The sequence below is a fragment of the Idiotropiscis lumnitzeri genome, chromosome 11 (genome assembly GCF_059441095.1).
Source record: "Idiotropiscis lumnitzeri isolate Australia: NSW breed Sydney's pygmy pipehorse chromosome 11, RoL_Ilum_1.0, whole genome shotgun sequence".
NCBI classification, from domain to species: Eukaryota; Metazoa; Chordata; class Actinopteri; order Syngnathiformes; family Syngnathidae; genus Idiotropiscis; species Idiotropiscis lumnitzeri.
Window position 1 is genome coordinate 6,793,651 of NC_142401.1, and position 222,300 is coordinate 7,015,950.

The window sequence follows — 222,300 nt, forward strand, 5'->3', positions numbered from 1 at the left end:
CTGACACGGCTGCAGACGAAGTAACGTTAGTTGAAATTGTTCCTGTCGCGCTTGTCCCGAAAAGAAATTGGACATCTGTCGTTTGGAAATGTTTTGGGTTCCATAAAGACGATGTCTGAGCAAAAGAACATGAACTACAAAGTGCGTCGTAAGCGCCTGAAACAGCGCGTCCAACATTTTCTTTTTCACCACCCACAACACAACCATGCTGTTGACTTGGAGCTTGTTCTAAAAGTTCAAAGTGAGAAACAGGGTTCGACAAGTGACAACAGCCCATAACGGAGGCGACATCATACGAGAGAACGTCTCAGAGGTGGACGCGATAGCCGAGCGCATCGTTAAAGATAGAACTCCTCTAGTTACAGTGGAGCGCACAGGATTTAAACGCCTCATGAACGTAGCCGACAAGAGGTACGAAAATATTTGTCGCAAACAGCACTTCCCGATAAGGACAACATCGGGACAGGAGCGGAGACGTCGAGCATTTTGCATCCACATCCGACTTGTGGTCGAGTCGCAACATGCATCCCTGTTTGAGCCAGAATGTGCAGTACATAGACGACAAGTGGCGACCGCGCACCAGAGTACTCGAGACGGCACATTTTCCTGATGAAGCACACGCGTTTATTTGGCATTGGCATTCCATTGACATTTTATTTAGCATTTTGTTTACAGGCGATTAGCTCCTTGTCACATGGCATTATTTATATTGTTTACAAGATACCTTCACACAAATCTAGGCCTTTGCAAATGGCATTACAGCATCTCGGCACAATATATTTGCAGAAAAAGATTTTGTGAGAGGTACCCTTTTTCTCCTGTTCTTTGTGACATTTTTCAAATCATGCAAAGCAAACTATTTTTGAATGTTTATTCAAATGATTTTTGTACTTTTATTTTTCATTGAAAGTAATGTGTGCCAGTTGGTCAATAAAAAAAAAAGCAGTTAATATGCATTTCCTGCATTTATTTTGATCCTCAGGGGGAATTAATTGCGCATTCATCGTTATCGAGGTAAAATTGCCCAATTTATCGCGATATTGATTTGAGGTCATATCGTCCAGCCCTACTGTACGCTTTTCTCCATTATTCTTGACACCCTGGTTAAGATATGGCCTTTAGCTTTTAACAAATACTTTTTTTTTTTTTTTTTTTACAACCTCACATCCAATGAAGTTGGGACATAGTGTTAAATATAAATAAGAACAGATTTGCAAATCTTTTTCTACCTATATTCAATTGAAAACATTACAAATATATTTAATGTTGAAATGGATAAACTTGATTGTTTTTAGTAAATCATTAATTTAAAATATTATAGCTGCAAGTTATCCCCAAAAACTGGGACAGGGTCATCTTTACGACAGCGTTACATCACCTTTTCTTTTAACAACATTCTATAAACATTTTGCAACTGAGGACAATAATTGTTGAAGCTTTTTAGGTGGAATTCTTTGCCATTCTTGCTTAATGTGCTACTTCAGCTGATCAACCGTCCCGCAGTCTCTTATTTTGCACTTCATAATGCGTCTCCCATTGTCAATGGAAAACAGGTCTGGACTGCAGGCAGGTCAGTCTAGTACTTGCTCTCTTTTACTGCGAAGCCAAGCTCTTATAACACCTGCAAAATTTGGTTTAGTATTGTTTGAGTTTGGACGAGCTGGCAGCATATAAAGATGTTGATAAATGGCTTTTGCTTTACCTACTCGAGTTTTAAGTTGCACTTACGGATGTGGCACCAAAACTCGATTTGCTGACATTGGTTTTTCTGAAGTGTTCCTAATCCCATGTGGTTATAATCCTTTACACATTGATGTCGGTTTGATGCAGTGCCGCCTGAGGGATCGAAGGTCAAGGGGCATTCAAAGTTGATTCTCAGCTTTGCCGCTTACGTGCGCCGATTTCCTCCAGATTCTCTGAACCTTTTGATGATATTATGGACGGTACCGGATCTTGGCACTCACCAGCTCCCAATTAGCCTGTTCACCTGTGTGCTGTTCGAACCAAGTCTTTGATGAGTCTTTATTGGCACCTGTTCCAGATTTTTTTGGAACGTGTTGCAGCCATAAAATTCAAAGTGAATGATTATTTGCATAAAACATTAACGTTGATCAGTTTGAACATTAAATATCAAATGTCTTTTTAGAGTATTAAATTAAATATAGGTTGAAAATGATTTGCAAGTCATTGTCGTATCATACATGTTTTTTTTTTGAAAAACTCTTAAGTTAGACATCCTATCCAATAATTATGGAGGGCGCTATCAATGATTTTAAAAAAAAATCAGTTTAATCTGGTGAATGTACAGTTCAGAGATTGCGTTAAAAAAATGCACAACTTTGATACAAAGCATAAAATGCATTTGCAGAGTGAGCAACCCGGAATGTTGCCTAAGTCCAGATGAACGTCAGAAAACAACGAAAGCATCAGAAGGCCAAGCTTGTCCGACATCCAGCACAAAACAGTTGAACACTTTATGCAGCGTGGACTTGAAAGCGCTGTGATTTGTATCCGAGCTGATGAGAAATGGAGAAAAAGGCGGGTTGAGCTTTTGCACTCCAACATCAAGAGTGACAACGTTTTCAAAATGACGTGTTTCAACTTACAACGCTGGCCTGATGTTCTGCTTGTTCAAACATTTCACAGATTCGCGCTTGGTCCTCTTTTTCTGCTCTTTCTCTGGTATCTGATCCCAAATCTCGGTGTTTACCCACAACGCCTCGGGTAATGCCAGGCCGGCTTGGAAGGTGGTGACCCCGCGACATAGGGGGCAGCATATGCTTTGGATCGCGTTTTCCGCGTTGGCCAGTCTCTCCAGGCAAGGAACGCAGAACGTGTGACTGCAGTGCAGCCGGCGTGGGACCCGACGGCTTCGGGAGTAGTCGTAGAAACACACCGCACACTCAAGATCTTCATTTGGAGACATGCCGACCACCCTTTGTGCATATGACAATTATGTTACACTTATTAAATGGCATCAAAAGCATGAGACTAAGCGACAAAGGTTTCAAGATTTTGCTATTTCACAGCTATTTTATGCAGAGCATCGCAATTTTCAGGGGTCTCAAATGCTCACACGTGCAACCAAAGTCAAGAATTGTCTACATATAGAAGCTTTTGCTTGCTTCATTCCAAATCCATCATAATGGTGCATAACTGCAAAATCATAGAAACTCATTGTGGAAAATATTTGCAAAATATGTATTTGAGACATACTTACTTGCAGAATGAGAGTGGTGCTGTCTTGTGGAGTTAGTGGAGGGTTGGCTGAGGTTTGCTTTGAGTGCTTCTGCTGTTTTTAAGATGGTTCTTAAAGGCACAACTGTTTGGTTATGTCACGTGACACACACACACACAAGCACTCTTCCAGGGAAATCTAGATCGTAAACAGTCTACTGAAGAATTCTATTCAAACTGCAAGGTGAGGGGAAAAAAGCTGCTCTCCGAGACTTAATACGTTATCATCACACGGCAGCCTTCGTAAGTGACTCATTAAATTACCCTTAGATTTGCAAACTTTGCCCCTTCACACAGCAGAGTCGCATGCAAGCAAATCCGACTTTTGCAGTACAGTAGCCATTTCAGCAGTTTATTTTTTAAAATGCGGACAATCCTGGAATACAACTACGTTTTTCCAGTGGTCATATAGATATGATTAGAAATTTCACCTGCATGTGTTGCACATATGTACGTCTCTGAGTATACTGGTTAATTTACGGGTGTTAGTGTTCGGTCGAATTTTTTCCTTTTTCTTTTTTTTTTTTTGGCAATAGAGAGATCTTTGTGTTCTGGGGTGGGTTTGTTTCGTGGGGGTGTTGTTGGATTTTTCTGATTTGTACGGGTAAAATTGAAAAGTGTTGCTGTACAATGGTGTGTGTGTTTGAATTTGCTTGTTAATAAAAATTGTTTACAAAAAAAATAATTTCGCATTTGTTTTGATGATGATGACGATGATGAAAAAACTTTCATTTTGAACACAACTCTGACAAAGACTCACTACAATTAACCTGAGTTTGGCTTTAAAATCACAGAAAACATTTGTAATTTGTTCACGATATTTTGCTCCTCGTCCAGCCCCGTGACGTCATATCAATTACGTCGTTTACAGAATAGTACTTTTGTTCAGACTCGTATGCCTTCAGCAGCAGTGTTATTGCAATCATCTTGATTTGGGGCTTCAGTATGTTAAAAACAAACAAGTTATCACATGTAATTTGTAGTCACTGTGATGCTATAGCAAATAAGGGAAATGTCCGTCACGTATTACCTAATCTACGATTGCGGGGATGTGTTTTACAACGGAGCCGCCACATCCAATATGGCCGACGTTCTGGCATTTCGCCCAAACGGTCTTCGTTCAAAGGGACGTTTACGTATACTGTACGTGTATCAAATGATAAATTCCATATTATAAAAACAAATTCCGCAAATGTTTACAAAAACACAATGTGGAGAAATAACTGTGATGCAGTCGCTTTTTAAGAACGTAACAGAGGCAGTCGACACTCGCCCTTTGCCTCCCTCTACTGGTAGAAATGGTTCGGTCCTGTTCCTCGCCAAGTTTGAGGACAACTATCCTGATTGTCAGATAGTGGAAGTCACGCATTGTAAGAGATAATATGAGTTGCAGTGGTGTGCAGAGTGTGTGTGTGTCTGGGGGCGGGGGCTGATGGAATGGCAACTGGGTGGTGGCCCTGGGCATCCCCCTCACTGCAAGGGGCATCTAAACACCTTTTGTCAGGCAGGGTAATACACCCAACACATGGGTATCAACCTGCAAAAAAAAAACAAGCTCCACATTGGCAAAAACATTTGAAGCGCCATCATCCAAAACCCTACCCTCTAGAATTGTTTTTCAACATACACATAACTTGTGCTTTCGTTGCTTTCCATGCCAAAGATAAGATGAGTGCAATAAAACTACAGTGAAGGTTTAACGCTAACTTAGCCAGTGGCACAGTCCGTCACAAAACAAACACACCAGACGTCTTTATCTTTCTCAAGAAACGTATCGCAATAATAGACTCACGTGAGTATTGCAATTACGCCATCTATTCATTATTCAAGCCGCTATCCTCACATCTAATGTTATTAGAATCATTTGAATTATACCACAATAAAACACGAATTCCCATTTAATGGTTTTAATGATTTTGTGGTTAGTTGATCGAAACATGATTGATTCATTTCTGATAAAATTCCTATGAACCAGCTCAAATTTGGATCTAAAAGAATAGTTCACGTTTAGTTGGAAATTTCTTATTTGTGTTCAAAATGGTAAAAGGTGCTGATATCTATCTATCGATCTATATATATATATTTTTTTATTTCTCTTTCTCTTTCTCTCTAACCCCAACCCATATATATATATATGTATATATATATATATATATATATTTATTTATATGTCATGAATAAAGTGGAGAAAGAGAATTTCACATTAATATTTTTATTTAAGTACCATGAAGAAAAGTGCAGTCCCATAAACTGGTTCAGAAATATTCACTTGCATTGCTGAGATTTTTCCTTGTGATGGACTAAAATGTAGGTAGACAAAGGCATGATGATACAATATGAAACATTTATAAATAATAATAATAAGTAAACAGCTTTACAGTTAAAAATATATATTTTTTTACAGTTATTCCATTTCTTCAAAAACTATGTACAATGTACAAGTTGTATATATATATAAAACAATAAAACTATGTTGTTGATGGACAACTGACACATCAGCAGGCCTGCAAATGTTGCTCGTGCACGGCCAGGCAGTTGAACATTTTTTGGAATGTGGTCTTGACAACAATGTGATTTGAATCCAAGCTGAGGAGGAAGAGAAGGAGACAGGTTTGTAAGTCATTTTTAAACTCCAACGTAAACCAGCACCATATAAAAAGCTGTTTGAGCGTTTATTCCACATCCTTGATGTATTCGTATGCTCAATGTCTTTCGGCGCACTAGTGGAACAAATATGCGTTACAGGGTTTCCTTCTCACTCAAAGATGAACAAAATACCGCACTCAGACTCATAGCTACAATTTGGAGTGTTTAATCAACTTAAAATGCATGTTTTGTGGAATGTGGGAGGAAACCGGAGTACCCGGAAAAAACCCACACAGCCGGAATCGAACCCCACACCTCTGCACTGTGAGGCCATCGTGCTAACCAGTCACCCACCGTGCCGCACACTTTTATGTACAATTCCTTAGAATTGAATCATTCTTTGCATTTTTGGGCATTTCATACTTAAGAATGAAATCTGTCTTATGTTTGAATGAACACTTAGGCCTACTTTGCTACTGTATTTTAGTGTTATTCCTGATGGTGGTTCTTGGAGAGCTAAGTATTTTTTTAGGTGATACTAGTGCTTCACCAGAAATACGGGACCTTAACCTAAATTCCAAGGGAGTAAATGCTGAAACAACTTTCCCAGTGACAATTGAAAACATTTTCTACTCACATTGGCCTGATGAGCCGTTTGTCCAAATCCTGCACTGAATCTTGGTTTATCCTCATCCTCTTCGTCTGCTCTTTCGCCGCTATCTGATCCCAGATCTCGGTGTTGACCCACAAGGCCCCTGGCAGGGTGAGGCTGGCCCGGGTGCAGGTGATCCAGCGGCACAGCGGGCAGCAAATAGTCCGGATCACGCCGTCCACGTTGGCCAGTTTCTCCAGGCAAGCGGCGCAGAAGGTGTGACCGCAGTGCAGTAGGCGTGGGACGCGTTGACTGCGGGAGTAGTCGTGGAAACACACCACGCACTCCAGCTCTTCATTAGGAGGCATTCTCGGGCCCCTTGGCAAACATGACAATCAGCATTTAATACGCTTAGCACTGTTAAAAAAAAACACCAACTTTGGAACTTACTTGTTGTCCATTTGAAGTTAACGCTTTGCTGGTTGAGGCGCGTTCTGACTGCTGCCGCGTAACAAAGCGACTTTTAAAGACGTGACTCCGCGTGTCACGTGACATGAACACTGAACACTCTTCCAGGGAATTCTGAGCGGGTAAACAGACCTCCGGAAGAAATCTATTCACTCAGCACAAAGGGGGAAATACCTTCCTACTTTGTCTGGTCTACAAGAATCGCTTACATGATTCGGTTTCCTTTACATAACCGGTGCCAATGAATATCCTCATTATAATTTGTGGACACATATATTTCTCACATTACCTGTCTGATTTTAATAAAAGTCTAATCAATCTTTAAGCCAATGTACGTTTTACACTACTCTCTTTTTTGGGATATTATATCTAAAGAACGTGATGTCCTATTTTAAGACAATATAACAGCCATGTGGCACTTTCTGTTGTGTTTAGCATATTCGATCATTTCTGTGATTCGAGATTCTCCAAAGACACTCAAGTGATTGAACAGGTGCATTGATCAGCAAAATTGTGGTGGAAAAGATGACAGTTATTGGGACTGTTTCGTTTCAAGCCACCGCTTAAAAAAAAACAAAAACAAAAAAAACACACCCTGAACAGTAGGTAAGGGTTAAAACATTTCGATTGGGGTTAACTTGGACTTTGTACAAAAGCTGGTTCACACTGAGGAGTCTTGTCACATGCAAAGTGCAGATCCACATCAAACGGTTCCCCGTCGTCGTAAATGCGCCCCTACGTCACGATTATTGCTCGTAATTCTGATGTCACTTTTTGTTGTGAAGTATGCCCACGTCTTCAAAACGTGTACTGTTATGACGAAGTCTCATTTGAGAAATGTTACTGATCAATTTGGATTTTTATTTGTAGTGCGCACTAAGAATAACGTTTAAAAATTATCCCCAAGAACGTGTTGAGCGAAGACCAAAGAGTCATGTTGGTCATATAAAATTTTTGCAAATTTAGGAAAAGTCTAAAATGTAAAAAAAAAAAAAAAAAAACTGCATAAAAGCAGCAAAACAAAATATTTCCTTTGTTCATTAGATATTGTGCTGCTTTGTCACCTTTATTTTGCAAGTTCCCTTTCTAGAGTCCATAAGATATAATACTTCTTTTTAAAATGACAGAATCCCTACCTAATAGAGAATTAGCCATCAGTCGCCAACAAGATTTACATGCATGTGAATATTTATTAGTGTCAAATTGGAAAAAATTAAATCAGATTTCTCATTATAGTCTATTGAATCTACAACTTGCTGAAGGGCAGAATTACACGGCCAGCTGAGACCATTTAATAGCTTTCAATTGGAAAGAAATTTTTATTGCTTGCCACAGAACAAAACAGTGATGACACACCTCGAGCTGATAAAGCACATCAGCAAGAATCAGCGCTTCTCTTCAGTGGTAAGGCAAATCTAAACAGGCGTCATTATTGGATTTAGGTGTGCCTAATAAAGTGGTTCACGTGAGCGGAAAGCGTTGACACCCCCACCCAAGCAAGCTCGTTTATTTTTAGACATTAAGTCAAGCATGACAACTGGGCCATTTTGCTGCACAATCAAACAACAGCAGATCTTTTTATGATTCGTTTATTTCGGAAGTGTTGTTGTTGAGAAAAAGAAGTCCACTAGCTTCACTAATAAACGCAATGCACGACAGTACAATGATAAGCAGTCATGTGGACACTTTGTGTCGTCCCGACTACGCACTCCAAGGCTTTGTCTATAAATTAAAACGACAAAATTGATCCGAAAGAAAATACAGAACAAAACGTTGATTCTCCTCACGGCGTCTCCTAATCGGGACACGAGTGTACAGAGCGTCGCTAGAAGTGGTCAGCTAAACCAAGCCCCGACAGCACCAGTCCCGAATTCACGACTGATTTGGGCTCATGGGTTGACTGGAGTTACAATTCTATTTGTGTGGTTGTTGTTTTGGGGCATACCTCAGCTACAAACATTTTCCTATCAAGACTTTTGCTTTTGTGCTTCAGAAAACGCAAACTTTATCCGGAGGTGTATCATGAGTCAAATTAGAAAAAGACAATTCTGCTGAAAAAACAAAACACTGAGGTAATTGAAGGTAGTCAACCGGTGGCTGATGCATCTTAGTAAGTCACGATGATCTGCCATGTTGGCGTCTGCCGTTCCCTCGCTTTCAGTGTAAACATTTTGCTGAGGAAAACAAATAAAAACCCAATTAGGGGGAAGTGTGTTTGCCAATGGAGGAGAAAAAGTTGTCAACTTGTGACCACTGCGGTGAAAACACTTTGCTTCTCCACAACCCATGAGCCACAAGTGATTCCCCCCCCCCTCCTCACAGTCCCTTCTGGGTGGGCTGCTTTCAGTCCTCCAGAGTCCGCGGTGGTCCCGCGACACAACGTCCCCCACCGTCCACCTGACGTTTGTCCAGCTCTCAATCCTGCGCTATGCTCCTCAGCACGTACTTGACCGTGTAGGCAAACGCGGCGAAGCCGACGATCACAAACAGGTTGGCAAGGGCGCCGCCTAGAAGTCCATGGTTGCGGTTGGGTTGCTGCAAGCCCTGGGCGGGGTTGGCGCCGCCGAGCGGGATGGGAACTCCGTTGAGGGCGGGGAGGCCGTAATGGGCCTGCTGGGGGTCTCTGTCGGGCACCACGTCGGGTAAGGGGAGGGGCTGAGTGCGGGCGTTCAGCTCTTCCTGCGCTTTCTGTTTTTGCTTCATCTCCTGGCGATGGAACACAAACAGCAATTTACGCCAACAAATTTTAGCGATTGGTCCCAAGCCCCGCTATTTAATAGCGTGGGTGAGCAGTACAGTAAATATCTTCTGATTGGATCAGTGATTTTTTTTTTTTTTTTTAAACTTGCTTATTGGTGATGGGCTTGAAAATTCTCAAAGTGTAAAGCCCATTATTAATTCATGATTAATTTGCCCTTATTTTAACATTAACCTACGACACCAAAACATTGATGCATAATAAATCTGATATACATTTTTATTGCAATACATATTAATTTATTGCTTGTGTTTAAAAAAAAAACGCAAAGAGGTGCTTGGAAGAAAAATAATGACCTAATAAACAGCGATTATAATATGGACGGGAAAAGCAAAGTCCAACTCGATTCATTTTCAAAATGGTCATGCCTTACTACGAAAGCAGCAGGTTTAGGTTGGTTGGCTCACCTCCACAACATCGGGGAACAATTCACAGAAGACTTTGTCCTTCAGGTTGAAGGCGAGGCTTTGGGCTGAGAGTTGTCTTTTCTGGGAGGGAAAAAAAAGCACAACATTTAAACTGCGACCTTCACTTACAAGTTTCATTCAATCTGGGAGCAAGCTCACAACTTCAGTCACCAGTACACAAAATCAATATTCCCCCTGGAAATAAACTGAAATGTCATTCATCCGTTCGAGTCCCCCAAATAAACATAATAAAAGCATTAAAGACAAAGAACGCAATCGTATAAGGTGGTAGTATGTTCCATCAAGTTGGTATGTCAGGGCTCACCGTATGGTCCGAGGTCTCGATGCTGCCTAGAGTGGGTCCTTTCTCCACCATAAAGCTGAGCAGACCCGTGAGGATGGTGGAGACGGACCACGCCGGGTTCCACGTGTCCGGGTGGAAGTCCGTGATGGACAGACACAGCCTGTGGAGCGACGGCACGGCAACACAACACCAATGTGAGCAGGTAAGTCCAGAGGGCGGGAATTAGAAAGAAAAAAAAAATCTACGGCTCCACTTACCTCGTATTACATTTAAATCTGCCGTTGGGTGTTATCATGTAGATGCTTGGTGGTTTAAAAGGGAATTCCCGAGGAAATATGAGCTTTCCGTGATAGTAACCTCCTATAGGGAACACAAGTTGGACAAATGTGATTATTAGAGTAAACATTTTGTTGTAGAATTTGCGTCAAATATGCCTTTAAAGTCTTCTTATGTTTGTTGTTTGTTTTTATCGCTCACAATATCCTTATCACGTGAGACGTCGCACGGATCAACTGTGTGCATGCGTTAAGTTTTCCTTTGAATTTTTGGAGAGATTTTACAGAGACACCGGAAGCTACGTGACACACAACTCCAACGTCAACACGGCAATAAGTGTTTGGTTGTTCTGAAGTTTCACAGGGGTTAACTTCTTTTTACACTTGTTTGACAAGTAGCATTAAAAAAATAAATAAAAATAAAAGATGTGCTATGAGTATTAGTAACTGGACTTCATATTATGCCTTTCATTTATATTCCAGTGTGTTCTTGTTTGAAGTATATTTATGATTGGAAGCTGTTGTCACGTTATGCCGCTTTAACATGAACAAACTTCGCTTAAAATTACGGTAACCCACTTGTAAATGCAATGTATTGTACTTTAAAGTTAACAAATGACCTGTGCATAAAAATGTTCCTTTTAATGTTTGGGTACTCAGATTAAATCGAGGACTCGTTTCACTTCTAAAATGGAGCGTTCCTAAAACACGCCACTAGATGAGAACAACACAAATTTGCGCAAAAAGCTTAAAAAAATTAACATGTTGGTGTGACGCCACTCAAGTAGCGCAGTTGGGGTGAAAAGGTTATGATGCACTGACGCGGCAGCGCCACTTCAACGGCTAATTATGAGGAAACCGCTTCCTGTGTCGTGAAGAATGAAGACATTGCGAAACAGCACACGGAAAGCGTCTCTGCTTGTGATTTGTGAGTATAGCATTCGCTCGTCACCACTTGACGCATATTTTTTTTTTCTGAACAAAGCACATCAACCTGTAGGTTAAGGTCGTGTGGCGCCAGGAAACCCAAAATACCAGTGCGATAGGTATGACACATGGCAACCATTTTTAGATGAATCATGAGACATGGAATCAACTTGAAAGATTCTTCAGAAGGATTTTTTTTTTTTACCTTCATAAGGAGTTTTCTCAGGACCTCTCACCACATAGTACCTGCACGAAACACGAGACAAATGTTCACGTTACCACATTCAAAGAAAGACAACGAGAAGAACATCCTGTTGTGGTTCTGACACGTGTGAGTATCTTCAACATGTGTGACCTAAGACATAATTGCCGTGTGGCGAGTCATGACATGAAGCAATTGAAGTTACTAAGCAAGTTCACCGTGACCTTTCTGCTTAAACATGACCTCAATAAAACCTTAAAAACAATCAATGCCAAAACTGGCTGGTTGTTACGCTGTCAACTCAATTTTTTTTTTTCAAACTTTCTCACCATTGCCCTAAGGTGAGCACATATAAAAAATGGAAACAGATGACTGTGACACAAAATGGACTTAAAGTCTATTCAGGGCAGCAACATGATCACGTTTTGATACTCAAAGAAATGTAAATAGAATCTGGCACACATTTGTCAAGTGCAAGAGAAGGCGTGCTTCTATCAAACATTCACATTGTATACATAAACACTGGATGAAATATTATCACTCTTCGACACAGGTGTTGGTGACTGTTAAAGAAACAGCGATCACAGAAATTACTTGAATCTGACAAAACTAAAAATAAAACGTTTACAAAAATTCAGATAAAAATAGTCTATATTTCTTCGTATAACGTATAAACTACATATAAATTAATTGTTTGAAACGATGGCCAGTAAAAAAAAAAAATATGTAAAAAGTCAGAACCTGATTCTGTAGCATTTTGATCAAAACTTTAATTGTTTGAATAAAATGTGACTGATTGGGAATGCACATGTGATCTAAGGATGGCGATTGTACCATTCTAGGATGTTGGAGGGGAGAGGCTCAGCACAGATGTAAGGCACGGGGTCATTCTTTATCCTGAGGTAATCCTGCTTAAGTCGCTGAGTGGCTGTGGTTGGAGCTCGCTTGTTCCCGTTGTTGTTCATCTGTTGAAAGAAAAGGATGTCCAAACAGAGACTGCAGTTAATATTTTAAAGTAGGATAATTGCAGTTTAATATCATTAAAGGTACCGGATGGCAAGGCAAAGAAAACAAATGTGAAAATGACTCTGGTCATGCTGTGTTTCTGAGTGGGAATTAAACTTGCTAGTCACTATTTTGAAAAACAGTCACTTGAGCAGTGGGAAGAGAAACCAAATGACTATCTTGGTTACAATGTATTTTTTTGTAAAGTAGCTCATCACCGCACAAAGGCATGTTAGTGGTGTCAGTTTTATTTTTGTGACGGGTGAGTCCAGTCCTACCTGCTGTATAAACGTAATTAAATGATGCTATAAAGAGCTAGAAGAACTATTCAAACTCAAGTTGCGTCACGCGAGGCTCGTAGCGCTGACGTCTTATGTCTTTTAAAAGTGGCTGCAAAAACTCTCCGCAAACACCCTGTCTTCTTCATGGGCTAATAAACACGGATTTAATCATGTGGACCAAACCAATATCACAACAAAGAGATTTCGACGATGCATCTCAGACCGATTGTGGTGTGTAAACACTTATTAGCCACTTAAGGCTAACATAGGCCAGTGCTATGTTGAGGTGGCTAATGCTAGCAACCGCTACATAAAAGCGCACGTCCACATGCGTGAAATCTCCTAACTTATTGTGTGTCGTATTGGACATACCTCTCCAGACACCCGGTAAAAATTGGGATTCGGGTCTGGGTAAGAATTAGGGCTGTAGTTTCAGCGGTCAGACCCCAAACCGACAGGACGAAGCCAACACCGAAGCGATAGCTTAGCAGCAGGGACAGAAAAACTCACTTCCGGATTTATTCTTCACCTTCAGTCGAAGCTTGGGTAGAAATGTTCAAGTTGCTCTTGGGCGCCACCATCTGATGTGGCGGTGTAACAGTATCTAACAATATCACATCAGCATGTCTGCCTGGGATAGAAATGTTTTTCTTTTTTAATGCTTTTAATGTCAACGTTTATCTCTTTGCATTGGCATAAAAATAAACTAATATGCACTTTTGTGAGACTCTGAAATGATTCAATCATTACATGAAACGAAACATTAATGATAGGAAGGCAGCTAGCAGGGAGCAGTGCAGATTGTATCAAATGTTGTGGGACTGTGAAACAGTGGTTACTGGTTCGAACATCTGGCCGCCAGTTTAGAACTGCTCTTGCCTTTCTGCGCGAGTTTGCATATTCCTGCATGCTCCTTAAAACCTGTTGTTTGTAGAAGTTAATTGAAGATTCTAAACTGTTGTTTAATGTCAACGTGAGTGTGACTATTTTTTTCTGCCGTTATTAGCTGGTGACCAATCCTGGGTGTACCCCGCCTCTCAAACCAATGATGAACAATGTAAAATAAAGAAATTCCATCACAATTCGGAGCCTTTGCCGTTCATAATAACTGGATATCCTTTATTAAAAAATGTACAATTTACAAAATTATACAAAACATCAGTTTATCGCCAACCAAACCCATTTGATTCAACTGGAGTTGCGCATTGATGACAAGCGTGCCTAATCCAGAGCAATGGAGCAATATAAAAAAAAATCAGTCAAGAGGTGAAAATGCTCGCTTGGCTTTCAACATTTGACAGCAACAACAAGCCAATGAGAAATAACAATGCCTCGCCAGTGCTTGTATGAATATTTGTCAACATTTTTGCTGCAGCAGTTCAAATGGGTGCGGGAGTTACGTGCCGTTTTGTGTATCAATAATGTGAGTGAAGCAATTCAGAAGGCAAACATGACCAGAAAAATAGATTAAAGTCCAAGGGTGGGGTGTTTCATTAAATGGTTATTTATTATGAAAATAAATATTTGACCTCCATGGAAGGGTTTGACCGACATTTCAATATAGACGCTGCAATGCTTCTGTCATTTCCTCAAATAAAGGCCCTTAATAATAACTTAATAGCTATGTTAAAGATGGGCTTTATTAGAGTTGAGGCCGTGAAATCTGATAGCCATACATCTGAAATTAATTATGGCGACCAATTCTATACTTATAATGTATAAAAGACAAGTTTTGGGCCACCTTCAGGTAAAATGTATTCTAAGTGTTGGCTTCAAAACTGTAAGATGATGATGAGGCGCCGAAAGGTTCCCTCAAGGTTTCTCGCAGCGGCTGAACTGCAGACTTCTCCTCCTCAGCTTCTCGGGCTGGAGAGATGCGAGGAGAGAAAACTCGCGAAAGACTTCACCACGGGAGATGTCACCTGAAAGTTAAGACGTTTTGATCATTACAGTTGAGACACGGCTGCCAGAATGGGATGAAATGATTACGATTGTTCCATGACACACCAAAAAGCCCAGCAGCATGTGATTTGTTTTGAAGAGAAACTATATGGCAGCTCTGCCACAGTCGAGTTAGTTTGGTCAGAGGAAAAGAAAATTCATAGGATGAGTGTGGGGAGCATCCTGTTCGTTGGCTATATCACGAGTGTTTCCCAACCTTTATTGAGCCAAGGCACATACGTATTGAAAAAAATAAATAAATTAAAACAATCATGGTATTCAATCAACCAAAAATGTCACATAAATATTTCCAGCATACTTAAATAACGTCTCAATTCAATAACCAATTTACTTGATGGGAAATCTGGACAACATTATTCTCGCGCATAAATGACAAAAAGCCGATAAACATTTTTATTGATCTACTGCCATCTAGTGGACGCGCATTGAATTGTTCTGCCCTGTAATTCACAGGCCTAGATAGACCAACTAATTGAAAGACCAACTAAGGGAAATCGAATTCTTTTCCTGTGGCACACCTGGTTAACAAACCAAAAAAAAAAAAAAAAAAATAAAAAAATAAATAAATAAAAAGAAAAATAATGTGCTGCAGCGCAGTGGTTGGGAATCACTTACCTACATTGCTCGGAATCAGATGCCGACTAATCCCATTGCATTATTATTTAGTATTTATATGTAGCAGTGGAGCAAATAGTTTACTTAACGCTACTGTCAGACAGTCTTGATCGTATGTGAAGGTCAAAATAAAATGAATGCCATTTCTGTAGCGGAGCCAGACATGAAATACTCACCTGCCACTTCATGAAGTACACCAGTACACTCTAATATGATCCAGTACAAGAGCTGTAACGATTTCAACCTTTTTTTTTTTTAATTTCGAAAGTACGCAGCCAGTGTTCATTTAAGAATATATGCTTGTCGTTTCTAATAAATGTTTTTTCCCATTTTATTAAATCGCGAATGCAGTTCTAAAACACGACATGCTACACTTTGGTACGTCTTTTATTCAGGGTTGTGGGAGCTTTGTCCTATTATGTGTGATCCGGGTTCAAATCCTGGTTTGGGGGGATGGCCCACCCAGGTGGGTTGGGTTACGAAGGGCACCTGGTGTAAAAAAAAGTTTCTCTATAATTGCTTGTTCGTAGAAAATGTTGGTAATACAATTTGTATTTTTTTTTAACCACAGCGATACTGATGACCTGCTAACCCATTTCTTGGTAGCTTTAAATCCTCAACATGGGTTGTTTTGATCACCACAACCCAATGTGCTTGGTATAAATAATCCAGAATGGCTCAACAGTTTAATTCACTTTTTTTTAAATTATTATTATTATCGCCCAAACTTCATCTATTTTATTTGTAGATTTGTAATGCAAAAATACCCATATCATTGTAAAATTAACACCTTCTTTTAATTGATACTTTTTTTTTTTCATGTAACTCTTGTATTGGATTTCATCAGAATGTGTACATATACTACATTGCGTCTGACTCCTGTGCATGGTTATATAAAGACACCAAATATCAATAATACGTGATGCGGCCAAGCCATTTCCACCAGACAGTCCAAAAGACCCCTCAAAAAAAAAAACACCATAATGAGAGCAAGAAAGAGCCCAAGTGTCCCGCTACACTACAGAATAAAAGCGACGGGCCAGGATGCTTCACTCACTCTATCCCGTGGTAAGGATTTAAACCTTCTGCTGCCCTTGGCAACCCCTGCGGTGAGAGAAGCAATGACATGTCAGTTAGTGTCAATCGTCCCACGCCGTCTTTCCTTGAATATGAAATGATGCTTTAAAACAGTACTGGCAAGTGAGTAAAAATTTCGTAGTTGGTGTAAAAAAAAAAAGCTTGTGAGGTCACATGAATGTTTTACAAGTAAAGACACTGAATTATTCAAGGCTCTCGGTATAGTGCTGCAGGCCGAAAACGCCTGCAAGCACTTGATTCTGAGCACTAAATGTGAATTTTAATTTTCAAACGCAGCATTTAAAAAGGCACGGCTCATTTGTATGAGCCTGTTTTAATGCTTTGAATAAGATCAGTGTTTCTAGGAAAGTTTCCCGAAAATCAGCCGTCTCCCAATGCAGAGCAATCACTGAAATAAAAAATTTAACGTGATCAATTTAGCGTGATTATAAATCTTGCTACAATGCTGAGAGAATGCAAGAGGACAACAGAAATGAAAGCAAGAACAAGCTGGGTTAGTTCATGAAGAGTTTCTTGATTTTATTCTATTCATGTTTTTTTTGTTGTTGTTTTTTTTTTACGTTGTTGGCCTCAAGTGCGCCTAAAGACATGGAATAACAGTTTTCCAAGACGTCCAACTGTTGGACTGTTGGGTGTTTTTTTTTTTTTTTTTTTTGAAAGAGAATAAAAAGACAAACATGAAACAAATCAAGAGCGTCACGATCTGCTATGGAACGCCGAGAAGCAGGCATGGACTTCAAATACACGAGTGTACTATTTACACCATCTTTTTTTTAACCACTCCTATGTCAACACACACAATGGACACGACATTGAACACTTCCTCGAGGGGCGACTGTCGCAAACCCCCCCGCCCCCCGCCTGACCCCCCCACTTTGCTAGACTTGTACTACTTGTAGTCTGTAACTATTGCCATGTGCGAATCTCAGTCCTGTTTTTGATCGTGTGAGCACACCAACAGTGTTTCTACCACTCTGTCACTTCACAAAGCATGATAAGACTAAGCGGTTAAACTGTTTCACTTTGAACAAAAAAAAAAAAAAAACAGAGATATAATACAAGGTCTGACATTATCCCTTCAAAAGTCTTTGGCAGAGGAAATTAAAAGCACAAAAAAAACTGAAATGACTGCTTGTGCAAAGGATTTTGACGGTGACATCAGAGAGGTCATGTTGGTACATGCTTATTACACAGGACTGCACTGCACAATGTGATCGAAAGCGTAGAAAAATATCAGAGCATGCTAGGAGCTGCAATCGCGTTGACTCGCCCACAAAGCATGCACGGAAAACTGTCAGCTAGGAGGCATCGGCGCCTACAAAGTGTGTAAACATGGAAGAAAAAAAAAATGTGCTCCATAATCTCACCGATACAGATATTATAACATGGACGAGTATTTACAAGTACAGTAAATGCAGGTGTGGTTATATAGCCATGAAGTCATCTTTGTTCCGGAACAGGGAGTGAGCAAAATTTCAAGGGAAGTGTAAATCCTTTCAAGGCACACCCCCAAGCGCCACATCCAACCACTACGCTCACGGATTCATCGCCTCCTCCCTGCCACTGAATGCAACAACGAATGAAACGAAACTAAATACATTTCTTTTTCCATAAACTCCGAAAATCTCTTTCAGTGCTGATTCTTGTATTCAAACGTAACGTAAGGCCGTTCCACATTCCGTGAAGAAAAGGGCTTCTACGACTGCTATTATGGAGATGCCGTCAAAACGCTTTCGTTTCCGAGCAATATTTTTAAGACTCAAAGGACAATCATTAACAGAAGAGAATAAACTGCATCAGTAAATGCATTGCACGGCTCCTCGGGGAAGACAAATAAAATAGACAGACAGGCAGAAACGGACAATAACTTCAGAAAAAAAATAAAGAATAGTAGCTGAAAACAAATGAATACATAATAAAATTATAATACTGAAGGTGGGAAAAAGTGCACAGTTTTAGCACTCAGAAAAATGAAGCAGCGACTTTTCTTGGTTACGTCAAGCGCCCCTTTGGTATTGTCTCTTCCTGGAGATCATCGCTTTTGCTATTCGGCTCATGTAATAAACAAATTACGGTTAAAGTCAGATTTTTATTTCACCGATTCACCGTTTTTGTGCGCAGGCCGAGTCGAAGAATTTTGCTCTGGCACAATCTTAGCGCAAAGGAACTAATAGAAAAAAAGTGCTTTGCTGCCACCTTGTGGAATATATAGGCAATTACTATTTATTGTCAGCCTTGTATTCCCAACTTCCTTGAATAGCGAGGGAAGACTCATTACAATCTTACAATCAGGTTCATTAGTCACTTATTTTTAGCGGTGTGTCTCCATGGCAACCATTTAAAATATTACATCAACAACAGAAAATACCTGCAGAAATTGAGCTTGACTTTTTAAATTGCGTAACGTTACGTAACCTCTGATGGACGGTGTTGCTTACGATGTGACCGGGACTCGAGTTACTGCTGCAGTCTTGCGTTTGATAAAGACCTTGTGGTGTTGTATTAATTTAATACACACAACCTAAACTAAATTAGTTTCGTAACCAATCGTGCCTCATATCAACATTTTTTTTTTAATTTTCTTTTTTATATATATTATTGTTTCTCCAATAGAAAATGTGATAGAGGTGGGATTAAGCAGTGCATTAATTCCGTCGGAAGGCCCAGGTAGCAAATGTACGGCCCGCCATTGGCAAATAAAGGAAGCGAAGAAAGCAGCAGGAAGAGACCATCCAAAAAGTTTACCCAACGGCATATTTTTTTTTGGGGGGGGGCTTAACTACCAAAATAAAATTGTAACAAACTGGTCCGTGCATCATTTTTGTGAGTGTTTTTTTTTTTCGTTTAGAGAAATGTATTATCGTATCATATAGTTCAACTCTCACGCTACAAAGCAGACGAGGCTTTCTCCTCCCCTTTCAAGCCGTGCAGTCTTTTTGTCACAGTTTTACTTTTACATCCCGCCCTGACACTGTCGTTTTGTCCTTAAATGAATGTTGTTCGCCTCATGCCACATCACATGTCATAACGCTGAAGTACTTCTAAACGAGACTATTTACACCTCAATTCTGAGGAGAGATGGTTTTGGTCCGGGTTAAAGGAGCGACAGGCCTCCCATGAGAGGTTAAACCACAGCGTGAGAGGATGTTAGCAGAACACCAACAAGCAGATGACATTTGACTTGATGTGATGTGGCTAGTGCGGAATGGTGAGTAGAATCCGAGCAGGAAATGCGAGGTGAATGGGGGGCAGTTTAGTCAGTAAGAGTTAGAAAAGGTCCATCAGGGGGTTTGCGTTGCCCATAAGCCTTGATCAAGCTGACATGAGTTTCTAGAGGCAGCTACAGGAGGACCAGAGATGCTAGAACTCCTCTATGGTGAGGCAGATGAACTCTTGGATGCACTTCCTGTACTGCTGCTCAGTGGGGCTGGTGCTGGGGTATTGACCTGGTTGTCCCAGGGGGGCTTCTGCCTCTCGCATCTCTTCATTCATCCGCGCCAAACGCAGGCTGGAAGGGAAAGGCAGGACAAAATTGACAAATGAGATGAGGAAGGGGTGTAAGCTTCATTTTCTTGTCCTAGCCATCTATTCATTTTTTTTTTTTTTTTTTGGCTTGTCCCCCATCAGTGTCGCGAGTGAGCCTATCCCAGCTGAATTTGGGCAAGAGGCGGGATACACAAACGAGCATTAAGTAATTACTTCCTTATGATTTTAAATATGTAAATATAGTAGTTTATAAAGCAGCTCTAAAAAACATCGACGATTTTGTAGTTTGAAGCGGCTAACTCTGGCTGCAATGTGTGAATAATAATACACTGAGTACTTAATATCTAATAAAACTCTTTAATAAATAAATACATTAATTAATCAATAGTAATGATTTAATTAATTTCAAACAGTTAACTTTAATCATCATAAAACATGCTCATTTTTCTTTTTTTCACTGTATTCAATTAAAAAAAACAAATAAAGGTGTAAATTATTTTATTTCCATCAGATTTAGCTGTAATTAATAGTACAATATTATGATACATTCATTTAATTAACCCATTGTTGAATAAAATCAAATGTGTTTATTTTGCTAGACTTTTAAAATTGTTCATTTTAATAATGAAATAATTCATATAAATTTATAAATGTATTGTATTTTTTTAAACGATTGTACTATAACTGAAGCAGGGGTGGCTAATTAATTAGTACTCGTTATATTGTGAATTTGATTAAGTAACCAATTACTCCATAAAATATATAAATGTTTTATTTTAATAATAAAATAATAATAGTTCATCAATTCATCTTATTTCACCTAATTACAATTATTTAACCAGTGATTCATTTTTAGAATTTTATTTACATTAGAATCAATCAACAAACAATTTAATAAACTAGACCAATAAATAAATAAATGAATAAATGAAAGTAGAACTAATCAACTTTCAACTTGAATCAAAATGAATTAATGCAACAAAAATGACTGGAATTGATCATGTAAAAAAAATAAATACGCGGTCCAGATTAACGAATGCAGAGGACCATATGTTGCCCCTGAACCATACGTTACCCACCCACGGACAAAAATGTGTGTGCTCACTCACAGGGTGACGATGTCCGCGTTGGCCGCCTGCACGGCGATGCTGAGCGGGTCGTAGCCCTGCTCGTCCACCTCCGCCTGCGACGCCCCTCTCTTCAGAAACAGACACACCTGGCTGTACAACAACACACAAATGACAGGCGGCCTTCAAGCACATCAAGTAGCAGTATTGCCCACTTCCAGGAAGGAAATGGCGCATCTTGGTCTATAAAATATCATACCCGGTGTGTCCCAGGTAGGTGGCGTGATGCAGCGGGCCTCTGCCTCTCATGTCTCTCTGGTTGACATCAGCTCCATTCTGGAGCAGGAACTCACAAGCTATCAGAGAGCCCTGATGGAGAAGAAGATTAGAAAACTGTCAATTATAATTCCATGTAGCATAGACTGCCCATGCAAAGAAAAGTTCTTCTCACTCCCATCACTGCCTGTATGAGTGGCGTTTTGCCATCCTCTTCCTCACTGGGCGCGTGAACGTCGGCGCCGTGAGCCAGCGCCTCCGCCATGAGAGGCAAGTTGTGCAGGCGGGACGAGCGGTGGAGCAGCGCGCCGGGGTGGAGCTCCCTGGGATCCTCGGGGTCCGACGGTACTTCCTGTTCAATTTCTACCTCACCACTGGAGGACTCCTCCGATTCCTCTTCTGGCGGGCAAGAGGAGCAACAGGAGATAAACGAGTGCATTGACTTTCAAAAAGCAATTCAGATGATTTTTTTCTTTCTGCTTTAAGTATCGGCGGCTGGTATCGGCAGCCTCCATTACGCTCGATACCTTAAAATAAGGTTGGTGGCGGCCCGATATTTGGAATTGGTGTTCGCCCAGCCCTATTTTTGCACAATAATGATGCGTCCTGGCGGTGAAGTTTTGCTCTAGGCGAAAATTTGACTTTCACATTGGGAGACAACCCTTTATGTGCTTCCCAAAATTCCCGAAATGAATTCAACTGGGGTGAGAATTCAAGATCATTAACTATTCTAATTCACATAAGCATTTCCTTTTTCACATCACTCTTGTTTTTATATGTGAAAAGAAGACAAATCCTCAGCATACCTTCTTCTGTGACGCTGTCCACCACAGAACCAAACACCAGGATGTCGGTGCTGCCGTCAGTGCTTCCTCCCAGGCCGCTGTCGCTGCTCAGGCCTGCGGGGCCAAACCACGCCAAGCCACGGACACGTTAATTATTACATAAGGTATCTCTGGTGCGCATGGCGCCGTTCGTCTCTTGGATTTCCCCTCCATTGCTTCTAGTCGGGAGTGGGCAAAGTTTGGCTCCGTGTGCCACATATAGCACGGCCAATTCTTTAATCCCGCCCACTGAGCATTTACATCACAGGTGTCAAATTCAAGCCTGACATTTTTTTGTAGCCTCACCAAACCAAAAGGGTGTCTTTTTTTTTTTTTGCTGATGATTTTGGCAGAAATTCTGTACCAAAATTGCATTTTTCTTCCGTTCACTTTTTTTTAGCTACTACAAGCATTTTGTCTCGCCTCTTAAAGTTAGCTGACATTCAAATGTTAACCTAAATCTCATGTCTCTCAATTTTAAATTAAATTTGTACTTAAAACAATATATAAAAACTTTTTCGCCATGTATGTATTGTTATTGGAACCCCCCGCACCCCACAAAAAAATAAATAAAATGAAAATTATATATATATATATATATATATATATATATATATATATATATATATATATATATATATATATATAATTTTTTTTATTTTTTTTTAATTTTTATTAGGGTTGTAACAAAAAACAAAATAAAAACAATTTACTTTTCGATTTTTATTTATTTTGTTATTTGAAATAATAAAACAAAAAAAATGCTTAACTTATTCATCATTAAATGTGTCTCATTAATCATTATTTAATTCATTATAAATAAAATTTAACACATTTTTGAATGACTGAAATGAACTACATATTTTACATAAACATTAAACCTCCTAACATTCAAAATGTTTTGACCTATCATCTGGCCTATCGTCCATTTTGAAAACAAAAAATGGCCCTCGAGCACCAAAGTTTGCCCACCCCTGCTTTTATTTCCATCCACAAGGTCAAGTGATGCAAAGTGGACTTACTGCGAGGACCCGATCCTGTGTCGAAGTAGGAGAAGAGGGAGTCCAGCTCATCTGGACAGAACAGGGAATCCCGGCGAAACTTTGCCGCAGCCGCTGCCAAAAATTCACAAGAATAAACGTCAGGTTGATCCTGACGCCGCTCTTCCTCCCAAAACATCGTTGCCCCACTGACCCGCTGAGAGATTCGCAGGTGACGCACTGCCAGGCTCGTAGCGATGATATTTCCTGCGGGCTTTATTTGGCGCCCGAGCTGAGCTGTTGTGTCGCTGGCACTTCTTGACGGTCCACGGTCGCGACTTCCTTTCACCTTCCACCAACGCCTCGCTCCCACTCATCTTCTTTAGGAAGCGTTTCTCCACATATTTGGACTTAATCCAAGCTTCTTTCTCCTGTCTGGAGCAACAAAGACACCACCGTGGTATATTTTTAACACTGACAGAGTAAGTGAGAGCATTGCTAGTGCAGGGATCAAACACTGACCTTGTACTGGACGGTCCGGGTTTTTTCACTCCTAGTTCCTCGCGAGCTCCCTCGTAAATTTGATTGATCACAGTGTTGCCTAATTCACACATAAGCTGAACACAAAAATGAGAGAGATGGGCGTTGGAAAAAAAAACTAAAAGTCTACTATAAGCTTCAATAGTCTAAATCCATCTCAAATTTTGTAACCTTAAGTAGTATGAAAATCACAAACACAAGCACGGGCTCACCTTGAGTAGTTCTGGCTCCCACGAGTCAAGCGTCAGCGATCGCACTTTAGAGCAATGGACGCCGAGACTCCTGAAGGAAAAAGTTTGACATTTTAATATGACATTTTTTGGTCATTTATTCGTCAAAGATGTCCAGATTGATGTATCGTTATCTCTGAACATCTAGCAAATAAGACTTTTAGGTTCATAGAGGGCAGGATTTAAAAAAACAAAACAAAAAAAAACCAGAAAAGGGACGCATCGACAGTCGCGTTCCAAGATTTCTACATATTAGGACCGAAGTGAACCTGTGTATCCCCGAGCACTCGATGCACAGCAGCACTCCGAGGTTGATGGAGGCCCAGCAGGGAGCGCTCTGGCCGCAGTCACAACACAATTCATTGCCCGGCAGGTTCTGCACCCTCTGGAGGAGTCCTTCACCCCCTCCCCGGACTCCCTTATCGGCCCTCTCCCCCTTGTCTCTGGGCTCGCTGGCTGAGTCGATGCTGCTGGTGGAGGGTGAGGCTGTGCGATCCAGACGCTATCCAGACGGGGAATACAGAAACATGCCAACAGTTCAAACGCGACATCAATTTAATGAGTGTCGCTGCTCGTTAATTAGACGACGGTGCCTCCCATTCATACCTCAATGTAGTAGTTGTCAGCGATGTCTTTATAAGCGGAGGCGATGCTCGCTTGGACCGCTTGGATCCACGCCTGCCTCAGCTTCTCGGACTCAGCCTGGAGCATGCAGCTCCTACAAGGTGATGGAAAAAAGTTTTTCGCGTACCACACCACTCAACTGAAGAGTGTAGTTGCTTTGACACACGAAGTGCAAGTCATTAGGGGAATAGCTTTGATGATTTCATAATTAGTTGAGTCACAAAGAGTCCTTACACAAGTTTGATATTTATACTTACTTGGTGGGCGAAACCACCTCGAAACAGAACCTCCTCTCGTTATCTTCACACGGTTTGACGGAACACAGCCTCAGGTCCTCCACGACCACCGTCAGCGAGTCCTGCCGTTGGAGGAGAGCAGCGTCACAATCACTATTTTAGTGACAAATTAAGACCTGAACTTGTCTTGAGTGTTCGCATCATCAGAGCGTAACTAAAGTCACATTGTTGAATGAGCTAATTAGCAAAATGTAATCGTACCTTGAGTTTCTTTTGGTAAACCAGCTGGCTGTTCTGTATGGAAAACCATCGCCTTGCAGGGAGAAGGGGGCATGAAGTTAGCACACTTTACAATTTATCGTGAGGGGAAATCACAAATGAGCCTAATAATCAGGATAAAATCTAGAGATAAAATCAAGAGGTAGAAAATGTGAAATACAAGACAAATCATTCAAACTCAAACAGCTTAAAGCTCAGGTCCTCAATCCTGTTCCTCGAGGGCCGATGTCCCGCCTGTTTTCCATCTCACCCTGCTGCAACACACCTGATTCAAACGATCAGATAATCAGCGAGGTCTGCAGAGACTGGATAACGATCTTGACTATTTGTATCAGGTTTGTTGCAGCAGGGACTTGTGGAAAACAGGCAGGACACCGGCCCTCGAGGAACAGGATTGAAGACCTCTAGTTTAAGGCATTAGGTGACTCCTTCATTATTAAAGTTAGTGTACGTCCAACATCAATATCTTTAAGTCAGAATGTGTCAGACAGAAATGTGAAATGTGTTCAGCGTCAATTTTCACAGATGAAGACATTTAGGTGAAGGTCTTCAATCCTGTTCCTCGAGGACCGGTGTCCTGCCGGTTTTTCATCGCACCCTGCTGCAACGCACCTGATTCAAATGATCAGGATCGTTATCTAGCTGAATCAGGTGTGTTGCAGGAGGGTGAGATGGAAAACAGACAGGACACTGCCCTTCGAGGAACAGGGTTGAGGACCCGAGAAAACTGTTGAGCTTTGCTGCATGTCTTTATGGGAAAGAAATTTTATGATGAAACAAATCACGGCATCTACTGTATTTAAACTAACCATGTCCATATTTCTCTAGTTCAACCCTTCAGCATTCAATTGCTTTTTCCTTTGCCGTATTAGGTTGTTCCACTTTACCTGTTCCAGGTCTTAAAAGCATTGCTGGCTCTCTTGAAGAGGTAGCCCTCCATGACCACACCGTTGGGGGCATCCACATTGAACTCCAACTTGGGGTCATCGTAGGAAAAGTCCTGTGGAGGCATGTTGCTTAAAAGATTGCTCAATTTTGGAATCAAGTTCCTGACTCATTTGGAACGAGTGGCTCGGATAATGAGGGAAGAAAACAAACAGCACAGTCCGATGATGAGTTAAGATGACGTTTGGAGTCGATGTTTAGACAATTACTGTACATCTACAAATCATATTTTGAGAGCGGATGTTGTGTCTATATTTGACAGTGTCTCCATTGTGAGAGGCGGGTGACTCAAATGAGGAGTTAACGCTCCGTCTAGGTGGAGTTTCCATTGTGCAGAAGGTGAATGCGAGGCCATCTGTTCCTCGGGTCACCTTTCCACATTGCCATACGGAGTCTGCGCCTTTCTATTTGTCAAGTCGCCCCCTCTCAGTTTCTGTCAACACAAAGCTGCAATTCCACAAAAAGGGAATTGAATCTGATAGCCACTTGCTCAACAGGGTGGACGACAAAAAGATGGAAAACGAGAACGATAAAGATAAGAGAGTTCCAAGGTTGGGTTTTCCATTTGTTGAAGGGATCTTAAGTCAGTGTTTAAGTTTATATGTTGTGATGACAGTTGAACAAGAAACAGAGCTAATAATGTGCTCGATGTCTCTTTTCTGGCTGCTTAGTACAATATAGGTATACGAAAGGAAAAAAAAACTACAAAGACTGCAGAGTTCGTTGCATTTAGTCCTAACTCATTTACTACCAGCCAAGTAAAAAAATATATATTTTTGACGTATTTAGCCGTCAATGGCAGTCAATGACTTAATGTAAGGCGACTCCCCCTCCAACGTCACACGTGACTTATAGGTTTAAGTCTTACGATGCAGTACGGTGATTAACTTATTTTTACACTTGTATGACAGCTAAGAATGTTAAAATTATTTTCACTTGATGAATTACCATTCAGAAATTAAAAACTTCATTTCATTTTTATAATACAAATATTTAATTTCAGTTCAGTTCAAGACTCTATCCCAGCTGACTTTGGATGAGAGACGGGGTGCACGGTGAACAGTTTTTTTTTTTCCGCTAAGTAAAATTAAGAAGTTATTTGATTTGTATAATACAATATGATGTGCTACATTACAGAGACAGAATAAAACAAGTCATCACAGGTGCACGAGTTGCCGATATTCACCGCAAGTGCAGGTGAAGCAAGTGTCAACCAAAAGCATTTCGCAACTCTCCCACCCCCGACTACTACAGCCACAGCTCACGGAAATAACCACTTTCCTCACCAGTGGGTAGCTCAGCCGTCCGAGAATCTTCATTTTTACAACAGTGACATCCAACAGCATGTTAAAAAGTCGTTAAATTAAAAAAAAAATAATAAAAAATGATAAAATGAATAAATAAATAATGGTTAATTATAAATATGAATGAGAAAAGATCATGTCCACAATATCCAGCATGTAATCAACTAGTGCATCCATGGAGGCGAACAGCCCACTCGTGCCGTCCATCCGCTACCACGCGCTGGTCTGCACACTGCCCCGCCGCGTGCAAGTGACACGGGTGCTCATTTCCATACAGCTGTGAGGTCCCTGTGCCCCCCCGTGACCCCACCGCGGCTGCCGGATCCGGGGGGGGGGGGGGGATCAAACATTTCATCGCTCGGCCGCCCCTCCCTTTGTCAAGCCCGCGGCTACATCCTCACTTTACCAAGGAGTCGGCTTTCCATCTGCCTGTGGATGTGACAAGTGTTCCTGCCTAATCAAGCTGACATTATGGCTCCCCCAGCACCGCCGTGGAGCCCCCGCTTCCCACCTTAAATCAACCGCGACCTGAAGAATGCAGCATACACAACGGTGTCACATCACAAGGCTGCGGTGGACGCATGTGACACATCGTGATATAAAACAATTGTTGAATAATATAAACATAGGACATTTAAAAAAAAAAAAAAAAATCAATGTTAGGTCCCCCGTTATAATAAAGATTATGATTATCAATTCACTTAAAGTGACTTAATTTGCAGCATTGAGCTGGCCAATAATAAATATAATATAATATAATATAATATAATATAATATAATATAATATAATATAATATAATATAATATAATATAATATAATATAATATAATATAATATAATATAATATAATATAATATAATATAATATAATATAATATATAATATAATATATAATATAATAATGTGAAAATATATAAATAAAAGACAAAATAATAAAAAGGCAAGACATTTATTCAATTACTCTCGATTATTTGAATCAGGTGTGTTGAGGGAAACATGCAAGAGAGTGGATATGGCCTAATGGCAAAACTGTACGTCATTTTAAAGTTATTGTCACAATAGCAAGGAATTTGATTTTTTTTTTTTGCTCTCAGGAAACGTTAAAAAACAACGTAGGCAATTCTGCCAATTTGTTGTTGCTGTTTGCAATGGCCACAAACTGCCGTGCGGTTACTTTATTCAACTACAATTTGTCCTGGATTATTAAGTGCGCCTAAAATTGTGGCCTCTGAGTGCATTTTCATCCTTACATTTGATTACTTTTTGCAATTTGAATCCAAACATTATTTTTTTTTTGCACCCTGCAAGAAAGTGATAAAATGCTGGGAAAAAAATGGAGGCAGAGCAAAGTGAGGCAACAATCCCCGGGGAGCCACAATTAAGTTGCCTCTTCACAAAAGATCCCGGTGAAAGGACAGCAGGGAGGAGTTCATAACAAATGGGAAGGACCAAACACCAATTTGGCAACGGCCAATAAGAATGGAGACTAGCATGAAGGCGACGGCATCTGCCTTCGTTTTGACAGCATTTCCTCACCTGCACCCTTGCGTTGAATTGATATTGTACCTCAGCTCACTTCTTTCACATAACACCTCATCCACGTCAACTTGAGCCTATCACACATTCGTAATCCTCTCATCTACTGCATTGATATAACGGCCCATCAAAAAATAATAGCTTGCATCTATTATTCACAAAGTCGGCTGTCTCGTGGCTTCCTGCAGTTTTAAAAAAAGAATTCTCACTTCACGGGGAGATCGTCTCAAATGGCTCCAGGCGGACATTCTCCGCTGCTTTTCTTCCATTTATTTTGCAGATGTTGCTCCCGTCTTTGTGTTTGAGGGCATCAAAGGTATTTTTGTCGCGGGCCACATTGTGGAGATGGTGTCGTTCAGAGTTCCTTCATCAGCGTGAACCAATTTGAAAGTATAAAAGCCTCATCATATGATTACACAACAAAATGGCAAGCTTTGAAGGAAAACTGTTTGTTCGGCGACTGTTCAATTAATTGGGGCTTGCTTGCGATAATACCTCGACAATATTAAAAGTGAAAGTAATTCGCCACATAAAACGACATGGTGGGCCAAATCTGGCCCCCGGGCCTTGAGTTTGACACCCGTGTGTCATATGGACACAACTACTGAAAATAATGAATGCTGAAAGTAAAATTAATTAGCAAAATTACTGAGAATAAAAAAAAATAATATCCTCATTTGAGTACTCCGATATGTAGCCCACTCAAGCGGTCGCTACGGCTTTCCTCAAATAAAAACATTGCCTGTAATTCACTCGCCCTCACACTCGTGTGTGCTAATGCCATCTGTTGCGTTTGGCGACGATGAAGAGCCTGTGGGTTAAAGCGAGACTGGTGCACAGTCACATCTCTCCAATCTCCAGTGACCTCCTGTCCTTTAGTCAGCGGCCCAGTATTGACTCGACCCAAAACTCCAGACCCACGTCAGAGAGTCAGGCCAGCCGCGTTACTACTCACAATAACAGTCCCATTCCCGTCTCGCACATAATCCCAATCTGTGAGGTTTAGCGGGATTAGGCTTTGCATTATGGTGCACTCGGACAGCTCAGGGCGACGCGGCTCTTTCAGCGGACAATCCGATTGATCAATTGCGGGGAAAAATATGAAGGAAATAAACAATCATGCATATTAATAATTAAGCTTGCGAGCCAGCACAAGCAACAATGAAGGGATTTAAACACTTTTGAATAAGCGATGAGAAATAGTGGCTGAAAAAAAGAACGGCTGCATTTTTAGAACAACAGCCTAGAACAGCTCTGTTGTATTTCCATCTGCAGCGGAGTGCAAATACTGGCGGATCCTGGTTTTCGTGCAAGTGGAAGGCTCGCTGTGGGTGTCTGCCAATTTGGTTGGCTTTGGTTTGTGCCAAGAAAGGACGTCCCGCGGCAGCAGCGGGAGTGTCCTTGGAGAAGCGCCTCGTGGAGTGACAATTTAGTGGCGGAAAGTTGATCTTATCTTACGGCTGTCTAAGTCTTGGCGCAGGTTGGACGGCTGGGGATTTTGTTGAATTCGATTGGTGGATGCTGAGCTCCACAGACATATTTTATTAACAGCTAATTCTACATTTAATTAATACTCACTTATGTTGAGTGAGCGCATTGACAATGCTCTAACTCACGCGAAGGATTGTTGCGATTACGCATCGAGAATGGTGCTACATTGCTAAATCACATCACATTAAATCACATCACCACATTTAAAAAAAAGAATCAAGAGAAGAAGCGAAGCTCTCCTTCGATTGTTGCTGAGTGAAGTCAACTATAACCACTGCCACAGTGGCGCAGCCGCCCACGGTTAGATCCGCCGGCTTGCTCTCATCTACAAAATGACCAACACCTGTCTGACCTGTCTCTGGCTCAAAGATGTGTTATCATATAATGACTTTCATTTTTATAATTATAATATAACCATTATGATTTATTAATATTGCATATATTAATATAATAATAATAATAATAATAATAATAACTCCGACAATACCATTGACGGATAAATACGTCAAAATCCATTTTTTTTTACTGGACTGGTCGTGAATGAGATAATAATAATAATAATAATAATATATTATAAATCAGTATTATAATGGATATTCTATTATCTAAGAATAAAAAAAATATTTATAAACAAGATAAATCATGGCTTTCAGATTTGAGTTCAATCAAATATTTTCAGTATTCCTACAGCTCTTTTTTGTGCTATTTTTTGCTTGATGGTACTCGACGAGATTTACATAAAATAGGTGCCGGGGCTTAATAAAACTTAACATAATATGGTCTCCATCAGTCACTTGGCTGTCATTGTTTGAGCTTTAGGAAATGCAGTGTGTCAAAAATTTTCATCACAAAGACATTATTAAGTGTGTGTGCGTGCGTGTGCGTGCCTTTAGTTGTGAATCATTGCACAACAGATTGAGTGACTGATCTATTCAGAGCAAGTTTATGGAGGGAGCCACCATGTGATGACCATAAACCGCAATCAATGGCTTTGCTGCAGATGGTGCGTTTATGTCTGTGTGTGTGTGTGTGTGACCGCTGTTGAGGGAAAAAACACACACACACACACATGCAACCACCAAAACAGGCAGACATGCCAAGCACACATGTTCAGTGAAATCATGTTGCCAAACAATAATAACCCTAAAGACCGTTTCATTGGGAAATGTTGTGACACAAAAGTACACATTCATCACGCTGACTTATATTAAATTCCTTCAGACGCTAATTAAACGGTTACACTGTCCAGACAGACCAACGCGGGACCCCCACATGGTTCAAGTCAAACGTGTTTAGTAAGTAAGGAAAATAAACTCACCTGCATCAGAGTCTGAAGAAGTTGAAATAAGAGGGAGAGAGAGAAAGACATAAATTGCATTAGATTACATTTATATAATTTAAAACACTCTGACAATTGCATTTTCAAATAGTCTGGCAGAATGTTGTGAACTCCTGCTTTCATGGCGTTGCTGTGAGCAGCGCCGTTTGGAAGCTTAAGAGGAAAGTCCGAACCAGAAATGTTCACTAAAATCTGGCAAGAAGCCCTCACTTGGCAGCTAATTCGATCAGATGGGACGGATGGGCCAAGTCAGGCAGAAAAACAGAAAAGTTGTTGGCATCAAACGGGTCCAACAGATGGATTATCTTTGTGAGGCATCGCCGAGCAAAGAATAGCTTTGGTTCGGCGGCGTGACCCGCTAAATATATCAAACTGACTCCGTGTGAGCTGTTTTTCGATTTCAAGTTGACCAATTTGTTGACAAAGAAGAAAAAAGGGGATGGAAATTCAGCCAGCAGAGAGATGTTGGGGAATCTGAGCTTCAGACGGAGATTTGTCTGACGTCATTTAGGTCGTGCAAACTTCATAATCCTAATAATACCTCAAACTTATTTAAACATTATGTGAACGACTTTATCAGAAAAATCTGCAATGGATCGGGTGATAATCAAAATAATAACACAACATTCGGCAGCTGGAAGTTAAAAATGTATGATTCACTCACTCTTTGCTGGATGAGAGCATGCTTATGCTCCAACTCCCGCTTCTCCACCGCCGAGTCGATGACCAGCTGATCCAACTGCACAAAGCAGACGCAAAGCAAATGAGAAATGGAAATCGCATTAAGGTGAAAAACTTGTAATAAGCAGCAGATGCTCTGACATCTGGAAGGAGCAGATTAAAACAAGAATCGCGGGAGGGTTGCTTAAACGAGGAGTTTGTCTTATTTGTTACGTGCGAGCTATTTTTAGTTTTCCCTCACCTGGGCAGCCAGCTTTTTCATGTAGGGGTCAATCTCATCCAGAATGTTGAAGCCTTGTTGGAAAAGTGTGTACTGGGCACGCATGAAGGACAACATCTGCACAGGTTGAGAAGAATGCAATTGTTATTACAGACACTTGTAGTTTGGTGAAGAAGTTGGAGCGGGATGTTCAGGTTCTCACCGCATCCAATATTTCAAACTTCTTTCTGGCCTGAAGCACATTAATCTGTCAAGAGAACAATAACATTTTAATTTATGCATCGGTTGATTGGCTGCAGGACACTAGCGACACTTAGTGGACACTCTTTGTATGGCAGCGCGCATGTGGCCCACCTGCAGGACATAGTCCAGGGCAAGGTGCCGGAAGGCTTTTCGGCTGAGGACGAGAGCTTGTGTGGCCTCCTCCGCTTCGTGGACTTTGTTCCGGGGGGCTTGGGCGTTCTTCACCTGAGCCAGCTCCATGTCCTCTCGTACGCGATCAAACTGCTTCTTAGTATCCTTGAACTTGCGCACGTCACTTTGGGAGAAACATGGCACACGTAAGTCGCTGGAGCGAGTAAGTCTAACTTTTCCTAAATAGACAAATCCAACGTTTAGAATACTCACTCTTTAATGAAAGCATGAAGCTGTTGCTTGATTGACCTCTGAGCCTGGTCAAACAAAATCTGTGGAATGACAAAACAGAGAAGGAAATAATTATCTACTCAAGTCAATGACATGATTCTCAAACAACAAAGTATCACCTCAGAAATACTTCTCCAAGAGCAACCATAATAACTAACATTTAAATACGGTTAAATAAATATTGGACATCAACAAAATACTTAACTAAAGGAATACATAAACTGTACTCAAATAAATTCGACTGAAATTCTTAATTCATTCACGACAAAAATAAAGTCTCTGTACTATTGACAGGCTAAACATAAAATATTCCACCACCAGATGGCAAAATGTACAATTAGCCTGTGCTATGTCTTGTTCGCCATATAAAAAAATGATTTGTGTTCAACTAAACAGGCACAAATTAACACTTAGTCCATTTGTGAGTAGCGTGAGACAAGATGATATTTATTTTTTTCATGGCTTATTACAGGTCGGTGAACACTGCAGTATTTTGTACGGCCTTTGTTTCTGCAGTACTCAACCATGTCAAGCTGTAGTTCCTCGCTTCACCACAAGGTGGCAATATAAACGTATAGCGCTTTTGGAAGAAACTGCTCGTTCATTGGGAGGAGACGTGCGGAAGATGAAGGCACATTGATACACTCACGAGACATTTCAAACGTGTGCGATGAGTGTGTATGCCAGTAGTCCAGACGAGTAACAGATGTTTTCGTCACACGAAAGTGTTTGTCGTATTTTTTTTTAAATAAATGGGTGGAAGAAAATCTTTCAGAATAAAGCAAAAAAATCATATTGTTGAAGTAATATCTCCGTGACAGTGCCAATCACACCATTATCTTTATAAAGGCTAAACTAACTGCAGTGGGAAGTGTGTCAATGGTGGGAAAACAGCATTACTGGGTAACTGCTGCAATGAGTAACCCAGTCAACAAACGAATTTTTATGTGCTGGGTGGTTCCAAGTGCCCAACAATACAACCTCTGTTTACGAAATAAAACCCAATTTTACATGTTGTCTTGGACTACTCGTGTTAACTTGAAATGTCTCTTTTCCTGTTTTTCTTACGAAGGTCAGCAAATTATTATTCTATTGTGTGGCAATATAACAAGCTAAATTCAAGTTACAGGACAATTAGTGCTGTACTGGGAATGCTTGGTACTTTCCACAGTGCTGAGGTTCCCAGCCCACTTAGAAATCTAAAGCAGCTCCATCAGGCTCGTTGAGAAGAAACACCAGTAATCCAAAGGTTCCACCCAAACCTGCTTTGGATTATGGTGTCCTGTTGGGCGTGACCCCCACATATCATCATGTCTTACTGGCGTTGCCTCGAAAACACTCGTGTCACGTTCAAAGACACACCCTGCTCGTTGCTGCGGTCGTCGGGCAGCGTTCCAAGCATACATAGAATTCATTAAGTTTTTGGGGCAATAACTACACAAGTTCAGTCGGTCCCTCAACTACGACAAAATGGGGCAAAAAGGATCAGCAACAAAGTCGGCCATCTGGATTGCACTTAGTCACTCTTCTTGCAGTCAAAATTATTAACAATTTCCAGACAGTGTAGTTAAATTCAGACAACACAGATCTTGTGTAAAATTAATCACATGTTAACACAAAATATTCAAAAGTTGTTTTCAAAGCTAGAAAAGGGTGGGGTTATTACTTCAGAGAGAAATATAACTTCAAAATGAATAGAACCTGGACAAACGGAAAAAAAAAAATCTCTAGGATGTGATTGTGAAACAATTTAAAAGTCGATAGGAAAATCATACATTGGCTGGATACTTGGATGAAACAAAGGTGTCACTGTCTCTTTTTTGAAGTTTATTATTATTTGACGTTTATTTGACTGTGTTGTGTTTGTTTCCCTCGTCAATGTCTAATTCTGGAGTCCATCCTTGTTGCTCAAAAAAAAAAAACCCATCAAAATCATCAACTGTTTCCTTAGAAAATTTACAGAACAGCCCAAGGTGATATTTAATACATTGCCATTGTTTTCTATTATTTGTGTGAGCGGGAGTCCTGTAGACGGTTCACACTTAGACGCAAGACGACGGTCAGAGTATTTATGACACCGGCAACCCCATTAAATCCAATGTTACACCAAACAGAAAGAGCGATTAAATCAAACTGAGCCGATGGATCCTCTTGTGTTTAGCACACATTGAGTTGATTTGAAAAGCTTAGACGGGTCAAACGGGATTGACCCTAAGGGAGTCAAAGTGATTGAGTCAAAGGGAAGCGAGATACAGTGGGACAATGACAGGAGGACAATTGTTTTTTTTTTATTGTTACTTCCCCTTGCTGAAGTCTGGGTGATGGTGTTTAGTTTGCGATGCCCTTCAACAGTATAATAAAAACAGAAGCTTGCAAGGACAGAACAATGTCACGATTGAAGAGGGAACGATGAACACAGCAGGTGCAGAAGTGTAATAGTACGTGAGGTGGTGGCAGAAGATAAAAAAAAAAAAAAAAAGGAAGCTTGTGATTGTAAGCAGATGTATGCAAAGCCACATAGAAGGCAATGTCATTGTTGTAAAAAACGATTATCGGCCGGGATGATTATTGGGGCATTTTGCCGATTATCGGCGTCTGCCTGTTTTTTAACTTTCAAGGCCGATAAATCAAAATCTGATTTATTTTGCCTCACTGCAGAATACCTCTCTCTCTCTCTCTTTCTGCTGTGCTGGTGGCCCTGCCTGCAGAAGCCGATTGGCCCACCCACAGCAACATCTGATTGGTTCCTTTCTAGAAATTAATATCCGGCTTCAAATATCGGTTATCGGCCCTCATGGCTACCAACTCATTCACTACCAGCCGAGTAAAAAAAAAAAAAAAAATGGATCTTTAACGTCTTTAGCTGTCACGAGTAGTAAATGAGTTAATAATCGGCATCGGGATCGGTCCTGAAAAAAAGCACAAGGGTCCATCACTAATTAGCATATCTGGTTCCTTTCCTTCTTATTAAAAGATCTCCTGCTCAATTTAGTCTCGCACGTAATCCCGTCCTGACGCCCGAGTCACATCAATAAATCCAAAATATGATTTGGTGTGTGTGTGTGTTTTAAAGCATGTGTTTGCAATATTTACATTTTAGTTATGTTACACATCGCTTAACACAAGTGTGGGCAAACTACAGCCCGGGGGCCACATGCGGCCCGTTAAATGTTTTAATCCGGCCCGCCCAACTTGAAAAAAAATTTTTTTAGTAAGGCTTTGGTTCACTTTCATTTAAAATTAAGTGTATTTTTTTTCTCCGATGAGGTGAGGTTACCAAAACACTCCACACATCTGCTCCTGGTCCGGCCCCTCTGTCAAATTTTAGAACTTATTGTGGCCCGCCAATCAAAAAGTTTGCACACCCCTGGCTTAGTATGATTGCAGTATATTGTAAATGAAATACAATTCTCACCATATGATAGTTGACGATCTCCTGGAGGCTTTCGCCACACTTTTCAAGACAATCCTGCAGACACAAACACATTTTACTGCATATGAAGCTGACGCGGGGATATGACTAAAAACATTGACGACACGCCGACACTTCAAACGTTTTCCAACAAAGGCGTCATTTTCTGATGTCTCCGCCTGCAGCCACGTAAGCACAAACATCTCCTGTCCGGATGCGGTCGCCTGTCACGTTTACGACAGCTGGACGTCTCCGAGTCTAGACTGTTTATACAGCTCCACTTATTTGATTCATGTGGGGAACTGCAGGAATGTTCCGTTCGAGTCAAAGACCCCGCGACCTCCATGTTTGTGCGGCCGACAGAAGTGGCGTGCGTGCGCTCACTCACCGATACCATCTCCTCTTTCTTGCACTGCTGGGACAGGTCTTTGATGCCGTTCACAAAGAGCTTGTTGGCGCTGACGTAGGCCCTGCCGGCCTCGATCATCCCGCTGCACAGCTTCACCAGCTGAAGGGAGCAAATACAAAAGTGGACACTTGAGGATGTGTTCTATTTTAAAAATGTTTCACGCTTTACACAATGCGACACTGGGATGATAATAATAGTCGCGGTGATTATATAAATCAAACAAGGGTCAGGTAGATTGGCAGTTACGAAGAAAACACACGCCAATGCGGACAAAGATTTGGGTGCATCCCAGATAACATATCAGTCACAACCAGGCGGGAACTTCCTATGCCCAAATTTGGTCAATTATTCGTCAATCACCACATGGGTCCGTTATTTTCCAAAAGTTATTTATTGACCAAGGTAAAGTTTAGAAAATGGCTTTCTCTCTAAGACGATAAAATCAAGAAACTGATTTTTTTTGTTTGTTTATTTTAATTCCTCTTCTTCCAATTAAATATTTACATTTCGCACAAATATATTTCGTCCACATACGTATCTATACATTCATATACAAGAGTGAAGGATGATTGTGTAAGTGTAAATAGTACATGCTCAACATCCCGAACATTCCTTTTGTCAATCTTATAAGGCACTCACTTGATGGAGAGCGTCCAGAGAAACACTCGTAAACATTTAGAAGCATACCGGGTCACTAAGATCGGTTCTTTGACAATTCATTTTTTTTCCCAAGTGTTTTTTTCCTCATTGTGGAATTAATTTCCGGCAAACTGAACGGATATTTTTAGTAACTTTATGTGGATTGTTTGTGTTAAACAAAACGGTTATTGGAATGTTGAAGCTGAACAAACAACAGTTTTAGATTTTGTTTGGACATTTTCACGGGACTCCATTTGTGGAATAAATAAAAATTGACTATGGCACACACTTTTTATTTTGATTTTATTTCTTCCTATATCTAAAGGTTTGACATGTTATCTATTAAACGTGGCAATATCACTTTTTTGGGTGGAAAGGAAAAAATAAAATAAATAAATAAAAAATAAAAAAATTGAAATAAATAAATAAATAAACAAATAAATAAATAAATAGGAAAAGACAGAACCCCCCCCAACAAAAGCTGCCGATTAGGAAATTCCAAACTGGGAATCCAGGCAGTTAAATAAGTCAGCAAAATTTTCCCATCGCTTGCTAAACTGCAAACAAGAGAGCCGTCGTCTTTGAGGGTGTAAACATGTAAATTATGGGGTGCAGACAGCTCAAGAGCGCTGTGTGAACTTTGCATTCCCACTTTTGCGGCAAATATGACGCATCAGAACGGCACAGTCTTTAGCACTTGGAAAGAGTGTTGCGGAGAACTTGAGAGCTTTAATCATCTGATTTCGTGCAAAAGCTCGTCAGCAGAATGCAACGTCAATGCACTGACGTGGAATTACGTTAGACACCATGTACATTAGAATGCCTAATTGCCTCTGCATTAGTAAAGTGGCATCAGACATAAAGCATTCATATGAAATGTACATTAGTTTTTGTTTACGTGTGAATCCACACTAGAGTGATTCCTGGCCCGCTCTTTCACAACATCGCTGTCAGTGAGGTGGCTGATGGGGGGGGGGAGCAATGTGATCTCATCGTTTGCAGCACCGAACCCCCAGGGTGTGAGCATGGCCATTACAGGCACACTATATGTGTCAGCTTGTCAACAAATGGACTGAAAGAACCACGGGGGGTCCACTGGGGAGTCCGAGTGCTACATCTGCTCAAATAAGAGCAAATAGGTTGTGTTAATTGAGCAAAATGGCAAGAATGGAAGTGAGAGCGTCCGTTTCCATTTGTAAAGCACGAGAGCGATTTCAAAAAGATGACATGGAGGACACATGAGAAAATGAAGCAATGGTGTTTTTTGCAATGAAATGTCAAAGCACGTGCAACGCAAATGGTGATCTGTCCTTCCTTTCAAAAGCGTTGACTTTGAAATATAATGGTAGCTGTCAAACTGAAAATAGAATTGAAAAAATGGCATACAATGACACCCTAAATATTTTTCTCATTTGTGGGTTACTTGGGGGGGGAAAAACTCACCTATTTGCTGATTTTGTGTTCCAGCCAATGCCCTGTCTCACACAACATTTCTTTGGCGACATCGTCTACGGTTCGGGGAATTTTCTCTGCTGCGTGCAATGTTACATTCATGAAAACTGAAAATTGTGCGAATGTGGGTGTGAAGTGTAATTCGTCTCTCTGCTCAGATTATTCTCATTTAGATTCCTGTGCTGTCAGAATAGCCCTCAGAGTGGCAGTGTGAGGTCATCCCGTCAAAGCAGTGCGAGGACCCCCTGCTGCCAGAACAAATGACCCGAATGGAAAACAACACCCCCCCCCCACCCACCCCCCGCCCTCTGGTGACTCAGGTCATCATTCAAAGTTCACTGGAGGGTCCCAAACGTGCTTGGAGCACAATTATGTGATGGCGCGGATGTGAATGTGTTGGCCACCAGCCTGCTAATTCAATTGCAGAGGCCTTTACTCGTAACAGCGCCATTCCGATGCGTAAAAATCACAAAACACAATATTTTGCGCCAAAATTCTATATTTTGACATTATTTAAATTTAAATAAATAACTAAAGTTAAGTAATACTAAAATAGCTTTTCCAAGATCCTTTGTTGACAAATTGCAGCACACACTGGCCTCATACTAAACGACCATGAGAACTAACTCATGATGTCATGCAGCTAACACATTCTGACTGAGAAAAATCGACTACGTAGTTTATCTAAAGGAAGCATTACCTCAGCTCTGAGACTCCCAAGGGGACAATTAGCCATGTACGGTACATCAACTTTACATAGAGCACTATATTATATTAATAGAGTAAGACAATAAAACACTAGGAAATGTCAAGTTTGCTTTTAACCAATCCGACAATTATTTATGACGATAGCTTAAAACTCATTCACTGCCAGTTCATGTAAAATGAAAGTACGTTTTGACGTCTATACACGTCAATGGCAGTGAATGAGTTCAGAAATATTTGACGATTTTGGCATATCATCAAATCGCTGACAGAGACGGGGAATGGCAGTTGAGCAACAACAGGCGACAGTAATGTTTCTATGCTTAACTCTGAAGCGTGCTCACTTTGGTTTTGCTACGCTCGAGCCGATTGGACATATGGTGCGCATCTGGTTTTAATCGACTGATACAATGAAAACCAATTAGAGCTCACACATCATCTAAGCACTGATGCTATTTTTTTTTTTCAGTGAAACATTATGAATCAGTCGCATAAAAACATTTGTTTTAGTAATCCTGTAAAGTGTGTGCGCGCGCGTGTGTGTGTGTTTGGGGCAACGCATACCTTGTCCAGCTTTGCCTCGATCTCCACCACGTCTGTCTCCACATCGTCGATGCCGGCCCTAAGACAAGAATAAACAAAGTGAGTGAAATAATGAGGGACTTGCACAAACACACACATGTCCTAAAAATTTATGACATGGACCAAAATATTGACGCAACATGCCTAAAGGGCAGTGAAAGTTGGAAATGTGGAATTGGACTTCTATAAATAAATAAATAAATAAATAATGTATTAACTAATTAATAAAATAATAAATAAATAAATAATGTATTTATTTTTTAAATAAATACATTTTATTTATTAAATAAATAAAGAAATATTTTATTAATTTGTTTATCAAGTAAATAAATAAATTTAATTAAATAAATAAATAAATTAATTGTATTGCAGCTTGCACTTTTCCGGGTTGACATTCTACAAGATTTTTAGTATGTCCAGTAGAACATTTGGAAGGTCAAACCTCAAAATACGTCACTCCAAAATTTGGAGTCCAAATGCATGTATGTTGCTCAATTAATTAATTAAGAGCTGTGTCTATGTATATAATTCTATAAACTGTCGTGGTAATTCCAGGGTGAGAATATCATAATTTATCATCATTTTAAGTGTTAAAAGAGTTGCAGAAAAAAAAACACAGTGAAGCGGCGCTGTTTGCTGTTTGAGCGTTGACAGTATTTCATCGCCGCTGCAACCAGACACCACACATCACGGTTGGGTTGCACAGACTTGCGCATTAATCCCAATGATTAAGATAAGTGGTCATGGCCCAGCTGTAAAATCAATGAATGACATCATGCGGAGGGACAGATCAACGTTGCAGTGTTCATAAAGTAAACATAAAGGGCAGCAAGAGCACCTTTGGCTTTCATTATGAGACAGCATCTCGTATTTCATTTATAAAAATATAAGGCATTTTGAGTTTTCATCCAGTCATGCAAAAAAAAAAATCAGAAAACAAAACATGAATAAATTAAAAAATAGCAAGATTATTCAAGCTGTGCTCCGGTTTATAAGAAATTCCACAATGACAACATCAGCTGGAGCTTATTTGGATCGGATCCAGTGAAAGTCAAGCGTCACACCCTGCATGAGCTGCTGGAACGAGCCCCCTCATAACACCAGACCCCTTCAAGGATGGTGATGATCTCACCATGAAATGGCAAAGCCAGCCTCATCTGCAACACGTTCACACCGGGCAACACCCTCATCAACGCAGAGCCGATTTGGAAAAAGAGCATGCTCCAGTTTCAAGTTGCTTTCAATGTCTCGCTCGAATTCGGAACAAATACTCCAAAAGAAGAACACTGAAAGAATTCCCTTGCGTTGCCGGACTTTTTAATGGAACACTTGGCGAAGCACGGGCACGCTCACGGACAAGACAAAGTGTTTATCCAATTCGCCAAAGAACAACACGCTCCTGACTCAGCAGGGTGGGCATGTGTGTGGTCTGCGCAGGAGGCATGTCGTGTGCGCGCAGATGTCCGTGTACGTTGTTATTCGCAATTTAACGTTAAACCAACCCTCATTTGCGGCGCCTCACCCAAGCAGTGAATCAAACACATCCGCGTGGTGTTCACTCTCGCTTGCAGCAATGTCAAACTGCTTTTCGGTGGGAGGGTCCGGGGATAAGCTTATTAAATCAAGTATCACGCACGCACCGTCAATGAGACGTGCGCTGGAGGTGGCGGCCAATATCGTCGACGATGAGGCCAACGCAGGCATCCGTCATTGCGGTTTGCGTTCCAGCGCCAATGTAACGGTTTGACACGTGCGTAGCCGCGAGCACGTGGGATTGGATGGAAGGATGCTGAGAAGGTTGTCAGGCATGCCAAGGGTAAGCACAGAAAGAGATTTCTAGATGCAAACGTGTGCCACAAATTGCTTGAGGCAATAAATGTCAGTTTGTTCTCAGTCCGGAGTTGACGGTTTATGTACTTCGAGACACATGCGACTCTCAAGGAGGATTATGAGTGATGCCAAAGCAGCCACAGTATAAGGTGCACCTATATGAAAACTATTTTCTACAAAGATAATAATGGTCAGTTGAAATTTGTTTTCAGCTGGATTTTAATATTTGTGAATGCCCCAGTTACTTCTCATTAAATGCAGTGAGGATCCTTCAAGAGCAAAAGCCTAAAAACAGTTCAGCATGGACCAAAAAAAAAGAAATTGGAAATCACGATCTGATAACTAAGGACAGAACATTTTAAAATTAAATGATTTATTATTATTATTAAATATATATTATCTTAATTGTGCACATGTATTGGAATAAATTATTTTTATTTGTAGGGAAAAATCATCCACCAATCCATCCATTTTCGACTTCACTTATTTACAACACAGACTACATCATGGACTTGAGATTGTTTGTAGTTAACTTCGCTGCTCTGTGGTGTCATAGACAGCAGCAGATGAGAAAATCATAAATTCTCTGCAAATTGTCCCATTAGAAGACCAGATGCTACAAATCACGTGATTAGCATTTAGTTGACTTCAGGCTTAAAACCGACTCAAGGGTCGTTTAGTCGACTCTTCAACTAGTCGACTAATTGCTTCCGTTACGTTCCCCTTCTTGTGTACCCAGAAAAGGTCAAATAAATAAATAAATAAATAAATAATACCCAGAAAAGGTCAAATAAAAAAAAAAATACAAAAAAAAAATAAATGGATAGATAAATAAATAAATTAATAAATAAATAATACCCAGAAAAGGTACAAAAAAAAAAAAAAATAGACGCTTCAGCAAATGAATGGCATATCACGTGTGTACCAAATGTGGCCACATTTAAACACGACTCATTCATAGCACTTAAAACTGACACCTGTAAGTAAACTGTGTGTTTGTGGACGGACTGCTTAAGGAATAAACTACAGCTTCGGATGACGATGATGCAGCCGACCAGCCCATTCAGAAGGGGGGGGATGGGCACTTGCTTGTTGCCAGTAGTAACAAACAGTATAAGGGTCTAACATCATCGGCGATGGGGGGAGGGGAGCTTCACGTGCCCTCACGCCACGTGCACACTCATCAGATCCAACAACCATTCGCAGTCTATTCTGGTCCTGCCACTCCGCGTGTGTCCTCCTCCCGCATGACGCTTGCGTGGATATCTTCCTACATCTCTTCACATCAGTGTACACACACACACACACACACACACAGCATATCTTGCAGTCTACACAGCGAGTCCGCTGTGTCTTGCAGAGTCGATGTGTCACATGACATCCCATCCACATCAGCATCAGTTCAAGGACTAGAGGGACAGGGGCAGCAGGAACAACAGGGCCTCTGATACCAGTCAAGCTTAGGCCCAGCGGCAAAAATACTCACATGCAACAGGACATCAGCCATGAAGAAGAAATGGTTTATGTCTGTTACACATTGACTGGATACATGTGACAAAATTGAAAATAAAGTGGGCCAGAAAAAAAAAAAAAGAAAGAAACGCGGCATTTTCAATACTAGTACAGTACAGGCACATATTTGTTTACTGATGCGTTGAAAATACATCGCACTGTATTTCAAACAGTTGCTTGTATAATCCCTGCATTTTTAATCTGTCAGTATTTGCGATGTGACTCAGCAGATCAAGACAGGATGGGCAATGACCTGTTTTTTTTTTTTGTTTCTTTTTACAGACATCAGGTGGATGGAGGGAAATTGTTATCCCTCCATACACACACACACAGACACACAAATGGATCAAGAGCACAATATGACAGATGAGGCCCACCCTGACCGACAATACACAATTGCATTCAGCCCAAATGAAGTTTTAGAGAAAACAATAAACTTGTTCAATCGTAACCCTGGCCTATATATGCGGAATTTGCATATTTTCTTCACGTGCCTCGGCTTCCTCCCATATTACAAAATCATCGGTAAATTGAAGATTGAATTGTCCATTGGTGTAAATTTTTTTTTTTTGTATATATATTAGGGATTGGCAACTAGCAGCAGTTGGCGATCACACTCTGAGTGGCCCCTGATTATTAAAATAAATAAATAAATAAATAAAATATTTTGCAGAAGGCAATTCTAAATATATACTTGTGGTTCAGCATTGTCAAGAAGATTTGCAATGGGTACGTGATTGTAAGAACTGAGGTGGAGATAAAAAAAAAAAAGAAGCAACTGACCCTTTTGGAATGAGAAATTCAATCAAACCAATCCCAAGCGAGTAGAGCCAAAACTGTGAGGTAGAAAAATCAACATTTCCATCAATTATAGTCCCAGTGTTGTTTGCTGAGTGACAGAACATTGACGTCTCCAATAATTTCATGTCTCAGAGGAACAATGGACAGCGAGATTTAGAACGATTACTGCCAAGCTGGTTTGATTGATAAATATATTAAAAAAAAAAAAAAAACTTTTGCAAAGGATTTGCAAGCGGTTGGTTCTGGAATTAATTATTTTATTTATTCTTATGAAGGGTAATTTTTTTAGGATTAAAATAAAAATCAAGAATCATCTGTGTTGGACCATAAACAACAACCACAAAATAAAAAAAAAACAAACACACACACACATCCTCATTTATAATTACACACTTTCATCCTCCACCCACAAGTTCAGCCGGCACACACGTCAAAATATCCCCTTCACGGAATTCCAAGTAGGGAGGCAACCATAGCAACCGTTCATTGACCCAAATCACCATGGCAACAGGCATCAGCATTACTCACGCTTTTTTTAAACTGACCAATTTCCTCTTTGTCTGACGTGATTGTACTTGAGCATCTCCCCGCCACTCACTGTTTCTTGCATTTCCACTCACGTCCAGAAACGTCTTTTAATACAGCAACAAAGTGCAAGTTAGTGTTGCAACACGTCCTTCTTTTTTGTTTTACTTTTCTAAAAATGAATCAATTGAATGCAGCAGGAGAGCCGCGTATATTTCAATGAATGCTTGAAATAAGCGTCAAATTTATCTGCAGTAATCCAAGTCTAGGCTTCCTTTAAAAATCACTCACCCGTAGAGGAATTGCTTTGTTTGCTGATATTTGGCGTGGCGTGAGCAGGTGCTTTTCAAGGCGGGGGGGGGAATGTAACAAGATCGCATCCCTCATTTCTGTTCTGCCATCATTTTGAATCTCCTTCAACACACTAACATCGTCCGTTTAAGCTGCATCTTCAATCCTGATTTTTAAAACACATGATGTGTGTATCTTCGCGTGTGTAACCGTTTTGACTGCTGACGCTGAGCGTTTTTTTGTTTTTTTTGCAAGCACACATGCGAGTCTATCAACACGAGGACAATGAAACAGAACAGGAAACTCATTTGCGCATTTAATTGGACAGTTTGTGAGTTCAGCGCACAATCACCACACCATTAAGGCACACACACACAAACGAGCTCAGTCTCCATCAAAAGAGCCTTCGATAAAGGATCCTCACATTTGAAACACACACCCGCCCTAACACACTGCCTTTTAACACTAACGGCGAGTTCGGGCAAACACTGGTATCTTATACGAGGCTTACAAAGATGCCTTCACTGCTCCCCCACCCTTTGGACGTCAACCCTTCCTCCAAACAAACAAGCATCACACTCTTTCCATGAAAACACGTACAACTGTTCCGACAACTGAGGCTGATACTTGTGGGTCATGTGATTTGGGTCATGTGATTTGAATACAAGTCATGACGAGCTAAACTGGTCAAAGTTCATGCATTTTCGATGTTGCTGTCCTAGATTGAATGAATTTATGTCTCTATATTGCAGTGCTCCTCAATAGTTTTCTGTGACGCCCCCCCCCCTAGTAAGAAGAAAACAATTCGCGCCCCCACCCCAACAACCACTCTTCGCCGCAACTATAAAAAATTGCATTTTCGTTGCAAAACAAACCTACGCCGTAGAGTTAATAATAAATAGACATTGAGAGCGCCACTGCCACCTACTGGAGTGGATGTGCAATTACACTTTATTTTAGTACAGCGGGAAAAAAGCATCGAACCCCGTAGGGAGGCCCGCCCCACTATTTGAGAAGCACTGCTATATTGTATGGAGGGAAAAAAAATGCAAATAGATCCTAAGGTCCTACTTTGGAGGTTGCTCTCAAAAAGAAGGGAATAAAAGTGGGTTTGAGTAAAAAAGCATTTTACATGCTGAACAAAAATTTTCACCGTTATTCAACATTTTTTTTAATTTTAATTTCCTTAACCATGCTTATTTTTCACACTTTCAGTCCAGTTTTCTCACGGGTGCAAACATATATCACTTTTTAGAAAAAAGCAATAAAGCGTTCTTCAATGCTTCCACTAACAAGCTTGCTATATATTATTTTTGACATACTATTTGTTCACTCAATATATGCGTTTAAAAAATGGCATTCAAATGACCTGATCTGTCAGATAAAAAACAATTTGAATCATAGTTTCACTATCGTGTATGACATTGGAAACAAAGGCACTAATGTAAATGTATAAACTGTCACTGGATAATTCATGAGCACTTTTCACAATGCGGTGACGGAACAAAGAATTACCGCAAACGCAGCGTAAGAGAGAAGATGCTTCCTCCGCTTTGTTCCCTGCTGCACTTTCGATGAACTCAATGCATGTATAAATATTTCTGGCAGAGAATATCGGGATGTGGAAACGTCATATCATTCCAAAGAACGAGCCGGCAGGAAGCGTGTTGGAAGGCCTCGGAGCGTGAAACAAGCAGAAAAAGAGCCATCTCAAAAATAATCTGATGGCATCACAAGCCCAGGTGGCATTTCCGTTTGTTGGAAAGTGCAACAATTGCTCGCTCTTTTGTGCCAAGACATGAGAACGACGATTTAAGCGGGGGGAAAATCCGATGGGACTTCCGTTATCTTGGCTGTCAACGTTAGTCAGAAAAAGACATCAGGGAGTTGTGAAATGAGACAAAAAAAATGATCTGGACAACAAAGTGCATTCATGCATGCATCCTTCACTTCCAGATGTTTCCCAAATGAGTGGTAACGGAACGATAGAGTCTGTTGATGTATGAATAACAACATTAATATCATTTTGATGGGACAGCGGGAAACTAACGTGCGTCATTGCAATGGTAAAATAAAATCCACTATTGTGAGACGTATTATTGTTGGACACTCGGATTGAGTCTAATGCAAGGGTGTGCAAACTTTTTGATTGGCGGGCCACAATGGGTTCTAAAATTTGACAGAGGGGCCGGACCAGGAGCAGAAAGATGGAGTCTTTTGGTAACCTCACTTCATCGGAGGAAAAAATGAAAATGAAGAAAAGCATTACAACAATATATATGTCTTTGAAAATCAGAATCAGAAAACCACAGTATTTAGAAAATAAAACATTAAAAAGGTATATTCAATTAATTTTTTTCAAGTTTGGTGGGCCCGGATTAAAATGTTTAATGGGCCGCATGAGCACAAGTTCATCAACGACCCTGATGACAAGTGGCGTATACAAAATGGCCGGTTGACTATAAATTCGTTGAATGTTAAATTCCCCATGGTATACCAATGACATTTTGCCAAATTCTTCCCTGCTAGTTTCAACCAGTTTTGATACCACAGCTGCGGCCCAGGCGGAGCAGAAACTTCTGACGTTGAACCCACAACGAGCTCAAGGGCTTGATCATGTTGGGTCACGCTGCACTCACACACCCAGAGGAATGCGTGCGCTACATCCTCGCTCACCGCATACTGTAAACGGAGACTGCGGCTCCGATAGACAGGGAGATCGTGAAAATGCATTTAGGAAATTTGGCGCAATTTAAAAACAACTAATACACAAAAATGGAGCAGAGTACTTGAGAAAATGCAGTGGAACGCGAGCCGAAATTCAAAGCCCCACCTCTTTAACCTTCACTGGCCCCCCTGCGGCCGCTGAGCATCAGCCCAAATGCACATTGACGCAGGCGGCATGAGAATCGAAGAGGAAGGAGAAGACCCCCTGTGGCGGATACTGTAAGCTTCCGTTCCCAGCAATAATTCACTTCTGTGCTCTTAGCATCCACATCGCCCAGAGCCAGCTGACGGCATCTTATCGCAAGAGCCGTGGGCTGCGTTTGGCTGGGATGGAACCGCACAGGAAGAGAAACAAGTCCAGACACGGAAAATAAAAAATCATATGAGTGGCTTGTAACCACTTTTTGGTAATCAATAATCACATCTTTCAACAAATGGGAATTAAAATGTAGACTGACTAAAACTTGAGCTGTACCAAATAAATAAAAAAATAAATAAAAAAATAAAAATTAAAAAATTTAAACATTAAAAAATTATCAAATTTAAAAAATAAAAACTTAAAAAATAAAAAATAAATAATGCTCAGTTGTGGTAACCAATGGTAGAGAGTTATTATTTTATTGACGTACTTTACAGTTATTTTTTTTCCCCAATGTGGAGTCCAACAGTCCGATGTATTTTTTCTATTTGATTTGTTTCCTCACGCCTCACAAAATGTTCACACTACACAGTGTTGACGCCAAATTGATGACTAAGACATCTCTATATTACACCCCCACATGCCTTCAGCAGAAAGCCAGCATGACAAAATAGAATCTCGACAGCAGCGAAGAGTTGCCGGGACATAAAAAGAAAACCAAAACGGCACGGTTGTCAGTCGAATAACGGAGCGGTGATGATCAAGTGCAGTTGTTTGGACTCAAGCCACCACTGCAAAGCATCTGTTCATACTCATATTGCTAACATACAGGAAGTACAACATTCCTATTTGACACAACTGTCTACAGGGACAAAACAAGGAGGCACCAAATCCAAAGCCCGATACTCTAGCCGCCATCATGCCAACTTATTTCTTCCCGGAGTGATGTATAAAACTGCAGGAAGATGAATTGAATCTCAGTTTCGAGTGTGTCGCACGACATGCTGAAATCTGAATGAAAATAGAAGCAGCAGCTCCAATGGGTGGTTTATTCGCGACAAAAGCGAGGTTAAAGCGCAAATGACGCACATCCTCTGACATTAAAACAGTTTATATTATGAATGAGTATGTATTTAAGGGGTCACCTGATAAATGTTTCACCGATAGTTCTATAAAACATACGCTACAATAACACAACTCCTTATCTTGTGAGTGTCGCGAGGAAGGAAATGGAATCTGCTGAAAGGCCCACACAGAACGGCTGCACACAGATCTTTGTAAAGCACACAAATCTTGTCTGACATAAACATTTACACTAAAATAGCAGTTCGCGCTGCCTCTTTGAATGGAGGATGTTCCATTTGGGTCGGCCTGATTTCCCAATTCATCCCGGGCAAAGTACCTCCCGTGACACTGGAGATAAGGTTACGAGTCGTTTAGAGGATCCATTGACAGCTCAAGACAAAAAACAGATTTTCACTACTCGTACAGAACTTCGTGTTCATTTACGGTTCAGAATTCTATCACTATTAACACAATAATGTGTCACCTGGCCCATACACAGAAAAAATTTAAATCGTCCCGAAGGTACGTATATCATTTCCCAAAGATGTTTTATGGTGATGAGCTCAGGTCTCTTAATTTCTTCCGCACCAGACCACCATTCAAACATGCGTTTTATGGATCACATGACAGAAATGGCTTTTCCTAAATTGGTCCCACAAAAATTAAAGGATGAAATTGTCTAGCTTGTTGAATTTATAAAAATATTTAAATCATATGTTGTTCAGAAATGTACTGCCTACCAAAGACGTATTTATACGTCTTTCATTCTTTTTTTTTTTTTTTTACGGGAGAGTGTACAGGACGGTCTCACGCAGATTCTGACTGGAGGATAAGGTAGTAATCACGCAGTCCATCAGTGCGAAGAGGAGCAAGCGACATGGCTCGAGGATTGCCGCTTGCCGGGCGGATCAGTATCGGTGTTCTAGAATCTAGGCTTTTTTCTTTCACGTATGAGTACAAGCAAAGGAGTAGAATATCGCATTCCTATAATAATTGACACTTTTGTCCATGTAACATCCAGAGTATGTGCACAGTCAGAAACTACGTGTGGTGCAGTGTTGCACAACGCAATTTGATGGTGAGGTCAGGAGGTTGAAAGAATGAAGCGACAGGTTTACAAGACAATTGGGGTGGTCTGAGACAGAGAGCACGCAGGACTGTGAGCCGCTGTCTGGACCATATGTAAGGAATGTATGATGTTACACTCAAGGGGCACATCCGGTACGTTCATGTTGTACAGTCCCACTTTTAACACCGTTCCTATTTTTTTATCAACGATGGAGAATCTGTATTATTGTGTTTATGGTTGAGCGGAGTTGAATCGACTGTTTTGACAATAAAATAACAACGTCAGATGTAGAGAGTTCTAAACTTCCTTTAGAAGTCAGACATCCATTGGTATGTAAGTATACATTTGTGATTTTTTTCCCATACAACAATACCGGATCATATATTTATATATTTAAAAATATGGATTAGAAAACATGGAAGCCATTCAGTTCAATCACAATAATAAAAATGTTAAAATATGATGCAGAGTTTCTTTCAACGATACACATAGAAATTGATATTTTTGACTGGCTCAATGGAGGCGTAATACATCATAATCCCTTCACGCAGAGATAAATGGTCTAGAAAAATGAATGTTCATCGAATCACATTACAAATACAGTTACTCATAATTTTTTGGACAGATTAGGAGAAATTATGCAGTTGTACTGTCTCATAGTGGGCTGTGCGGGGATACAAGCGAAGTAACCAAATGTCATCCTCACCCCCCAAAAAACAGTTTGGAGATTATTGCACATGTAACATATGAATCATCTTACATTTGGCATCCATCTCGACAACATTTTCAAATCATGTTTGCCCTCAAAGCCTTGAAAATCCTCCGTCTTGGCGCTCTCTTTGCTGTCTGTTCTTGTTTAGACAGAGAGGGATCAGCTGTTCTAACAGACGACACAATGTCACCATAAACGGACCAACAGCATTCCAACTATTTGATTTAATTGCGGCAAACGACATGTGATGGGATCTTGAAATAGCGTTGTTGATGAGAGAACATTCGCAAACCCAAAATGAACAGAGGCCTTCGTTCACATTACACAACTGAATGTGATGTGATCAAAATCTCAAATTAACTGCTAAATAAACTCAAGAGAGCTGGAGACGAGACTCGATTCTTCTTGCACAAGTTGATACAATTGCTTTCCCAGCTGTGAGATACAACGAGTGTAACTACACAACAAGCACTTTTGTTGCGCTTGCAGTTCTGGCTCTTTGGTCCAAAGTCAACTTCCAGTGGCAGTTACCATGAAATTTGTGCTTGTTTCACACAACCATGAATCTTAATCTCCTTCCTCTGCGGCCCAGAATCTCTCCGACGCAACCTGCTCGTTCATCCAGCAACATCTGGATAGTCCAACGGGAGATACACATTCGCTCGTTGGGTTTACCGCCATGACTCTGCACGCGCATTCCAGAGCAGCAGAATAATACTTCCTTCCTGCACTCGAGACAAACTGCTCCTTTCTGATCAGGGAGTGGACCTCAGCTGCTCTTATTTTTCCTACTTGGATAGGATTGGCAATCCATCCAACAAATGGAAAGAAACTCTCCCAGCCCATGTGAAAAAGTGCATGTGTGACATTGCGGGGGGGGCAGGAGGGAGGGTTATGGATCCAAGAAAGAGTGTGACCGCTGACACAGCATATGGGAATGTTTTCATTTGGTTTCAAGAAATTCCGCAGAAATCTGAGGCAAAGACACAAGCTGAAGAATGTAGCAAAAAAGGACAGTGACAAGGGAATCCGTCCGTTTCGGGGAGCAAAATCAGCGCTCGTATTGTTTAGAAAATTAGATTTTCAATCACACGTGTGGTTTCGGCGCCAGTGTTTTTGGATCGGTTCGGGTCAGGACTGGTGCGAAGCAGGATCAATGATGACACACCAAGCAGCGACCGGGAAATCAAAACCATGTGAACAACCAAGGGAGGAACATGTTCAGTGAGTATAATGTTCGTGAGTCTCCAAAAAACGCTTTGCTTTCATCACACGGCAGTCTACATCGGTGGCGGGAGAGGAACGAAATAAGAAACAAGAGCAATAAAAATAGAAAGAGATGTGAGGAAAGCCGCAGAATTCCGAACTAAACGACAGAATTCAAATGAATCCAGTGAGTGGAATTCCAAATTTGAGGAGATCCACTGGATTCCAGATGTGAGACATTTGCAGGCGAAAGTAAATCTCGCGGTCTCGACTTTACTTCTGGACACGAGCCGCACCTCACCGTCAGCACGACAGCTGCTCATCTACAACATCTGCATCCTCTTCGTGTCTCTGATGAATGTGGAACAAAAACACACTCAATATTCAACAAGTGAGGACATTTTAATGAGATCCAACACGAGAGCTGTACCCATAAATCCACCTGCAAAAGTGTCCAAAGTTGTACACCATCTCTCGCTGTAACACAAATTAACTAGGATGTGCTTCAACGCTCATCAGCTAGACAACCGGTATAAATGGATTCATTGCGAATATGAACAAAACAGCAAAACACTGACGATATTCGGTGCACAGTGCCGTGGCGAAAAATCTTCAAGTGTACAAATCGAATTATTACATCATTTATCAGGTTTAAATGTGTACTTTCAATCGATTCTTTCAAATCGCCAACGTATTTTGACCGAGTGCAGCTGCCGTACTTAGCGACCTTCTGCGCATGCGTCGCAGATCGTGTAGGAGGCGCAAATGGCACAAATAATGGATCCGTAGCGCTCATCTGAAGAGCGAGTCCGGGTTTTTAATTAACTACTCTTTTATTTAAGTTTTAATTTAATTTTAAACAGCAAAATTGCCAAAACAACAACCCGGAGCCGCCATTCTCGATGATGCGGGGGGGCGGCGGGCGTGGATGACGTCACACGCGCCGTCCCAATTCTGCATTTATGGAACTTGCGCTCTTGAACACTTCTACGACGTGTAAACTTCGATGAAAACGTTGGGTGTAGTGTGGTTATTTGGATTGGGACGAACTTTTTTTTTGGAGAATCTACATTTCCCATGGATAGATGTGCCCTCTGATTTTGAAAACGCAATGTCACTGTCAAAACACAAACCATTCCACAAAGTAATATTAAAAAAAACTAAAATCTTTCCATAACTATCCGAGTTAAAAGAGTCTTCTTCATTTTTCTTCACTCCGTCACTCGTAACTTCCGCTCGTATAAAATCTATTAAACCCTCTGAGTAACTCTGACGATGGATGATTCATGCCCTCTCTTAATTTTGCATCACAGCAAGGTGAAAGAAGGCAAGTAAAAGTCAGAAAACACAAGAGCGTCCGTGTGAGGTATGAAATAGATCACAGAAGAAAGAGAATTCAGGCGAGTTGGGCTGTCCTTTTTAAATCAAGGAGAAAGAACTAAATGACACCAGATGATTGCCACATTGAGAGCAGGCAAACATCCACTTCAATCACACTAATGGTAGAGGGAGTGAACTTTCATCATCAAACAACACGCACATTTGTTGTACACTTATTATGTGTTTGAGCCCTTGTGAAGGTTTCTTCTCCCAGAAAGTCAACTACTCACTTGAAGGGAATTTTTAAATAATTTGACCCTCAAGATGAAAAAGAACCTTCAAGTTGACCGCACAAACTAAACGTTTATGGCAACCATCAATAAGTTGACTGATTGATCTCTTTCTGGTCCAAAACTCTCAGTTTCATTTGATTTTTTTTCACATTTTGGATAAACTGTGTTCTCCCTCGTTTCTGCAGAGTGATCTTGAGGAAACTACCATAAAATACATCACACCCATATGACCTCGGTTGAGCTTTTAAAGTGTGAAAAACAAACACATGCTTCTCAGTTTTCTCAGCATTCAACATGTGTACATACGTGTAACGTCCTGAGTGCGTTTATTCATGCGAGGCCTAACGTGTGAGTCAGCGCTGAGGCCTGGCCAACAAGGGTGCATTCCACATATTGCACAGCGACTCGTGCCTGCCATTTAACGACTTCCTGGGAAGCGAGATCTCCACGGTGAATTTGGGAGTTCACAGGTCAGATGGTGCCTGCAGCTTGAGCGGGGGGAAAAGAAATTGAAAAATCAGGTCATTCATGAGTCTGATAGCCAACAAAAGATAAAACGGTCATAATAAAACCAACAGGAAAGGTTTGTAATGTGACTCTGTTGCTAAGAAACTGTTTTTTTTTTTAATTTAAAAAACATGTTCCTCACTTGAACCAGTATAAGCCAGCAACCAACAAAAGGCAATGTCGTTAATTACCTCCGCCAAGGCCAAATTGTGAAGTTCATCTACATTTTCATGAAACCTTGCAGAAAAGTGACAGAATCTGTTCAGTTTTGGTGGATAGTGAATTGAATTTAGTCGGCTGGGGCTGAGTTAGGTGGGATTAGTAAATCCATTCTATTCATTTTAATAGGGAAAAATGATCTGAGATATGAACAAGTTGAGTACAATGACTGAAACTTGGAAGTCAAGGCATCAACGTAGGTGTATATGCAAGATAAAAAATAACTAAAATCCCTTGAAAATCAACCGGCGGGTGTGAGGGCGACAGTGTGTGTTAGCGTTTGTTCATGTTGTGTGTCGACTATCCAGTTGATTTAATCAGAGAGCGTAGTTGCCGATAATCCTATTTCCCATAAGTCCCTGCATCAGCACGTGTCGTCGAGCGGCAGGAAAGCCGCTTCGCCGTGGATGCGGCGGAAGTGTCCACGTGCTGGAAAGATGTCAAGCTACTATGGATCCCACAGGCATGCAAAGAAAATGTGTTCAGCACACGCATAGCATATGGACTTATGCAATCGTGTATTCAAACAGGGTTCATTTAAACGGCACTTTTATACCATAGAATCGGCAAACGTTCACATTGAAAAAGCTCCGGTGTCGCCACAAGTCCATTAAAATATTTAAAGAGCGTAGATCTCCGCCAAGAAATGTAGACCTATAAAATTAATGAATGGTTAAAGGATTAGGAGAGGCCACGTTTTGACAAACCTTAGTATGTTCTATGAGTTCCAGTCACAACTTGTAGGAAGAGCCTCAAACATAACTACATTTACCTGGTTTGGCGTGATAGTTTCCTCCCATACCGGATCATAGTGGTCCCTCAAGCTTTTTTTTCCCGCCACGGACTGGTTCATACAAGTCCATAACTTTGCGAAATGGCAACCGGTGTTGGGTGAACGGGGGTTGCTAACGCTAACAGCTAGCTGCTAGCCAGTATTAGTCACTGACGCCGGAGTCGTGTCATACAATGACGGTTTAATTAACTTGCGGTTAGTTCTCATCCTAAATTAGCGACTGAATATGATATTTCGAGATGGTGTTGTGTTGACGTTGGTGGCAACGATATAATGTTACGTAAAACTGAAAAGCTTAAGGTCGAAAAAGGAAGTCAAGGTAGCCATTACGCAACCGCGAGAGCGAACTTCAAAGTAAAAGACTTCCAAGGCTATTGTATTATCATCAATGACTCAATGTATTATTTGCTAAGCTTTATTTTGAAGTTAGCCATTGCGCAGGCGGCGTGTTCGTTCTAGTGATGGGCATAACCGTTCTTATAACTGAATCAATAGAATCAGTTCATCAAAAAGATTTGTTCAAAAGAAACTCAACGGCAATCTTCTCAACTTTACCATTGCATCTTCTGACAAAAAAAAAATCCAACCAAACTTTGAAATGCAGTGCACATGGTACAACAAAGAGGCTAAGTAGAAATTATGTTTACATTATTTATGCATGACTGAATCAGCATCTCTCGGTCAGGCAGCAGTCAGTTGATTAAAAAAATAAATAAAATCTCCCAAATGTGTAAATCAGACACTTGTCTAACTCTGAGTGAGCATATGCTTGAGAGTCTGTCAGAACAAACGGCGCAACTCCTGCTGCCCTCCGCTGTGCCACAACATCCCCACAAGTCTTTGAACTCGCAGGAATGTTTCATGCTCCCGACATGACGGACAGTCTTCCTGCAGTCGTGAGGCGGCGTCTACCTTCACTTTTGAGCTGATGTGCTGAGAGGCGTTCTTGATATTTTACAAGCACTTATCCCACTAAAAAGGTTAAGACGGTTCTAGGGATTGATTACTAGTTCAAAAGTGACTTTCCTTGAAGCTGACGTGCTTTGTTTGTTACTAGGCACGGAAAAGCTCTTTGGAACCGAATGTTGCTTTTTTTTTTTTTAAATTGCAGATCTGAACAGATGACATGATTGCACAAGGATGAGGACTATGCGCACTACACTACGAGGCATTTACTGTGACAGAAAGTGAAAATGAAGACAATTAAGTATGCCCCCCCCCCCTCCTCACGTTCACTTTGTTGCTAAAACAGTTTCCACTCTTCTGGGAAACTGAGTTTGGACTGGGTCTGTTTTTTTTTTTTCATTCATAACAGAAGAACATTTGTGAGGTCAGAGCTTGCTGGCTCACAATTCTTGCACAGTCACAACAAAACCTTTTTCCAAACTTGCTTTTATGGCCTTTGCTTTGTGCTCGGGGGCCGCAGTTACCAGGGAAACGGAAGCAGTTGAATTCAACCCCGACTGTCATTTTGCTGATTAAGAAGCATGTCGCAAGACTTGCCAATATGCAGTGATGGCCCAAAAAATTCAACATTTCACTTATCAATAGTTGTTTTGAAATTATTTAAAATGCTGTGGAGAAACCAACCTCCATACTTGTTAATTGGCAACCAAATCAATTATAAAATTAATCAACAGCTGTTCATAATCGATTAATTAGTTAAAGTTTCAAAATTTCCGCTTTGCATTAGTAAATATTCTCAAAATTTTTGTTGTATTTCATGAAAGCAAACTGCTTATCTTTTAATCAAAATAAGACATTCGCAAACATCTGGGAAACGATGATCAACGACATTTTTCCCATTTTCTGACATGTTACAAAAAAACATTAACTGAATCATATTTAGTTTGTGTGTGAATTTTCTGCACGGACTATTTGAAATAATGTCCAGTTCTTGAATAAAGTGATGGAACTGCAAATCATTAAATTCAGCCCAAAAAAAACAAACAACAACAAAAAAAAAACGATCCATCCATCCATTATCTGGAGCCGATCCCAACTGTCTTCGGGCAGTAGGCGGGGTACACCCTGAACTAGTCGCCAGCCAATCGCATGGCCCACATAGACGAACAACCATCCGCGCTCACAATCACACCTAGAGGCAATTTAGAGTGTTCAGTCAACCTACCATGCATGTTTTTGGAATGTGGGAGCAAAACAGGGCATTCGGAGAAAACCCATGCAGGCATGGGGAGAACATGCAAACTCCACAAAGGAAGGCAAACCCTGCACCTCTGAACTGTGAGGCATACATGCTAACCAGTCTTGCACCGAGCTGCCGCGAGATTTATTAATTATTAAAATAACCATTAGTTGCCGCCGTCTACTTAACTCCGATTCCTAGAAGTGTGTCATATTGCAAGTTTATATAGCTGGCCTCAGCTTCCATTACGTCGCCTTCTTCTTCAGATCACTCGCTGAGACTAAAGCAACAGCGCCTCTGCTGGTGGAAGCCAAGTAGTGCTTTCATTTTGCAGAATTGCTTCAAGACACGATTCATCGAAATTCAATCAAGTTTAGATGTGACAAAAACAAAGCAATATCAAATCAACCCACAAATACATTGTGATCATAAAAGCGACTAAATCAAGTGGGAATAAATTGCTTGACCTTGCTAGAACTTCAAAGGAAAATCAACATGTCTGCGCTGCAAATCCGTAGAGATTATGACCAAATGCAATAGCTGTTTGCGTCATGGTATTTGCCAGATTTATGGGGCGAGCAATTTAGAGAAAATGCTGAATTCTTAAGCAGAGCTGTGCATTGTCAAATCTTTCAATCTTTAAACGTAAGCCATATATGAACAGTATAGGATGATTCTAGGTCAACAATGTTCGGGTCTTGCTGTCAGCGCTCATGTTTGTGCCACAACGCAGCCGAGCCGGCGGTTGGGAATGAGTGAATTTAATGTAAGTGGTCTGGAATCCTTCTTAATGTTTGCTGATGTCTATTTTCAGCGAGGTTCCAAGGGTCAAAGGGGGATTTAAAAGTGGTTTTCTCTCAAATATGTTCAAGCAGTGAGGACACTGTGTGAAAAGGAAACTTCTTGATGCTGTCACTTCATCATCTTACACTTTCCAGACGGCAGCACATTGTCGGGAGACGACTTTTGCCGCCTCTCACTTAGGAGGGCTGCAATTTTTAGATTTCCGGCGGCATCATCTCAGACAGGTGAAGATATGATATGCAGGATTAAAAAGATATGACGCAAGGAGGTAATCCAGACACTGGCGCTCAGACAGATCATCGAGAGGACGCTTTAATCTGACAATACATAGACAGAACGTTTTAAAGTTGAATCTGAGATGGCAGCTGAGCACTTTCAAAATCTTTAAAGATTTTCGAAAAAAAAAAAATATTTTGGTCAATTTTTTAGAACTGCTTCCCTTCCCACTTCTACGAACGCAAAATTTTTTATTTGAACCATTTCCTGTGTATAAATGTGTAATAAAAAATATTGCCAGAAGAAGATATATTTTTACTTAACCAAATTCCACCTTAGAGGTTTTACTCAATTTTTCCACAATTTAAGTCAACATCTCGCATCACACAAGATAAAAAATAAATAGCGATTAAAGGGCATTTGACAAAAAAAAAAAATAAATCACATGAATTTCAAGATAATCCGAAGAAACAAAACGTGGCATTTGAAATTAGCCACAGGTTAAAAAAAAAAAAAAGGTTGCTTCTTTCTTTTATTCACGCTTTCAACCTTTTGCCACTTAGTGCTGGCTTTTTCAACAAATACACCCAGACAGATTGTGACCGCTCATCCCTTTTTTCCCCCCCTTTCTCTGGCAAGTAACCATAGCAACCACTCCAGACGAGGCAAGAGAAACCCTTGGGGGAACGAAACGACGTCATCTTCCACGCCCGCGCCGCTTTGAGAAACACAAGAAAAGACTTCTGTTGCACAACAATTCCTTTTTGTGTATTTATTTATTTGTTATAATGATCCCTATCGCTAAATACTTGGCTTGAATGTGTGACTGAGCTACTTTAAAGAGATTAGGTGATAATATTATCAGAAGTCAAGCCGGTTGAACAACATTCGATACAAAGGTGAAGAATGAAATTTCGCTGCCATTGACGGATATAGACGCCCAAAAAAATACATTCGTCTTACCTGGGATGGCACGAATGAGTTAATAAAAGTTTTGCACAGGTATTGCCGATGGAACGTAGTGTTAATAGAAATTATTTTTAAAGAGTGCAAGACATTTCGCTTTTGAATGAGGACACCATTGTTGCCCAACTTTTGTTTGTGTTGCATTCTGAACGAGGCTGAGCTGCTCAACTTGTTTGGACGGAGGTCATGCAGCAGAGAGGGTGAAGACCGGTGTGTTGGGTTCTTTTACCGCACAGCTGTTTACACAATGACCTGGGATAAATATGACTTGAAGCCATTTTTCAGATTTAAGAGACGTATTTCAAGCATGGCTTATGGATTTTGTTAAGGCAGAATTTCTGTCAGCGTCAACAGCGAAATGCAAGTCCTACACAAATCTGCAGTTCTGTGTAAAGATGTAAAAATATGAAAACGGAGACATATGTGTACAATGTGTGCTACATTACAGAATTACATCGCATGTTTTTGGGCAACTGCTGTTACTGCATTTGTTTTTCAGAATCCAACAGATTCTACCAGTAGACCAGCTGTCATCTTCAATTCTTCGTTTGCTTTTTTTTTCTCTCCGCTGACAGTCAAGCGGACACCCAGAAAACCCGAGAATACTGTATGTATATTTTCATCAAATTGAAGGGGAAGTCCAGTCAAAATTTGTCTTTACAATACATTTGTCCTATGCGCCCTCATTAGTCCAAAGACGGCCTTCTGATAAACGTTGCGTTTGTGGAATATCAATTAAGCAAGAAAAATCCATCCTTTTCTATCCGTTCTGCCGCTTGCTGTCGACTGAAAATGACATCACAGCGCCTAAGGGCTCAGCGTGCAAAGGTCACATGACCAAAGCCAAAAAAAACAGGTCAGCTTTGATAGTCTTTATCTCTTTTTTTAAACTCATGGAAACATTAGTAGAGATGGCCTCGAAGGAATCGGATGACAACCTCCTCACGCGAACAAATTGAGCAGGTGCACCAGCTGCATCGTCACACCGTTGAGGTGAATGAACCCAGCAGGTGAGCGCCGCAGACAAGGCCACACGACAACACGAGGAGGTTTGAAGACAACGGACAAAGAGATGTGTGTTACGGATGCTCAGCATACTTTCAATACTCTTCCGTGCGCAATCAGTCATGCGAAAACACAGAAGAAGTTGCACAAGTTAAGACCTGCTGGGAGTGGGCGGGAAGGAGCCGCTGTAGCATCAGGGCGTGGGAGAACACACAGCAATGAATCTCATGGCGCTTTTGGAAAATGACACAAGCGCAGCCAAGAAGTCGGCCACTCCAATAAAGACGGAAACGCTCCACGACTTGAAACATTCCGACCTGCTTCAGTCACCTTCAATGACGAAGAATGTCCTTTTGAATTGGATGAGTCCGAGCTGATGCATGCAAGCATCATTTTATGGTTCCAACATGTTGAAAGAGGATTGGAGAAATCTGTATGAACATATTGGTTCAAGTAATGGGGGAATGAAGTTAATTCAAGACAGCTGATCAGTAAATTCAGCAGAGGTCATACGCAGCAGACAAAAAAAACAGGCTCAACAGTCGAGACGATTTCAGGGGATAATGTGGACGAACTAACCAATAGGAGCAACTGTTGCTTTTCAACGATACCATACCAACATTGCTCTGCTTGCCTCACTTTGAAGCGATCAATTTTTGGCAAAAAAAATAAAAAATATGGGAAACTGTAAAAAACATGCCGCATTGAACGCATCAGTGAGAATGAGACACACATGATGGTCTCAGCATGAGGCCGTTGGCCACAGTAAGAAGACAAATTGAATTGAGTCTGTGGGGGAACCAAATTTAAAATTTGTATTTGATCCAAATCAGGCAACTGCAGCAAAATGGAGAACGTGGAGTATATCAATGTAACATCCGGAACTAAGGCACAGCAACAACAGAATGTTACAGCTAGGGCACGAGCGATATGGATTATTATTTTAAACCAAGCCCAATCCCAAAATGGCAGAATAAAATTTCCAAAAACGATTAATCGAACAATTAATTAAAAAAATTAATAATAACTTTTTTCTTGTCCCTTAAAGAGGAAGTCACGTTAAAAAAATGTAACAATAATTTAAGCACGGCATTCTGTTGGGAACGGCCATTTTGCCACTCGCTGTTGACTGAAAATGACATCACAGAGCCAAAGAGCGCAATTTGCGAACGTCACATGACCGAAACAAGAAAACAGCTGAGGCGTGATTATCGTTACCTAAGCTGCATTAACTGCATTTTGTGCATTGATACAGCTTGGTGACTTATGCTTAAAACTCAAAAACTTTTATTTTTGTGAAATCTTATGTACAGTTTTGATTGGCTGGCAGGCCGCAGGTTCCAGCTCCCCGCAACCCTCAACATGACAAATGGTATCGAAAAATGGACGGTTCAATATTTAAGGCAGCAGCTACACGTTTCAGTCTGCCAGTTATTTTCAAGTATCCATTCCATGTTGGGTGTAAATGACAGAGCAGCCATCATCATGACCAACGTTACATCATGACCTCATTTTTAACCAACACGACATTCTGTTCTCCGCGTGGATGGCGGAATTTTCCAAATCGCAGTCATAAGGTGTTGCTTAAACGCGTGCTCTTTCTCTGCCTCTTCCTGTGACCTTTCGTCCTCACCATTCAGCAAAGAGTCTGCCATTAGCTCGCTCGCTCCATCCTCCGATTGAGGTCATCATCTGTTTCAACTCAACTAAAAGGGAAGCAACACATCGACGGCAGACGCTGACACCATGAAACGACTCGTTTCCGCTGATTTGCATGAGAAGCTTGCAAGCCAGGCTGGCACGTGGATGGAGTGCAGCCACCACCGCCCTCCCCCTCCCCCAGTGGGCAGGCAAGGGGGCCAAACATCTGGATGCATGCCCGGGAAGCATGCCCTGTTCCCCGCAGAGAGCATTCTCACCTCCCTGCTGATTGCTTGGCCAGCCAGGACACAAATGCAGCTGCAAGGACATCCTCTATACGTTCATGCCGAGGCACGAAAGGCTATTTTCTCTCTCTCTCACACATTTTCACTTACACACTATCTCACGACGGCCACATAAATGGCAAATGAATGATCTCAACAGGACCTATCAATTAATTAAGTCACTACATCAGCATCCTCACTTGCAAATGGCTCCCCGCTGGAGTGAGCATTGCACGTACACGTCCCTTCTTTTATTATACTGAACCCATGTTGCAATACACATTCGCAAATTATATACATAACACACGTATGCATTTATACTCAAGTACAGCATTCCAATTGGAATGCCATTTAGGAATGTATGATTTATCCACCCAGTTGATGCAACTGCAAGCACACTCGGTTCTTGCGGAGGGGTGGAAAAAAAATCATGCGTAAAAGAAGGCGTGCCGTTTAGCGCAGCAGTCTTACCTGAACCGGGGCGAATCCTTGATGCATTCTTCAAAGTCCACTGTCATTTTTGCGTCTTCTTCGTCGTGTATTCCCACCTCAGTGCGCCAGTGTCATCACCCGCGGCGGCTTGTCGCTAAGAACCGAGGGGATGGACGGCGGCTGGTCGTGTCCCTGACGCGCGGCAGTTCCGTCGGAGGCTCTTCCCTGTGGCAGCGTGACACCAAAAAGACGAGCCGAATGCGAGGTGACGGAATTACTACAACCAGGGAGGAGGAAGAAGGCTGGAGGGAGGGAGGAATGAGCGTTGGAGAAGCAAGGGGGAAGAGGCGAGCGCCGACTACCGGCAACGTACAGGAACTGCTCTCGACAGAGATAACGCCAAAGTATCACTGACTAAAAATCTAAATTGAATTTTAAACATTCGAAACATGGAATACAATCAAACATCAAGTGTTTAAATTTGTTTTTTTTTAATCCAACATACATTCTTAGATCAGTGAACATATATGTGATGGTCAATTTATCTCTCTATTACCATCCTTTTTTTAATTGTGTCCTTATTTCCTGAGGTTAAAAATGCATCAAGCCCATTTTGACAAAGTAAGGCTATGCTACAGATGTTTTCAAATTTTGGGAGTCAAAGTAAAAAGTCGTCAGAAAAATAATTACCCAAGTAAAGTACAGATACCTGAACATTCTACAATAAGTACAGGAGAAAAGTATTGAATTTCATACTTACCACCACTTGTGATCGACTGCATGATGAATTTATTAAAAACACACCACATAATATGCAGATGACCAAATCCAAACAAAAACTTGTACTGCATGTTATAGTGAAGAACAATTGCAATTTTGGGACAGATTTGCTTCCAAAATGATAAGAACAAATCAATTTACAGAGAAAAAAGTTTTTGAGTCAAGGCTTGAAAACTGCTACAGGTTAAAATTCAAAGTGAAAATGGTTGCTATACATGATGCAATTTCCTGAAACACACTGCTGCATTAACGATAATTGAAACATAATCCAAATTAATGAGTAATCCCACTTTAATATGACAAATTGGATAATCACCCACATGTAAATTTGTAGGTTGGCAACATTATTTGAAAAGTAAATATAGTCCTAAACGGTCTTAAAAACATCTCATACATCTTTACCGTGGTTCTTCATGACTGTTGAAAATGTTATTGCGCATAATTTTCATTGGGACAAAACGCAGAATTAAGCGACGGATGATGACGTATTCAAAAAGCGACACAACAGAGGACGTCCTCTACAAGATTCTTACTGGAGTACACATTAAAACAACAAAACCAGGTTTCGATGTGGAACCATTGGTTTTATTATTATTATTATTTTATTTTTTTGTATTTTGTTTTCCATCATATCAAATGACCACATACACCGCAACATCTACTTCCGGACTACAAATCCTATTGTGCGCCTACATCCGGAAGCAACTGGCAGCATATTGAACAGTATCTCCTCACACCAGCGCGACGTTTAAAGGTTTACCGGTGTCGAATGCGTGATTCCACGCATTTTCGGCAAAAGTGTCCCTCGTATAATTCAAACATGCGACACTTTTAATATGCACAACAAAAAAAACGAACGAGATCATGTGCAACCAAACACGTTACCTCATCTTTTTCCAATACATTGGAACTAAATACAGGTAGGTCTTTTTTTTTTTTTTTTTTTTACATATTGTGTATTTAGCATAACAACCGGAACAAACTGTTTGTTTTTTGTACAGTGGTGCAGCCAAAGTACCTCCAAACCAAGTAAAAAGAAAGGGGGTCCAAGATCACTTAGAGGTAACGAACTCAACGCAATGTATGCCTAAAAAAGAACTGTACATGTGAAAGTCATTTTATTTACTGCGTGCCCGCCACCTCTCACAAGCCAAGAGAAGGCAGAATTATTCATATTGCACATTTCATACACAAGGCAACTCTATGTGCTTCATAAATCAGCTAGGATCTGTCCCAGCTACATACAAGCTGAATGATGTCAACAAGCTGGATCTTGAAGTTAGCTGAAGTTTGCTTACCAATAAGATATTATGTTGTCTAATTCCCCCCCCCCCTTGTGGCTCCATGCAGGACGCATTAAGAAGACTGAACCCACTCAACCCAGTGTCTCTGTCCATTTCCAGCAGGACAGATAGGGGTGTCCACGCTCTCTCCAATTCAGCCCATTTTGATTTCCAACGCAAGAACGACAAGCCGCCGTTCTCTGAGGAGATTGTAGTCGAGGCGCTCAATTTCCACCTCAAGGATGAGCAAATTAGGTATGTTAATTCAATGTATGGAGGAACTAATAGCAAACTTTATGTGTTAGACTTCTGTGCAGGTTGCGTGTGTTCAATTCCCACTCAGTGACACGAAACCAAAACCTGTCCAAATAGTCTCGAGTCAAAATGTTAGCAGAAATTCTCATAATTAGTAAACCTTTCAGGTATAAAAATGTAGGAATGAATAAGAATGAAAATAATGTAACTTTTCTGCTTGCCACCTAAATTAGATGTTGATTGATAAATAATAGTTTTCACACAAATGAAGTATGATTGGATCATTTCCCACGGCAGCCGTGATGATCTCTCACAAGGCCCGAGCGTGTTTAGCGTGTCAGACGGTGGGAGTGGGATGAAATCAAGCCTCAAATGGATTTCAGAACAGACAGAGGAGAGAGTGTGAAAGAGAACGAGCCAATTGGGAAACAGTCGGGGGAGAGAAGCAGGAAGGAAGGAGGCAAGCGCCCAGCATCCCACTAATCCTCCAACCTGCAGAGAGAAGGTTAGAAAGGATTATCTCTACTCTGCTTTTTGCTCTGTAGTATCCAATAACACACACGTATGCATCTGCAACGTGGATTGGGAAGAACCTTCTCCTCGACTAGTGCAGACTTTGTGTGTTGTGTGCCTAGACCATGGTTTCCCAAATTTGGGTTTGGGATCCCAAACAGGTCCTCCTGGGTGAAACCCTAGTTTAGCTATAACATTTATTATTTACAAATCAATGAAATATACCATAAAAACACTTCCAAGAATCACACATGTGCTCTCTTAATTTCAATGTGGGAGGGAAAAAAATCATCTTTTAAATGATAGTGAGAGCATGTGTCGTGGTGCTCGCATGCGTTTGTTTGCGCAAACGGCAAACGTTGTCACGTCACATTTCAGCAGGTCGTAAAGCTTTCCTGCGCCACGTGTCGCATCCAATCCCCTCCCTCGTAACCTAGTTTCTCTTCTCGTGCACTGGGCACCTGCACACATACACAAAGGCACAGAGATCTATAATGTAACTCGGTGAACAGAAATAGGCCTGCACATGCATGATGCATCGCGTTGAACAGCATCGTTCTCTACAGCGCCTTCCACCAACGGTCACTTCCACTGATTTTGTGATTGTTGCAGTGTCATCATTTTGCTGATTGTTGACGTTTAAAAAAAAAATGCAAAAATTTTATTTTTCAAGCTAGCATTGATCATGTGACCCATTTGTGCTTTGGTTCAATTTCATTTCCGCCACAATATTGCTTTTCTGTCCACCTTGCCTGAAACAAAATCTATTACTTTGGAACCAATATTTGTGTCTAAGAAAGGTTGTCTGTTAACCAATTGTGGTACTATAAAAATAAAGTATAAATGGGAGAATAATAAAAAATATATTTTGCATGCACATATAACATGAATGCTTGTCATAAAATTAATTTATTAATAATAAATGAGAATACAAACTAAGATACCGTATTGCTTCATAGAGGAGTGGCTGGGAACTGCGGAGAGTACGAAGTGTCCGTTCGGGGTTGTGCATTTATTAGGATGAGGACTTTATTGTAAAAAAGTGCATTCTTTTTAAAGAATAAAACATGCATTTTAATGAATATTCACTCACTGAATGTTGAAATGCTTGCTTTTTTCTGCACACAAATATTTGTCGTAGGCAGTTTTTTGGTGATGACACAAGATGGCATCAGTGATAAAATTAAATAGTAAATTTATTCTTTACTCCGGGGCGGGTAAAGGAAGTCTCTCTTTTATACGTGGTGTTTATTTATTCTGTAGGAGCACAAGCCACCATTTGTGGAAAAATTGCATTGGTTTTATTGTACCTCAAATCTAAATTTTGTTATTTTTTTACTTTAGGCATTGAGTGAATACTTATTGTGACAATACATGTTATGAAAACTACATTATAGTTTCTCCTTTTTTTTCACAGCCTATCCACTAAACAGCTCATTAAGATTTGAAAAGAAGAAAAATGCATATCCCACAACCAAGCAAGATTTGTCCATGTGGTTTCTAAATCTGCTGGTTCATTGTTCAAAGTTTGAATTCAAAGCAGATGTCATGATTGGAAATGGCACCGAACCTTAATTACATTGAAATCGTTCTCGCAGACCGATTCATTGTTTTCCCGCCAATTGATGTGATATCAAAAGGTCGAAATGTCACCCACAGGAAGTGGACAGCGTCCCCCTGCTGGATGCACATCAAAGCGCGTCTCATCCTGAACTAATGCGAAATATTTGAGCGTATGCGCTGAGCTCCTCTGAGCTTTGTGCTCTCTGACAATGGCTGTGCCTTTGTATAAAAGCTGCATCATTGGCATTTTCGACAAAGACCCATGCACACTTTTTATGGCTTGCGTTAGAAAAACCATCTGTTCCAATGTGGAGGGGGGGGGGGGTGAGGGGTGCTTTTGATCGGTTGTCGCATTGGCTTCGCTAGCGTGACTTGAAGCAAGAAAATGTTGGTCCGTTAGTCTCTCGTCCCCTCAGTCATGGACTTTGGCTCAGGCTGAAATATTTGAAGTGCTGGATGGATAACCATGTAATTGAGGAAAATTGCCACCAGAGGATGAATCCTAATGATGTTGGCAATGACTGTCGGGGTTATCATAGGGCATTAGAAGTAGTATTGGACTAGTCTGGTGAGAACGTGTTTAGCCTTGGCTCGCCGGCAATGATTTATTTGCGGGGTTGGAGTTGGTCGGTTTGATAACAAATCAAAAAAAGGTTCTGTTGACAAATTTGATCATTTACGCTGCTTGTTTACATTAAAACGATTTGGAGCATCATAATGCAAGAAGTGTTTCAAACTGTTACTGTGTCCGTGTAAACCAAATGTGTCAAAGTCAAGGCCCGGGGGCCAGGTCTGGCCCACAACCTCATTTTGTGTGGCCCGCGAAGGGCAACTCATGTGCGTCAACTTCCTGTTTCTAGCACATTTTCTTCATTTTTAACGTTGCGATATGAGATATTGCCATTTATTTGTTACCAATCCTCTTTTAACTCATTCAATACCATTGACGGATAAATACGTCAAAATCAATTTTTTTTTACTAGGCTGGTCGTGAATGAGTTAAAATAAATTGAGGAAATGTTGAACAAACCATTACTTAATGGCTTCTGATTTCAAAACTGGCTTTCCGTCAATGTGGTGTGTAAGGTGACGATCCTTCAAACTTTGATTGGTTGCAAAAAAAAAATCTCTATATCAAATGAGGCCTCACAACATTGAAAAAAATCAACTAAAATGATTTATGTGCCCCTACTTGTCTAAACAGCATTTTGATTAATAATTCCGTTGTGGAATATAAATTAAGCAGCCAGCCACTTTTTATCCATCTCACGCGGCGGCCACTTTGCCACTTGCTGTTGACTGAAAATGACATCACAGTCCCGAGCGGGCTCCAGTAACAACCAATCACGGCTCACCTGTTGTCTGAGTTTTGTCATGTGACATCTGCAAATGGATCTGTCATTCACGGACCTTGATCCAGATGTAAATACTCGGACCAGTTGATTTATTCTGCTGTTCATCTTCTAATGTCAAACCCGAATGTGTTCCGTTAATGTCAAAAATAAAGGAATTGGAATCACTGGTCCAATACTTGTATTTAAAGATGTAGCAGTTGCGATCTAATCAAACGCCTTTGAGACCAAAGAGTGCTTGTTAACACCTATTGATTTATATGTTTCCCCCCCTTTGGCAGCGTTAGCCGTGCCTATCGCGTGGCTGATGACTTCCACGCCCGTTTTCGAGCCCTCTCCCGGACGTACGTCTACCGCATCGCCCTGGGTGTCTCGCAGCCTGCTCAGCTTCCCCTCGTGGAGCGCGACATGTGCTGGAATCTCCGCCACACGTGAGTCAACAGCGTGTGTGCACGTGCGTGTGCGCGCCGATACAAATGTATAGCTGAGCTCAATCCGACACACAAAACCCCCTCAATACGCTCCTAACAAGCCTTGCAGAAACAATAGCATGTTAGACACATGAATAATCCACATGTGCTCAGTCGCAACTGCAAATTAGGGCCAGTCAACTCAAGTCAAACGTTTTATCTGAGCTGACGTCCCCAAAAACAAACAAAGGACAGGCAGCCATGTGGGAAACGATGTCGAGGCGAGAAAGGGCGAGCGAAGAATGCTTTTGGAAGAGATTCGCTGCTTACGGGATGTTCTCTTGGCTGGAATTGGAAGGAGGAGTGTGAAGAAATTTCAGGGAGCATATACTGTATGAGCATTTGTCTTTTTTTTTTTTAGGGAGGGGGGAAACTAGGCCAAGATAAGCTGCGGGCTCATACGCATGCCGAGCAACACCCACACGTCTCCCTCTCTCTCTTTCTCACGATCACTCTCCCCCTCTGCTTTGCTTCCCTCCATCCTGCTTTTTGCTTCGTTATCCCAACTCACATTTTCAGCATCCGCCTCGTCCTTCCGCCCCTGAGCATCCCTGCTTTCCTGTTTGATCTTCTCCTTCAGAATCACTCCCCACCGCTTGCTGAAAGATATACCCTCCTTCTCTCCTTGCTTTTCTTCTTCCGCCAAACGAGAAGTTCAGTGATTCCCAACTATTGCACTGTGAGAGATCATCAGGTGGGCCGTAGGTTCGGTTCGGTTCCGATAGGTCGTTAGCAGCATTACACCAAAACTACAGAACCGATCTCCGTGAAATTTTCACGAATGGAAGAGTGCATTCAAATTTGGTGCAATTCAGGATAATGAATTTTCCATTCTCCATTGAGGAACGATGGAAATGTTCCTCCTGCCCCAGAATACAAATGGCAGACTTTTTTTTTGTTTTGTTTTTGGTCGTTAACCTGAAAGTAGCTAATCGCTCGCATTATGGACAGCTGATGGTTTAAAAAGTAAGAAAATGTTTACTTCAAACCATGTACTTGAAACTATTATCGTATGAATTCCATTCCATGTCGCATCAAACAAGTTTTTGAATCCAAAATGATGCCACGAAGCACTTCCCTTAACACGTTTTCCCATCTTCTTCATTTAGGACCAACTCTCATGTTCCAGATTTGAAATGAAGGCGTCACTCTTTTAACGACTGAGACATTCTCGTCATTCTTCCCCTACTCGCTATGTTCCGCTCCTTCAGATCATATTTGAGGTCCGACTTGAGCTTGTTGGGGGAAACCAGGCGCCAACGCTCCCTCTCTCCTCCCTCGATCAAACTTCGCTTTGGCAAGCTTGACGCTCTCACGTGGCGTTGTGACTCAGAAATATGTGCAAGTTAACCAATGAATTATTCCACTGCTAAGGATTGAACACGGATGACTAAACTGTGTTGTGTTTAAAATGGCGTTTCACACATCTGGAGGCAAACTGATGAAGTCAAATGCTGCTGAAGTTAACGAAAAATCAAAATGGAATACAAATTAGTTGTGAAAATGTGCTTCGGTAAGCATTAGCTCTGGGTGCTTTCTGCTTTTTTATGGACTCACTTATTTGAAAGGAAATATATCGGACTGTACTGACTGCGTTTGTTGTCAGGGAGCTCAACGTGGAAGCCATGAGCGAGGCGGCCGCCATGTTGGTCGGAACTCACGACTTCGGCAGCTTCAGGGCAGTCAACTCCGACATGCCTTTTATAAACCCTGTAAAGACGCTGGATGTCGCCAGGATACAGCCCGGAAGAGGATTTCTATGCGAGCACTTCCACAGGTAAACAAGATTTTTTTTTTTTTTTTACAAATAAAGGGGGCATGGACACGCAATCACGTCAAAGTTAAAAGCTAAGCAGAGCTGCAGTGTTGTTGGTTCACAACTCACTCATTTTTGTCCGCTGCATGTGCCACATGCACCGATCAGCATACTGGGTGGCTTGGTGATGAAGTGCTGCCTCCTAAAAGTATGATTTGCTTTTATTGTGTGTGTGACTTCACGCAAGCATGCCGTCTAAAAACATGAGGGATGGACGTCTCAAATCGGAAAACATCATAATCCCCTCTAATAAGTTAGCTACCATGTGTGCTATCATTCATATGTAAAAGTGTCAGATAATTTGCAGTAAAAAAAATAAGTCTTCTTTTGCCAGTCTGGCATGTTTTGTTTGTGTTAGTGAATGTGTTGCTGATGTATCATGTAGGATAGCACTTTAGACGTTTAGAGTTCCAAATATTCCACTGTGGGAATTGGGTAGGCAGCAGAATGATTACATATCTGTGGGTGCCAAATAGCTCTTGAGATATTTATTTGCCTTGCAACCTTGCAGACACGGCATTTAGTAATACTTTCACCAAACTGAAAGTGGCAACGTTTTTTTTTTAATTAAATAAATGGTTGTACCTCTATTGTTTTTTTTTTTTCATGCGCGTCTTTGTTAGTAACATTGGCAAAAGAAGAAACGGAGCAGTGAATTATTGAAAAGTCAAAGGTTGAATTTAAATTTTTGATCCTGTAACAGGGAATTGTGGTTTGTCAGGCTTGGAACTAACATTTGGTGTGTGGCGATTTCATACAGAGAATTAGCTTAATGATGATTTTTAGGTTGACTTTCAGGAAGAATGTGTTAAAAAAGTGTTTTGGGAAAAAAAAAAAAATTGTATTAATGTCAGTACAATCCAACATGAGATAAATCCAACTTGCTACTTTTCTGCAACGCTGTTCAGCATCTATGAACTTAAGTAACTTATCCCGATGCTGAGCACTGCGGTTAATTGGGGGCATGGTGTCTATTAGAAGGAGAGACACTCTTTGAGAAAATGCGGTCATTTTGTTATGCTCATTCTTCTTCGGAATTGCTGTCATTCTGAGGCCGTAAGATGTCACCAAGTATGAATACACTCTAAACTCGGGATCAGATATGATCAGAACACTAAACCAAATTTGCATTTGACCTTAATCTTTTTTTTTTTCAGTTTTCTATCCCCAAAATATAAAGTCTGTCTTTTTCAAGAAGGCTGGAATGACTTAAATGCCAGACAAGAGGACAATATTCATTGACTGGGTGTCGCATAGCAAAAGCAGCAGCAGATCCAAACTTTTTCATCATCACATAATCCGGTTTGGTCTGAGCTGCAGTGGAAGTATTCAAAGTGTATCATTCAGGGTCGAAGTCTACCAAATGTTGTTCTTGCCGCTTATTTTGTGCAAGACGCAGAGTCATCTCAGACAGATCACCTGTCAATCAATGCGTATAAATGCAAACATTGTACATTGTTTGCCTGGTGTCTTGCAGAGAAATTCCATTCTGGGAGTTGACGTTTCAAAGCAAATCTTTTCTCTACAAGCAGGTATGTAGCTGGTTAAACTACACGGTCAATTTCCAGAAATGTTCTATTACAACTCAACACTATTCAGTCGGAATTGTGTGGATGAAGCTTAACTTTCCATATTTGATGCCATGTTTTTTTTGTTTAGTCAGCAAAACTGACTCAACAGTGCCTCTGCTGGTTGCACCCAAATAGTGCATTTACATTTAGTCAAACTGCTGCGATTGGCTGAATAGAAATTCTACCAAATCTTGTTTTAACACACATAAGGCTTTAATTTTGTCATAGAACCAAATCAAACCTGAAATATTGGCAGATTTGCAGTTATTCCCATATAGTCCCACAAATTCCCATTTAACCTCTCCTCGCATTGTGCAACCTTAGTGCTGTTATTTGCATGTTTCTTTTTGAATGTGTGTAAAGATCCCTCATCAAGCCACGCGTTTGTTGCTTCAGGTGCGCAGAATGACGGGGGCCCTCGTGGCCGTGGGCCAGGGAAGGATCTCGCTTACCGAGCTGAAAGACATCATGGAGGCTCGGGACTCTCTGGCTTATCCACAGAATCTCGCTGCTCCGCCCCAGGGACTCTTTCTCTCCAGGGTGGAATACAGAGAGTCTGGTAAGTGAGGATGGAAGAATCAGCTAGGAGTGTGTCACACCTTGATATGCTTGATTTAATTTTAATTTCAATGCAATTTATTATAATTTAATTAATATTTTGTCTTGAGCTGTTTGTACAGGCAATGTAATCAATCATACTTTATTAACTGTCATACATGACTGACCCTTCTCTGAAGAATGGGAGGCTTGCTGAAGGCAGCTGCCTTCATCGCTCTGCTTTAAGCATCTGTAACTGTCAGAAGTGTAAAAAGAAGTTAGCTGCGCAGTAAAACTCGCGAACAAATGACTTCCTGTACTCACCATTAACTTTGCTCGGCTCGTGCTGCGGCAACCGCGGAGGGAGAATTATGTTCGCCCTCTCCCCAAACATAGCTGGGAATTTGTGGAGTTGTCTAACATTTGTTGTTGCATTCATTCGTCTTCCTCAAATTAGTTACATAAAACCTATTTTAATTAGCTAATGCAAATAAAAAATAAATTAGTAAATTAAACCAATGGGCATTGTATTGTATTTGCATAAATAAATGGTTAATGAAATACAATTTAAAAATGAGTAAATCCTTGAGCACAAATGTTTGCCCACCTGCTTTACTTGAAGCAAGCTTTTTGGCATCTTCTAAATTATAACAAACTATCATCTCATTGTCTATGATATTTTGTGTTCCAGATCTGCTGTCACCGCAAACCTCAACTGGAGTCTTGAGTGATGTACAAACTCAACTGTGAAGTCCATGTAATAAAGTTTTTATTTTAGCCTTTCTGGTTATTTTTTTTTTTTTTACACACAGAACACCGATGACCACCTACACATTCTTTTTATTCAAATGAATACATAACCGTGTCCGTATCTCAACTTGTTGACCACACTCAAACTCACATTGAGCCTACCTCGTTCTAAACACATTACTTTTTAAGACGACTTCCTGTGTACGTGAACACAGGCAGCTTCTAAATCAAACAAGGTTAACAACATGTGGAGTGTAACATCTGCGCGCGTCTAAGCGGTGGTACACCAGATAGAAAATGCACACACATGCCCACTATGTATAACTGTACAACCAATACATGTATTTCCTGCAAACAGTCCATGAATATAAGCATACCACCGCTACCAGTCTTGTCAGTGCCAGCGGGGGGGACCAAATGAGGTTTGTTTAAAAGGTTCAAACTGTCCATTCAGGACTCATGTTAAAACAGTCACCGATGGATGCTCGAAAGTAGCAACAGTTAAAATTGAACCTCATGAGGAATGTTTTTTTTTTTTTTTTTGCACTTCTCAGAAGTGACTATAAATAAATCAGTCACACAATTTGTCCCTATACGTTTTACATGCGTACACAAGTACACGTTGTCTATCATGCGACCGTGTTGCAACACAGTAAATCTGATTGGCATAGGTCCTCAAGTCAATTCAGCATTTGGTTTAAGAGTTCAATAGATACAAATTTCAAGTGTCGTTCAGCATGTTAAGTCCAATATTTTTGGATTATCCATAAAACCGAGTGTGTACATAATGCACTTGAGGAAGGCTTGGTGTATTTATCCAACTCACAATCATTTAGAACTTTGCCGTTTGCGTGAAGAAGAATGTCATGTAATGGAGCACAAGTCCAACCCTGATTGAGGCGATTGCGAGACAAAAATCACATCGGCCCTTAAAAAGTTCAAATGGGGAACGAAAGCATCACGAGACAAATGTTACACATGAGCAGTCTTGATGCTCAAATAAAAAATTGTGAGGCGCGTGCGACTGGGGTTAATCCAGAATGATTTAAAATGTTCATGTTGAGTTAATCGTGTGTCATCTCCATTGGCGGCCGTTTTTGGCATTTGGCTATGCACCCTGAAGCTAAAGTTGAGGTTAATTTGGGATTCGTTTCTGTCATGCGAGTACAGGTATACACAAGTTTGCATAGACCCTTAAAATCCATCCACGAGCAATCAAGAGCAGCATCATACCCCAACTTCACCCTTTCTACAAACTGTCAATTATGCAATGACCGAAAGAGGATACATTCATTTAACCTGTTCATTTATACGAATGAACAGCAGAGTCAAATAGGGTTTGTGGAGTCTCTTGACAGTAAAATGTGTACAAGGCGAGTTGCTTTCTCAGCATTACAAACTCAAACTTTATTTCAAGAAGTAAAAAGAGTAAAATGGGGTATGTTCCACAGACTGAAGTCCATTACGTGTGTGTAAACGTGCAGTATATGTGGTTTTGCTCGGGTTTTTTTTCCCACCCCCATCGGCTTAAAAGTAAATACAAACTTAAAAAAAAGACAGCGTCAAGAAGCGTACAGTCCTTGCAGAGCACGGGGTAGCAATTCTCGCTGGTGTCCACTTCGTCGGCACACTTGTCTTTTAGTTGGCGATTTTCTCGATTTCATCCAAATCGTGGGTGTCTAATTTTTCAATTTTTTTATCTGGAAAAGAAAAGAACCGTTAGTGGGTGTTTGTTGCCAATAAAAATGCATGGACGTGTATATGTTATCTGTGTCCATTTTTGGGGTTAATTTGAACAGCTGAGAAAAGACCTGTCACCTTCCCTTTATTAAGAACTTGATGAACATGCTATCTGTTGCATCAAGAGTAATACTTACTAAAATGATGCTGGATCCTGTTGAGGATGTTCATACTCATTCTGCTGTCCACCATGTTGATGGCGAGCCCCCTTTTACCAAAACGACCCGTGCGACCAATCCTGTGCAGGTATGTCTCGTTGTCTGGGTTCCCTTCCTGGTCTACTGGTAGGTCGAAATTGATCACCACTGATACCTGCTCCACATCGATTCCTGGAAGCACAGACAGATAGAAAAAATAATGACAAAGGCAATAGGAGCAATGAACGTGAATGTTTTCAATGTACAAGAAAAATAACACACCCGCTCCATTTTTTTTAAAATCATAGTTTGTATCAATTCATTTAGTTAATCATTTGCTTTTGTAATACATTACATAAATTGTAAAGAGATTTTATGGTCACGCTCAGCTACCTCTATATGCAGGCCGTCACATCCCACCTTAATTTTGTGACATATGTCCAATTGGACCGTACATTGTGATTGGAGTGTTCCAAAATGTTCAACGTGATCTGTATGCGTTCCTCACCTCTAGCACAGACATTTGTGGTGACAAGGACCTTCTCCTTTCCATCTCTGAAGCGTTCAATGACTGCAGCCCTCTGCTCCACTTGCATTTCACCACTGAGCAACGCCACCTGGTGGTTCTCTTTGGAAAGCTCCCCCGCCAGCCAGCCTGCGGTTTTCCTCGTCTGGATCGCACAGAGGAAAGCGGAGTCATCAGTTCGTATACCAAACGCATTAGTGCTTAATGTGGAAAAAAAAAAAAAAGATGCCATTTGGCTTAAGCCGACGCCACTCCTAATGAGGTTCTTAAAACCCCGGCACAAAGTCTGTAATGTTTCCAGGGAAAATATTAGAGCATTCATAAACAATTGGAAGGTTCTGCGGGAAGTGGAGTTTCTCACGTGGCAAAAAATCATGGCCTGGGCTATGGTGATGGCACCGTAGATGTTGCACAGGGCTTCAAACTTCTCCTCCTTGCTGTTACACAGCACATAGTACTGTTTGATAGTATCGAGCGTCTCCTCCTCTCTTTTTAATTTGATGATATTTGGGTCGGGAATGACGCGCCTAGCAAAGTCCCACACAGTTTCCTCAAACGTGGCAGAGAACAGCAACATCTGGCAGTTTTTGGGCAGCATCCTGTGTGGCAAGGAACAAATTAAGTTCGTAGCATTTTTGGAAAAGTACGGCGGAAACTCAAAATAGAAACACAGGCAATTCAGTTAACACACATTCAGCATTTGAGAATTCACTGAATTACATTTTTCTTTAAACAACTTAGATGGTCTTTTGAGACAAATGGGTGGTATTGGTCTGTTTTTTAAGCACTGTATTTAAAAAAAGCAAGAAGCTTTTTTTTTTTTTTTAAACATTAATTTTTACCTCTGGATGCGAATACTCTGGTCCTTGTGACCCTGCGTTGCGATCATGACATCAGCCTCATCAAGCACAAACACCCGAATCTTCTCAGGATCGATGAACTTCAACTTGCTGCACCAGTCCAGCATGGTGCCGGGCGTGCCAATGACTATTTGTTCCTGAAGTTTCACGCCTCGCGGCCCTGAAAAGTTTTGAAAGGACACCTGTCAACACAAAACACGCCAAGAAACCAACGAGGAACCAGAGAGGAATGATGTGATAACCGAAACGAAATGTAGAACAGGCAAAGACTCACGCCTGTTTCCTCGTATGGCGTAAACTAATTTGACTTCAGGGTAGTGTTTGCCCATCTGCTCAATCACTTTGCCAGTCTGAAGCGCCAGTTCATAGGTGGGTGACAAACACAGACACTGACAGGAGAGGAAACAGATCCAGCAACGGATTTAGAAGGCTAATTCACAAATCACATTCATACAAGTGCTGAGACATAAAACCTATTAGAGATGGCTGATGTTAAAAAAAAAAAAAAACCTGGGGATATTTGTTGTCAGGATTGACATGGCTGAGCATGGCGAGGACAAAGGCAGCAGTTTTTCCTGTTCCTGACTGAGATTGGGCGATCAGATTCTGTGGACTAATGGGGGAAGAAAAAAGAACAAAAAAACAGGCTGTTTTCCAACACCACATTTAAGTCATCAGCATATACTTAATTAGTTCAGAAAGGTAGAATAGCACGGTCAATGTGCAGCATACTCACGGTTCAGCGAGCATCATAGGTAAGGCGGTTTCCTGGATTTTGGAGGGGCGGTTGAAACCCATGCCATAGACACCCTGAAGTAGCTGTGGTTTACTGCACATACAACAAACAACATTTTTGGTCTACTGATCACGTTTTGGTGCTGGGATGCAACCCCAAAAAAATGTACATGCAATGAAAATCCACACGAATTCCATGTTTGTTTTTAACTTTTTAATTCAAGTGCATCTGCCGCAGCAACGAGTACTAAGACAGCACATACAAATTGAATGGGTGGGTAAAAGGAGCACTTCCGCTGTGCTAAGTGCAGTGCGAAAAGGCCTGATTAGTGTTGTCAAGAATAAGAAATCCTTCAATTCATGCAGCTGCGTTTCATGAATTGGTGTTTGAGTTTCGCAGGTTCCGACCATTTGTGCAAGACAATGATGTTATCGGAAAGTGATTGGATTGACGTGTCAGGACATGTGGGTGATTATGAACAAGCAAAATGATGATGTACTTACAGTAGCAACTCCTCAAATGATTTCACAGAGTACAGTGGAGAGTTTGGATCCTTTTGAAGAACTTCTACTTGATTCGTGTTGTTGACAAGATTACTTCTGATCAACTTGTTCAACAATGACTGGGCCGCTTTGTCTTCTGCGTAAAAAAAATAAAGAAAGAAAAAAAGAAATGACAAACCGTGCTTTAAAGCTAGGAGAAATTGTCAGTGAGGTGAAGGATCATGCAAAACATGAGTAAAAATTAGTATGACAAACTTGCACATTCCAGTATGACAGAAAACTTATGGTGGAATGAAGTTCACATTGTCATTCATCATTTAAGTTCAGACTGTTCAAGTGTTTGTCTGCCTTTCTGGCTATTTTTTTTTACACTGTTATTAGAGTTAAGAATATTAATTTAAAAAAATATCTAAAATGTTGTTAAAGGTTTCAAGATGGTGAGTTTAGCCCTGGAACCAAAATATTTCCATTATTTACTATGTTGGGAAAAAAAGAGGTTTGAAATTGCAGCAAAACAACACACAATTTATCATAACATGACATTGTCTGTCAATTAAAATTTCTCTATTCAGACAACCATTTATTGACCCCGGGCACATGTCCAGAAGTGTGTGACGTCGTGAGAAAACAATCTATAAAATACAAGATCCCATCAGCTCACCACTTTCATCTTCATCTGTAGTCTTATCCCCTGAAGTCTTATCTCCTGAGGTCTTATCTCCTGCTTCTGCAACAGTGCTGCCTGCTGCCAGCACAGATGTTCCTAAATTAACAAAATCAAATCATATCATATTCAATCTTAAAATGAGTCGGGAAACGTTGCAAACATACCGTTTTCTCCAAGTGTCTCTTTTATTTGAAGGTTTCCAATCTGTAGGAAGACAGTTTACACATCACTAGGCGGCAAAACATTTTTTGGTCAAACGTTGTATATTTAATCGTCTCCCTGAAATATAAAACTTGGGAAACACACATCCAGAAGAACCCAATGCTTCTACTTATTCAGCTTAGCTATTTTGGAACCTCTTGCATCAGTCACTTGCCAGCAAGCTAAAGCTGTCTCAATGAATTACCCTTAAAGGTAGCATCTGCTAAAGCTAGCAACGGGCAAGGCACGTACCAACTCTCTACTAGCTAATTTAGCACGTTAGCTCTTGCGTTTAGGCTAAACAAATAACCGACGGCACGGCGACACACTCGGCTTTGTGTTGAAACAATGTCAGCCATTAAACAAATCGTAAACCTTCATTTTGGACCAACGCTAGGCCTGAAACAAACATCTTAAAGGCTAACACAACGTGAACAAGCACATTTACATTGACTGATTCTGCCGCCGCCTCTTGTTCGTCCACTGCCTGGGCCCAGGAGTCCGAAGCCATCGTTTTTTTTTCCAACCGTATATAACTTTTAAAACGCCAAAATGAAAATGTCTTGAACTGTGAGGGACAGGAAAGTAAAATACAGTACTTCGCAGTTACAATGGCGTGCAGTTACCAACTGAGAGGCTTGTACAACTGCTCAGTCAACCGAGTAGAATTGAAGTGCAGGGAAACAGTTCCTAGCAACTGAAGGTTCCTGAATGGATTTTGCTGGAAAAATATAATTAAAATATCTAAATATCTAAATATCTAAATATCTAAATATATAAATATATAAATATATAAATATATAAATATACAATAATAAGTAAATAAATAAATATACACAAATGAAAATAAAAAGGAAACATTACACACATTATTATGATAAAAATTAATCATTTTGAGAAACTTTAGAAGGTTCTGCTACCAAAATCACGTTATTAAAAGTACCAATATATGATTTCATGATCAATATCAGGCTATGAAAATGAAAATCGATTAAAATCGATAAATCGATTTTTTAAAAACCCAGCCCTACCCCTAACTTCATATTTTGTTGCACAACCTTTTCAGGCTCTGACTGCAATCAAATGATTTCTGCACAGATATTTTGGCCAGATCTTCATGAGCAAACTGCACCAGTTGACTTTCACATTGTTAGTGTTTGTGACTTCGTCTTAAATGTAAACAAACTAGAGTTCTTTTAAAGTCTTGATTCAAACCTCTCAAGATTTTTTTTTATCTCTATCTCTATCAAACCCACTTTTTAGACGCTGCAGTTGATCCGCAGTGAGGTTTAAAAGCAAAGCAACTTTCTCTCCCTTACTGCTGCTTTTGCTGCATGCGCGAGTGTTAGAGTTCACTATCACACAGGGAGGGTGACCTCTGCAGTAAGACCAGTGAGCCTATCTGCTCCTTAATTGAATAGAAAATTGATTTCACGTATTTCCCCAGTTCTACATGGACACAAAGATAGATGATGACACTCGCTTTGGATTGTGCTGCACAAGATTGCATTGATCTCAGTGCCATCAACCGAGGGGGTTGGTGCTCTTTGCAGGTGTGTGTTTAGCATATTTTAATAAGTGCCGCACAACATCATGTGCAAATAACAATTCTTGGAGTTACTTAGATAATCAGTTCCGGAGACAAATTTGTCGAAGACTTGGGAAAGAGTGTTTATATTGTGGCATCCAATCAGATGCCTTGCCTGAGGTATCCATGGCAACTGAAAAAGTAAAAGCAAGATATGAGCTCTCCCGAGAATTTGGAAAAGACAGAGAGAAGGACTTTCAATTGCCAAATAAGGACTCATTTTATGAAGGAGCAGTTGAAATTGGATTTCTAGACGTAATGTATTATTGTTCACTTACACCAGGAGTTCTGATCTTGGTCCTGCCGTTTCATATTTTTACTTGTCAACCTGTACATACGTCAAACACATGAGTGATAACGACTATATTTACATAACCTTCTAATTGAGCAAATAAATATGATATGATATCATATTTAATATATGCAATATCATAATTATAATCAGTTATCCTGCATATGATTTCAAAGAGTCCTAAATGCACGGTGTCATGTAATCTAATTTAAATGGTACCGTACTCAGGCTCTTTAGTGCCCTCTTGTGGTAAACACCTATGAGCTATCAGAGAGCATTATCAGGCAAGATGGATTGGAAGCAGGGAGAACTGAGAAAAAATATTCACCTAGCATCCTTAGCAAGTCTTCTGAGTTATTAACGCTTATATGAGTTGTGCTTCTTTGTATTTGTAACTTGAATATGTGTTCGCTTTAGGGTGTGGCATGGATGCATCAATAGCCATGTCAACAAGTGCATGCATATTGAGATAGTGGACGGAGTAGGGGAGAGAGAATGCAAGTGAAAGTGCAAGGAGGGGGCCTGACTGCTGGTTGGTATTCCTGAGGCTTATCGCCACAGAGGCTGATGGTGCAGAATGGACATCGCGTTGGAATTTCAATTGGGATGAGGCATCTTTACTGATTTGGAGTCCAAGCTAGTTGTTTGCATCTCTCCATGCAAATACCAATGAAATGTGATGTTTGCTTCAGCCCACACAGAACACCCCGTCCAAAAATATGCCTCTTATTTTGACTTGACTGACATGCAAACAACAGCAACCTTACCGTCTGCTGCTGTTGAGATGAAAATTAAGTATAGCGCTAATAAGTTTCCAATTTAAGCAATTTTTATGACTAAGGCCAGAGGGTCTAGGCCGGAAGGCTACCCAGATCGCGGCCGGAGGGCGGGGGACTGACTGGCAAAAAAAAAGGGTCAAGTGCCCAGCTCTGGAAAACATGAAACTAAATACTAAACCAAAACTAAAAAAAAAAAAAAACATATCATGACACGTAGCGCAGCAAGAAAAACAGACGTTTGCTTATCGTGGCATCCAACTAAGGCTCTCCACAGGGTGAGCTAAGAAGTGCCTGTGAATGTTGGGTTGGTTGTTATAACTGTGTAATAACTAGGGATAGCCCAGTATCAATACCAGGTATCAGTATCGAGCTGATAATGGCCTTATTTAGGGGTATCGAGTACTTATGAAGGGTGCCGATACCAACCACCGATACGTGAGGCAAAAAAAAATATATCTCATACTAATTGAATGAGTCTTCATTGCTTGTTTAGTTGCTGCTACATTTTATCATCATGTGCATTGAAAAGACAGAAAAGGCTTCAACAAATTTTATAACAATGAATCAGCAATGACCAATCTGCTCATGAGTGACTTGCAGTGGTTTCCAATTAATTTTAAGTACCTGGTCAACCACTTTGGTTTAAGTTGTACCTGATTTTGCCAATAGAAGCGTAAGATGACTATGAACTAAACTGTGGAAAAGGACCGTTCGTCCTCAGGATGTCCAGAGGATGCGCATCTGGGAGCAACGTTGTCTCTTTCTCCAAGGGCGACTTCGCTCTCACCGACCGACTCATTGAGGAAACAGCTGGATTGTTACATAAAGCGCAGTTGGGACAAAATAGCCCCGAGCCCTTTTTGAAGAATGTGAAACGAGATTATCTAGGTAGACTTTCCATTTGCTCAATTTGGAGCTTCGTTCTATTGATGATCATCAATCGTCTGCGCTCATTCATCTTATCAGGGCCAAAGAGCTCCGAGGCTGCCGAGCCTCGGCTCAACAATTTTCAATTCCTTAATAATTTATTGATGGCGGGGCAGTCAAATTGCGAATCAATAATGTAGAGGGGCTCAGAACAATGTTGATACAAAACACCCTCAGCTCATTCATGCTCAAAGACCTGCCGAGATATGTACCATGTTTGGGCCCACATGATCCAGTGGTGGCATTTGGCTGGAATCCAAAGTGCATCAACGAGCTGCGTATTGTCCCTGATATTGCTTCGATTTTATTTCAATGGGAAGGGATGCATTTGAACTCATTCACTACCAGCCGAGTAAAAAAAAAAAAAAAAAAAAAATTGACGTATTCAGCCGTCAATGGCAGTAAGCGAGTTAACATCTGAATCCAAAACGATCCAATTAGTCAAATCATATCCAATTTGATACAAGTATGGATTTACACTCCTGATCGTTCCCAGTATTAATTTAGTCATAATTTTAACCCTCCACCTTTGCTGTTACCTGGTCATGGTGAGAGGCTTGTTTGCCATCGGTAGAAATCAGGTGAAAAGCATCACCTGGGCAACCCTTCAGGCTCAAGGTTGGACATGGTGCTACCCCGCCCTGGACTACGCATCTGCAACAATTTAGTTTAAAAAAATTACTCACGACGATGTCAGTCGCTCTGGCTCTTGGACAATTTTAAGTCAAAGCTTTAAACCGAAGCGTTGTTGTACCGAGCCAAAATGGCCTGTTGGCATTTAATAGCAGCAACTTTGGAAAAATAATCTGTGAAAAGGAAATAAAGAAGTGCTCTCAAATTATCCCGTGACGTCAATTTCCGACAAAGTCAATTTGCAGAGAGAAGCTTACAAACGTCATCATGTCATGATAGCATAGTGATGACCACTCCCCTCTCAGGCACATTAAACGGTCCCATTCTGATTTTTGCGTCCGGGCCAATCACACATGTAGGACAAATTAAAGGACCAATGGCCAATTTTCATCTGGGTCAGCATCTTTTATTCACAAGGCACGCGTGCACAGTTACATGCCATCCTGCCCCCGAGACCCACTCCGCACACGACGACATGCTCCGCCATTTTGTTCTGTTTTGAAAAAGATCTCCAAGCAAGATTAGCTAGGGGGCCCACAAGCGCTTGCCTTTGTTGTCGAGCCCACTTTGGATATTCACGACCAGCGTGTGTGTGTGTGTGGGGGTGTGTGTGGGGGTGTGTGTTCGGATGATGTCAGCCTGCTGTTGGGAGATTCAGAGTACTTTATCGATGCCTTTATAAACTCAGTGAAGATACGTGATACCCAAAGCACAGACTGCAAAACATTCACGCGTCTTTCCTTCTCTTAAAGTGATGCACGGTGCAACATTGTATTCAGTCTCTTTAATTGATGAACTCTGCATGACCCCATTTCTGGTGCATACTGCACTGTGATGCATCATTCCCAATATGTTTTGGGAAATGAATTAAATCACAGGAGGAAACTGCTTGCTCCAAAAGATGGAAATTAGCTGTCAGGACAGAAACATTGGAATACACAGAATCAGATACACATGCACAGAATTGTATTTGAAGTTCTATTTTCAAAGACAATAATAGTGAGTTGAGATTGATAAAAATTATTATTTATTCGTAGTGTAGTTTGAGATCATGCCGAGAATTTTTTGGAATATTTTGGTTGTCTTAAGCTATGGAAAAAGGGAAACACAGAATAAAAAAAAAAAACTCTCCACTGTAAAATAAAATCACAGTCAAAAAAAAAAACGTAAATGCACAGTGATAAGTGCAATTCTATGAAGTGGTTTCTTTGCACCTGAAAACAACATTGCGCCAAAAATGAAGCTCTATCTCAGCCTTTTGGTTTCCCAGCATGGACGTGAAGCGGCAACAGAGCAACTAGGCAGAGAGAGAAACGGAGAGAGTGAGAGACTGGGGATGTGGTTGCTATGGAAACCATCTGGTGGGTCTGAACTGCTTCTCCCTGGCATTCATTTCATCATTGAGACGTTCACTCTCTCTCTCTCTCTCTCTGTTTACCCCCCTCTCTTTTCCCTTTTTCCCTCCGTGCCTCTCTTATCAGCTCATCTCCCTCTGAATCGTCCTCGCTATACTTCCTGGTCTCTTCAACTCACTTCTCTTCTTGCGGAAAAAATAAAAAATGAGTGTTTAACGTTAATGCGGCATGTTCCTTTCTTTTATCCTTTTGGCTGCTATTCCATATTTTCATCGCTTTGTCCTGACAGTCCCATCTGCTCGACTTGGATTCTTACCCTCTTGTTTAAACAACACCCAAGGACAATGTCTCCAGGCCAAGAATTTGCTAAAACTGATTTAGAAATGAAGTAAAAAAAAAAAAAAAAGGATTGATATGTAAGAGCCACCGCGGTTGAAAGATTGACGTCATCCGCAATCATCAATTTAGGAAGCAGAGAGGGTTTTAACAGACTTAACATATATTAAGAGCCACGTTTATTAAACAAAGGTCAAACGGTGAGGAAGTTGACTTGTGGTCTCTTCATCAACAATTGCGTAATTAAGAGAGGTCGCTAGGAAGTGTGTGAAATACTAAGGTGACAGAATTGACAAAAGTGCCGTCAGGTTCTGATAAAATAAGTTTGTCATGACTGAAAAGTCCTCGGGAGACAAAATGATCCAACGTGTCAGACTTACGGTTAATAAAACTTCACTTGGAACCCCAATGGAGGCAATTAATTCAATGTGGAGTGTAATTGCAAAGCTCCTCCAGCTGAGATGGCCTCCCAAACTAATTTTCACGTTAAAGTGTGCCCAGCCGGAAGTGAACAAGATATATTGCAATTTTTTTTTATTTTTTTTTCAGAGCCAGAAATGAAGCTCCGTCAATAAGCTGTCTTTGATATTTTGGACAGCGGACCTCGAGGAACAGGATTGAGGACCTCTTGTCTATACCTAGCTCACCTGTGACCCGAATGAGGACAAGCGCAGGAGAAAATTAATATTCATACGTTCATATTATGCCGTGGTGTAAAACTGCAATCGTCTGAAAGCGCGTTACGTCCGATATTTTTACCCTTATGCAGCGAAATACGGTGAGCAAAACATTTGTGTTGCACAATATGCATATTGAAATTTGACTGCAACCTTCCAGATGAGGGAAAGGCAGCCCACTAAAGCTTCATCCCTCAAGTGAGCAGCCTCTCATCCCGTGTGAGGGGGGAACAGGCGGTTGCCGCAGTAAACGGCGTGCATCGTCATGGTTGACTGCTGTCTTGGAAGAAGAGACCACAGTGGCGGGATAATGTGCTCACGCCACACAGTGAAAAGGCACTTTTGGAGCGATAAAAAAAAAAAAACGAGGAACATTCCATGACAGATAGCGATGGTATCAAGCTGAGGCTCGGGGAAAAAAAACTGTTCTACAAGCGAACCCACCGCAGCATCCGTGGAGCGCAAGGTGCATCTGTTGCCATGGTAGCGGGCCCAGGCAACCCCTTTCATGTCTGTCAAGAGGAGGAGGAGGAGGGAGAGACCAGCAATATGTTAGTCTGGCCTGCAGTTGGAGCTTCGTTGCGTGCTGCGACGTGTTTGCGTCCCCTGTATGGATGCGGTCCCCGAACGCATCACGGCAGCCCCCCCCCCACCACCCCTCCCACCCCGCTCAAGACGCTGCACGCCGACACTGGCTCGTCACACAACATGAATCATTTAGAGTTGGAAATGTCACGTCTCATCAGTGTCGCTCATGCATCAGTGCGCCCCTTGCACCGTTCGCATCGGCATGCCCGCTAAAGCGGCGCTTGAGTCAAGAGAGCATCTGAGATTGGTGGATGCAAACATTTTTTTTTTTTTAATTGCGATTCATCAGAGCCATTTGCAAACACAGTCATCACATTCAAAATGGAAGTCAAAACAACAGCACAGAGCATGTTTTTAGTCCTTCTTTTTTTATTGATTCTGCTTTTTTTTTCTCCAACCCATTCCCGTCGCGTTCCAATCGTTCCGATGAATGGGATGATACTTTCTCACAGTGTAAAACGCCCGATTTAACCTTCCTTGGCTGCCAGATATACAATCTAGTATCAACTGTACAAGCAACACATCAGAAAGGTCTGCCAAGTTACACTCGTGTGTTTAACCTCATCATATAAAACTAGACTTTTTGTGTTTTTGCTACACTTGTAAATATTTAAAAAAAAAAAAAATCCACCTCATCATTCATTAAACAGTAAATTGTTCATTATCACCTTTATTACAAGATATTAGGCCACTGTACAAATAAGAATGAATGATACAGTACAGTATTAAGACTGCTGCTTGAGGTTTGTCATTCAAAGCTGTTTCAAGAAGAGCCTACACACAAGTTTCAGAAGTTCTGCTGCTCGGCATGCATGATTTTAAATTTGCCATGCATGAGTTGGTATTTTAAGGGTTAGCCCTAAAAAAAAAAAAAAAAATATATAACCTTTAAGAGTCAATATAAAAGCACAGAAAAAAAAAAAGAACAACTTGTCCGGTGCAGCACAGTATAGACCTCATGAGGTTTGGCACACACACGATGATGCACAATGCGATATAAATAGTTTATCAATAGGGTGTGTACAGTCATATCAACCAATCCAGGTGAAAGCCCGAAAGCTTACACGAATATGTGGGAGGTACATCATAAATAAAATAAGAAATAATTAACATCAGCTGCGAAATGTAACAAAAAAAAAACAGGCGACATCGAGAATTCAATTGGGCAAAAAAAAAAAAAATCAATCCTCAACATACAAAAACAAAAGGCGTAAATTCACTGCAAAACACGTTGTTTCCCCCCCAAAACAAAGAGAAATATATACCAAACTTGTGCAAGAAAATGTATTCCCTATATACAAACGTTGAGACTCCTATATATAATTCAGACAGTTATAGCAGAAATGTGTGCTTTTTGTTTCGATTTCATATTCATTTCTGCATCCTCTCCCTGATTTTTCGCCTTCACCCACCTGAGCCCCCCAACCAACCCTCCATCCTTCTCCAGCTAATTTATGGCAAACCCCTTTCTTCTAGGAGTATGTGTGCTGGTGAGTGTAGGGGTGGGGGTCCACCTGGGGGTCCCTTTTGCTGCCGGTGTGTATGTGTGTGTGTGTGTGCATCACCCAGAAGGCCATGCCTGCCTTGGAGAGGAAGGATGTGTGGAAGTGCTGCTTGCTGCCACATGAAACAAAGTGCGTATATACAATGTCTTTGGATTACAACTGGTAAATAGCATCATTTAAAAAAAACTGAAATCAAGAGTGTCTTTATAGGGGGAGGTTGTTTGTTTCTAAGCATCCGCCGGGGTCTTCTCTGTTCCATTTTTCAGTGCATCATCACCAGCCTCATCCTCGATCACAACTGCGGATGACAGGGGGGTGGGGGGTGTTAATGTTGAGGGTTTTGTGTGTGTCTGATTGACAAGTTAAAGCTCGTTATCATTGGGTGTGCCAAGTGGCATGCGAATTGCAATCAAAAATATAAATCGTCATGCAAATGCATGCATGAGTTGGGAAAGACATGCTCACCAATGCATACATGATGCACTGTCTCTCACTATACTGTACATGCAAGTACATGTTGTGGTTGTGCGCCGCATCTAGTGCGCATGTGTGTGCGTGGCGGTACAATGCACAAACACAGATTGGGATTCACCATCAGGATTGTTGCACATATACCGAGCCTCTTTTTCTTCATTATGCAAATGCGAATTAAGTCGGATTTGTCATGAAGGGAAGGAGGCACTGTGCATCTTAAAAACATTGCGCATTTGACTTCTGTTCCATTGCAAATTTAAAATATTAAAAAGAAAAGATAATGCAAAGATCTTATCATGAGGGGGGGATGGTTACACACATAAAAGCTAAAGTGACGCAGTCAACACTCTACACCCATGCTAAGGCATTTAATTGAATATAAAAAAAAATGTACCTCGTTTGCTCCGGCCTATTTGTCCCAGCTTGGGCGGACGTTTATTCTGCGAGCCGTTGAAGAAGTTGTTGGTGTCTTGAAGGCGACAGGTGAAGGAAAGGTGTCCCTCGTCGCCCTCGTTTCCATAATGACTCATTTTGTCTTCGTTGAAAGGCAGCACTTCCGACATTTCCAGATGCGTCTTCGAGCAAAAAAAACCCCAAGCGCGCTAAACGTGAAGCTCCTCGCCGAAAGTGTGAAAACAAAAAAAAGGAGGGAACTACGAGAAGGGAAAAAAAAATTAAAACGACACACACGATCAAGCCCTTTGTTGTTTACTCACAACACACGTGTGTGCGTCTCAGGAATAAGACACTGTGGATATGTCCTCAAATCATCCAATCGTGCAATTTGGGCAACATTATTGACAATTCCTGGTTTGTTTTTTTTCCCCTCCCTCCTCGTCGGTTGTAGTCTCAAAATAAAAAACGAAGCGTGTTGTGTTTGGTGATGGAGAGTCGCGGTGGTTGCGCCCACTGCACGGAGTCGCTGGCACGGAAAATGTGAGGGAGAGATGCAAATAGAGGAGCGATGCAAAATGCGGATCCCGGGGAGACCTGGAGAGGGAGCTGTTTGATTGAGGGGGGAAATCTCTTGTGCAAAAAAAAAAAAAAAAAACACCACCACCACACACACAGAAGACACACAAGCTTCCAGTTCCATCTCACCAGGATGTGTACTCAGAAAGGATGGCGCATGGATTTGTTGTGTGGGGAAAATTCAGTTGACACGCCACCACTCGAAGCAGAGATGTCAAACCATTAGAGACACCATTGTATAGTTTATTTGGACAGCAGGAGGTTAAGACGGCGGGCCACTAGGGGGCAGTATCGGTATTAGTTGACATTTGGCCTCTTGGTGCATTTTGGTTTCTTTTCGCCATTCCGGACACGTGATCGGAACTCGAGTTCAGTGACTCCCAGCCAGCTGATCATATAGTTGACATTAGACAAATCTCAAGGCACACCAACTAACAAAACAGACACAAAATGTAATTAAAAAAAAAAAGATTATTACCTCTTAAATGACTTGTGGCGAGTGGTCATGAGCAGCAAGTCTGGACCTGACCACTCAACTCAACTTTATTTATAGAGCCCTTGAAATACAGCCATCACTAAATATTAAGGCTGTATATGGGGTAAAAATTGGACATACAAAAATGAAGACAGTTATAACCATGTAATAACAGTTAAATAAATAAAAACAGTTAATACCAGGGCGTACATAACATGTATTTCCATCACATTTTTCTGTGGCATTATCTACAACGGCAATATTACACGCGTGGGCCTGGCGGTCTTGGGAACATATTCGGCGAGAAAGAAGTGAGATGCAACACAATGATGAGCGGTGTTCATTGTCACCCACCATGAAAAGAAAAGTGTTTCGGAATAGTGTGTCGAAGCCATACTGAGACGATGTATGTCATGCATGCATGCACACGCACAAACACGTAGACGCTCAAGGTCAACTGACTAGACCGCATCTAGTTTTCATTTGCATAATGATCAAGCAGCGTCATGTTGGTGTTATCCTGGACAGAATGTTTGCTTTTAGACATCTGTGTGAACCATCTGTGTTCATCCTATGAAGTCATGCTGCCAAGTCACTTTTCACACAGTGCCTTCTCTGGAAGAGATATTCAAATTATGGACTAAAATATTGAGACATGCATTTATTTAAATCAAACTGGAAAGACAATCAGTTGAATTATGTTGATTAATGTTGCGGCAGGGAGTTAACATTTCATTTTAGCGGGGCAGTTTTTATGTTTATTTATTTATTTATTTATTTTGCTTGCAGGATTTCTAATACTGCCGTTGTGAAATTAATGACAATCAAAAGTACATGTATGATCGTATGATGATGCACAGCCCACACAAGGACACAAGGAGCAGGCATAAATTAACCTACCATTTTCCCGGCGCAAAGGCTCTTCGGTTGTGTTTAAAAAAAAAAAAAGAAAAACAATAAAATGTTATTACATTTCTTCATTTTCTCTAAGGTACAGCTTTACAGCTCGATATAAAAACTTTATTTTTACTATCTCTACTAAGCTTAATGTGTTTCATTTATCAAACGAAAAACACACTCAAGATTTGACATTATCGGAGCTTTCAAGCGGGAAGATGTTCCTCGCCTAAAAAATGTAAAGTCCTTGTTTAATTAATCTATAGTATAGAGGCACATAAAGAGGCATATAGTTTAAGGTGTAAATCAGCTGGGCTTGGCTCCGGCTCACGCAAAACAGACCCTAAAGACGACAAGCATGGTCTAGAACAGGGGTGGGCAAATTATTTTTTTCAAGTTCGGCGGGCCAGATTAAAACGTTTAACGGGCCGCATGTGGCCCCCGGGCCGTAGTTTGCCTACGCCTGGTCTAGAAAATGGCTGGACGGCCACAAAAGAGTGCCGTTTATTGACCCCGCCAAAGTACAATCGGACCCGAGTCACCTTGAATGACACTGCCGATTACTGCGTGTTGAATGAAGCTAATCTGAAGTAACACGACCTTCCAGTGTCGCCACCTCGTTCTTATGCAATAGCAACAATATAGGCTACCACTGTACGTTTTGTACAGCGCACTGGAAGTCGAGCTCGGCTAATCTCTCGGAAGGATTTAGATCCTTTCTTCCAGGCTATTTGCATTATGTACGCTTGGTCACATTGTGACACGGACAGTTTTTTTTTTTTTTTTTTAACGAGAGCTGGGAATCAAACCCGCACCAACTGCATGAAAGGTAGCAGTATGTACCACTACAAGGTGGACTTAAAATTGTTTCTTTGAATACAATCATGATAATTACCGAATCAACTTTAATAAAATTCGTATAAGTCTACAAAATGTCTGCGACCCTTGTGAGGATAAGCGGCTTAGGTAATGGGTGGATGGATGGAAATTGTATACACATAAAAATTAATTAATTAATTAAATAAATCAACAAACCAAATATTTATGACATGAAATGAATATATTTTTATTCACCAATTTTAAGAAAAATCAAAGCAGAAAGTATTACGGGACTCTTGATAAAGTCACGTAATGATACTTTGCCCACTCCAGCTTTAAACTTTAAGACTAGAAATACCTCTTGTTGAAATTGTCATTCATGTTAGTTGTTCACTTCCAAAAGTGAAACATTATATATACATACATTTATTGATCAGGGGAACATATTCTCAGAACACCGGGAAGATTTTGATATCTTTCAATACAACTTAGTAGCGCTACAGACTGCAACTACACTTTTTCACATCCCTATTTACACGATTTTTCAACATTTCTTTTGTAGTATACTTAGAACACAAACAAAATAAAAACATCAACCTCCACACCAACACATTACACTTGACCTGCTTGACCTTACATTGTTGTCATGGCAACGCATTTGCACCATTGATGGAGGAACAACAGTCGGCGTCGCCATTCAGGTTAATCTATGCTGTGTGTCCTTCACGAGCATAAATCATCAATCACGACTGACTACTGTACACGTTTGCCATGATAAGTCCCAATCAACCTTGTGGCAAGTCAGCATCATGCACACACACGCACACACACACTCATCTAACCCTGTTGTCCCATATTGAGAGTCATCTGAATAATTTATGCTCTACACAAGAGAGAGATTTGCGTGACCTCCCACAGTCACATTTCCTGGACGGGCGTTAATCTGACCTCAACCGCCACAAATATTGTCATGATTTATTAAAAATTTGTTGTCTGGGATGTTTGTATGAAAAGCCTAAACACATCGCCATTGGCATTAGCTGACTGTTATTACTCTTAGCATGGAGAAGGTTGAACTAGTCTGACAGCAACCGGGTGTAAAAAATAAACGGCTTGATTTTAATAGACAGGATGACTGTTTGTAATAAGTAACGGCAGGTTACATTTTTGTAGTGTTTGTATAGAAATAGTTGGTCTCTCGGGTGTCTGCCTTGCCATCAATGATGAAATTAGAGAACGAAAAAAAAAAATCTTAACTTGCCTGCTGAGTTCAATCAACAATGTGAGAAAGATATCCTGCACTTCAGCCGAAATGTTACAAAACAGCGGAGGGAATGAAGATAACAACTCCAGCGATTAATTTTGCAGTTAATGGCAGGAGATGTCATTCACCAAAACACTACATTAATCAAAAAGTGCAATTCAGCAGCTTGGTGCAGAAATTGTTTTCTCTGAGCTCATCTTCCACTCATAACGCAGCAAGCAGCCAGGTAGAGTGAGTGAAGTCTGCCGCCACCTGCCGGACACCACAAGCTACTGCAGTTTGACTTTTTCCAACTTGAGGAATCGGCATCCGTTTTTAGTGTCAGTCTTTGTTCCGACCTTTCTCAATGGTGACAACTGACACATTTATGGGTGCCTGATTACTTCCAATTCTTGTTGTTTTTTTGATATTTTTTAACGGTTAGAAATAGAACAATTAAACAACAATTAACCAATGAGATGAGAAAGACTGATGTACTCACCAACATTTTGAAACTGATCAAAAAATCAGGCAAGTGTCTTCTTTTTATTACACACAAATGATAATCAGTCTGCTTTCATGAAGGATGAGAGAAATCAGAGAAAAATTGCTGAGCGGCTGAAATCAGAGGATTTGGACAACTTGAAGTTGAACAATATCAAAATGAATTGATTTATTTGATAATCGATTAGTTGTCGATTAATCTATTAATTTTGCCACATCTAGTACACTTCACATCGGGGAATCCAAACATTTTACCTGTGAGAACCAGGTCACCCCCAAGGACCACGTAAGTAGCCTGCAGGGCTGTTCTAAAAATAGCTCACTGATGAACATGGTGATCAGTGGTGTATGTGGTGGTGAAAATGTAAACACAAAAATTCATCTGGTAAAGCATTGTTGATAATTATGAGAAATCATTAACACGAGCCAATGTCTGATTTCACAAGCGTGTATCAAAGTGGCAGTTCGCATTAATCAGTACTCGCGAAGACATTCTCAGTTACACAAGGTTGGGGGCTCCTGGTTTACATAATTCGTTTGACCTGTTAGCCTGTTTTGAGGGGGTGGTTAAAAAAACAAAAACACTCCTCACACATGTTGCAGACAAGCCAGCAGATGATTGGCTGTGACTGACCCTCTCCCCTTTTCCCACGTGCCACTGTTTCATTCACGTTTAAAACCTGGTCTGCACCAAACACTCGTCAGAAACCACACTCGCTAGCACTGACACAAGAAGGTCGAGAATGGACCAGGTGAAATACACGGGCGAGCTGATGCACATTGAGCGCACGGGTCTGAGATGTTTGACCAAGGAAACGGTGAAAAAGTTGATCCACCACTCTCAGGAGGCAAAGAAGCAAGCGTACTGCCCTTACAGCAAATTCAGAGTCGGAGCAGCTCTCTTGACCGTTGACAACTGCTTGTTTACAGGTAGTGTACTTGATTAATGACAATTCTATGCAATAATATATATAAATATATATATATATATATATAAATATATTTTTTTCTTTATATTTTGGCGTGATTACACAGAATTGTTGTTATTACATAACCATATCGGTAGCAAAGAATCAGCGATTTCACCCATACAGTCAAGCAATGCGGGTTAATAAATCAATTCAGAGTTAGAAAAGAAATGTGTACACAAAAAAGGCAGTAAAAATGACACACAGACCACTGTAATAAATAACTAGCCTTTTGTGGGTATTGCAGGGAAGAGGTCAGGTGGGGTGGAGTAGGTTAAGGTGGGGGGAGGTCATGGAACAGAACAGAACAGATGATTGTGCAATGTGACTTCTTTTTTTTTTTCTGTTTTGCTGTTGTTGAGTGACTCACTGCTATAGCGGGAAGCTCTTTTAAAATCCAGATTACTATTTTCATGTGATGCAATTATAAACAAGTAATAAGTAATACTTATTACTACTTTGAACACTGAAAAAACAATTACATTACTTTATTTGAACATGTAGGTGTTGGTTGTATAAGAATAAAAAGTGCTGAACTAGCATATTATCCGATTGGTCTAAATTGTGTGCAACCCAAAATTATATTTTTTTAATATCACTGTGATTATTATGAAATACTATCACTTAAGGAAAAAAATTAAACTAAATAAAATGCATTTACCTCATAGGGCCCCTTCGTACGCATTCATTTTTAAAAAAAAATATATGTGGCTAAATATTCCAGTGAACCGCCATCACCATTTTTTTTTTGTCAACCTACACCAACAACAAAGGCCGCCCTGCCAGGGATTTTCAATCATTATCAATAGTTCAGTTTGCGTTGTTGGCCTGTGCCAAGCGTTTCGCTATTTATGTGTTTGTATGCTTGGCAAAATATTTGGGAAGGGGTGGGTGGGTGGGGGGGACGTTTGCTGTCAAAGAGCTGAGAGTGCAAAGGCTGTTTGATTCCCAAACACACGAAGCTTACGGTACCGCCTGTTCTTTCCGAGGGGTCAACTTAAGGGAGGTATTTATCTGTTTAAATGGACAGACAATGCCCCGGGTCATTGAGACATCATCGATTAGAGTTGAGGTCACTCTACTACTGTGAAGATGATTAACGAAATGGCGAATTACGATGAACAGATGTCTTGAAAATTTTAACATAATTTATCATAGGTTACACTTTAAGATTACTTGTCATAAGGATGTGTAGGCCATTTTTGGGGGTGCTCGAGCACCACTCACTTGAATCTGAGCACCCCTAAAATTTAGGATTTTTTTTTAATTCATTTTTTCACTCTGTCCTTTTAAATCAAGCTAGTTAAATGTAGCTGAATATTTTATATTTTAACAATAAAAATGGCAATTCTAAATTATTCAATTGTGGTGTGCACGTACCTGGCTTGAACAAAGATAGGCGCATGGCTCAAACACTCATCACCAACACAAAACTATCATTATAATTCCTCGTTTGGCTGCATTTAATTGCAAACTATTGTTCATGTTGTCAAGTACGAGTTAGAATTTTCAAAAATAATTTTAGAGCAAATCTATAAGTGCGCTTGAAATGTCATATACCACACTGTTACGCCATCTGTTCTTGACTCTGCGGGAGCTTTGAGGCATTCCGTTGCCTCAAGATTGGAAGTTTGTATTTTGTTTTTGAGACAAGAGAAAGTGAAAATAGTTTGGTAGGAAAAGTTTGAGTGAGCCTAGAGCTAGCTATAACACTTTGTCACATAAGGAAGTCCACCACAAAGATAGTTTGCATGCAGATTAATTTCATCATTATACCGTAAATGTTTCTCATGCAGGATGCAACGTGGAGAATGCATGTTACAACCTGGGAGTATGCGCTGAGAGGAATGCCATTTCAAAAGCAGTGTCTGAAGGCTACACTGCATTCAAGGCCATTGCAATTGCCAGGTAGGATTAACGCTATTATCTGGAAGAAAAAAAAAAAAAAAAAAAAAAAACTATGATCACACAAGTATGCGTCACCGCTGCTTTGCTTTAAAACATGACTCAGTTCGCAGGGTTCAGTTTGTGACCTCATCAAACAGACAGTTGACAAACAAGTCAAGCTATGAAAGACTCGGGGAAATGTTTAACATGAACCTGTGTTTGTGTAGCGACTTGAGTGACCAATTCATCTCACCATGCGGCGGCTGCAGGCAGTTCATGAGAGAGGTACGTACTGAGCACTCACTGGACATCCCGTTTGGTACATCAGCAACATTTTACGAAATCGAAAAGAAAAACGGGGCCTTTGCAAAGATGATAATGCTCCATTGTGGTCTAAATAGCGATTGTCACACCAATTATGTAATGTGTCTCTCAGTTCGGGCCCAGCTGGGACGTTTACCTGTCAAAGCCTGATGGGTCGTACACGAAGATGAGCGTCAACCAACTGCTGCCAGCCTCATTCGGTCCCGAAGACTTGGACATGAAAAAAGTACTGGACATCGCCAATGAGTACTGAAACGGCAATTGACTGTAACTTGAAGTGCGCTTGGCTCAACGGTTGGCAGGTTGAAATTCTGTCAGCTTGTCAACAATTGCTGAACAGGTCCTTGTATTTTATTGAAGTTGATGTATTTATGCTAAAGGGATTCTCTTGTGTTGATTGCTGATCATTAATTATTTAATAGCAATTCAATGTGCTAATTAAAACTGTACCCGTGAAAAAACGGAATCATGTATATTTAAAAAAAAAAAAATACATTTATTAGTTGAATGGAGTGAAATGACATATCAAAACAATATGCACATATTTTAATAAATAAACTTGTCAAACTAATTCTTCTAGTTAGTCAAATGCCATAAAAGACTATTATTTAGTTCAGCAGCAAATTGTTTTTTCATATAATAAAAAAAAAAAAAAAGGTGAAACTACAAGTCAGTGCAAGCTCACTAAACGCTTAATCGTGGTAGATGACCTCCATAGTTCATGCATTTAAAAATCAAGTAAAAGATTGACTGTTGACTGACGGCCGTGATAATCAATTACACCAAATCACGTGTTCCAAAAGTCTTGTTCAGATGTGGCAGGAACATATGCATTTTTTTAAGATCGCACTCGTGAGCTGAATTGCCAATTTACTAGTATGCTCTTTGTCCTAACGAGTGAAAGTGAGTGCACTAGTAGAATGACTTTTTTTCTACTACAGCATTGATTCTCAAAGTATGGTACAAGATCCACTTTTTTTGCTTCATGGGCAGTGTTCAAATTTTGCAAAATGTTACATTTGCCGATTTTTGTGACAAACACTTGGAACTACTATGCTACTGTATATTAGCGCTGGTCAATATGCCGGGATGGTACTTGTTGTAAAAACTAGTGAGGACAAAGACGGCACTAATCTGATATGGACTAAACGCTCGTACCATAGTAGCAAAAGATTTTCTCAGTGTACTTCTCAGTGATTGGACGATTCAGTTCTAGCGTCTGGCCCGACTGGCTCCATAAAAATAAAAACATCCCAAATCCTGGAAACTAACAAGCAATCACCAACGCCAGCTCTGGAGAGGCACAAAGAAACCTTAAATGATCATTTTCCAAACGGCAGACTGTTGTGCAGTTGAAAAGAAAGCAAGAGCACAAAGGGTGAGCGCTACCTTGGCGACGGCGACCTCAGCTCTCCGTGGGGATGTTGTCGGCGGCATGGAGGGAAGGCCAGGAAGGGACTTGCCATCGAGGCAGCGTACCTTCCATCAACCTTTCCATCCACAGTCCCAGGCGGTCAAGCTTGTGGTGCACCTCAATGCTTGTGGCCCGACCGGAGCCTCTCTTGGACCGAGCCCCATCCTCGCTGGAATGGGATCGGGATCGAGAGTCTGTGCCGGACCGAGACCTGGATCGGGACTTTCTCCTGCTCTCAGAAGAGAACGACAGCTCCGAGACTGACGATGCGTCGCTCAGATCGTCGCCGGTGAAGACAGGTCTGAAGTGGCAAAAGTATTTCTTGTAGCCGTTCATGGCCAAGACGTGGCCGGAGTAGTCGGATGAGTCGTCATCATCGTCGGAATGGCTTCCACGGTGTGATGCGTCTGAGCACGAGCGGAGGAGTGAGGGCATCCAGTGGTGATGCTTGTCAGCGTTGAGGAAGGAGAAGTGGATAGTCTGAGTTCTGTCGCGGGAGAAAGTTTCAAATGACTTCATTGACAATTGAACACATTCAAAAAAAATCGCAGTAAGCAACATAAATCAGAACACTACAGCGTTTCCTTTCAGGATAAGTATTTTTTTTTTTTTTTATGAATACAATCCAACAAAATACTACCATGAAAAGAATTTTGTCGACGCGCACACAAAAACTTGATTTTTCTGAATAATCTATTTTATGTTGCAAAAATAAGTACACAATGGAAGACCATTAAAACAAAGGTAAAGCAATATTTGACATGAATTTGACCACCAGCAAAACTATTTTTAATGATTTTGTTTAGTAATATTTTGATATTTTTCTTTTAGTTGCACTTCTAGGATCTTAACTTTATAAGACACAGGCGTAAAACTCAAGGCCAGCAAAATTTTATTTTTTCTTGAATTTACCCAGTTTTACAAGCACATATTTTCACCAGACCTCTTCATATTAATGCATTTGCTCCCTTCTAAATATCATAAATTCCGATTTAAAATTTAATTTGTTTTTAAAAAAAATTCTGTATACAGTAATCCCCTTTCCAACATTTTTTCAGTAAATTCCACCGATTGATGCCAAAACATAACAAATATGTTGACAACGATGCTTATAATTCCTGAGCAACACAGAAAGAGTGGAGACACTTACCCGGAGAAAGAAAAGACCTCCTTGGCATATTTGCGCAACAAGGCGTTCTTGGAGGAGTTTGTGAGCACCAGAACAACATTGATGTGGCCCGGCCGCAGCTTGACCAAGTTACTGGTGTACGTGACGTCAGTCAGCTCCGTGACCTCCACAAAATCCTTCTTGGGTGGGCGGCTACATGGGCCGGGAAGAAGCGGAAATCACATGTGTGTTAAAATAAAGTGCAGAGGCATTATTTGGAGTTGTATACTTTTATTACAGATTGCTTAACTTTTCTTTTAACAACTTTAATCATTCTTGGTGACTTAACCAGAATGTAACCCAGAAAATAATAATAATAATAGACCATGGCTTCCTTCTTAAGCCCCGCCCCTTTTAAAAAGTATTATAGACTGGCTGAGTAGAAAACGGACCGTGTTGATCTAGAGCTCAATATATGTGACCACAGTTACCTGGAGGTAGTCGATTGACTTGACGCGTCATCGTCACTTTGAGGTTGCTCCTTTGGTGCTGGTTTCCGGGTTTTGGTCTCAGCCGGTTCACTATGAATGAATAAATAAATAAATAAACCGAACAGAAAAGGGAATCCTCTATGTCAAAAATCTGATCGGGTAAACTGAGTTGGAGAAGCCTCCCCCTCTCTCACCTGAAGGCCTGAATGATGACTGTCCCGAAAAGAATGAAGAGAGCCGAGAAGATCAGTGACAGGATTGGCATCATCTCTCGCCTTGAAAGAGGACACATCACATATTACTGTGAGGACTTGTAACGAGGGAGTTCAAATTTCAGAATCACTAACTCACACCAGCTCACAAGAAAAAATAAAGAAATGCATAAAATAAATCTTTCTAATATGTTCTGATAATTTGTTGCTGGTTATTCGCGGCAGAGCTCAATCCCGATCCCACGCAAAAATAACAAAAAAAAAAAAAAAAGAAAACGAGGATAATTGTATGATCCCTCTCCTTTTCATCACATGTAACTTCAAGACAAAATTTGCTCTTACCAGTTGGAGTAGAGAAGGTCATCGTAAATTTGATGAACGTAATCACAAGCAGCATTCAGCCACACAATTAGGAACATCTAAACAAAGATTGAACATTTCAAAAATGGCTACAACAAATTTGGGAAATACGTCTTGCGGTGTGTGCCGTATATTACAGGGGCCATCTCATTGTTGAGCTGCGGCAAGGTGGCGTCCGAGCTCAGGTAGGTGGGGTCCTTCTGAACGAGCTCCAGATGCTCGAGAAGGCGGTACTTGTCTTCTTCGCTGCCATTCCAACCGCCAATCAAAGAGCGGTACAGCACCTTGCCAGCCGGGCTCCGCCTCTCGAGGATAACCACCTTTAAGTGGCGTAGAAAAACATTTCTACTGAATATTGGATCACACATTTCTCCCCACATTGTGTCACATTTGAAGTTTTATGTTGCTTACTTTTAAGAGTTATATAAACATGTAATTAATGTTCTTTTTGATGATCAAAGCAAAAATATTGCGGGTTTATGCCACTGACCTGGGGGGAGACTACAGCCTGGTTGGGAAGCAGAGCCTGGCAGAGAGGCTGCTGCCGATGTTGGTAAACATACACAAACCGGAGCACCTCTTTCCTGTTGAACGTGGCAAAGTCCAGGAAGGCATTATTTCGGGGAAGAAAAGCTTGGTCATCGTCGGTGATTAGCAGCACGCAATACCTGCAAAAAAAAAAAAAAAAAAAGGTCAAATTCATTTCCTTTAAGTGAGAATCCAAAGTGAAGACCTTTGACGTCTTACTTCCTGCGTCGGTGAAACTGTTTGACAGGACACAGCTCATCAAAGAGCTGCTGGTTGACTAGACGGGGAACCTGCAGGAACTTGTTGTTGGAGACAAACACATCCATGATCTTCCAATTCAGTCCTGCAGCCTGGAACGCAAAACAAGTGTAAGGCAAAAAATGGTTAAGTGCTCTCGATCAATTCATAGGCGATGTCTTGGTCTCACAAGGTCATAATCTGAACAACATGATGACAAGGACTTTTTAAATAGGAATAGAATTAAACCCAGAAGTTAATCTGATACTGCCTGAATCAAAAACCTGTTGTAATTTAACACATGTGCATTAAAAAGTTTAGATGAATCAAAATTAAGTTGACCAGTTTAGGGTACACTACATATTGGGTTAAAAAAAATGCACGCAAAATTTCAAATTAGTACTGTATTTTTGCATTTGATGCCTAAAATGTCCATTTTACCCAACATGTGGGATTTAGAGTGATTTTTTTTATTATGAGACACATTTCTACACGAATGGAAATTACCTGGATGATATCCACCGGGTTTTTGGTGTCCTCTTTAAACAGCAGCATGATGGGGATGTATGAGTTTATGTTGAACTGGCGCAGGAGCTGAATGTTATGCGTCTCGCCCTGGTCCACGTAACCGAAATGAACATAATCTCTGAAGGCAAATGCTGTTAACTGGAGAGCACAAAGAGGAAAGCACTTTAAACCGGATAGGTTTTCGAAAATGGCAAGAGAACAAAATTTCAAATATTAGCAGTGAAGTACGTCTAACACAAAAAAAAAAGTGTACTGGTGTGTTGTGGCTTTTGCAAAAAACAAAATAAAATAAAAAATAAATAAAAAGTTAATTAATATAATATAATATAATATAATATAATATAATATAATATAATCACATACATAAATAAAAGCCTGCATAGTACATTATAAAAATTTTAGCATTCATAGTTTTTGAAGAGTGAATCTCATTAACAAGCCTCACCTTGTAGACAATGGGTATGTCGAAGGCTTGGTCAAACAAAAGGACGTTGGGCTTATTTGCAACATGCCAGCTGTCCAGAAAATGCTGGTAGTTGTCATCAGTAATCTGTGGAACAAACAGAAACCGAATAATTCTGGAACATATATGCACAGTTCCCACAAAGAACGCATTAAATTCAGGTTTTCTGGTGCTGACAAACGGACAGAAAAAACTAAACTGGGGGGATTTATAGGAATATATTGCTCACACCAACAAGCATGATGTTTTTGAAGTCTCCTTAAAAGTGATGATTTTGAAGGAATAAGGCCAGTTTCTAAAACACCTCATCTGAACTTCAAAAATATATCAGACATTTGTCACCCCTTTGCAGCCCTTGCCTAAACATGGCTATATTTGTGGGCTTTTCACCTTTTCCACTAAATTTGGGGGAAGCAGGTCCTCAATGAACTGTCGCAGGTGTTCTCGAACGATGGCCTGATGGAAGAAGGTCACTCTGCCGTTCACCAGTCCGATGATGGAGGGAGCGCGGTGAGCTCCCAACTGGTTGGCCAGACGACGCTCATAACCCAGGTCCACAATTCCGATTCCCACACCTGGTGGAAAAGCACAAATGAAATGAACTGCAGATTAACTTCACTCAGGAGAAACAAATAGTATTTGAATGTGCTTGTTACGCATCGGATACATATCTAATTTATATCCACAGAAGAAGGAGCAGAGTCAGATTTGAAAAAAAAAATTGAATCGTACTGTTTAAATTGCATGAACAACCAAAATGATACTTTGCACATTAGAGCAAAAAATAAATAAAAAAATTTCAAATTGACCTGCAGTGTGAACAGAAAGGGTTGACGATCAAATTTAATTAATTGTTGCAGCTGTATTTATAATTCAAGTTAGGCCAATGAGCAGCATTGACAACGTCAAGTTCATGGTGAAGAGGGGGAAAAAAAATGGCCTTACCCAATGGCTCAAGTTCCTGCACTGTCTCCTTCCACACAGGCTCTATGTGGATGCACGCAAAGCACCAATCGGAGGTCACTTTGATGAGGTACGGCCTCTTGTGGCTGTCTGGAAGGACATCGCTGTTAAACTGAGCGTGGTGAAGAAAGTACTTGCTGTCTGCGAAGTCCCTGGACCTGGTAAGGGCAGAGATGATATTGACCATTTTAAGGACAAGTATAAACTGAGAAAATGACATGATACAAAAATGTTTATTAACTGCCAAATCGAGGTTTAATGTTGCACAAATACATGACAGTTAAGAGTGTTAAAAGGCTCCATAAAAAGTGCCTTTAATGTTAACGAAGATTTGAAGGTGACATGTAGATCATTTAGACTGCAATGTACAGACCCAAAAGATGAATAAATAATATTAGCCGTTCTTACGCACTCAATAGTTGCTGCCTTGTGCCAACAACAATTTTGTATACCTTCTCTTGAAAAAGTTCAAAACAAAAACTGTCATCTAAATGAAGGTGATTTTATGGTTCCTTTTGTCAGAACATACAGCCAATAGCACTCAACACAAATAAATTGGAAATTTACAGCTAATCCATATTGTCACATCTCACTTATGGATGATGGGAATCGGCAACATAAAACCCCGATCGGAAAAGCCTTTATAAATACAAGAAAAACGTGGAAAGGTGTTACCTGGAGAAATGAAAGAAAGACTCATCAAAGAAGAAGCTATTTTGGAAATGTTGACGCTGTGATTGGCCAAAGGGCTCGTTTTCATCGACCTGCCCATAGCGGTCAAAGTTGGCCCTTCGCTCCTCATTAGACAAAATCTGTGAGCAAAACGTGAAAAGAACAAGTTAGTTACATACTGCCTTTTGTTTTGTTTTTGTACTGACACAGGGCAGGTCAAACTATGGAGGATCCCGGAAGTATCCTTCAGAATGAATGAAGCCATAATAGAGAAAGAGAGGAATGTGCTCAAGTCTCCAGGGGGAAAGTTATAGATTGGATTTGAAATGCATCTTTTATGACACACCTCTTATAGAAATATTACAGGTCTATTGATTCAAAGTGGCGATTGACAACAAGCAAGACAATTTTCTAGTTCTTGGACACCACACACCTCATACGATTTGGAAACCTTGATGAACATATCTTCAGCAATGGGGTCTTTATTTTTATCTGGATGCCTGGGAGGAAAAACACATTGGAAATTTTAAAAAAGTGAAATATCAGGTTCAAATGTCTGGTGGCCAAACAGACGTTCAGCTGTTATTTGGTAGCACACAACTGTGGGAGTTGGGTGGTTGCAGATCACTCACCATTCTTTGGCAAGGTTCTTATATGCCTTTTTGACTTCTGCTTGGCTGGCACTCCTGCTGACACCAAGGACCTTATACGGATCATATCCAGAGGTTGTTTCCACCAAACGCTCTGTAAAAACTAGCAAAAAGATGGCGAGCGCCAGTGGGCATGGCCCAGGATGTCGGCGGTTTCTCCCAGCAGTCATCGCTTGTCACTGTCCGTCTATGCTCACAAGCAATGGCTTTTAAGCAAACCCGTCGGGCAACGATACATGAAGCAAAGCGATAACATTAAAATCACTCTTTAGTCTTTCACGATTAAGATAGAAAGAGACATTAAGGTGTTTTAAAAGCCGGAGGTCAGTATTTTTCCGGCTAATGGTGCGCGTAAGCAAATTGTCACTGAATGCGTTTCCGGTTATGAATTTAAAAATAAAACATATAGTTAAATATATCTATCTATCCATCCAGAAATTCTCTGAGTTTATCCTCACATAAAATACATTAAAATCAATTCGGATGGTTACATTTCCATATTGAATAAGGGATCGTTCAGAATGCTTGCTGAGAGGCCAAAACCCAAACCCTATTGTAAAATCACGTGTGTAAAATCATTTTGAGTCTACCCCCTTCAGTATCATTTTTTAAAAGACGTGTCCTTGTCATAATACACATGCCTAAGAGATGAAGCATGATAATAAAATATGTGCCATTTTTGCGTTTTATTTTTTGTCTCTTTTCGGATGCTACGTTTCCGGTTTCCACTCCATCACCGCCTCCTTCATTTCGTAAATGAAAATGAAAACGTCCACTTCTGCCTCTGTACTGGCTCTACAGGTTTAGACCGTTATTTTTGCGTGATTCGTTTTGTCTTCGTCTAACTTACGCACCATGTGTGATTTTGTTTTTTGTGGAGAGAGTTGCCAGAGTGCGCAGGGCGTCTGCACTCGGTAGCCAACCTCAACGTTAGCAAAGCTGCACGGCCTGCTGTGGCTCGACTATTCACCAAAGGGCCACTTTACTGCACAGGTAAATAAAAGTAAAAAAAAAAACTAGCATGGCACAACAAATGTTTACATTGCGCTATTGCTAGAACTAAAACGCACGGATAAATACTGTACAGTAAACAGACGTTGCTTCGTCGTTAACAAATTGAGCGGCTAATTACTAATGTTAACGTAGCATAATTGTTGTCAGCCTCCTTAACCATAATCCCAGCAAACTGGTGCATTTCCACAATTCTTCCACTGCTGATAGACTAACTATAACTATATTGCATCTGAAATCGAATGACTGTATTTCATTATATGGCAAAGGGGTACATTTATTTATATGCAGACCATGCTCAATTAAGTAGTTGCAGACCTTCATTTTGTATATCTTAACATGGTTCCTGATTTGGATGTTAATACCGCAATCCAACTGTGCGTACTTACTTGCATTGGGCACTTTTGTAAAGAAGAGGAATGAGACCAATAAGGAGTCGACTAAGAAGTACACAAATAAGACTAATAAGCGGATTTGAATAGTAAATTAACCAGCTAATGATGTTTAAATATACCTCTGCCGTGAGCATCATGCATGGACACTTTTTTTTTTTTTTCCCGCCTTAACAGATTTGGGGGCTGACCATTTTTATGAATAAGGCCCGAACTGTACTAAGATCGTGTCTTGAGGGCAGGGGACTGACCAGCAAAAAAGGGTCAAGTTCTCAACTCTAATTGTGTAATTCAAATCAATTGTGGTGTTGTATTGGTCTGAGATGCCAAAAATTGTGTCAGTGTCCAAATATTTATGGACCTGCCTGTATATTTTGATTTCATGACCACAAATGTGTTCCCCCCCCCCCCCCCTCCTGTATCACAGGCTCAGCACCATGAATTTGGTTCGTCTAGTGTGCCGCCACAAGACTGCGCTGTTCCTGTGCACCGTGTGCACTTTTGCTTTAGTCCTTGTCTTCTTGGCCAAATGTACCTCAGAAACGCTGAAGCAGGGTCATGCTGATCCACCGGGCTTAGCCCCACGCGCCAGCGCTTTACATCCCCGTCCAGAACAGCATGACCGTTCCGCCCCTTCTAAAGATGTGTCAGCATTCCTTGTAGTCCTCATCACAACTGGGCCCAAGTACACTGAGCGCAGGAGTATCATCCGGAGCACATGGCTGTCCAAGCGGGCTTCGGATGTTCTGGCCATGTTTGTCGTAGGAACTCTGGGGCTTTCCAATGAAGACCTACAGAACCTCAACCTAGAGCAAGGACGGCACAAGGATCTGCTCCTACTCCCTGACTTGAAAGATTCTTATGAGAACTTGACCATGAAGCTGCTGCACATGTACTCCTGGCTGGACCATAATGTGGACTTCAAGTTTGTCCTCAAAGCAGATGATGACACGTTCGCTCGCTTGGACCTCCTTAAAGAGGAGCTGCGCGGGAAAGAGCCCGCTCGCTTGTACTGGGGTTTCTTCTCAGGCCGAGGGCGAGTCAAGACAGCCGGGAAGTGGCGGGAAAGCTCTTGGGAGCTCTGTGACTACTACCTGCCATACGCACTGGGCGGCGGCTACATCCTATCATCCGACCTGGTACGATATGTGCATCTTAATGCCGGCTACTTGAAGGTATGGCAGAGTGAGGACGTGTCTTTGGGGGCGTGGCTGGCTCCGGTGGATGTTCGGCGGACGCACGACCCGCGCTTTGACACGGAATATAAATCCCGCGGTTGCAACAATAAATACTTGGTGACTCATAAACAAAGTCTGGAGGACATGCTGGAGAAGCACCAGATGCTGCAACGTGACGGCAGGCTCTGTAAGGAGGAAGTCAAGCTGCGACTTTCATACGTGTACGACTGGGGTGTGCCGCCCTCGCAGTGCTGCCAAAGGAAGGAGGGCATTCCTTAATTTATCTCCGCCGACATCCAGTCTTTCCTTATTTCGTTTACACTACAAGCCCCCATTGTAGCTTTGTGTTATCCTCATAAATCACCAAATGATTGGATTTGATCTGAGTGGATGAAAATAAAAAAAAAAATTGCAGAAATGGAAGAACGGTATTACAAGCCTTTCCAATTTTTTTTTTTTTTTTTTTTAGATACCAAGAGCAAAGCACAGAGTATTATCTATTAACATGCTATGCTTGATATAAGGCATTTCCCCTTTTCTACATATTAACTTTCCCTAGATCCTAAAGTACATCCTGGTTAAGTCTGACCACTGTATTTCCTCTCAGTGTGGCCTAGTTGTGCTGTGTATTAATCCAAACGCCTCAACGCAAAGTAGTTGCTAGCAATTGCGCACAGGTGTGCATGCCCCTACTTGCGCCACCTACGGGGCGACCAAGCTCAGCACGGGGAAACTGACCAAAACAAAACACTACAAAGGCTCAACATGACAACCTGTTTTTAGCCATCTTTTTTTTTATTGTTATCGATTGAAATGACATCACAGGTTTAGGTAACGACCAATCACGGCTCAGCTGTTGGTCATGTGATGTTTGCAAGCTTACCGCTTAGACATTGTGATGTCCTTTTCAGTTGAGAGCAAGTGACAGTAAAAGACAACTAATGAGGATGGGGTCATTCTAGTACATGGATCTTTGAGGAGTAATTAAAAACTAGTAGCAAGATTTGCACTAATGAGCGCCATTCTTAAATTCACAGAGAACAACTATCCAGCTCTCAGCAGTACTAGCAATGCTAAGCTAGCATTAGCACTGTAAACAAAGCGTTGGGAGCAGGACTTGCGTGATCAAAATATGTTACTATCACATGGAAGTATGGGGCAGAATTACACAAAATGGTTCCTGGATTCCTCTGACGGAACAAATTGTCAGTAAATTTCCACGTCTTATTTTATTCTTTGGTATTTTAGATAGAGCTTCACTGAGCATTCATACCCAATTGCAAGGGGATTTGCTTTTTAGTGTCGAAAGATCCGTTTTGCACATCTAGTGTTTCATGTTATGGTGATTTTTTTTTTTTTGTATTTGAATTTTCATGTCTGCCTTCTTCAGCCTTGATTATGTCAATACTGTCAGCTGTGTTATATATGACCTTTATTTCCTCCCTTTGAAACTCTTCCTAATATTTCTAAACTTTGACATTTAATTGAGCATCTTTCAGTCAGTACATTCACAACTGCCGTTATATTTTATGTTGTAAAGTCATTTGTTAAACTTGTATTTATTGTTAATTTATTATGCAGTGAGCACACAGTTTTTTTTTTTGTTTGTTTTTTTTTTTATGTCGGTGATTTTGCATTTCAAAATTATGATGAAAGAGCCACGAGGTTTACCGCAAGTGGAGTTCCAACAGAAAGGCAAACTGGTTGAATGTGTTTTGTTCGGCAGGCCTTCCTGTACCTTCATGATATAAGTCACATGTACAATGGACGGATAAATCAAGTCAGCTGTGCGGCAGCGTTGCCGACTACAAACGCTATTTCAGAAAATGTCAACGAGACCAACGGTTGCGCCTGCGGGTCGTGTTTTGTTGGTGATTTTTTCATCTTTTAAGATGTTTTTCCTCAAGTTCACCTCACTGTCATCATGCCACAGCTGTTCCAAAACTACTGTTATAATAGAATGGATGATAATGTGACATAGTTGATACTATTTTCAAGTTGTTTTTTTTTTTTTATTGTACATTGTCATCCTCCCTGGATGTGTTATTAAAACGATGTGGTACTGTCGTATGTATTCGTTGTTTGGGTGGTTTATGCTTATTTTCCATTTTAGTTAACTTGGTCGAACATGATTGCAACAATCAATCAACTAGTTATATTGATAATTAAAATGCAGTTAATTGCTACAGTATAGGTGACATTGAGAACAGTTAAGTCATTTTACAGATACAATAATTAAAATGATGGAAGTCATTTTTTGATGGATACTGCTTTTTTTCTGCATTTTCACTATCCTAACACTTTTTCATGCAGTGTGGCGTACAATATCAACATGGCTGAATTTATCGATTTAAATTTCCAAAATCGATTTGATACGTAAATTTGATTTTCCATTCAATTTTGATTAATTTTTTATTCACACGCCGTACCAATTTTACTTTGGTATGGAAGGCATTCTCAGAAGAACCAATTCTGCAATAAGTACAAACTGCTTGCTGTGACTTGGTGCATTTGTAAAAATATCTTAAAAATTGAAGCCAGTGCAGCTACATTAATTATGTATATTTTATTTAACTTGATCTGATCAAAACAATAAATAATTTGCCTTCATGCTTGTTGGCGCTGACTTCACTGCTTCCTCCATTTTATTTTTTTTTCGATACGCTACTTTGGCGTCGTGACAAGATCTCGTGACGCATGAAGTCATGTAAATTTATGGGGGAAAAGATGTTATTAAAGGTATTGATGTATGATTTGATAAATAAATCAATATCAGGCTATGAAAAGGAAAATAGATTAAAATAAAAAAAATTTTTAACCCAGGCCTGATCTACACCTTCCAGAGAATATGAGTCAGAGGGAAAGGGACAAATGAGAATAATTCAGACAAGGTAAATGTTTGAATTGTAAAAAGTATGTGCTCAATATACAAAATAAAACTTTGTTGGTAGGATCATTGTTCGTTTCTTTCATATTCTGCTTTTATTTATAACGCTATAATATTATGCGGGAATCATATGACCACCAATGTCTGTTCATTGAGTTGACCCCGGTTTTTTGGGGGTTTTTTTTTTCATTCTATGGTGATCTCACAGCCGCCCAGTCTGTGGTCATCTTACATTGACAACTTTGACCTTTTCAATCTTTAGAGCTAACTTCACTATGGTAATATCCTCAAAACAGATGTAAAAAAAAAAAAAAAGAATATGTTTAGTTCCGTTCAGCAGTGGGATAATGCAACCCATGTCGGTGAAATTACTTCTTTGCTGAGAAGTGCCCCTCCAGTTGGACCTAAAGAGACGGAGAAGTAAAAATCAGAAAATGCGATACACTTAGAAGACAAAAGTATCTTTGCTGTCTTTTTGTGACGCGTGACCTTGAGCTGCTGGTTGTTCTTCCTCAGAGTCTGAATCTCCTCTGTGTGCTTCTTTTCCTGCGCTTCCTCTTTTTCAATGGCCATTTTTTTCACGTCCACACATTTCTTTTTTTGGTGATCCAGTTGCTCAATCAGCTCTTCTTTTAAGTTCTCCAAATCAGAAATCTACACAAATAAAACGACATAAAGCATATCAATAGAAGTCAATGTGCTGATAAAACGTTGATGGGATCAAATATATCTGGTACTCACAAAAAAACGTTTGGCATGTTGGGCTTTCGGATGAAATTTCATGATGACCCTAAAATACACTGTACAGCAGGCGTGGGCAAACTACGGCCCGGGGGCCACATGCGGCCCATTAAACGTTTTAATCTGGCCCGCCGAACTTGAAAAAATTAAATGAATAAACCTTTTTATGTAAAAATAAAATATTATTAAATATTATTATAATAGTATTTTTTTCTCCGATGAGGTGAGGTTACCAAAACATTCCATCCATCTGCCCCTCAGTCAAATTTTAGAACCCATTGTGGCCCGCCAATCAAAATGTTTGCCCACCCCTGCTGTCCAGTATTATTGCAGAACTTTCTGTTCTTTAACAGGCAAAATTCACCACAGGTGTTTGACCCAACCAATACATTTCCAGGAATGTCCACTTCGATGCCTTTCTGTGACTCCTCCAGTCTCTGTAGCTCTAAAGGAACTCATTCGCTGCCATTGACGGGTATAGAAGTCAAAAAGTACATTCATTTTACCTGGGCAAAAAGTAGTGAAATATTAAAAAATTGGGACACATGCATCCAAAAGTTTAGAGTTGGTGAAATAAAATGCACATATTAAGGCGAGAGTGGGTTCATCCTGAAATTTTACCCGAAAGCTGAATAAGCTCAATTTGTCTGTGTTTTGTTGTTCTCCAGTCTTACTCTGTTTTTGAGGGCCACCTTGTCCTGTTCATCATGCAGAGCTTTCCTCATGCCAAAAACCATGCTGCTCTCATAGAACGTCTGATAAGCAGCAATGGTCATTTGGATCTCGTCTCTCACCCGCAGCAACAAAAGACCCCTCTCGGCACAAATGAGGACCACCTGTCTGATCAGTTCATCTAACGAACGACAAATGTGGATTGAAAATTGACACACGACTAACTGAAGGGTATTTTTTCCATCAAGAGGCCTTACCAAAGCACTCAGTGTATAATTGCCTTCTCAGAGGGCAAATTCCAGTTTCCATGGCACGTGTTTGCAGCAGCTTCTTGTCCAGTTCTTCCTCCAGGTTCACCACATCCACACGAGTGGATGGTTCACTGCACACATGCTGCACCCACTCTTTGTTTGCTCCCTCCCATTTCCTGACAGGGAGAGACAACAATAAATCACACTGCTGGGTGACGCGGACTCAAGAGCAATTTGGATACCTGGGTGGAAACATGAGATTGAGAATGTCCTCATTTTTATGCTTGATTTCTTCAAGCGTGGCCACTATGGATTTTCGAATACGTAGCAAAGAGTCTGCAGGCTGCTGAGGTTTTGACTTGGGGACTTTTGGAGGTCGTCCCTGAAGCAAGAAGTGTTTTCTTTTTATTCATTTCAGCACATTTTAGCCCGTTCCTGCGCAAATTTGCACCAGATTGTTTTGTGTGTAGATCACAAAGGAGTTCAGAGTTAGGAAAAGTGTTGCTGAACGGAAATCTCTAAAGAAACAATTCCAGGAGGAAGGAGCAAAAGAAAAAAAAATATTTATATGGTTGAAATGCGGCTATAATATATGATAAAATATGATCTGAGTATTGTGTATCTATTTAAGATATTAATACTTTTTTGAAACCAGGTCCTACTCACCTTTGCTGATTTTTTATCTGCACTTTTAGGAACTAAAACTGGACCATCATATTTGAGGAGAGATTCGGCGGGTGCATTCATTGTGAACTACAAAAATTATTTAAAATCTATATTTTCAGAAGAAATTCCCGAAGATTCAGTCCCATCACTCATTTTTCTTGACCAAGACTACTCGACTTTCATATTTATCTGGGCTAATTTTGAAGCATTGCATTACTTGCAACTGCGTTACATGAGTGGTTTACTATTTGTAATCTTGCCACTTGCGATACGTCACCGGCAGTGACGTCATCACTTGTCATTGACGGCGTGTTAAAAAACAGACGTGATAAGGGAATATCTTCAATGGCATGTCCAAAATAACGTTAACAGTAGGCCGAGTGAGGTTTAGCCTAATTAGATCATAGTCAACGCACAATCGATTAATATGTCTGTGCGTGACACTCATGCACACACATTAATCGCTCACTGAGTGGGTGAGCGTGTGTCTGTCACCGGGTGTTGTGAATCCCGAATTCCACCAGGTGGCAGTCGTAAGTTATGGACGCCAAGCAAAGAAGTAAAAAAATGTTTGAAACCGGAACTGTCAATCCAGTGACTGCGAAGTCGATTTCGTTAGCTTCACTTTCCCCAAAACACACGATGGCGATTTGATGGACTTAACTTAACAGTCGCGTAACATCGATTAAAGGCCACTGCGAATATGACAAATGGTAAGTGTTATTTATTATAACGCGAGTTAAATAAATGTCAGCAGCAGACCTTGGCTGACGAAAGCTAACGTTAAGTTAGCTGTCTACGTGGCCCGAGAACTGTCGCTTTAGTTATCCAAACTGAGGCTGCTCTTCTAATTTATCTCGATTGATCTTATGATGTCATTTGAATCACATTCGACTACCGTGGTGAAACTATCCCTTGGCAAGCGCTGATTTTTATTTTATTTTATCTTATTTGTACTCAATGCTACATTGAGATCTGGTAACTATCTTCGACCATTCTACTCGGACATACACTATTTTTTAAAACAATGCAATTCATAAATAGTGTTATTGCATCTTATCGTATTTTTTAACCTGCGCCAAGATCATCCCGTCAACAACGTTTATGTTATGTCAATAAAAAAAAAACCGTTTGAAGTGCTTTAATGCTTTGCTTACTAGTACGCATGCATGCAATCGTAAATCAAAACAACACAATGGATTACATGCATTCACGATCCCATAAAGAGCTTAAATGCACAAATCAAATCGACAATGAACTGTTGCTTTGATGTCGTCAACATGATGTAGATCATATTAATGTTTATTTTCATGACTTATTTTTACAAAAGCTATTTGACCCTTCTGCACCCCTGGTCTATAGTGTACTCTTTCGATGGCATCCTGGTGTTTGGGCTGCTCTTCATCTGCACGTGTGCATACTTCAAAAAGGTTCCTCGACTCAACAGCTGGCTGCTGTCGGAGAAGAAAGGAGTGTGGGGAGTCTTCTACAAAGGTAGGGGTGTCTCACGCTGAGGATCACAAATGGTGCCAATCAATAGCGGCTGCTTTATTAGATTCTGCCTTTTAAAATGGTTGAATTTGGGCTTTCAGCAGTCCAGGGTACCCCTGGTTTACAAATAAACTGCTCTATGAAAAAGCTTTTCAAACAACTATTGCCATTCGGCTTATGAACGGCCTCAGATTGCTTGCAGGCACAGCATATGCACAGAATGCTCAGTTGTGCTTTTTCTCAAACAGCGTGAAAGTCACTTGCTATATGCGTCATGTATTCCACATACAGATGCATACTGTGACCGATAATAATTGAGTTTTGCTGTTAATTAGTTGTCAGTGTGTCTCCCAAGGAATCCAAGTGCAAGCGATTATATTACAAAGTCCGTGAAATTATTGCAGGCTTGCTGAGTCTTGTTACTTTATTGAAAAAGTGGAGTGACAAATCTAGTGATGTTTTCCTTGTGTTACTCGAGGCTTTAGAAGACTCAGACTCTCTTCTAGATGCTGTTAGAGCAAGTGATGTTCACACCTACAGACCTCCAGACTACCAAATTAATCAACTTGGCTGATTTGGCCACTGTCTTGTGCTTAGTGTAGAAGGCGTTTGATTCCTGCAGTAGACGGAAAGGATAAATGAGCCCTGAAATGTCGGTATCCCTGAATATAGACACAAAACGGCCTTCAGGACTTTTGACAAACAAGTGCTTGAGTTGACAAAAATTAAAGCTTGTGTTATAATTTGCTTCATCATGATTCCTAATATTTTATTATACATTTTATATTATTAAAATACCTGGAGCCTCTTTGTTTAAAAAAAAAAACTTACACATTTTCAAATAGATTAATGCCACTTAAGCTTAATAATGGCCTTTTATAGAGTATCGCTGATAAATCAACATTGGTCAATATGTAACTGATGTATTAACATTTTTTTGCTGTGCGGAGATGCTGTTGTTTTTGGTGCTGCACTCTGCCTGGCCCCTCCCCCTTCCACACAAACACACTAGCAAAGGGCAAATCAGTTCTCGCTGGCTCAATTGGCTGAGAGAAAAGACTAGAGAAACTGTTAATTATTTTTTATTTATTTATTTATTTATTGTGGTAAGATGTGACTTGTAAAAGAATATGCTACACTTCAGTGACTTAACATACTTGTGGAAACACACTGGTAGGGCACTAAGAAGAGCATTCTTTTGTTTGTTTTTTTTAATCATGCAGGTTTTAGACAGTCTACTAGTGTTTTAATACTGTTGTCTTTGTTGTTTGTAAACAAAGAAGTTCAACTGTTAATTCCCATGTCCACAAATATCTAAGACAACAATTATACAACGATTTAAGGCTTTGTGACAAACTGGTAATTCACATTACAATCATAAGTTAATAGAATCCTAGTATACAGCCTAAAGTCCTTATTAACCTTTGTGACTTTTCAGTAAACGTAATCTTTTGATTCTTTCTTTGTAGCTGCAGTCATTGGGACACGGCTCCATATTTCTGTGGCGATCTGCTGTGTGATTATGGCTCTCTATTTGATCTTCCTGAAATGATGAAACCGGAGTGGATTGGGAAGCTTCGGATGGGCACAAGCGAGTGCTGGACTCAGTGAGGTCATGCCTCGTCCTTGTGGGACAACTCGTGGACTACGTGACCCATGACGTCACATCACCTCATGGGCTTGCTTTGAAAGAGGAGTCAGCGCTGCCCCCTACTGGTGACTGGGGAGATAACTTCTCCCAAAACAGATGAGGTCATCCTGAATCTACGTCATAGTTTTATTGCAGAGAAGTGGGTGGGCACTTTGGTGTCACTCTTGTTTTCAACACATGCAGTTTTTGTCTTATTCGTTCACATAATTATTTATACTGAAGGTGTGACAATGAACCATTGCATTGTTTGCCTCTACAACATGAATTTAGGTCAGATGAGTATTTTAAAACCGATGATCAATTCTACATCTCTAATGCTTCTTCAATGACTGGATAAAGAAATAATATATGATGTGTTTTCACACAATTGTGAAACAGGTTTTTGTACAACACAAAGCCCATCCAATTGTGGATAATATATATTAATTTGTCTAATGATTTCTGTTGCAAATTCATGTTTGTACAAATTGGACCAACATGTATATTAAATCTGCCTCAAATATGCCTATAATGCAAAATAAGGACAGTGGTTATCTCACCATTTCATGCTATTGAAAGAAATGATTGGGGAGCGGGTCTAATGGAATTTTGAGTAAAATGTTAGCAACACAACTTGTATGTTTTTTTTTCTTAATTGAATAAACATAACATTGCTTAACAGAGTCCCACTCTTTTTGTGTAACCTTTATCCAGTGAGTGACACAAATTCAAAATAAAGCCTGATGTCAGCTTCAAATCAAAATCGGTTTCAGTGCAATCAGCTGCTTTACACATCACAGCGTAATTTCTGCACAGTCTTACTTTATAACTTCCTTGTAACATACTGGAATTTGTGATTCCCGTCAACCAGATTCACTTGACTGAATGCATCGCAGACTGATTGTTTCAGTTTACCACATTTGGGAGAACATCCATCTCCAGATCCCACAGATAATTGTTTTACTATGTAACACTTAAACAATAAGTACACATTGTGCTGCTTGTTTGACACAAGAATTTGGATAGATAGCAACTTAGAATATAAATTGTTATATTGATCCATTGCCAACTACTGTTAGTTTGTCAACTTGGCAATGTGTGTTGAATAAAATTAAGTGCAATTGTTTGCGCATTTGACTAACATTTACCTTTTCAAAATAAGCATATAAATATAATCCAGCAGTATATTTTTCTTACCAAACTGCTTTTTATAATAACTTGAATAAGAATAATTCTTGACCTCGGCTTTTAAAACGAGTTATTCATCAATGTGTTGCAACTAATTAAAATTAAACACTTTTAAACAATTAAAAGTGCCACAATTAAACATTTATATCACTTTACAGACAAAAGAACCGACTGAGATAAACCATAAAATTGTCCCTCCTTGCTTGAAAGGTGTCAATTTTTTGAAAGATTTTTTTTTTACTATGGAACCACTCGTTTTTCTTTGTTTTAAAAATACATTGTTTTTTCTTCAAAGACCATTAATCTGCAAATAATTCACATTTCGTATTCATATATTTAATACTGTTGGCTAAATGGCATATTCATAAATGTCGATTTCGCGAAACATTGTATTCATGTGCTTTTTATAGTATATTTTTGGATGTCGTGTTTATGTTTTGAGTTTCTAAAATAATTATAAATACAAATAAAAACAGTTAAAAGGGTCACGAACGAAGACTCGCCAATTGATTGACAGGGTATTTCCCGCCCTGCACAGCACCAAGGAAGGGAGCCCCCCTTGTTTTCTCGAGGACATGATTCTCGCGAGACTTCCCTACCGGGAGCGCGCTGTGACCAAGACAAATACGCGCTCACGTTTCCGCATGCCGAGCAGAACACGAAAGAGGGCGAATAATCGAGCCGTAGCTCGTTCAACCTGACCCAGCGTCTTTAGAAGAGGAAGTTACCTCCGCCGAGGAGGTGCACGAACCATTGGGAGAGCTCTGTTTGGAACCCGTTTTGCACCGCGAGGCGCTCTTAGTTCTCGTCCTTTTTCTCTCTCCAGAAATCGCGTTAGTTTGGTCGAATTATTACCAAGAGTAACCCAGCCTTGTGGGTGCCACACGGGGAGGAGAGGGCACAAGTTTCAGCTGCCTTATTTTCCCCCGTCGTTGTGGAGCTACTTAATTCCGCAGGAATGTCGCAAGATAGACCCACTTTTTACCGGCAGGAGCTCAACAAAACAATGTGGGAGGTCCCGGAGCGATACCAGAACCTGTCTCCCGTCGGGTCTGGTGCCTATGGTTCTGTTTGGTAAGCAGATGCTTTCAACATGCCATTTCTCTACATTGTTCATAGTTCCCAAATGGATCGTGCACGCTCCCAACTTGTCATTGTCGCCCTTCATTTCAACACCTGTTTGGTCTCTGAATCTTTCAAGTTGAAAATGTGCAGCTTTGTAACCGTTAGTAGAAGCGTGCCTGTGAATGCTCCTTCATCAGGCCTGAGAACAGCCCCCTCGTCGGATTTGATTCCAGTTTAGGACACTGCTATTGTGCCCCAGGCTCCAGCATGCACAAGCTAACACTTTGCATCGATGTTCTACATGCATTTTGCATTTTCCAGTTGGGTGCAGCCGGCCTGCAGAACACCAGAAGGTCACGTGGTTTGCAGTAAGTAAAGTAGGCCCCCTTGTGCACAGTGAGGGCTTTGAATAGGAGGCGGGGGGGGAAAAAAGAGCAGGGTGATGACTCTAGAATGATGTCACTCTTTGTAGTACACCCATGACTCACGGTCCCGAGGTGAGGCACTGAACTCTTAGTCATCACTAATCCTGTCATGGCACCTCACTCTTCAGTCGTGTGTGCGCGTTGATGCCCTTCTCGATGCTCAACGTATAAGTAGTGACATCACCTTAGAGCCAAACTTTAATCAGCTATGCGAGTAATGCCATTTAGCTCCTCTTAATCCAATTCTATGCAACACTGCAGTTGTTACTTTAACGAAGAAGCCCTCTTTTGTCATCACACCATATAAAAACTAAACAATATCCAGTCCTATGATTGGGTTCATCTGCAGAGGTATTAATTTAAAATTGTTAATGAAATCTTTTGGTCGTAGTTGGCAGTGGTTTACAATTGCACATCATGGGCACGTCTTTTGATTTGTAGTTTTAGAAATGCTATAACCAATTTATGGAGGTGGCAAAAGCAGTCACACTCTGTAATAAAGAACGAGTTAAGACAAATGGTGGCAAAAAAATAGGTACTTCTAAAAAATTTTTCCATACAAAAATCATGTTTTTTTTTTTTTTTATTGTATTTTTTTATTACTGGCCTGCTAACCAAAATTTCCTTCTTGCATTAACTTGCAATGTAAATAAAATTAAAAAGTATTTGTTACTTTCTGCCACTGGACCACATAATTACATAACTATATCTGAGCATCTGTATTGGAATACAATCAGAAAATCCAAAATGCGTCGCCCTGTGGTGGTGTCATTGCAGTCTAAATTTTGAGCACACATGGCTGGAATTGACAAAAAAAACAAGACACACACTTCTCGTTCCAACAGATGCGTTTGACGTAGCATGATTTTCAGTTTCCTGCCGTATCATTTGAAGTGGGAAAAAAAATGATTACTCCAAATTGAGGCCAATAGAGCTGAGCCAGTGTTGTGGCTTGGAAAATCTGCCAAATTTGCACTCTTTAAGCATCTAGAGAAATTCATCTCAGAAACATTTCAAACACTTTGCGTGACAAAAGCAAATGTTTTGTAAAAAGTACAGACAAAATAGCATTAAATGAATCTCGTAAAATGTGCATGACAAAATAAATTCCAATGTCAACGTTACTCTGATCAAAGCTTCTGAAAAACAAATTGCATCGTAACAGTTTGAGAAAAAAAACTCATTGCCAAAAAAACTATCATTTGCAATTGTTCTCATGCTCATTTATTAAATTGGCGAGATCTGCGTTGAGGTTTAAGTTACAAACTGGCACTTAAAGAGCCAATGTGGGCTGAGTGCTTCCATTTTCTCACTTAACGTACATTTCTTTGCTTTGAGCGGCGCACTTACAGACCTGAAATGACATCAAATCCGACTATTTTTTGACATTATAACCTGTTCTAGCACAAGTTTATTTATTTTATTTCATAAAATATAGTCAGGCTGACTATGTAGACTTGTGCATGATGGTCAACAAAACTAGACGGGCTGAAAAATGTGGAACACGACAGCACCTGTACGGGACATCCTTGACGTCGTACGGAACAAGTTGTTCTGCTTCTTGCTAATTTTCTTTTGTTGTCATTGAACCTTTTTTTTTTTTTTAAATTGACACACCAGTTTTGTTAGTTCCTGTCATAAAGAGATGATATTCCGAATACCAATAACGGTAATTCCCGTTTACTGCCAGTGTTCTTTCCATGATCACCGAGATAAGCTACGTTAGACACGGGTTAGATTTTTACTTTATTTTTATTATGTGGGATTTAATTGTTGAAGCTTATTTATGGAGTCTTGCTCGATAGCGAGTATCATATGTACATGGGAAATAAACTTGTCAATTTATATAATTAAAATTCGAGTAACTTAACAGGAACCTTAAAAGTCGAACAGAATCTGATTTGGGATTGAAATGGATTTCCAATCTGTTCTTGAGGAAATTAAATGTAAATTGAGACGTTCCAAAGTCCAACTGAGCCAAACATAGAAAAAAATATTTTTTTCAAAGGGTTTGTCATAATATATGACATTCAAAATTTGTTACGAATGTAACCAACATTTCCTTCCCACCGAATGCTTGGGGACGGTTTTGTCATCTCCTTGTTAATCTTATTGCAGTTTTGGATGACGACGCTCTCCTGTAGTCAAATTCAAGAGCACTCAGTTGTCATCATGGTAACAACCATAATTGGCATATTTTGGGACGGAACGAATCTGCTTAAGTAAAGTGACATTCTTCTTGGAGACATCAAAGTACATTTTAGGACTTGTTTTTTTTTTTTTTTTGATGAATTTGTACAGTCTGTACAGCTTTATTGAATAGTCATTTCTCAATTTCTCTAAAAAAAAAACGACAAAAAAAACCCTCAAAATTATCGCAATATGGTTTTCTGAATCGACATTGGGCTCGAAAGAATTCCCTCTACAAGCCGCAACAATTTATCCCTTAAATTTTATTCGATTTCTTGGACTGTATGGATGTCAAAATGAAGTGAGTGAATATTTTAAAAGGCCCCAAGTAGTCATCAAAAGTTCATAGTTGGATCGATATTTAACATTGGAAAAATACTCGCAACCATTGTGATACTAAATCCATCGAGCGACAAATGTCAAAGCGTTGCTCCTTTTTGCATTTTTATGACCTCCGTGTTATCACTCTCGTTTTTTTTTTTTAACCACGCACTAATTGGCCGCTGTTTGCTTAGCCCCGTCTTGTTTGTTCTGCAGATCAGCTACTCTTTAAAACGTCAGCGCGCATGCAGCTTTGTTAAATCCAATGTTGACCAAGTGTGGGTCTTCAATTCGCGCAAGTTGTTCCGGAAAGCTGTGGGCCAGAAAGTCCACCGATTGCGCTCGTGCTGAAGAAGTAAAAAAACACTCTGCTTATCTTAATGTTGTCATTATGGGTTTTCGGGGCTATCATTCGGTCACGCTGACGCATCCTGATAGGCCGCTGACTTAAGTTTAGGAAGTCACCTGAGGAAATGGCTCAAACGTGAATAGGAGAAATCAAATTAAATAATCAGGTCACCTTACACTTGCAGACGGGGTCACTGGTGCAGCGGGTGGAACACTCCCTGCTCGGTGTGTTTCGACACAGTCTGCACAAGATTTTGCAATTGACTCATTTTGTCATGCAGCGTAGCGAGTCAACCTAGAAGGAATGCGAGATATTATGAAGGGGGGGCCATCTGGCTCGCAGCCTCTCTTCCACCTCATTGTCTTCATCGGGCACGGTTGTCAAATGTCTTGTTTGTTTTTTGTTTGCCTGGCAATTTTTTTTTTTTTCCAATCGGACCCAAAGTGTTGGCTCGTTGTCAGTCAGACAACAACAACAACAAAAAATTGCCTCACTTTCAGTGTCTGTTTCGCTTTTCTTTTATGACAACAAGGTATTGAGTTACGCGAGATAATTGAATCAAGCGCTCACAGCCATGCATGTTGCACATTCCCGCGGACATCTTCACTGCAGTTAAAAGAGCTTTCGGTGGGTTTGTCATTCTAAAATTGGTGTGTTTGAGTTGATCCAATCATCTTCTTGTTATGGCAAAACTACTTAGACGTATTTATTCATTTTTTTTTTTTTTTTTATGTACTGCCCTCACAGACACGTGTGTGCCATCAAGAGATCTAGTCGAGAAAACTAGAGCGGCGGTGGCAGAACACAGGCCTATCAAAGCGAAACACTTTTTTAAAAAAATTCTTTTAGTTCAGCTTCAAAGTTTTATCATAGCCACCCACGTAGAGCATATCTCTGAATTTTCTTTAAGACATTCAATATTTGTCTGTCTGTGGGTGTTATTTACATAATTACAAACCAGGAGTTTTATTTTAAAATATTTTTTTTTAAAGAATGTGTAATGATGGTCATAGATGCTGATATTTTAAAAAAAATATTAATATTGATTTATTTATTAAATAATTAATTTATTAATTTTTTACATTTTTTAATTTATTTATCTGGTTGACATGTTTTTCACTGCGTCTGGCGACGTATGGGGCAGTGTAAATTAAAACCAAAGCCTCAATTTGGCTGTTGATTATTCACAGAAAAATGTTGAATATGTTCGATTCGCTAACTTTATTGCCGACCTGCTCAAACATGTAGTTTGCTGTTTTAATGAAACTCCGCAAAAACAGATGAATTATTTCACAGAAATATGAAGTTGTTTGACTGTGATATCATGCATTCTCAAGAGCGAAACATCTTAACATCTTCTACTGCATTTGTGTATCTTCCAGTTCAGCATTTGACATGAAGACGAGCCTGAAAGTAGCCGTGAAGAAGTTGTCCAGACCTTTCCAGTCCATCATCCACGCAAAGAGAACCTACAGAGAGCTGCGGCTGCTTAAACATATGAAGCATGAGAATGTAAGTTGCTTTTGTCCTCAAATTTCCCTTTTTAATGATTTTTTTTTTTAAATTGCTAATTATTATGATTTGCACAACGAGAACTCATTCACTCCCATTGACGGATATAGACGTCAAAAAAAGTACATTCATTCTACCAAGCTCATCGATTGGCGATGCAGCCAGAAATGTCACCATGTGATGCACATGCACGCGATGGCGAACAAACGAGCAAGCGGCTGTCGAAGGAAGAAGCTGTTGTTGTGCGTCGTACATAAATCACCCGCGGACACTTTGCCCACACGCTTTTCATCGCCGCAGGCTGGAGCTCCATCGGCATTGACCGCTTAAAGTTACATAATCAAAGTTGCTTGTCAAGCCACTGCAGGCAATGGATATGCGCTGCTCTAAAAGCTATTTGTGAAGCTGATACAGATGTCACGCATTCGGAAAATGTAAGACGATCACGTATGGAGGGTTGTCGTAGGAAAAGCCCCTCTCTTAGTTAATAATGCAATTTTATCGTGCCAGAAAGTTTCCGTAGCAACGCTCAATGGTTTCCGACATCCAGAGTGAGAAATACTCTTGTTGAAACCTGGCGGCTGACACCACAGATTCTGATTCTTCAGAGTTGCACCTGAAGGAAAACAGTTTTGGTAGTTTTATGCGAGAAAACAGAAGACTGACTGGTTGAATTTAAACAAAGATGTGGTTCAAGAAACGGATGCAAAATATGTTATTCCCAACGTCACTTGGTTTCTTTGTATTAACACATTCATATGTGGCCTGAAGGGAAGTTTTTTTTTTTTTTTTTTTTTTTTGCTCTTGGTGAAAAGGAAGGACGACATAGTGACGCTCAATCCAAACCTTATTGAAAACTACTCACGTGCCCTTATGTTGTGAAAATGTTCCTTCGAGAAGCATTTCCAAGCCAAAATGTGATTTCTTTTTTTTTTTGTAATTTATTTATTCCCCCCCCCCCCCCCCCCCCCCAACTCGTCTGTGCGCCGTCATAACATACTGTGTGCTTTTCTACAGGAGGGTCTATACAAGCCCTTTCTTTTGTGCCAGTCCTCCATTTTTTTCATTTATTTATTTTGCAAAGATCACCCAATGCATTTATAAACAGATGTCGCAATGGATCAAATTACCTCCAGTGTTAATACAATGTAGTTAATGATTAATTAACTGATCACTCACACGCAAGGCTTGGCTCCTCCTTCCCCTTGGGTTTTGAATGTTTGTTATATAAGACGTTTTCTATGCTTCTGTCGGTTGACAAAGGCCTGCGTGTTGGATGAGTTTGGTGTGGAAGCAATCGTAGACTTCTGACCTCAACCCCTTCAACAATTTGGACACTCTCTCACAAACGCTCGCTGGCTTGGAGTATGACGTGTAATTTGTCTTCAAGCATGTTGCCGTGTTGTTTCATCATAACAGTAAAAATTGCATGCAGTGTTTTTTTTTTTTTTTTTTTGGTACGTTCTAAATTCATCAGCGTGGGAATTACTTACCTTTTGTTGTGCAGACAGTAAGCGCGACATTCTGTTTTCCTCCCGCTGTTGCCGGGAGACTCCCTGGGTTTTGTGTTTGGACAGCTCGGATGAACCAATCCGATATTTGTTGTGACTGTAGCGTACCAATCATCGGTGCGTGGGCGGGTCCATGGTGAGCAGCTATGGCACAACTGTGTTTTACAATACTGTACTTATCCATGGCACTCTGTTTTGGGGTGGGGGGAAGGGTTCCCCATCGTGCATCCTCGTATGACCTCTCCCACAATTTATGAACGCTGATTTTTAAGAATGCATATCATTTGAAATCAAAAATGGAATGCAGTTAACTCGGTCGTTGGCATGGCGATCCCTCATCACCAGCTTAAGCATTCAGCTGTTTCCTCCAGTGTGTGTGTGTGTGTGTGTGTGTGTGCTTTCGTCACTATTCAGAGTTGTGCGCAACGTTGGTAGCAACTTTGCTGCATGCCTCAATGATTCCCTATTATTTTTAGACGTGATGATGCTATTAGCCAAACAAGTTTAGTCACTGCTTAACTTGTGTGTGTGCTCTGACGTGACCTTGTTATTATATCAGTCGCTTTAGATTTGCATTCCATACGAGCTTAGAAGAAAACACACTTCATAATTCTTGGCCAAAGAAAAAAAAAAATCTTCCTTCCTGATAGCGGTTATGTTTGCTGACCCATTTTCTCTGATGAATTGGAATACACAAACAAAGCAGTGTGTCTGTGTCATTTAATCTAACTACAAACGCTTGTGTAAAAAAAAAAATAAGGCGGTGGTTTGAGCAAATGAAGTCAGGATATTGAAGAACATTTATAGCCGTGTGTGTAAACATGATATTTACCTTCTCTTTTTTTTTTTTTTTTTTGTTCCCCTCAGGTGATCGGGCTGTTAGATGTGTTCACACCTGCGACAAGCTTAGAAGAGTTCAGTGATGTGTAAGTCACACATTTTTTTCTTTCTTTCATCCCTTCAAATGATCAGTGAAGGGCAGAACATTATTATACCTTCCATGTAGTGTTTTAGGTGAATGTAGGTTAAGCAGATGCACTCTGCACATTGGAGTTGTTTCCATGGTAACAGCCATCTGGCAGTCTGTGCATTTGTGTGCGCAGACTACGGTACGCCAATGAGGGTCTCTGTGTGGGGGGGTGGGTGACGTCACGGAGATGCGAGATGAAGCTTGTTTGCACTTGTAGGTCACTACTACTAAATTTGAGGTCCAAGTTTGATTCATTTACTGCCATTGACGGCTAAAGACGTCAAAGATGCATTTTTTACTCTTGAATAAATCCCCCTCATATTACCATCATTTATGACATCACGGCTGGAGAAATAATTAAGAGAAAGACACTTCAGCACGACTGAGCGAGTGTTGGACGACCTAGCTTCTTTTAAAGTCCGACTTGAAAATGGCGTCGCAAGTGTATCTGCAATTAAATCCACACTTTTCCCTCCTTCGGCCATTGTGGTTTAAAAAAAAAAAATCAAGAATATATTTCAGATTTTCAAACAGTCGCTTGTTACGACTTCCGTGTGTGTTGATTCTGCTTAGCGCTGCCCCCGCACAAGTGAGTATCCAATCACAAGAGGCTAACGAGAAGGCCTTACTGTCATCAACTCGTGTTCTGATTGGCTATCGTAACTGAATGGTAAAAGCCCCCTTGAGACACAGAACAGACGCCCTCACGATTGTATCTGAAGGCCTCGGACGAATAGAGCGTGCTACTGCTATCATGAAATCTGCCTGGTAACACACGCGCATCTGAATTCTGATTGGTTAAAAACTCAAACTTAAAAATTCACCACTAGGATATAATAAAACACCAATGTGAAGAATATGATCAGGATTTCTTCATTATATTAGGCCAGCAGAGAAGGCCTTGACCGTTCCGCCACTGCTTAAAAGGATCTTTTATTACGAATTAATGTACAGTAGTGAGTTGTAGAAGCAAGCTCGGCAGTCTCCTTCAGGTCTGAGTGGTTGGTTCTGTTTTGTAGCTACTTGGTGACCCATTTAATGGGGGCGGACCTCAACAACATCGTGAAGTGTCAGAAGCTGACGGATGACCACGTCCAGTTCCTCATCTACCAGATTCTCAGAGGCCTGAAGGTGGGTCAGTGGAACGCTGAGTAGTCGCACACTGCTGATCGGTTGGGTGTGTCAAAGCATTACTTACTGCCCCATATCTGATTTATTACTGTAGAGCTGACATAATCTGTTCCAGGACGGGTGACCTCTTAGACCTCTTGCTTGAATTTCAAAAATGATTTCCCAAAGTGAAATCATTAAATAGTCTACATGTTGCAATTAAACAACCTTTAATTGTAGAGGTGATGATTTAAGTCACGTTTTTAACGTTCTTTCATACAAGCTTAGCAGTATAATAATTGTAAAATTAAACGTCTGTCAAAATTGTCAGTCAACTATTCTAACTCAAGGCGACCTTTTATTAGTTTTAAACTGGTAGCATGTCGAGTAGGAAGTAAAAGTGCTGTGGACCACAGAATGCGGACGGGAGCAAAAGCGTCGTCACACTAAGCAGCCGCTGTAAAAAGTGTACCGTAGCTCCGCCCTACGCGCTTCCGCCATCTTGATTTTTATTTAGATTTTTTTTGAGTGAGCGTTGGCAATAACGCAGAGCTCACCTTATTCTGTGTCAAAATTCCACGTAGAAATCGCAACGGTTACCGAGAAATCAACAGACTTTTCACGTTATGCTTTATGCACATTTTTTTATGTACTGTAATATGGAACTACGGAATTTAGAAATGCAGCCATTAGTCATTTTCAATGTGTAATGGTTACAGACATCGGAAATGAAGAATTTCTCATGCAAATGACGTTTACTAATTAAATTGACACTTTTCAAGTTTCATTATGAATTCTAAATGAAAATATTCAGCTTTTTGGACTTGCTCAACGCTGCACCGGAATCTCTCCAAAAACAAAATGGCCGCCACGGTAATTGCAGAGGTTTGCCGGACTCAACCCGAAGGCGCTTATTGGCACTCCTGCTGTCTTCCTTACTCTGTCGTGTGGACGATTGTTAGGAATACCAGTAACATACAATTAATATCTTCATTTACACTTTTTGAGTTTATGCCGCCAGTAAATTACAGTTAATTCCATATATGCTGAGCGCCACCAAACACTTTCTGAAAGTTACACAACGGGAAAACATTTGCAAATTTTGTTAAGCACACAACTTAGCTGTTAAAAAAAAATGACTTCCACTTCAGCAGCACGTGAGTTGATCATTTCCCCCTTTTTTTCCCTGCAGTACATCCATTCTGCAGACATCATCCACAGAGTAAGTGCTGTTGTATAATAGCTTATGAGCGGGGAGATCACATTTCACTTAATGCATGCGTGGCCCGAGTGAAGTCTTAAAACAATAACAAACAGAGCTTCACGTTCCCTGTGTTGTGTTTGTGTTTGTCATCCATCATTGCTGTCTTTTGAGTTATCTTCTCCCGTCTCCAGGACTTGAAGCCCAGTAATCTGGCTGTTAATGAAGATTGTGAGTTGAAGGTGCGTGGCCGTTGGAAAAAACAAAATACTGGTAACACCGGGTCACACAATTAGGTACCCGTCTCATGCCGCTAGCTAGTGATGGGAAAATGAAGCTTCATATTTGCTTCATGAACCAGTTGTTGTATTTTTGAATCCTCTAGATGGCACTGTTGGTTTAAAGGGTTTAAAGAATAGCGAGTCAGTGTGCTTTCAGCGCAATGTTGAGCAGAGAGTGCCCTCTAGAGGAATCCAAAAATACTACATCTGGTTCATGAAGCAGATTTGAAGCTTCATTTACCCATCACTACCGCTAGCTACAAAAGCAAACATTTGTTTAATGCACCCACACTAATCGGCATATTGTTAAATCACTACTTCTTTGTCAGAATTATCTTTGCAAAATGTCATTTTTTAATCCTGCTCTTATATTAAATCTCATTTCATCTTGCAGAAATGGAGCACATCACAGAATTTGGGTAGGACATGTATATTTGTATATCTCACGCGCACAAATATTTCCGTCCCTCAGATCCTGGATTTTGGTTTGGCCCGGCATACAGATGATGAAATGACGGGCTACGTGGCCACTCGGTGGTACCGAGCCCCTGAGATCATGCTTAATTGGATGCACTACAACATGACAGGTAGGACGCGTTGTGACTTTTCATTTTCTCATTTTGAAGTATGTGATCCGATATGACGCCAACATGTTGGCATTATCAAAACCATTCACTGCTTCTACGTTTTAGTGGACATCTGGTCGGTGGGCTGCATCATGGCCGAACTTCTCACCGGACGAACACTGTTCCCCGGCACAGATCGTATCCTTCCTGACTCTCAGTCTCTTGAGTTGTGCGCAAGGTTGTCGATGAGTGCACACTGTGTATCAACTGTCAGTGAACACAGTCATCATGAGAAGAGAGATGTCAAATTTAATAAGAATCAATAATGTGAAGATGATCCTTGGAGTGCCCCGCCGCGGGCATATGTGCGAGCCTTCGTGCCTTTGTGTGATAGATGGAGTCCCTTGTGGTCTATGACTCAACTCTGCCCACAGTTGTCTTGTGTGATAGGGTACACCTTCCTGTTTTCCCTCTTAGCGAGCATTCCTTGCAGCAGCTGAATGGAACAGTGCTGAAATGCTTTGCTTCTGCAAACCTTATCTGTGTTGTTGCATTCCCGTTGAATGGATTCTTACTTAATCCTTCAGCTAATCAGTCAGGGACGGGATGAGATCCCCTCGTTTTGTCCTGAATTCTTTGGAAACAGTAAGTGACGGCCCTTGATTGTGCCATCAAATTCATTTGGCATCACCTAGAATGGAGATTGTGAGCCGGTGTGGGTTTTAGTTGTAATTGGTGCGCAGAAGATTGTTATTACTCAATTATTATTATTTTATGTTTTGAGTTTTTCTTTTTTTGGAATTGTTCCATCATTAGGGCTGGGCCGATACACTTCTTGCCACGATCCGATATGGATCCCCATCCTTGGGTGGCAATCTGATACGTATTGCGATATTTAAATATTGAGTATTAACTTTAAAATATGTAAAATATGTAACTCCGTTCATGGTATCAAAAGTATCGATACTTGGTATCAGCACAAACCGTATCGCAAAACATCACAGAATATTTTTTCCCCACCCCTATCCATCACAGTTGTGTATACTTCTGTGTGAATGTGGTAAAAAAAAAAAATATTCAAAAGGCTCGACCAATGCGCCTCCTTCATCTCTAACAATACTCCCTTCTTACTTTGTACATGTTCATCCTCATCCTGCATAAACTCCCTTAAAGTGCCTGTGCTCTTTGACCTTGATATGACGCCTCCTTGACTCAAGACACCAGACATAAACCAGCTGCAGCAGATAATGCGTCTGACGGGGACCCCCCCGGCCTCCCTCATAAGCAGAATGCCCAGCCATGAGGTGAGAACTCTGACATGAAGATGCCACCAAACTCCAACTTTACATCCAAGACATACAAAGACGAATGCATGGTGCAAAACATTTTCCTAATTTTAACTGGGCATTATGTGCAAACAAAGCTCTCATTTCACTGATGTCTCTATGCAATCATCACAGCCTTGCATGTTGCCAATCTTGAGCTTGTCAACATTTGACAACTCTGTGTTTAATGCAACTGGGCGATGTCTTTATTTGCTCTTACAGGCAAGGAACTATATCAACTCACTTGCTCACATGCCCAAGAGAAACTTTGCAGAAGTATTCATAGGCGCCAACCCGCTTGGTAAGTGGACCTAAAAAAAAAAAAAGAAAAAATCATCAGTCACCTTTTCTCCTGGCTCACTGAGGCCCTCTAGTGGTCTTTTCGATCTCACTAGTTTCCCATTGTATGGCAGTCTGTTGAAAGAAATGGTTCAGTGTCACTCTCATAAGGAAATCGCCGGATTTGGATGGTCTACCCGAAATATTGTTCTCGTGCAAAATACTGTTAGGATAGCATTGTCAAGTAAACGTAAAATGAAGTCCTCCGAATTTATTATTATAGTCAAAGTACTGAAGTGGCAAAAAAAAAAAATATATACTTTTTTTTCTATTTATATGTGATGCGAATGTGTATCGGCAGTTCTCATGTTGAACATTGTCCTTCGTCCTGTAGCTGTGGACCTGCTGGAGAAAATGCTGGTTCTGGACACGGACAAACGAATCACGGCATCCGAGGCGCTAGCTCACCCTTACTTTGCTCAGTATCACGATCCAGATGACGAGCCGGAAGCAGAGCCTTATGACCAGAGCTTTGAAAGCCGCGAGCTGGAAATTGAGGAGTGGAAGAGTAAGTCGGCATATTTTGGATAATTAGGAGGTGACCGGACTTTGAGTTGATGTAAGCCTCTTCTCCTCCCTTTCCCGTCCAATAGGGTTAACTTACGAGGAGGTGGTCAGCTTCGAGCCGCCATCGTTTGACAGGGATGAGATGGAATCATGAGGAAGAGTGGCGCCATTCATCCTGAAACAAGAAACACACTTAAAAACAGAAAACTTGCGCGTGTGACTCGGCCACACTTTCCGATCGCCCTCAACACCACCAACAATGTTCAAGTGCCTGCCATCTTTAAATCTCTGCGGGGTAATTTTCAGGGACTGAACTTGACTGTGTTTCTTCCCTCACTCATGTTGTTTTGGTTTTTTTTTCAATCCGAACTAACAATTTAGTGAAATTAGGAGCTAGCATTGTGTTTTTTTTTTATATTGTGAGCAAATTGGAGCAACTTTTATTTAGTTGAGAATGAAAATAATACTTAATAAACAAGCAGGGTTCAAATGTTTTATGGAGATATTTATCAAATATACCCTCTTCCACTGTCAAATTGCGCTATTTTTGTACATAGATGTGTTTTAGAATGACAAAAAAAAAAAAAGCAGTGTTTGTATACAAGTGATTCAGCCAGGCCAGTAACCACATTGGACCCACAGTATGAATGATGTCATGAGTTATAAAAGATTTGTTATTTAATAAAATAAAATGCGTATGACACATCTCTTCAGTACATGTAATAGTTGAGGCTTTGTTTTATAATTGGTCTTTCAATCTTTCTTCTCCACAACCTTGAGATTTTTCTGTATGCTCGGATTATTCCCACTCTTCTCTCCTGTTAGCACTTTAGTTTCTGTGCATTGTTTGAAGCATATTCTCACATCCTGCAGGACCACTATGGTGTGATACGTCTTGTATGTCGTTTGTAAATGTTATCCACCGCAACATGAGCTGGCAGTTTACTTTAATCATATTGCGTTTATAAATCACAAGTGTTCATTGAATGTTTTATGGACGTCAGGCTGTCTTATATTTATATTTTGTCATGTTTTATATGTTGATGTTAAAGAATGTTATTTGTAAAAAAAAAAATACAAAATTAAAAAAAAACAAGACATTACTTTATTATTTATGGAGCGCTATACTTACACTTTTGTATCAGAGCCAAACGGGGAAATTAAGACAATTCCATCATTGTTTGCACGTGCATTCACTTACTGTCTGAAATGCACGACCGTAAGCATTCTATTTTAGTCCATAAAAATCATATCCACAACTATCAGATGGAGATGATTTGCCAACAAACTCAAGAAACATTTTGGCAATTTTCTCATTGGGCTGTATTGGGAATCCTCATACATTTAGACTTACACATGTTGTCTTTAATGTTTTATTGGCAAGTACTGTACTTGTTTTCGTGTAGGGCTTTTTTCAAAATGTGACGTTTTATTAATTGTATGTTGGATTAAGATCTCGTGTATTTTTCATTTGTTTTCAATGAATGCTCTAATCAGATGTCATTTTTGAGTTTTGACTTTTTGCTTTTATTGGCCTCAGTTTTTTTACTATGGTTTTAATATAGCTACCTGTGAAATACTACCACAAGAAAATAAAGGCGACTATTTTTAAACTGAATAAAGTGTATCATAGATACAGTTAAGACTGCCCCACAGTAGTCACGTACTTGCTGTACTCACGTTTGTTCGTAACTAGTCCTGCTACCACTAGGGGGCAGAATTACATCATCTTTGCCCCATTTATAGAACTTACTGTAGACACAGACGTCAAATCGAACAATACTTGAAGAAATTAAGGTTTTGTACACATAACAAAAATGCCATCATTTATATCTGCGTACCCCTGGGCGTAGGTGAAGTCACTTTACGGTGTATGTATGTGAGATTTTAAAATATATTTCAAAAGTAGCATCAATGAAAAGAAAATTATTTCTCTCTCTATCGCTCTCTATTGATCTATCTATATTCCCCCACTTCAAATTGAGTTACAAAAATTAATAAATCTGATACTATGGCACTTTGTTGTCTTAAATCGTCTTCTTTTTAGATAAAATGATTTGCGCTATTTACTATGCAAATAGGTGAAGGGGTACTTGGTACCAAAAAAATATTTCACACGGGAACATTGAAAACAGGTTGAGAACCACTGTGCTAAATAAATAGTAAAGTTACTTGCGACGTGAATGCATTGTTAAATATCTGTTGTTGTTTTAGTTATCTTAGGTCGCACGGGAAAGAACCAATCCCTCCGGTAGACAAAAGCACGTGCATTCTACGTATTTATGAATAGCCTGGTGATCTTTTAAAACCGGTATGTTGACATATCAATTTTTAACAAACTCACGCAGGGAAATATTACTCACCTCCGGCCCATTGATTATAGTAAACATTTGTCACCGTGAATAAAATAATTTACTGCATATGTCAGTTGGATCTAAAAGCACCCCTCACTCGTATTTGGACTTTTACCGCGGCAAGTATAGCAACAAAGAGTTTGAATATTTCTTAGGTTTCCTGAACACACCCTCACTGGTGAACGCTAACGAAAGAGCAGAACCGTAGTATTTCCAACGTCCACTAAACGCCGCACTACCTCTGAAACCTAAGAGCAGAATTATAGTATTTCCAACGTCACCTAAACGCAGCACTACCTCTGACTGGTTTGCCGCGATGGAAAGAAAAGGTAGGTTTGCTGTGAACTTCTAAACACATCTTTTCCGCATTAAATACTCGCTGTTACTTTAGACAGCATCGCAGGCAGATTATGTCACTATGATTTGTAGCATGTGCTGTTAAACCCAGTCAAGTAATAGTTGGCGGACCATGCGCTGTGTGTGCGTGTGTTGTAGCATTCATGCTAGTCGCTTCCACGAGACTAGCACTGTCCGGATGCGCTTCAACTTTGTTAAATATTTCGCGATCGTCCACACAAACACAAACTATTCATGTTTATGATAAAAGTTGCATTAGTTGCCAACTTGGGCGCACCTCTTACTGGTTAGCTAATTCAATTGTGCGTGACTGTGTTTACAATGAACCTGTCAACTTGATAGATCCAAAAATTACATATCATAAATCTATATTGGGATTTATGTTCATCTACAAACCCAATGACCATGAAATTTGGGAGGTTGTAATCATAAAAAAAGCAGAATACAATGATTTGCAAATCATGGTCAACCTATATTTAATGGAATACGCCACACAAACACAATGTTTAATGTTCAAACTGATAAACGTGATTGTTTTTTATCGCAGATAATCATTAATCTTGCATTTTATGGATGCAATGACCCCCCCCCAAAAAAAAAAAAAAAAAAAGCTGGAACAGGTGAAAAAAACTTGAGAAAGTTGAGGATTGCTCATTAAACTTTGGAGCATCCCTCAAGTGAGCAGGCTAATTGGAAGCTGGGGGCTGACATGATTGGGTATAAAAGGAACTTCCCTGCAACAAAGATGGGGTGACTTTCACCTCTTTGAGAGAAAATAGTCAAACACACAGACTGGCACTTCTTTGATCATCAGGACCTTAATAATTACACACCGTGTGTACTGGACTACATCAAGTTCTGCATGGAAACTTTGTCCGCCAACAAGACCATTCACTCTTTCCCAAACACGAAACCCTGGACTTGTCTTCCATTGCGAATGTGAGGCTCGCTATGAAGCGTAAAATATAACAACGTTTTTCTTCATGTATTTTTAATACAATGTCCCATCCTCACTGGAATTGGGTTTGTATTATAGTTTGCAATCCGAGATAGTTGCTCAACATGGACATCAAGTGTTCTGATTTTAACCCTTATGGTGTTTCTCTACTTGCCAGTACTCGCTTTACAGGCGAGGAAGAAGAGGACAAAACCTCGGAAAGCTGCCAAAAAGTAAGTTCACCAGTTGCAACAGAATAAGAAACAAAAACGAACCCGATGTCCGCTCATTAGCTTAGTTTTGAACTTCCCATTTGCATGATTGAAGAAATACTTCAGGCAGGTCTCTGCAAGTGTGTCAATTTTTTTTAGTCTTTTCTTCAGAGGGTAAATACATAAAGACACAAATGATTGCCCTTGTCATGTTGTTCTGCACCTGAAGGTGGCAGCATTTTTGGAATCAGAATTATTATTTTTTTTTGGGTGGTGGGTGGTGAGCAACGTTAGTGCTGCTGGACAATCTAAGATGGTACAGCGGCCACGACCGGAGCCGAATGTTATATTTATACTTGTTCGCCGACTCATAAAAATGCTCCGATACTACGTCATCCGATACCAGCCTCTCGTCTCCATCCAATAGTTCTCCCTCAGTGTGTGGCATGCACTTTCCCAGATGGCTTTTCCAAAGTCATTTCCCGCTGTGGTGTTTTCATCTCTCACCGCCTCTTTGTTTTCTCAATTGCACTTTATTATATAACCTGCCCTCCCGTCATCTTGAGATTTACTACGGCTCTTTGTCCATTCTGTCCTCACCCCGCGTGTTAACTCTCCCTGCATTCTTTCTCATCAAGTCGGAGGATGAACTGAAAACGACACGAAGCCTGGGGGTGATGCAAGGGACGTGGAACTGTCTGTGCGGTTAAATTGTCATGGAAGGCATCGGTGCACTTCACTCAATGTTACGTTAGCCGGCATTGGATTAACGTGCATGTTTACAGATTTTCTTTGGCTTCTTTTTTGGTGGTGATCAGGGAAGTAGAAAAAGATTGTGAAAAGAGAATTTAGGTGGTTATCTCGACAGCAGAAATACTTTGGATGTCAAAGTTACTGTTTCAGTTTCATAATTAAGTCGAGACAAAGGTTATTTTAATTGAGGTTTTGCATTTTCGCTTTTTCTTTTTGGTAAGTTTTCAAATTCCTGTTTTCATAAATGGTTCTTCTTTCTAAATGTCTCCCCTTCAGGAGGAACTGGTATCATATTTTTTTTTAAATTATATCATAGCAATGCTAATAAAGCTAATTTCTCGGGTCAACTTTTTTTTCCAATATGAATTGCAAGTAATCTGAAGTAGTTGACTTTTTTTTTTTTGCACTGATTCTACTTTAGTTTTTTTCCCTGTCACATCAAATATTTATAATATATGATAGTATTATTTAGTGATTATGATTTAAGATTTGGCTTCAGCAATTGGTGGAATTTTTTTTCTGAAACATAATTCCAATTTACAACGCATGGTAAAATCTCTACTGCGCAAGAGTTTTAAAGTCAAACTGCAAAAAATGAATATATCACAGACACCTGGAAAAAAAAAGTCATAGTTAAAATCGGTGTCAAAAATGCATTTAGGCAACTCTGATTAAAATTGGTTGTTGATCAGTGTTATCTTGACAAAGTAACACTGGCTACAGACAAAAACTCACATAGTCCTACAAAGTATTGTCGCTGCATTTATTTTCCCTTCATCGCCGTTTCCCGTTTCGCCCCAACTTCAGCAATGTCACCTATTTTCATAAAATCTTGAATTGTACAACCTCGTCGTCTGTGAAAACAAAATTCCATTTGTCTCCTAACGCCAACCTCACCAACTATTATACAAAATGGGGCCCAATCCTGCTGTGAGTGTTTCGCCTCATTGATCTTTTTGCTGCTCGAGTGCGAAGGTGTGCGATGTTGCTACTCTCTGGCCTACGATTGAGCGTAATAATGCTGATGAGGTTGAAGCAAGATGATGGCGACACAAATAGGAGGGAGGAGGCAGAACGAAATGGTTGGAAGAGGAGGTTGATGTGTTCCCTCACCTGCATTGCAGTGCTGAGCTGCGTTGGCCAATCATCTCCCAGCTGCCAGTGCAGGGGGCGGGGCCAGAGGCTGGCAGCAGCCAAGGAGAGTTCTCGGTCAGAGAACGAGAGAGAGCGAACTCGAGCAATGGAGAGAGTGTAAGCTGAAGTGCGAGTGCCAGCACTTGTCTTCTCTTCTGTCGTCTTTATTTTATTTTTTTTTGCTTCTTTTCCACCGCGGATTATCCTACTCATCTCAACTCTGCTACTTATTCTCAATCCTTCACCCTTTGATTATTATTATTTTTTTGGCCCACTCTTGACTAATGGAGTGAGAGCGTCTTTGAACACCTGCCCTTTCTCCTCCACTGCCCCGTCCTCTTCCCTGCATCACGTCCCATGGGTATCCGCGCATCCTGCAGGTAAGCAGGCAGATTTCACAACCATTTTGGATTGTTTTCTTCTTTAAGGTCCACATGCTGAATTGTACACTTTGCTCTGTAAGTACCCTGTGCTCATATTTGTCCTTGACTTTTGCCATTCAGAGGCTGTTTGAATTTCAATTATGTGTATATGTGCTGCAGTAAAAAAAAAACACCAACTGTTTTCACCAACTTTGCTTTGATTGTTACTATATACCAGTCAGTGGAAAATTATTATTATTGTTAAAGATGTGCTCTCAAAGTGCTTACTTTGTAATACGTACTTTGTTCCATGCATGCCTATGATGTTCCTTTAGTTCTTTGTCACCTCGTAATAAAGTCTTAACTTCTTCCACACTGTCAGATGAGACAGGTTGCGTGTAGTTATTCCTCTGTCAATACAGAAATTCTGGTTTGCTGATCCTGAAAATAGTTGGACGCGATACTACTGCTGCGTACTACCCCTCTGCCAACAATTTTCTTTTTTTTTTTTTTTTTATGATTTCATTGACAATTCATATGTGCACATCACAACCTGAACCATCAGCTGTTCAGCAAAGCTGATAATGTTTAATGATATTAGGTCTCGGTCAAAGGATTCTCATATGCCTTACTTTGTGGTCACTTATTTTAGCAGACATTTTGCACTTTGTGTCCGGTCATAGAGTGAGTTTGTGCACCGCTCTCCTCCTGCTACTGCAATGGGAATCACAAATGATATAATTTGACAAAATTGCCATTGCGGTTGAACGAGTGTCATGGTAAATGGAGTGGATCAGTTGGACTCATTTGGATTCCAATTTGGTAGCGTTTTTATCCAGCAGCAAAGTATTACAAAGATTTCAATGTGCTTGTTAATTATGGGGGGTGGCTAAAGGGGGAAACTGTGCTGACCCCAATTCCAGCGTTGCCCTCCCGAGTATTAGCTGCTATTTTAGTAACGGCTGCGGCAAAGACTTTGGATTTGAGAGTGATGAGAGGGCAAACTGGGAAGAATGTCAATTTTTCAGCTGCTCAGTCAGCAGGATTTGAACACGTTTTGCAATACGGCATCGCCGTGTGCATCATAGAGATGGCGTAAATGCATCTTTGGTGCAGCAACAATAAGGTTAAAAAAAAAGTCTTGAGCTTGTGTTTATAAACAAAGACTTCCCTATTACCGACTTTACCCCAAATTGTCTCTTTTTCCCTTTTCTGTGACCTTTGACCCAACCTCTTCTTGTCTCTCACAGACCAGAGCCTCAGAGCTGTGGCGACGGCTCCAAACCAAGTGAGGCAGACTCGCCCGTCCCTGACCAGGACGAGGAGATCCTGGGCTCTGATGATGATGAGCAAGAAGACCCCAGTGACTACTGCAAGGGTACAAACAAAATTATATATATATTTTTTTTTTAAGGCAACTCCTGAATCAAAGATGTATGCTACGTTTTTGTTTGGTCAGGGGGATATCACCATGTGAAGATTGGAGATCTTTTCAATGGAAGATACCATGTGATCCGTAAGCTTGGCTGGGGACATTTCTCCACTGTGTGGCTGGCTTGGGACATCCAGTAAGTTGTCAATAGACTGCAGAGAGAGCTTGAATTTTTATTTATTTATTTTCATTACAAAAATAAAAATCTCTGAGTGCTTTGCTAAAACTTCAAGTAAATAATAACCAAACATGCTGCACAGAAAGAATATTTGTTAATATGCTCTATATTTGGATTTAAATAATCGTCATGCTATTGTCGTCACACGCAAAACAAAAATCCAGATTTTTGTCTCTGTGTGTGTGTACCTTACAGGGAGAAGCGCTTTGTCGCTATGAAGGTTGTGAAAAGCGCCGAACATTACACCGAAACGGCTCTGGACGAGATCAAGCTGCTCAAATCTGTAACGTGGACAATCTCGTTTTTTCTTTTCCTCCATTTCCTTAGTTTCACCCAAATCGCCCTCATACTTGTGTCTCTGTGTGTTTGTTTTTGTTTGTTTGTTTGTTTCCAGGTGCGAAACACAGATCCTGGTGATCCCAGCAGGGAGCGAGTGGTGCAGCTTCTTGATGACTTCAAAATTTCTGGCATGAATGGCACTCGTATCTTTTAATACTTTTAAAATGTGGATGATTGCGTCTCCAGACGGGAACTCGAACTTTTTTTTTTTTTTTTTTTTTTACAAAAGCTCTCATGACCTTTACTTGCTTTTTATCGTAAACCCTCACCCCATTATTGTGCTTCTAGACCTTTCGTACTCTCACTTTGAACCCCCCCCCCCCCCCCAAACCCTCCGCCTCAACTCTCTGCATAGCTATTTGTGGGTCCTGTGCTGACAGCTCACTGCGCTTTGGCACATCCTTGGGTGTCACAGCATTGACGTTGGCACCATCCTTTTTTTTTCTCTCTCCCACAGCATCAAGTCTGCAGCTGTGCTATCTGACAGCACACCCACACACCCTCTGGATATCATTATCATTCAGTTGTATTCTCTTAGGTCCACTGTCTGTCGATAAAATGGAACTTCTGTGCTTCCTTGACTCGCATTCCAACAGATGTCTGCATGGTGTTTGAGGTGCTGGGGTACCATCTATTGAAGTGGATTATCAAGTCAAATTATCAAGGCCTGCCGTTGCCTTGTGTTAAAAGCATCATTCGACAGGTACTCTAGCGAATCTTCCCAAAAGCTCAGTTGCTGGATTTGATAATTGATGATGGTCCGTCTTCGCTTTCATGCAGGTCCTTCAAGGTTTAGACTACCTCCACAGCAAATGTAAAATTATCCACACGGACATCAAGCCGGAAAACATTCTTCTGACTGTCTATGAGTCCTACATCAAGAAAATGGCTGTCGAAGCGACGCAGTGGCAGAAGACTGGTGTGGCACCACCCTCTGGTTCTGCAGGTCACACTTTTATCTCCTTCTTTATGAGCTCCTCAGACCCGGTTCATTTTTTAACACATTCACTACCAGCCGGGGAAAAAAAAAATAGACGTATTTGACGTATTTATCCGTCAATGGTATTAAACGAGTTAATCTAAAAGTTGCTTGACATGATTTACTGTATGGGTTTCCAGCTCCTTCTGATTTCCCTTTCGTCTTGAATCAACACGACTAAACAATTAGCTAGATGAGTTATTTATTGATGCAATTTACATGAGCATAAATTTAAGGTTTGGAGCGGTTAACTGTGAGTCACCACTGCCTGTGAATGTATAAATGACCACCTTGCTCTGAGGAGTGAGAGACTGCCTCTGCATGAGTCTGTTAATACATCTTGGTGTGAGTCAGCTCCCACAGAGGTGATGGATGTAGCGCACATGTCCTCGAGTTAATGTAATCCTCCTCTCATTTTCTTCTTCCCACAGTGAGTACAGCTCCAGCACCCAAGCCGGTAAAAATATTTTTCTGTTATTGAACAAAAAAAAACTAGTATGTATGACTGTGCTGGTCAATTGATTAATCATTGGTTGTCTCTCTCTCTCAAGGCGGGCAAAATGTCAAAGAACAAAAAGAAAAAAATGAAAAAGAAGCAGAAGCGGCAGCAGGCGGAGCAGCGAGAAGCGGGAGCAGGAGTGTCACTCCAAGCAGGAGAAAAGAGAGAGGAGGACATGGCAGAAACAACATCTGACATCTCCTCTGAACCCATCTCGGGCGCTCTGCAAAATGACACAAAGCATCCGATCACTGGTGATTGTCCAAATTATGCTAAATCAACAAACAGGTAATAGCAAAAATATTTATTTCTAAGGCGTTTTTATTCAATTTGTTACAGAGTCTTCAACTGTCGAGCTGTCCCGAAAAATGTCACAGTCAAGCGTACCCGCCGAGGGCTCCACCAAGGAGGACATTAACATGGAGGTGAACTGCAACGGTAATACCTCCATACCGACGAGCGAGGCCAGCCTGGAAGTTGAGGAACATGGGACCAAGAAGTCTGCAGGAGAGCTGGAGGACCAACGGAATGCAAACCAAGTAGATGAGACAACAGAAACTCTCGACAAAGACGGCGTTGAGAGCTGTAACGGTCCCTCAGAGGACCCGGAGGCTCCGTTGCAGCAGCATCCAGCCGCTTCTCTCCACTCAGACTTTCTCACCTCAGAGATGAATGATGTCGCTAAAATTGAGAGGAATGAAGACGATATGGACACGCACGGGGAGAACAAAGCGCGAGAAGAAAACAGCCAAAATGGTGAGGCCATGCAAATACAATTTCTAGATCTAGAAATATAACAGCTTGCATTTTAAAAGTTCTTTACAATGTTATTGTTGTGGCGATGCTCAGTTAGGCGCGATTTTTTTGTCACTTATTTCTCATTCCATCCTTTTGTAACTGCTGACATGTTTTAAGTTTAGGCTTATTTTTAAGTGAGAGGGTTCTCCTGTCACTGCTCATCTGTATTTTTTTTTTTTCTTTCTTCTTTCCTCGCTGCCCTTTGCTTTTCCCAAAAGAATCATCTAGTAGCTTGTTAGTCAATCCCTTGGACCCGCTGAATGCCGACAAGTTGCAGGTTAAGATCGCGGACCTTGGAAACGCCTGCTGGGTGGTGAGTATCAAAAATAATGTACAACGTGTTTTGGAACAAACACTGAAAAATGAATTTCTGCCTCGCGCAGCACAAGCATTTTACAGACGACATCCAGACTCGGCAGTATCGTTCACTCGAGGTGCTGATAGGATCTGGCTACGGCACACCAGCAGACATTTGGAGCACAGCTTGCATGGTAACACACACAAAGGCAAACACACAGGACGGGTTTAGAAACAAAAAAAAGAATATACCCTGAGAGGAAATTAACGATGTTTTGCATCACCATGTTATTATGCAGTTGTTATTTACCGCAGGCGTGGTGTGCTTGTGCATCTTTGATGTGGGTTAAAGGCAATGAACCTGCTCGGCAATCACATTACTTGCATTCCTCTGTGTAAAAACAGACTTACTAAAAAAAAAAAAAAGCAAGAAATGCATGAGGCCTTGTCAAGATGTCAAACAAATCTTATGACAGGATACACCTTTGTATAAACTTTTTAAAAAATATATATATATATTTTTTTCTAATCTCAGATTTTCTCCCTCTTCAGGCCTTCGAACTGGCAACCGGAGACTATTTGTTTGAACCCCACTCAGGAGAAGATTATTCCAGAGATGAAGGTTTGTGGTCTCTTCTCTTGAGGGAGAAATCAGGACTATAAATGTTTGAAATGTCAGACATCAACTGCAGGCGAAACGCAATTGCCGTCCTTCCTTTTACTTGTGAACCACACGTGTGCCTCCAGATCACATTGCTCTGATCATCGAGCTGCTCGGCAAAGTTCCTCGCAAGCTGATCACGGCAGGGAAATACTCCAAGGAGTTTTTCACCAAGAAAGGTAAACACACACACACCCATTCCGCCCCTTGCCGTCTGCCCTTCTCTCATCTCTTGCGCATCAGTTTTACCCCGAGGCTCTGATAGCTCCAGGGAACATCCATCTGCTGTGTTTGTGTACAGAACCTGCATGGAGACTGTACTGCAATTATATTAGGAGTCAGACTCACACTTTTTTTTTTTTTTTTCCAAGGCTGGAATTTTTTTTTTTTTTTTTAGGTGCAGTCACAATTGTCTGTTAATTTATTAATACAAATAACATTGATATTTTGTATTTAATTTCTTTGCCACTGCTCGGTTTGGGTGGGCTGTCTTCCATGGAAAACTGCGGGGGAAAAAAATGACATCCGAGCAGAATACGAGTTTTTGTAACTATTTCTCGGTATGTGGCAGTCGGCCAGGTTTTATTCGTGAGAAAGAAGATCGAAGACTGAAGTGGGATACTATGCGCCATTTTTTTATAATTATTCATAGAATCGTGTCCTCACATAATTAAATGATACATCAGTGATAAATTTTAACTTATTTTTTGTCAGTGGGAAATGGCAAACTGTGAAACGCAATTACTGTTTTGTAATACATTGGTGTGCTGTCAGGGATCACATGTCGTGTGAAATTATCCAATTTCACTTAACTGGTCGGAAAATGTTTCAAGCACAAATAGATCCTTGTTCAGCCATTTCTGGCCGCGATATATAGTCGACCAGACTATGGGCTGAGTAAATAAAAATTCTCCGCTCACTTCAATAGTTTCTTAACGCCAAGCTACCACATGATGGCGCCAAAAGCAACACTTAATTTGATTGAATAATTAGAATTAGAATTAGAAATCCCTTTATTGTCATTGTACTCAAGAGTGCAACGAGATTAGAGAGCTCCCCTCTCCAGTGCAATACAACAAATACAGACAAGTATATAAATTAGATAAATGGAGGATAAATTAATCAATCAAATCAAATAATTGCCATTTGGTTGGACGCAAAGTCCGTGCTTCTGCAGAATATATTTCATTTTCTCACTCTTGAAATGTGTCATTTAACCCCAGGTGACCTGCGACACATCACCAAACTGAAACCATGGGGGATGTTTGACGTGTTGGTGGACAAGTACGAGTGGTCCAAAGAAGAAGCGCACAACTTCAGCAGCTTCCTGCAGCCCATGCTGGACCTTGTCCCGGAACGGAGGGCCACGGCTGCTCAGTGTCTCTCTCATGCCTGGCTGGCATAAGAGGCAACGCGTTGCGTGTACACTGCTTCACAAAATTATTCAAGGATAACACACTTGCACATAGGTGTGAAGATTTTGGGCTTGAAACCGAAACAAAACCTGTGACTTGTTACGCCTCTTCATGGCCTTCAGATGCAACCTGCGCACACTTGTCTCAGCATTTTAGTCACCATCCATCCACGTTGTGTAGAAAAGTAACGAAAGAGGAAAACCAAGTTCTCTCCAGTTTTCAGGCCGACTTTGTTTTGGTGTCTATAGCACGGAACGCTTTCAGGTATTTTAGGTACTCTTGAAATTAAGATCTGCAGTAGAAAAAAACTGAGGGTGCCGTTAAAATTCACCACGAAGGAGCCAAATCCGTTCACTCATGTTTACCATCGCATTAGCCGTGCCATCTTTTTTTTTTTACCTTTAGTTGTCGAAACCCTTCAAAGTACTTAAATTGAATAAACGCAAAAATGCTGACCGCCACAGAAAGGACGAGGAAAATCTTTACGGCCCAGCTCGGTATGCGTAAACATTTCTACATTTGTATACAATTAGAGGATTAGATTTGATACATTTTGCTATGGATTTTTTTTTTTTTTCAGCTTGGCACAATTCAAACACGATGTACTTGTTTATTAATACGAGACTAGTTTTAGAAAGCGTTAAACATCAAACTGGGCCTGTTTGGGTTTAATTGATTGGAGACCATCATGCCCGCTGCGGCAAAAGCATTCACGTTTCGGGAATCTTTGAGGGGATGTTCAGGTGATTTTTTTAACCGCATGAAAGTGGGCTCTAATCTAATCTCTAATCTACCGGTCGGTACAGAAAACCACAATTACGCACACACCTCCAAGTACCTTTGCTTATAGGTTCTTTAATGTCTCTTCTTAAGCCAAGTTTTGTTTCTGTAGGTAAGAAGAATAAAATGTTTATAAAAGTCTGTTTTGACCATTTTTTTTTTTAAAAATATTCATTTTTTTGTCATTATATGCTGTTCGGTTCACTCATATCTGTTTTTCTTTATTTTAATTAATTGTCCTCCAGTATTTCGTGGATTAACTCCTCATTGGTTTGTATTGAATTGTCATGATCTGCTAATTGCTTCAACTTAACATGACATTTGGATGGACATTTTAGTTTTTCTTTTTCAGGGTATCTCCTGATGTATAAAACGTGTAAAAAAAAAAAAACATACAACCAGCAATCCATTTGTCAAGATTTTTATTTTCTTGCCTGCTGCTCAGTGAAATGGCATACAAAAGTATATGCTTGACAATTGCAAATTACAAAAAAATGAATTTCAAATTCAAACTGCAGGTTTTCCCTTTCAAAGTAATCCCCCTGGAGTCTAATGGACCTTCCCAGACCCCCGGGTTCTCTCGCACCAGGCATTCTTGGAAGGATCCTCTGTAGCTCTGTCGTCACGCCATCTTGATGAAAAAATGTGTCCCATTGATGACCGCCTCACCCCAACCCTTGAGCCTGACAAAGAGGAATAAAATCACACACAACCATACCAGGTGAGTACGATGCCCACTCCTCAGCTTCTGAGATGCTCAGAGCATTCTGAGGTGAGTTCTCTTTGTAGATGTGCTGGTTGACCATCTGGCTTGGCACGAACTCACAGTTTGACGACGCCCCTCGCGTTGAATGCCATCAATATGACTTGACTTTGTTCAGCCTTGCTTTCTTTTAGCTTTTTCGATATCTGACTCGTTCACTGAAGGCTCAGGCGTTTGCAGTCCGGATTGTACTTCAAGGATTCATGATTCATTACCAATCCTGACTCACAGGCGATCATAAATTACTTTGAAGGTGAAAGCTCTTTAGTTTGGGTTTGAAAAATATATCTTGTCTTTCGGACACTTAAAGGAAGCCAACTGCACTTTGCATCCAAGTTGGATTTAGTTCAGCGCAAACAGTTGGTCGGATGGATTCAAATTGTCCTGAAAGTCTTTCTTCGGTGGTCTCTGTTGGCTCACGCTTTATCTGTATTGAGAAACAAGCAGCAGAAATGGAGTTGTCACTACCCACTTTTCACATCTTCCTCCCCTCAATGCTGGTACCTTTCTCCTCCACCTGGAAGTCCTCAGGCAGCAGGTTGTCCTGTCTGCTGCCCAAGCTAAAGGCCAGGAAGGCGAGGATGAGCGAGTCCATGATGCTGATGATGGCCAGGATGTAGGCCCAGCGCACCGTACAGTTGCCCAGGGTGTATTTGTCGGTCCGCTGGCCACACATTCGCTTCACCTCCTCCGAGTCCCAGCCGTCAGGATAAATCATGCAACCGATCACCATGCAAGCACCTGATTGATAAATGGCCACAGGAGGGCGATGACTGTGAGATGACTCGAATATTGTTGAACTGACCTGCAAGGAGCGTACCAGGTACATCCTTCACATTTGGTATCCACCCATCGTAATTTCTCGGTATAGCATGTAGGCTCATTCAGGTCATGGGTGAGCTGAACTCATTATTTTACTAGTTATTTTGTCATATATGTCCACAGATAGCCAAAGTACAAATAGTCTTACATTTTCTGTATCATGGGATGTTTAATTAGATTTAAAATAATGTTATATGGTAAACGTGTTTATAGAAGTGAACCTGTAACGACTAAAATGACTGAATAATGCTGTAAAATTTCCACATTTTGCTGGAATATAAAAAATGTAACAGTACTTATTTTCCACATTTAACACCACTCCATTTCTTTTCCAATCACGAGGCACGTGTTACAACCATTCTCGCATTGCACCTTTTGATCATTTACAGTGTTCAAGTATAACAGGCAGCAGCAATTCGTCGCTGTCCTGTGAAAAACACGTATCTCCAATTTTGGTATTTAAAAAAAAAATACATTAATTGAAAGTCTGTAACGCAGAAACTCAATTCACGTAAAAAATATTTTAAAAATATATTTTTAAAAAATCTATCTTTCACGAGACAGTTGATTGTTGTTGTTCATTTAGGCACACTTAGACAAGAACTGTTAAAGAGATTCACTGTTTGCTTTTGGAAGACTCTCAGAGTGGAAATCATTTAACAATGTCTATGATTGCTGCCATAGCAGAGGCCTTTTTAATGTTTATCTTTGGTCAAAACATTAAAAACAGCTGTTAGTTCTACACTCCACTTCACTAGCAAACACATTTGAATCCAGCAACTGTATTGTATTGGATTGCCATTGTGTTTTGCAGGTGTCCCTAATAATGTGACCTGTGTCTGCATTCAGCGCTCACTGACTGGAGGCAAGCTGCATCCAGGCGCAAATCTTGTACACGCTGCCGGCGTTGCAAAAGAAGAAGAGGCTGAAGCACACGATGCTGCCCACCACCAGCAGCGTGGAGATGCCCACGAAGAACATGGCCGTCTTGAAGGCCCCGGACGGGATGGAGCCGAAGTCCAGTGCGCTGCCTTTGCAGGTGAGCTCAGAAGTGAGCGCGTTGCCGATGCAATAGTGGAAGAGGCCGAAGTAGCCAGCCTGGGGCGTGTTGACGCTGTCCCCGATCCAGTAGGGTTGGATGAACACCACCACTGTGATGACTGAGAAGGTGATGGTGAACACGGTCCACAGCACGCCCACCGCGCGGGCGTTGCGCACGTAGTTGGTGTGGTAGATCTTTGCCGCCTCCTGGGCTGGCAACATGGTCACCTAGTTTAAAAAAAAAATCTGCGATCGAAATGAGAAATATGTTTATGTTCAGGGAGCTCCAACAACAGCTTCCAACGCAGACAAGAGATAATACCACCCACTGGAGAAGAGTTGGACTTTATATAGGTCCCACTGAGTGACACTCATGTATTATTCATTGTAAATTGAAGCACCTGACAGGTGGCGGCCAGGCTCAGCTGATACTTTCACTCACTAGGTATTACGTTCACTTTCGAGACATTACGATGATAAAAGTATGTTCCCTATCCTTTCGAGAGCCAATAAGGTACATAGATACTGTATTTTACATTTGGGGAAAAAAAATCACAACACACTACCAAACGAAAGTGTCACAAAAAGTATCCTAAACACATCTTGCACAAATCTAAATTTGTTCAGTGTGACATTTGAGCCCGTTTAGTTGAAGACGAAGCGATTTTGTTACAGCGCTCTAACAAGTGGATAGGCGACACTAATCGACTCTTCTGCCATCTAGTGGACAACCACTTAATTATTCTGCTGTTATGCCTATCGCAATGCTGTTTGCTGGCAGATAGTTCAATTAAATAAGTTTCAAATGTTATTTATTCAATCGTCAAAATATTCATAACGCCATTCACTGTGAGACAGCATTTTTCACATTCTCCTTTTGTCGACTCCATTCATATTGCTTAAATTCCATTCAACTCAATTAAAAGCAACTGAGAATGCAGCTCTTCTACTGGCTATCAAAAGAACGTGTTGGTGTAACTAATCATTTTATTTAGGGGTGTATGAACGGATAATGAAATTATTGATTCTATTCAGCTCTTGTTTTACTTGTCTTGGATAAAAAAAAAAATAACACAAGATGGGCCGACACGTTGATCGTTCAAATTCTGCTACAGTGCAATTATTACTAGCAAACTATCTAGTAGAAATGTATTTTGCATGGTGAACACTAGATGGCAGTACTGAACCGGAAAGTATATCATTATTTTTATATTATTATCATTGACCAGATTCAAACCCAAAGGCAACAACAGGAATAAAATAGAGGAGTCAAAACATTGTACTTTTTCCCCTTTTTTTTCCTTAGACGTTTAGTAACATATTTTATTGTTTGTAGTACAAGCTCAGACGGTTTATAATGCCTATAAAATACACATACTGAAGTTACTGTTTAATCTTAACTGGAACTACTTTTCTAATTTCCTTTATTGTGTTCTACGTAATGCAAACTTTTTGCCTCAAAGAAGCCCCTCTCATGCCTCAAGCGTCGACCTCCAAACAACCCTCAAACAATAATCAGCCAATGCTCCCCTACAATAAACCTCAAGGATGGATAAATAATACATCATGCATGTTCCCCCCGGGAATTGACACACATTATTTACACACCTTTACTTAACATATTTGTTTACACTTGGTCGTTCAGTGAAGGTGTATCAAATTGATGGATAGCTCTGCACCGGGCCTGTGTACTCGAGTGTGGGTACCGACGTGGCGATGCACTTAGCATTATTAAGTGATGGTTCCCACCAGTGTGAGGGGGAGGCAGTTTATAATCAAGTTGTTGTTTTTTTCTGGAGCAGCAATCCAATTTACTCATACGGAATGGAGTAGAGGCTTTGTGTGTGTGTCTTGTTTGCAAATGAAAACAAGCTTGGGATTTCATTTCTTTGCTTACTTGTGTTTTATGTTGTAGTATGCGTGCTCGGCTTTCTCGCCAGATAAGGCGGGTCCTTAAAAGTGATGGAATTCTTCACAAACAACGAATAATAATAACCCCCAAAAAATATCCATATTTTTAAACAACAACGACATTTTAATATGCATTCTTAAACATTCCAGGATGTGTTGGCTGAAGAAGAATTCGTGAACGTCGACTAAAAAAAAAACAAAAAAACAACAAAAAAACATTGTCGTTTGCATACGTGTCGGCACTCGAATATGGAAGATTCCTGAAAACCACAGAGGAGGAGCAAATCGAAAAGATTCTTTCAGACCACAGAGAGCAGAGTCGATGATGCTCACCAAGTTAGGATCAACCACAAAACCCTTTGCAAAGGAATGTGCATTTCCTAGGATCATGTCTAAATATAGAACAACATTTAGGAAAGTGATGATTGTAAATGTTCAGCCGAGAGAACCTCCATCAACAATTTGCGTTTTTATCGAGACGTTCTGGGCTGTTCTATGGGAACAGTTTGGCGAAAGCCTTGTGCGACCCAAATGGCCAAACACTTGAATACTTTTTTTTTTTCGTGTCAGCAGATGCACGGAACAGACTAATGCACATTTTTGTTTCATGTCGGACCACATGCAAACGTATCTTAAATGAAATTTGCTGAAGGGCCACCAGTTTGATTTTCATACATCAAATTAATCATTTAAAAAAAAATACCTAAATAATAAAAAAAACTGCTTTTGCACATATCACAAAGTAGCAGTTTGAATTATTTCGATGCAACAACTTTCCGCTTTCTGCACATTTTGGTCACAATAAGCCCAGATTTATTCTTTTTTCTTTTTTTTTTTGTAAATGTTATTCTAAAAAGCAACCAAGCAGTAATGCACATGTGAATTATTTGTAATAAATAAATCCCACGGACAACAACTACAACCCTCAATTCTGATTTCATTTTCTAAAAAGCGACATCATTCAACATATTCCCAATCACTTTAAGGCCACGATGTCATGACATTGCTTCAAACATCTACTAAGCATATGATGTTTTGATGTCGCCCCTGTTCTGGGCGATTCATAGCAGATCTAGGTACATTTTTGAAATACATGTTACAACTACAATTTCACAAAATTTACCCAAAAAATAAAAGCCAACGATTTGCATCATGGACTGCAGCCCGCTCATCTGATGCAATGATCCGCTTCTCCAGGTGAACAATTTTATTAGCTGAAGTGCACACGTTTGTGATATGTAACTCAAGAGGTTCATGTTAACCTTAAAAAAAAAAAAAATCTAACAAAATTCACTTGCAGAAATGCAGACTACAAAAGATTGATGTCAATAGTGCACGGAACTCAAAATCTAAGTTCAAGATCGTTCAAGTAAGAGCACAGTTGAAATCTAAAAAAAAAAATACATTGGAACCTCCGAATTTAAACACCCTTCGGTCACTTATTTTTCTCATGTCTAAGTAAAATTTATTATTATTATTTATTTTTTTGGAACGCAACCTCAGAAGCTCCCAGTAACTGCAAAGTGCAAACGTGAGATCATGACCTTTTTGACCCCCAACACGAGTGGATGTTGTTCCGACGTAGCGTGATGACAAAAGTGTTTCTTGCATCTGTGTGTGGGCAGACACGAATCTCCCAGGTGCACGGCGTAATCTGCCTCCTCATCACGCCCGTTTCCGACGCACATCATGACAACTGCAGGTGAGTAATTCACTCATTTCTTTTAAGTTTGGGGACGTATCGTTTCTATTCTTTTTACACTTGTACGGCTGGTCTTCAACAAGCCTCTTTCTCCACTTCTCATAGGGCCAAATTTAATTTTTGTTTCCTTACATATGAACTGATGTCACAAAGGATATTGTATATGGTTCATCTCGGTTTTATGATGATTTTATGTTGCTATATGCGGAGTGCTTTGAGAATCCAAATATGGATTTTGTTTTGAATGTTCTACTATATTTCTTCACCCCAGGTGGACATAACATAATTGGGATATGAAATTATCTGTATTGCGGCTCAACATTGAATGGCAAGTAAGCGATAAATAATTTGAAACCCTAAAGCTTTGTTCAACTCATTCACTGCCATTGACGGATATAGACGCTCAAAAGTACATTTCTTTTACCTGGGCTGGCAGTGAATGAGTTTTAATCAAGCATAACCAAATGCTGAATATAATTCCTTAAATACTTTAATCTAAGTAGTCTTGATCTAGTTTTAGGACTTAGATGAAATTGGAAATGTATGCAGCAAGAGAGGAAGTCGTACAGAGTTGACAAACTTTGGAGCTCCCCACTTCTCTTTCTATCCCCTTTGGAGCGATCCGGTGCATCAACACAAAGAGGCTTTTCTACCGGCTCAGCATCTCCTCCTGCGTGGCTGCTTTAAACACCGTTTCCATGGAAACGAGGTGCAGAATGCCCTCAGAGAAACGAGGCAGGACGATGGATGGGGTATTGGAATTTTTGCGCTGAAAACCATAGAATAAGCTAAATAGCATACACCTGCGAGTCTGTATGAAGTTTATCGTATGAAATGACCACAAAAATGATTGATCATCATTTGACAGCTATATGTTCTAATCTTAAATAATACAGTGTGTTCTGGATGGAATAGAACAATCCAGTGATGCAACTTTGACACAAATCATGCAACATGCCATTAGATGGCATAAACATCTCTGGATGATCCAAACGTCGAAAGATTCAGCATCTATTCAAAATGCTCACTTTTGCTTTCAACAATATTTCCCTTCTAATTAATGGCCTATTACGTCATTTAATTTTAGTTTGAAGCTGAAACTGAACTTTACCATGCGGAGAGGTGTTTATAATATTTTGCTCCTCTTAAGTGAAATAAAATGACCAAATAGTTGTAAAGGTTCAATATGATGATTTGTTGTACTGATCCCGCCTCTCGCCCAAAGTCAGCTGGGATAGGCTGTAGTTGTGCCACGACCCGAGTGAGGATTATAGCGGTATAGAAAATGAAAGGTCACTGCATTACAAGCTTGTAGCTACAGCTGGGGGGGGGGGTGGTCTTGTGTCATGTGACATAGACGGACTCTATTAGTCTTTTGTGAATGAGAGTGAGAGGGACTTGCCAAGAGTTTGTAGCTGACCATCAGGGAACAACTACTCTTTGTTGACTCTACTCTGAACACACATTTATAGAGACACACACACACACACACACACACGCCTGTAGTCGGGCGACTCCTGAAGCCACTGCAGCCATTACGATCTGCCCTCCAGCTTTTGAACCAGCCGCCACTCATTCGCAAAGCCAGCGGGGAGCAAACCGAGGCCGGGCAGATATGGAGCAAAGTGTAGGTCAGCTTGTGCCCTATGGCACGAGAGCTGAAATGTTCAGAGTGGATTGTGTTCGTGACTCCGCTGTGGACTGATATCAGAAAGTAGGGTGCGGTGAGCAAACATGTTTTTGGTTTGGTTTTGCGCAAGTGGCCCGATGGGGCAGTAAAAATGGGATCCTCTGCGTTATTAGATGTGCTCGCCATTGCTTTAGAACGGCAACTGTCTGTCTGTGAACCACAAGACACTTTGTGAAAATCTACACAATCAAATAGATCAATATAAGATCTGGATTCAAAATGTTTTAAAGAAGATAAATAGGAAATTGTAGATGCATTTAAAAGAAAAGTCAAATCAAACATTTCCATGTTCTATGTGGCCCCACTAATCTAAAGATGACATTCTAATATTACATTAGTAGAATGTCACTTAAAGGGGAAGTCAACCCCCAAAAATTCTTTAAAATAATATATTATTTGCAGGCCCATCGGCATTCTGATTAATAATGCGTTTGTGAAATAAAATCCACCTGTTTTCAGTCATGTCGGTGGGCGGCCATTTTGGCACTTTTGTCAACTGAAAATGACATCATAGTTGCTCAGTTAACGACCAATCATGGCTCAGTTTCAGAAAACAGCTGAGCTGAATTGGTTGTTACTTATGAAACTGATTCCCAGTTGACAGAAGTGACAAAATGGCCGCCTCCTCCGATGGTAAAAACGGGTGAATTTTATTGCTTAACTCATATTCCGCAAACGCAATATTAATCAGAATGGCATGTTTCCACTAGAGGGCGTGCAAAGAATATATTATTGTAAAGAAAATTTTGGGATTGACTTCCCCTTTAAGCAACAAAATCCACCCATTTTTATCCATCTCAGGGGGCGGCCATTTTGCCACTTGCTGTCCACAAAAATGACATCAATCCCTCAGGGCTCAGCTTGCCAAAGTCACATGACCCAATTAAAAAAAACAGGTGAGTCGTGATTGGTTGTTCCCTGACTCTTAATTGGATTGTACATTTGCACCTCATAAAATGTCCTTTGAAATTTGATTGTGTTGGCAAATCATTTGCGTTTCAAAGAGGTGAACAGGAGATGTCACAGTGCCAAGATGTGGCGATGAGGAACTGCTATGACACACACTTAAATCTAAAACACATAAACGTCTCCTCCATAACACACCATCAAACATGCGCACGCACACACTCATTAAACCCGGCCACGCTCGCACCCGCAGGGGATCACAGAAAAGTGAAACAACTGTTCTCGATTCAACATCCTCGGCTCTCACTTGGCCACTCATTTGAGTCAGATGAGCGCCAATTCAGGCAGTTTTGTTCCGGTGGAGCGTCGGAGAGATTAGCTTTAGCAGCTTCAAAGCCAAATATAGAAAACGCATGTGAGGGATTATAGAAACATCAAAGAATAAAGATGTGGGAATATATTAGGGCGCAGTCTCATCTTCCATCTTTTTATTTATTTATTTATTTTTTTGCTTGTGGCCTCTTTTTTTTTTTTTTGAGTCAACCTATAAAGGAGGACTATAGAAAATATTCCATGCTGGTATTCGAGACTCAATGGACTATATAATCTGGTGTGATTGACAATGCCACGTATTACCTTTTCCAAAACGTAGTCCCCACCTCCCAAAGACGTATTTATACGTCTTAGCCTTTTTTTTCATTCATTTTCCGTCAAAATAAGTCAAAATCCAGCAAAACGCTGGGATTGAGGGGGTTCCTCTAGTGAAAATAGCTGGCATTAAATGAGTTGATTGATCCAGTGTTTTATAAATTTTTGGAACACATTTAACATACTAATTTTACTCAACTCAATTGTATCATTAAAAAAAGCACACAAGCCAATTTACACTTAATGATGGCGAAAATGTGACTGGCGACTGATTTCACAGTGCAGTTTCAATTCTTATAAAATGGGAGGAGCAACTCATGCCAGACGGGGGTGCGATTTGAGCCACACCCATTAAAAAAAAAAGGCAGAATACTTGAAAGAGTGTTTGTATTGGATCTAAGACGAATTATAATGTGGCATGTTTTCAGTGAGGCAAGATGAGTTTTTGTGTCATTTGGGCCCTTCGAGAAAATTGTCTCTTTGTCTACAGCCGAAGGAAGTAAATGCAAACTGCAAAGGAGTGATGTTATCGTTAGAGCCCGGGGGGGGGGGGGGGGGGGGGGCAACAGGAGTGTTTGTACAATATGTACTGTATATCGACTTATCTAGCACACCTCGGAAATGAGGATTGTGGCCATTGAGGGTTTTGCAACCCACACTGTTTATGAAATGTGTTTTTCTGAGGAGGTGGCATTCAAGTCAGTGATTTGGTACGTTTGCGAACATGCCCCCAAGAGGAATAAAAGGGACTTGGTGATCAAACAGCCACATCCTTATCTAACTTTGTTACATGAGTTGTGAAGTTCACAGGACAATAAGATACTGTATGTTGGTGTGTGCGCTAAACATTACTTGTGTGTGTGTGGGGGGGGGGGGGGGTGCGTGTGTGTGTGTGTGTTTGTCGTTGCTGTTGTGTAGCAGATCTTGGAGGATTGAAGCTTTATCCACAAAACTGGATGTTAATCTTGTGCGGAATCCAATACAGCTTCCGGGGAATGTCGCCCGTGTCGCACTTATATCGCCACCTGGACCCACGTACGGCACACAACCAAATCATAAGCTCCTCAAGCCTGCAAACTGAGTTTAGCTTATGTTGCTGCTTTGCTGGGTTTTATGACATGAACATGATTGTTGTGTGGGACTGTGAGATGTTTATTATTATAGAGTCTATAATATTTGTCTATAATAGACATTGGGGCCATATTGAACAACTATTGAAAACGGAACTTTTGAAGGACATTCTTTTCCTCGACAGCGTCTAATATAAGCGGGAATAAAATGTTTCAGGGTCTCTCTGTGTGTTTGCATGCTCTCCTCGTGTACTTCGCTTCTTCCCACATGCCCAAAAAATATTGGATAGATTATTTGAAAACGCCATAGCTAGGAATATGACTGATTGTCCTATGATTGGTTGGCGTTAAGTCGAGTCCCAAAGTCATCCGGGAAAGGTTCCAGCTCACATGATTATGTTAAAAATCAGCTGGAATCGTTTCTCTGCCATCTGCCTGTCTGGCATTTGATGAGCAATGCGGCATTTTACTGTGATCACCACTAAAAGTTTCTATATTTTTTTTAATTCACTGGAGTTTAAAATTAAAACAAATTCACACAGCTTTGAGGAAGTGGAATCTTGTACAAAGAATCTTGTGCAACCACTCAAGAGATGTTTTAAGCGATTCGAGTGGTCATAGATAATGGTCAATAAATTACCAGCGGAAACTGTTCACAAATATTAACTATTTCATCGCTGAATGATCAAATTAATTTATCCACCAATCAAGTGTCATGTATTATTGTTGTATATCAATTAATAAAATATGTTTTATTTTATATATGTTTCAACAGTAGTTCGAAATACGAATAGATGTTTTCGAACTTTGATCACGACGTGTATGACTCGCCGGTGGTCAACAGCCGCATGTCCCCCGCATCATACATGGCTGCCTTGTTTGTCAAGCTCCTTAAAATTTAATCTTCATTTGGTTTGGCTGCGCGATACTGTCTTCACCTCCTTTGGTGTTAATGGCCAGTAATGTTGTAAAAGCATCTGCCCGTGAAAGCGCTTTCATTAGGTTGGAACACAAAAGCGCTACTTGTACTGTACACTATTTCCTTTCATTTTACTTTTTTGGGTTGGGGTGATGATTTTTTTTTTATACTTCCAAAGAAGGCTGCGGCCCCTGTTGATTTAACGGGGTTCATCATTCCTGTTTACTGTTTCTCCAGTGCTTCACTACTTGAGTCCTCTCATATGTGTGTGTGTACGCATCTGTGCAATCCTTGCTTTTGTTTATATAAATAAAGTTGTATATTTTGTCATCACCCACCCACGTCACTTATGTGGTTGTCTCATGACCCCTCCCGAAGAACAACATCTATCCATCCATGAGCCAAACCGCTTATCCGCACTGGGGTCACGGGCCTGCTGGAGCCTATCCAAACTCGGACAGTAGAACAATTAAAAAAAAAAAAAAAGATTCAGAAATCTTGCCGAGCTGATGAAAGCAAGGCTCAGAAACACCCTGGCTCACTGTTGAGTTGAGAAGGCTTCTTGAATACGCACACAGATATAGAATTTAGTGTTAATTGTCCTTGGGTCCTTTAAAAGCCTCTGCAATTTTATTATTGTCTTGGTAAAATTCTAAATTGTATGACTTGAGGAGCATTCAAAAAGACAAAGAAGAGAAAGGACTTCCTCTTCTGAACATTTTACTCATCAGGAGGAAGTGTGGAGCGTGTGACTTTCCATCTACGCTAAGAGCAAATTAACTCGATATTCTGTAAGAAGATAACAAGAAAGAACATAAAGTACGCCTGAGTTTGGACTTTATCACCTGGGGGCGTTTAAAGTGTTAAGAATTCTCTGCTCCTTCTGACTGCCGCTTAACAGAACTGTGTGTCCAATGTCGCCGCCGACAGGCAATTATTTTATAGTGTAGGCGTGGCTTCACGCGGTGGGTGTGACCTGCTGGGCGGGGACCCTGCTGGAGAAACACTCGAGCAGTTGGTCGAAAAGCCTGTCAATCAGATGTGGTTATGATGCATTTAATGACAGTTAGTAATTTCTAAACGAACGAGAAGGAAAGTGTCCGTGTCCTTAATTATTTGATAGAATGCTTATAAATCGCATTTTGTGTTTCAAAGTCGCAGTACTTATACACAAAGTAATGCCGATGATTCCGTCACTTGTTATAGATTAGGTTAAGTTTGTAAATAAAAAATACATTTCCACTGCCTATAAAAAGAAATAAAAAAAGTAAAAACACTTTAAGGCGATAAATTATATACCCTTGTGGAGATTTTTTGAAACAGATTTAATGTGGAACAAAATTGTGTTTTTTTGTAACTCTGATACAGAGACATTAGAAAATTTATTTTCGATTATACATGTATCAAAAACTTTTGGGAAGGATTTCACAATTGGAAGGCTGAGGAGGATCAGGACTCCAAGCGACTGGAGTATAAAGACAATAAATATGGGGTTCTAAATCAAATATTATTATTATTCTAATAAAACAACCAAAAAACTTACAAAGTGGGAATGTCATTTGATATATTTGTCTACGTGTTGTAGTAGGAGAGGAAAACACCTGTATAAAATGTTCTGTGCATAAATGGCACCCCCCCCCAAAAAGCTAAAATTGCGTCGAGAGAGACGATTTAAAATTTAAAAAGATGACCAGATACGTTGGAGTGAGCATAACAATTCCGACAGTCAGTGAAGGCAACATCCTCCAGTGGAGTTTATGGTCTCTCCTCTCAAACAGCCTTCTGTCTTACTCTCACTGGAGCGTTACTCGCGTTGCTACGTCCAAGGGGCGCTCACATGTTCTGCAGACAACATGTAGCCACCGGGACTCACCGAGAATAACACTGCTATCACATCAACAGATTCAAGTCTGCAATGTGGCGGACGCACGCGACTCGGGGAAGATGAGCTCCACGGCAGGGGTGAACCAGACAGGAGTTCGGGAGAGGCAGCCGTTAATGGGCAGCTCTTGACGGCAACTCCCGCTGACCGAGAGCCGCCGACGCCGCAGACGCCGACGCCGACGCCGCTGCTCCTTCATGCCGCTGCAAAGCACCGCGGTCACGCACTGAATCCAAACAGAGCTGTTATCCTCCACGACCCGCGTGGGACCTTTGACGATACAATGGCGAGCCTGAGTGACTGCTGCGTGAAGGTTGCATTGAGGTAAGCCTCTGTCCTTCTTTCCCTTTATGTGCATGTGGATATTTGTAGAGATCTGCACACCACATTGTGTCTGTGCCCCCTGGGCATCAGTCTGAAGCATGCGCTTCAGTCCTCACTGATCTTTTTTTTTTTTAATCTTGAATGATGCTGCAAGGTTAGCTAGCTTTTAATGTATGCATGTGATAGTTTTGATAAGATGTGCATGCATGTGCCACATGCATTCCCTCTGTCTGCATTACCATGCTGTCCTTCACAGCATGTGTCCATGTTGAGTGAGTGGAGTACTTCCTTTCAATATAGGGCTGACGTGACAAGGACAGCTGCAGCCAGGTGTGGGGAAAAGGAATGGGTGCTCTTTTCCAAAACCAATACACTGGTTATCTTACTCTAATATTTTTCTAGATATTTTACTATCATCATCATTATTTACAGTATTTACTGGAGCCGTCTTTAGAACCCCCACCCAGGCACAAAGGCACAGCACTGAAGACAGTGCCTTTGTTGAAAAAGCACCTCCAGGCTTGGACAAGTACAGCACAGCAGCTTTTGTATTCACATGAAGGGGGTATTGGCAGCCCCCCCAACCCTTAAGAGTGTGTGTTCATATGGATGTGCATGTGCTGGACATTTGAGATACGGCCTTGTGTTTGTAAATGAAAACAATGACCGTTAGTATAGATCTCATTACGAATGTGATTGCGCTGATGGACACGCTACCTACGTCAATTTTGTCCAAGGACCCTCTTGAGCCCCCACTTTGGGAGGCACTCATTCATTGAACTTAAAAGGGGGGGGGATGCAGAGCCTTTTTAGATGAACTGTCCTCCAGCTCCCTATTCCCTTGGGCAGGATTCGGAGTCACTTTTCCATTTACAGCTGAGTGTATCTCTTTTGTGCTTGCACGCAGTGACAGTAACAGGAAGTGAGGAAGGCGGTTGTGTTGACAAAAAAGAAAAAGTGAAGCCTCGGAACCAGCTGGTGGCTGCTGTTCAACTGAAGTTATTGATTGAAGTGAGGCAGAGCAGGTGATAGCCTTGTTTGAAGGTGACAGCTGCCATCAAATGTATTCAGTTGTTATTTTTTTATAATTAGTCAGAGAGTGACAAATATTTTTTTTTATAAGGTAATGATTGCGTCCACCTTTGCATTTGTATGTTAATTGTGTGCCTTTAAGGGGTGTGGCCTCATGATCTTGCGTTGGCGTCACTTCTTGTCCACTTATTGTCCCGTTCATTAAAAAGCTGAACGTGCATTGCCATACCTTAACTCATTCACTGCCATTGACGCGTTATAAAAGCCAAAAATTACAAGTGAATAAGTTAAATGCTTCATTTTTTTTTTACCTCACTTTTTTTAACCGTACCATATTTCATTCATTTATTATATTGTTATCTATATGTTTAATTATATAAGAGCATGTGTTAGCATAGCTACAATAAATAATTGTAAGCTAACCTGAGTTAGCAACAATAAAAGAATAAATAAAACTTTTTTGGCTATATCGATAATGACTCAATGCAGCTCACTTCCCATGGTATGTTATATTCTTCCTTTTTTTTTTTTAATTCTATGGTCTATGTTGTATGTTTAACACGCATAATTTTTGTTTTTTAAATAATACGACTATAAAACTTTATTTGTATCGTGCATTTCACAACAGCTGTAGCTGAAAGGATACATATTAGATTTTAAAACATAATCATGAATTTTTTTTTAATCTGAGAAACATTCCATTATTAACGTACTGCTTATTAGTACAACTATGTATATATGCCAGTAGTCGGTCACACACACCCTGTCAAACCTATTAGTATGATTCTCAAGTTTTAATTAAACAGCGTTGGTGTAATTAGAATTCTGGTGGGCGAGCTCGAGCTGAGAGTCATGTGTTTGTATTTACGTGCTCTCTCTAAGTGGCACCAAATGTATATTTGACAGGAAATGAGACACACACAAATAAGCGTGTGAAGACAGATAACTTCCTGCTGTACGCTGCCGGCTTTCCCACTGACCTTCCTGGCTTTAACCTGGGAAAGTTGGCAACCGATAAGAAGCGGGGGGGGGGTGTAGTTTTGTAATTGGTCCCATGTTGTGGTGCCCTCAGGCCAGACTGCTTGAAGTGTGCGTGAGTGAGGGCCAGGGAGGTCGGAGCGAGGGCCGACCCAGTCTGAGTCGCCGGTATCCATTTCCTGAATGTCTGCGCCGGCTTCCCTAAACAATGACCACTGACGTGACCTACAATCGTGCATTCAAATGTGGCGGCTTGAAGAATGGCTCGCGACACAGTTACACGTACAGTACATGCATGCAAATGCGCTCTCTCATACACACTCTCACACGCAGTTCATTGAATACAACTAGCTGCTGAGGCTTGGTAAAAATGGAATGTTGGAAAAACAATCGTTGCTCACGCAGACGAGCAAAAATGACTGAAAATAGGCACTAACTTGCTGGTTTCCCGGGTAAAACATTATTTTTTATACCCTTCGTCAGCTTTTGCTGTCGTGACATCGCGAGAGGTACACCATTGCGAGAGGAGGTCACTAAGGTCTAAGGTTCCTCAAAAATCAAACTTGACAAGTCACAATAGATCGCTTCCGTAAAACAAACAAAAGTTCATCAAGGAGCCATAAATGTTCCAACTCGAGTCTGTTCTCAGATTTTCAAAGCAACTTTCCTCCTTGTTTTCCTTTCTCCATTGTCTCCTGACTGTGTCCTTTGTTCTGTCCCCTCTCCACTCTTCCAGGGCATACCTGGTTGTGAGGCATGCTGGGAGATGTAGTGCCTGAATTGGCAGCCATCTTTAAGCGTGTCTTCAGGGTAATTTCGCGTCCCTCCACTATGTGAATTATTAATGCCCCCTTTAAATCTTTGCCTACATAACTCTAAAAAAATAAATGCCTTACAGATGATTGAATTTTGTGAATTACACCGGCAGTGAGAGGACGCTGTGATATGCCGCTGCGTTTGTCCGGTCAAATACGAGGTAATCTCCGTTTACAACCCGGGCTTAATTTACCGTAACGCCGTTCCAAAATGCAAAGTTCTAAGTTAGACTGTCCAGATCAGGGATGGGCAAACGTTTTGATTGGCGGGTTCTAAAATTTGACCGAGGGGCCGGACCAGGAGCAGATGGATGGAGTGTTTTGGTAACCTCACCTCATTGGAGGAAAAAAAAAATCATTTAATTTTAAATGAAAGTGAACGAACGCATTACAACAATATATGTCTTTGAAAAAGCTCAGTATTTAGAAAATAAAACATTAACAAGGTTTATTTATTTAAATTTTTTCAAGTTCGGTGGGCCGGATTAAAATATTTAACGGGCCGCATGTGGCCCTCGGGCTGTAGTTTTCCCAGACCTGTCTAGATGGATCACTTCAACATTTCCTGTTAGCAATGGCTTTCGCAGCATCTTCTGGCGTCACACAGTAAAAAAGCATGACAGGAATCTACTTATATGTAAAATTTTCAAGGGTAAGAGAGAGAAAATAGCCATTAATTTAATGTAATTTTAAGGAAAAATATTACATTGACATTTGTATAGTTATCAGGATATAAAATGACCTATATCGCGTTATCAAATTTTTCCTATTTCCCGCCAACTTGAAAGCTGAATACGAGTTCCCCTGATCGTGAATGCGCTCTTGTAAATGTCAGCAATTCCGTTTTTTGTTCCACGGCAAACGCAGCGCCCACATTTCCTTATACGTGTCAATCTGTTCCCTCACAATCCAATTCGGTCTTTCACGGCAACTCTGCCAAGTCGTCGTCTCAGAGTGGCAAGTCACTCTCGCCAAAGTGCTCAGTCAGCATGTACGGCCGACCATAAATAGACACAAAGACCAATCTGTTTAGTGCCGTTGTGGTCTTTGACCTTGTGATGGCTGATAGATGTTCTCACCTTAACAGTCTTTTCCTCGCGGATCCTCTCTCTGTCTCATTTAAGCTCTATGACCCGACCAATCGCCAAGTTAGTCTCATGAGTTCTTGCCGGCGACAGCAAGGATATAAAAGCATAACTCGGCATACAAACAGATGCATCCCTTGTATGTTCTTGAAACTTCTGACTTTCTTTATTTTTTTTTCATTTTTTTTTTTTAGAAAAAAAATAACAACCCAGGGTGTCAGTTAAGTTTGCTTTTTGTTTCTAGGGAGAATTTTATCACACTACCAAAATAAGGTAGGACAAAAGTGAGGCCCCTCCCAGCTGACACGCAAAGAATTTTAAATGGGCGCTTCAAAAACTATGTTGTTGTTGGACGTGTGTCCTGTGTCGGCGACCAGTCTCGCCTGTTTCCTGCCAGTGTTAATACCGCTGCCCTTTTAAAAACGCCTTTGGCATTGGCGGGAAACGCCGTGTTGTTGTGAGCGAGGTGTGCGTATCTGTTTGCCGTTCTCCCCGAGAGAGATTTCTTGGTCTTATCATTGATGGCCCTCGTACGACAAGCTGACGACAGATTTACTACATTTTCGTGACGTGTGACATTAACATCCGGTTGCTTTTGCGCCACACGCGTTCAGTGCATTTAATTGCACAATGCAACTTTGCAATTCTCAGCAATGGTGAGTTGTGCTGCAACGTACTTCACAAATATGGATCTGCTGCAATGCAACAATCAAAAAGTACGCCCAACGAATTTCTTTGCATTGCATTTGCAGTTTCTGCACAAAGTTTCGTAAGAACTGAACTGAAACCTCTCTAATGGGGGAGGGCTGCGAGCAGGAAACATGACAAGGAGCGCACCCATGTCGGCCGTCCACAGCTGTGCACCGCTTCCTCTTCACTCTCTGGATCACATGCTGGCTGGTTGTTGTTGCCCTTTAAGACTGAACAGTCAATTTGGTTGGCAAATTTGTGATGGCATTGCGACTAAGCAAACTATGTCAATTGACCAACCAGCGCAATTTTTGAGAGGACGTCTAAGCAGGGCATAATATGAGTAAATGAGCTGCTTCTTTGATTTTAATTCCCTCCAATTAACCTTTTTCTCGTTCTTGGGCTGAGAGGGGAGGTGTGAGCAGTTACGCTTGGAGAAGATAGGGAGACAACACAAAAGAGTGCAAACATGGAAGCGTTTTTTGCGCCGATCAATTTGCATTTTGCTAAAAAAAAAAAAAAAAAAGTGGCCAGCGGGCACTTGTGAGCCCTAAGGACAACATTAAATAGATCATGGATAGGATAGGAATTAAAACAGAAGAACAATGTTTAATCATTTGTTTCTTCTGTTCCAAATATTCTATATTCTGTTTAAAACTGTAACTGATTGTGTTTAATGGTTAAAAAATGGCGGTGTTATTTTCCCAAATATTAAAAAAAAATATATCTAATATCGAGCTGGTTTCATTTCAGGTCAGCATTCGTCAATTGCTTTTCTGCATGGTGCTAATTATTTATAAATATTATAAAATGGTCTTTTCTGGAGAAACAATATATATTTAGATAACTTGTAAATATATATTCTATTCCTTATACATCAACTTTCCTCATATATTGGTTCGAGGCATTTTTTATTCGTTTAACGAATTAACCAATTAAGCAGCATTTTTCATTTCATTTATTGCGGCAGTAGGGGAACTCCGAATAATGCGAATAAGTATTAAGGAGTGTCCGGGGTAAAAGAGTTGAAGGTGCTGCGTACGTCACCTGTTTGAAACAGCTGACTGTTGTGTAATGGAGCTTTGCAAGCCGACCGTGTCTGACTTGAGGGCACAAACAAGGGACAAAGGAGTTGCTAAGCTCCAACAAACTTGGAGCTCAATAATATTTTTCACGGCCTTGTGACACTTGAAAGCTCGCGTTGATACCGAGTTTTATTTTGATTCTTACAGGGTGGTGTTTACGAGACCCTGATCAGCAGGTTGCTGCTTTAAAATGAGATGTTGCATTTCGCGACGCCACACGAGCTGTGCTGCTGTTGCAGAACGACTTCCTTTCCTGTCAGGCCGCTCGTGAACGAGCCGTACTTCCTGTTCAGCGGCTGCTTTTAAGAGCTTCTGATCAGTCTGTTGACGTGATTTATCTCGATGAAAATATGAATTCCAGTCCAAATGTTTCTTGAACTCTATTCTTACTTCATTGCAAAATGTTTGAATGTTCTCACAGCATTTAATCTCTCAAAAAAAAAAAAAAAAACATGCACATTAGGTTAATTAAAGTGGGACGTCGACTGTCTCCATGTGTCAACCCCATGATTAAGTGGTGACCTGACGTACGGCGCTTCCCCTCCCTATGAGCTTATAGTTTCAAATAATGAATGGATAACTAACACTTTTTATGCACTTCCTGTCTCTATAATGATTTACTGAAATAATTGACTGTTTATGAAAATGCAATTTCAGCTTGAAAACGCCAATCTCTCTTCTTCCTCTAATGTTGGAATGTCTACGCTTAAGTTGAGACTCCCCCAGACTCGTTTGTTAGTTGCATGCTTTTTTTTGGTTCGCAAAAGGGCGAGTTTTTTTTTTTTTACTCCTCCTCTTGAGTCATTCAAGATTAGTTTTGTTGTATTTTGCAAGCTTACATGACTTACTTGTGCAACTCAGTGGCAAATGTCTGGATTTCTCTTTTACGTTAGTCGCTAATGATTTTAATGAATTACTAGTTACACAAAAAGGGACCCGAGGATGACGTCCTTATTTTTCCCATTAGAATAATCAAACGTGCCATCTGAGCCAAGGAGGAGTTTTTGACTTTAGAAAAACAGGAAAGGACACTGTAGGTATTTTCTAATTATTATTATTATTTTTTTAAAACATGTTTATAAGATGTGGAGCTGGACTTTGCAATGAATTTGGGTCAGACCATTAAAAATAAACTGCATTTTTGCCCTTGGAGTAGTTCCATGTCCTTCTATTTGGATCATTGGAACTGTGACCAATGCGTCCTCTTCCCCGTCTACTCACACACTTTGCATATCTTATTTGGATCAGTTTGTGTTGTTCTGGTTGCAAACACACCGATAGGTTGTGCGCGTGTGCGTGCGTGTGCGTGCGTGTGTGTGTTAAGAGAGAGATAGCGGGCATTACACAGTCCCTTTTAACAGCGCAGCACTTCCCGGCTGAGTGTATACAGGGGATGGCAGTGTGAATGAGTCTGACGTCAGTGCGGGTCTTTGTGCTCTGTGCTGACTTTGCACACACATGCCAATAAAGTCGGAGGAAGACAAGGGGTGGATGCTGAAGAAGCCGTGTGTGTGTGTTGGGCTATGGTTGTAAAATAATGAATGAATATCTGCTATGAAAAGGGCTGCTGTAAACATGTAAATAGCACGCGTGCACGTGGTTACTCGAAGGAGCATTGTGCGTAGGAATAATTTGTGACAGCTGCACTTGTTCGCCATGTTCCCATACATCTTGAAATTTGGGCCAGATTGTGTACTGTGTAATAATGTTCACGCTCCGGTGGTGCTGCTGTCAGAATCTGCGCTGGAGATATTGTCTGTTTGTGTGCGTGTGCGTGTTCGTGCGCGTGTGTTGGGGACCGTGTGGCCAAAGTGTTGCGGTCTACAAGTTTAAATAGAGGGATAAAGTTTGCCATTTGGTTAGGATTAACGTCAGCCAGGTTTCCGTGTTACATTGTGATTAAACTTAAGGTGAAGTGGTCTGCAAAAGTGTGGTGGTACGGAAACGTGCGCGCGTGTGTGCGTGTGTGCCAGCTGGCCAATAATCACCTCCAGTGATAAGTAGCTTAATCGCTGCTGGAGTTTGTCTAAGAGCTCGTTTTGTTGTGAGCGCAGATAACAAAGGTACGCTTGTAAATGCTTCATTTGTCAGCAAATGATGAACTGAAATTGAGTTAGCTAATGTTTAACTACTGGTTTTAGCTACCGGTTGATATTCATAGCATACAGTTAGCCTGGTGGACTAATATGGGAAATTGGCGCCATAGAATTTCGTATTTTATTAAAACATAAAGTAAAACTTCAAGTCACTGTTTGTGCTCAAATGATTTGTAAGGTTATAATTTCTAACACCTTGAGACCAATTCAAATTGTTAGTCTCTCTGTCGTGTTATTTGCTAGCATTTAGCAAAAACAGACTTGATTAGGGCAGTACATTTCGACTGTCTGTCGCTACTCCGCTTGAAGCTTCTTGGTGAACAATTCTTCAATTATCTGCCATTCTGCTGCTTCCTGTTAAAAGTAAGATGACTTGAGTTCATCGCCACTGCACAGCACTTGTATGTCAAATTTTTGCTCTCAAGTGAAAGCAACCAAATTGGCTATGCAAAGGTTCTTATCTCAAAAAGTTGGGTCGCTTTTTTTCTCGTGGTACCATTACTTGTTTTGCATTCACAGTCATCTTTGAATTTTTTCCCCCCGCGATCGTTTTGAAGGAAAAATAAATCCAATGTATTATTTACGTTTATGAACTCGAAACTGATCTCGCTTTGCGTATACAATATCAACTTCTTGTCCCAAGTTTGGTTAACACAAAAAAAAAAGCCTTGGCTGGCGTCACAAGTGCTTCTTCCAACAAAACGTTTTGCCTCCTGGCCTCCTGAAGACGACTTTTACTCAAAAGATTGTTGTTTGTCCGGCCTCTGAGCGGCTTCAAAGAGCGCCTTTGTGCCAGTTGATGGCATCTGCTCCACTTCTATTGCACCAGTCATGAGGCCGAGAATGAATGTTTCCAGCCTTTTGTTTGTTGCCCTCCATAAGCCGCAGTGTATCTTGTCTCAAGAGTTTACGTGCTTTCATCTTCTTTGGGGAGCATTTTCTTTGCCCTTCGGGGGGTTTTCCTAAAGGGATTCCCCCCCGCCCCCCCGCCCGCCTTCATCTCAAGTGTCTTGTAAAATGGCTTCAAAAACACACATCTCATTTTTCCCTGTTGGGAACCTGAATGTCCACAATCATATTTTAGCTCGAAGGCATCAACTGTACTTTTGTGAGTTTGTTGGTCTTTCTTCTGGTGGCTCATGAGTGTTTATTTTCTAACACAGAACTTCTTTATAGTTAGCCAATAGCTTTTTATACTCTTGCTTTACGCTTGATTTTTGAACTCTTGCTTTCAAATGTTTGCTTCTACAGTCATTTTGCCGATTTATCTTTCCATCATATTTCAAAATTTATTTTGGAAATGTTTCAGCCAAAGGCAGGTGCCTTTTTTTTTTTTCTTTGCGAATATATATGGAAAATGTGTTTCATTCCTATGTTGTCAATTTGCCATTTGTCAAATTTAAACAAACCAAGTCTTCATTGCAAAACTACATTGAAATAAAAATTGTAGCATGATGGAATATGTATGTATTTTTTTTTTTGTGCTCATCGCAATTGTTAGAAATAGTATCGGACACATGAAAGTCTACGTTATAACGGCAATTCCTAAACTTTGACGGAACAGTTAACATAATGTTTTAACGTTTGTACAATTGAAAATCAAAGGATAATGCGCTATGACGCTTGTTGAATGCAAAGCAACTTCTAACCTTCATGACTTCCATAGAAGTGTAAAAAAATGCTTGATTCCGATTTATACACCATATACAAAAACTGCTTATACTTGGGAGGTGAATCTGTTCTCATAAAGACAGGTCACAATTCTACTTGGATCATTAAATGAGACTTTTAGCCAACACAGATTCACAATTACTGTTTTGGTTACTACACTACTGTTATGTTAATTTTTCCATTTGCTTGAAAAAAAAAGGGACAAATTAAAACTAAAGACTTGTTAATACTTTACACGCTCGCTGAGTTACTTGGAGTCAGCGGCTGTGTTAAATGTTGAAGTTAATTGGATTCAAGCAGTCTCACACCTTTCTGACCTTGACTAGGCCATCTGTCATGAAAACGGGAAAGGATGCTAATTTGAATTTTTTTTTTTTCTCATCCCTCCTCCTCCCGCGAGGGAGCAGACGGGACTGATTTCATGGGGGTGGGGGTGGGGGAGAAGTGGGGATAGCGGAAATGAGAGGGATTGACCCAGAATCAGCTCAGATGATGCGCACTGATGTGCTCGTGTAACAATGAGCGATGATCATCCAGTTGATTGGTTGCTCAAGTTTGACAGTAGGAACCAGTTTGTGACACGATTTGTTTCCATCATTTCATGAATAGTCAAAGTTATCATAAAACTCACTCGGGTTGTATTGTTAAATGACATTTATGGATCAGTTTTTTTTATTTTTTTTTTTGGCCATTAGGGAAACGCAAATGAGCAGCAGGAAGGCCTGAACTGAGATTCAAACCCAGAACCGTGCCACTATGAGGCAAATGTGCTAACCACTAAACTCATGATCAGTTTAAATTTAAATGTTAAATTTTCTGACTTAAGAGACTTTTTTTTCAACAATTCTATTAAATAAGGTGAATTGTTTTGTTTTTTTTCTTGCTAGAGGGGGGTGGAACAGAAAATAATTGAGAAGCACTGAATTAAACACTGAGGATATCAACTGCGGTTGAGTTTCCCGCTCCGCATTTTTAAAAAAATTAATTTTTAATAAAAAAATAAAAAAGTAACAAGCCCATCTTGAAAAAGTAACGTAAAAAAAGCTGTTTTCTAATGTAGGGAGTACAAAGAAAAATTATTGCTCACGTAAAGCACAGGAACCTAAAAAGCTACTAAATTACAACGACTGAATACTTGGATTACTTCTCAACACCGATGACTGCGTAAAGAGATTTCCACAACGATTCTGTCCGATTGGATTTGTTGTCTTCAGTTCGCTGCAGGTCTCATTTTTTTAATATCCAAACGTAACCAACTCAGGTTGCACTCACTATTGTCCTGAGCACTATTAACAAAAATGGGTTATTTGAAACCACTCCCTCCGATTGTCTTCTTTCTCATTTTCACTTTCCATGTCCTCAATGTTGTCACGCGACGGGGAACGACCCTTTGCACTTTTAATTACACGGCCAGTTGAAAGAAATGAGCCACGTGGTGCAGCAAGACAGTAAGCCTTTAAACTTGACAGACTGTGTTTTTTTTTTTTAGAAATAAACTGACTGAAGGGAGGTGATGCGTTTAAACACTCGACCTAGACTTGTGCGCACAAAGTAGGACAACCCTGGCCCCCGAAGTCTGGCTTAGTTAAGAAAAGGCTCGCGTTGATGTCGATGAACCAGTTTGCTCGTTTGTGCTCCGGCAAGCGACACTTGATGCCAACACAAGCGGTCAAATCAATGAGCACCGAGAATGTGAGTGCTGCTGTTTCTTATCGCTTGTCGCCAATGGCAAACAGTGCCCTGCGGGTGCATGCATGGCCGGGCCGTCTGGGGGGTTCGCATCACCGATAGCTCGCAAAAAAAGTGTGTCGCATTTGCGATTATAGATGTAAAAAATAATAAATAAAAATTGCAGAGCTATGCTCGGTGATGGTTGTGTTAGTGTTTCATTTTCTTTTGATGGCGCCGCCCACTTGGACATTTTAAAGTAAAATTAAAGAGAGGTAGTCACTACTTGCATGTTTTTTTTGTTTTTTTTTAAACATGGCATATGTGTCTCCGTGCGCCAAGACAGATGCCAAATTGCGGTGGCAGGAGGTAGAAAAAGAAATTCCACTGTGTGTGTCCGTTTCACTCGTGTACTTAACGCAACAATCTTGGAGCGACGTCAACCTCATCCAAACAGATGCCGAGAGACGGATAGGAAGTCAATTAAAGGTGGGAAGCAGTTGATAGGTTTATGTTTGCGCTCACGAGAGACCGATGACGATCCAGGGAATCAATGCACGACTGATGAAATGGGCACGACAGGAAACTGCTTGACTTCCAAATCAAAGAAGTGGCTTTCGTCAACGAGCCTTAATTAATGAAAGTAGTAACCTGACCCATTAGGACTGAACTCAATCTCGCTGCACAGGAGAGTTCATTTCTAAAAGTAATTAGGATTAAAACAACCAATTATGAGAACGTGATTAAATTTGCTTGGAGGCCCATTTAGTTTAAAATCAAACGGCAACTGTTTAGTTTAATGGCATCCGCTATTGCTGATCATTTTATGTGCATGGAACACAGCTCACAATTTTATTTGAATCATATTATAATACATAATTATATATAGATAAATAAATATATAAATTCATAAATAAATAAATAAATGAATAAATTATATATATATATATATATATATATATATATATATACATATACATATACATATATATATATATATATATATATATATATATATATAACTATATAAATAATATATAATTATATAATTAATATAAATATTATTATTATTTATTTATTTATGTGGTAAAACGGTGTGAACTATTTGGCTTCAACAGCCTAAAGTCGAACAACACGACATCTGACATCTGGCCGCACAATTATGCTAATTATGGACACCCAGCATGAAAAACTGAATTCAGATTGTTCAAAGAGGGATTCTCCATTAAAATATTGGAAAATAATGGTAAAAATAATGACATTAATAGTTTAATTTTTGGAATAGTCGGCCAGTGAAATGTTTGCCATCCCTCGTCCTTGACAGGACTAAAGTTGTCACCATGCGTCAAAATATCATACCCGGAATTTTTCCTTATCGTCGCTTTGTGAGGAATTCATATATTCAGTGCCATTCTATGATTCCATCCTGTCCACACTCCTGCACCTCGGTGGGATCTTCAGTTTCTTCCCTCACTCATCAATATGCTCTCAGCATAAACACCCGAAATAGGCCAAAGCCAATTTCCTGTGCCCGCACGCCTTTTCGTGTAAAACAATTTCCATCTATTGCCACATTTTATTATTTCACTTTCTCTGCCACTGTATATGTATTTTTTTGTAAGAGGCACACTACAAAGACTAATAGTACAAATAATATTAGTCAAGTCTACATTTGCCACTTTGCACACATTTTGTGACATTACGTTTTTGACGACGATGTTTTTTTTTTTTTTATTGCAAGTAAATGCAGTATCTTAAATTTGTTCATGCTCATCCTTATATAAACCTCTGAGTTGAAACAATACTTGCATTTTCCATTCCGTGAACATCTACTAATCCAAATTTGGATTGCCCGTCTTCAGCGGCGGTCTTCTTCACTCTCCCGAGAGCATTTCTAATGTTGACGAGTCTCGGCCGTGATTTGATGTCTTCCGTCAGAAATCTCTGCACTCTTAATTCTTTTTCGTAGCCACCAGCTCGTTGCTAATGCTTTCTGTCTGCGCTTATCTTGTGGGCAGAACGTTATTTTTAGATTCTCTCTCGTCACTATTTTGGAAACAAGACGAATGGGAGCTGAGCGAGTCGAAGCGAACTTGTGGACCGAACAAACCAAAAACAAAGAGCTGACCTCAGTCAAGGATGCGTTTGCTGCTACGAGTGACCAACCGCCGACACTTGACACCCTAATATGTTCAAAGTTTTTATATTTTTTGGGAGCCGTCATAGCTGTCCTCTTGTATTTTACTTTAGAAAACAAATATGCAAATTCCCACGAGCGGAGAGTGCGGCTCGCCCGCTTTCAGCCCTCTCACACATCCACAACTTCAAGATGATGGATGACGTATGAACTTCCCTCTCATGTTTACTGTTAACGCAGGTGGAAACGGGTTTTGACTTCCTTGCCGGCATTGCGGAACTGTAAAACGGAGACCCCTGCCAATACGTGTTACAGACATTCTGCGTAGATTCTGTCAAATTTACGGTAATCAAACACGGATGTCGGCTACGAATGTGAAAAATGAGCCAAAGATTTAAACTTTGGGCAAACTTGACCTTGAAGGGGTCACAAAAAGGTAGCATTTGTTGATTTGGCCTGTAACTCACCAGACTTAAACCCCATAGAGGATATACGGGGGGCCAAGGGATAAGCGCAAAACAGAGAGAGAATTTTATACCCGAGAAATACAATTTAAAACATAACATTCATTTTTACAGAATAAATAATCAGGCACATTGTTGACGTTGAAAAATTATTGTAGTAAGACTACATTTGTTGTATCAAGTGGTTATTTTTGGGCTTTTTGCTAGAATCGTGAGACATTTCCAAATTGGCCTTGCAAAAATTGTTTGTCTGGTGTGCTTCTGTTCAGCAAGAGAATTTTTGGAGGACGTTATCTGACACAAATCAATGTTTTCATTCTTTACCCGCATAGCAGACTGAGCCCGGCCTCCCACTCCCTCCATATTTATCCTCGCCAAATGTCTTCTTTTCCCCTTTCCACTAAGAAAAAGATATTTGATGGTTAGGAAAAACAGAAAGCAAGCCACGATGTTAGAAACTGAGGCTGCAAGGAGAAGACCACCGTGGTCTCCGCTGTTATCAGTAAGAACGGAAATGGAACTGGTGCTGTCTTGTTTTTTTTTTTTTTTGCTGGCAAATGCACTGAAGGAACATGCAGGGGACGTGAAGACGCTTCCAGATGAATAAAATCGCAGCACCAGAATGAGACTTTGTCAAGGAAAACGTTTACAAAGGACGGGGAAAGGAAGAAAGGAAATGAAGAGTGGTTGTTCCAATGGAGCTGAATGGAATTATTTACGTGAGCGTGTTCGCGGCTCTTATTTTTGGATAAATGGGCCGAGTGTTGTATGAAGCAGTGGCGGGCTTCCTGTGCCAGCTGACAAACAACAGAGCCCCGAAACCCTCCCAGCTCAAGCGAATACGATTAACTCAGCCTCAGTGTGCACGTTTCTGTGTGTCGGATTCCTAAACTATGCGCACGAGGGAAAAGAGCTCTTTGCTTATAAGCATTAAGCCGTTTTGAATCCTAAACGGATGTGAACACACATTCACCAGCAGTGTGATATGGGTGAACTGGGATCATTGGTGACCGACTTGGATTCTCATCTTGGGTACTCGCTGGGTCCTGATTGGATGACAGCACAATTGGATATGTGGTCATTTGTGCATCACTAGACAACAATTGTCATTTTGGAGGTGTGGGGGGGGGGGGGGGGTGTAACGCAAATGCAATGTGCACGCTGATATGGTCAATACACATTAGTAGTCCCTGAGCGGCATGTGCCGTTCCCAAGGCAACCGGACCCTCCTGGACAAGCCCAGCTGCAGGGGAAATGTGGGGATCGAGGCTGCATTTGCATTCATGGCATTGGTTTATGTGTTGGTGTGGTCAACGTAATGATTGTAAAGTCTATAGATGCTGATGTGACTATTGTCTAGCAAAAAAAAATATGTATTGGTTTTTCCAATTACGATAAGCACACAATAATTATTTGTGCTCTATATTTGACGTGAAAATTGTTGTATGTTGTGGAAGAGTGATATTGAGCTGGTGTTTTATGGAAACTTGCCCTTCATTTTTTGATCATGGAATTATTTGTTTGGGCGAGTGAGGTGGGCACCAATGACTTGTGGTTTTATGCTATTTGACCTGGATCAGAATAATTTTATGTCTATTTCCTGTGGGAATACTTTTTTTTTTTTTTAATCCACCCAGCATTTTAAAATAGATTTTTTTTCCACGATGCATTTCTCCTACACATGCCGTTCTGCTCATTAATGAGCAAAATATTAATATGGGTGCACTGGTTTCCTCATAAGCCGCTGGTGCTTTTAACATCTCTGTTTTCACAGTTGGTGAAGAAAATGCACACTCTGTAAAAGGTGCAATATTCAAATTCGCAACTCTGTGAAAACCGTGAATGAAAAAGAAATTGTAAAATAGATTCAAGAAAGTTCCTGAATGTGTACTCTTCACCTCCCCATCTGGACTTTTTGACTTTCACTGCTGTCAAGGTTTGAAAGAGGCATAATTAGTGCATGTGACTGTGTTTGTTTTGCCTTTTTCAAACTCCTAATTAACACTATTGGGTTTGATAATTAGTCTAATAAGGGAATTCCCTCGGCGCTTGTGTATAATGAGTTTCTGACTGTGTCAGCGTGCGTGTGCGTGTCTTCAGACTTGAGGCTACGTAATCTGTTATCTGCAGAAATTAGATGATTTGCACTATGACGAATTAACAACCTACTTCAAATGTTTGTTTTTTGACAACCTTGATCTCATGCAGACTTTTAACTGTGAGGTTATTTCTTGGTGCTGATGTCCTCTGAGACGGCGTTTGCATGAGAGTGAACCGAAGACATTTGCTCTCCCAATCAATGTTATGGATCGTATCCTTTGTCGCTGCAGCTGAGTCCCGTGCGACTTTGTGAAATGAGTATAAATAGCCGCCCCATTCTTTTTTTTTTTTTCAGCAGACACACCGACTGACTTTCATCAGTGTGTGTGTTTCCCTTTGTGTGTGCATATGTGTCAGTCAAACATGTTTTTCTATCGCCGTGTAAGCACAGGTTGTTGAGACGGTGTTCTGCCAAAATGTCCTACCCTTACGAATCGTCCCACCGGAGGCTGATTTGACAGCCTGATATGTCAAAATGTCCTACCCACGCGAAACTTCCTACCAGAGGCTAATTTGTCCGCAAAGTACTATCGTGTGCGTTCAGATTGTTTTGTTTGCGTGCATATAGGTAGAATTAAAAATATTTTAGTAAAATACACGTCAGTGTATTTTGAGGCGATGAAAAAATCAAACAAAACTCAATGAAAATAAAAATATGAAGTACTCCCCACTTTTAATCGAACAAACGACAGGTAGGACAAAATGCTCCAAATTTCCCACAAAATCACTATCGGCGTTGTGCGCATGCGCACTAGGCATTGGTAGGACGTCTCGACGCGTAGGAAGGAATTTCAGAACAACGGTCTTGAGTTCAGTTTGCGCTCCATTCCAACTACTACCCGATGTACAGGACAATTTTTAGTCATTCGTTTCATTAACTCTGCTTTGAATGACAATGCCACTTACTTCTGTGTTGGCAAGTGTGAATTTGAGTGTAAAAGATTGGCTGTCTCGACACTGGCCCTGCGGTTGAGTGTGCTTGACTAGTCTGCCGTTCGTGCCTAATGTCTGTTGAAATTCGCTACAGCTCCCAGTCACTCTAGACGGGATACATTTGAGTTAAAACAGATGGATGGAAATAACATGTTGGCTTCGCGGACACATTCGTTCTGAATAACACTTGTTGTGTCTAAGTTGAATGACTCGTGAGCAGGGAGTAATTGCGAAGCTGCGGAGATGTTGCCTTTCAAATGACAATGGAAAGTAATTATCCCAATTGGGCGAAACTGCTGACGAACGTAGAATGCGACGATGCGGCATAAAGCTTGGCGGTCATTGTTTTCGTGGCCGCGATCACTCATAATATTTGGTAAGTAAAGAACAATGTCACTGTACATTTATTGGCCTTATAAAAAGTTGCTTACGTGTGAGCAAACAGTATAAATACAATTGAGTCAACAGTCATTCCATGCCTCAATGATTTTGAATTAATCTTCAGCAAAAAATAGGCTGCTCTTGAATCACTTTCTGTTTTCACTCTTCTTTTGAATTTATACAGTGCAAACACTAAACTAATGTGCTGCCACCTAGTGGTCAGCAGTAGAATTACATCTAAAATAAACTGCAAACTGAACAAAATTAAGTCATGAATCCACATAATTGCAGGTAATTTTATTCTATCTGCGGACACATATGTTCCCGCACGTGTTTTTGTGATGGACAACTCCCGCCACGGCGTATCACCGTTGTGTGTGTGTGGGGGTGTGTGTGTGTGTGTGTGTGTGTGTGTGTGTCTTTGTTGCAACATCCCATAGGGGGTCAGCGGTTTGGTCTCGGTGAGTGAGCGAGTTGATTTGCATCCCCTTAGGATTGATCCTGGGTTTAGCATGTGGAGTGGTGGACACAGTGCCTCCAATAGTGTTGGCTCATCATGTTCTCTGCATCCTAAAGTGATTACCTCGCCACGCAAAACGACCAATATGCCCACATGACCGTGCGACACATCTTATGTTTAACTCATTCACTACCAGCTGAGTTAAAAAAAAAAAAAAAAGCATCTTTGACATCTTTTGCCGTCAATGGCAGTAAATGAGTTAATGCACAGCGTAATGTCAGGGAGTGTTTTTTTTTTTCCTTGGCAAGAAGTTAACACACCTGGGATGCGAGACGAAAGCAATTAATTACAATGAACATCCCGTCATGAGTGGACATTTTAGAAGTCCGTGATTTGCAGATGGTGCTTTATGAACTTATGAGGATGTCTGTTCTCCTCCCTTGCAGATTTTTCTTGTAGCATGATATTGTGATTCCTGCAAGCTTTTGAAAAATGTCTTCTCAATCGCCTTGTCGTCAAGTTAAATGAGTTATTGCCATGCCATGAAATCGTTTAAACGAATTACTTTAGTGCACGCTAATCCGTGAAAAATATTTAATTAACGTGCTTCATTCCAACAGCAAAGCCATTCCAAGAAAATAATATTTCAGTCACTCAATGCACGTTTTCTGTCATCTCGTAGGATACGTCCTCAGATGGCCAAAGAGAAGATTGAAGGTTGCCACGTGTGTACATTGGTCACACCCGGAGAGCCGCAAGTCCTCCTGGGCAAAGACAAGGCCTTCACCTATGACTTTGTTTTCGACATCGACTCGGAACAGCAGAGCGTCTACCAAGCATGTGTGCACAAGCTCATTGAGGGCTGTTTTGAAGGCTATAACGCCACCGTCTTTGCTTACGGACAGGTAGGTTGCCGAGGTTTCGGCATGAACAAAAATTTGTAAAAACTGTTCCACGTGTGCAAGGTGTGAACTGTGCTTTACTGCTGGCTTTTAACTTTGCAACCACAGTGCTGTGAAGAAAATATTTGCTCTCTTCTCAATTGTCATTTTTTTTTTGCACTCAAATGGAACCTGTCTGACAAAATGGAGTCAGTCCGAAAGATCCCAAAAAGCTGCGACATGATAAAAATAAATTCAAGAACAGATAAGAAATCAAGTAACTAACTTCCCAGTCTGGAGAGGCTCATAAAGCTTTTCCTAAAGCTTTAGGACTTTAGCAAAATATGGTCTACTGAATCTGCTTTGTTACTCCAGGACCTGGACGAGTTGCTGTGATTGATGGAACCATCAATTCTGTTCTTTATCAAAAAAAATTCTGAGAGAGGATGATCTGCCATCAGTTCATGATCTCAAACTGAAACTCATTTGGATTCAGAAAGCCAACTTCTGAATGGCTAAAATAAATAAATAAATAAATGTTTTGGTGTGACCTAGTCAACGTCTGTACTTGAATCTAATTGAAATGCTGTGGCATGACCTTAAAAAGGCTGTTCATGCTCAAACCCTTCAGTGTTGCTGATTAAAGCGATTCAGCATCAAAGTGTGAGCCGACATATCTCCATGGAGACGTGAAAGACTCATTTCCGGTTCGAGCAATGCTTGATTTCAGTCACTTTTTTGCTGCAGAGGTTGGCCGTGCCAATTTTTTAGGTTTCGGGGACAATCACTTTATCACACAGATCCTGGTCGCTTAAAAAATTAAATTATATCACCAATAAAAACAGCATTTTATGTTTGCTTGGATTATCTTTGATAACCATCATGACATTTCTTTGATGACCTTAAACCCCGAAGCGAGGAAATTGAGAAGAGGGCAAATACTTGTTCATGGCACTCCGTGCAGCTTTGCAAATTGTGCGTGAGAAGACTGTTGTCTCTCAATTCCTTCCCTGTGGTCCCACCTGCGCTGTCAGTTTGTGATCGGATCACCCAGGATGTGTGTTAATCCAAAAAGGGTTTATGCTTGGGATTTATTTGGGCTTTTAATTTTCTATTTCTACAGGTTCTGTTTACTTGTACATCTGTGGTTGTTTAACATACTGAAGGCATTTTGCTGTCTTTCCACTTTAATAGGCTTACAAGAGCTTTCCGGAGAAATTTCAGACTCAGTCAAACATTTGTATGTACAACGAATATCCGCGAATAAGAAACACCTCTCACTGAGTTGCGGTATTTCAAAATTGTTTGAAATAAAAATATTTTTTGTGCTTCTGAAAATTGAAAAATAAATAAAAAGTCAAACCGTTTGTACACAGCCCAAAGTATAATGTGAATATGAATCACCTGCGGATTTTTAAAAAATTTTTTTTGCGAAGGTGATAGGTCACATACCTTGCGCAGGACATTGTCTATACAACGTTTTGCGTGTACTCAGTGAGATTCCTAAACTGTATTTGGGAAGTGATTCTTTCACATACCACTAGAGGGTGCCCACGTGCCACTAGCGGTACATTTACCACACTGAGAATCTCCGCTTTAGATTATACTACTTATAGTAGGATAGTGCAAAGAAACCGTATTTGGTGTGATTACTTGTCAGCGTATCATTCTTCGTTGTTATTTTCTAAAGTAAGTCTGCTGGTTGTACTAGATTTGGACGATAACTACCAATTTGACTGTGCTTCATTCAGACGGGCTCTGGGAAGACCTACACCATGGGGACCGGTTTTGACGTGAGTCTGGCCCTGCCGGAGAAGGGCATCATCCCACGGGCTATTCACCAGCTCTTTGAAGGGATCCAGAGCAGGAAGGAGCAAGCCAAAGAAGCCGGCACGCAGCCCCCCGAATTTAAAGTCAGCGCCCAGTTTCTTGAGGTACGTCTCCGCAGAGGGAATTGGACGGACCTGGGCGTGTGTGTGTGTGTGTGTGTGTGTGTGTGTGTGTGAGACCTGGGATGGTTACTGGCCTTATTAACTCTAACCAGATGGGACAAAACGGCGAAACAAGAGAATCAGACCCCCTTTCCACAAGCAGGAAATGACAAGCCGATGACAGATGGGCAGGAGTGTCTTCTGTGCTTTGTCCAAATGAATGTTGGCCATTACGACTGACGTTAGTCTTCATCACCGCAAAATGGATGAGGGCAAGCGATGAGTGGGGGGGACAGGGAAGCACGTCTGCAAGCAATGAGATAAAAAAAAAAAAATGCCCGCTAAGGTTTCTGCTGGATGCTTTTTGCTTACTCTGAATGTCGGTGGATGATTTGATTATGCTTAAAAATAATTGCATTGCTGTACTCAATAATATGGGGCTGGTTGATTTTGCTGTGGCTGTCTGTTGGTGGTGTCTTACAAAAGCTTGGCAGGTCAAAAGGTTATCGCAGTAGATGTGAAACGTGGGTCTGTCTGTGTGTGTGTGCTTGGTGGGAAAAGCTGCGCTTTCAGCTTATTTCTGTGACCTTTGGCCTCTGTCATCATTCATATGATCCATTAGGCAAATGGGCTGTTCAAATGTGTGTTGAGGTTTTTTTTTCCCCATAAGGATAAAAAGGAAAGCTAATAAAATTTATTAGATATATTCAAATTCGATTTCTAGATGGTTTTTTTTTTCTTTTTTCAACATCTAAGTCTTTAGTCCAAGGTTTCTCCCTGGAGCTTTCATTCAAAATATGGGAAATAATTGTAAATGGTAATAGTTGGAGCTTTGGGGAAAAGCACACCCTTGACCTCTAGACACATCATATTTCCACTTATGTCATGTATTCTTTTAAAATTTTTATTATTCAAAACAGTTATGGGTAAAACGACCTCTCAGGTTTTCACTTTGTTTTTCTACGTTGTAATTACTCATTTATTACATTGTAGCTTTACAACGAAGAGATCCTAGACTTGTTCGATGGTGCGAGGGATCCGGAGTGTCGTAGTCGGAAGTCCAACATCAAAATCCACGAGGACGCTAGCGGCAGCATCTACACCACTGGCGTCACTTCCAGACTTGTCCAGTCAGAGGAGGAGGTCAGTGCTGGTTTTTTCCACCATAACGACACGTATGTGCACCGGGCGAGAACTTTGGATTGATAATCGTGCCAAGTTTTTAATGATGCTGTCAGCGAGGTGTTCATTTGAATAAATTATTTTTGTCGTAGTTTGCAGCGTGGGCGAACATCCCATCACATTGACAGTTGTGTTGCTCAAATTCCCGTTAGTTGGATTAGCAACATTATTATGCATGCTGTTAAATGAATACCTCTCACCGTGTCAATCCAAACGATAATTTGCCAATGCTGATTTTTTTGACGACTCTTGTTTTGAATTGATTGCCACATTTTCTAAATTGAATCAGTGAGTCTAATTTGAGGTTAGTTTTTAGCACGTAGTGAGCTCCTACTGCAGCGGGCGGCCCGAAACTGCCAAAAGTCAACAACAGCCTGCTGGTCTGCTGTCAAAAACCGACAATGAGGTCGAGCTTAACAAAGGAGTCTCTGCTCCTGCGAGTCTCCTTTCAGCTTCACTGATTTTGATTGATTTGCTGGTGAATGATTTTTTTTTTTTTCCTTTTGTATCCGGTGTTTTAAATTGACAGGTTTCTGTAGCGTGAATAGATTTGAAAAAAAAAAAAGGGTGATGTGGTGATTTGTCAATGGTGCAGAATAAAAGTCGAATTGAGATTAATTATCGACGTCGCAATTGTTTTTAGACATCAGTTCAGTGAGCATGAAAAAAACGAAAATGCAGATTCGTGTGTATTTAATGTCATCATGCATGTCAAATTCTAAACATCTGGATTTTCCCTGCTGTGGATGAGGAAATTGCACCATGTTGTCTTATCTTCATTTCAAATGAAAAGTCGCAACTGTGTCCTATTTTGTATGCGCAGCTGCTGCAATGCCTGAAACTGGGCGCGCTGTCCCGCACCACTGCCAGCACGCAGATGAACGCTCAAAGCTCCCGCTCGCACGCCATCTTCACCATCCACCTCTGTCAGATGAGAGTCTGCCAACAACCGTTACAATTGGTGAGCCCTGCGGCAGGATGAAAGGGTCCGGGGGTAAAAATGAATCGAGACAAAGCACACGGTCGGAGTCTTGTCGGAATTTCATCATGATCTGCTTTTACGTACAAATCTTTCAGTCGGCAGAGGAGGGAGGATTAGGATTAATGAGAGGATAGGAAAGGCAGGTAAAGGGTAGGAAACTATAAATATGGTAAGAATCAGTTTCCACTATTTTGTTACTTGAAACTGAAATTAAATGCGCTACCATAACACTGGTAATAACAAGTTTATATGCTGCTGTTACCAAAGTGTACATTGTAGGGCAGCGTATCGATTAAAATTTCCAAAATCGATCCGATTCGATACACAAGAGCCCGATTTTTGAATCACGATTCACTTTGAGTGATTTTTGATTCAATCTAAAAATCGTACAAACTGCTTGCTCTAACTAGGTGCATTAGTAAAAATATAAATACGTTATATTACATAACATTGATCATGTCAGTGTCCTGATCAGAACAATTAAAAAACTTCCGCCATTTTATTTTGACACGCTACTTTGGCGTCGTGACAAGATCTCGCGTGACGTCATGTAAATTTATGGGGAAAAAGACGTTATTAAAAGTATTGATCTGTGGTTTTATGAATTGATATCGGGCTGTGAAAAGGAAAATTGATATAGCATTTTTTTTTTTTTAACTCAACCCCAGTTTATAGCATGTTGATATTATAAACTACAATATTAGGTTTACCGCTCCTGTATATGTTGCTGCAAAAAGTCCTTGAAACAGATGTTTGAGACATCATGTATCTTCATCCCATGAGCTATTTCCCCATTTTCTCACACATTGTGCTTCACATCTTTTTTTCACCCAACCTCCTCGCTAGCCAACCGGAGACGGGGAGACCCAGGAATTAAACGGCGTGGACTCCGGTGCCATCGAGCAGCCCGAGTATGAAGCGCTGATGGCCAAGTTCCACTTTGTGGACCTGGCTGGTTCTGAGAGGCTCAAACGCACTGGAGCCACTGGAGAGCGAGCCCGTGAGGGGATCTCTATTAACTGTGGACTGGTGAGGCAGAAACACACTGGGTGTGTGTGTGTGGGGGGGGGGGGGGGTGCGCGTGTGTGTGCTTTCACCGACTAAGCATTGCTTGGTTCATTTGATGTTGGCTTGTTATAGCGTGTGTTTATTGTGTGTGTGTGTTGTAGTTGGCCCTTGGAAATGTCATCAGTGCTTTAGGAGACCAGACCAAGAAAGGGGGGCACGTCCCTTACAGAGACTCCAAACTCACTCGCCTGTTACAGGACTCACTAGGAGGCAACAGGTACATGTTGTTCAACACATTGTGGTTATTTTACGGTTGTAGCTAAAAGTTCACCTCAAAGTTAAGTGTGAACATGCAATAGACTGCAAATGATCTGTGCCGGTTGCCGCCGTGCAAAGTGCTCTATTTTGCATTCATTATGGAATTATTCTATCCAGTCGCACTGTGATGATCGCCTGTGTCAGTCCCTCCGACCGCGACTTCATGGAGACACTGAACACCCTCAAGTACGCCAACCGCGCCCGCAACATCAAGAACAAGGTGGTGGTGAACCAAGACAAGACCAGCCAGCAGATCAGCGCCCTGCGTGCCGAGATAGCCCGCCTCCAGATGGAGCTGATGGAGTACAAGGCGGTGCGTGGTGGGCGGGCTAATCGTGGGGGTACAACAGGAAACGGCGGCACTTAAACATTTGGATGAGAATGGTTGATGATAGATTTCACTGAGATGAGGAACGTGTTTGATTTACCTTGACCTCTTTTGACCATCTATGGCAAATTTCATTCAAAACATGCAAGCATGCAAAAAATGTGCGAATTCGGGTACATTTGGATTATCCTATTATTACACCCACCCCCCCCAAAAAAAGAAATAAAAATATGTGTGAATGTATATTATAAGCCATGGGATGTGACTGCAAGTAACACATGCTCCTGCCACCGGACGGAATGATGTTTGCGTGCTGTGACCGGATTAGACAGGGCCTCTCTGTTCATAGATTATGCAATCGAGTTTTCTAGTGGTTATCATTCAGAGTCTGACAATGACAACTTGAAGACCCCAACACAGACCAACCAATGTTGTCCAGATTAAATAATCGCATTGTTTCAAACAAGTTTATGACCTCATAGAACTCTGACCTCCTCCAAGGCCGGTCGGTGCTAATTTGGCTCGGCACCAAATTACGCTAATATCCATATAATGCTCCCGCAGTTTAGAAAAATAGGACATTTGGGATTAGAACAATTGGAACTAAATTTCAAAGTTGTCGTTCTTTACTTCCTGAGTTTAGGGCTGTACAATTGATCGAAATTCAATGACGATTATTACACTCAACCATAAAAATAATTGGCATAATCGTAAAAAACAATTATTGTGTACAGTATTTTATGGATAACGTTTAAAATAGTACTAATTTTATAATGTTTAATACTATAGTTAGTATTTTGTGTTCAAAATTTGAGCCCCCCAAAAATAATCGTTTGAATAATCGTTTAAATTAATACTAAAATATTTTTTTTTCAGTATCGAGTTGCCTTAGTTGAGGTTATCAACTATATGCAAGTACATATTTGCGATTTAAAAAAAAAAATAAAAGAAATCCATTATTCGAAAAACTTTTTTTTGGGTGGAGGATAGATGCCATCTTGTGGCATGTACAAGCGATTACCTTTTCAGAGGGCATCAATTTGCCTATGGCTTTTTCTGTATTTACAGCAGTCCTGCGTCTGTATTCACGAGGGGAACACCGTAGTCATTTGTAGTTTCAAAAGTCTGATTTGGTCTGTTTGTGGTCAAAGGGTGCTTGTTCCACTTTGTCTTTATTAGCACCGTTCCTACACTTTAAAAATTCTTCCAGTTTATATTCTCATCTCCAATAATGTCGCATGAGTTAATTCCCTTCCACGGATAAACATCAATTTTACAAGCTCATCTTCTGATTTTAATCAGAGAACAAAATTTTGTATTAGTAAAATTATCACACCAAATAAAAATATCACAAAACGGGGATATTGCAGCACTCTCATTTGCCGCGCAATGCTGGTTAATACTAATCACTGCTCTTAATGACTCTGCGCCTCCTTTCACTCAACGTGGACTATCTCGGCATGCAGGGCAAGCGCGTGGCTTGTGAGGACGGTTCCGAGGGTTACAGCGACTTGTACCAGGAGAACGCCATGCTCCAAAGAGAGAACGACACACTGCGCCTCAGGGTGAAAGCCATGCAGGAGACCATCGACCACCTGAACACCCGAGTCACACATCTGCTGGCCAACGAAGTCAGCGTGCTGCTCTCCAAGTCGAGTACGTGCATTCAACTTCTCTGTTGTTGATTCGGGTAGATGAGGCGAAAGCGAACAGACCATTTAGGAATCAGACATAAATGCAATTATATTTGCTTACTCTTCATTTTAATGTAGTAAATTACAAACCTTCCTCCTACTTGACTTCTCTAGGTGAGGGTAACCAGGAGATCGGGACTCTAATTCAGAACTACATCCGGGAAGTTGAAGAACTCAGGTAAGAGCTTTTCATGCTCAGCGCTGCTTTAACGCTCACGTGACACTTTTGAAATTGAGCTTGATCCTTTTGGTTACTATACAGCGACTACCTAAACTGTTAAATAAGGTAACCAAATTGTTCGGAGGATGCAGAGCAAATGAATTCATTCCTACCTCCCTTACATTGTCAAAAAAATGAGTATTTGTTTTAGAAGAATTTGTTAGATAACAATTTAAAGGCCAGCATCTTCTGTGGGAGTTCTAACAATGAAGTTTTATTTGTTTTTTTTCATCACTTTTCTCTTGCAATATTCTGACTTTATTTTTTCTTTTCTTTTTTTCTTTTACATCACAAAACCTCCCCTGTTTTTTTCGGACTTAGATCCAAGCTGCTGGAGAGTGAGGCCATGAATGAGTCATTGCGCCGTCAAGCCGCTCGCCTCCCCTCTCGCGCACCCTTCACTTCTTCCTGTCTGAGCCCCGCCCCCGGTCACCCCCCTGGCTCCACCCCTGCGGCTATGTCCATGGAGGCCGAAATGACGGACGTGTTGCGCAGAGCCAAGCTGGACATCGAGAGGCTGAAAAAGAAGGAGAGAAGGCAGAGGAGAATGAGGTGAGGAGATAATCGCCTCATTTCATCCCTATTTTTTTTTACATAACTCTGTGAAACTCTGCCCTTCCCGTCGCTTATCTCTTTGCGCTTAAGAGGTGCATTAAAGGTCATTTAGGCGGCCGTTCCCTGAATGGAATTGGAACGTAGCCAGGAGTAAAACTTGCTTTGGCTCAGATTGGTCTCATTCAGCTGGCCACTGGGTCGTGGGAGACGAGAGTGCAAAGTCCAAAAGGCTAATTGGGATTTAATGGGATCTAGATGGAAGTAGATTCGGGGGTTAAGATGGGGCATTTGATAAGATGCAAGGTTGTAAAACTCAGAGCAAAGGAGAGTGTACAAACGGTTATAAAATCGACAGAGCTAAAGGCAAAAGTGAAAGGACTAATGGAGAGTGTGGAGTTTGCATGTGGCATTGTCTCCTTCCATATTTCAGAAACATCCATGTAAGGCGAACCAACGCCTTTTAATTATCCATAGATTGTGATTGTCGTGCCTTTTGACTGGCAAACCATCCTCGTCTTTCTCAAAGTCAGTATGGATGCGCTCATCCATTGCGGGAGGAATCGCTAATTTGCTGATTTTATTTATTTCTTTATTTTTTGTTGCCCTCCTCAGTCCGGACTTGGAGAAAGGTTTGAAAAAACGTGTGAAGTTACACAACCACGAGAATGGCGACAACGGGCAAAACGGACTCAACGGAGAGATTGATTCGGATGACAATCACACCGAGGTAACCTTTTGTGATCTGTTGATTCATAAACGAGACGGAAGGAACTGCGCCTCATATTGAATTTTTGTGCACAGGACATCATGTCTACGTTGCAGGAAGAAAGTGGTTGTGATGAAGAGGAGGAGGATGAGGAGGAAGGACGGGAGGAAGATGACGAGTTTGACAGCGATGAGAGCTTGGTGGACTCAGACTCAGATTCTGATGAGAAAGGTGTGATTTGGCTTTGTACTTCAATATGTAAAATCAGGTCCCCACAAAGACATATTGACGTGTATGTGTGTATTTTCACCATTTAATTCACACCTCTGACTTTTGGACTCCAACTGTCAGCCAACTTCCAGGCCGACCTTGCCGATCTGACCTGCGAGATCGAGATCAAGCAGAAGTTGATTGACGAGCTGGAGAACAGCCAGCGGCGGTTGCTGATGCTCAAGCTCCAGTATGAGGAGAAGCTCATTCTGCTGCAAAACAAGATCCGAGACACCCAACTAGAGAGGGACCGTGTGCTTCAGAACCTCAGTGAGACCACTCACTCGCAACCTTTTTCTTTCCTGACACTTGAAGAGGTGACGTGAGGTCATTAACGTTCCTACGTGCTTCACAGTGTCCATGGAGAACTACACGGAGGAGAAGGCGAACCGCATCAAGCAGGAGTACGAAAAACGTCTGAAGGAGATGAACCGGGACCTTTTGAAGCTCCAAGCCGCGCAGAAGGAACACGCGCGTCTTCTTAAAAACCAGGGCCGGTACGAACGCGAGCTGAAGAAACTCCAAGCGGAGGTCAACGAGATGAAGAAAGCGAAGGTGAGAGAAGGAGTGGGAAGCACAGATTGGCGAGATGAACCCGTGCGTCAACTCACCCGTGTCACCTGTCGGCCGGCTTTAGGTGGCGGTGATGAAACAGATGAAGGAGGAGCAGCAGAGGAGGAGGCTGGTGGAGGCCAAGAGGACCCGAGAGATTGCGCAACTCAAGAAGGAGCAGCGAAGACAAGAGGTCAGGCAACGTTTATTGAGCGACAGGACAGTTTACGAGACATTAGTTGAGGGGCTGGGCCATGTGGACACATTTCAAATTATGATATTCACACCAGTTACCTTGTAATAATATTGATATGGGTTTAGTGAAAGTTACGCTTTTTTTTACATACAGTCATGAACATGAAAAAAAAATCAAATTGAAAATTAAATGAACAATGTACTGCAACTCTGCTTTAACGATAATTGATGACCGCATCGCTTGCTTTTATTTTTACCATAATCTTTGCTAGTTTATCCACAGGTAAATATGAAATCATAAATATGGTTAAATGTTGTTGTTAATATATTGTCTGTATCATATTATATATGATATTTTCACCCAGCTCCAATTAGTGGTTTGTTAGTGTTTGTACATTTTGGACACTAGAGGGCAGTGCGGAGTGAAGTAAACTAATTTGAGTCAGCACAGCTGAGCTGGTATGTCAATTCACGCCATGTTGTTGCAACTGCATAAGCAAAAGTCTGAATTGTCATTTTACTTGTACTAAGTAGTGTCAAATCAGCTCGTCACACCCTTTAAGTAGCGTCCGAACCACCAGCGGGATCATTTGTAGTCATTCATAATCCAGTTCTCAATAAGGTCATAATTTATGTCATATTCTAACTCTAAACTCAAGATCTTCCTTCCTTTTCCTTCTCAATCAGTTTCAAATCCGGGCGTTGGAGTCCCAGAAGCGCCAACAGGAGCTGGTCCTGCGCAGGAAAACGCAAGAGGTGACCGCCCTCCGCCGGCTGGCCAAGCCCATGTCAGACCGTGTAGCTGGACGCGTGGCCCGTTGGAACCAGACCGCCGCGGTGACTGACTCTGGCGCAGAGTTGTCGGCCAGCACAACGGCAAGCAGCTCTGAACCTGAGGGCGGGAAGACCGTGAGCGGATTAGTACGGCAGTGGAACAACAAAAATAACGGCTATGGCTACCTGGGCGAGAGTGAGGGGAGCATGGATGCAACGCGGGTCGTCGGGTGAGATGGCTTCGAATATGGGCTTGATCTGAACTATATATGTGTCGTCTTAAACGTTCTCACCTCGTACAGCAGCAGGAAGAAGCAGCAGCGTAAGCCAGTGGGCGTCGGCACCACCGCAGCAGCGGGTCGAGCCGTAACCTTCTCCAAGTCGGCCCGTCAGAAGTGGCAAACGCTCGAGCGTCGTATTATGGACATCGTCATGCAGAGAATGACCATCGCCAATGTCGAAGCTGACATGGATCGACTCATCAAGGTTGGGGAGGCAGTCATCTGTTATGTAAGAATTTGAATTCTATCAGAAATAACCTTTTTTTTTTTTCCCCCAGAAACGAGAGGAGCTGACAGCCCAGCAGGAGGCGCTGTCTCATAAGCGAACGGTGCTAATGGCGGAAGGGGAGGGGCCAGAAGCGGAGGACCGACTCCTTTTGGAGATTAGTGAGGATATCGAAGTTCTGAACGCTAACATCGATTACATAAATGACAGTCTGTCCGACTGCCAGGCCACAATTGTGCAGATAGAGGAGACAAAGGTGAGGATAACGCACAAGTAGACACCTGATTAAAAACACACCTAAAATTTAAGAACGACATTTCTATTACAGGATGAGTTAGACTCCGTGGATACTTCAGTGGTCATCAGCTCGTGTTCCCTGGCTGAAGCACGCCACCTGCTGGACCATTTTCTCAAGGCCTCCATTGACAAGGTCTGTCAAGACAAACGAGAACCAACACGTCTGTCGAGAATTGAGAGAATTAAAATAGCGCTGACTAAGAGAATAATATGCAAAATATGGGGGGGAAAAAAAGGCGCATTCTGGTCCAATAATGACATTTGGTTTTGATATTTTTAATTAATGTTCCGGAAATGGATGGATCAATTAAATTTCAGTCTGATATTGGGCTTATAATCGTCATACCTTAAAAAGAAACAACAGAAAAATGGTTATTTTCTGAGTGAGTATTCACATTTTGTTTTCAACTTGAAATGAACCTGCGGCTTGCAGTGAAAATATAATCCTTAAATTGCTTGCGTTCCCTCAAGCACCTGCATGTGGAACAGCTTGTCCCCCATGCTTTGACCAAGTTTGCTTTGAGAGGAAAAAAAAAAAGTTTAGTTTTCACTGAGTTACAACTCTGGACCGAAGGTATAAATGATTTGAACGCATTTGTATATTTATTTATTTATTTATTTTTTTTTTGCGCTTAAATGATTGCAAATGACGTCAGTGTTGACTCACGCGTTTGTGCGTTTGTGTGTAGAGTTTACAGGTGGTGCAGAAGGAGGCTCAGATCCGACTACTGGAGGGTCAGCTGAGACAGACGGATGTGATTGGTTCGTCGCAAAATCACATGATCCTCGATGCTCTGCGGGAAAAGGCCGAGTGCATCCCTGAACTGCAGGCTCTACTCCACAACGTGCAGCAAGGTGAGAGGCGCACTGTTGACGTAAAAGCTCCAAATTGAGTGTTTTTACGTTGCGTGTTTGTTTTTTCGAAGGCGGATCCTCTATTATTTGTTCGTTTATGTTCGGATGTCGTTCTAAATGTGTCCGCGGAGTACACACAAACTCAAGTCCGAACATATTACCGAATTGCAAATGTGTGTGCGTGAAACATGCATGCACATGTTTATGCATAAGCACTTTTTGTTCATCCCCCCCCCCCACCACACTTTCAGAAAACGGTTACGCCAGCACAGATGAGGAGCCTTCCGAGTTCAGTCAAGCGTCAGACAACAGGTGAAAGCAAAATCTGCCCTCGCTTCCTTCTCATCTTCTTGCCATTTTAGTCACTTCAATCGTGCATGTTTATTTGAGCTTCGTCTTTCCTTCCTTCAGTGTCTCTCTACTGAAAGAATCCAACAGCCAAGATGACTTCAAAATAAAGGTAAAGCATTTTATTTTCTGTAGCATTTATTTACATTCCATGTCTAGATTTAATTGCTGACACGAGATTAAATCTGAATATTGAGTGATGTTTTTGTTAGCGCATGTGCCCTTTTATTCACCACAAGGTGGCAGTATAAGCAAAGAATTACAAGTTGACTTGCCTCTTTGATGTTGGGTGTGAAATAATTTAGCATTTGACACAGTTCTGATTTTCTCTCCTGGTATTACAGTCTCCGCCATCCTTATTTTGTTTTTTTTCCACCCCTGAGATATTTGACCACACAGCTCTTGCTACATTATGTTCCAGCTCATCTCCTTGCTGCTTGGCTTCCGTTTAATTGCATTTTGTAGTTCTGTTTGATTGTGTTTTCATGTTGCTTTTACTCGTCTCTGTCTCTCCTCTTGGCTCACACTTCCCACGCAGGTGGAACCTCGCCTGTCAGCTCAGATGAAGGCGGTTTCGGCCGAGTATCTGGGGCCCGCCTTGGAGCATTCGTCAGGCTGCAAGCAGCAGCAAATCACAAAGTCTCTGGCGTCGCTCACCGACATCCAGGAGGACGGTCTGAGCACGGCGAAGGCGAGCCTGGGCCTCGGTCTCAGTCTCTCGCTGCGTGACCCCTACCACAAGGAACGGGCGTCACGCACCATCAGTTTGCCTGTCAGAGGGCACACCTTGTAAGTTGAAAACATGCAACCAAACCAGTGTGCAAGTCACTAAAAAATATTTGGACATGTGTATTGTATTTTTGTGGTTAAGAGGTAACAATTGTGAAAATTCGTCTTGTGTTATGATCACCCGCTCCAACATTACATGAGATGATGACATCAATACAAAAGTTGCATCAAATTGACAGTGATTTTGTTTTTGGAATATTATGCAATGAGCAACTGCCTCCCCCAAATTATGTATTGCCTAAAGTAATAATTTCAACCGTAAATATAACAATAAACCAATACAGGATATAATTTTCAACTCTCAATCCCATTGACGGCTAAAGACGTCAAAGATCAATTTTTTTTTTTTTTACTTGGCTGGTAGTGGATGAGTTAATAATAATTGGCTTTCAGATGATTTGAGCCAGAAAAAAAATCTACCTGAAATGTGTCTGTACATGCATACGCACAAAAGACTCTCTATAGTAACCCGGGCTAAACTTAGCTCCTCTCCAACACATACGATTAGATCCCTCTGCAACGCTTCCTTGATGTCAATTACTACTTTCCTATTAGCCAGAGCTTTGACACAATCTTGCGGCATGTTAGGCCATTACAGAAAGAGGAATTCCACCTTCCAACATAGCATAGCCCAAGTATGTCCAAATCAACAAAAGAATGAAAGAAAAAGAAAAAAGCCAGAGCCCAGACCTCAATGCAACTGATCCCCCCCCCCCTTTGTGCATTTACCGCCTTTATTATTTATTGTGATATCATTCTCTGTGTGACATTTTAAGATACAGCCCCTAAAAAGAGAAAACAATTCAGTGGAATCTGAGTCTAAAATGAGCCAGCCAGTTTCAGTAACGCTGCTAATTGCTTTTTAAACATGCTTATAGTTAATGTGTTATTAGCATGAGTTTAATCCCTTTACTTTTATTTATTTATTTATTTATTTTTTTTGTCAGTCCCAGGCAGTCGCGAGGCTATGACACCTCCCCCATCACCAGAAGGAAATCTTACGATCGTTCATACAGGTACACACACGCACACACACACCTGTCATGAAGTTGCATCACTTGCTCCTTTTCACTCACACTTATTTGGATATTTGTCTTGTGAATTTCGCAGGCCCACTGATGGCTATACACCCCCTTCGTCCCCTCCGCTGAGGACCAGGAATGACCGCAACGTGTTCTCGAGGCTCACCAGCAACCAAAGTCAAGGTTCTGCTCTTGACAAGTGAGTAACAAATTTCACTTTCGTTTTACATGCGCTAACGATCAGCCAGAGGTTTTTTTTTTTTTTTTATGTCTTCTCTTTTGGTTTACTGGCCCTTTGGAGTGTCTGAAGGTCACGTCTTTGGAGAAGAAAGGGCCTTAGTGTGTGGTTTTGTGGCGCTTAAGTGTGTGCAATTTCCAGTGAGTTTATCTGCGCATCAATCCCATTGTGGTGCCGAGGACACTTCAAGTGGCATTAATGCCAATCTCTGGGGGACAAGTGGTACCGGCATAACTAAAGACGTGCTCCACAACTACGGGATAATAGGTGCACAGAGAAACGTATAAAAACAGAATTACAGTATCTCTTGCTAGACTTTAAAAAAAAATATATATATATTTAGCAAGGAATAAATACAAAAATAATCTGCAGAAGTCATCTCTGCATTGGCTCAATTTGGTGTCAGAATTGTTAATACACAAAATAGGGGAAAAACCTCCAAAGCAAAGTGTAGAAGAGGAATACAATCCAACATTATTTATACATCGAGTGGCAACATCCTGTCGATTATTTCCGGCAGCTTTTGCACATTCTCTGCATTTATTTTCCAACCTTCATCAAATATTTTGCCTCATTCCCAGAGATGATGTGTAAAATAATTTTCTGCGGATGTTTACATATGAACGAAGAGCTGGTGGTTCTTCACAGTATGAAGGAGACGTAGGTGAACGACTCGCTTTTCATAATCTTTCAATGCAGCTGTTGTCGTTTGTAGCCTTTCAGAATGGACTCCGCTAAACAATGTGCGAGGTTGACCTTTTATGACCAAAATCTTGTTCGGGATTTTTGGGGGTTGACTTCCTCTTTAAGCAGCTTTGATTTCGAAAGTAAATCCTTATTTTATCTACACATTATACATTTCCTTTCTACAACCAAAGAAAAGTAGTTGTCAGATATCACAAATAGAAAGTCACTGTGCTAACAGCAGCAAGTATTAATTAAAAAATAATAAATAAATACATGAATGAATGAATGAATAAATGAACACATAAATAAATAAATAAATAAATAAATAAATAAATAAATAAAGATAAATAGATAAATAAATAAATAAATAAATAAATTTAAAAAAAAATTATTTGATCAGGTTTACATTTTCGTTTTGAAATGTCTAGGGCTTTGTTGTTATATCATTTCATCTTCTGTGTGTAACACGGGATTTTATGGTGACAATAGGCTCTAAAAATGATTTACCACGCTTCTATTTAACGCACATACTTGTTTGTATGTCGTTTCTCTCTGACACGATATGGCGATAAGAGAGTGGTCAGCATGAATTCCCTCAACAGCAGTCTGCCCAGCAGGCAATGTGACTGATGATTATTATCCTTTCTGCCTAATTATATCCAGAAAGTGTGGAGGACACTAACATTATGGAACTTGTATACAAAGACTAATGGAAACAAAAATGTGCAGTCCTTCTTTGCTGCAATGAGCTCTTTGGGGATAATGCGGTTGACGTGCACATTGTGGGAGCTCTACGCATTGTTTCGTTAAAAGTGCTCATTGGAAAATTTAAGAGCTAATATCAAAAATGCAGAGTTTGGCTGCAACAATATGAGTGGGAGGTACAATGTCTCCTCTTAAGCAACCGCAGATTTCCCAGTCATGTTGAGCTCCCTCATGATCACGCAATAAAAACATTCAATTAGAAAGAAAAAAATGAATTTTGAATTGCGTTTCGAAAATCTACATCGTTAATTAAAAATGACCACAATTGCTTTGACTTAAACGGCTACAAAGATGCTAACATTGAAAATGCCATTGAAAAAAAATGCTAAGAAGTATGTTGCAGTGTTATAAAACTGATATTAGAACACAAACGGTCCGGCAACTCATACAGAGACACAATATCACACTAACAGGCATACGGGATTGAATTTGATTTCAATTCAATTTCTTCCTGCATTTTTTGGGGGGAACGTCGGACGGCTAGTATTATATATAAATGGCGTCTTGCAAATGTAACTGATGAAGTGCAGAATCTTCCTTCTATCTTCGAATTTCCCAAAAGATGTTGCGCTGTATTTCCCCCCCCGCCCCCCTCCTATGAGTGATGAACATCCTGGGTGCACCCAAACATGACATCTATCATCAGTCAAGCATAGAGCTTATTCGGTGTTTACCGATCACCGAAAAAGCTTTGTGCGCTTCTTTATATCTAAAATCTTTCCCCGAGTCTCTCCTCCTCTGTAAACCCATTACCAGTAACCCTTCTGTCTTTCCTTAGCGTGATTAACCTTTCCTCTCCCACGACATCCCGCCCCTACCCCGCTCCTTCCTCTTCTGCCTCCAGGTCGGATGACAGCGACTCCTCGCTCTCCGAGGTGCTCAGGTAGACCAACTGTGTCTTTTCCTTCTCTGTGCGTGTCTCCTGTCATTTGCTTGTAAACTCGCCATGACATCGTCACGGTTCCCGCGGTCGTCGGTGGCCGCCTCTTCACCACCTGTCCAACCCCCTCCCTCACCCACCAGCCTCTCCACCCGCATGGGATTGTGGTTTCTTTGTGTTGTTTCTAGTACGCTGAATCTGAATGACCCCTTAGGCTATCAATGGGAAAATAAAAAAAATCGCCCAAAAATTTGATGTGCAAATCAGATTTGATCATAAATTTAAATGCAGTGATTAGTCTGTAAAAAAATAAAATAAACGTGAAATAGCACTTGCTAATTGGTGTGCTTTAGAGGTTCTTTTTAGGAAAAAACGGTTTTTCATCTTTTACCCCAAAAAAAAGGTGTAAGAACTGGTTTCAAGTTCTAATGACACACACATTTTTCTCTGCTCTCTCTCCATTTCTCACTAATTCACAACTTGAAGCGTCTTTCGCAGAGGCGCTTCTGTCTGTTTCTCAGTGTGATGCAGAGAACACACACTGATCGGCCTCCACATTTCTCATTAGTCGGTTGGTCCCCCAAGCCGCACCGCAACATCCATTAGCCGCTCTTACATACTTCATAACTCCGCACACTAGGAGATCGTTCACGCTGATAGAGCGCGAACAGTTGCTGCTATTTGGACCAGTGCAAGTTCGGAGAGAAGCTGTATTAAAGTTAAATCGAAAAGGGAGTGGGTGAATCTTATAAAATATATAACTTGATATAAACGGAATGATTTTGAAAAAAAAAAAAAGTTCAATGTCTCATTCTCTGCTGTAGAAATGAGCTCCTTGACAACAAGACAGGAACGAGGTTCATAAAAATGAAGCGACCTATTTCCCCCCCTAGCTTTTAAAATTGTAATCTCTCCCTCTTACCTAATAGTATTTTTTTTCTCCACGTTTTGTATGTTACCTTTTTTATTTATTTCTCTTCCCCCAAAAATACAGGTATGGCATATTTTACAAGAGGCAAAAGTGGTGTTTTTTGCAATGTTGCTCACTTCCGCTACATATTGCTACATGTATTGGTGACACTCACGTAAAGGAGGGAAAAATTGTGATCCTTCGGGCCCATGAACGACAGGGGCTCAGGAAAAAAGCATTTTTAATGTGCGCCCTTAATGTTTTTTGATTTGCTTTTGTGTGGTGAAAAGTTGCTGTGACTGGTTGTTGCATGATGTCACCTAATTAAATCTTTATTTTTCTACAGACTACTCTTGCATTGTTATTATTTTTATTTTTGCATTTTTTTCAATTTCATTTGTTTCATATGCAACTTTTTCTGTTGGCTGATGACTAACTTTTTGATTTAATTTGTTAATGCAATAGAAAGCAGTGTGCGTGCGCGCGTTTGTGTCTTATCACATTTATGAGTCTGTTACCCCATCAAAAGCTGCTCTTCCAGCTGCGTTTTTATATTAAAAAATATGGCAGCAGCCACTTGAGTAGAATACACCCCAGAAAAACTTACTGTCTAACAACGCATATTATTTCTAATCTTCGAATTACTGGTTCAACACCAATATGTAAAAAAAACAAAAAAACACAGATAACTCAAACTATTCTTCAAAAAGAAATTCAATACTTGCTGCAGGATCAACATAGATCAACAGACTTGCTCAGATTTTTATTCCTAGTCACGTCAAACACTTGTCGCTTGTTGCCGGGCAGAATTCGTAGAGCTCCAGCCCTATAGCCTAATGAAAAATGCCAGCAGCAATTTCACGATCACGGCAAATTAAAAACTTGACAACCAACTTGCACTGTTCACTGTTTCCTTCACCGTTACTGTTTACACCGCCCTTCATCCTCATCTATTTCACCCCCCCCCCACACCCACGGATGCCCCACTAGTGTTATTAGGAAGCCCACCAGGGACCAACTTTCTCACCATCCTCCCCCTTCCCCTTCACCAGCTCCCTGCACTTGTCTCACTCTGCTGACTGCTTTCCAGGGGCTCCTCGACTCTGGGCTGTCAGCATTACATGGGGGAAGGGTTGAGAGTGCACATAACGTACAGAGACCGCTGCGTGTATGTTTAATGTACTGTTTGGGATGCCATGTTTGTGCGTGAGAGAAGAAGTGGGTTGACTCGGAGTTCGACTGTCAGTAAAGACGGAGCAGGAGATGAGCCTCGGGTATGTGCTCTCAGTGGTCACATCATTAGGTACACCTGCACTTAACAGTGAGCTGTGACGACACTTGGCAAATGTAATTAAAAAAAAAAAAGTAAACACTTTATATGCTCACCATACACTCTGCATTCTTTGGTCCTACACTCTAGCAAAACGAGAGCGATATTAATCTAACGCCGTAATTGTGCAGTGGTGGAAAAGATTGTGCCGAGAGGTGTTATATTTCAAAATGTTAAATCTTGCTTACAGCCACCAAAGATATTTTCAATATTCGAAACTCCTCTCATTATGATGTGCAGAGAACATGAGTGAAAGATGTACGTGTGGGTGTCAAAAAGTGCAAATGTCTTTTAAGGATAAGAAAACAAAGACTGAGCATGTGGAGTGTAGGCCGGATGTGCTCTGCCTGAAGAAGAAAACCGAGGAAAATTAAACGCACTCACAACAAGTGCCCTGAATCACATCATTGACGGTGGAAATAATGCAGATCAAAACATAGCAGTGGTTCTGAAACGTTTGGCACCATGTAGAACCTAAATTAAATTTCTTAGCTTCCCAAGTCGCGTCATATTGTCCAAGATGACAGAACAGCAGTGTACTAGGCCCAAGTGTTCATCAAAAACCACACAGAGGTTTTATTACGCAAAGGTAAATTTATTGCTTAGTTAGCCGTTGTAATAGTAACGCAACACTGCACTTAAATATAGAAAATACAAATAACTAATCAAATCAAATAATGACCAAAGAAATTAAATGCTATTGTTCACAAGTTTCATAAAACTGTACCTAAAAGAATGCTTTAAAAAATTCAAAAAGATTAATTGCAACCTTTTTGTACTTCAAAGTGAAATACAACTGAACTGTATTTATTATACTTGATTAAAGCAGTTTCTGTCGCTGTAACATTTAATTCAGTGATACTTTTGCCGACCACTAGAGGGAACCCATGTACCACCACACTTTGAGAACCGCTGTTTGACAGAATCTCCGCGGCCATAACAGATGCGGTGAAAACTACAACTACAATAATCAAACTAGTGTCCAGACTGAGCATTATTGTTATCAAAATGTGTGTTTTATTTTTTTTTTATTTTGTTGGGGTGAATAAGCATGTTTGATGTGGTTGTGCTTCCAACTGTAGAAATGTAGGCGCGATCATACGCTTTCATTTTGCTCGAAGCAAGTCACAGCCATTGATTTTATTATTTTTTTTTCTTCAGGGGTGTGATCAATCCTATCGGAGGTGTGAAGGGGGGTCGGACAGCCCCCCTGCAGTGTATGTCTGTAGCCGAGGGCCACTCAAAGCCCGTCTTGTGTGTGGACGCGACAGATGAGCTGCTGTTCACCGGATCCAAAGGTACACACTTCACCAATAAAACCATCGGAATCACCGTCATATGCCAAACAAGTGTCAATATTTTCCCTCCAGATCGTACCTGTAAAATGTGGAACCTGGTGACGGGTCAGGAAATTGCCACGCTCAAAGGCCATCCCAACAATGTGGTCTCGGTCAAATACTGTCCCTCCTCGGGTTTGGTCTTCTCCGTCTCGACGTCCTACATCAAGGTGTGGGACGTACGTGATTCGACTAAGTGCATCCGCACCCTCACGTAAGTGACCGCCCCTCACCTTGCTACATGGAGTGGAGAGCCTATCAATATTGAAATTCCCCCATCCCCCTCTCTTATTGATTTCTTTTGTCGTTGAACTTTCCTGCAGTTCGTCAGGACAAGTAGTGTCAGGCGACACCTGTGCCGGCGCCACCACTCGCACAATAACATTTGCACATGGTGAATGTCAGATCAACCAGATTGCACTCAACCCATCAGGATCTGTTTTGTACGCCGCGACTGGAAACACCGTTCGCATCTGGGATCTCAACAGGTAACAGAACGTTCTTTTGTTTATTTATTGGTGGAGTGGTATTCATCCATGCATGCGTGAGCGCGTTGCAATTTTTTATTTATTCATAATATATTATAATAATAGAAATAATTATATATATATATATATATATATATATAATAATTAAAAAAAAAATATATATACAATAATTATATATATATATATATATATATATATATATATATATATATATATATATATATTAAAAAAAAAAATATATATATATATATTAGTTTTTTTTTAGTTGATATTCACAAGAAATTTCACTCGATTTTTTTTTTTTTTTAAATTTTTTTATGCCACTAATTCCCTCTGAGAAATTTTATACCACATAACCAGACCACCCAGGATATGGTGGCATATCTTCCTTTGCCAGTGCATTTAGATTAGAATCTTATTTTTTTTCCTGTGATGATCACATGATGCCAGCCATAAATCGGATGCAAGCAATTTGTTTCCCACATCTTTTAGAAGATACTAAAAAAAGTCGCCGAATACCGGTGAAGTGAGACACGAGCCTTTTTTTGGGACGGTGTCAACATTCTCATTTCATGTTTATTGTTCTGGAGGGACGCCGGGCAAGCAGGCTGAAATTCTCGTACCATTTATTGATGCGTAGGAATTCTGCCAAGATGAAAATGCATTTAATAAACACACCGTTTGTATCCCCTCGGCCTCTGTGACAAGGCTCTGGCTCAGCCGTTTTATTGGCGAAATGGAAAATGTCTTCGTTCATTGAAAGTGGTTTCTTTGAAAATCTGCTTCAACTTTTTCTTTCCCTTGTGTGCGTGAACGCGTTTAGGATGCAAGCTATGGGCAAGCTGACGGGCCACATTGGCTCTGTCATGTGTTTGACGGTGGGACAGTCTCTGCTGGGCAAAGACCAAGTCATCACCGGCTCGAAAGACCATTACGTGAAGGTCGTTAACACGAAGACACACTTTTAGAGCATATCTGATTTTTAGTAACACTCTCAGGAGACCACTTGTAGATATTTAATGTCGCTTTGTGTTTCCATTTGCAGGTATTTGATGTGGCCGAGGGGACGACGGGTAACGTCGGGCCAGCTCATAACTTTGAGCCGCCGCATTACGACGGCATCGAGTGTTTGGCCGTGCAGGGAGACGTACTGTTCAGTGGATCGAGAGACAACGGCATCAAAAAATGGGATTTGGAGCAGCAGGAGCTCAGTCAGGTGTGCATTGCGTGTGCGTGTGTGGGTGTGTGTGTGTGTGTTCCGGCCTATTGTTTCGGAAGAGTGCAAGCTGAATAATGAATGCCTCTCGCACTATGCAGCACATATGCCGCCGCTCAAGATTTTCACCAGTGATAAAATCTAGGTTACATGTGATTCATGTACGAGGAGTCAACAAAAACGCTCCCTGATTTGAAACTGGCGTAAGATGTAACTTTTTGGTGATATTCCTTCACATTTCATAGCAACAGATGCATGTTTTCATTCATCCAGGCTGGGGAATGTTACCTACCGATGTTCAATTTGCAAACATCGACGCAATAATCTAGCTGAGTCCGCTCTCTGCAGAGTATGTGTCATCAGTCATCCAGGTCAGATGCAAATGTATCACAGACTCGGCATCTGTAGAGGCTGAATGTCGACGTTGCACCATGCAGCTCAGAAGCCGTTGCGCAAGTCCGGGTTGGAGACGACCACTGGTTTAGAAGCTTTCTATGTCAAACAAGAAAAGTTCTTTAACTCATTCACAACCATCCGAGTAAAAAAAAAAAAAAAAATCTTTGACGTCTTTAGCCGTCAATGGTAGTAAACGTGTTAAACAGAGGAGATGGTTTAAATCATATCCCTCCCTCCAAAGATTGTCTCATTCCACGGGCAGAGTGGCCCTAATGAGCTGTCTTGCCATAAGGAAATAGAACGACCAATTAGTATGCAGGACTGCTGTTTTACGAACTTCAACAACAAAACAGAACCCGATTGTTGGGCATGCCCTACTAAGGAATAACTAGGGAGATTCCACATCTAAAACTTTAGGAGTGAAGAAGTGTTTTGAAACATTGAATTGGTTTTGATATAATGTCATGATGTAAAGGTATGATTTTTGTAGAAACCCTGTGTTAGATGCAGCACACATGGTAGAGATTAACTCATCTGGTAGTTAATTAAATCAACTTTGCTGGAACTGTGAGGTCTGTTTGATAATCACCCCCCCCCCCCAAAAAAAATAAAATCCATTCAGCTGCAGTGCAGATCTTAGATGTAGTCTGGATCAAAGGTGGCTAATTTAGTCACTCAGTTTTGGAGGAGGACGACACGCTCAGAGAACATTTGTTGATTAACATGTTTTTGTTTTGTTTTCAATGTTTGTAGTTAGCGAGCACAAGCTGTTGTTCAAAACTTTAATTCATTCACTACCAGCCGAGTTAAAAAAAAAAAAAAAAAAAAAAAGGATCTTTGACGTTTTTAGCCGTCAATGGTAATCAATGAGTTACTTGCCGCAGTGGATATGATAGACTTCTGCTGCAGATTGTGTATTCTCATCTTTTGACATGATATTTTGTTTATATTTCGGCAAAGTGGGGCAGATGGCACTGAGAGGAAAAAATATTGGTGGAATGTTCATTGCTGACAGCTATAAGGATGGCGGGGAAAATTAATCACGTCTATTTATTTATTTTTTTTTAAATTCGAATCATATATTGAAGATTGCTCTGCACTTGCTAGTTGGCAGAGCTACATGACTATTTAATTTTTTTTTTTTCCCCCGGCAATAATTTTCCATTTTGAAAGATTGCGTTTTACAACTTTCTTTTCTCAGCACGCTAACGACTCTGTTCCGAAATATTTGTTGGTCTTTGAAAATGTGATCCAAAGGGTTGTTCTTTCTTGAAGTTTTACGCTGTACTCGATGTCTCGCCTTTTGTGGATCTGTGGCCTTTTTGAGTTTCATGCGCCTCATGAAAGGATCTGTCTCGCTTTCCTCTGTTACTAATTGACCTCTTGACACTCGTTTTACTGTGCAAAAACAGAAGCCACTTTTTTTCTCTCTAGTGGGTGCAGATGCAGCGTAAGCATGTGATGGATTATTGCGGCCTGATATAAAAGTGTTCCACTGCCGCTTAATTGTTTGAGAGAGAATTATCGTAAAACAAATTGGTTTCTGAGTAATTCTGCCAGCAAAGATTCCAAATTTATTTGTCCTCTCAAATGCGTCTGCAAATTGTATTTTAGTGTCATTTATCTTTCGTATTGCTTATTAGTCTGCTGGTTCTGAAGAGATTGCAATAATATCCGTGCAGCACTCTTTGGCATGCAGACATGACTTGTCAATTATTTCTGCTCTTTACATCCTCGGTGAACTTTTTTGACCTGATTTCAGCAACAAAAAAAATATTTTGTATCATGATTTTTTTTTGTACTCATTGTGTCAACCCACTGTGTTGTATTTATTTTATTTGTTTGAATTTGTGTAAAAGCCTGTTGAGCCAATGGTGGCGTCATTTGGACGAATCAAATCGGGACTCTGATAGTTCCTTGAGGGACTCCACATAACATTTTTTGTTAAAATCAGATCTGAGGTCGTGGACTATGTCATTATCGCACTTGCATGAATCGATCCTGCCCGCCGGCATTTTTTGCTACGTAGCTTTGGCAACCCGTGTTCAAAAATACCTATTCACACATTGGTGCCGTTTGGCGTTAACAATTACCGAATGTGATGAATCTGAAGGCCTCCAGAAATCTGGAATGATATAAAAGGTTGTGCTTTTTTTTATTTTTTTTATTGCAAGATGCTTCCACGTCTTCCATATGAATAGGTTCGTCTGTCAGGATGAATGCCTGAAGTCTACCTTAATTGCACTTCGGTCTGGCTACCAGGTTAATTAGACGTTGGCGTTCATGCCATTCCGACAACGTGCGTCATATTTGCGCCTCACGTGTTCCACAAGCAAACACTTGCTATGCTCATTACAGGAAGCCAGTGTGCATTTCTTTTCATGTGATATGCGAGGAGTGTCATCGGGGTGTCGGACTGCTCCCTGTCGCTGAGGTGCGTCGTTCATATGCTCATTTACACGCGGGATTCACTCCGTGGTGCTGGCGTGTCTTGTTTAAAGTGGAGAGGAAAGTATGTCAACATCAGGGCATGAGATTCAGAGAGAAAGTGTGTGTGTGTGTGTTTTGTGCGCGTGTGTTTACTTCCGCGCCGTCTCTTGTGTATCGACTGTTGCCTGCCGATGTTAAAAATGCATCATGTTGCACCTTGTGGGTTGATTTCATTTACATGCACATTCATTTGCATATTAAGCAGCCGGTTGTCAAGTTTTTTTAATAAGTTATTTTTTATTTTTACCTCCGTCTTCAATCATATTTTCTTATTTCTCCCCATAGACGAAATGAGAAAATAAGGCGCTGTTCAAAGCCTCATTGAAATCGGAGTTTGTGCTGCGGTCCGTGGAGTCTCACCTCTACCTCATTTGCCAACGAGCCCGTACAATCTATTTTACAGCCTCTTGTCTAATTATGAAGTTGCATCGGACTGCAAGCGCGGGGTATGAAATGATACTGTATATTACAGCGCCGGAACGCTGCCTCCTTTAGGAGCAGTTTTCTTCTCAAGCTTTTCTGAGGAAAAGCAAAGTGCACAACCTCGTGGGAATCAATGGAGCGCTTTGTTTAGAATTAATCGACACAGTATGTTAGCACTTCCCAAATGCTGCATAAAAGTATAAATATACCTTGCAAACTAATTGTGGGCATACCTGCTGGGTTTACGCAACACTGCCTTGGCATCTTTTTCTTTTTTTTTTTTTCCCTACTCCAACATCTGATGTTTTCTGTGCAGTCATTTTGTCACAACAAACATTTCAATCAGACCGAGCAGTCCTCGCACTGGTCAGTGACGCATAATGATTTTGTGTCTGTCTTTGTAAGTGTAAATGTATTTTTATTATTTATTTATTTATTGTTTTTGTTTTTCTTTCATTTTTTGGCCTTAAAAATGCCAAGATGTGTTTTTTTTTTTCCGATTATACATCTTGTATTACCAAGTTGATCCCGAAATTGACATTTAGAACTGAATTCACCTTTTTACACCCAATTTGAGCCGGCTCGGTGAGCTTCTGAGAAGTCAGAAATGAATCGAGCTTAACATTTCAACTGCTAAGAAAAATGGCTTTTATGATCAGGGAAGGAAGAAATAATGTGCTTTATACTTTTACTTTTTTTTTTCCATATAAGAGTAAATCTGAACATTCTTGCAAAAAATATATTTTAATATTAAAAAAAAACTATTTTGGTTGAAGAGCATCTACAATCCAATTTATTAACTATTACAGAAACATAGTACATTTTATTAGCAGGTATCAATTTGATAAAAATGCAAAAATCTTCACACCCCCTGCACCAGTTTCCATTTTAGGTTCCAGGAAATCACTTTTTTTTTTTCCCTCGGTTTTGGCACTACCTCACCTCCGATATTCTCTTTCATTTATATATTAAGAGAGAGCGACCCGATAGATCTCATCTCGAACTGACAAACCTCCGCTGACCTCAATAATGAGTTCAGTGAGCACAGAAAAAGCTCCACTTACTGAGTGCACTTCGAGAGCCGCAATATAGCTCACAGTAGTTTGAAATTCACTTCCCATCTCAAATTGTCATTAAAAAAAAAATACTGCAATCGTCACTTATAATTGTACAATTGAGAATTTTTACAAGTTCCGCTGTTACGGTATTAGGCAACACTGACGCATCTAAGCTGCTTACTTTATCATAAAAAACAACTCGATGCAGCAAAAAAAGTATTGCGTCACAATAAACGAAGGGTAAAATACACTCTGGCCTCTCATAACCTCGCTATGTGTCCTGGTTGTTTTGCGCTAAAAATATATTACTGCATATTATAATATATTATTTATAGCATATTTTAATATTACATTTTTTTTTGTAATGCATTCTCGCAGTTAAAAGAGAAATAATTGCAAAAAAAAAAAAAATGAGCTACTTAAGAGACATTATGGAGATTGCAGAGCTCAGTGGGAGACCGTGTTTAACTAGTGGGATTTATTATTAAAAAAAGAAAAAAAAAATCCAGAAAAACATCTTGTGCATACATGCCAGCTTTGATGTTGAATAAAGAAGAAAAATGAATGACAGACTAAATTAACGGAGCCATATGGAGCCCCCCCCCCCCCCCCCCCCCCCTCACTATTTAAATCTGTTCCCCAGTGTCTTCACAAAAGATATCTGACATTCTTTGGTCAGAATACACAAAGGATGAAGAATTACAGCACTTGTCTCATGCAAATTAGCCACTGCTCAACGTGTTTCCTGGACTGTGGGAAGCCCAATGTGAGTACGGCTTTTCCTTCCAATGATGAACTCGAGAAGAGCTCGACGGTTGCTACCAGCCAGCGAGCTTTCACGTCATCATCAAGCCACCAATTCACACTTGGATTTAGTTTAGCGGCTCCTTGCATGTGGCGCATGCAGCGGACATATCAGCAAATCACATTTTTGGGCGACTTTATGAAGTGTGAGCAGCAAAAAAAAAAAAAAAAAAAAATCACAAGAAATCCGATTTGAGCGAGCCCGATCCGAAATGAGGAGGAGCTTTGAAAGTGTGAAGTCTTGGAGGCAGTCTTGTATAAGTGAGCCTGTGTTTACTTCACAGTGGGACAAAATCCTGAACAGTTGACTCAAATGCCACATTTTCAGAAAAAAAAAATGTAATTGGTTGCTTAAATTCGCACTTTATGGATCGGCAGACCCTCCGGAGACTCAACTATTTGTATAGAAGCAATTAAAAAGTCAATTTTCCGGAATGCCGACATCCTTTTGAAGCCTGCATTTTATGTGTGGATCCCGTTTCATTTTGAGCTCAGGCATTGTTCACGCTGTTCTTTCTGCACCACTTTTACTTAAAAGCTCCCCAGGGAAGGTGGTACATCCACATTTATGTCATTTGCCAGGTATTTTTGTCAGCATGTGGTACTTTGTTAAGGACATGTGTGAAGCCATGCAGAGGGAATGCATGCGAAAAATTGGAGAAAAAAAACAGATTGTGTGGATTGTCTTTGAAGAGCGGAATCTCAACTTTTCTTTGCGTGTGAAAATGAAACTATTTTGTTTTGTAATGCTTTGAAAAGTTTGAGTTTTTGAAAGTGCAATGAGACAAAGTTTGTTTGCCACTTGAGCACCAATGTGCGGGAATAAATATATATGTTGTTTTGTTTTTATCTGTAAGCACACACATTTTTAGCTGCTACTATTTATTTCTTTATTTTTTTTTTTTACACCTTGCTACATTGAGGTTTATGCCATTGCGAGTATCTTTTTGTGCACAAGGCAGTTCTTGTGCTTTCGTGACTGAACTGCACTAAGAGTAACTGTGCTTATATGTTGCCCAGTTACCACGTTGGTTGTTTTTTTTTTTTGTTGTTGTTCTTGTTGTTTCACGCGTTGATGACACTTAACTGCCTTCTGCAGAAACTAAAAATTAAGAAGTTTATCCTTGTATTTTTGGAATTATATGTGTACAGCAAATGTTAGGGATGCTTGATTATGAAAAAAATATGAATCGATTATTTTAGCAATTGAAATCACAATTCTTCTAACAATTATTTTTTGGGGGCTACAAAACAAAAAAAAAATAAATGGAAACAATATTAAGACAAATCCATTTTATTTTGTCTTTTTTTTAAAAAATATGCGTATGATTTCCTTCAATAAACAAAAAAAAAATTATTTATTGTAATTGTCAATCGTGTAATCGTAACTGAATATCGATTAATTGCACAGTACTTATAAATGTGATAAAAATTCTCTTCCCGGTTCATTTAGAATTACGATTCAAAAAGTGTTGTTCGATCATGCCGTTCACATAATGAGATTAAGACGAAACGGAAAACTTTGCCACACAGTTTTTGCCTTGCCCTGAATTATCCACTAAAGCGTACTTTTTGCTGACTGCGCATGTCTCTAACCTTCACTCAACAGCAAATCCCCATCGCCCACAAAGACTGGGTGTGTGCCCTGGCTTACGTGCCGGCGAGGCCGTTGCTGCTCAGCGGCTGTCGGGGCGGCATGCTGAAGGTGTGGAACGTCGACAACTTCACCCCCATTGGAGAAGTCAAAGCACACGACAGCCCCATTAATGCCATATGTACCAACTCCAGGCAGATTTTCACTGCGTCCAGGTAACTTCACTTCCATGAATCTCACTCAGGAGCCACTACATTAAGCAATTAATCAACTCGGTTGGAAAATGAACGTTTTTTTTTTTTTTTTTTTTCTGAAGCTGCCCGTTCACTCTGCACTATGGGACAAAAAAAATCTCCCAGTCAGAAATAATTAGTTTAAAAAAGCTCTATATCGACTCATCTTACTTTTTTAACATCTTTACCGGTGTTAAAATCATCTGACTTTTTTAACATCTTTACCGGTGTTAAAAAAAAAAAAGTTATAAGAGGAGTTATAAACTGCAAGCAAAATTCGTATGACGCCTGACCACACTGTCTTCCCTGAATCTCTCTCGGGTTCTTATCAATTTCCCTTTTCCCAACTGTTGCTGGATATTACGCATTGGTTTGAGCAAAGCGCCTCTCTGCAAACATAACGGGCCACAGCAAAACAGTGTCGCAGAGCTCCGCCCGCTGTGAGTATGCCTGCGAGTGCTCGTGCAATGTCGGCAACTCATCAATCATACCTTCTGTCTCTGATTGGTTGTTTTTCATCGGGCGCCGTGGAACATTAAATGAGAAGCATTGAAAAGACGAAGGTTATCTTAGTCAATTCCTAACGTCAGCTCAATTCCTTTGTGGACTCCTGATACTTCGCTATGGCGCCTGGAGTTTGTCATACCTAATAGAAAATAGCGCGTGATGGTCAAACAGATGGTCGTAAAAGTGAGGAAATAAATTGTTGACGCGATGACAGCTTGAGGATTTGTGAAAACGCATCACGAGGCAGAATGATGCATCGCTCTTTTCCGTGTGCCTCAACAACAGTAAAGCAAATCAAGAATAATATCAGCGCCTATAAAAATGGGCCACAAGGTTAGGAAACTTTAATAAAGTTTCAAGTTTGTTACACGGCTGCAGAGGAGACCTCAGACCCGATGATGATTCATTCACTTTTCTTCTCCCCCTTCTGCTTTCCGTCTTTTCATCGTCCTTCGTCCTTCGTCCTCGTTCTCCTCCTGCACTCTACCGCCACTTCAATCCTACTGGACAACAACCTGTTTGTCTCAAACTCTTCCTCCGGGATGCCCCGCAGTGATTGCAGGGTGAAATTATGGAACTATGTGCCCGGCTTGACCCCGTGTCTTCCTCGCCGCGTCCTCGCCATCAAGGGCCGAGCCACCAGCCTCCCATGATTACCACCTTCCCTCCTCCCTCTGGTACTTTCTTATCCTTTTCCGCTTGCTGTCCTTACTCTTTTCGCCCGTCCTTGTCGATGACCTATTTCTTCTCTCCTGCCATTATGCATGAGGTTTATGCTCCTGCTGCATAAGTCACAAGTAACATACTCTGTTATACAATCCATGCAGAAAAACAATAACGTGCGAAGGCTCGGGCGTCCCTCGGGCACATTTGAATTATTTCCAACACAAAAGTAATTGCTATTGTCAGCCTATCTTTTCCTCCCCAATTATCTGGAATTATCGTCATTCTTCTGCAGTCACTCACTTTGGCTTGAAAAGTACATTCAAATTTACAACTATAAAGGGAGCCCTGGATAAAAAAAAAAAAAAAACTATTACTGATTGTTAAAAAAAAAGAGAAAAAAGATAAAGACTAAAATAAATCTTTCTCGTACAGCTGTTAAGTCGGAGAGCTGTAACAGAAATAAGAACATAAACCGTGGGAATATTTTGCAAATGGGCTAATATTTGGGCTAAAGCCGACTGCCGTTAATGTAAATGTACATGAACTCAAGAAGAGATGAACCAGCTGTTTTTGCAATTTCTTTGCACTTCATGCCAGCGATGGGCAACTTGTGGCTATGTAGTAGATGTTTTATAAATGTATCATGAAAAATGAAATATATTAGGAGCACATTTTGCATGTATTTTTTTTGCATATTTAAAATGGAATTTTGGTTGTGCGTCTGGTTCGAAAGTGCGTGATGAAAGCAATGATGAAAAAATGATAGCCCCCCTCCTGGCAGGCCACAATGGGTTGTAAAATTTGACTGCGGGGTCGGACCAGGAGCAGATGGATGGAGTGTTTTGGTAACCTCACCTCATCGGAGAAAAAAAATACATTATAAATCAAATACAAATACATATACAAATAAAACATTAACAAGGTTTATTCATTTAATTTTTTTTCTAGTTTGGCGGGCCGGATTAAAACGTTTAACGGGCCGCATGTGGCCCCCGGGCCGTAGTTTGCCCACCCCTGATTTAGCCTGTTTTCATCTGAGATGCAGAAGCGGCGAGCAAGTTTACGAGTCGCTTCGGAAAAGTGAGGGCAAGAAAAAAAGCCGAGGCGCTTGTGCGTTTATGGAGACCTCACTGTTATTTCTCTCGTCTTTTTCTTTACGCCCCCATCCCCTTTTTTTTTTTGAAAATCTTTCTCCCTCCTCCCACTGTGTGTGTTTGCAGTGACAAGACGGTGAAGATCTGGCTGTCAAAGGTGTGGAGGAAAAGGTGACCACAAGTGACGGACGGTGCTCAACCGTTTTTTTTTTTTTTTCTCTCCCAGTGGCTTCCGTTGTGATTTGTGACCTCACTTCCACCACCAAGGCAATCCTACTTTTATTTGTCACCCTGAAAAATGGAACATTTCCCTGAAAGGCACAATAAACAACTGTCCCTTTCACTTTTTTTATTTTTTCATTTTTGCATTTGAAATGTGGAAGTGCCATTTGTCGTGATGCCACTCGGACAAGGCGGCACCATTTCTCTCATCGTAACAAAAATGATGCGGGCCCTGCTGTGTCCCCCTGATTTTGAGATGGGACTGAAAAGCAGAATAGTTATGGAACATTTGTGTAAACCACAAAAAGGATTTTTGAATTTTCATTCTGCATTCATCGGACAGTCATCATTTTTTTTTTATCCAGCTGTTACACAACTAGACATCTCAATTTTTGTTTCCGTGGTGATCAACAAGTAGCGTTTCATTTTGATTTATTTATTTTCCCCCCTACCTCATTTGTTTTGGACTGCGCTTTTTCCACGTGGGCGTGGGCGAGAACACCTTTGATGGGTCTCTTTGCACAAAATATCTGGTGCTGGACTTGTCTGGCTTTTTTTTTTTTTAATGTCTGTAAATGTGTCCTCTGTTGGCTCGGCCCGTCTCGCTGCTGACCTTGCAAACAGGAAAGCACACATCCAGTAGCACAAGCGAGGTGATACTGCCCCTGGAGGAGCTCGCTAGACTTAATTATCTTGTGCAAAAAGTCCTGACGACGGCAGAAATACGAAACACCCCCCCCCCCTGCGGACGACAGTGCTTCCATTAAGGGGCAAGATTACTCACATCCCATACAGTACATGGGCCCCGACATGCCCCGCCCCCACCTCGGACCTTGACGTAAAAATGTTACCGAAGCCCGCAACAATCCCTCTCGGTTCGTTTTCCATCATCGAGAATATCCAGTAATTGGCTTCGGTCCAGCCATGAAAATCAAGCTAACGCAACACGGATCATAAAGTTACAGTCAAACTAGCGCCGCAAATGTCTAGACGGCGATGATTTGGGCATGCACCTCGTTGGACTCACAATTCAACCACAGTGGAACCTCTTAGGTTGAAAATAATAATAAAAAAAAAGTTTTCCATTCCTTAAAGATGGATTTAATTGAAACAATTATGAATTCTGACTTGAAATTTGATTTACATACTTTGAACTTTGAATGTGTACCTCTTGAACAGACTTAATAACAATCCCTGGCCCCCACGCCTTTACCGTATCGGATTACGTGTATTAAAAAAAAAACCCAAAAAAACAAAACAAATAGAAGGCAAAAGGCAAGCCACAAATATTTTGTGCGATTTTTACTTTTTGGGTAGTGTGGTTTAATTTTGCTCATCCTATCTTTGGAATTTTAAAGCGTCACTAAAAAAAAAAAAAGCGGATGTATCCAGAATTATTCCGGTAACACTTTATTTGAAGTTTGTTCATAATCATGACATGACACCAGTTATGAACATGAATGAATCCTTCCGACAGATGAAAATTATGTCACTTTTGATACATTGATCACCGTCAACTTTGCATCAAGAGCGACATAATTTGCCAAATGACATCTGTCGCAAGGATTCATTCCTGTTCATCAAAGGTGTCATGTCACGATTATAAACAAACTTCAAATAAAGTGTTACCATTATTCCTTTACGCCATCGCCTTATATGATTTGCTGACGTCTTACAAAAAAAAAAAAATGCATTGAACTTTTATGTGACTTCTAGGTGTATTTCCCCCCCCAATATTTTTTCATGTATTCCGACTTCAATTGCAGAGGTTGCACTGCAATTAATGCCGTTAATCACAGCGTGTGGAAAAAATGGAGGATGTAACGCTGTCCAAATCACTGAGAGCTTGTTTCCATGTACAAAACATTAACTTTGGGAAAAAAAACAAAAAAACCAAGGAGGCTAAAGTGAGGGCACATCCCCACCTACGATCGCCGAGCTTTGAAATCAGTTTGTCCAAGTAATTGAGCTTCCCTCCTGCGCTTCAGAATCCTGGTAGTCCTCACACTTGAAGGCTTCCCCAGCGAAAGTCTGTGTGAAGCCAATTTAATTAGTCCTCTCACATTTCTCCCGGCTGCTCTGCGGAAGAGACTTTCCGGTGGAAAGCAGGTCACAACTGAGAGGGATTTTGAAATCGCCTTCCCCCCCTTCTGCTGCTCCATTAAACGACGGGAAGACGTTTCTTCTCGGGTACAGATTGCAGGCATCATTTCAACTGGATTTTTTGTCTTTTTGTTGTTGTTTTGCCCGATAAGTATGATCTTTTTTTTTTTTTTAGCATATATGTTAAAATGTTGTGAGGTTATCCCCCCCCCCAGTCATTTGAATTGCCAAAATTTGGACATGATGCTTTATCTTCAAGCACCCCCCCCCAAAACATTCTCCTCTGCGCATTACATGAGACAAATATGATAGAGCGGGTTGTGCTTAGTTTCTATATTATTTTTTTGCTATGATTAGCAACTCAGGTACAGCTTCAGTTTTTTTTTTCTGGTCACATTTTTTCAAATGCCTTGTTTGTGAAAAAGGGTACTTATTCGTGTATCACCCTCTTCATACGACGTCTACATTTTTTTATTTAAATTTTTTTTTTTTTTTTTTTTATCAATACCCTTTTGTGTATATTGTATTACTCTACTCTGCTGTCAAACATTTTGAGGTTCTCGAAATTGTGGCCAAAGTGTAACTCGATGGGTGGTGGGGAAAGTACTTGTATAGAATTTTGCTTGCTGCGGTGGAGTGCGCGGTATTTTTTTGGTTCGAATCGCTCTATTTTATTTCAACGCTCCAATGGACCCTCGACTGCATTTGAGTCTGTGCCAATTAGCCAAACAAACCCAGTTGCCGCCTTTCATGTTTCTAGGTCGCACCTGGTGAGGGTAGGATCTCACTGTGACTGGCCCCCTGCCTAAACACACAACGTCCATGGTACCGACTGAATGATTGCACATCTGAGGCGATGTCCGCGCATCCCATTTACAATCGGTGCTGAACACCTGCATCGGTTCGCCAAAGGATCACACTGGTTATTGAAATTTCACAGCTTTGAAAGTGAATGGTGTTGCTTCCCATCAAGATCATCTTTTAATCTGGCCCTCATCATTTGAAAACCCGAGTTCCAAAGGAAAAAAAGTCAGTCCGACCAGAGCGCTTGATGCTGTGTACATAGTGATGCCGTAACTTTTCTGTGAACAGACTGACTTGATTACTTTCTTCAGACAGACTCTTGCTATTCACTGCTGCGAAGGAGTATTCGGGCCTCACTGTCCATGTGTGAAGAATGAACTTGTGGAATTTGGCGGCCAAAAGTCATTTTGATGTCATTTTAAAAACCAAACGTAAATGAAGACGGTTGAAGCGCTTGTCGACCTGGAAAACCACTTTGACTAATTCAAATAGTCTCTCAAATGACATTTTTTTTGTGTTTGTTCCCGGACAATGTAATGCATTGAAATGTTTCTTCAATTGATATCACCCGTATCTCTAGCGATAGCGAGCCTGCCGGTCTCCGAGTGAAAACAATTACAAATTTGAATTCCTTGGTTGTAATACTACGACTCGATGGCCATTTTTTGTAAAATTAAAACTTTGTTCACTTCACCTTAAAATATGGTAATAATACCGTAGAATAAAAACGAAACAAAAGTCTCACAGAATTACATTTTGCTTTAAAAATGCTACGCATTCACACTTGTAATTATTTTTTTTGCCCCTGGAAAATGCCTTTTTTTTTTTTAAAGTATTTTTCCCCCTTCAATCCATTTCAATGATCGTCAATTTTGTATATTATTATAAATGTCCTATTTTTCTTTTCGTGAGTGACCCTAAGACTCCTTCAGACAGCGGAAATTCAAACTTTTTTTTGGGATAGTAGGCTCTACTGTGACAAAGTATGAAACGTCATCTAAAACGGAACATTTCCTGCGCAGTCTAAACACGGCCCCTCTTGAGATCCGCAGTAAATTTAGCGGAACGATTCAATTGCTATTCGTCAAATGCGCAGGCAGAGAAAGAAACTTGTCGGCCTTTAAGCAGTCCTTTATTGTAAATGTTGAGAGAGCAGCATGCAAGTCCAGTCTTCCACTGGCACTTTTATTCATTTCCTTTTATAAAAGTAAAAAAATAAATAAAAATTTTCTTGAGATTAGTTACCATGCTTATGAACAATTGGGCCTCCAACGAGCTTGAGGCAATAAGCAGCCAACAAAAAAAAAATTGTACCAAAGCTCAGTGTCATTTGAACAGCGAATATCAATATTCTGTAAAACCAATAAGTGCAGAAGTGCAAGAAAAAAAAAAAGTGAGTTGCCACCAAATTGATAACACGGTGGCTTTTTTTTGTTGTTTGCAACGTTGTCGGCGTCAAGCAGGGCGGTCCAAAGTGATTGGCCGGCCTGCGATTAGCGCCCCTGTCAAGTAACAAAAGCGCCGTCGCTCGCTCCACTTTCAGCCTCGTGCCTCAGCCAACAGGCCTTAGAAAATCGCAATGTCTGTGTAGCAGAAACATGGTCCTACAAATTGGGATTCTGTTTTTTATGTCTGCGGATGTCTCGGCTCACTCCGGCTTTTACGGCTGACAAGTCTTTTCATCATCGGGGCCTCAGGCTGATGACGGGACGGGACGCGATCGCGCACAATCAAGAGGGCTGCTTGCTTCTTTGCTGCTAGCCGCCAGCTCTCAGTCACATCTCTTGGAATGATTCACGTCGCAACGTCTGTGAAATCAATACTTGATGCCACATGAATGCAGGGTCAAAGGTCATTTGTGCCTTCAATTGCACAGACTACTCATGGTTAAATGAGTGTAAATGTGTGTACAGATGTTTTTTTTTTTTTGTTTTTTTTTAAATGTGTGGAAATATGCATGTGACCAAGCCATGTACAAATAAGTTTCAGTGTATATAATGTAAGCAAATATTTAATGACAAATACAACGTTCCCTTGAACAGAATAAATAAGTTAACAAAAACATGATTTGAGTTTGTCGCGTGTGCTTTCGGTTGTTTTCGAATGCATTGTTTTAAAGCAGTAAATTGTACCGGAATGAGATAACCTGAGAGTGGAAAGTCATTTTTAGAGATTTTACGGAATAAGGTTACAGTCTTAGTCCAAAATATATATATATTTTTTTTCCAGACTCAAGTATAGTATGGAGCAAGTTGCGATCCTGGATGTTTCCGTACGCTTAAAAAAAAAAAAATTGTGTAATGTGGCAAATAATTTCTCACTCTCTTTGAAAATACTTTTTTTCTGTGCTTTTTTTTTTTTTGTGGTCAGTAGACCGAGACATTTTTGATGACAACCTGCTCATCTCATCTTTCAGCAGGACAACAACCTGAAGTAGACAGACACATTTTCAAAGGAGTGGCTTGAGGAAAGCTCTGTGAATGTCCTTGACTTGAGTTGTGAAAGACGAATGGGCACACCTGCCTCAAGATATTGAAGTTGTGTGCCAAGCAAAAATAACTTGAATCTGTAATTCAAGCCAACGATGCAGAAAGTATTGAGACAAGCCATTAAGTGGACCAGCTCGCGCAAACTTCGTGGTGTGTTAGCACTAGCATTAATGCTAATGTTATTGTTTAGATGTGTGTGGGGTGTTTGTACAACATTCATTTGGACATGAGATTTTATTTTGTGCTACGTTTCAGAAAATTGAAAAGCGTACATTTTCAACTGTGGAAGTGGACATTTTTGATCTCAAGAAAAGCTCGAAACTAGAAATTGGAGGTGATGTTACCATTAAACATTTTTTTTAGTGGTTGTGCATGGAAAATGTGAGGACATTTTAGCGTTGTTGTTTCAGAATTAAATTTTTCTTTTTTGTATAATTAACTATAATGTACATCTAATTGTAAAAGATAATCTTTATTGATGATTTTTTTTTTTCCAGATCACTTTGGAATAGAGCAACAATTTATTAGACTTTGTTTTTTAATTAGCTCGTGACAGTTTCATTGCTTTTTAGTCGCGCTCATACAAAGTAAATATTAACCCATAAGAACCCACGGTGACACCAGTGTAACAAACACTTTGAACTCCCCTGTTTCTTTGTTCTAAAACTTTTTGCCTGACTTTAACCCTTCAAAACCCTACGCGGCATATATGCAACATCCTGGAATAAAGACCATGTGATAGTCATGTGACTCTGACAGGAAGTGACCTCTCCAATTTGCTGGAACAGCTGATGTGTTAATTTCAAAGAACCAGCCAACTTCAAAGAACTGTTATGTGATACTACAGGTAATGTCAAACTCATTTGACAGTTCCAATACTTTGATAACATGTCCTATAGTGCTGATAACATGGTCTCACCATAGTGTTTGAAGAAACTAATATCAAACCAGGGATCGAAATATTGCTGTGACATATATGTCACATCGGGCTTTCAGCCTTAAAATACGATTGAAAAGCTCGACGTGACATATATGTCACAATAACAAAAATTGTCATAATCCACCCAATATATTCAGCGGTATCTGCGATATTCAGCTGAAGTATGTTCTGCTTGTGAATTAAAAGTATACTGAACAATTAGAAACACAAAATAATGCGAAAGAAAAACACTTTTTGGAACTTCAACGTAATGCTAACAAAGTTTTACTATCCTATGATTATCTCATAAAAAGAAATATCTAATTATTGTGTATTCTGTACTTTCTTATTTTTAATACATTTTTAGAATGCAAAAGAACAAGAAATACTCTCTTCAAAATGCACTCCAGATCATCCTGGGAGATGACAGTGACTTTGTCACGTAATCGTTTTCTAAACCTACGGTCAAATCTACATTTCACTGACAACACCAATTCATCAAACAGAAGAGCAGAAGATAAGTGTTGGAAGATTCGGCCATGGTTGGATATGTTTCGCAAACAATGTCTGGATATCACCCCGGAAGAGCACAAGTCTATTGATGAGCAAATGGGGTCCTTCAGAGGGACACAGTCCCACAAGACAGTATGTAAAGGGTAAAGGGTAAGCCCCACCCTTGGGGACTGAAAATTTGGAGTCGCTGTTGTTCTTCAGAAATCCTCTGTGATTTTGTCGTGTACGAAGGTGGCACTGGGAAAAAATCTTTACTTGGCATGGGAGGTGATGTTGTGGTCAAGCTTTGTGAAACTCTCCCATCAGACCACAACTACAAAGTCTTTGCCGACAATCTTTTTTCTTCAGTCCCACTGGTACTCAACCTTCTTCAACGAAATATATACTTTGTGGGAACTCTGCGTGCCAATCGCTTAGCTGGGTGTCAGCTTGAAGATGAGAAAAGTCTTGCCAAGAGAGGCAGAGGGTCTGTTGACGCCAGGGTGGAAAAAAACGAAAAGTTGGTCATTGTGAAGTGGTATGACAACAAATCAGTAACCCTAATTTCATCCTATTGTGCAGTTGAGCCTCAAGATAATGCTCGACGCTGGAGCAAAGCAGACAAGACATTTTTGGAGGTCAGGAGGCCTCACATTGTGAAGGAATATAATACATTCATGGGAGGAGTGGATCTTCTTGATGCATGCATTGCAAGGTGCAAGTATCACATGAGGTCACGGAGGTGGTACCTCTACTTGTTCTGGCACACCATTATGTTAGGTCTGGTTAATGCTTGGTTGATCTACCACGGTGACTGTAAACTACTTGGTGTCAAAAATGTACTGGGCCAAAAGAGCTTCCAGGCAGAGGTTGCCACTAGCGTCATTCTTCTGCATATACAAAGAGGCCGACCATCACTCAATCCCACATCTTCACAGCCACCACCACCATCCAAAAGGGTTCGTCTTGGAGTTCCAGATGATGTTCGCTCTGACCAAGTTGCACATATTGGCCTGTGAAATGTGACAAACGCGGCCGCTGCAAACACTGCAAAGTCAACACAACTACCACTCTCTGTGAGAAATGTGATGTGCGTCTTTGCTTCACTGAGGAACGAAACTGTTTCAAGTCTTACCATCTAGTGTAGGCTAAAAACCTTTTTTTTTTTTTTTTGCACAACTTTTTTGGGGAGTTTGTTGTTCAGTTCTCTGTACCCATGGTGGCTTGTTACAAATGCAACCAAATATGCAGCATTATTTATTTATGATACAGTTGGCAATTTTGTGACACAAAATGTGTAAACTGAAGAATTTTATTTTAAACCTTATCGTTAAAGTCACAGCCACAATTTGTGTTGTTGAAATGCAAATAATTGGCACATTTCATGTTACTAAGCACTAAAAACTGTCATGTTTACTCATTGCCAAATAGAGAATTTTTTTTACCACTAACGCCCAATGTTAAATATATGTAACAATACAGATCTTTGGTATGAAAAAGTATTATTCTGAAAAAAACATCAGAAATGTGTTTAATGTGATCCACTTGGCCCGTGGTATAGCCCACATAATTTTCCTTTATGGAAAAATGGGTCTGGGTTCTTATGGGTTAATTTATAAATCAATTAACAAAACATAATACCGCGCCATCGTTTTCTTTACGATTCTAGTACCGAATGTCCATTTTCCGTATCAATAACGTTCCTTCCCTTTCTCGCCCTGTCACAAATTGTCAGCCCACATTTATGTCAGTGGCTTTAAATAGAACTAAAACGCGCCAAATGGAGCACAAACCTCCACTAAGGTGGAAAGATGATGGTCCGCATATCAATGCATTTGCATTCTCGTAGGCGGGAATCGAAGGTGATTTGCGTCATGCATCTAAATAAAATAAAATAAATAAATAATAATAAAAAAAAAAAAAACACTCCATTTAAATTTGCTAACAAACGAGGATGTTGATGCACTGCAGCTTTAGCATATTTTTTTCCCCCCAAAACTCCTCCCCGAGGAGGCCGGTCCCCTTCTTATGGAATTACTCCTTTGATTTTGAACTGAACTGCGTGACGTCATGCATAATGGAGAAGTTGAAATTGAAATTAGTCTGCATGTCCTCTGGGGTTGTTATACTTTTTACAGATGCTTTAATTAGACCCAATGCATGTACTTAACTAAAAATAAATATGCTGACTAATAGTTGAACATAAAAGGAAAAGTAACAGATGGGCACATGGTGAGATGTCGCCCCCCCCCCCAGACACACACACCTGAAGCCATTCCCGTCTGCGTCAAGATTTGCTCCGAAGAAACGCATGCATCTTCATTCCCTTTGCGAACGCCGATCATTAACTTGTGCGGGGCAACGCTTGCCGCAGTCGCGGCGGGACACACAAACGTTGTGATGTATGATGGCCATTAACGCCTCAGAGGAGGCGAAAGCCATTTGAAGATGCCAGTCACAAACAAATATTCATATCCACAGCACAGCTATCACATCCCAGCAGGACGTGTTCCATCTGCTCGCCCCACATAAAAAAAAAAAAAATACCGGAATTTGATTCCGTTGTCTTCTTCAGTTTGATTACATTGCAATATTTTAGCCAAGTCGGCTCTTACTTGCTGATCCATTGATCTCTGTCCTTGTGGACCATCAATCACCCTGCAACGCAAGTTCAGCCAAATACCTGCGGTGAATATTAACGCCCTTACGTTCGCACTGCTCATATGTTCGTGAGTGTAAACATTCATAACAAGTGCTTATCACTGGAAATGAAAGTTCTCACTTGCTCATCCATCAATGTGTCCCGGCAATAAAAGGACCGGTGCAAAGACTCGAGAGGGTTCAACTTGCACGGAGCAGCAAAATAAATGTTGTGTCCATTCGAACATGGGCCGAGTTAACAATAGCCGTTCTAGTTTTTGTTTTTCTGGATTTACTAAATAGAGTTGAAATTGAAGGGCAAATAATCAAGATGTCCGCCAAACTCAAGGACGATAGTTATGTAGACTTTGCTTTGTGTTATTTAGTTAGAACGATGATGGGTCGATGAACGGTCATGGGCTGGATTCCGGCTCCGGCGGGCCACAATGGGTTCTAAAATTTGACCGAGGGGCCGGACCAGGAGCAGATGGATGGAGTGTTTTGGTAACCTCATCTCATCTGAGAAAAGAAAAAATACATTTAATTTGAAAAGAAAGTGAACAAAAACATGACAACAATATATATGTCTTTGAAAAAACACAGTATTTAGAAAATAAAGCATAAATAAAGTTTATTCATTTAATTTTTTTCAAACTCGGCGGGTCGGATTAAAATGTTTAACGGGCCGCATCTGGCCCCCGGGCCGTAGTTTGCCCACGCCTGGTCTAGTTTATAGTGCTTGCCGTGAAACTAAAAACCTTGCAGAAGGGGTGCAATCGATGCTTTTCGTTGCACAATGACGTTATCAGAAATAAAAAAACTTGGCCGCGACTTTTACTCTATATCTGTTTTTGTACCATTCAAGTATGCATATCATAATTATGTCATGATTATTAACAGTTCAATTCCTTTCCATGTTCTTGATCGGTAGGATGAGTGCACCTCCAGACAACACTGAAATAAAGCCAAGATGGTTCTAATTGGCGGCAAACAAAGCTTCTCGAGGAGATGCATTGAGCTTGACGGATGGTGAGCTACCTAGGCAAGTAATTCAGCTAAAAGGACCTTGTGGGGGGTGGGGGGGGGTGGTAGGAACGAGCAGGCTTGTGGAAAGAGCAATAAATGAGCTGTATACCTGAGGGCCGGGAATATTTATTCTGCTTTAAATAATGGATGATGCAGGAGGCAGCATTGCCGATGTGCCAATTAGGGGGGGTAAATGAGAACATACCTCACATTTACTGCCATAAGAGAAAAGGGTAAACAACGGCAAATGATTAACAATTTTCTCATGGTGCTGCATAACCTTGACGGGACGTATTACGTTACAAAAACAACCTTAATGGTAGATGGTTTGATGCTATAAATCACCATTTTTTTTTATCCAACTTGTAAGTACCATGAGATGCTGTGAGTTTCAAGCAAATCATTCCGGGACTGTAAATGACCTCCGAAGAGGATTTTAATGATGAGGAGCGTCTGCGATAATATTCCCATTGTCAGATTGTGAGCATCTGCAGGTTTGTGGAGGAGAGCCAAAGACTATTTACCAGCTTGTTTTCCCGCTTTGTTTCCAGGTTTTCCCACTGCGCACACACACGCACGTTTTCATGAACATGGATGGACTTTAACATTACACATAAAATAAGGATAGTGAACCGTTTTTTGGGGGGGGTCAGTTATTTTCTTAGTTTCACAGAAAGCCTGTTAACTGTCCTTTTAATGATGCCACATATGGAGGGTACATGCATTTTGGGATGAACAGCACCATTGTGCCAAATATTCACTGCCAATAGCAAACTGCTTATTGCTGTGGATCTAAAATGTGTCTACAAGCACCTGTTCAAAAGTCAGATTTTGGTGGTTTAAATAAATTAGACGAAAATGCAATTGCAGAGGAATATTGAGACTGCAGGCTCCACAATCTGGTATTGAACTCTATGTTGACTGATTTTGAGAAGAATATATTTTAAAACGGACGGTCTTATTTTTTGCTAATTACTGATAATAAGTCAGCCCATGTTTGGTCAGAAATTAAGAGGTTTGGCGTCGTGAATTTTGGCACATTTTGAATGAGCGTAACATCCATTCTCAGTTTTACTGCTCATCACACAATTTTTCCTCAAAAATGTGGGATCACTTAAAAGTAAAACCTTTCCGCATAGGATTTATTGGCAATATGAATTTTTACAATGGAGAAAAAAAATCAACCCGTTTTGTAGCAATAAGAAGACGATAGAAAATGTTTTGATTTTGGCACAGGTGTGGTGCCGGCGTGAAAAAAAATTCCAATGAGTAGAAATTATGGATATTTTAGTGTATAATAAGCATTTTATCTCAGTATGCAAGTTATGTGGAATTATAACCTTATCTACTTAAAAAAAAAAAAATCCCCTTTCGACCATTCTCAGAATTTTTCTTTTTTACCTAGATCATCAAATTATATTTTTGGTATTTTTCACATTTTGCAAAAATATTGTTACGCAATATCATTTTTTAATTATTTTTCTTTACTGCTTTTAGTTTTTTTTTTTTTTTTTTTTACAATGAATTACAAATAAAATAAAATAAAAAATATTTATTTATTTATTTTTTTTTTTACTTAAAATACAACATTTGGTTGTCATTCAACAACCAGAGAGTTCTTTTCAATATTTTTTCTTCACTTTTTCTTCTTTGGCTCTTTTCTCGTCTGTTTCGTCTTCTTCCATGGCAGGAAGTTGTAGGAAACCAGTGCGGTGAGGAGGTATGTGGCCATGCCGGTGTAGCCTCCCATTACCAAACACAGTGGCTGCACCAGTACAAACAGACAAAAGACATTGACAGACGCCCGCTCGTCCAGCTCCAGCCGATCCGACTTGCTGGCGTTCATCACCGCAAAAAAGTACATAAGGGCCACACCTGGGTAGAAAGCCAGCTCCACCATGGCGCTAAGGACAGAACACCTGGTAAGAAACACTCGTAGGATTTAACATGCCAATATAGAAATGGAGACGTTAGATGAAACACTCACCAGTAAAAGATTTAGATTTGCTCTGAGAAATTGCTGCAAAGTGTGAAGGTGGATCAAAAAGCAGACTTCGACCTTTGAGCCCTCATCCTATCACAACAGCAGTCCATCAAACATTACCCACTTTGCGTCTTATCTTCTTTATGAGCTCGCTTGATATGTGCTCCCTTCAAAATACGCTGGCACGTTGGAAGCTTCCTTATCTAAAATTTAGTCGAGTGCATTTTGGAAAATGAATCAAACGGGTTCGCATTGCGAGAGAAGATTGTCAGCTTTTATACTTGCTGGGAGACGCTTTGTATCAGTTGTATCAAAAAACACTGAGTGGCGTTGCAGTTGTGATGAGCAAGAAAAAGATGAAATGCCATGCTTCCATGATTGAGAGGTTCGGGGTGAACACATTTCATCACGCAATGCAATTATTTTTGTCCTCATGGGAAAAGGAAATGAATCGGTTTGGCTGCACCAAATCAAAAAAAAAATATTTTTTTTTACTTTTTACTCATTTATTTATTTATTTATTTATTTATTTATTTATTTTTCCTGAGCTGACATCCTCTTTTAATAGTCAAAAATTAAATATCTTAATAGCACGTATTTTGCGCTCATTTTGTATTTAAAATAGCATTTTTTTTCCTCATGCATCTAGTTAGGATGTGTGCCCCCCCCGCCCCCCCCAATAAACACTGTTAAAAAAATTGGGGCCCCCTCCAACATTTAATTTGCCCATCAATTTGAAAACCAGCGACGACTTAGAGCCGCCACTGCCACAGGCATCTCTGTGGATTTCCAACCAGTCCCGGAAGGTCAATTTTCCCAAAATGCAGTCCATTTATTGGTGGGAAAGTTTTGCACTTGTAGTTCAGCATCTTAACTCACCGTCAACTTACAGTAAGAGAAAAAGCCGCTTTTACTTTTTACTTGTCAGTTGCTGTTACTCTTCACTCATCTCACATCACATTGCTAAAATGCGCAGTGCCGCAGTTTGAGGGCGCACCGGGCCCCCAGCCAGTCAATCAGCCACAACACCTCCCCTAAATATTGCATGCGTGCTGTGCATGAGCGTGTTTCCCTTCTCTTTGCTTGCCAGTCACTGGCTAATCATTCAGAAAATGTTCCTCTTTCATGTTAGCCACCTCAGGAGACTTTTGATTCTGGATTAAACAACAGCACCGCTGAGCAGGATTACAACCAGGGGTGGGCGGGGGTGGAATCGTGCTGCGCCATTGATGGGAGCTTTATCGAACCCCACCATGGAGGTTCTACGTCAAGCAGCGGGCGTACGCAGCGGTGCGTTTTAGTCCGAGTCCAATGACAAAGACAGTGGCGCTCCACTTTCTGGTGTACGTCATGAAAAGAAACTTCTCAAGTTTACAGTGCGGGTGAAAAGTTGAGATCAGCCTATTATGTCGTAATTACACATGTAGTACACAAACGAACTGAAAAATGAACATTTGTGGAGGGAAAAAAAAATCCTTGTTTTATTTAGCTAAAAAAAGAAATAATTTACAGTGGTAGCTCAAGTTACAAAATTAATTCAATCCCATTTGTATATTGAAACGTAAACTGAGGTAAAGTTTCCAATTGAAATGAATGGAATTGCAATTAATCCGTTCCAGCACCCAAATTATTAATATATGTGTATATTCATGAGTTTCTTTTTTTTTTATGTCAAATATGTGCCTTGATTGCGAACCACAACTCCGCAACGTTTAACGTTTTCGTGTAGCTTTTCGTGAACACGTAGAAGACATTTGAAATCCCTCCGGAAAGCTCACAGTTCATTACAGGAAGCCTTCCCGTCTCCTGACGGATGAACCTCTTCGTTAACAACATCTCCAACGACAAAATTACGTTTGATGACCAATTACGCGCACCAACGTCAAATTTCCCGCCTCTGAACGAATGCCTCACACTGTCCAAAAATACCTTCTTTTGTAATCGCTTTCTTGTCTCTGTGTATTATTTCCGAGCATGTCCTTTAAATAGGATAATTCCTAGAATTTACCCGTTAACGCTGCTAAAATAAACTTCTTTCTACATACCGTATCTTGTTTGACAACCTCCTGTTTTTGTCCTTGAAAAAAAAAAAGACAGTATTTTTGGACAGCATGACGCAAGAAAGCCTAAACACAGTAATTAGCGCTGACAAAGCTACAGGAGGGAGGAAATAGGACAGGGATGGAAGCAAAGGGGGGGGGCATTTGAATCCCCTACGGTGTTATTAATGTCACCAAGCATTGACCACCTCCTGCGCCATCCCAATCGGATAGCGCAAAAAGCGTTTAACGGAAGAATCCGC

The 222,300-nt window shown here is 40.7% G+C and overlaps 15 protein-coding genes across 21 annotated transcripts; 7 read left to right on the forward strand and 8 right to left on the reverse strand.

Annotated features, from left to right (window-relative positions):
- Nucleotides 1–5,499: 5,499 nt before the first annotated feature.
- Nucleotides 5,500–6,974, reverse strand: LOC148327102 (RING finger protein 224-like). Its single transcript, XM_088309944.1, has 3 exons — nucleotides 6,866–6,974; nucleotides 6,461–6,793; nucleotides 5,500–5,823 (listed from the first exon to the last, which is right to left on the reverse strand). Exons 1-3 carry the CDS (start codon nucleotides 6,874–6,876, stop codon nucleotides 5,733–5,735), a joined length of 435 nt encoding a protein of 144 aa, XP_088166070.1. The 5' UTR covers nucleotides 6,877–6,974; the 3' UTR covers nucleotides 5,500–5,732.
- Nucleotides 6,975–8,456: 1,482 nt separating this feature from the next.
- Nucleotides 8,457–13,577, reverse strand: ube2j2 (ubiquitin-conjugating enzyme E2, J2 (UBC6 homolog, yeast)). Its single transcript, XM_088310096.1, has 7 exons — nucleotides 13,415–13,577; nucleotides 12,591–12,721; nucleotides 11,760–11,800; nucleotides 10,610–10,712; nucleotides 10,374–10,512; nucleotides 10,049–10,129; nucleotides 8,457–9,589 (listed from the first exon to the last, which is right to left on the reverse strand). Exons 2-7 carry the CDS (start codon nucleotides 12,719–12,721, stop codon nucleotides 9,299–9,301), a joined length of 786 nt encoding a protein of 261 aa, XP_088166222.1. The 5' UTR covers nucleotides 13,415–13,577; the 3' UTR covers nucleotides 8,457–9,298.
- A 568-nt stretch (nucleotides 13,578–14,145) lies between these two features.
- LOC148327104 (arf-GAP with coiled-coil, ANK repeat and PH domain-containing protein 3-like) lies at nucleotides 14,146–63,391 on the reverse strand. 3 transcript variants are annotated; one of them, XM_088308822.1, is made up of 26 exons: nucleotides 63,161–63,391; nucleotides 40,601–40,658; nucleotides 37,220–37,339; nucleotides 36,835–36,888; nucleotides 33,402–33,460; nucleotides 33,129–33,312; nucleotides 32,977–33,021; nucleotides 32,796–32,891; nucleotides 32,538–32,612; nucleotides 31,853–31,864; nucleotides 26,147–26,259; nucleotides 25,242–25,293; nucleotides 25,002–25,102; nucleotides 24,727–24,838; nucleotides 24,390–24,622; nucleotides 24,103–24,172; nucleotides 23,873–23,967; nucleotides 23,565–23,785; nucleotides 23,392–23,485; nucleotides 22,353–22,453; nucleotides 21,722–21,945; nucleotides 21,530–21,639; nucleotides 21,313–21,423; nucleotides 20,164–20,225; nucleotides 16,677–16,723; nucleotides 14,146–14,964 (listed from the first exon to the last, which is right to left on the reverse strand). In XM_088308822.1, exons 1-26 carry the CDS (start codon nucleotides 63,205–63,207, stop codon nucleotides 14,896–14,898), a joined length of 2,565 nt encoding a protein of 854 aa, XP_088164948.1. In that variant the 5' UTR covers nucleotides 63,208–63,391; the 3' UTR covers nucleotides 14,146–14,895. The 3 variants fall into 3 exon arrangements, with proteins under 3 accessions (XP_088164948.1, XP_088164946.1, XP_088164945.1); XM_088308820.1 differs by lacking the exons at nucleotides 14,146–14,964; nucleotides 31,853–31,864; nucleotides 32,538–32,612; ... (6 more) ...; nucleotides 40,601–40,658; nucleotides 63,161–63,391 and adding exons at nucleotides 14,986–16,581; nucleotides 27,491–27,694 and having other exon boundaries at nucleotides 22,353–22,445; nucleotides 23,393–23,485; XM_088308819.1 differs by lacking the exons at nucleotides 14,146–14,964; nucleotides 31,853–31,864; nucleotides 32,538–32,612; ... (6 more) ...; nucleotides 40,601–40,658; nucleotides 63,161–63,391 and adding exons at nucleotides 14,987–16,581; nucleotides 27,491–27,693.
- Nucleotides 63,392–64,745: 1,354 nt separating this feature from the next.
- Nucleotides 64,746–74,040, forward strand: pusl1 (pseudouridine synthase like 1). Its single transcript, XM_088309248.1, has 8 exons — nucleotides 64,746–64,821; nucleotides 64,903–64,963; nucleotides 65,252–65,439; nucleotides 69,149–69,298; nucleotides 70,944–71,114; nucleotides 72,631–72,685; nucleotides 73,121–73,283; nucleotides 73,953–74,040. The coding sequence occupies exons 1-8, from the start codon at nucleotides 64,766–64,768 to the stop codon at nucleotides 74,009–74,011; spliced, it is 903 nt and encodes a 300-aa protein (XP_088165374.1). The 5' UTR covers nucleotides 64,746–64,765; the 3' UTR covers nucleotides 74,012–74,040.
- Nucleotides 74,014–80,075, reverse strand: LOC148327106 (ATP-dependent RNA helicase DDX19A-like). Its single transcript, XM_088309247.1, has 12 exons — nucleotides 79,830–80,075; nucleotides 79,345–79,384; nucleotides 79,175–79,276; nucleotides 78,514–78,649; nucleotides 78,011–78,103; nucleotides 77,785–77,887; nucleotides 77,549–77,663; nucleotides 77,257–77,434; nucleotides 76,776–77,013; nucleotides 76,397–76,559; nucleotides 75,889–76,080; nucleotides 74,014–75,711 (listed from the first exon to the last, which is right to left on the reverse strand). Exons 1-12 carry the CDS (start codon nucleotides 79,890–79,892, stop codon nucleotides 75,650–75,652), a joined length of 1,485 nt encoding a protein of 494 aa, XP_088165373.1. The 5' UTR covers nucleotides 79,893–80,075; the 3' UTR covers nucleotides 74,014–75,649.
- A 7,641-nt stretch (nucleotides 80,076–87,716) lies between these two features.
- Nucleotides 87,717–89,552, reverse strand: LOC148327107 (calcium/calmodulin-dependent protein kinase II inhibitor 2-like). Its single transcript, XM_088310121.1, has 2 exons — nucleotides 88,930–89,552; nucleotides 87,717–88,359 (listed from the first exon to the last, which is right to left on the reverse strand). The coding sequence occupies exons 1-2, from the start codon at nucleotides 89,096–89,098 to the stop codon at nucleotides 88,289–88,291; spliced, it is 240 nt and encodes a 79-aa protein (XP_088166247.1). The 5' UTR covers nucleotides 89,099–89,552; the 3' UTR covers nucleotides 87,717–88,288.
- A 4,583-nt stretch (nucleotides 89,553–94,135) lies between these two features.
- cdab (cytidine deaminase b) lies at nucleotides 94,136–97,195 on the forward strand. The gene is made up of 4 exons (XM_088309584.1): nucleotides 94,136–94,375; nucleotides 96,210–96,321; nucleotides 96,528–96,585; nucleotides 96,737–97,195. Exons 1-4 carry the CDS (start codon nucleotides 94,189–94,191, stop codon nucleotides 96,875–96,877), a joined length of 498 nt encoding a protein of 165 aa, XP_088165710.1. The 5' UTR covers nucleotides 94,136–94,188; the 3' UTR covers nucleotides 96,878–97,195.
- LOC148327109 (dnaJ homolog subfamily C member 16-like) lies at nucleotides 97,120–104,605 on the reverse strand. The gene is made up of 15 exons (XM_088309583.1): nucleotides 104,233–104,605; nucleotides 104,034–104,100; nucleotides 103,604–103,740; nucleotides 102,911–103,086; nucleotides 102,356–102,540; nucleotides 101,948–102,052; nucleotides 101,482–101,640; nucleotides 100,957–101,087; nucleotides 100,700–100,877; nucleotides 100,347–100,529; nucleotides 100,192–100,268; nucleotides 99,832–99,912; nucleotides 99,638–99,727; nucleotides 99,189–99,359; nucleotides 97,120–98,525 (listed from the first exon to the last, which is right to left on the reverse strand). Exons 1-15 carry the CDS (start codon nucleotides 104,418–104,420, stop codon nucleotides 98,030–98,032), a joined length of 2,424 nt encoding a protein of 807 aa, XP_088165709.1. The 5' UTR covers nucleotides 104,421–104,605; the 3' UTR covers nucleotides 97,120–98,029.
- Nucleotides 104,606–104,970: 365 nt separating this feature from the next.
- b3galt6 (beta-1,3-galactosyltransferase 6) lies at nucleotides 104,971–109,787 on the forward strand. The gene is made up of 2 exons (XM_088310059.1): nucleotides 104,971–105,243; nucleotides 106,081–109,787. Exon 2 carries the CDS (start codon nucleotides 106,091–106,093, stop codon nucleotides 107,108–107,110), a length of 1,020 nt encoding a protein of 339 aa, XP_088166185.1. The 5' UTR covers nucleotides 104,971–105,243; nucleotides 106,081–106,090; the 3' UTR covers nucleotides 107,111–109,787.
- A 196-nt stretch (nucleotides 109,788–109,983) lies between these two features.
- Nucleotides 109,984–112,252, reverse strand: LOC148327111 (axonemal dynein light intermediate polypeptide 1-like). Its single transcript, XM_088309361.1, has 6 exons — nucleotides 112,049–112,252; nucleotides 111,625–111,764; nucleotides 111,389–111,558; nucleotides 111,134–111,312; nucleotides 110,208–110,372; nucleotides 109,984–110,122 (listed from the first exon to the last, which is right to left on the reverse strand). The coding sequence occupies exons 1-6, from the start codon at nucleotides 112,127–112,129 to the stop codon at nucleotides 110,087–110,089; spliced, it is 771 nt and encodes a 256-aa protein (XP_088165487.1). The 5' UTR covers nucleotides 112,130–112,252; the 3' UTR covers nucleotides 109,984–110,086.
- A 323-nt stretch (nucleotides 112,253–112,575) lies between these two features.
- tmem167b (transmembrane protein 167B) lies at nucleotides 112,576–115,848 on the forward strand. The gene is made up of 3 exons (XM_088309362.1): nucleotides 112,576–112,761; nucleotides 113,411–113,542; nucleotides 115,009–115,848. The coding sequence occupies exons 1-3, from the start codon at nucleotides 112,752–112,754 to the stop codon at nucleotides 115,089–115,091; spliced, it is 225 nt and encodes a 74-aa protein (XP_088165488.1). The 5' UTR covers nucleotides 112,576–112,751; the 3' UTR covers nucleotides 115,092–115,848.
- Nucleotides 115,849–116,879: 1,031 nt separating this feature from the next.
- mapk14b (mitogen-activated protein kinase 14b) lies at nucleotides 116,880–131,016 on the forward strand. Its single transcript, XM_088309359.1, has 12 exons — nucleotides 116,880–117,431; nucleotides 122,090–122,219; nucleotides 124,598–124,656; nucleotides 125,720–125,831; nucleotides 127,003–127,032; nucleotides 127,206–127,253; nucleotides 127,765–127,879; nucleotides 127,985–128,056; nucleotides 129,083–129,162; nucleotides 129,406–129,484; nucleotides 129,857–130,030; nucleotides 130,116–131,016. Exons 1-12 carry the CDS (start codon nucleotides 117,316–117,318, stop codon nucleotides 130,181–130,183), a joined length of 1,083 nt encoding a protein of 360 aa, XP_088165485.1. The 5' UTR covers nucleotides 116,880–117,315; the 3' UTR covers nucleotides 130,184–131,016.
- A 1,551-nt stretch (nucleotides 131,017–132,567) lies between these two features.
- Nucleotides 132,568–143,657, forward strand: srpk1b (SRSF protein kinase 1b). Its single transcript, XM_088309358.1, has 16 exons — nucleotides 132,568–132,712; nucleotides 133,856–133,910; nucleotides 137,389–137,516; nucleotides 137,598–137,706; nucleotides 137,944–138,031; nucleotides 138,143–138,230; nucleotides 138,684–138,790; nucleotides 138,868–139,033; nucleotides 139,498–139,523; nucleotides 139,618–139,819; nucleotides 139,905–140,321; nucleotides 140,582–140,676; nucleotides 140,747–140,854; nucleotides 141,213–141,282; nucleotides 141,408–141,500; nucleotides 142,545–143,657. Exons 1-16 carry the CDS (start codon nucleotides 132,700–132,702, stop codon nucleotides 142,724–142,726), a joined length of 1,947 nt encoding a protein of 648 aa, XP_088165484.1. The 5' UTR covers nucleotides 132,568–132,699; the 3' UTR covers nucleotides 142,727–143,657.
- An 899-nt stretch (nucleotides 143,658–144,556) lies between these two features.
- lhfpl5a (LHFPL tetraspan subfamily member 5a) lies at nucleotides 144,557–146,399 on the reverse strand. Of its 2 annotated transcripts, XM_088309450.1 has the most exons (3): nucleotides 145,962–146,399; nucleotides 144,784–145,020; nucleotides 144,557–144,706 (listed from the first exon to the last, which is right to left on the reverse strand). In XM_088309450.1, exons 1-3 carry the CDS (start codon nucleotides 146,362–146,364, stop codon nucleotides 144,696–144,698), a joined length of 651 nt encoding a protein of 216 aa, XP_088165576.1. In that variant the 5' UTR covers nucleotides 146,365–146,399; the 3' UTR covers nucleotides 144,557–144,695. The 2 variants fall into 2 exon arrangements, with proteins under 2 accessions (XP_088165576.1, XP_088165575.1); XM_088309449.1 differs by having other exon boundaries at nucleotides 144,557–145,020.
- A 10,330-nt stretch (nucleotides 146,400–156,729) lies between these two features.
- kif21b (kinesin family member 21B) lies at nucleotides 156,730–217,936 on the forward strand. 4 transcript variants are annotated; one of them, XR_015845795.1, is made up of 36 exons: nucleotides 156,731–157,194; nucleotides 175,472–175,694; nucleotides 177,422–177,604; nucleotides 178,595–178,744; nucleotides 179,607–179,744; nucleotides 180,612–180,794; nucleotides 180,935–181,050; nucleotides 181,209–181,404; nucleotides 182,886–183,075; nucleotides 183,228–183,291; nucleotides 183,655–183,885; nucleotides 184,501–184,615; nucleotides 184,690–184,825; nucleotides 184,946–185,134; nucleotides 185,220–185,419; nucleotides 185,502–185,609; nucleotides 186,299–186,615; nucleotides 186,688–186,871; nucleotides 186,945–187,148; nucleotides 187,221–187,322; nucleotides 187,879–188,044; nucleotides 188,296–188,356; nucleotides 188,456–188,504; nucleotides 188,931–189,181; nucleotides 190,129–190,197; nucleotides 190,292–190,402; nucleotides 192,738–192,776; nucleotides 196,175–196,311; nucleotides 196,384–196,564; nucleotides 196,674–196,838; nucleotides 197,662–197,779; nucleotides 197,884–198,054; nucleotides 204,835–205,034; nucleotides 206,113–206,236; nucleotides 207,446–207,490; nucleotides 217,920–217,936. XR_015845795.1 is itself a non-coding variant. In XM_088308784.1 (35 exons), the coding sequence occupies exons 1-34, from the start codon at nucleotides 157,154–157,156 to the stop codon at nucleotides 206,210–206,212; spliced, it is 5,085 nt and encodes a 1,694-aa protein (XP_088164910.1). In that variant the 5' UTR covers nucleotides 156,730–157,153; the 3' UTR covers nucleotides 206,213–206,236; nucleotides 207,446–207,678. The 4 variants fall into 4 exon arrangements, 3 of the variants coding, with proteins under 3 accessions (XP_088164910.1, XP_088164908.1, XP_088164911.1); XM_088308784.1 differs by lacking the exon at nucleotides 217,920–217,936 and having other exon boundaries at nucleotides 156,730–157,194; nucleotides 186,691–186,871; nucleotides 207,446–207,678; XM_088308782.1 differs by lacking the exon at nucleotides 217,920–217,936 and having other exon boundaries at nucleotides 207,446–207,678.
- Nucleotides 217,937–222,300: the final 4,364 nt, after the last annotated feature.

Coding starts and splice junctions, on each gene's coding strand:
- LOC148327102 (XM_088309944.1), bottom strand. Junction 5,824..6,460: donor AAACGGCTCATCAGGCCAAT/GTGAGTAGAAAA, acceptor CTTCCTCCTCAG/CTTGGATTCAAATCACATTG.
- ube2j2 (XM_088310096.1), bottom strand. CDS start 12,721: ATGAACAACAACGGGAACAAGCGAGCTCCAACCACAGCCACTCAGCGA. Junction 11,801..12,590: donor CCCTCCAACATCCTAGAATG/GTACAATCGCCA, acceptor TGTTTCGTGCAG/GTACTATGTGGTGAGAGGTC. Junction 10,130..10,373: donor TCGAGACCTCGGACCATACG/GTGAGCCCTGAC, acceptor TTTCCCTCCCAG/AAAAGACAACTCTCAGCCCA.
- LOC148327104 (XM_088308822.1), bottom strand. CDS start 63,207: ATGACAGTGGACTTTGAAGAATGCATCAAGGATTCGCCCCGGTTCAG. Junction 24,173..24,389: donor GAGTGCTCGGGGATACACAG/GTTCACTTCGGT, acceptor TTTTTCCTTCAG/GAGTCTCGGCGTCCATTGCT. Junction 21,424..21,529: donor ACCTACCTGGGACACACCGG/GTATGATATTTT, acceptor GTTGTTGTACAG/CCAGGTGTGTCTGTTTCTGA.
- pusl1 (XM_088309248.1), top strand. CDS start 64,766: ATGTGCAACCAAACACGTTACCTCATCTTTTTCCAATACATTGGAACT. Junction 65,440..69,148: donor CTCAAGGATGAGCAAATTAG/GTATGTTAATTC, acceptor CCCCTTTGGCAG/CGTTAGCCGTGCCTATCGCG. Junction 69,299..70,943: donor TGCTGGAATCTCCGCCACAC/GTGAGTCAACAG, acceptor GTTTGTTGTCAG/GGAGCTCAACGTGGAAGCCA.
- LOC148327106 (XM_088309247.1), bottom strand. CDS start 79,892: ATGGCTTCGGACTCCTGGGCCCAGGCAGTGGACGAACAAGAGGCGGCG. Junction 79,277..79,344: donor AGAGACACTTGGAGAAAACG/GTATGTTTGCAA, acceptor TTGTTAATTTAG/GAACATCTGTGCTGGCAGCA. Junction 78,650..79,174: donor TACAGATGAAGATGAAAGTG/GTGAGCTGATGG, acceptor TTTTTTACGCAG/AAGACAAAGCGGCCCAGTCA.
- LOC148327107 (XM_088310121.1), bottom strand. CDS start 89,098: ATGTCGGAAGTGCTGCCTTTCAACGAAGACAAAATGAGTCATTATGGA. Junction 88,360..88,929: donor AATAGGCCGGAGCAAACGAG/GTACATTTTTTT, acceptor TGTCATCCGCAG/TTGTGATCGAGGATGAGGCT.
- cdab (XM_088309584.1), top strand. CDS start 94,189: ATGGACCAGGTGAAATACACGGGCGAGCTGATGCACATTGAGCGCACG. Junction 94,376..96,209: donor TGACAACTGCTTGTTTACAG/GTAGTGTACTTG, acceptor TTTCTCATGCAG/GATGCAACGTGGAGAATGCA. Junction 96,586..96,736: donor GCAGGCAGTTCATGAGAGAG/GTACGTACTGAG, acceptor TGTGTCTCTCAG/TTCGGGCCCAGCTGGGACGT.
- LOC148327109 (XM_088309583.1), bottom strand. CDS start 104,420: ATGACTGCTGGGAGAAACCGCCGACATCCTGGGCCATGCCCACTGGCG. Junction 103,087..103,603: donor TCTTTCTTTCATTTCTCCAG/GTAACACCTTTC, acceptor TGCCCTTACCAG/GTCCAGGGACTTCGCAGACA. Junction 100,269..100,346: donor TCAACAATGAGATGGCCCCT/GTAATATACGGC, acceptor ATCTTTGTTTAG/ATGTTCCTAATTGTGTGGCT.
- b3galt6 (XM_088310059.1), top strand. CDS start 106,091: ATGAATTTGGTTCGTCTAGTGTGCCGCCACAAGACTGCGCTGTTCCTG.
- LOC148327111 (XM_088309361.1), bottom strand. CDS start 112,129: ATGAATGCACCCGCCGAATCTCTCCTCAAATATGATGGTCCAGTTTTA. Junction 111,559..111,624: donor AATCTCATGTTTCCACCCAG/GTATCCAAATTG, acceptor TCTCCCTGTCAG/GAAATGGGAGGGAGCAAACA. Junction 110,123..110,207: donor AGAACAACCAGCAGCTCAAG/GTCACGCGTCAC, acceptor CCGTCTCTTTAG/GTCCAACTGGAGGGGCACTT.
- tmem167b (XM_088309362.1), top strand. Junction 113,543..115,008: donor GTGGGGAGTCTTCTACAAAG/GTAGGGGTGTCT, acceptor CTTTCTTTGTAG/CTGCAGTCATTGGGACACGG.
- mapk14b (XM_088309359.1), top strand. CDS start 117,316: ATGTCGCAAGATAGACCCACTTTTTACCGGCAGGAGCTCAACAAAACA. Junction 117,432..122,089: donor GGTGCCTATGGTTCTGTTTG/GTAAGCAGATGC, acceptor TGTATCTTCCAG/TTCAGCATTTGACATGAAGA. Junction 129,163..129,405: donor GCAGAATGCCCAGCCATGAG/GTGAGAACTCTG, acceptor TTGCTCTTACAG/GCAAGGAACTATATCAACTC.
- srpk1b (XM_088309358.1), top strand. Junction 140,855..141,212: donor TTTGGAGCACAGCTTGCATG/GTAACACACACA, acceptor CTCCCTCTTCAG/GCCTTCGAACTGGCAACCGG. Junction 141,283..141,407: donor AGATTATTCCAGAGATGAAG/GTTTGTGGTCTC, acceptor GTGTGCCTCCAG/ATCACATTGCTCTGATCATC.
- lhfpl5a (XM_088309449.1), bottom strand. CDS start 146,364: ATGTTGCCAGCCCAGGAGGCGGCAAAGATCTACCACACCAACTACGTG. Junction 145,021..145,961: donor CTGGATGCAGCTTGCCTCCA/GTCAGTGAGCGC, acceptor TTTATCAATCAG/GTGCTTGCATGGTGATCGGT.
- kif21b (XM_088308782.1), top strand. CDS start 157,154: ATGGCGAGCCTGAGTGACTGCTGCGTGAAGGTTGCATTGAG. Junction 183,076..183,227: donor CGTGCTGCTCTCCAAGTCGA/GTACGTGCATTC, acceptor TGACTTCTCTAG/GTGAGGGTAACCAGGAGATC. Junction 189,182..190,128: donor CCTGTCAGAGGGCACACCTT/GTAAGTTGAAAA, acceptor TTTTTTTGTCAG/TCCCAGGCAGTCGCGAGGCT.